This window comes from Mytilus trossulus, chromosome 2 (assembly GCF_036588685.1).
Source record: "Mytilus trossulus isolate FHL-02 chromosome 2, PNRI_Mtr1.1.1.hap1, whole genome shotgun sequence".
Classification (NCBI taxonomy): Eukaryota; Metazoa; Mollusca; class Bivalvia; order Mytilida; family Mytilidae; genus Mytilus; species Mytilus trossulus.
Genome location: NC_086374.1, coordinates 62,093,312 through 62,381,669, shown reverse-complemented (window position 1 = coordinate 62,381,669; position 288,358 = coordinate 62,093,312). Strand labels below are relative to the sequence as shown.

The following is a 288,358-nucleotide window of genomic DNA, read 5'->3' as shown; positions in this document are numbered from 1 at the left end:
CGCTCCTTTTCTGTATAAAACGCATGCTATAGATCATATGTGCGTATCCTTTGTTATCGTTGCCAGGTTAATGACTTGGAATGAAGAACAGTTGAATAACGCTTTTATTTTTATATTTTCGATTTGTGGGTATCCTGAGTACATTCAAATATTTTAAAAAATCTTTATACCCAAGCACTTCTTCCACGTGCTCATCAGCCTTTGCGAAATATATTTTTTTATACTTTATCCCGTAATGACTTTTCAAACGACGAACATGTTAAAAATAATAATTGAGCGAACTGCAATTTCATTTGGTTATTGTTTTAAACCACATAATATTGAGAAAAATTAATATTTGATGAAAATAATTCACCAAAAGAAATGTTGAAAGATGTAAATGAGACAGAAACTAAAAAACGAACTAAAATCAGATATGACATTTGAATAGATTTTTTTAGCGTTTTCGACTATAAAATGGACGAAGTATCTTTTAGCAAAAATGGTTTACATGCAGTACAGAAACAAGCTCAAACGATTAATCTGCTGATTTAGATATCAGACTCCCCCTTTTAAAGTTATCAGTCGCGAGTTGATGGAGTAATTAAATTGGAAGGTAAAGGACATTTATAAAGTGCATTGAGATCATGTCTATTAAATATCGTTGAATCAGTTTATAGTATTTGAAAAAACATTTTGAGATTAAATGATTATTCTAATTAAACTATTTTTTTCCATTTTGTAAAGGAGGAGGGTGGTATGGTGGAGGAATGGGCGGCGGATACGGGGGAATGGGATATGGTGGAATGGGCGGTGGATACGGGGGAATGGGATATGGTGGAATGGGCGGCGGATACGGGGGAATGGGATATGGTGGAATGGGCGGCGGATACGGAGGAATGGGATACGGTGGATACAGACGAATGATGTATGGAGGCAGTAGATATGGATACAGAGGAATGGGTGGATACGGTGGAATGATGGGTGGATACGGAGGAATGATGGGTGGATACGGAGGTATGATGGGTGGATATGGTGGAATGATGGGTGGATACGGAGGTATGGGTGGATACGGAGGAATGGGCGGATACGGTGGAATGATGGGTGGATATGGAGGAATGGGCGGTGGCAAATATGGAGGATATTGGCCACGCACTAAAAAAGGTATAGAACAGTCTTATTTTATTTTTTCGTAGTCTATTCGTCGTTATCCTGCAGGAAAACTACTTACCTTTTAAATCGTTTTGCATGCAGAAAGATAAAATTTAAAATGAAAGGAAGTAAAGCAAGAAAATAAATGACAAAGCTGTGTTTTGTAATAAAAAAAACAATTCATGTGTCATTATATTTTGGTATTCTCAGATATTTGATATACATTTTTAACACTGGTCACGTTAGACATAGAGATATTTATAAGGCGTCCTTAAAAGTCTGGGATCTGCACACGAAAAATTATAAGACAAAATTAAAAATTTATCGTTATTTATAAAAAAAAAAAAACGTTCATGACTCGTACGAGTATTTTCTATCTTACGGGTTTTTTTTTATGTAATGAGTCCTTGTGACCTATTATAAACACACATTAACAAGCAATATTGATATTTTACAGCGAGTGTTTACTAGATTGGTCCATCCAGAATGACACAGAAGATACGGAATTCCCTTTTATATATACACCTTATATACTAGTAGATATTAGTAAACTTTGCAACACACCTTGTTCTTATTGTTTTTTTTCTAACCGTTTCTTCCCTTGTAGTCGCGTTGTAACATGCTGGGGGAGTCATATGTACAATCTTTTGACATGTGTCAGGCTTTGATTTTGCCATTTGATGAACGACACTTTCCGTAATGGATTTCCTGGGAAATCGTCATTTTGCCATTTTTTTTTTCTTTTTTGAACGGTTCAAACCGAAAACTTTGAAATTGATATTTGCTGTACGTAATACTTTGCTGACAGACGTCAAACAATCAATCGTTTAGCGCCAGTAAACTAGTTGAACACTGCTTTTTTCTGTACGTGCCTGAAACAAACTTAATCGTGTCCAAGATTATGTGGAGGGTCAGATTTGTGCACCAAAAACATGCTGACCCGGCAACATTATGTAACGGCTCTTCCTAGTCGATGATGCGTTGTTGTCGATTTATTGTGTGTATACTAGTTGTATTTCGTTTACTTTTTTGTACAATAAGCAGATTCTTACTGTTGAAGGCCGTACGATAACATACAGTAACATACTACTACGTAGTTTTGTTCACTGGTGGAAAGTTGTCTAATGGGTAATTATACAAGGATTATAATTTAGTACGCCAGACGTGCGTTTTGTCTACAGAAGACTCATCAGTGGCGCTCATTTCATAATTATTTTAAGCCAAACAAGTACAACGTTGTGAAACATTGAGGATGATATATATTGTAAGTTTTATCGTTTCAAACGAACATCACTAAGTTTCTTAACGAACACACTTATATTGCAGATTCTGCACCACTATTTGACTAGATGAAAATAAAGTTACGATGTTTACTCTAAAAATTATAGTGTTGTCAACGGTTAACCGGTTAACAGTTCGAACGACCGAATACCAAATACCAAAAACGCTAACCGGTTGACCGGACTTTTCTTTCAATTTGAATAATTTGAATATAAATATGTATTGAAATCATTAAATAGTGGTGTATTCTTTAAAAAATGTCGTTGTGGTAATTAATTTGACGGGTCAATTGGTCAGTATATTGATTGGTATTGTTTATCAAATAATACAAAATTAATAAGAACTGGTCTCTCAGCTCGGGGCAAGATCTTAAGGCAACATAATCAGTTTTATGTTTTTTTAACAGTAATTTTTAATCAGTAATACGATTAAATTGTACGATTTACTTCATTATTTCATTTTATATCTTATATTGAGTAGAACTGCACCTGAATGTGCAATCTCCGTCGTGCAAGTCCTGGTCATACTTTAAACTAAATGCTAACTCAAAACTGTAAAAAGCAAACCAACGTGAATGTAATCAATGTATACTTGGTACAAATATCAGGATTAATCAATTTTAATTGAAACACCTCACATTATTTTTGGAGACAACAAGACAAAATGGAAGAATCATCGGTTTCAGACATATTCAATTCTACGAGATCAAGACGGTTTTTTTTCATTTTTCAATTTGAAGTTAGTACAAACGCCATAGTTGAGACTTTTTGATTATTAAAGTGCATCAACTATTTGATTAAACAAGCTAATTTGTCCGAGTTGGCTTGTCTAAATGTTGCAAATAAATCTATTCCCCATCAATACGTAGCAGAAAATGGTGGCTCGTTCATTGGATAAACTTGCATATACAATGAGTGATAGGGCTAGCAATGAAAAACTTGCAAACACATTGTTGAATGAATGTCGCGACGAAATATTGCTGAACTTTGAACTTCATAGTTATGTTAAACCTGAACATAAACAATATGAAACAAATTTTTATATGGTATCGCATCTTAAAAAGAGGAAATCCCTTGCTGTCGGAGCTGTTAAAATCTTGTTTATATTTATAAGAAAATAGTTAAAATATGGATACAGCAGTCATCACTGTGTCACAATCTCAAAACAAGCAAATATTTAATAAAAAAAAAAGCATCTATCAAATGTAACAACCACATGCATTGCTTCGCGTGTTTGACATCTTAAAATGTAAACGTCACACATATAAATATGAAATAATTTTGCCGTTTATTGCTTTTTCATAAAAATTATAATTTCACATGGGGAATTGTGTAATGCAGGGTTAAAAATCAAAAGTATGTTAGAACTTATTTAAGGAACAGACCAAGATTTAAAATTATCCAGAAATTCTTCATAATATATAAGAATCAACATTATGGTTTAAATCCCTACACGAATAAAATATATTTTTGACGTTCCAAAGTATTTTCAACTTTATAATAGAACAATAACACATTGACTGGATTTATAAATGTAAGCTTCACGTCATATGAACCAAGGAAACACAAAAAGTCGTACATACAAACACACTATCAAAAATGAAAGATAATACAAACACATTGACAGGATGTATAAGTACCGAGCCATGTCAAATTGATATCACAGAAAAAAAGACCAATCTGTAAAAGTAATATTAATAACAGAACAAAATCAAATGAAAGAACAATATAACACGTTGTTAAGTTGATAAAAAACGTCAGTTCGCGGAATTTATACATCGAGACCATCATCTATTATTTGTGAAAATGATACAGAATCTTTATCAACAAGGCTTGTTACCTTCCGATGAGTGTTTTGAGAAAAAGGAAGAGACGTTCTTTGGCATATCCCTGGTTAAACAACTTTCTGCTCAGACATTGGTGGCGTTTTACAAAGTCAAAGTAGGAGCTGCCAGCTTGTCCATTTGTTTTTGATGTGTTTTGTCATTTGATTTTGCCATGTGAATATGAACTTTCCAATTAGATTTTACTCTTGAGTTCAGTATTCTTGTGATATTAATTTTGAATATAATATCGAATAAGTTGGGAATTGTATATCCCATATGCAGGTGAAGTTGGTAAATTGCTACTAAGGTGGGTTATAATTTAAAGTGTCGTAATTTACCAGCAGCATTCAGTGCATGTAAAGTCTGCGTATTAATAGTATGACTTTGAAAATCTTCGATTCAACGAGTTAAATGGTTGACAATCTTTTTAAATACATTGGATTCGTTCCGTCTACGTTATAGCGTAGAAACGTCACATTCCGTCATATAGCGTTACTGATGTAAACAAGATTTCAACAGATCCTACTGCAATGGGTTTCCTCATGTTAAGATGAGTTTTCAAATACTGTTAAAGGATTTCAATTTCAATACATTGAAATTAAATATCTTGTGTCAAATATATGCCAGGATTGTTGCTTTCTGCTATCTCAATGAGGTTTTAGAATCAGAAAAGAAAAAAAGCTTATTTCTCAATTCAAAAATGAATCATCTGCTAAAGAAGAAATGGACTACTTCAAAAAGACAGAACATATCCAAGAGCACTTTTAACGGAGAAATTACGTAAAAAAATGAAAACATCACGTTTAATAATTCCTTGCGTCCGAAGTCCTTTTTTAGATTTACCTTCATCAGGAACGCTGAAAGCCAAACATTTGAAATCCGAAAATGTACAAGTACCGAATCCGTTGAAGAGATATATGTCAAACATACCAAAAATTAATAGCCAAATTCATCTAAGATCATCTAAAGCCAATTTTGACTGAGGGAGTTGAAATCTTCGTTTCTTAATCATTTCCAAATTTATACACGAACAATTGTAGTAAAGCTTGTTAATATCGATATCGTGATGGTAATTTTGTTATATGATCGAGAATTATCTGAATTTACTGCCGATATTCAAAGGTACCTACTTTAGATAAATCCAAATATTTACCACAATAACTATCCCTCCTTGATTTAGATCCTTTAATTTTACACGAGAAATTCTAAACAAACAATTTTCGAAGAAATAATTATTTTTTCGTTCCTTACTATTATAAATTTTACTTTTTGGACGATGATGTTCCATTGGCACCGTCCTACTGTGTTTAATACTTTACTTTATTGAAAAGCACTTTATGCCCATATGGGCCAATGGCTTAAAACATTATACATAATATACAGTTTACATAAAACAATGAAAATAAACAATGGAGACACTTTGAACTATAATTCTTGTCTTTTTTTAAATCAATATATATATATATGACTGTATCTTACATTAATTTGTAGGATCCTTTACTATGGATAATTTAGCTGATCTGTAACAATAACATCTTCATGCCTTATATATCATGTACTGTAGAACGCCGCTAGATTAACACTGGCGTGGAAAGGTAACACATGGCCAGCGAAAGCTCTTTTATTGAGAGCCCAGGTGGTCGTGTGGTCTGGGACGGCTGCAGTGGAGGCGATTTGGTGTCACGATATCACAGTAGCATGGGTTCGAATCCCGGCGAGAGAAGAACCAAAAAGGAGTAGGGGCTATAAGGGCCATTTTTGGCCCCACCCCCAAATTTCATTTTATTTGTCATGTTGTAAGTCTATACCATAGACCTTCTGAAAATAGTTGAATTTTAGGTCTAGCTCGTTTATTCTGTTGCCTAGCAACCAATATAATGGCGGAGTTAAACTCATCAAATATGATTATTATACAGCTTTAATAGATCTATATTTGAAATTATACCTGTTTTAAGCATGTAGTGAGCTCTACACTTGTACACTATTTAAATATTACATAATTAATTGCATATTTTTGCCAAATTCACTGTTGTTTCTTCCTAGCAACACATCTGTGCCCATGGCAACTGCAATTTGTTTTCTATTTTACAAGATTTAATTTCAAATATATTGGAACAGACAGGCAATTTAAGATGCAAATTGTAAAAAGTAACAAACTCCAAAGTAAATGTTAAGGGGAAAAGCAATATTGAAACATCAACAAACAAAACAAAACACCGGGTATTGCTGATATATACAGATTGTGCATCTAGTGCTGGGTGTCATCTCACTTATTGGCGACAAGAAGAATAATATAAAGACAAGAACACATTTTTAGCGCTAAGAAATCTTAATATCAATTATCTAAAATAAATAGATACAGACACATGCATTAAAGGGTGTTTTAAAATGTCCATGTATTTCCATTACAGTAGTTATGTTTCAGGTAGGGGTTGGGGTTGAAAAGGGGGGGGGACTTTTATTTATAAGGTGATATGACGTGCCTTTGGAACTCTTTTAAGCTTGAAATAAGTAAAAAGTTAAGAAAACTATCAGATATATATAGGATAAGGACACTAAAGTTCCCATAACTTATTTGACTGTCAACTTGTTTGGTGTTCCCGCTGTGTCTTTATCAACTTATATTTTTCTTTTGGCACTGAAGTTTTCCTTTTTTACATAAAACCACATGAAACCAAATTGATATGGGAAAAGGATTTTTTTTCCTACGCCATATATTTTGAAAATGTGTAAAACAGGGTGAAGTAACAAAACAGCAGCACCCCTATCAATTAAGTATCGAAGTAAACCCCAACCCCAACCCTCCAGACATATGTAAAGGATCGTCAGGGTTGACTTTTCGAAATTCATCTTATTTTTATTATTATCTATTTCAGACGTCCAGATTTATAACCATATCATTCTATAGCATTAAAAAACTGGTACATGATACTATCTCAAATAAATCTGTATTCTTAAAAAGTTTCTATATTCCTTATATATATTATTTGTTTTATTGTAGTTTTTGTCAAGTTTACTAGTTTATCTTTCGCCTTCACTAATCTTAGTGTTGTATGACTTGGTCTGTGATTAATATCATGACAATATTTATTTTATATACATCAAAATAGTTGAAAACAAGAATGTGTCTTTAGTACATGGATGCCCAAATCACAAGACTAACAACATGAACAAAGGCCAGATAATCCTGAATTGGGACAGGCGCAAAAATCGGAAGCTTACACATGTTATTTTAAGATCTTAAACCCCCTCTCCCTTTACCTCTAGCCAAAGAAGAAAAAAATCAAACACACAGCAATACACACAGTAAAACTTAGTTCAAAAGAAGTCTGAGTCTGATGTCAGAATAAACAACCTTGACCGAAAACTTAAACCTAAAGTGGGACACAAGGACCATCGGATGAACAGACAAATGGACCAGACCAGAAAACATAATGCCCACAAATGGGGCGTAACAACAAAACTGGGTCCATTTTTAAAATTTCACTTTATTTTTACACATCATTATAAAACTATTCAAAACATAACCTTTAAAAAGGTAACAGACATGCCAGTTGCTTACAGACTTCAGGCACTTGTTTCTATTAATGGGAAGGTCAAATAACCATATCTATATATATTATGCATGTATGTACGGATATATGGATAGTCTACCATATGCAGTTTCTGTTCTCTTACCATCAATTTTTCTAGAACTTTATGCGCATTACCAACAAAGACACATGCAATTGGAATATAGGTAGTTTCATTTTCAAAATAAATTTCGTATTTCTTGCCAATTATGTGAATTTAAGCAAAATAATCTTTTTAATTTGCCCCCCCCCCCCTTTTTCCTAACATAAATCATGGATCCGACCCTAATACCAGAGAGTGAAGATTGCCCCATTCAAACACTAGATTTTGAATTGATAATAAGCAGAAACATAAGAAATGTACAGATGTTGTTATATATTGGTCTATATCTAAAATTTCACAATTTAAAAAAAAAAATGTTCTCAAAGTTGTTATTGACTCCCTTACACGTGTAGTTTATTACTTTCGGATTTTTTAAAGACATTTACCAAGATATACTTATGGAAATAATATGAGGAATACATGTTACATTCATAACCAAAATAATAAAGTTCCTATAGGCATAAGAATGTATAAAATAAACTTTGTCAGATGAATATGTCCAATTTGAACGGCATATTTCAGCTTTTTATTGCTCCGATTGGCTATGAAAAATATAAAATAAACTATCGCACCAACCTTGCACCAAAAAAATATTTTATCTGAAGTTTGATATGTATGAACTTGTCAAAATATTAAAATTTCTAATTGGTGCAAGCATGGTGCGGTGGTCAAAATTTGGAAAAACCATCCAAATTTCTGTATTTTTGCTTATTTTCTCAATTATTACGTCATTTGCACCTACCATTGTGACGTCATTGAACATTATTTTGTTAGATAAAAACATTTTTTTTAAATCATTGACTCATATTCAAATAATTTATGTAGAAAAATCTGCTCTGTTCAAATTTTTATTATCTTGTAAATCTGGGGCCATTTTAGGCCATTATAGCCCCTACTCCTTTGCGATAGCAAATTTACAGATCTAACATTGTTGGGTTGATGTTTAGACGAGTTGTATATATATATATATATATATATATACGAGTCTAAATTGAAAACTACGTTCAAACCTATGACTGCGTTGGATAAAAACCGCAATTTTTATACGTGTGCATGTCAAACAAATTTCGTTGTAGAAGGGTCTAAAAACAGCACAAACAACATTTTCCAAAAGACCAAAAGAGTGAAAAAGTATATTTAAACAAAACGCATTTGACTAACAGGTCGAACAACTGAGGTTCTTTAACCCTGCTGACTGCCATTGGCGATTGCCAAATAAAATTGATCACAAGATGTAACAAAATGGATCTTAATATAAATTTAATACGTCACAGAAAAAAAAATTGTTAACTTGTGGACAGGATGTTGTGCCACAAACATTCGGTGTCAATATTTCTTTAGTACACCATATCCAGATTTCGACAATAAATGTCTCTTCAGTGATGTTAGGGATCGAAACGGTATTTGGAAGGCCATATAAAAAGTACCCTCATTTTTTGAGAAAGTACCCTCATTTTTAGATTAACTCTTGAATTTTAAGAGTCAATATATAGGATGAACGGATCATATAAACCGGAGGGAAAATATGATACATGCCCAAACAAAAAATATAAACGAGTCTAAATTGAAAACTACGTTCAAACCTATGACTGCGTTGGAAAAAAACCGCAATTTTTATACGTGTGCATGTCAAACAAATTTCGTTGAAGAAGGGTCTAAAAACAGCACAAACAACATTTTCCAAAAGACCAAAAGAGTGAAAAAGTATATTTAAACAAAACGCATTTGACTAACTATATATATATATATATATAAGAGATTCAAATTATATCAAGGACTCCCTGCCCTCAGTCTTAGTGACTTTTTTAAAAAAGGAGCCTAATTTGCAAGTGTCCTGTTTTGTTTCAGGATTGAGGATATGTTTCAATTTATCTATATCATTTAAGTTATTATATTTATTTTCATAATCATAACTCGTTCGCTATGCTCGCGTTGGTAGTGACGTTTTAGATTTCAATGAATGTAACAAAAAGTAAAATCACAAAAATACTGAACTTAGAGGAAAATCAATTCGGAAAGTCAATAATGATATCGCAAAATTAAAATATAAAACGCATCAAAAACGAATGGACAAGAACTGTCATATTCCTAACTTGGGTACAGGCATTTTCAAATGTAGAAAATTTTGGATTAAACCTAGGTCTAGCGCTAACCCTCACCCTTTGATGACAGTCTCATCAAATTTCGTTATATTTACAATGATGCGTTAACTAAACAGACTAAAATAAATAAAATAGTCTAAATATGGGAACAGCAGTCATCATCGTGTATCAATTTTGAATGGAACAATTTAACAGAACACAAAAACATCTATCTGCAAACACATTAATTGATTTGCATGTCTGACGTGGGTACTTATAAAGTGAGAAACGGTATCGAAACGAAACGAAACGAAATACAACGAAACGCAACGAAATACAACGAAACGAAACGAAATATAACGAAACGAAACGAAATCAAAAAATGAAGAAACGAAACGAAACGAATTGTAAAATGAAGAAACGTAATACAACGAAATAAACGAAATAGGCCTATATATAATATATCTTTTACATTGTTATGGTTAGGATTTTGATTTTAAAAAAGGTGGTGTAATTATTTTTTCCGAGTTCCGAGTCCAAGTTAAGGGGGCTACCATTTGATTTTATTATTTTTTTTTGGGGGGAGAGGGGGAGAGGGCTATGTTGTTGTTCATGTGATTGTTGTAGTTCATATGTGTTTTCTGTTTCTCGTTTTGTATATATTATATTATGTCGCGGATCATACATATTCTGAAGTGTTGTTATTGATTAAATCGCGTCTTTTTCATAGAGTTAATATTTTATAGCATCTTTTTATGTTATAATGTTTAACTTCTGTCTCAGGTTAGGTTGAAGGTTGGCGAGCCTGTTAAACTGTTTAAACCAGATGCATATTCAACACTACTGTCAGGAACCTGTTGTTCAGTGGTTGGTGTGGTTCATAGGTGTTTCTCGTTTTCTATATTTTGATTTACTTGTTTAAAGTTTGTATTATATCTTTCTTTATTCTCATAAAGCCAATGCATTACATCGGTACAGAGATAACAAATACAACAATAAATATTTACAATATGTACAAAACAAGACAATTTTGGGGACTTTATATAAAGTTTGCTGTTTAGTGTTAGCAAAGACTCTGTGTTCAAGTCGATACTCATTGAACTGTTAACTTAAAATGCATTGCGACTTGGATGGAGAGTTGTCTCATTGGCATTCAAACCACATTTTAATTATAGCGTTGGCTTCCTGTTTAAATAGTTTTACATTGGTAATTTTTTACCCTTTATATCTTGTTCGGTGATTGTTCATGAGTTCGTATTGAAAGGCCGTACTCTAACCTATAAGTGCTAAGTTAAACTCCACTGTGGCTTGGATGGAGTTGTCTCATTCGCACTCATACAACTTTTTATACGACCGCAAAAATTTTAATTTTTCGTCGTATATTGCTATCAAGTTGGCGTTGTCGTCTGCGTCGTCGTCGTCGTCGTCCAAATACTTTTAGTTTTCGCACTCTTACTTTAGTAAAAGTGAATAGAAATTTATGAAATTTTAACACAAGGTTTATGACCACAAAAGGAAGGTTGGGATTGATTTTGGAAGTTTTTATCCCAACATTTTAGGAATAAGGGGCCAAAAAGGACCCAAATAAGCATTTTCTTGGTTTTTGCACAATAACTTAAGTTTAGTATAAGTAAATAGAAATCTATGAAATTTTGAATCAAGGTTTATGACCACAATAGGAAGGTTGGGATTGATTTTTTGGAGTTTTGGTTCTAACAGTTTAGGAATTAGGGGTTAAAAAAGGGCCTAAATAAGCATATTCTTGGTTTTAGGTTAAGTAAGCAGAAATCAATTGGAGTTATCTTTCTTTGTATAGAATAGTAGTTGAATCAACTTTAATCATTGTTTTATGCAATATACAATGTATTATCATTTTTAGTACCAACTGATGAATTAAAACAAACTTTACCATTCAGTGATAACAAGTTCTTTTTATTACATTTTAATATTGTATGATGTATTTAAATGAGCAGTTATATTATTGTCAAAAAGGGTCCAAATAAGCATTATTCTTGGTTTTTGCACAATAACTTTAGTATAAGTGAATAGAAATCAATGAAATTTAAATACAAGGTTTATGACCATAAAAGGAAGGTCAAGATTGATTTTGGGAGTTTTGGTCCAAACAGTTTGGTAAAAAGGGGCCCAAAGGGTCCAAAAATAAACTTTGTTTGATTTCATCAAAAATTGAATAATTGGGTTTCTTTGATATGCCAAATCCAACTGTGTATGTAGATTCTTAATTTTTGGTCCCGTTTTCAAATTGGTCTACATTAAGGTCCAAAGGGTCCAAAATTAAACTTAGTTGGATTTATCATAAATTGAATCCTTGGGGTTCTTTGATATGCTGAATCTAAAAATGTACTTAGATTTTTTATTATTTGATGTTCTTCGTCATCTATTTTATTTAGACAACAATGTTGACATAAACGTTCTTCCCTTTTTATATTTTTGTATCTACCCTTTTCAATTTCCAAAATATGGTCACTTACCCTTAATATAGTATTTTTTTCCTTATTTCAAAGGTATTCTCTCTAAGTAAATAAGGCTCAGATTCAAATTTCTTTTTGAATTTACTATAGATAAATAATTTTATTATTTTCTGTTAAAGATTTTTATTTTTTTAAAGAACATCTTTTTAGTTTTCTTGTATAATCTCTTACATGTGTTTATTCATTTGATATTTTTCTTTTATAAAGTCAATATTTTGTATATCAGATATATTTTAATTATTTTCATGAGTTAAATTTTTCTACAGGTATACCAAGAATAGTTTCCTGTTTCATCCAACAGTTTAGCTGTGCATTAAGTGCTTGAACCTTTACACATACATCTATTGGATATTGTCTTAACTCTGCCCTTGATGCAATGTTTACTTTTTTTTTACTTAAGGAAGTTGGTTTGTCATGTTTTGGATAATATGTGAGATTTTCGGTATCCTCTGGATTTATCCATTTGAATTCCCTTAAAAATTTTGCCCGGGGACCTCCATTTTTCTTTTTGTAAATCTTTTACATGTTCAATGATAAACCATCTGTAAAAGTCTTATAAAATTTTAATTACTTTTTAACAGTTTTTGAGAACCCCAACTTGTCAATGATAAAGCTATAAAAAGTCAAGAGAGAATAATTTTCCGCCAAAATGTCAATGATTGATATCTCGAAAACAAGCATGGTGAACTACATTTTTTTTTTTTTGCTCTTTAGATTCTTTCATTAATCCCCTATCAATATATACTAGTGTTTTGAAAAGTTAATTACTCTGAAACTGAGAACCGAACTCCCTTAAAACTAGAATTAATTTGCAAATTTTAAATTAACCTTTTCAATAAAGCTTTTATCAATTGATGTTTAATAGTAAATCAAAATCTTTATCATTATTTATTGCTCTACTCTGAGATCTTAATATTTTTTTATAGGAAATTTCCAATAAAAATATAAACAACGTTAGTACCAAGAATCTTTACTTCAAGACCATCGAGATAAGGGTTATAAAAGAACTGAAATCAATGAGATTAAATCGCGTCAGGGAAAATGAAAAGGGAAACATGGACAGACAAAAAATACAAAGTACACATAGAAACAAGCAGCTCGAAATAACCACAATATTAATTTACTATCAAGCTCTAAAAATAATACTATGTTCGACGTTTTCCCTTGGAGTCTTTTAGTTGTGTTTTACTGTATATTTCGTACATTTGTTTTGTTAACCAATCATTTTAAATTTTAATTGAATTTCGATTCAGTAAGATACGCAGTTATATATTTTTGACTTCATTATGATAAATTATTTTCATGGAAATAAGAAATTCATAAATGTATGAAGGGGGGGGACTATGAAATTAGCCTTGTGCAAGGCAATTTACAGTGTGGTAAGTTCCAATAAAATAGTGACGCCGATTCGCACACATTTAACTTCGAGTTATAGCTGAAATAAAATTACGACACAATTATGTTCGTCAATAATCAATTATAGGAGGAGAAATTAATTATTTGCATATAATGACACGTTTGGATTGTATAGAATTCCTGGAAAACAGGCCACAAAAATTTTTGATCTGCATCATGATTGGACACTTACTTATTCATATGTCCAAAAAAAACTATTGAATTCTATTTGCATCCTTATAAAACAGTTATATTGTGTATGTAGCCAGAACTTTAATGACCCGTTTTCTTTTAGTAAGTCCTTGTTCAAGTAGATGATGTCCGGTAGTAAGATTCGTCATTCACTAGATTGCACTTCAACAGCAGCTGGAAGTATAACGTTCCTTATTAAAGAAAAGGGACGGAAGATACCAAAGAAACAGTCAAACTCATAAATCTAAAATAAACTGGCAACGCCATGGCTAAAAATGAAAAAGACAAACAATAATACACATAACACAACATAGAAAACTAAAGAATAAACCACATGAATCCGAGTAAAACTAGGGGTGATCTCAGGTGCTCCGGAAGGGTAAGCAGATCCTGCTCCACATGTGGCACTCGTCGTGTTGCTTATGTGATATACGGTAAATAGTCTAATTCGGTAAGTCACATTCATGAAAGGGAAGAGGATTGTAGTTATGACGAAAGGAACATATCCGATTTCATTTGTGAAACACTATCACGAAAATCATGATAGGAAATGCAAGCACGGGAATATCGTATCAATTGGGAGATATATACCCCGTATAAAAAAAATTGCAAAGGACTTTTCAATAAAACCAAATGAATGATTCAATCATGGAGATGTTGAAATCTTTTTTTATAATACTCAAAAATTGGCAGGACACGTAGAGTTACTAATAGAGATTATGTCACATTCAATTTCTAGAAGAATTATGAGACATACACACAATTATTTCAAGCCGAGGAACTGCCAGATGAATTTCCTTTTATTTATAATTTAAACTAGATTAATTTTAGAAAACAACACATTTAGTTATTTGACTTGCTTCTATGAATTGTCATTGAAGGTCGGTGGAGAGAAAAAAAACTAAGGGAAAAATTAAATGATATAAAAAAGAAGATGTGGTATGATTGCCAATGAGACAACTATCCACAAAAGACCAAAATGACACAAACATTAACAACTATAGGTCACCGTACGGCCTTCAACAATTAGCAAAGCCCATACCGCATAGTCAGCTATAAAAGGCTCAAATAATACAATGTAAAACAATGATGTCTGCTTCTCAATAGTGAACTTTGTATTTCTATGTAGCAACATTAACATGTGGAGTATACATCTCCAAGTTGAAACGATATTCCAGGGCTTGCATTTCCTATCATGATTCCAGTAATAGAAGGTTGCTGTCCACAAGGAAGCTATGCAAACATGACTTCCCAGTGGTGACTTTGAAATCATTCCGGTTTTAATTTTATTAGCACCATCATGGATTGTTTGACGATTATGCAATATCTGTTTCACAGATGACAAAACATATGTTCCAATTGTCGTTACCCTAATCTTGTCCTCATCTACCTGAACTTGACCTATAGGATTAGAATTATCAATATGACGGGTTAAACAAGTGGAACAGCATCTGATTGTCGTCCTTATGAGTTTGAATGTACTATGGAATCTAAAATTACAACACAGTAATGTTCGTCACTAATCATTTAAATAAGGAGAAATTTATTATTTGCATATTATGCCACGACTGGATTGTATAGAATTCCTGCAAAACAGGCCACAACAATTGGTAGTTTTGATCTGCATCATGATTGGACAACTTGTTCATATGTCCAAAATTCTATTCTATTCTATTCGCATCCTAATAAAACAGTTATATTGTGTATGTAACCAGAACTTTAATTGCCCGTTTTCTTTTAGTAAGTCCTTGTTCAAGTAGATGATGTCCGGTAGTAAGATTCGTCATTCACTAGATTGCTCTTCAACAGAAGCTGGAAGTATAACGTTCCTTATTAAAGAAAAGGGACGAAAGATACCAAAGAAACAGTCAAACTCATAAATCTAAAATAAACTGACAACGCCATGGCTAAAAATGAAAAAGACAAACAATAATACACATGACACAATATAGAAAACTAAAGAATAAACAACATGAATCCGAGTAAAACTAGGAGTGACCGCAGGTGCTCCGGAAGGGTAAACAGATCCTGCTCCACATGTGGCACCCGTCGTGTTGCTTATGTGATAACATATCCGGTAAATAGTCTAATTCGGTAAGTCACATTCATGAAAGGGAAGGGGATTGTAGTTATGACGAAAGGAACATATCCGATATCACTTGTGATACGCTATCAAGAAAATCATGATAGGAAATGCAAGCACGGGAATATCGTATCAATTGGGAGATATATACCCCGTATAAAAAAAATAGCAAAGGACTTTTCAATAAAACCAAATGAATGATTCAATCATGGAGATGTTGAAATCTTTTTTTACAATACTCAAAAATTGGCAGGACACGTAGAGTTACTAATAGATATTATGTCACATTCAATTTCTAGAGGAATTGAGAGACATGCACACAAATATTTCAAGCCGAGGAACTGCCAGATGAATTTTCTTTTATTTATAATTTAAACTAGATTAATTTTAGAAAACAACACATTTAGTTATTTCTGTCTCATATCTTGACTTGCTTCTATAAATTGCCATTGAGGGTCGGTGGAGAGAAAAAAAAACTAAGGGAAAAATGATATGATATAAAAAAAGATGTGGTATGATTGCCAATGAAACAACTATCCACAAAAGACCAAAATGACACAAACATTAACAACTATAAAACACCGTTCGGCCTTCAACAATGAGCAAAGTCCATACCGCATAGTCAGCTATAAAAGGTCCCGATAAGACAATGTAAAACAATGATGTCTGCTTCTCTATGGTGAACTTTGAATTTCTATGTAGCAACATTAACATGTGGAGTATACATCTCCAAGTTGAAACGATATTCCAGGGCTTGTATTTCCTATCATGATTCAAGTAATAGGTTTCTGCCCACAAGGAAGCTATGCAAACATGACTTCCCAGTGGTGAATTTGAAATCATTCCGTTTAAAATTTTATTAGCACCATCATGGATTGTTTGACGATTATGCAATATCTGTTTCACAGATGACGACACATATGTTCCAATTGTCGTTACCCTAATCTTGTCCTCATCTACCTGAACTTTACCTATAGGATTAGAATTATCAATATGACGGGTTAAACAAGTGGAACAGCTTTCCGTCCTTATGAGTTTGAATGTCCTATGGTATCTTTCACCTCTCGTTTACTGATATACCCTTGTCCAATCCTGTATAGATTATGATATAATGAAGCCGAATTGTTATTAACGGACGTTACATTTAATTACTTCTCATTCGTGTTGTCAAACGAAAAGAGATTATAAGAATCATGTTTTCAAAATCTAAACAGAAATAAGATCTGTAATATTTCAAAAATAATGATATATTGATAAATTTTTTAACATTATACAAAATTAGGATTTATTTTTTTCAACAGCTGTCAATCATATTTATAAATTCACAAGATAATGTGGTCGACAAATATGATATTAATCATATTTAACATGAACTGTCTTGTCAGTATTGTCCATTAAAAGTGAATTAAGTCATTGAAATTTGTGAAAACTTGTGTAAACAAATTTTAATGTCAAACGTAATTGTGTAATTTTAAGTATATTTCCTGAACTGAGGTATATAAATATGACCCTGCAATGTTGCTCAACACCAACTTCCCTGGAAAACGTATCCACAGATAGCAGGTAGGTTTCTTTAAATTTCTTCAAATATTTGAAACTTTATTAATTTATTTTAATAACGACATAGGACTAATGTATTATATTTTAGTGTTCTTTTGTCATTGTTTGGTGGTTTGATCAGTTTGTTAAAAAGGGGAGATTTTATCACTATATATGGTAATATTGTATTAAATATTGAGGATCATAAGTAACTAGATTTTATTTTTCTCATGGAAGCTTGAGGGAACAAAAATTTCATCAAAATTTTGAACATTTTATTTCATCGTGCAAAAATGCCATTTTTTCTCATTAAAATTGAAATATCTTTTTAAACCTATCGGTGCGCTATCTTTTTTGATATATATATTTAGCCATTTCTAATATTTAGTTCTTTTTATCGAAACAGAAAAAAAAATACCTTAACAAAATGCATGCTTCTTTAGAATGCAGATTGTGAGCTTTAATGAACAGCCACCCCATCTATTTATTTATTTTTTTCTATTAAGTATAAAGATCATTCATAGAAAAAAATAGCGAAATTCTATAATCAAAAATGGATTAATACCCTAGAGCGGCCTTAAATTCTTTCAATAATTTAAAGATAAACTTGTTGCAACATAGCTCATTCTGGTTTCAACCCACCATTTTATTCTTAATACGTCCTGTACCTTGTCAGGAATGTATGGCAGTTATTATCTTATAGTTCGTATTTATGTATATTGCACTTCTGTGTTCTGTTATTTCGTTGTTTTCCTCTTAAAGTTGATGTGTTACCCTCGGTTTAAGTTTGTAACCCGGATTGTTTCCTCCCAATCGATTTCTGACTTTTAAAACGGTATACTACTGTTGCCTTTATTTGTACTCATGTATGAAACTCTCAATCTATTGTACAACAGCTTCAAATCCAAAACTAAATTATTAATCAGGGATGTCACTTGCTCAGTAGTCAGTACTACAGTCATTTACTCCTAATAAAAAATTATATCGAGGTTTTTAAATGCGTTAGACTGAATGATTATTGCAATAATAAGTAATCGTCTTCTAATATCTGATGCATACACATGTATTTGTAAGCAGATTTTACTAATATCGCAATTATGAATATTGCATTATTGTGAAATCTTCAAAAATGGCAATAATAAATGCACGCAAGTTACTTAATTTATTACAATTCAAAGGTCAACACTTCGGATTCACACACCTGGCACAGATGCCTTTATCCAGTTTGCACATTTTTTTTGTCATCTGGAATTATAGTGTATTCATTTACAAGCCTGGTATCTTAATTTGTTTTATATGTACCCGATCGTCTAAAACAGGCGATACTACGCAGATAAGGCAATATATTTTTAAAGTATTCAAATTGGGGCATAGATACTAACATCTGATTATTATATACGAAGAGGACTTTAAAAAATCGTTTTAATAAATATTATGGCGGAAGAATAAATGAAGGCAACAGTAGTATACCGCTGTTTGAAATTCATCAATCGATTGAGAAAAAACAATTCCGGGTTACAAACTAAAACTGAGGAAATCACATCAAATATAAGACAACTACAACACAACAGAAACACAACACCAAAAAGTAACACACACAGATACGAACTATACTGTTACAATGACAATTTTACTTACTTGGTACAGAACATTTCAAGAAAAAATTGTGGATTGAACCGGGTTTTGTTGCTAGCCAAACCTCCCGCTTTATGTCATTGTTAAATATAATTAAAAGGACAACATGACATGACTAAAATACAAATAAATGGGAGAACATATATGACAGAGAAACGCACAAATAATATCTATCAAAATGTACCAGGTTTATAATTTAATACGCCAGACGCGCTCTCAGTCTCCAACAGACAACTTATTGCGAGAAAACCCCTTCACTAGCGTTATTATTTTTCTCCCATGGTCAATCTTGAACTTTTGACTTAAGGATGTACTTAAAAAATCTATAATTAAAAATTAATACTATATATCCAAGGATTATTAGATAAGAAACAAATAACCTAAAAAATTGATAATTCATGGAGCTCCTTTTCAAGATATTTTAGTTAGTAGCCTATAATGAGCTATTGAAGTCTTATATAAATAGAAAACTGGGCATTACGGGACTTAATATTTTCGTAGAAAAAAAAACAAGAAATCCGAACATCCGACACAAATTCCATAACTTAATTTGAAAAATTGGACCTCAACAAAAAAAACAAATCCATTAAATACTCTCTAAACGTAGCTTTGATCACTGTATTTAAAATATACATCAGTCAATAATAACGTTGATATTAGTGAATACAATAGCTTTACGTCTTTGTGATTTCTTTACTCAAGGTAACTTTATTTATTTACAGATAAAGATGAAGCTGCTAATTCTTTCAATCACCCTAGCTGTTGCAGCTGCGAATTATGGAAAAATGGGTAAATTATATTTGACTTACTACCTACTTCTCCATGTTTTAATAAATGAATCTTTTATGATATTATCCCGCTCCTTTTTTGTATAAAACGCATGCTATAGATCATATGTGCGTATCGTTTGTTATCGTTGCCAGGTTAATGACTTGGAATGAAGAACAGTTGAATAACGCTTTTATTTTTATATTTTCGATTTGTGGGTATCCTGAGTACATTCAAATATTTTAAAAAATCTTTATACCCAAGCACTTCTTCCACGTGCTCATCAGCCTTTGCGAAATATATTTTCTATACTTTATCCCGTAATGACTTTTCAAACGACGAACATGTTAAAAATAATAATTGAGCGAACTGCAATTTCATTTGGTTATTGTTTTAAACCACATAATATTGAGAGAAATTAATATTTGATGAAAATAATTCACCAAAAGCAATGTTGACAGATGTAAACGAACTAAAATCAGATATGACATTTGAATAGATTTTTTTAGCGTTTTCGACTATAAAATGGACGAAGTATCTTTTAGCAAAAATGGTTTACATGCAGTACAGAAACAAGCTCAAACGATTAATCTGCTGATTTGGATATCAGACTCCCCCTTTTAAAGTTATCAGTCGCGAGTTGATGGAGTAATTAAATTGGAAGGTAAAGGACATTTATAAAGTGTATTGAGATCATGTCTATTACATATCGTTGAATCAGTTTATAGTATTTGAAAAAAACATTTTGAGATTAAATGATTATTCTAATTAAACTATTTTTTCCATTTTGTAAAGGAGGAGGGTGGTATGGTGGAGGAATGGGCGGCGGGTACGGGGGAATGGGATATGGTGCAATGGGCGGCGGATACGGGGGAATGGGATATGGTGGAATGGGCGGCGGATACGGGGGAATGGGATATGGTGGAATGGGCGGCGGATACGGGGGAATGGGATATGGTGGAATGGGCGGCGGATACGGAGGAATGGGATACGGTGGATACAGACGAATGATGTATGGAGGCAGTAGATATGGATACAGAGGAATGGGAGGATACGGTGGAATGATGGGTGGATACGGAGGAATGATGGGTGGATACGGAGGAATGGGCGGATACGGAGGTATGATGGGGGGATATGGTGGAATGATGGGAGGTTACGGAGGTATGGGTGGATACGGAGGAATGGGCGGATACGGTGGAATGATGGGTGGATATGGAGGAATGGGCGGTGGCAAATATGGAGGATATTGGCCACGCACTAAAAAAGGTATAGAATAGTCTTATTTTATTTTTTCGTAGTCTATTCGTTGTTATTCTGTAGAAAAACTACTAACCTATTTAACCGTTTTGCATGCAGAAAGATAAAATTAAAACTGAACATATTGATATACATTTATAACACTGGTCACGTTAGACATAAAGATATTTGTAAAGCGTCCTCAAAGTCTAGGATCTGCACCAAAAAAGAATTATCAGACAAAAATTAAATATTTATCATTATTTATATAAAAATGTTCATGACTCGTACGATTATTTTCTATCTTACGGGGTTTTTTTATGAAATGAGTCCTTGTGACCTACCATAAACACACATTAACAAGCAATATTTATATTTTACAGCGAGTGTTTACTAGATTGGTCCATCCAGAATGACACAGAAGATACGGAATTCCCTTTTATATATACACCTTATATACTAGTAGATATTAGTAAACTTTGCAACACACCTTGTTCTAATTGTTTTTTTCTAACCGTTTCTTCCCTTGTAGTCGCGTTGTAACATGCTGGGGGAGTCATATGTACATTCTTTTGACATGTGTCAGGCTTTGATTTTGCCATTTGATGAACGACACTTTCCGTAATGGATTTCCTGGGAAATCGTCATTCTGCCATTTCTTTTTTGTTTTTTTGAACGGTTCAAACCGAAAACTTTGAAATTGATATTTGCTGCACGTTATTCTTTGCTGACAGACGTCAAACAATCAATCGTTTGGCGCCAGTTAACTAGTTGAACACTGCTTTATTCTGTACGTGCCTGAAACAAACTTAATCGTGTCCAAGATTATGTGGCGGGTCAGATTTCTGCGCCAAAAACATGCTGACCTGGCCACATTATGTAATGGCTATTCCTAGTCGATGATAAGTTGTTGTCGATTTATTGTGTGTATACTAGTTGTGTTTCGTTTACTTTTTTGTACAATAAGCAGATTCTTACTGTTGAAGGCCGTACGATAACATACAGTAACATACTACTACGTAGTTTTGTTCACTGGTGGAAAGTTGTCTAATGGGTAATTATACAAGGATTATAATTTAGTACGCTAGACGTGCGTTTTGTCTACAAAAGACTCATCAGTGGCGCTCATTTCATAATTATTTTAAGCCAAACAAGTACAACGTTGTGAAACATTGAGGATGATATATATTGAAAGTTTTATCCTTTCAAACGAACATCATCAGTTTCTTAACGAACACACTTTTATTACAGATTCTGCACCACTATTTGACTAGATAAAATAAAGTCACAATGTTTACTCTAAACATATAGTGTTGTCAACGGTTAACTGGTTAACCGTTCGAACGACTGAATACCGAATACCAAACACGCTAACCGGTTAACCGGTCTTTTTTTCAATTTGAATAGTTTAATACAAATATGTATTGAAATCATTAAAATTAATAGTGGTGTTTTCTTTAAAAAAAATGTCGTTGTGGTAATTAATTTGACGGATCAATTGTGCAGTATATTGATTGGTATTGTTTATCAAACAATATAAAATTAATAAGAACTGGTCTCTCAGCTCGGGGCAAGATCTTAAGGCAACATAATCAGTTTTATGTTTTTTAACAGTAATAGGATTAAATTGTACGATTTACTTCATTATTTCATTTTAGATCTTATATTGAGTAGAACTGCACCTGAATGTGTAATCTCCGTCGTGCAAGTCCTGGTCATACTTTAAACTAAATGCTAACTCAAAACTGTTAAACGCAAACCAACGTGAATGTAATCAATGTATACTTGATGGTACAAATATCAGGATTAATCAATTTTAATTGAAACACCTCACATTATTTTTGGAGACATCAAGACAAAATGGAAGAATCATCGGTTTCAGACATATTCAATTCTACGAGATCAAGACGTTTTTTTTTCATTTTTCAATTTGAAGTTAGTACAAACGCCATAGTTGAGACTTTTTGATTATTAAAAGTGCAACAACTATTTGGTTAGACAAGCTAATTTGTCGAGTTGGCTTGTTTAAATGTTGCAAATAAATTTATTCCCCATCAATACGTAGCAGAAAATGGTGGCTCGTTCATTGGATAAACTTGCATATACAATGAGTGATAGGGCTAGCAATGAAAAACTTGCAAACACATTGTTGAATGAATGTCGCGACGAAATATTGCTGAACTTTGAACTTCATAGTTATGTTAAACCTGAACATAAACAATATGAAACAAATTTTTATATGGTATCGCATCTTAAAAAGAGGAAATCCCTTGCTGTCGGACCTGTTTAAATCTTGTTTATATTTATAAGAAAATAGTTAAAATATGGGTACAGCAGTCATCACTGTGTCACAATCTCAAAACAAGCAAATATTTAATAAAAAAAAGCATCTATCAAATGTAACAACCACATGCATTGCTTCGCGTGTTTGACATCTTAAAATGTAAACGTCACACATTAAAATATAAAATAATTTTGCCGTTTAATGTTTTTTCATAAAAATTATAATTTCACATGGGGAATTGTGTAATGCAGGGTTAGAAATCAAAAGTATGTTAGAACTTATTTAAGGAACAGACCAAGATTTAAAATTATCCAGAAATTCTTTATAATATATAAGAATCAACGTTATGGTTTAAATCCCTACACGAGTAAAGTATATTTTGACGTTCCAAAGTATTTTCAACTTTATAATAGAACAATAACACATTGACGGGATTTATAAATGTAAGCTTCACGTCATATGAACCAAGGAAACACAAAAAGTCGTACATACAAACACACTAGCAAAAATGAAAGATAGTACAAACACATTGACAGGATGTATAAGTACCGGGCCATGTCAAATTGATATCACAGAAATCAGACCAATCTGTAAAAGTAATATTAATAACAGAACAAAATCAAATGAAAGAACAATATAACACGTTGTTAAGTTGATAAACAACGTCAGTTCGCGGAATTTATACATCGAGACCATCATTTATTATTTGTGAAAATGATACAGAATCTTATCAACAAGGTCTTGGTACCTTCCGATGAGTGTTTTTAGAAAAAGGAAGAGACGTTCTTTGGCATATCCCTGGTTAAGCAACTTTCTGCTCAGACATTGGTGGCGTTTTACAAAGTCTAAGTAGGAGCTGCCAGCTTGTCTATTCGTTTTTGATGTGTTTTGTCATTTGATTTTGCCATGTGAATATGAACTTTCCAGTTAGATTTTCCTCTGAGTTCAGTATTCTTGTGATATTAATTTTGAATATTATATCGAATAAGTTGGGAATTGTATATCCCATATGCAGGTGAAGTTGGTAAATTGCTACTAAGGTGGGTTATAATTTAAAGTGTCGTAATTTACCAGCAGCATTCAGTGCATGTAAAGTCCGCGTATTAATAGTATGACTTTGAAAATCTTCGATTTAACGAATTAAATGGTTGACAATCTTTTTAAATACATTGGATTCGTTCCGTCTACGTTATAGCGTAGAAACGTCACATTCCGTCATATAGCGTTACTGATGTAAACAAGATTGCAACTGATCCTACTTCAATGGGTTTCCTCATGTTCAGATGAGTTTTTATATACTGTTTAATGATTTCAATTTCAAATAAAATTGAGAATGGAAATTGGGAATGTGTCAAAGAGACAACAACCCGACCAAAATAAAAAAACAACAGCAGAAGGTCACCAACAGGTCTTCAATGTAGCGAGAAATTCCCGCACCCGGAGGCGTCCTTCAGCTGGCCCCTAAACAAATATATACTAGTTCAGTGATAATGAACGCCATAGTAATTTCCAAATTGTACACAAGAAACTAATATAAAAATAATACAAGACTAACAAAGGCCAGAGTCTCCTGACTTGGGACAGGCGCAAAAATGCGGCGGGGTTAAACATGTTTGTGAGATCTCAACCCTCCCCCTATACCTCTAACCAATGTAGAAAAATAAACGCATAACAATACGCACATTAAAATTCAGTTCAAGAGAAGTCCGAGTCTGATGTCAGAAGATGTAACCAAAGAAAATAAACAAAATGACAATATTACATAAATAACAACAGACTACTAGCAGTTAACTGACATGCCAGCTCCAGACTTCAATTAAACTGACTGAAAGATTATGATTTCATCATATGAACCTCAGGCACAATCCTTCCCGTTAGGGGTTTAGTATCATACCATTATAACATATATGAGAAGAACATAACCCGTGTCATGCCAACAACTGTTTTTAGAATAAATGTCTTTAGTTCCGACGCAAAGACCTTATCAGTGACTCAATATTAACGCCAAAATATGCAATCTTTAATGACTTTTAATTAAATATCTTGTGTCAAATATATGCAGGGGATTGTTGCTTTCTGCTATGTCAATGAAGTTTTAGAATCAGACAAAAAAGCTTATTTCTCAGTTCAAAAATGAATCATCTGCAAAAGAAAAAAGGGACTTCTGAAAAAAGACAGAACATATCCAACAACACTTTCAAAGGCGAAATTACGAAAATCAAATTAAATTAACACGTTTAATAATTCCTTGCGTCCGAATCCCTTTTTTAGATTTACCTTCATCAGGAACGCTGAAAGCCAAACATTTGAAATCCGAAAATGTATAAGTACCGAAACCGTTGAAGAGCTATATGTCAAAAATACCAAAAATTAATAGCCAAATTCTCCTGAAGCCAACTTTGCCTGAGGGAGTTGAAATCTTCGTTTCTTAATCATTTCCAAATTTATAAACGAACAATTGTAGTAAAGTTTGTTAATATCGATATCGTGATGGTAATTTCGTTATATAATCGAGAATTATCTGAATTTACTGCAGATATTCAAAGGAATGGACTTTATGGAGCTACCATTTAATTTTTAGGGGGGGAGGCTAGGATGAAAAATGTTGTCCTGTATTTTTTTTTTAGTTGTAATCTCTGTCCTGCCTTTTTATTTTTCACTCTATCCGGTCCTGCTTTTTTATTTATTTTTAGTTTATCCTGACTTTTTTTACATAAATAAGCTGTCAGTAACTGCGAGCAATCTCAGATATATACTTTGTGTCGTTTTGTTGAGAGGGATGTATTATCACCCTCCAACGTCCGATCTTTTTTCTAAACATTCATAAATATTTAATTGCACTCCTTGTTCTTTTAACAAAATACAAAATGTGGAACATTCCATCAAGTATCTCTAAAATACACTTTTATACCTGAATGTCCAGAGATTTGTTGTTGTACTGTGTGTCGATCTGATAAGTTAAACCCTTATTAACTGATGGTATATAAAGGCCCCACCTACGAAAGTAAAATGGCATTATGTTTTCTGATCTGTGCGCCTGTTCGTCCGTCACACCCGCTTCAGGTTAAAGTTTTTAATCAACATAGTTTTTAATGAAGTTGAAGTCTAACCAACAAAAAACTTATTAAACATGTTCCTTATGATATGATCTTTCTAATTTAAATGCAAAATTATATTTTTTAACTCCCAATTTCACGGTCCACTGCACCTAAAAAATTGACAGTGCGAGTGGGGAATCCGTGTACTATGGTCTCATACTTGTTATTGTTGTCCAATTGTACTATACCACCACTGTCTCGGGTCTGTTGTATATGTTTATCGGAGAATTGTTTCCTCGTTAAATTTTGTCATACTAATCGTTGGGTAATTCTGATGCCGACTTTATGTTATAGCCCCTAGTTTTCCATGGGGTTCGTGTTGTTTATTCCGTAGTTTTCTATGTTGAGTTTTTTTAATATTGCGAAATAATACCATTTACAAACCCATGTCTCGCTTGGTAATATGTACAAATATATGTAAGATAAAGTCTCTGATTCTTAAAATATGTATGTAAACAGTTTTTCATATTTCTTTATTGAATCATTCATATTCAAATTGCAATAATTAAAACCAATTATTTCTAAATGTTTAAGTAAATTACAGACTTATATATATTAGTAAGTCTATTCTAGCACTACTGTATTATATATATTAGTAAGTCTATCTTAGCACTACACTTGCATGCATTATTATTTTTTCACCATGACTCCATGCACTTTTAATTAACTTCCTATATAAAAAAAATGAAAATTATCATTTGAAAATCAAATTTTCTGTCAATATAGTTGTTAAACTTTATTAAATGACTTTCATTTTAAGATTAAATAATAACTACAGATATATCTTTATAAAGTACTTGTATTTTAACATGATATTTTTTAGTTGACAAAAGAGGGACAATCAAACTTATCAATCGAAAATAAACTGACATCGCCATGGCTAAAAATGAAAAGGACAAACAGACAAACCATAGTACACATGACACAACATATATAACTAAAGAATAAACAACACGACAACAGATAAACTTGCATACATAGTATATTATTGTTAAAAGTTAGCTTAATAATCTACCTGTTGAGACTGAATGAACAACAAATACTGTAGTCCAGAATTGGAAGCAATCTGTTATATGAAAACCTAATTTGATTGATCTGGAGTCTTATATAATGTCAATACATATAAAATGGATTAAAAAAATAATACAATCAGAAAATGCTAACTGGTCAGTGTTGCCTAAACTATACCTGAATAAGTTTGGCAAAAATTTGCTAATTTTCAAGATAAATATAAGAAATATAAAATTAATTGACAAAAAAATATGGAACAATACACCGTTATTCTATCAAGAACTGATAAAATCATGGATTCAGGTAAATCTGAATGAAGCTAAAAATAATAAAACATGGAACTTTTTAGAGATCAGAAAGCAAATAATATGGGGCAATAACTTGATAAAATTTAAAGGACAATGTCTGTTTTTTGATAAATGGATTGAAAGTGATATTCTATTTATAAATGACATAATTGACAATAGAGGACAAATATCAGAAAAAGTAATCAATTTAAAACTAAAAAACAAAGGTAATTGGATTGCTGAATTTTCAAAACTTAAAAAGGCCATACTAAATAACTGGGAGGAGAAGCTTAAAACTGAGAGATCATTCAAAACTAAAGTAAATATTAACAGAGAAAAAATCAGATTAAGAGACCATGAGGATATACTCGGCATTAATAATAAAGATATTTATAAGATAGTGCAAAGTAGAATAAAAACAGAAACACCCATTGGTTTTTTGAAATGGGAAAAGATATTACATACAGGAAATATAAATAGTGAATTCAAAGACACGATAAAATTCACTTTTGAATACTTAAAAGATAATAAAATTAAGATGTTCAGGTGGAAATTAATGCATTTCATCTTAGCAAATAAAGAGCTATTATTTCAATGGAAAATTTCTGAAAACAGCCTTTGTTCATATTGTAATGAACAAGACAACTACAAACATTTTTTCATCACATGCGCATATAACACAAACTTCTGGAGATCAATTAGAGATATATTTAACAAAATAGGTATTGACAAACATGTTATAAGCCTACACTCTCTAGTAATAGGATACAAGATTCATGATGATGCTTATTTTGGACTCAATCACTTGCTGAGTTTAATGTTTTTTTCAGTCTATAAATCAAATTATAAATCCAATAATAAGGCAAAAAAAATAGATATAGTGAACATTTTTAAATATGAAATCTCGAGTACAGTTGAATTATATTATACGGCCAATATGGAAATAAACAAAATGTTTAAAAAAGTGTTGCAGATCTTGAAATAAACAAAATTAACTCTTGGAAAAAAACAGAATGTATGTTCTAGAATGTTAATATTGTGTACTTGTTTTCAATATTTCACCAGTGGACTAGTAAAAAAATATGATACTATAATATAAGTATAGGTGTCTATGTACAAAAAATGTATGAAAACACATGTAGATACATGTACAATGTATGTGAATGCATCTTTTTGTAAAGGTCTTTATACATGTTATATGTGTGTGGACATGTATGTATGTAACTAGAGCATATGTGTGAATGAATATATATGTAAGTGTGAATGCATGTATGTAGGTATGTAAGTTATGTATGCATGAAAGTGAAGTATAAAAATAATTTGGAAACAAAAGGGGGATAAAGGTAAAAAAAAATAAATATTCAACATGTATTCTATTATATCTGTACAACAAAGATTATGTACATTTTCATATGTTTAATGATGTTTTTCTTTTTTTTTATGTGAAACTATATGAACATATTATGTACAAGAATAATAAGGATAATTCTAATGTTTACAATATAAAGGTCACAGACAGGTCACAGACTGTTCACAGGTAATAAAATTTGGGTCAAATTTGTAAAATCAAAAATCATGACAAAAGCTTATAAGAAACATACAAAGAGAATACTTTACTTACCATTTTTTAGTATTAACAAACACTTCCAAAGAATTGTATAAATCCAAAGGTACGAATTAACAAAAGTTAACAGAAACAGTAACCACGCTGTATCTCATTCATATTTTCATATGGTTCAAAATTCTATTAAAAGAACCGATAACGGATTTTTCTCCGTAAATTTCACGACACCTTTAAGTACTTCGATAAGATTTTATATGATATTATGTATATTTATAAAGTAATGATAGAAAATAGAAATGTATTAAATGGCTATGTATAAAATAAGATAAGTTTTACTGTATATTCTCCCTGGATATCAGTTATAATTGTATGTAACAGGGATACTTGATGGAATGCTGTACATTAAGTAATTTGTTAAAACAGCAAAGAGTGCAATACAGAATTTATGAATGTTAAAAAAAAAAAAACCTAATTTGCAATTCGTATGCATTATTGGAAACTTGAAAGAAAAAAAAGAGAAAAGTTATAACTTTTTTTTTGTTGTCCATTCAGGGAAAGCATGATGCTAAATTTTTCACAATTAATATCTCTCATGTTTCAATTAATTATACATGTAAATCTCACTGTTGAAGGAAATAGTATAATAATATCTTCAGCATTTATCATATGTATATTATCTCTTCAAAACAATATTTATATTAATGCAGACAAAATGTGAGAGATTTGATTTGATGAAATAATTTAACATAAGGGGTCCAGCAGATTGCAAGCAGCACAACAAACAACAACAATATCATCGGACACCGGCAAACACAAAATAGGGATTTCGTTTTTTGAAAAACGAAATCTTTTGAGACGTCCAATTGCTTACTCAACAGAAACTCTTAACATTTACAATTTTGGAAGTTTCCAAAACATGTCCTGAAGGCATAGTCAGTTTACCGCAAGTGCTTGGTGGGATAGCAAGTCTTGTTTGGACAACATTTATAAGTCTTCTTTTATTTCGAAACCCGTCAGCCATAACTTGGTCATTTGGTTCCATGCTGTTGGAAGATGAATTTGTCGGACGCTCTGTCACCGTAGCATGGAGAAACATATGACAACATTCAATTTGGAGTAATGGTAACTAAAAATTTACTTGTGCAGTAGTATTTGTAGTCAGACCAACACTGAGCCTGTTTGTCTAGGCTTGAAGGAGTTTCAATAAAAAATCTCAGTACAATCAATGATGCATCTGACATTAGGGTAAACAGTTTTAACGCATGATGGGAGATTTTCTTTAATAACATTTTTTGAAGGCCAAACTATAAGATGACATAACTCCAACATCATCAGTTTTATTCATGTTAAAAATACTGAGCTGACAAGTGCCTCTGAAATTTGGAAACGAAATGCCAAATCATGTACCAATAAATAAAGGCAACAGTAGTATACCGCTGTTCAAAACTTATAAAACCATGGACAAAAAACAAAATCGGGGTAACAAACTAAAACCGAGGGAAACGCATTAAATATATAAGGAGAACAACGACATAACACTAAAATGTAACACACATAGAAACGGACCGAGCATCAGACAAAATCCCACGAGAATAACAAATATAACATCAAAACCATATACATGAATTTGGGATAGACAAGTACCGTGACACGTCTTATTGCAATGTGAACTTACACTCAAAAATAAGAGAAAAAAAACTCATCATAGAGACCAGGACGAAATTTTGTGTATACGCCAGACGCGCGTTCCGTCTACAAAAGACTCACCAGTGACGCTCGGATCCAAAAAAGTTAAAAGGCCAAATAAAGTTCGAAGTTGAAGAGTATTGTGGACCATTTCTAAACGTTTTGCCAAATACAGCTAAGGTAATCTATGCCTGAGCTAGAAAAGCCTTAGTATTTCAAAAATAATCAACATTTTGTAAACAGTTAATTTATAAACATAACCATATCAATGATAATTCATGTCAGCACAAAAAAGTTCTGACTACTGGGATTGTGATACCCTCGGGGAAATGATTCTCCACCAGCAGTGGCATCGACCCAGTTGTTGTAAATAAACTCATCATAGATACCAGGACTAAATTCTGATATACGCCAGACGCGCGTAAAATCCTACCCTCAAACGCATCATCACCAACAGTAACTCAATCTCTAATTTTAGTTTTCTACCAGGACCTGGTTTTACAAATAAATCTAGATCATCATCCATACCATACCTCGTTGGTGCCTCTTGTAAAGTTTGTTTTGATCCCTTCCAGTAGTGCATAACTGAGGCTTTCATACTTGAATAATCAAATACAGCTTTAAAAACAGTGGTATTTAGTAGACTCGTATAATAGTTACATCCGCGTCTCTTGATAACTGTACGGATGCAATAGACAGGGTAAATGATTCATTTTTAACACTCAATTTTCATATTGATTCTTCTTGGGTTTTTGTGTTTTGTTTTTTCTTCAGGTGTTCTTAAGTTTGTAAGCATTCAACAGGGATTTTGGGGTTTTATTTTCACTGTTTGTAAGAAAAAGTGTAGGAAAGGAAAATCTAAATGTGCGTTCACCATCCTGAAAATGATTAGAACAAACTTTAGTATTTTTATTTTCAGTGTAATCTTTTCTTTCCTGATGAATCTTGGAATGCCAGATTTGACGTAGTTGTTTGTCTTTCGGTAAGCCATGAAATTGGAAAAAGCATATTCGAATGCTACACCTGTCACCTTTACCCATTGTTAGTAAATTACATAGAAATGTTAAGGAATACAGGCCAATAAGCATTCAGAGAATTGAAGCACATTTTCTTGAGAAGCTAATAAGCATTGTTTATTAAGAAAGAAGCATGTAGACACGCAGGTATTGTTCAACGCTGTGAAAAGTAGAAAAAATGTTTTACTATTTTCTATTTTTAGAACATTTTTTTTGTATAAATGTTAATAGTTATCAAAGTTACCAGTATTATAATTTAGTATGCCGGACGCGCGTTTCGTCTACATAAAACTCATCAGTGACGCTCATATCAAAATATTTATAAAGCCAAACAAGTACAAAGTTGAAGAGCATTGAGGATCCAAAATTTCAAAAAGTTGTGCCAAATACGGCTAAGGTAATCTATGCCTGGGAAAAGAAGATCCTTAGTTTTTCAAAAAATTATTTTTTTTGTAATCAGGATAATTGTGAACAATTAATATGAAGGATTTTTCATTCTGACACATTTTTGTAACCTTTGTTAAGCCATGGGGGATCTTTATTGCAGATCCATGAATGTCAGGTACCCCCTTTTTCCAGGTTATTTATTCACTTTTTCTCTCAAAATTTTATTTTAATGTTGGACGCATATATATTTTGTTTGATTCTTAGCAAAAATAATTCGAACTGGTTAGCTAAAAAAATATTTGAAATGATATAAAACTGTTTTTCAGTTTGTTTTATAGAAATACCACGCCCCCTTTTTTTCATCACGGAATTTTGTCTATTTTTCTCTTCCCTACTGTAAAATCATATCAGCGGAACATAATGGTCCTTTCTGTACAAAAAAAACTAACTACAATATGTTGAATTATTACTAAGAAAGTCATTATCAGTTTTAAAAATGCTTGTCATCAAAATTGCCACCTCAAAAATTCTGGAAGTAAACAAACGCGGTCGCCGAGCAATTTGCCCCTATCCAAAAAGGCGACCATAACCGTGAAGTCATGTGTTGACTTTATAGCCAAACATATCAAAATTTTAAAACTCTCATCCACATTAACTTAATTTTCTCAATACAGTTGTATCTTAATATGGTTCATATATCATTTAGATACAAATTATAAAATCACAAATGATATTATCAGTGGCGGATCCAGAAATTTTCATAAGTGGGGGCCCACTGACTGACCTAAGAGGGGGCCCGCTCCAGTCACGCTTCAGTGATTCCCTATATAAGCAACCAAATTTTTTCCCAAAAACCCGAAATCCGCCTCTGATTATATTGTTTATTTATCGTTGTTCTGAAAATCGACGTGTAATTGAAATTGTGACGTATTTGAACGACCCATCCCAACCTCTTGTTAATAGTAAGTTCCCCCAAGATTTAAGGAACTTTTTATCCATAAAGCCAATATAATATATTTTAAATATTTTTTTGACAATTTATAAAATATTTCCATATATAAACATGATATTTGCAGTAACAAGTATTTGATACAAATGTGCAAGCTTTACATTTGGTATTCCTGTATTGCGCACCACACTTGAAACAATCAAACATCTGAAAATCAGTGAAAATATTTTTTTCTCTTATAGGGAAGACATGGTTACCTTTATTCTTAAAAAGATAAATATTTGTGTGTGTTTTGTCTCAAGTTAGATTAGACATGTTACTAGTAATTGACTTTGAATATTTGCATCACTTATGTAACATGTATAACAAGTATTGTTATTTTAATTTCTATCTTTGCATATTCAAAATTACAAAAAGGCGAAACATAACAGTATATTTTCCTAGTTCAACCGCTAAAAAGAAAATATCTACCGTCCATCGAAATGCAGTGTTATGGGTAATCGTAAAGACTGATATCCGTAACTGTTGAGTTTCGTGTTTCTGCATCATTCATTATTCTCGATATAATATATCGGACAAATAATTTTTCTTAAATAAAACTGTCATAATTTCGTCAAAAGATTAACAGTCATCGGAATCGGAAAATGTTTCCCCACAATATTATCACAAAATTAGAAACATACAATTTTAAGAACTTGCAAGGGAACGAGAAACCAATCCAGATGCAATAAAAGGGATAACCATGAAACCTGATATACGTTTTACTTATGTACATGCCTTTAATTGGTCGAAAAACATCCGTTATTCCAAGAGTTCTTGAGGTCTACACCAGAATTGAAATAGACGTACACTATCGCGTAAAAATGTGTCTAAACAATTATGTCAATAATGTCAAACTAAAATGTCGAGTTCAATATTTATCAAAAACCGATATAATATTAAACAAAAGAAAAAGTGGTATAAGTGACAATGAGACAACTCTCTACAAGAAGGCAAATGACACAGAAATTAACAATTATAGGTCACCATACGGCATTCAAGAATGACCAAAGACCATACCGCATGATCAGCTATAATGCCCCGAAACGACAAATGTAAAACAATTCAAACGAGAAACCTAACGGCCTTATTTAACAAACGACAACCACTGAATTACAGACTCCTGACCTAGGACATGCACATACAGAATATGGCGGGATTAAATATGTTTATAGCAGGTGCAAAACACTCATCCTAACCTAAAACAATAGTGTAACAATCTGACATAAGAACAGACTCAAATTATTAAAAAAAAAAAGGATCAACTCATCACATGAATACAAATTAAAAGGCATCTTACAATAACAGAGTGGACGTGAGAAACAATATACTAACAACAGAAAGACAGATGTAAGAGTACTCGCAGTTACTGACTGCTTGTTCTAAGCCAATAACAACTAACAAAACAAATTCGTGAATCTAAGACTAAATTACTATCATCCAACATCCAATGAATTTAGTCTAAAAACGTCATAAATAGAATACATGATGATCTTGTGTATATTATAGGTATCATTTCAATGACGTGTCATTATGCTCTTTTTATTTGTCTGTTTATTTTTAACCTTTACATTTTTGTCAATATTTTGTAAATATTATTTTGACGTGGCACGGTACTTATACATTTTTGTACAATTGTCTATTGATTTCGCTCATGTTCGTTGTCTATATGCCATTTTGTTTTTCTTGGTTGGAAAAGTTGTTTATTATATAGTGATTAACATTATAAAATAGTGTTGACTGCTGTACCCTAATGTTAGACATTTTTACCTATTATGTCCGTTTATATTGCACCTTGTTGCAAAATATAATGTCAAAGTAAACGACTGTCATACAAATAAGAGGCTTAGCCAGCTACAAACCCTGTTTAGTCTACCATTTCCTACATAAGGCAATGTCCTGTACCAAGTCAAAAATATGACTGTTGTTATAAAAAGGTTTCATGCGTTTGGGCTTAACATTTTGCCATCTGTTTAGAGACTTTCCGTTTTCAATTTTTAAGTTATATAAAAGTCACCATATTATCGCAGTTTGGTTTTGTTGAGTTTTTGTTTTTTTTTGGACGTCCGATTTCTCAAATTAACGGATGGTCTATGAAGAAACCCAACGTATTTCGGATTCAAATTTAGTAAATAACTTTTAAAAGACACGAAATACCGAACAGAACAGTAATACATAGTTATTACAATATCGACAAAAGAAAAATTGACTAGAAACGTCTTCATCACAATTAAACTGCATGTACCCAGGTGAATATTTACAATTCAAAAAAGTTTTACTTTTTAAAATGTGTTATGATAGCCAATGAGAAAACCTTACCTTTCGGCTTTTAACAATGGGAAATTATGCATACATTAGAATAAGCCATTAAAAGGTTTACAAATGACAAAATGTAAAACAATTCAAACGCTAATATGGATTCATTGCAACATATTAGTGGATAGAAAATGTAATATCACAAAAATACTGAACTCAGAGGAAAATCTAATCGGAAAGTCCATTATGACATGGCAAAATCAAATGACAAAACGCATCAAAAACGAATGGACAAGAACTATCAGTCCTGACTTAATACAGACATGTTAAATTGTAGAAATGGTGGATTGAACCTGGTTTCTTAGCGCTTTACCTCTCAGTTGTACGACAGTCGCACAAAATTTAATAATATTGATAATGATGCGTGAACAAAACAAACAGACACAATAGGTAAAAATGTCACAAATAAAGGTAAAAAGTATAATTCGGTAGTTCACATTCGTGAAAAGGGAACGGGATTGTAGTAACGACATAAGGGACATATCCGATATCATATATATAACAGATATTCCATATCGGTCAATCAACTCGTGATGGCGTCCGTAAAATTTGCGTAGTGATGATTTCAGCTTCCCAATTCACAATTAGGAAGCTGAAATCATCTCGTTAGTCGTAAAGTTTTGTTTTCAACCGACCCTCATAGTCAATTTCTAAATATAAATCCTAATCAAGTGGCAAAATCAAGAGCTCAAACACATCAAACGAAGTAATAATTCAATCTTTTGGAAAACCAACAAACGGGAAAAACCTACGGTATGTCTGCACAAAAATGCGTATGCAACTTGGATTTCACGTTAAAAATGTTTAGAGTAGGATTTGTTTGGCTTAAAAGTAATTGGTTTTTTTTTGTACTTTCAGGTGGACTGTAAAAGAGGAAATCAACATTTCAAGATTTAATAAGGTCTTAAAGTCCTCTGTTCAAAGACTTAAACATGTTATAACAGATCTCTGAAAAGATGTTAATATTTTTTATGTCATTTAATTCTATATAACACTTGTTCACTTGTTAGATAGATGATCATTCTATAATATATATATATATATATATACACAGCCATAATGTATATACAGTAAATGATATACATTGTATTTGTTTTGAATAGAATATATAAAACCAAACATGGAACAAAATCACTGAATTCGATTATATGTTGTACCTTTTTTATATGATCATAAACTGGTCTCACGGGGGGAAGAATCAGTGTGATATAAACTTATCAGGGTGAATATGAAAATTTCAGAGACGGGTACCTGTGGAAAAATCTACCCCTTTATTTCATTCATTTCTTTCAAATGTTTTTTTTTTATGTACAAACGATTAGTGATTGAAGACTGTTTGGGGTCTGGCGGAACGTATGACATAAATCAAATACAAATCAAGTCTCCTAACCTACATCTTCCTCCACAAAGAAAAAGAACGTGTTGCCATGTATTCCAATGTTTGGAAAAAACGGTTAGAAATAACAAGACAAGAAGGTGAGCTGCAAAGTTTACTAATATCTACTAGTATATAAGATGTATATATAAAAGGGAATTCCATATCGTCTGTACCATTCTGGATGGACCTATCTAGTAAACACTCGCTGTAAAATATAAGTATTACTTGTTTAAGAAATTAAGTGATGTACAATGAAAAGTAATGTGTTATCAACGAAACTTCACAAGTTTTTATGGTTCAACAAAAGTTTCTTAAATACGGTTCATCTAGTATCTTTTGAAAAAATAAATAGATTATTATTTTTAAACAAGACGCACAACAAAAACGGAGATTTATTTCTTTTTCACGTGACTTATTTTTTCGTTACACTTTTTATGTTTTCTAGTCTCGTTTCCATAAAAAATATGGTGTAAAAGGAAATTATCGCTGCATTATACAGTGCTCTAGCTAGAAATCAAAAGGGGCAGGGTGCCAGTGCAGGGCAGGTCACTTTTTATGATAAGAAAAGGCACTGCTATTTTTTTTTTGTCTGTTTTTGTGTGTATCACGAGTTACGAATCTCTTTTTTTTAATTTATAAATCATGCTACAGATTTGCCTACGAGTAATATAAATATTAAGCTATATCGAACTATACCTTTCTTTGGGCGTAACCAACTCCCGCCTCCAATTCTTCTACCATATGTCAACCAATATTTACTACTTCCTGGCCAATATCCTCCATATCCGCCGTATCCTCCATATCCGCCGTATCCTCCCATCATTCCTCCGTATCCACTCATTCCTCCGTATCCATCCATTCCTCCGTATCCGCCCATTCCACCGTATCCGCCCATTCCACCGTATCCACCCATTCCTCCGTATCCGCCCATTCCACCGTATCCGCCCATCATTCCTCCGTATCCACCCATTCCTCCGTATCCGCCTTTTCCATCGTATCCGCCCATTCCACCGTATCCACCCATTCCTCCGTATCCGCCCATTCCACCGTATCCGCCCATCATTCCTCCGTATCCACCCATCATTCTTCCGTAACCACCCATTCCACCATATCCGCCCATTCCACCATATCTACCCATTCCTCCGTATCCACCCATTCCTCCGTATCCCATTCCGCTGGATCCATATCTCATGCCTCCATACATCATTCGTCTATATCCACCATATCCCATTCCCCCGTATCCGCCGCCCATTCCTCCGTGTCCACCCATCCCTCCGTATCCACCGCCCATTCCACCGTATCCACCGCCATAGCCACCATACCATCCTCCACCTTTACAAAATTTAAGACAATTTTAATTATGGTTGAAATTATCTAAGTAAACTTATAGTGAAACATAATCTCAAATTATTTTTAAATATTAAAAGTATAAAAACGATATTTAATATGCATAATAGCAAACTTCTTTTAAAATTAATAAGTTAGATTAAGTCTAATTGTAATAAAATCTATAATTTAGTTCCTTTTAATGAAACAAATGTCCAGATACAAGCGAAAAATATATAATATATCCCTTCTCTTCCAATTTTTAAACTGTAAATAAGAATTAATATTCATAAAGTTTCTCTTCAGATCACATATCTGGCTTTTGTTTTTGTCTGGTTTCTGTCTCGTTAACATATAACCAAATATCTTTGGTTATTTTGCACTCCCTTACCAAATATCAGAACTCAATTTTTATCCACATGCTCTGTTTATAAACAATACACAAAAGGAATAGCAATTTGCTCTTTTAACAATTTTACAGATAGCAGATTGTTGTTTTTTCTTAAAAATGACTATTTCGTCGTCATATATTGTTAATCTGATCTTTTGGAGTTTTATTCAGGGAAATATAAGTTATATGTCTTTCAACAGTTTAAATGTTAGTTGATGTTTAACAAAACTCAAAAGAAGTGCTGTTTAATAGATATAGGAAGATGTGGTGTGAGTGCCAATGAGACAACTCTCCATCCAAATAACAATTTAAAAAGTAAACCTTTATAGGTTAAAGTACGGCCTTCAACACGGAGTCTTTGCTCACACCGAACAACAAGCTATAAAAGGCCCCAAAATTACTAGTGTAAAACCATTCAAACGGGAAAACCAACGGTCTAATCGGTAGGCTATAAGCAGTATTGCTTTCGGAATAAAGTATTATTACATTGTCGTTAAGCATGTTTAAAAATGTGATAAATTGATGTATCAAAACTAGAATATTTGGTATAAGGCCCTTTTGAAAAAATGAATTTATAAAGTTAAAGTAAAGAAAAAGACACATAATTCAAGGAACAAATTAACTCAATTGTAGCCCTTGAAAATCCTGTCATAAAAATAGCATTAGGAGTTCAATAAATAATCTATTATATACATGTATTCATTATATTATACCTTAGATATAGGAAGATGTGGTGTGAGTGCCAATGAGACAAATCTCCATCCAAATAACAATTTAAAAAGTAAACCATTATAGGTTAAAGTACGGTCTTCAACACGGAGCCTTGGCTCACACCGAACAACAAGCTATAAAGGCCCCCAAAATTACTAGTGTAAAACCATTCAAACGGGAAAACCAACGGTCTAGTCTATATAAACAAAACGAGAAACGAGAAACACGTATATATTACATTAACAAACGACAACTACTGTACATCAGATTCCTGACTTAGGACAGGTGCAAACATTTGCAGCGGGATTAAACGTTTTAATGGATCCAAACCTTCTCCCTTTTTCTGAAACAATAGCATAACATCACAACATAGAAAAACATATGATAAAATATCAATTGGCAGACTTAACTCAATCAAAAAACGTATGATTACACAATGAACGAATAAATTTGATCTGCGATATCTGAATACAAATGCACAGTTAATAAAATATTAGAGACAAACATTCATGACCAAAAAGCTAACAAACAAATGCAAAGCTTGTTTGTATATTTATAATTAAAATGATTTAAAAATACAGACTTTACTTGGGGAAATATATCTTAAGTTATTGGATATCGCCAATTAAAAATATATAAATAGCTGATTTATGTCGTTTACCCAGAGAGCACATATGATCTATAACAAGCATATAAAACAGGGGAGGAAAGAGTGAATTACATATGATTTTTTGACAACACGGGAATAAGGCGTATAAGTTAACATGTTTACCCAATTTTCCATAATTAGCAGCTGCAACAGCTATGGTGATTAGAAGAATTACCAGCTTCATATTTATCTGTAAACAGAAGAAATACATAACCTTTAGTAAAGAAATACAAACCACAACATTGAATAAAAAAATAGTTTATTACCCAATGCATCACAACAAATAGATTGTACCTTTTCTCAACCTGTTCCAACGGTTATATCGAAAGTTCTATTATTGTTTGTATTTCAAAATTGCTATGACGTTGATTTCATGTTCACTGAGTTTGATAGGACACGTGTCAATCAAACACAGTTATCAGAATCGCGTGAAATCTTACCTTAAGAAATATTCTATTATAGTCGTGTTGTTTTTAATCAAAACTTCCTATGGTATTATTTACGCTTTGTTTTGTATTCTTACATTGAAATGACGAGTCAAACAAATTAAAACTAGAATATAGGAACTTCTTCGGTTAACTTCCGGTCAATCCAAAGTTAAGAAGTTTAAAGAATCTCAAGCCTGCCCTTTTTGGTATGTTATAAAAAAAACATTTATGATTTAATAAACCAGACGTGCATAGAAGAGGGACGAAAGACACCAAAGGGACAGTCAAACTCGTAAATCTAAAACAAACTGACAACGCCATGGCTAAAAATGAAAAAGACAAACAGAAAAACAATAGTACACATGACACAACATAGAAAACTAAAGAATAAACAACATAGTTTTCTTTACTAGATTCATCCGTGATGTTCGAAATAAGAACCAGTGGTAGGCGTCGTTAGAGTGTATTGAAAACCAAAAATTCCAAAAACAATTATTCTAATTCTGGCTTCCGTCATTTACGTCTAAAGATGAAAAACCGTGGTGTTTTGAAAGATTTTTACATTTCTTTTATTAAAAAAACAGAGTTAAAGTAAATAACCGCATCAATTATATTTCATGTCACAATAAATGAGTGACATTAAAATTACAATTTGATTTGTAATACACCCATCTAGCATACAACATACAGCTTAATCACATACTATTCGAAAGCACACCGTCTGTACTATCTCTTTAGCCCGGTCGGAAAATATTTGTATAGTGCAGTTTCTGTCAAATTACAATGAAAAGTCCAGGGCAGACAATTTATTATTTTACAAGATGTCAGCAATTTACATATTCTGTCTTCTGAATTATAAAACTGTGTATTGAAGGATGAAAATATGTGAGAACAGTAACGCCATTTTCCAGAAAAGTCAGTGCAAATGATAAAAATGCGCGAAAACCGAACTTTTGTCTGTGATACAAATGTTATTCACCAAATCATCTTCCCAAACAGAGCATTTTTTATTTCAATGTTTTCTTCAGCTACATGTTATAAATAAATAAAGTTGATGAATAAAAACTCGAATATAAATGTATTTGAACCGCTTTAATTTTGATTTAATTTGCAATGGTTTGCATTCATATTTCAATGTAAATGTGCAACATAATACTTTTATTTGAGGCATTTGAAAAATCAAAGCGCTATTGTAGTACATCATCTGTCAAGCGATATTTTCAAATTGTCATATTGACGATAGTGCATGTAAAAATCAAGAATGTCAATGACTAAAATTGATTTTTTTATTCTAAAAAAAAGTAAATATTTAGGAGAACTGAAATTTTTGGTTGAGTCTATCTATTTTACAATTGGTGTTATGTTATCTAAACTTAAAAATCATATAAGTAGATATGCATTTTGTACTAGGCCCTTTGTTGTTCATCTGACAGCGATTTTGTTTTTTAATTTCACAATTTATTTTCCCTTTTTTTTTTTCTCTTTTGGTTTCTAATGATACGAAGATTTCACAGCAATGATAAGTAACATTTATTGATATGAAAACAAATCGTACAAAATGGTTTGTATAAGTGTAAACAACATGCATGGGTTAAATCAATCTCACTAAAATTCAAATCTATCACGACTTGCCTGATCTTATATCTTATGAGGATAAAAAAAAATCAGTTTAGTATTTTTGTTTTTTTTACTTTTTCCCTTTAAAAAACTCCTTAAATGCAATTTTAAACTTTAAAAAAGATAAACGGATGATCATTTGACCAAGGCGAAAAAGTGGGACAGACCAACAACATTCCTTAAAACACTTCACCGAAATGTTGAACACTACATAAACCCATTGGTGATCGCAATTTCTTTGGAAGGGTATCCATTTTTCAACATTATATATATATATATATATTCAGTCACACTGATAAAGCAACTAATAAAGAATATAAAAAAGAATAAAATTGTCATTGAAAAACAAATAATACAAACAGTTGTCATTCGTATATTGAACCAAAATAACCTTCGTAATGTCTTTCGACATCAAAAAACTATTATTCACTAAATATATCTTCCTTAAAAATGTGCCTTAAGTACTTCCATTACTCTTTATAAAATGTGGTAAATCTTTTTCTGTCGATATTTTCATTATTATCTAGATAAAAACAAATCCCTATTTACAGATAGTGGTGTTATTGGGCAACTGTAAAAGCGTTATTAGGAGGCTTCATCCTGACTGATATCATATCAATCTCAGATTAAGATGATTATAAAAAAATCCATTGGCCTTAAAAAGAATAAATCGGTTATATTTTTGACATATATATATATATATTCAAATCTTTAAAAAAAAATACTATTTTCTGTAAAGGTTGGACAATCAAGTTTAGTCTTACTTTGATTTGGCATTATGATATTTTGCATTGTAAGGTTTAGATAATTTTTAGAAAAAGTATATCATTCAAGAACCAGAAAACAGCATATTTTTTTAATTCTAGCAAAATTTGGGGCAAAAATTGCACCGTACGAATAATTGACAACCGGGCTAAATTAAGAATAGAGGTTATAAGCTTCCGAATGACATATGATATAGCCGTATGTTAGGTTGATGAATTTAAGCTGTTAGATAAGCGTTCTTTTGAAAACTGTATAACATTGACTATTATGCTGACCCTCTATTGATAAATATATTTTGGAAATTGAATTAAAGCTTGTGTATAACTAATTACTAGGTTATAACCAGAAATAAGTTTATAAAACCTTAGCAGTTTATAATTTATTCTTTCTTGCTGTCTTTAAAAATTCAAACATTTTAAAATTTTCTAAATTATAATTATCTAAAGAACCTTACCATCTATATGTAGATACTGTTCCCAGGAAAGTTGGTGTTGTAACTACAGTTCAGTGCCATATTTATATCCTTTATAAAAAGGAAATATACTTTGAATTACGCAACTAAATTTGACATAAAATTAGTTTACACAAGTTTTCACAAGTTTTAATGACTTATAACAATACTAGTGGACTATTCTTACAATACAGTTCATGTTTAATAAGATTTATTTAATGTTCATAGACCACAACATCTGATGAAATTATATAAATTTGATTGAAAACCTGTTTTGGGGAATAACTAATTTTTAATTTTGTGTAATGTTTGAAACAATCGCTATTTTTTGTTTCTTTGACAATATAACATTTTTTGATTTCCTTATTCCTTTTAATTCATTTTTAAATAATTTTTTTTAATTTCGTTTGACAACATAAAATTCAATACAAATTGATTTTTAAATTCTATGAATTCTATTCTGTCGATACCTGTATCTTGGCATTGCACAAGGTCATGTTATTTCTTGACTGTTTGTGACGTCTTTACACTAAATCTATAAGATGGTGGATGTTTGCTAATTGAGAATTTTGTGTTAAATGCATGATTTCTTTACATTAGTTCTTAGTGGATTTGAACTAGCTGTCAGTAATTGCGACTACTCTCATATCAATACTTGGTGTGTTTTTGTTGTTGGTATGAACATTCCCCGGCCACGTCCACTCCGTATGATTTTTAGATGTAGTTCTATTTTTATCCGTCTGATGAGTTGAGCCTTTTCGACTATGTTTTATAGTTCGTTTTTATGTTGTGCTATTACACCAATGACCACAGGTTAGGGGCAGGTTGGGATCATGCTAACATGTTTAACCCCGTCACTTTCTGTATGTATGTGACTGTCCCTAGTCGGGAACCTGTAATTCATTGGTTGTCGTTTGTTGATGTGTAACATATTTGTTTTTCGTTAAATTTTTTTACATAAATTAGGCCGTTAGTTTTCTCGTTGAATTGTTTTACATTTGTCATTTCGGGGCCTTTTATAGTTTACTATGCAGTACGGACTTTGCTGATTGTTAAAGGTCGTATGATGACCTAGAGTTGATAATTTCTGTGAATTTGGACTTTTGTGGAGAATTTTCTAATTGACAATCATACCACATCTTTTATACACATTCAGTTTCATGTAATTGGTAGAAAAAGAGTACCATATGACCAAATAATATTTTGCAAAAAGTACCTACTAAGAGAGTGTGTATGTTGTTGATGAAACTCATTTAAGTTTGTATTTACTATGTATTTCAGAGAATGATTTACTGAACGACTTTCTTCTCATGGTGACAGAAAGACAAATTATTCTCACAATAAAAAAAAAATACATTTTTTTTTAAGAAAATCTAGATTCAAAACTAAAGTGTGACTTTTGAAGAAAGGAAAAGGATGTTGTTTGATTGACATTATTTGTTTGCGTTCAATTGCATGGAAGATATTTGTGATACTTTATTGGTTTTATTAATTTGGTTAAATCCAGTAGTTTGATGACCATCAACAATCAATACATTACAATTTGGCGACGAGGATAATCGAGGATAACAGAAGATGGCAGAAGCACGTCCAATATTGTCTGATGTTGGTTTAATTCCATTTTTTGACGTTGGCAATGACATTAATTCGTTGGGACAAAGATGGACACGCTGGCTTCGATCTTTTAATTTGTATGCAACAGGTAAAGGAGTTGTAGAGGCACAACAGAAAAAAGCATTATTGTTACACAGTGCGGGAATGGAAGTACAAGATGTGTATTATACCCTGGTGGAACGAGACCCGGGTGAACATGAAACAGTGTACGAAGTTACTGTAGAAATTTTGAACAATCACTTTACACCGCAAGTAAATAACTCTTTTCAAAGGAACCAATTCCGGGCAATGGAACAAAAACCCCAAGAAACAATTGAACAATATATAACCAGGTTACGACAAAAGGTAATTTATTGCAATTTTGGTAATGTAGACGAAGCTATTTGCGACCAAGTAATAGACAAATGTAGTTCAAAGAGATTGAGAAGAAAATTATTAGAAAGGCACAATGTTACCTTACATCAATTGCGTGAAACGGCACAGGCAATGGAAGCTGCAGAGAAACAGGCAACTTCGATAGAACAACCAATTGAATCTGTCAACAAAGTTTCAACTTATGCAAGTAAGAAACAAAATCAAAATAAATCAGAGTTTAAACAAATATCATGCTACGCATGTGGGTTTTCTGGACATTACAAAACAGACCCAAAATGCCCAGCAAAAGGGAAGAAATGCAGATTATGTCAAAATGAAGGACATTTTGAAAAATGTTGCAAGTCGAAGAAAAAAAATTCAAAGAATCACTATTCAAGAAAAACAAATGTGCGACATGTTGAGTCTGCAGATGATACATGCAGTGAACCAGATTACGATAACGAAGATGATGATTATGCATTTACAGTACATGGGAATCAAGGCAAAGTCAGCAAATTTACAGTTAATGTTGGAGGTATAGATGTTCCTGTGGTGATTGATTCTGGTGCAACTGTAAACATTATAGATAGGACACTTTGGGAACACTTAAAGAAGAATAAGATTAAGTGTGAGTCTAAGACATCGTCTAAGAATTTGTACGCTTATGGTAGTAATAAGCCACTTACTATAGCAGGCAGTTTTAATACAAATGTTTGTGTGAACGACCGCTGTGTTTCAGCTGATTTTTTCGTGATTGAGGAAGACGGCCAGGCATTACTTGGACATAAGACGTCAATAGAACTTGGTGTATTGAAAATAGAGACAAATGTTAACACAGTGACAGATAATGTGGTGAAAACTAACTATACAAGTAAATTTCCAAAGGTATTTTCAGGTGTGGGAAAATTAGTAGACTTTCAATTGAAAATTCCTATAGACAAAAGCATTCAACCTGTAATTCAGCCATTACGTCGTATACCGTATCATTTGCGAGGAAAGTTAGAAGAAAAACTGAATGAACTTGTAGAACAGGACATTATTGAAGCTGTTAATGGGCCAAGTCAGTGGACATCGCCAATTGTGGTTGTACCAAAGAAAAATGGTGATATACGCATATGTGTTGACATGAGGCGCGCAAATTTAGCAGTCATGCGTGAAAGATATCCAATTCCGACTGTAGATGAGGTAATTCAAGATTTGAATCAAAGTAAAGTCTTCTCAAAGTTAGATATTAAACTTGCGTACCATCAAATTGAACTGACAGCAGAGTCCAGACAGATAACTTGCTTCATGACACATAAAGGAATATTCCGATATAAAAGGCTCATGTTTGGAATAAACTGCGCCCCAGAGATGTATAACAAAGTAATGAGTCAGGTATTTCAAGGACTTGAAGGAGTAAGAAACATTTTTGATGATGTTGTTGTGTATGGCTCTACTTCTAATGAGCATAATGAGAGACTCGATGCTGTTCTTCAAAGATTAGAGGAAAGAGGACTGACACTTAATATTGACAAGTGTAACTTCAACATGGCAAACATTGAGTTTATGGGTCACATGTTATCAGAACATGGGATTGGTGTGTCTCAGTCTAAAGTTGAAGCAATTGTAAATGCTAGAAGGCCAGAATCAGTTTCTGAGATCAGGAGTTTTCTAGGGTTAGTTAATTTTGTGGGTCGTTTCATACCAAATCTAGCAACTGTAGCAGAACCACTACACCGCTTGCTCCACAAAGAGACAAAATTTCAATGGGGACCAGAACAAAATGATTCTTTCGAAAAATTGAAAAAAGGTCTGGTGGATGCGTCTAATTTAAGCTATTTCAGCTTAAAAGCGAAAACTCAAGTAATTGCAGATGCCAGCCCTGTAGGCTTAGGTGCTGTTCTAGTACAGAGACAGAATGACGAGTACAAAGTCATATGCTATGCAAGCAGAAGTCTCACAACTATCGAAAGGAAGTATTCACAAACTGAAAAAGAGGCGTTGGGGTTAGTATGGGCCTGTGAAAGGTTCCACATGTATTTACTGGGTCATGATTTTGAGTTGCTAACAGATCATCGTCCATTGGAATTTATATTCTCGCCTAAGTCTAAACCATGTGCTCGAGTTGAAAGGTGGATGCTTAGAATGCAACCTTTTAAATATGTTGTGAAATATATTACAGGATCACAGAATATTGCAGATTCTCTATCAAGGTTATTAGTGGTACCGAAAAATGAATCAAAACAAGGAGAAATAAATCAAGCTGAGGAGAATATACGTTTTGTTGCATCTGAATCTACACCAAACGCTGTAAAGATTGAAGATGTGGATAAAATGTCACTTAATGACAAAGAATTACAAAATATTAGAAATTGTTTGTTAAATGGAAGATGGCAAGATTTGCTAAACAAACAGTATTTAACAGTGAAACAGGAACTTAGTTCTATAGGTCATATTGTTCTTCGTGGAACAAGACTTATTATACCGACTGAATTGAGGAATCAGATACTGAAGTAAGGACATGAGTGACATCCTGGAATTGTTTTAATGAAACAAAGATTAAGATCAAAAGTTTGGTGGCCAAACATGGACAAGAGTATTGAAGAGTATTGTAAGTCTTGTTATGGGTGCCAGCTTGTCGCAAACCCAGAGAAACCAGAACCGATGATACGAACGTCACTTCCGTCTAAACCGTGGGAACAGATATCAGCAGATTTTTTAGGACCGTTACCGTCTGGAGAATATCTATTTACCGTTGTTGACTACTATTCAAGATGGTTGGAAGTGACAATTATGAGTAAAAGTACAAGCGCAGATCGTGTAATTGATGCTCTGGACAAAATGTTTACTATACATGGTTTACCTATTTCAATCGCAACTGACAATGGACCTCAATTTATTAGTGACACTTTTAAAACATATTTGGATCAAAATGGTATAGTGCATAGAAGAATTACACCCTTATGGCCAGCTGCCAACGGGGAAATAGAGCGTCAGAACCGTTCATTGCTAAAGCGCATGCGTATTGCAAATGATGAGAAAAAGAACTTGAGTACTGAAATACAAACGTATTTGAAGATGTACAGGTCAACACCTCATTGTACTACAGGTGTAAGCCCAGCTGAATTGTTATTTAATAGAACGCTTCGCACAAAACTACCTGATATTCAGATCCGTTCACATGACGACACTGAAGTGCGTGACCGAGATAGTCAAAGGAAGGAGAAAGGAAAAGTATATGCGGACACAAGAAGGAATGCGACAACAAATGATTTGAAAGCAGGAGATTCTGTTTTAGTGAAACAAAATAGAGGAAATAAATTGTCTACAACCTTCAATCCGAAACCATTCACACTGCTAGAAAAGCATGGAAATAGTGTTGTTGTTCAAAATGATGATGGTGATACATATAAGAGAAATGTCACACATATCAAAAGATTCATTGAAAGGAAATCTAGTGAAAATCAAAATGTCAATAGTGAAAATGTCAATAGTGAAAATCAAAATGTCAATAGTGAAAATCAAAATGTCAGAAGTGAAAATCAAAATGTCAATAGTGAAAATCAAAATGTCAATAGTGAAAATCAAAATGTCTATAGTGAAAATCAAAATGTCTATAGTGAAGTTCAAAATCAAAATATATCTAGTGAAAATCAAAATGTGTTAAAAGGAAATCAGAATGGTGGAATTAATGATAAAGCTCCCTCTAACAAATTGATGAAATCCGTCCCAAGTCTAGAGCCGTCCAAACCGACTAGACCAACTCGTGACCGGAAACTACCATCCAGATACAAAGATTTTGTTTTAAGCAATTGAGACAATTGTCTACTTGAGTTTATAGACAGTTAATTGAGATGACAATTTTTATTGTTTTTTGTTAAATCAAATTCTAGTCAAGAATTTAGTATTATGAACTTTAAAGTATTTTCATACATTTACAGTATTTAACTTGATACTCAGGTTAATCATGTTAATTTTGATTTTTTATAAAAGACAAACTTTACATTTTCAATAAAATTTTTGCTGGTTAAGTTTTGAAAGATTACTTAAAAGCTGAAGAGAATTTAGAAATTCAAAGAAAAGGGAATAAAGATTTTTTTTAGTAAAAGGGGAGAAATGTAATATCTGTATAAATATTCATTTTGGTGTTTAACCATATTAACCTTTTTGGTTATTAGCTATACTTGTGTAACCGGATGTTGTTAGCTTGTCTGATGTGAACAATAAATGTGATACTTTATTGGTTTTATTAATTTGGTTAAATCCAGTAGTTTGATGACCATCAACAATCAATACATTACAATATTCACTGCTCGACGCCGTGTATCGTCGTTCATATTTAACGATGTCAGCATGTAAAAAAACGATAAACGTATTGGGTTTTATTGGAATTCTCGATGTCAAAGAGCTGGTCGTCCCTTTACTAAAAAACAGTTCATCGGAAAATACCAAGACCTATATATTCTGTATCAACATCACACATACTTCATGATGGTCTCGCGAAGTTTTACTTGCTGATGCTGCTTATCGTCATATGTACGTGTTATGATATTTTTCAATTTGTCTTTGTATAGTATTACCGTATTTCTTTTACTATTATAGATATAGGAAGATGTGGTATGAGTACCAATGAGAAAACTCTTCATCCAAGTCACAATTTATAAAAGTAAACTGTTATAGGTCAAGGTATGGTCTCCAACACGGAGCATGGCTCACACCGAACAGCAAGCTATAAAGGGCCAAAAAATACTGTAAAACCGTTCTAACGGGAAAACTAACGGTCTAATCTATATAAAAAACGAGATATTCTTATGAACCATATAAACAAACGACAACCACTGAACATCAGATTCCTGACTTAGGTCAAGTTCAGACAATTGCAGTGGGATTAAACGTTTTAATGGTTCTAAACCTTCTCCCTTTTCTGAAACAGTAGACATCACAACATAGAAAGACACAATTAGTCAATTTTTGTATCCATTTGACGTGGCTCGTTACTTATACATCCTGTCATTGTGTTAGTGTATTATGATTAATTAGTGTATTCTTTTCTTTCGATTTTGCTAATGTTCTTTTTCTGTATGCCTTTTTTTTTTTTTTTTTAATTTCCAACAAATATATGACTTTCATGAATTATTTCGATTCTTATAGGACAATTACGGTCATTCAAAATCTGAAGCGAGGGTGGGTATGCTGTTTGTGTGGCTGTTACTCTTTTTCTCCCTGTAAGATAAAGCTAAAATATTCTCATAAATCTGTAGCTTGTATTATTTTTTTTGGTAATTAACCGCTTGAAAATCTGTTTGATTCTTTTAATTCTCAAACCCAACATTTACCATTTTTAATTTACACGTTTTTCTCGTAAGCTATCGTCAAATCCAAAATTGACATGTCGTTACTAAGAAGCCGCCATGTTGACTTACTGAAATCAGTAAATATGCGAATAATCCAAGAAAAAAAGCAACTTAAACAAAACATACCTCAAAAATCCATGTTAATACAATATACGAATTTCGATTGTTCACGTAACGGAAAAAACTTCAGCTCTAGTGTTTTCAATTGTATGACGTTATGTTTTTAAATGCGGTAAAAGTTTTAAAGGACTTTCGCGGAATTTTATTTTTATTTTTATTTTGTTGATTTCTCCGAGCTATTTTGTATCCGAATAAGGATATCATTTCTGCAACCTTTTCCGATAGCAATTTTTAAAACAATAAAATCGGCAAAGCGTTGACAATTAGGTTCCAATACATGTGGATTTACGTTGGAAGTATATTATACCATCCATTATTATCAATATCTCTGAGTCTGCGCTAAGTAAAGATATATCGAGAATGTTATCCCTGTGTCGTTTACAAAGCTAAAGAAGCACGTCATATCAGAATTGTTTCTATATATATGTTGTGTACAAGATGTAAGTTTGTACAAATTATAATTTGTACAGAGTTTTTGTACAAGTTCTAAATTTTTTTACACATACCTTCTTGCACCAGGTGATACAGGTTTATCTTCTAAAATGTACTAGTTTAATGTTTTAAATTCAAATGTATATACTTCAACCTAACATTTAGTGCTAGTCACCTTGTCCTCAAACTGAAAATGAGGATACCTGGATGGGTTAAATTCTAATTTTATTTTTCTCCTTATACTAAATTCAAAGACATAAAAAGTCTTTTTGTGGTCTTGTAATGTTTTTTGTATCAATGCTCAGTATGAGACTGTATGATGAAGATGTGAAAATAAGACAGAAATCTGCAAAAACAAAGACCTTGTGCTTGCATCATCCATTTGTGTCAGAAGTTCATAAAACACTGATAACTTGTTCAAAAAATCTGTACAAATTATAATTTGTACAACATTACAACTTGTACACAACATATATATATGTGTGTTTTAAAGTTACTAGTATAATAACACAAAGTTGACTGCTGTATTCTTTTTTTTACATTTATCCCTATTATGTCTGATTGTTTTGTTCACACATCGTTTTCAAAATAATGGAATTTTATACGACTGTCATACAAGTGAGAGACTTCACTAGCTAAAAATACCCAGGTTTATCCACCATTTTCAACATAAGAAAATGCCTTTACCAAATCAGGTATGTGACAATGTTGTCTATTCGTTTGGTAAAATTTAGCTTTTGATTTTGCCATTTGATTAGGGACTTTCCGTTTTGAATTTTCCTTGGAGTTCAGTATTTTTCGGGGTTTTACTTCGGACAGCTGCACCCTATTTTGTTATTCTATTAATTATGTCAGATTTTTTTTAAACATTGTTGTCACTAAATAAAATGCAATACAAATATGTTTATTATACATTGTGTATAACCAAATATATACAATATTGAAATATTTCAATTGAATTACACCCGGCATAATGGACCTATAAGTCACTTCAAATAGATACTATAGTATTAATTTCAGATTGTCATCAGGACTTTTATATACTAGTACATGTTAGTTTTTTTAATATAAGTGTTGTCTGCGTTTTGTTAATAATTGTTCTAAGTATCGAGCTGTTTTTCGAGGATATTCTGACAATAATGAATTTTACTTTTCACTGTTATTCAAATTCAATACGCTTTCACTAAGTCCAGAGAATAAGGGATTACGTAGTCCATTGTAAAATTGGCATTCAACCAGAAAGTGTAGTTAATTTTCAATATGTCCAGAGTCGCACTTTCTACATATCCGTTGGTATTCAGGCTCACCAACAAAATGTCATATTTCTAATCTAAGCGGAAGAATGCCATATCTAAATTGGACTAGTACTGATCTTTCTTTACGTTTTAAATTGTGTTTAACATATGTTTCTGTTGCATATGTAGATTTAAAGGTTCTATATATATATATATAGTTTCGGAAAGCCATTTTGTTGCACATATATCCATGAGATTGTTTCTCACATTAATATCACATTTTAGCATATGCTGAAAGTTATCATCCATACCAACTAAAAATATTATAATATTTTTTTTACACTATATGACCAATTGTTCTTAGATAGTTCGTATTCACATAGGAACACCTTTTTACAAAGTCTACTATTGTCCATATCCATCAATCGGTTCCAATATCTAACCATATTACACCAGCGATGTTCTTTTGAAGGTCACCATGCAACATCTCCGTTGATAGCCAGCCTGGTATTTTTCGTCCTTTTTTTGTATATCGAAGATACACAGTTTAAAAGAATTTGGTATACAGACTTATGAAAAACTGTATGACTCCTGTATTATATATATACTCGACTACTGTTCTTCAGCGTGGGGTTTTAAAGACTTTAATTGTGTCGACACTGTTGAAAACATGGCCATACGATACTTTTAAGGAGTTCACAAGTTTGCTCCAAAGCTGGCTATCAACGGAGATGTTGCATGGTGACCTTCAAAAAATCGAAAATAAACTTACAACGCCCGGTTAAAAATGAAAGAAGACAAACAGAAAAACAATAGGACAGATGACACAACATATAATAGCTCCGAGTGCTCTTCCGCCAGCTGTAGAACGATTTTCAGCATTCGATGAATAGTATTTTTTTCTCATTGAAAATAACTCAAGGTATTTATATTTGTTCATAAGAAAATGTATGTACCATGAAAGGAATATGACATTTGTTATCAATTCGTTTAATGTGTTTGAGCTCTTGATTTTGACATTGGATTATGAACTTTCCGATTTGACTTTTGATTGGGAGTTCGGTAATTTTGTTATTTTACTTTTTCTATTGACTCTTGGTTGTGGTTTTCGCTAGTCATGTCTTTCAATTTATCAAACATACTCATTTTTGTCTGCTTTGCTTTGATATTCTGATAACAGGGGGAAGTCTCAGTCATTATAGATTATCGTTGTCGATCATCTCAACGTGCCTCCTTAGTTTCTAGCGATATTTTTTTTTATCTCAAGCGAGAAGCATGATATGAAAAATGATCACAAAAAAGATCAAAGGAAAAATGCACAAAATAGAGATACTAGAACATATTGCAAAATTTTCCTTCTTAATTTTTCATTCTCTTTCGCACTTCTTTGACCTCAATATGATTGGTTTGGAGCAATAAGAATAAAATGAAATACATTTTTCAGCATTGGAATTCTGTATTTTATTCAGGGCTTTAGCCAGTAACTTGTTCATCTATCATTGCAATTGCGTAATATAATATCAACTTAAATTCAGTCATAGATTTTAAAGTATCGTATACTGGAGTGAAATATCGAGGTTTATCCTACAATTAATTAGATTGGTTACTTGAGTCTTTTTTGACACTATATCCCCTGTGAAGCCAACAATATTAAAATGATTTGATTTTGATTATTATTGTTTTAATGCCACTTTTAAGCATTAAGACTATTTCGTGGCTGTCAGTTTTTATAGGTGGAGGCATTCCACAACGGTCAACCAAATCATGATGGCGTCCGTAAAATTAACTGACAATCCTAGTCAATTATGATTGGAGCTGAGTTCATCTGCACGAAAAGGGTTCGAACTTACAACCGTAGTGTTGACTGGCTAGTGATAACAGTAGTAACTACTTAGACCACTCGGCCAACGAAGCCCCCTTATATATATATGTTACAGTAAATAGGTGAAATTAGGAATTACATGTAATTACTAAACATTTCAGTAAATACCTGTAATTACTAGCCAATTCAGTAATTACCTGTATTTACTAGTTGTTTCAGTGATTACTGGTAATCACTGATTTTTTTGTCATTTTTACAGCTATGTACTAACTTGATGTTTTTGTTTTAAAATCAAAAACATAATTCAAGATACCAAATAAGAAAGTCAAGGGATAGGAATTTTAAGGAAGCTTACTTAAGGATGTAGGAATATAAGGCACATCAAAAGTGCATACTCTTTAGTGTTTGTGAATTGAAACTGGAAAATGGTTGTTTTATAGGTTTTGAAACTCTGTAAATATATGCATGCAAGACAATGATATCTATCTCAAATTGATTTTTATAATTTGGTTAAACTAAAATCTCCATCATGCACTGTGGTTTAAAACTTTAAAATAACTTTCTCCAAATATCCTGGATTTCTACCAAACATGGACAGAAGCAAATTTTTTATGATCATAAGTTAATATCCAAAAGTAAAGTTTGTAAAAAGAATCCTTTTTTTTCCGTATATTACTTATAAATGGACTAGAGTTTTTTCCCCAAGTTCACATTTCATACACTATGCAATTAAAGTTTTAAAAACATTAGGTTTTATAAACCATCCTGGATTTTTAACCAATTTTGACAAGCTTCTTACAGTACTAGTCAAAAGATAGTATCTAGAGGAAAATTTTAATATTTTTTCCTCATTTTTGTTGAGCCTGCGATTAACAGCAAAAGTAGGATATTTGTTCAGCAAAACCCTTACAACTTTAATAGCTTTTAAATACATCGATAACCCATTCCCAGCTAGAGGTTGAATTGGAGTTCACACGAATACATATTCAATGAGGTCCAAATATTCCCTCGCAAGTGCACAACTTATCAACCTTGTTTCTCAGCTATTTCAACAAAATATAACCAGATTGGCTGCTAACAGTGAATTATAATTTCACTATAACGCACATAACAGTTCATTCCAGTTCTTAACCTACAAAACGTTATCTTATCTGTATAAGGTAGTAAGTCTAAATATTCTTAAAATTCAAAGTTTTCTTTAAAAAATTAAAGCATTATGCTTTAGGAGAATTTCCATTTCTGATTTCCTTGTCTGCTGAAATTGGTCAAAAATAATCTGTATAATGCTCAACTTGAATCATTTTGGATTAAAACTAAAGTTACTCGGATTTAACCAAATATTTGATAGTCCATATTTATTCAAGATATTTTTTATGTTAATCAACCATTCAAAATTTACGTACTGTACTAACTGATCTTTTAGTTAGTATTACCATAACTTTTGATCACCTGACCATAATACAACATTGTTTTAGCAGTCAGTAAATAGGTGTAAAAATTCATTTTAAAATTAGTAATTACTAGTAATAACTGGGCCGTTTCAGGAATTACTTGTATTAACTAAGTGCATCGGGGATTACCTGTAATTCCTAAATTTTAGTAATTACATGTAATTCCTTATTTCACCTATTTACTGTAACATATATATGAAATGATAATTAGCGTTGAAGTTTGGACACTCCAATATAATGTATAGTATAATTGTTACAAGATTATTTCATATCATCACGTTAAGATCAATCTTTCATTTTGCTTTCAGTAACTAGGTGCATTATTATAAACAACATGGTTTTTTATTACTCTGTTTGCAGTTGTGCCTCTTTTCTTTTACTTATATAAATTATAATAGACTTTAAAGATTTTCAGGTGCTATTTTTACTGTTCATTCATTAATTTGAATAGTTTGTCTTTCTGTAACCATGTCAAGAAGGGGGAAAATTTTATCTGAAATACAAAGTAAGTTTAAATAAAAAAGTAGTTTCACAATAATAACCTACGACTACTAGTATATAGACTTTCCAAGTTGGTATTTGAAGAATATACTTATTTTAATTGTACTATAATGCTATTTGTTTTGCAAGACATTATCTCTTCTTTGTTCATTATTTTATTCTAGCACTTATGTCGCCTCACTTCGTGTGATTGTAAAGATCTAAGAATGTAATTGAGGCAGTAACGATAAAGATATTCATATCTTTACTTTACAACCAACCACGACCTTATTTTGTGAGACCAACTTTTGTATTTGGTCATATTCCAATGGTACTCTTTTTCTATAATAACCTGAAACTGAATATATATATTCCTTTACTATTTATAGTACTTCTTTGACAATCAATTTGTATTGAAAAGTAAAATCACAAAAATACTGAACTCAGAGGAAAATCAATTTGGAAAGTCCATAATCACATGGCAAAATCAAAAAACAAAACGCATAAAAAACGAATGGACAAGAACTGTCATATTCCTGACTTGGTACAGGCATTTTCAAATGTAGAAAATGGTGGATTAAACCTGGTTCTATAGCGCTAACAGAATTTTGTGTAATCAAATTTGATCTGATTTATTGTCAAACACCCAAACAAAAGAATAACCATTGTTTTAAAAATTATATAAAATTGGAAATTTATTATTTCCAACAATCGTTTGTCAATCAAGTTTATATAATTGCATAAGATGTTGTGGTCTATGAACATTAAATAAATCTTATTAAACATGAACTGTATCGTAAGAATAGTCCATTAGTATTGTTATAAGTTTTTCAAACTTGTGAAAACGTGTGTTAGAAAATTTGATGTCAAATTTAGTTGTGTAATTCAAAGTATATTTATTTTTTAGAAGGGATATAAATATGGCACTGAACTGTAGTTCCAGCACCAACTTTCATGTGAACAGTATCTACATATAGATGGTAAGATTCTTTAAATAATTATAATTTAGAAAGTTATAAAATGTTTGAATTATTTTATGAAAGACAACAAGAAAGAATAAAATATAAACTGCTTAGGTTTCATAAGTTTTTTTAATGATTTTAACCTTGTTATTAAGTGTACACAAGCTTTAATTCAATTTCCAAAATATATATCTATCAATAGAGGGTTAGGATAATAGTCAATGTTATAGACGAGTGACAGTTTTCAAAAGAACGCTTAGTTAACGGCTTTAATGCATCCACCTAACATACGGCTATATCATATATCTTTACCTCTACTTTCAATTTTGCTCGGTCTTCATTTATTCGTACGGTTCAATTTTTGTTCAGTCAAGGTCAAAGATAAATATTGAACATTCCTAAATGTTGCTAGAATTGAATAAAACGCATTTTTCTGGTACTTGTATGATATACTTTATCTAAAAATCATCACAACATTATAAAGCGATATATATCATAATTTCAAATCAAAAATTTAAACTAAACTGTTAAATGCGCAATATTTACAAAAAAAAAAGCATTTCTTGGGAAAACTTTCAAATGAAAGATTGCAATAAAACCGAAATGCTTCATGAGATTTGAATATTATATATGTAAAAAATAGAATCGACTTATCCTTTATAGGCCAATGGAATTTTCTAGTCATTTTAATCTGAGATAAATATGATATAAGTCAGGATGCAGCCTCCTTATAACGCTTTCGTAATTGCCGAATAAAACCACTATCTGCAAATGGGGTCATTTTAATTTTTTGGCTGGATAATAATGTTAATATGGGCAGAAAATTACTAACCATAGTTTTTTAAAAACGGTAATTGAAGTCCTTTAATGGACATTTTAAGGGAGATATATTTAGTAAATAGTTTATGGTGTCGTGTCGAAAAACATGTTACGAATTATTCTTTAGTTTTCTATGTTGTGTCATGTGTACTTTTGTTTGTCTGTTTGTCTTTTTCATTTTAAGCCATGATGTTGTCAGTTCATTTTCGATTTATGAGTTTGAATGTCCTTTTGGTGTCTTTCGTCCCTCTTTTACGAATGTTATTCTCTTTCAATATAGGAGTGACGACTGTGTGTACCATTCGCTTTTCAATGACAAATATATATATACTTTATTAGTTGCTTAATAAATATGACTGAAAATTATAAATGTTGAAGATTGAATACATTTCTACAGAATCTGCGATCACCAACGGGTTTGTGTAGTGTTTGCAAATTTCTGTGAACTATTTTAAGGAATGTTGTTTGGCTGTCCTACCTTTTCGCCTTGGTCAAACTGGCCCGTTTTTCTTAGACAATGGTTTGAGACTGCCTCCTAGTTATTTTCTTCCTTCTTTCAACCAAAGAAAAGAACAAAGATATACAAAACTCCAAGAAAAAAATCACAACGGAATGTCCCTTATCTTATGACAAAACCAAAAGCGCAAACACATTAAACGAATGAACAATCTTTCTTATCTCTTTCTCTCTGTATAAACTATAGCGGAAATGTATGAATCATCTTGTTCCTATGTCATTTTTTTCTCTGTTCTTTTTGTTCATTTATTCAAAGGTTTTTTATATTACACATAATTAAATAGAGTTAAAATAGTAAGCACTTCAAATTAAACAAAACATTCATGTTTTTTTTTCATTAAGACAATCACAATCTTATTAAAATGTAGATCTCTGATAGTGTTATCCTCATAAGATTTAAGATCAGGCGAGTCGTGATAGATCTGAATTTAAGTCAGATTGTTTTAACCCATGTTATTTACATTTATACGGTTTGTTTTCATGTCAACTTATATCACTTATTATTGTTGTTAAATCTTCGCATCATTAGAAACCAAAACAGAAAAGAAATGTGAAAAATAACCAAAAAAATCTCTATCAGATGAACAAAGGGCTTCGTTCAAAATGTATATCTACTTAAATTATTTTTAAGTTTAGATAACATTAAACCAAATGACAAAAAATATAGATTCAACCACCATTTTCATTTCTACCAATTGTTTTAATATTTTAGAACAACATAATTTAATTTTTAGTCGTATACATTCTTGATGTCCATGCACTCTCTTTGATATGCCAATGTTCAACCAATGCGTGACAGATGATGTAATAAAATAGCGCTCTGTTTTTCTGAATGCCTTAAATGAAATAGTATATGGCACATCTACATTGAAATTTTAATGCAAACCATTGCCAATTAAATCAAAATAAAAGTGGTTCAAATGCATTTATATTTCAGTTTCTATTGTTAAAGCAAATGTATTGATAATATGTAACTGAGGAAAACATTAATATCCAAAATGCTTTGTTTGGGAAGATGTTCCATTCTTTTACAAAAGATGCTGATTGGTAGATTTTTGGTAGTGACAGCTACAGTAATTTCGTCCTTTGATCCTCTTAAAAATCACGAATATATTGTTGACAGGGATTGCCAGTTTTCCTGCCGAAGGTCTTAGGTTCATTTGGGCACTACGTGGGCCTTCACTAATTAATGATGACGGCTGCAAAATACTTTGAAAGCCAATTGTGCTGACAATAATGCTAAACACCAACAATCAATCAACCATCTTTACATTACAATGGTATTATATGTTAACTATTCAGGACGTGTAATTATTGTTAGTGCGAATTGCTAGAATTTTCAAATCAAAACTTAATGTGAGCAAATATATATACAACATGTCTCAATGTATTTAAACGAAATTATGCATTTTGATAGGATTGCATACATTTCTCTTCCTTAGTTTAAACAGTTTTCATTAATGAAAATTCAAAAAATAAGATATTACAATGTTACATGAAGTTCAAATATGGGATTCAGAAACCTGTTTGGAAAAACTTATATAGATCCGTCACTTCTTTTATAAATGCACGATGCATTATAAGCAACCAGGACACATAAAAATATTGAAATTTCAAAGTTTCGCTTACGACACATTTTTCCATAAATGCATGAATTTCCTGTGTGTTATATCCTTTAACCAATTTGCTCGTTCAATGTTTGTTTTTCAACCAAGTTTCATTACACACAATTTGTTTTAACATAAACAACTAAAAGGACATTTATTTTGCAGATGGCGGTATTTTGGGTAACTGCATTGTTTGTTATAATTGGCTGTTTAATTTACAAGAAGTATAATTGCAGTGATTTAAGGATATAAAAAAAACCTTAGAACTAAATAAAACATTTTGATGGTGATTAACAATTGTATAACAGACAAAAATGTTGGTTTTCACACGTTCTTATCATAACAAAATGTATAAATCTTTCAAAAGATTACGGTCTTTCATCTTCAGACGAAGATGGCCAAAGTCAGAATAAGCACAATTGTTTTTTTGTTTTTTGTTGGGTTTTTTTTTTTGGGGGGGGGGGGGTCAATACACTCAAGCGCCCGGTCGTCAAATATTCGTATTGACACATGTCCTATCAAACTCGGTGATCATGAAATCGACTTCTTAGCATTTTTGAAGTCAAGTAAAAATAATAAAAGTACTTTCGATATAACAGTTGGAACAGGTTGAGAAAAAGTACAATCCCAGCGCTGATATGTATTCGAGTAATCGAGTAATGAACTCTTTTTTTATTCAACGTTGTGTTTTGTATTTCTTTACTATAGGTTATATGTTTTTTTTCTATTTACAGATAAAGATGAAGCTGCTAATTCTTCTAATTACCATAGCTGCTGCAGCTGCTAGTTATGGAAAATTAGGTAAAATATGTTTACTCATTCACCTTCTTCTCGAGTAGTTATAAAAAAAACCATATGTTATTAATCTTTCCACTTGTTTTATATGCTTGTTATAGATCATATGTGCGCTCCGGGTAAATGACACGAGTCGATTCTGCTGTAATGCATTTGTATATTTTTGATTGGCGATATCCAATAACTTAACATAAATTTCCTCAAGTACAGTCTGTATTTTTAAATCGTTTTAATTATATTTATACAAACAAGCTTAACCAGCACTTAACGCGATCGTCATTCTATTGAGTTTTTGTTCAACATCAATTAACATGTATTCTGCTAAAAGACTTATAAATAAACGTATTTACACTTTTGGTATTTAGCTGTATCTTGCCTCCAAATGACCTTACATCACCTCCAAATAACCTTTTGACGTCAAGCAACAATCACTTTTTAGTTGTGACGTCATATGTTTTGAATTATGAAGTCAAAGTTTACGGGAACCTGTGTGATGTTATGTAATGGCGGACAAATTTGCATACAAGTGTAAATACGTCTATTCTATTTCCCTGAATAACACTCCAAAAGACGAGATTGTATATTTGTGATGATGAAATTGTTGTCTTAAAGAAAAACAATTATCTGTTTTGTGTAAAAATAAACTTGAAAGTGCAAATTTCCTTTTGTTTATTGTTTATAAACAGAAAATGTGGATAAGAATTGAGCTCTGATATTTGGTGAGGGAAATGCAAAATAACTATGTAATGAGGCAGAAATCTAGATATATGTAAATGAGGGCAGAAACCAGAACAAAATAAAGCCAGATATGGCATCTGAAGTGAAACTTTCTGAATATGATTTTTTTATTTACTTTTTTATTCATTGATAGGATAGGGATACTTTTGGTGATTTATTATATATTTTTCACTTCAATCTGGACATCGTCTTTATCAAAAATTAAGAACTGCATCCTAGTAAACTCATTCTAAATTATAGATTTTGAAAAGAACTTTGCTATTATGCATAATAAATATCATTTTTATACTTAAGTATTTATAAACATTTTGAGATTAGATGATTTACTGTAAGTTCACTTAAATAATTCCATCCATCATTAAAATTGTCTTAAATTTTGAAAAGGTGGAGGATATGGCGGCGGATACGGTGGAATGGGATATGGAGGAATGGGTGGCGGATACGGGGGAATGGGATATGGAGGAATGGGTGGCGGTTACGGGGGAATTGGATATGGAGGAATGGGTAGTGGTTACGGCGGAATGGGATACGGTGGATATAGACGAATGATGTACGGAGGAATGAGATATGGATACAGCGGAATGGGATACGGAGGAATGGGTGGATACGGAGGAATGGGCGGATACGGCGGAATGAGTGGATACGGAGGAATGGGCGGATACGGAGGTATGGGAGGATACGGTGGAATGGGAGGATACGGTGGAATGGGAGGATACGGAGGAATGGGAGGATACGGAGGAATGGGCGGATATGGAGGAATGATGGGTGGATACGGTGGAATGATGGGTGGATACGGAGGTATGGGCGGTGGATATGGTGGAATGGGCGGCGGATATGGAGGATATTGGCCCGGTAGTAGTAAATATTGGTTGACATATGGTAGAGGAATTGGAGGTGGTAGTTGGATACGCCCTAAGAAAGGTATAGTACGATCTAACTTGATAATTCTTTTAGTCGTAGGCAAATCTTAAATACGATTTATAACGCAGCGAAATTGCTTCTCTTCATTTTTTCATTTATATAACTATACTTTTGTAATAAAACAAGACTAGAAGAAAAACAAGTGGAACAAAAAAACAAGTAATGAAAATAAAGGATCTTTTTATTTTCAGTTTTGTTAAAAAATAAACAATATATATTTCAATAGATACTTGGTAAACAGCTTTTTAGAAACATTTACGAACAATAAAGACTTTTAAAGGTCTCATAATTTTTCGTTGATAACACAACTCTTTTCAATGTAAATCACTTTAATAATTTCATTAACAAGCAATACTTATATTTTACAGGGAGTGTTTACTAGATAGGTCCATCCAGAATGGCACAGACGATATGGAATTCCCTTTTATATATACATCTTATATACTAGTAGATATTAGTAAACTTTGCAGCACAACATATTGTTTTTATTTTTTATTTTTTTTTCTAATTGTGTCTTCCACCTAAGAAAATACGTGGGAACAAGTTTTTCTGTTTTAATTGTTTTACAAATATCATTTTGGGGATCATTAATTATCTTACTGTTCGGTGTGAGCTATTTCAATGACACTCATACCACATCTTATTTATATTGTCTTGTATGCGGGGAAAACATAGGTTAGACCGAGTAAAATCGACTATGAAATTTTACGAAATACTTGCCGCCAGACGTCAATAAATCAATCGTTTCTAGACATGCAATATTTTTAACCTCTTGATTTAACTTTTTTTTTGTTTTAAGTAAAACGCATCTGTGTTCGATTATTTAAGGAATGACTGTAATATTTTTTCTGTCTATGAAGAAATAACATTAAACATTTGATGCACACTGAATAAAGCGTGTAGCGGGTTATTTAACAGTGTGCACCACATTTTTTATGTTATTTCGAATAGACACTCACAGAAAATATTTTGCAGTCATTTCTTATAATTTAATTCTAAATTTCATTTTAAACCGTAGAAAACAATGAAAAAACGTTGATGACGTCACGGTCACATGACTAAATTATGTCTATAGGCTGATAACAAAATAACGTCAGCCAATCAGAAGACGCGTTACATCGAAAATTAAATTATACTTTTTTATTAAATAATATTAGCTTCATTAACAAAAAAATCAAAAAACAAAACAAAAACAAAGCTCATTTAGGTCAAAGTGGTATTGATACAAAATTAATTTATAGAATGTCCTTGAAATGATGCAATATTCGGGGAAAATAATATAAAATATATGAGAGAAAAGTATATTTTCATAGGTACTTGTCTCTGATTATTTCGGATATTATCTTAAAAAAAACAATTACAAGCGCATGTGTATGTAGTTAAAAAAAATATATATATAGTCTACAGTACCAGGTCTTATATAGTTCAACTGTTTTGTACCTTGTTTAGTTTGACACTATACACTAATATTCTATTTAAAACTAAAATATATGGTGTGTACAATTTAATTGTAAAGTTGTACAATTTCTTTTTAAGTTATCTGAGTTTTATAAACCGCTTAACACAAATGGATGATACAAGCACACAGCCTTTTTTTTCTCTCGGATATTTCTATCATATTTCCATATGTTTACAGTCTACAGTCTAATGATAAGCAATGACACGGGTTATGTTCTTCTCATATATGTTATGATGGTATATTACTAAACCCCTAACGGGAAGGATTGTGCCTGATATTCATATGATGAAATCATAATCTTTCAATCAGTTTAATTGAAGTCTGGAGCTGGCATGTCAGTTAACTGCTATATATAGTAGTCTGTTGTTATTTATGTATACTTGTCATTTTGTTTATTTTCTTTGGTTACATCTTCTGACATCACACTCGGACTTCCCTTGAATTGAATTTTAAATGTACGTATTGTTATGCGTTTACTTTTCTACATTGGCTAGAGGTATAGGGGAGGGTTGAGATCTCATAAACATGTTTAACCCCGCCGCATTTTTGCGTCTGTCCCAAGTCAGGATCCTCTGGTCTTTGTGAGTCTTGTATTATCTTAATTTTAGTTTCTTGCGTACAATTTGGAAATTAGTATGGCGTTCATTATCACTGAACTAGTATATATATTTGTTTAGGGGCCAGCTGAAGGACGCCTCCGGGTGCGGGAATTTCTCGTTACATTGAAGACCTGTTGGTGACCTTCTGCTGTTGTTTTTTCTATGGTCGGGTGTTGTTTTTTCTATGGTCGGGTTGTTGTGTCTTTTATACATTCCCCATTTCAATTTTCAATTTTAATAATACATATACTATCATAAGAGCACATAAAGACTTTTCATGGATTTGACTTTGTTATTAGTAGAATTTAAACAATTCATGTGTCCTTATTCCCAGGAAAGTACAAGGAGAGAAGGTACTACAGTAACTCAGAAAGTCAAATAAAAGAATACTATAACATCGTTATTATCTAGAATCTAGACTTCAATATCATCGTATAGTATTTGTGAAGTTGATATGAAATATTTATCAACATGTTTAGATGTCTTCCGGTGAACTTTTTTTTTTAGAAAAATGACGTTGCATTCTTTGGCAAACCCCCGTTTTATCAACTTTCTGCCCATACACTTGTATTAAGTCTGAGTTGCAGCTGCAAGCTCTTATATACCGAATAAGTTTGGTAAATGTACATACCGTAGTCAGGCGAAGTTTGTATTTTGCTAATTGATCATTTCAAAATAAAAAAAAATCGTCTCGTTTGTCATAGATTCTGGTACTAATTTGGGTTAACTGGGAGTACTCTTTTATCTGTACTTTTATGTATTTTATAAATACCCTGTCACAGGAGATGGTTTTACTATTGTAATATTTAGGTGCTGTTGTTAGACGTGTTTTTGTTTTTTTTATAAAGTCTTGTTTTAATTCATTATTTTTTTTAGAAATGGAATTCTACTACTAGGTGCAATTAATCATCAATTTTTAACTTTTTTTTCACTTTTCTCCACATTTCACACTCTCTTTGGTATTTCAACCATTATCCTTCATTCTTATCAGTATTTTAGATTTCCTTGTTGGTTTTATACCCTCTCTTTTGATTTTTAACAATTTTTGGCTATCCACTATTATCACCGTTCAAACTTTTAAGCATTTTTTTAAATTATTGCTTTTTGAGAGAAGTATCTAGCTTTAGTGACATTTTTGCTCTCCGGGAACGATCAAAAGCGGTCATATCACGTCCAGAATCTATGATGGTTTCGATTTTGAAATTATCGATTTTCCACACTTCAGTATCAATATACAATCTAAACTTTATTTTGTAAAAAGAGACATATTTGTAAAAGCAAATCGCTTGTTTCTTAATCCTTAATATTATTTCATTTGTATAATTTCGTTTAATGTTGATTTATCTGAATAAATATTGTTTAAACTAACTAAACTTGCATATGGAATATACATTTCCCAACTCATTCGGTATTAATGAACATGCAGTTGCTACTCAGACTTTTACAAAACGTACCCAGTATCTGAGCAGAAAATTTATAAACCAGGATCATGCCAAAGAAAGTCTCTTCTTTTTTTCTAAAATATATCATGGGAAGATACCAAAACCTTGCTGCTAAATATCCCGTATCAACTTCACAGATTATACATAATAGTCTTTACTAAAGTTTCTAGGTCCTGACATTGTTTATCATCTTAATTACGTGTTATGCTATTCTTTTTAAATATTAATCTTTACTGTTTAAACCATTTTGGGTATTATGTGTTTGCGTGGCTTGGTACTTGATGCATCACGCCAATGCGTTCTACTGAGCTTATGTTTTGTATTCGTGTCTTTCATTTTTGCTAAGCCTTTTGTGTTTATTCTGTCTTTATGCCGTTTTGTTTTTCTTTGTGGACATATTTATTTGTTTTTATAATGATAAAGGTTATAAAAAATTTGACTGCTGTACCCCTATTTTTAACATTTTAATTTACTAGTGTGTCTGTTGTTTTATTCACACATTATAGTCAATATAATGGAAGATTATGCGACTGTCATACAAGTGAGAGCTTTAGCTGGCTATAAAACCAGGTTAGTCTACTATTTTCTACACAAGGAAATACATGTACCAACACAAAAATATGACAGCTGCTGTCCATTCGTTTTATGTGTTTGAGCTTTTGATGTTGCCATATGATAAGGGGCTCTCCGATTTGCATTTTCTCCGGTATTTTTGGTATTTTACTTTTTACAGAAATACGACTAGTTGAATTCACTCGTAGCATTCCGCTAGTTTTGTAATCATTGACTTATGTATATCATTTTTTTTTTATTAAAAGAGGGACGAAAGATACCAGAGGGACAGTCAAACTCATGAATCTAAAATAAACTGACAACTCCATGGCTAAAAATGAAAAAGTCAAACAGACAAACAATAAAAGACATGACACAACATAGAAAACTATAATAAAAAAAAAACAAAAAAAAAACACTAACCCCACCACAAACTAGGGCTATCTCAGGTTCTCCGGAAGGGTAAGCAGATCTTGCTCCACATGTGGCACCCACTTAATCTTCTCACCATTACAGATATTCTGTTTGCAATAAAAGTGGTATCAACAATAAGTAAAAACCTGATCTTGACTTCAGTGTGATCTTTCTTTTCAATCGGCGTAACTTCTATTGTAAAGATTCCTTCGAGTTTTCCATTTGAAAATTTAACCTCGTTTTTGTAACTACATACTTCTTCGATTTGTTTCTCATGATTTGCCTCTTTGTTTTTCTCTACTTTGGGAGTCCCGACCTCTTTATTATCAGTGGGTTTTGGTTATTTTTTCCTGCTTTCGATTGATGAAGGTCAGATTATGTTTAGACTATACTTTGTAGAAAATCTTTTTTTTTTACTTTGCATGGTTTTCATTGTATTGGTTATGAACGTGTTATGTTCTTCTCATTTATTTTATGATGGTATGATAGAAAACCCCTGTTTTTATATCTTTATACACAATGTATGGATTCTAGACCGTTGGTGTGCCTGTTTGAATAGTTTTACACTTGTCTAGTCATTTTGGTGACCTTTATAGCTTGCTGTTAGGTGTAAGCCAAGGTCGAATGATTGAAACCCGTTCTTTGACCTCTGCTGAATGGTTTACTTTTACAAATTATGACTTGGATGAAGAGTTGTCGCATTGCCAGATACTCAAATCACATCTTCTTTAATATTATTGTTACTCTATATTCAGTACATTTTCGTCCTTATTGGAAAACAGTAATGTAAAGGTATTTGGGTAAACCTTAACTAAAGCGTTTGTGTGATCAAGATCGTATCTATGACATTTGAGACGCTACATTGCAATATGGCGGGAGCAGGTGCTAAAACTTTTGTGGACAAAAAGCTAGCTCAAAGAAAAGTTTTATTGTTCTCTAAGTCAAATGACCCTGATTGCAAAGTTGCAAAGAATATTTTTACAGAATTTAACTTAGGACATGATATTTATGAGGTCGTTGAAATAGAAAAGAGGCAAGATTGCACCCAGATTGAGAACTATTTCCAAGTTTTATGTTTGTCTGATACTCGAGAGGTATGTGATAAATGTCAGACTGGCAAAACAGCACCAACTTTTTGATTTAAGTTAACTTGCTGACACAGTGTTCCAGCTAGGCCGTTTTCAGAGGGCGCAGCACCCGCCCTTTCCCGAGTGGCGCCCTGTGCCCTTTTTACAGTTTCCAGGGCGCCCTGCCTTTTTTGTAGATCGATTGTAAATTAATTTGTTCCTATTGATATGATACGCTAATTACTAAATTTTACCTGGGGAAAAGTTTATGACTTGTCAGACATCATATAAAAAATGAACTAACACTGACGGACACACTCTTGCAAGTTTTAAAAATGACATCCTGAAATCCCTTGAGGTCAAGTACACGCTGCTGGATAACTCAGACTAAAACAAAATCAGACTTTCGCAAACTCGGACCATGAAAGGAATAACATCGTCTTCACTTCAAAGGTTTCATCTGCTTTACCGCCCATCTTTCGATAACTCCTTAATTGGTTCAATATCTGATACAGAAGTTGATAATCAGATTCTTAGCATGTAACTGATCTAATCACTGACACTTATCGATCATTTTCATGGTCACGGAGAATTACGAACAGACTAGTTTTTGTCGTATATATATACGTGCGAAGTAACCCTATTAAATAGTCCATTCGATTGATTCCGTTGATGTACCCTGCCAAATAGTCCTTTGTTCAATTTTTATTTGAGTCCAACTTTTCCTATTTTTGGTAAGTTTGATGTTAATAGTTTAAACTAGGAACATATAAATACTGTTCCCAGGTTTGTTATAATTTTTTGAAAATAATAATTAATTTCAAATTAAGTATTGATAATTAATTTCAAATAAAGGAATTAACATCAACCATCACACTGATATTCTTCTAGTAGCCTAGTCTGCACCAAAAACTTTTTCAACTACTAGTCCGAAGACCAATATTCTGAAATTTTTCTTATTGGTCCAAACAAAGTTTTGCAAAAGCTTACTAGTCTTAATTAAAATTTTACTAGTCTGGGGCATCGGACTAGTGGCTAACCGTGCAGACTGGTAGCCCGAGTTTGTTATAGTTCGATTTTGTTATTCTGGTAGGCCAAATATCATGGATTCCAAGTACACATGTAACAGTCATTTGGCTCTGACCTAGACCATTTAAAAACAGATTTTTATTACATGGACAAACTTAAAATCGTTTAAACTATATTAAAAGAGGAGGGGGGAAGAGACTAGAGGCACAGTCAAACTCATAGATCGAAAAATAAACTGAAATTGCCATGACTTAAAAAGAAAAAGACAAACAGACAAAAAATAGTGTGCAAGGTACAACATAGAAAATTAAAGACTTAGCAATACTGACCCCACCAAAAACTACGGGTAATCTCAGGTGCTCTGGAAGGGTAAGAAGATCCTGCTGCACATGTGGCATCGTCATGTTGCTCATGTTATTACAAACCCGGTAAATAGTCTCAACTCAGTTGGTCACATTCATGTAAAGGGTTGGGATTGTACTTACCAGATCACATAAGGAACATATCCTATATCATCTGTGAAACAGTTATTATATAATGGTCAACCAACTCGTTATGACAGCCGTTAAAGTAACGAAGGGATGATTTCAACTTCAATATGATATTTGTATGAAATTATTCAAACGGGGGAAAAAAACTAAAAGTCACGGAAAAAGGGTAAAAATTAAAAAAAATATTAAGTCACATAACTTCAGTCATTTCAATCAAATTAAGCCTACAGTGTATCTAGAAATTTATAAATTCATATTAATATCATTTTTGATGTAAAAGCCAAGGAATTTTAACTTGGCACTAGAAATTTAGGCACACCACCACCTAAAAAGATAGTGATGTCTGTGTCAAATGAAGGACAGTTTATATTTATGCAAAGTAAAAAATTGTACTGTTTTAACACATTGGTTGGTCTAATCATGGAACTTTTAAATATTACTTCCATGGTCTAAAGTAGATGCAAGTATATTAATGAAAAATCATCTTTTTCAGGTTCCACAGCTATTTATAGATGGTAAATACATTGGAGGATGGCGAGAGATCCCACGACTCCATAAGTCAGGAAAACTGGCAGAAATGGTATACAACTGGAAAAAGAAATGAAAACAAGAATTCTAGTTCTACATTTTGTAGTACAAATGTAGTAAAATTGTATGACTAAATCAGTAAAAAAATAGTTTTGTACTCAATTTCAAGGACGTATAACTAACATCTAATATACGTCCTTGTCAATTTATAAAGAAATTAACTATTAATTTTGATATAAGTATGATGATATTGTGTTTTTAGATGAGTGTCATTGTTGAGACTGTTATAACTGAAAGTGATATTTGTATGCCGGTAATGCATTTATAATTTCTGTGAAGATTTTTTTTACCTTTATTTTATATAAAAATGTGTCTATTTGATAGTGCTTTTTAACAGATTGTCATGCTTTTTATTTACAGTGTCAAATGTTTTACCATACTATTTTTTGTATTAACTACTGCACATTATTTTATAAGTTTGTGATATTATACATGTAGCTTATACACGTATTACTCTTCTTTAAAATATTTAATTACAAGCCATATTTTTCAGTAGTTTGTTAATCAGCCAAATTTATTTACACTACCACCATAGTGCCAAAATGAAAGTATTGAGATGAAATACTGTAAACATGATAAAAACAATTGTGACTAAATTAATGTACCCAGAAACAGCATTAAAGGGGCACTAATCAATAGCCATTCATTTATCTAAAAGACTGATAATAACAATTACAGAAGAGTCATTCCTAAGAAAAGATTGGTGTATGTAATTGACACATGTATGATTGGTTTGTTCTGCTAAAGGTTATCAGGAATCAAGTAAAAATCACTATAGTAAATATATGCTATTGTAAGCTATACATTATTGAATTGAAACTTAACTTAAACTTGTTACATTTATATTTCTAACATGTGTTAAGATTTATTCTTTAAAAAATATTTTGATTCACAAAATAAATTGTACCTACATGTACATGTATACAATGCATTTTTAAATGATTACTGTTTCATGGCCAAAATACTTGAATTATTCTACATGTATCTTGCAATTTTTGTCCTCCTTTTTATTTGGAGATCACATTTTTTGTTAAATTGTTTTACACTTCGAAGTAATTTCAGTGTGTATTTGATTGGAGATATTAGAAGACTGGTTTTCTGGTTGTAGAAACCTGTTTAAATATATACTTTTATAAACTGTTGGTACCAGTGTATAGTTAACAAAATTATGTATCTTTCCAAATAATAATTGTTTACAGAAATTGTTTTGTTTTGTCTTTCATACCTTGAGCATTTACTTCGTATTATTATTTATACATGATTTTTTTAGTTACACATATTTGCAATATTTTCAAATATTCAGAGTTCTGATTTTTTTAGGATGAGCAATATTGTGTGTAATACAAGTAAATGGACACTTTAGTACATTTATCTTCACTTTATAAATTTATATTTACATGTTTGCTTTTATCATATTTGTAAACGTTTTGTAGTAGACTATTTTTCTTGTTAATTAAGAAAATAAATTTTATTTCACACATTTTATTTATTTTTATGACTGCTGTTGCAGTTCTATTTTTAAAGTGATATACTTGTCTCATTCAGCAAGGTCTTTTGCAAATTATGGAAAAGATGGACTTGTCCATTAAAAGAATGTGCTTTTTAAAGCATTTTCAACATGAACATAATCACTTACATATTTGAAGATGCATCAAATTTTTTATGGTCTAGATCCATTAGACCCTTTGTTTCCTCATTCAGTACAAGGTTAAAGTTTGGGTAAGAATATGAAAATAAGAAGATGTGGTATGATTGTCAAAGAGTACCCTCTTTATAATTGACCTAATGACACAGACATAACTTTAGGTCACTGTTCCACCTTCAACAATGACCAAAGGCTACTACGTATATTCAGCAAATAATACAGGAAATGACAAATGTTTAGCAATTCAAACCAGAAAACTAACGACCTGCTTTATGAACAAATGAAAAGCAGTGCAACACATGAAACAGAAACTTCATAACATGAGGCTTCTATATACAAAGTATGAAGCATCCAGGTCTTCCATCTTGTAAAATATAAAGCTTTAGAGAACTAAGAACACCACTGCTGCCGGATCACAATCGGAAGTCGCATGTCTGACAATAACTTCATAATATAGGAAAGAAATCCTACTGTTGGTATTCTCTTTTCCCATACTGCAGCAAAACCATTTTAAAAAATTTTAATCTTTATCACAAACTACAATACTATCATAGCTAGCTTAGTTGATTCCTAAAAAAAACAAGCATATTTTGAGGCTCCATTCCAAATTGTGTTCTGTCATCTTTTTTTGTTGTTGATTTAGTGGTTTTTCTGTTGGTATCAGTGTAGATATGTTATAGCGTGTTTTACTTAAATAAGTTCTGTAAGGGTCTATATAGACAGAGAGGGAATTTGTGTGCATATACCAGGTATAATAGGTTAAACCTCACCAAGTGTTTGCCTGGACCATGATTTTGTCTTTATTTGTACTCTTATTTAGGAGTCTGGTCAAGAGTTTCTAGTGATGCTTGTTGTACTGTAAAATATTTTTTTGTCATTCCAGTTTTCATCTTATTAAGGGGGCTCACGGGTCTAAATCATTTTTTTTTATCTTATATAGGATTTCGATATATTTTTCTATAAATGAACTTTATCTTATACTTAATAGAAAAATGAAATAAAACTAGAGGCTCTCAAGAGCCTGTGTCGTTCACCTGTTACTGTATTTACTGATGTCAATCATCTTGGTTGGTAGGTGGGGTCATTAGACATTTTTTTTTAATAGATACCCTAGTAATAATTGTGGCCAAGTTTAAATTTGGCCCATAGTTTTAGAAAAGAAGATTTTTGTACAAGTTACAAAAATGACGAAAAGTTGTTCAATATTGACTATAAAGGGCAATAACTCCTTAAAGGGTCCTCTTACAATTTTGATCATGTTGACTTATTTGTATATCTTATTTTGCTGAACATTATTGCAGTTTACAGTGTATCTCTATCTATAATAGTATACAAGATAATAACCAAAAACTGCAAAATTTCCTTAAAATGATCAATTTTAGGGCAGCAACCCAACAACAAGTTGTCCGATTTATCTGAAAATTTGTGAGGGGATAGCTCTTATTCTGATGGACATTTAAATCTTGAGAGATTTACCCTAAATGTCTTAGTTTCAAAGATATAAATCAAAAACTGCATTTTACCACTGTGTTTTAATTTTAGCCATGTCGGCCATTTTGTTTGATAGATGTCATCGAACACATTTTTTAAACAATATACCACAATGATAATTGTGGCCAAGTTTGGTTAAATTTGGCCATGTAGTTTCAGAGAAGAAGGTTTTTGTACAAGTTACAAAAAATGACGAAAAGTTGTTACAAGAGTGCACACACTTCTTTACTAATCCTTGATACTATCTTGATAGACCTAAATATAAAGCTTTATTACAACTGTCACATAAACTCAACATTAACCAAAAAAAGGAAACATTGATCAATCAACCATGAAAATGAGGTCAAGGTCAGATGAACCATGCCAGGCAGACATGTACAGCTAACAATTCTTCAATACAACAAATATAGTTGACTTATTGCTTATAAATAAAGAAAAACAGACCAAAATATACAAACACTTAAAACTTAGCAATGGACCCTGAAGATGAGGTCAAAGTCAAATAAAACCAGCGTAACCGACATAAAGATCATAAAATATGTCCAGACACCAAATATAGTTGACCTAATGCATAAAGTATTAGAAAAATAGACCAAAACTAAAAAACTTAACTTTGACCACTGAACCATAAAAAATAAGGTCAAGGTCAGATGACACCTGTCAGCTAGACATGTACACCTTACAATCATTCCATACACCAATTATAGTAGACCTATTGCATATAGTATAAGAAAAACAGACCAAAACACAAAAACTTAACTATAACCACTGAACCATGAAAATGAGGTCAAGGTCAGATGACTCCTGCCAGTTGGACATGTACACCTTACAGTCCTTCCATACACCTAATATACTAGACCTATTGCTTATAGTATCTGAGATATGGACTTGACCACCAAAACTTAACCTTGTTCACTGATCCATGAAATGAGGTCGAGGTCAAGTGAAAACTGTCTGACAGACATGAGGACCTAACAAGGTACGCACATACCAAATATAGTTATCCAATTACTTATAATAAGAGAGAATTTAACATTACAAAAAATCTTTAACTTTTTTTTCAAGTAGTCACTGAACCATGAAAATGAGGTCAAGGATATTGGACATGTGACTGACAGAAAGCTCGTATCATGAGGCATCTATATACAAAGTATGAAGCATCCAGGTCTTCTACCTTCTAAAATATTAAGCTTTTAAGAAGTGAGCTAACACCACTGCCGCCGCCGCCAGATCACTATCCCTATGTAGAGCTTTCTGTAAAACTAGAGGCTCTCAAGAGCCTGTGTCGCTCACCTGTTACTGTATTTACTGATGTCGGTCATCTTGGTTGGTAGGTGGGGTCATTAAACACTTTTTTTAAATAGATACCCTAGTAATGATTGTGGCCAAGTTTGTTTAAATTTGGCCCATAGTTTCAGAAAAGAAGATTTTTGTACAAGTTACAAAAATGACTAAAAGTTGTTCAATATTGACTATAAAGGGCAATAACTCCTAAAGGGGTCCTCTAACAATTTTGATCATATTGACTTTTTTGTAGATCTTACTTTGCTGAACAGTATAGCTGTTTACAGTTTATCTCTATCTATAATAGTATTCAAGATAATAACCAAAAACTGCAAAATTTTCTTAAAATTAACAATTTTAGGGCAGCAACCAATCAACGAGTTGTCGGATTCATCTGAAAATTTGTGAGGGGAAAGATCTTATTCTGATGGACATTCAAATCTTCAAAGATTTGCCCTAAATGTCTTAGTTTCAAAGATATAATTCAAAAACTGCATTTTACCGCTATGTTCTAATTTTAGCCATGTCGGCCATTTTGTTTGGTAGGCGGGGTCATCGGACACATTTACCACAATGATAATTCTGGCCAAGTTTGGTTAAATTTAGCCATGTAGTTTCAGAGAAGAAGATTTTTGTACAAGTTACAAAAAATGACAAAAAAGTTGTTAAAAATTGACTATAAAGGGCAATAACTCCTTAAGGGGTTGACTGACAATTTTGGTCATGTTGACTTATTTGTAGGTATTACTTTGCTGAACATTATTGCTGTTTACAGTTTATCTCTATCTTTAATAGTATTCAAGATAATAGCCAAAAACTGCAAAATTTCCTTAAAATAACCAATTCAGGGGCAGCAACCAAACAACAAGTTGTCCCATTCGTCTGAAAATTTCAGGGCAGATAGATCTTGACCTGATCAACAATTTTACCCCATGTCAGATTTGCTCTAAATGTTTTGGTTTCAAAGATATAAGCCAAAATATACATTTTACCCCTGTGTTCTATTTTTAGCTATGGTGGCCATCTTGGTTGGATGGCCAGGTCACCGGACACATTTTTAAAACTAGATACCCCAAGGATGATTGTGGCCAAGTTTGGTTAAATATGGCCCAGTAGTTTCAGAGGAGAAGATTTTTGTAAAAGTTTACGGACGACGGACGACAGACGACGGACGCAGGACGACAGACGACGGACGCCAAGTGATGAGAAAAGCTCACTTGACCTTTCAGGTCAGGTGAGCTAAAAAGTTGCAGGCTCAACAAAACTAGAGGCTCTTAAGAGCCTGTGTCGCTCACCTAGGTTTTTGTGAATATTAAACAAAGGACGTAGATGGATTCATGACAAAATTGTGTTTTGGTGATGGTGATGTGTTTGTTCATCTTACTTTACTGAACATTCTAGCTGCTTACAATTATCTCTATCTATAACTAACTTGGCCCAGTAGTTTCAGAGAAGATTTTTGTATAAGATTACTAAGATTTACGAAAAAATGGTTAAAAATTCACTATAAAGGGCAATAACTCCTTAAGGGGTCAACTGACCATTTCGGTCCTGTTAACTTATTTGTAGATCTTACTTTGCTTAACATTATTGCTGTTTACAGTTTATCTCTATCTATAATAATATTCAAGATAATAACCAAAAATTAACAATTTAGGGGCAGCAACCCAACAACGGATTGTCTGATTCATCTGAAAATTTCAGGGCAGATAGATCTTGACCTGATGAACATTTTTAACCCATGTCAGATTTGCTCTAAATGCTTTGGTTTTTGAGTTATAAGCCAAAACTGCATTTTACCCCTATGTTCTATTTTTAGCCATGGCGGCCATCTTGCTTAGTTGGCGGGGTCACGCCACACAATTTTCAACTAGATACCCCAATGATGATTATGGTAAAGTTTGGAGTAATTTGGCCCAGCAGTTTCAGAGGAGAAGATTTTTGTAAAAGTTAACGACGACGGACGACGACAGACGCCGGACGCCAAGTGATGAGAAAAGCTCACTTGGCCCTTCGGGCCAGGTGAACTAAAAATCAACTATAAAGGGCAATAACTCCTTAAGGGAATGACTGACAATTTTGGTCTTGCTGACTCATTTGTAGGTCTTACTTTGCTGAACATTATTGCTGTTTACAGTTCATCTCTATCTATTATAGTATTGAAGATAATAACCAAAAACTGCAAAATTTCCCTAAAATAACCAATTCAGGGGCAGCAACCCAACAACAGGTTGTCTGATTCATCTGAAAATTTCAGGACAGATAGATCTTGACCAGATTAACAATTTTACCCCATGTCAGATTTGCTCTAAATACTTTGGTTTTTTGAGTAATAAGCCAAAAACTGCATTTTACCCCTATGTTCTATTTTTAGCTGTGGCGGCCATCTTGGTTGGTTGGTGGGGTCATGCCACACATTTTTTTAACTAGATACTCCAATGATGATTGTGACCAAGTTTGGTTAAATTTGGCCCAGTAGTTTCAGAGGAGAAGATTTTTGTAAAAGTTTACGGACGCCAAGTGATGAGAAAAGCTCAGGTGAGCTAAAAATGAGGAAATCATTCATTTACGCTCACAATCTGCCTTCGAAAGAAACATACATTTTTGTTGATGACCTTTTTTTCTGTTAAACTAATAGGAGAAATAGCGGTAATATCGAAACAAAAAAAGAACTAAATTACAGAAATCACTTAAATTTTACAATTATTTAGTTTATGTACAGCTTATTCAAAAACAACAATCAAAAATATAGGTCACTGATGAGTTAAAAAGATATTAGAAAAAATGGCATATTTGCACCAAAGGGAGATAATTTGGAGCTTTTTCAGTGATATCTACATTTAAAAAGCATCTTGGGCCAACACTAATTGATTTTTTGGAATGATTTTTGTACCATATGATAAAGTAACTACAATGTACTACTTAAGGTAATAAATAAAATTTGTAATGAAAAATAAAATGTTTAATTTTTTTCTGAAAATCTTATATCTGCGAGCCTTCTTAATGTATTATTTGAGTTTCTAACAAACAAACACATCAAATTTTAAAATTTAAGTTGACTTATAAAATCCAGTATTCCAGTAGTTTATATGATGAAATTTACTCTGATGTACAGCAACTTAATATTCCACATAACGGTTTTATAACATCCGATTTAGTATTTTGAGTTCAGTTATTTTTAAATTCTAGCATTTTAAATATGCATCTTTTTGCATTGTTTTTTGTTAGTTATACTTTATAAGTTGTGCTTTCCACTGAATGTATGGTTTGTTTGTTAGACTATAAGTTGTGCTTTTCACTAAATGTATTGGTTTGTTCATCTACTGAAATAGATTAAAAGGGAGAGGGATAAGATATCAAAATACTAAATTAATCCTGTCAATTGTTCATGCCCCTTTTATCAATTTAGGAACCTTGTCTGTGATTAAACTCGTTTCATATTTTGAAGAATTTTTTGGTCATTTATCAATTTTGTTGAAGGCTTTTTGTTAAATTCTAATTGATGATTTAAGTTGACCCACCACTGACTCTTTATGCATATGATTTTGATCTAATAAAAAAAAAAGAAACAAACAGTTTTTATCAAGTTTATTGCACACTTCATTCATAACAATACAACAAACTTTTTACATCTTGTTCTTGTTCCCCTGACATAAATTAAATCACAACCTATGTATACATACTAGTGCATACAACAGCCAATCACATACATTCTAGATGTCAGGATCAACTGACTTCAATTATCCATTATATATTTCCTTATTTTCATATCCTTTATGCATACTTCCATTCATCATTAAAAACATAAGTTATCATCTTCACTAGCCAAGGATCTAGTCCCCTCCTCTCTGGTGAGGCAAAAGTATAATTTAGTCCCCTCCCCTCTGGTGAGGCAAAGATACAAACTAGCTAGGCAAGAGTTGAGATCTATTCCCCTCCTCTCTGGCGAGGCAACGATAAAGATCAATACCCTCCTCTCTGGTAAAGAAAGGAGAAGATTTGATCATAATCCTAAACTAGCAAAGATGAATAGTTATATACAGTTATCATTTAAATTATACACACATATTTATCAATAGATTTCCAAAAATGTAAGAAGTTTGTATCCAACATAGAAAACGTTGTTAAGTGTATTTAAACTACTTTTTTATACTAATGTATTTTGTAGGAAAGTGAGGGCAATGCAATGTTAATACAAAATAGTTTAACTTTCTAATATGAAAACTGTAATTTCAGAAATTTTTCAGATGTTTTTCATTGTCATAAAAATTACAGCGGGGATAGGTTTTGACAAAATTAGAACTGACCTTTTTAATTCGCTTTTGGCATTTTGTTAAAATTGCATGAATTAATCTTAAATTTTGATCTGTGTTCAACAACTATAAAACTAAAAGCAATGCTTTTTTATCTTTAATTTACAGTTAAAAAGAGATGTGAGGTATAACCTCAATTCATGCAACATGCAAATTTTTTGCATTTAACTTTTCATATGTTTATAAAATCATGCATTATTTAATGCACTTATCTAAATCTATAGACAGTTAACATTAAATATACATTTAAAGAATACTTTATACTTCTGAAGCCAGCTAAAAAAAGACCTAATTTTGACTTAGATTGAACTAAAGGTTTTTGTTTTAATTTAAAAATACATAACAAGTGTAAAATGTATTATGTAAATATCTACAAACTAAGGTCATGTATGTTACATTTCAGTATGATATACATAATTACACGATCTAATTATTATGTTCTAATGCTGACAATAATCATTAGAAGATATTTAAAAATTTTACAAATAAAAAGTAATACCGGTTACCAAAGACAATACACTGTACAATAAAATAACTATACAATTTTCAATTTTTTACATATGGCACGTAAAAAAGGCAAGTCTTATTTTGGCTACAAAAACATACACCAGTTCTACACTACTTGTAATAGAAAATCAGAGAAAATATATTTAATGATACTAAATAAAGTAATATATGTGGTCTGTACAGCTGATGGATTATAAAGTAAAATCTGTAGACCACTTTCACATTCAGAATTTTTCTGTCCATTTCCAATTTCACAATAATGCTTATGTTATTAAATCAGAGCAAAAGTTGATTATAAAGGAACTAGTAATTGGACCCCAAAAAAGTTTTGACTACTTCCATGTGATGAAAACATTTTCATAGAAGTTTCAATACGAGGGTCATAACATATACTTGCTTTACCTTTGTAATGTTTCAATCATTTTTGAATAAGAGTTACCTTTCATTTACCGGGGGGGGGGGGGGGGGGGGGGGGTAAAAAAAATGTGCTCACTATAATGTATTATAATTAAACATATATGTAATATAATAAAAGAAAACCAAACAATTTTTTTATATTGCTAAAAATTCTATTCATAATTTCTTCAACATTCATCTGCAGATTAAAAAGATTTTAAAGAATATTCCTCAACAAGAAAATAAATAAATCTACACTTAACAAAATCACTATCTACATGTAATAATAGGGTGGTACAATGCCTCAACAAAATAATGCTAAATAAAACTATGAGTTATATAATATATGTTTGATTGAGTTTTCATAAAAAAAATTAAAACATGATTTTTACACTGATGTTCAATGCTGTTCAAAAGAAATGATATAAAATAAAGAAAACTTTTATCCAATTCCTTTCTAAGTGAGGCAGATAATATTACTGACAATTTCATATAATTAAAATATCTCAAATGCAAAACTGAGCACTTTTCACATGATGTTGCATGATTTTCTAAATATAGTATACTGATAATAAGAGGAAATGAAAGTTGAGAAAATGCACATATACAGGCTCATTTGAAATCTGATAATAAACTTTGTAAATTAGTTTAAACAATATTTTATTTCAAGAAGTGCACAAAATATAATTATACAATATGAAATACAGGGATTCGGAAACAAGAAAAACTTATATAAATCCGTCTCCCTTTTAAAAAAAATGACAAAATTAGGAACATAGTATTAGAAACTCGTATAACGTAATTTTCAGTTCTTAGCTAACATGTTTATTCTGTGGTTTGCCCGTTACTCAGAAGTCAGTTTGATCGAAAAATATAATATAAGAAAAGCTTATATACTGTAGTGCCATTTTGAAGGAACATCACAGTCATTTTAAAAAAATATGTTTATGCAGCTTGCTTTGGTAAATTTTTTGTCAAACTTTGGTAAACCATGAGATTTTATCATGTTTGAAGGCTGTTGACTCAATGTTATCAGTACATTGTAGAGTGTGGTGAAAGTAAGGCAACTGGAAGTTGTTTATCTGTTAAGGGTTCAGTTTCCTAGTTTGTCAAGAAGAGTGTGGTTAAAGTAAGGCCACAGAAGTTGTTTATCTGTTAAGATTTCAATGTCCTAGTTGGTCGAAAATAGAAGGGGGCATATCTGCCCTCTGCAATTCTGTTCAATGCCAAAAATGTTGAATATCTTCTGGAAAATTCATTTTACAATCAGAAGATATGATAAATGAAAGAAAAGACATATTATCTATTTATAAATTAATCATATGTTTTCTGTATACATAATCAGCCTGTCATTTTCAGTCCAAAAACAGCCCCCGTGCAAACCCTTCATCTTAAACCTGTTCCTCCTTTTAAAATTTAAAATTTAAAAATTTTGAATTTTTTCCTTTTCATATAACATAACCCTAAACATTTTTTTTTTTAATTTTTGGCCTATGATCGAGATAAGTGAACTGAACGTAAAAACCTGAGATTATTTATCAGCAAGAATATGTCTAGTAATTAAAACTGATAAACTAATTAAGTTAATCTCCCTTTCTTTGCAGGAAGTATGTAAGTCAAACCTGAAACACTGTTAGGTAATTTAATTATTATGAAAATTTAGCTCTCATAGCCAGCATGGAAGCCTAGAACTAATAACTTCATGTTAATACAGTCAGGTACTTGCCAATAAATAAATTGCACTGATAAAATTTAACAAACATGTTTTTCATTATTTTAATATATAGCCCAACAATCTTATTTTTCAAAATAAATGGACTTTATGGGCATTTATTTCTTTTAAAAGTCAAATTAATCTTATAATTTGCAACACTTTTTAATGCAAGAGTTATCTCCACTTGTTTTTAAAAGTAATTGCAGAGGGCAGACTAATTTTAATATTTTTCTTGTCAATTGTTTCTTCTAAACAAAAAATCTGTTTCCAGGTTAAATGATTAAAAAATATAAAATATAAAGTAAATTTGAACAACTGAATATGTTTGTAAAAAGAGATAAAAATATAGGAATATTCTTGATTTACTATTACATGTATTTTAAAAAAGTTAACATGTTTTCAATTGTAAGATATATTCTTGTAAACAATCATATATTCAAATTATATACATTCTCATCTTGGCCGTATTTTCTCATAATGAAAAAGATTTCCTTTCTCAACATAAGCACCATCAACTATTTCAAATATTTGGTTCTTTGTAAATTCAAAATGCTCCTGTACAAACTCATAAAAAGCTTGTTCCATTTTCCACACTTGTGTACTTTGTAGTCTTTTAACAGTCTCTGGCTTTGGTGGAATTTTATGAGAAGTTTTTCTTAGATGAGACTTTCGTCCTGCAAAAGAAAAAAATGTTTAATACACCAATAATTTATTTCATAACAAGAATGTGTCCATAGTACACGGATGCCCCACTCGCACTATCATTTTCTATGTTCAGTGGACCGTGAAATTGGGGTAAAATCTCTAATTTGGCGTTAAAATTAGAAAGATCATATCATAGGCAACATGTGTACTAAGTTTGAAGTCGATTGGACTTCAACTTCATCAAAAACTACCTTGACCAAAAACTTTAACCTGGGGCGGGACAAACGGACGGACGCACAGACCAGAAAACATAATGCCCCCCTACTATCGTAGGTGGGGCATAAAAAACAGCTTAATACACCAATAATTTATTTCATAAAAATAACTCTGGCTTACTGTTCAATCTTAGTATCTTAGAAGTATAAAAGTAAAATCAACTTTAACAAAACTTAATGTAAACCTCAATTTAATAGTTCACAACCTTGTTGGAAAATTTTCAAAGGATTAAAAAGTTGAGTTATACACATAAGTAAAGGAATAATGTGTCTACGGACACAAATGACCATGCTAGAGCTTGCCAATTTTCCAAGTTAAAAGGGGCCATAACTCTAAAACAGTAAATGACTCACTGATTTAATAACTTTGTCTGTTTGTTGTGGTTCTTAAACATTGTGTATCAGTTTCATGAAATTTGGATAAGGCAAACTCGCTTGGAGTGCAGAAACCAATTTGGACAAAGAAAATGAAGTCATTGCCTAGAATTGTGATTGTTTTTTAAAATAGTTAAGCTTTGAAATCTGATTGCTTACCTTCGTTAAATATTGCTACAGCTCCTCTAAAGAAACAAGGTAATGTGGCTTAAATGACAGCGATAAAATCACCTAACTTACCTTCGTTAAATAATGCTACAGCTCCCCTAAAGAAACGAGGTAATGTGGCTTCAATGACAGCAATAAAATCACCTAACTTACCTTCGTTAAATAATGCTACAGCTCCCCTAAAGAAACGAGGTAATGTGGCTTCAATGACAGCAATAAAATCACCTAACTTACCTTCGTTAAATAATGCTACAGCTCCCCTAAAGAAACGAGGTAATGTGGCTTCAATGACAGCAATAAAATCACCTAACTTACCTTCGTTAAATAATGCTACAGCTCCCCTAAAGAAACGAGGTAATGTGGCTTCAATGACAGCAATAAAATCACCTAACTTACCTTCGTTAAATAATGCTACAGCTCCCCTAAAGAAACGAGGTAATGTGGCTTCAATGACAGCAATAAAATCCCCTAACTGTTCTGTAACACCTACGACTAGATAATTTTGGAGTATATTGTATTTTGCTCTCTCTAGAGCCCAGCTACTACCAGGATTCCTGAAAAAAAATTGTAATACATGTTATTTGAATGTTCATGGACCAACAAAATAATAGATCCTTTGTTTGGATCTTTTTATAAATATGAAGACCTGAGATCACTAATAATGTTATTTTCCATATATTTTCCTTTTCAAAGGGCCGTAATTCCTGTAAAATAGTTTGCCTGGACTCTCTATAAATATTCAACAAGAAAGGCTAATTCATTAACTGTGTAACATAAATTACATTTCAATGAGAATTAAATTGTAGCAGTAAGTGCTGATTTTTGAACTCACCCCAGAAATTATTGATATAAACTTTTTAATTAAATTTTATAAACATCTAGGAAGAATTGTATCCATGAGAACACTTACAAGACTGATGAACACCTATTATTTCTATGACAAAAATAAGCAAGAGAAAGGGTGAGACCTAGGTTTCACACAAGCATTCTCATCTCATTTCTCTCTTTTAAAAACATTTGGCATTTTGTTTTCACATAATAGATTGCTGTTTGGTGTGAAGGTTGTACTTTGACCTATAATGTTTTTTTTCTTTTACAAATTGTGACTTGGATAGAGAGTTGTCTCATTGGCACTACATTTTCTTATATCTATCATAGTAAAATGAAGACAACACTATAGGTGTAATTCTAACCTCCATCTAAGAACAGCATTTTATGTGAGATAGGTATGATAATGTATACATGTACTTTTTTCAGATGTCTTTACTCTTTAATAAGCGACAGAACTTGGAAGGCAGTTTACAGGAATCAGGATAACCTAATATTGTCAAATTTTTTAATTAATAAAAACATCACCAAAACTGTAGAATTTCCAGTAATTACATCTGTTACCTACCAACATTCAGCATCCTGACCACAGAAGAATGGTATTTGTAACCATAAATGTACAGGATCACAGTCATTACCTCCCTTTGCTACACATTCATCAAAGGTCTGAAAAGATAAAAAACAAAAAAAATATATGAAAGAATAAATAATAAATAAGAATATGTAGCCATTCTCTTAACAAACAGAGCCTTGGCGGCTGATAAAGTCTAGTAAGCTGGTCAAATACCTCAGTGGTCTTATAACAGGGTTATAAATTAATTGTTCAGCATATATGTCCAGTATAAAGCACATATCACATCAACATGGCCTTGTACAAATAACATCAAATTCAAATTCTTCATGTTTTTGACTTAGATATAGAAAATTAAAATGGAAGCCAACAGCCTTTAAAATCCTTTTTAATTGAGATACAATTTCATGTGCTATTCTTTCTGAGGATATTAATGTACCGCATGTTTTGAAATAATTTCGTTAATTCTGGAAACCTTTTACTCTTAATGCACTAATGTATTTGTATTTGTCCTAATATTGGAACTCTGTTTAAATGTGCATCAGCAGGTCTGAATGTGTTTAATATCTTTATTTCTTGTATGTTAAAATCAGATTTGACAACTTAAAAATCGGTATCTCACAACTATGCTACTGCACTTTTTTTCAAGGACATCAGAATCATTTTTTTTGTTTGTACATATGGATTGGAAATCACATTTTGCACTGAGCAACCACAGATTGTTGCACGGCGAATTAAAAGAACCAACTATTTTTATCATTTTATGGCCAACTGAAATCCTAGCGATGATGATATTGACAAAAGGGTATCAACAAATACAACATAGCATATATAACTAAACAATGCAAAAACTGTCAATGAAGACAAATAAACAAATAAACGAAACAATGACAATGTTCTGTGTTTTGCAGTTTTATCATTCATCATTGCACCAGACAATTGTATTTTTGACATTTATCCTACAAATATATCTAATTGATAACTAACTTCAAAGCTATGGAAAAGTAAACTACTAATTACTGTAATTACAGTATGTAAGTGTTTTTACATATTACAAAATGTTACAGACTAATCTCTTAATCAACATGACATACCAAGTAAGCCTGGTTCTTGGGTACATTACCAGTAAGTCTAGTAAATTACAATGATAGACCTTTCTCAGATGCCTTTTGATACATTACATTTAAATGAGATATTGAATTTTCTAATTGCCACATTAAGAATTTTGTCTAAAAACAAAGTATTTAAATTTGGCATATTATTTGAAGTTACTTTTTTGTCTGTACATATTTTTGGGCAATAATTTAAATTAGTCATTCGGAATCATGATTTTGTTCATCAACTGTTATCACAGAGATATGTCTCGCCTTTTTGTAATTTTGATTATGAAAATGTTGAAATCAAAATAGCAATACCTTACCATCTTACATTTAAGATAATGTAATGTAAGCAAACCAATCAAAGTCAATAGACCATGACTGAGGGGGCGGAGCCAAATAATCTCCATGGCAATGAGATGTGACAATGCTAATACATCTGCATACCAATTATCATTGATGTACCACAAGTGGATCTCCATAAACTGACCTAATCACAAAGTAATACACAGGTAAGCAAACCATTCAAAGTCAATAGACCATGACTGAGGGGGCGGAGCCAAATAATCTCCATGGCAATGAGATGTGGCAATGGTAATACATCTGCATACCAATTATCATTGACATACCACTAGTGGTTCCCCATAACACTGAGCTAATCACAAACTAATACATTGTTGACGCCGTCGCCGTCGCCAACGCCGGAAACAGCATACCTATGTCTCGCTTTTTGACTCCGTCAAGGCCAGACAAAAATGGGTTTGAAATACTGGTGTAAGAAACAGGCTTGTTGCCCCAAAAAATTGATAAACCCAACTAAAGTAAAAATTAACAATCCTTCTGAACAAGGTGGTATTAAAGTTAAACAGAATCATTTAAATGAAATTTCACATCATAGTTCAGTACTTTTATCATAGTTCAGTACTTTTATGATTTCACTTTTGACTAGACAATTTGGACGCTTTGGAATCTTTAAAAATTTAATTCTGCAAACAAATAATGTGACAGACTGACAGATGGATAGAGGGAGGGAGATGGACATGAGGATTTATCTATATAAACAGAAGAAATAGGGGAAATAACGATATTTGAAGACAGTAAAAACTAATGGGGAAGACTTTTAATAAATAAAATTGAGAATGAAAATGGGGAATGTGTCAAAGACACAACGACACGACCAAAGAGCAAACAACTCTCTATTTGAGCTTTATGTGTTTATTATTCTCTCATATTTAATCATTCTCATTCATTTTAAATCTTTCTCCACTTCAGAGTCCTAAGTAATTACAATGTATGTAGTTATTAATTCACACTTCATATCACAATCTATCTAATTACCAAGTTATGAATATAAAAGAAACATCACTGATAAACATAACAGAAAACTCTCTAATCAAAAGATATCAGTAAAATAAACATGCATTATATTAATAACTTACTAATTAGTTTTTGTTTACATTAGATAGATACCATCTGGGTGGAATATGTATCTTAAGTGTGTGTTTATATCTTTTCTCTATAAAAATCATTCCATTAATTACTAAATAGATTGCTAAGATAATCAGACCAAGTCAGGGACAATATATTATGCTTCAAAGATCTCCCTACGATACTAGCTCAAAGATTGAAACGGACCTCTAAAAGCTTGTAAATTACATTATATGAAATGAACTTTATTCTCTCAAATGTCTCCTTGACTTTCCAAAGATAATATTTACTTTGCTATAGGACAGAATAACCTTCCCATTATTGAATGTCCTAATTGTTTGCAAATAAGTACGTAATTATCGCTTATAACATTAAATCCTTCATTTTTTTCTCCTTCCTCATCAAGACATCATTAATTGCCAATATCAATGAAAGATATCATTACAGTTATGATGATATCATTTCAAGAGCATTTTAAAAGTTTAGAAGAATATTTTTGAGACCTGAAACCTAACTAAGATCTTTTGACAAATAATATATGAATGACTGAGGTATTTAAATGCTCCAGTGAGCCTCTAGTTTAGTTAAAATTTCTATTATTTATTACCACATGATACTCCTGAAATGATGACAATAAATTCTTCCTAAGTACTTGGTATTTCAAATAAAATTATCTAATTTCAAGGTCACTGTAAGGTTATCTTACTATCAGGTCTAACATCTTGAAAAGGTATAAAACAATCCTTCCATCTACAATCTAATTTATTTTCCTGTTATTTGAATCAGAAATAACAAAACAGATTATAAAACTAAATTGTTCATGGTATTAATCGTATCAGGAATAATTTTTAGAAGGCCATAGGCACATATTCGCAGTAAAGATTTCTGAATCAAAGTGTTTTAAATAGACAGGCCCTGAATTAAGAACCTCACAAAAAACGTCATTCCTAAAAAAATTGTACAGGGAATAGTTGAACTCTGTGGCTTGCCAGCAATTACTGCTGTCCGTGTAAAACTGTAATATTGACTCTGAGAAAGTTGGCTACCAAAAACTAAATCTAATTTATCAGTAAAATCTAGATAAATTTCAAATTTTACTCAGGATACTGTCTTTTGATACAAAATAATTAATGACAAAGTTTTAAAAAAAATCAGTGAAGGTTGGATAAAGGTTGGTGTCTAAAAATACCTGAACCAAAGGGTTACAAGAGCGCAATTATTCGTAATGGATTTTCCATAGGGTACCACAAGTGTTCTGCATTTTTTTTCTCGAAGACAACACAAACTAGGGAAAAATGGCTGGCAGTTCCTGTTACTAGAAATGCCATTGTTGCATTACAACTTATTAAAAATATAGGGTCATGCGGCTCAAATTGACTTAAAATGCAGTTGAAAAAGATCATCTACTTTTTTCGCTTAATAAAAAAGGCATATTTTTAATGGCTCCAACGTGCAGAAATTGAAAATATATTATATTTTCTATACTTCATAAAATGTGAATAGGATTTTCAGCAATTTTTAAACCTAATTGGATAAGCTTTCGATTAAGTGTAATTCCAATCCTGTATCAACAAATTTGAAGCCGTTTACAGGATTCAATTCTGAGTACCATCTTGGGGTAAAAAACTTGCCGGTAAAATGTAAACAAATAATTGCGCTCTTATAACCAAAGACTTCTATCAGATTTTACAAAAATATTTCTGATGCTTTAACTGTTAAAATATTTTTTTTTTTTAAATGTAAAACATATATTTTAGAATAGATATAATCATCCCTTTATTCAGCAGAATAAGATGCCTAATGCAAATTAATATCAAGATTCATCTAGTGTCTGATAAGATTTTAGCACAATATTTTATTACATAAAATACTGCATGTTTATTTGTGTACATTGTATTCAAATCTTTGGTCAAACCTAAATTGGAAGTAATCCAGGGTAAATAGTACTCAATGGTTTTTTTACCCAAAAGGCCTAAACACAAAAAGCTTTCTCTTATCATGTTTTGCTCCTTCTGTCTGCCATCTGAGGGGGGGTCCCAACCCAGTACAAAGGGAGGGTTCCAACTGTATCTCTCCATTCAAATGCATTGATCGTCCAAAAAAGGGGAGTTCCAATCCCTGGAACCCTCCCTCTGGATCAAGCAGTGCAGAATTTAAATTGGGATTCATTTTTAAGATTAAAGGAGGCGGACATGCTATAAAACAGATTGTATATCTACACTCAAGGTTTCCAATAATCATAGAAGAATGTTCATACAATCTAACATTTTTTTTGCAATATACTTCGATATTTTGAAATGGCAACAGCTGAATTGGATATCTCAGTGCATATTGCGTAATAAAAAATACAGAATAAATATGAAATGTCAATAAAAAAGTTATATTACATTTGAATTTTGTAATTATTTATCTATTTTATTAGATGCAGTTCATGTGAACAACCTTTCAGTGATATATAACTATGATTAATAAAACTTGCCACATACATTTGATTTCAATAAATAACATGCATTTTTTTAACATAAAAACATAAATATACTGACTCCTTCTTACTTATCCATCAAACTTGGATTTTTCAGGATCATTTAGGAATGCTTATCTTAATTCCATTTAAGGAAAGATTAAACATCAAAATCAGATGATTTGATAATCAAATTTAGTAGGCCTAAGGGGTTAGCAAATAATTTGGGATCTCAATGACTTTGAATTAATTCTGTTTTGGAATGTGGCGTTTTACCAAACCTTGAAGAAAGCAAGAAAACTACACATAGAACCATACAGGCTTTAGTTTTGCATGTTAGATTTTGTGAATCCCCAAGTAAGAAAGATCAAGACTTATTATAAATATATTTTTTGAAAAATATATTTATTTCTAAATACAGGTACTTCTTATTTTAAAAAGCTTGCCTGAAACTTAGAACATACACTGTGATCTTTAAATTAACTTTAATAAGTAAACCATGTAAAATGCACATTAGCAGAAAAAAAGTCATTTTAAAGTAAAACAGACAAAAAGATCGTAGTTAAGATCACCCAGCAGTGTTATGACAAGGCGGTGTTATCTGTGACAAGGGATCAGAAGTGTCCTATTCAAGCAGACGACAGGTATATACAGGTGTTTAAATAGGGTGGTATACCTGACATGGTGGCGTGCGTCACAAAAAAAATAATTTGTAAAATCATACAATGAACCAGTATTTAACACCTTCGAAAAAAATTATGTTTTACATCAAGTAAAACCCATTATGAAAAATGACTTTGGTACAGATCAACTCAATTCTTAAGACTGATGTTTTTTTAAAGGGGCATAACTCTAGAAAGAAAAAATTGACACCAACAAAATTCAACCTTAATTTGTGTTTTGTGGTAATTAGCATTGTGTATATGTTCATAATATTAGGTTGAGGGAAAGCAAAGTTAGAGAATGTAAACCAATTTAGAAATATAGATGGACAAGGATTAAACTTAATGCCTCCTCTGTTACGGCAGGGGCTTTACCGTAATAGCTTTTATGAGGAAAAGATTTTGAGTAAAAGAATTTAGCCAACATCACAGTATTTGTACAACAAACAAGACATTACAAAATCTTGAATTTTTATATTTGCCACAAAATTTTATCCTTTTTTTTTCAACTGTTTTTTCAAGGATTTCTTTATCAGCAGCTTGAATTATTTCATAAATGATCACTTTACCAACTTATTTACTGACATGGATATATAATATAATATACACCTAGAAAGACATTTGTAGCTGTAAATGTGTTTTATTGCATAAATAGTCTTTTGTGGTCACTAATGTGGTTTTAGAGTCATATCCACGGTGTAATACCTCATTTCTCATGTAATCTCACATTTTGTTTGAAGGTCGGTATGTATGTGGTTTTCATCACACATTCAAAACATTTAAATGATACTCCTGTTTAAAGGTAGATTTAAAGTAAAACCTTTTCTAACAAACCCCGCAGAAACTAGAAACCTCCGCAATCTGAACTCTTCTAACAGGACAAACCAATGAAAACTCTTTTTTTTTAATAAACATGTCTAAGCAAACTTATTAATTCCTAATGCTAATTTGGTCATAAATATTGATATGAAAATGAGGAAATGAGGAATATGATTGCCAATGAGACAACAACACAATAGAGTTAAAATGAAATGGTAGTAGTATACATATAAGCAGTTATAGGCCATCATATGGTTTTCTACAAGGACAAAAATATAAGTCCTTTTGGAAAGAGGCAATCAGTATTGGTCTGTTTCAATCAAGATCATAGTTCCATGAGTTATATATGGTATCTTGAAAGAGGAAATGACACAATATATAAAGTCTTTTGTGGTTATAACCTTTGAAACCATCCCTTCTGTTCTTATTATCAAATCTAAAAACTTTCAAATACTTCCTTGGCATTATGGTTTACTTTCTTTCTTTCAATAATGTGATGTTAAGAAGTAGTTTATTTTTGAATTCTAAAACCCCAAAATAGAATTATTTGTGGTTTAACTTATTTACTTTACATTGTATATGTAATATATTGTAGAAACATTAATTTTTCGTGGGGTTAAAATTCATGGTTTTGTCTCTATATAAGATTTCATGGGGATTTAATTTCGTGGTTTCCAGCAAATGGAATTGACATTATATGTAGGTTAAATTTTATGATGGTTTTTTAATTTCGTGGATATATCCTTTCCATGAAATAAACAAAATTAAAATACTCCACTAAAGTTTCTGCTTTAACAGTATTTAGAATATACCTCTGTATTTCCTGCTTTTCTTCTCCGTAGACTTGGTCTGAAATCATCCCCATATCTTACAAAGTAATAATATGAAACCAATCGATCCAGTGGCTTCCTTATAATGTTGATGTATAATGGCTTTTTCGCAACACCAAACCTAAAATGAAAATAAGTAAACTTAGATCACACCATTAGGATTTCTACTACAAATCAGATGTCAATGCCTCTTTGTGTCTCAGCGACTCATTTCTAAAAAAAAAACACTTGTTAGATAAGAACATTTCAGTATACCTTACTTCTAATTCTATTTGTAAGATTTTTGGTGAATAGAGAACCAGACTCTGATATCAATATATTTTTCTCATTATAGCACCTTATCTGTTTCATTGTTTCCAGTCTACAACACTTTTAAACACTTAACTAACAGTATAAAGTACTAAATTTACAGTTACTAAGTCATTTGAGACAAGACTAAAAGAGAATACAAAGGACAAATCATGTATTTACAATCAAATACATAATATACACAGGATTTCTACCTAATCTATTTGAGGTTCTGTATCTTGAGGGATTTTCTGAGCTGCATCCTTTTTTACTTAAGGTTTATATAAAACCAACTGTTATAAATTCATGATTCAATTTTTTTCAAGCTGATACTTTTTTTTACTAATAAACAGTATTTATCTAGTTGAAGTTTGTTTCATACAAATTTTATACATATTTTCCGTATGCAAACTTGATCTCCTAATGTGTATTTCCTTAATTACAAAAGTTCACCAAGTCTACATGTTCAATATAAAATAGAACTCAGAAGTGGATTGATAAAACATTTACAGGGAATGACTAAATTCCCCCGGGAGAAGACTTTAACACAGTCAGCTACAAAATATGGAAGTTAATACGTCTTAACTGACATATACAGTCATATTTGATGTAGAAAATTACAACATTTATGAATATAAAAAATAATTGCCTAGCAGAAAAAAAACCTTAGCGGTTAATCAAACGGCAAACAAGATTAGATTGCTAGGTCAATATTCGTATTGTCATCTACTCGCTCATAATTGGATCAGCAATCCTCCATTAATAGTCAGTAGTACGATAATCAACACTTGTGGTGTAGACAGGCAAAATCAGGATTGGTTTTTATTAACTGTAAGATTAAAGAATGACCATTTAGTTTTCTAGCTTGACTTATGACCAGAGAATTGACCAGCATAACTTGACTTAATCATCTGCATCAATCAAAAATCTTGATTTATTGACATAAGCAATGACCTTTTGAACTCAGCAGTTTTCTCCAAGAAACATAGTTTCCTCCTCAATGAAAAACTGGCCGCTATGACATAGCCAAGTGTGCTTAAAGTGGTGTTAAACACCAACGATCAATGGCCGCTATGACATAGCCAAGTGTGCTTAAAGTGGTGTTAAACACCAACAATCAATGGCTGCTATGACATAGCCAAGTGTGCTTAAAGTGGTGTTAAACATCAACAATCAATGGCCGCTATGACATAGCCAAGTGTGCTCAAAGTGGTGTTAAACACCAACAATCAATGGCCGCTATGACATAGCCAAGTGTGCTTAAAGTGGTGTTAAACACCAACAATCAATGGCCGCTATGACATAGCCAAGTGTGCTTAAAGTGGTGTTAAACATCAACAATCAATGGCCGCTATGACATAGCCAAGTGTGCTAAAAGTGGTGTTAAACACCAACAATCAATGGCCGCTATGACATAGCCAAGTGTGATTAAAGTGGTGTTAAACACCAACAATCAATGGCCACTATGACATAGCCAAGTGTGATTAAAGTGGTGTTAAACACCGACAATCAATGGCCACTATGACATAGCCAAGTGTGCTTAAAGTGGTGTTAAACATCAACAATCAATCAATCAATAATCATCATATGATGTTCAGTAGTTGTCGTTTGCTGATGAGGTTATAAGTGTTTCTCATTTCTCTTCATTTTAATGATTAGAATAGAGTGACAGTTAGACCATTTGATTTCTCGTTTGAATGGTTTTACACTAGTAATTGTGGGGGTCCTTTATAGCTTGCTGTTTGATGTGAGCCAAGGCTGTTTTGAAGACCGTACTTGACTTATAATGGTTTACTTTTATAAATTGTGACTTGGATGAGAGAGTTGTCTAATTGGCACTCTTACCACATCTTCTTATATCTATTGTATATTACATTGTCAGGATAACGATTATTTGTGCTGACATGACTATAAGCAATTGTCAATCAATCAATCAATTATTACACATGTATTGTGGTATTTACAAGTTCCTACAAATTCATGACTGACTGATATTTTTCAGTGTGTGACTTACTTAAGAAGCTACAGGCTGCCTAAAGGTGTCAATGAACTATCAATCGTCTGACACATGATTTTGTTCACATGTACTAGCCAAGAGGCAAAAAGTCAAGCAAAAACAATAATGCATCATAAAATGGTTATTGTGTTCGACAAAAAGATTAAATTACAACTTTAAAATGCAATTTACTTTGAGATTCAGGAATTTGCTAAAAGCATTTCTGGATTCTTCCATTAAAAGTATTGAGTTGTAAAACAAAAGATACTTTGTCAACAACTTCAGGTCACTATGTAAGAATCTAAGCCTGAATTCCAAAAATACAGAAGAAGAAGTCAACAGTTGCTTCTGACCAATCAGAAACATGCATGTGATGATATTAAAAGGGTAATATTCTGTTTATTTCCCTCCATAGTACCATATATATGACTTCTATGGCATTTCAAATTCATTATCCAATTTATATTAATGATTTCTTTTATGATTAAATGCCATGGCATAGAGGCCATGCCAATATTCACAGTACTAATTTTTAATTCTTAGCTTCTTCAGTCTGTAATCTGGATCTTAATCAATAATTAACCAATCAATGACAGTTTTACAATAAAATCTAACTTTTATTCCCATGAGAAAGTAGATAAATCCATTGTCTCCTTAATACAGTATTTCTAAACTGAAATTCATGGCAGTAATTCATTTTAAAAACAGCCTATATGCAACCATTGTTATAAGATAAATTTTATCCCATTGTAAATGCATTTTAAGTTTAACTTCTGCATAACACTAAAGCATCTTGTGTTATTTGAATGCTACAAAAAACACACACTGAAATGATCACAATTAAAGATCTATGACAATGAGATCAAGGTCAGATAAACCCTACCGGACAGATATGATACATGCCACACTGACAAGTACATCTTTAAATCATTCCATATACCCAATATAGTTGACCTATTGCTATATAAATAGTATCTAAGAAACAGACTTGGATGGAGAGTTGTCTCATTGGCACTCACACCACATCTTCCTATATCTATTGACCAGGAAAATTTAACACTAACCAATGAACCATTACAATTAGGTCAAGATGCCAGATAATTCAGTACACCAAATATAGTTTACCTGTTATTCCCTATCATTGGCTGCTTAAGGCACCTGTCAGGTCCACTCTAGGGCAAACATTTGTCATATTTTTTGCTAAATTAGATTACATTTGTAGGAATTCAAAAAGTGCATTTTATAAGTCATTTTCTCTTTCTTTCTTTTTTTTTTGTTGTTGCTCCAAAGGAAAATTAGATAATTGTATTTCTTTTAATGTTCACTTTCATAAGTCCTAGTCATCTATCATACGATACTAAATACATTGCTATCATTGCAGCTGAGTCATTTCATTAACTGACTTCCCATTTCAAAGAAATATTAGATATTTTGTGCAGCTAAAAATCATATAATTTCATCTGATTTGAAATCAAATGGCATGAAAAAATAAATGCTTTAATCATACTAGTTTCTTCGTTTGTAATTCTGTATGATATCTTATAGACTCTTAAATAGCACAATTGCTGGCATCCCGCTAATGACATTTTTACATTAAAATATCCCTTACAATGTTAAGATAACTGTGTCAAGATTTAGTGCATTAAAATTCTGTATTTGAGATATGAAACATTATTGCACAAGTTTTCTAAATGTTAAAATAATAGATATCATGATTAAAAAAAAATCAATCACCCTGCTCTAAAATTTAAGGTGGTTAACATCTAACTACTTTAAATTTAATTTTAAGATTAAAATCTAAATCTACAATTTTTTCTAAAAACTATTTCATAAATAAAATTATTAAAATTCTAGGTTGATGTTTTTCTATTAAGATGCTACAAATTAATAGGATAATATCTTATTTTCTTCAATGGCAGTTTATCACGAAATTGGTGAACATGGTACGTTATATGGAAGTTAACACAGGTCTAAACATCTGTAAGTTTTGAGTATAGAAAAGTACATGTTTATTCATACTCATGACAACAACAGTTTCTTCAACATTTTCCTTACCACTGAATTGTATTGTTCCAAGATTTTGGATGGCCTGTTCAAATTTCCATGCCAGTTTCCCTCTCCTGAATTAATTTTGACGTGTGAATGGAGAAATGTGACTTTGGTCATTTTTCCATTACCTGTGGACTCATTTGTGGGATAAAAGTTGTATAGCTGAACCACGAATTTATATGAACCAAGAAATACAAACCAGAGGCTCTCAAGAACTGATGTCGCTCACCTGACTCTACTTGAGTTTTTGAAATCATATAAAAAAGATACAAATTTTAAGCTACATAAATAATGATATTATTCAGCACCTCATAAGAAAGTAAGAAACATTCATGCTATGTTTGGTTTCATTCCACTCAGTGGTTCCCTTAAGGAATACAATTGTATGTATCCCATAGGGTCCTATGTTTTTTCCAAACTAAGAAATCAAATTTACAAATGGGGAATGTGTCCATGGGACACAGATGATGGCCTCTTGCATTAAATATTATAAAGGGACATAACTCTAGAGTTGTAAAAGTGACCTACCCAAATTTGTACTTGATCTGACTGAGTTTTGTAGTAAGAAGTATTGTTAATAAGTTTCATAACATTTAGTTGAGACAGACTTAATTTAGAGAATGGAAAGGAAAATATCAGCAATTTTTCCATTTGGAAAGGGGCATAACTCTAGAACAGTGAAAATGGTGCCACCAAAATTTAATCTTGATCTAGATTTTGTGGTAATAACCATTGTGTATTAGTTTCTTAAGATTTGGCTGAGGCAAACTAAAGTTTGAGAATTCTAGAATGGTAAAAGTGACACCACCAAAAATTCAAACTTGATCTGTTTGTTTTTAGAGTTTTTTTGGTAATAAGCATTGTGTATAAGTTTCATAACATTCAATTTGGTTGAGGCAAACTAAAGTTGGAGAACGGAAACCAAAAAATTCAGTAATTTTTCCATCTGTAAAGGGGCATGACTAACATAGAATGGTAAAGTGACGCAATCAAAATTCAAATTTAATCTGTGTTTGTGATAAATAAAAATAGTGTATAACTTTCATAACCTTTTGTAGAGGCAAACTAAAGTTAGAGGACAGAAATGAAAATTTCTATCTTCTATTTTTTTTTTTTTTTAAGGATACCTCAAATGGAAATTTTTACATAATATTATACAGAATAGGTTAGCTTCAAAATTGACATAATAATTCATGACATTTTATATTTAGGATTTAGAAAAATTCAAAATTTGTCACAAATTGGTGTGAATATTCACATAAAATATCATATAACATACTGCACAAAACATCTGAAATTAACCAATTCAAAAAACATGTATATATAGTTTAATATTCAAACTTTTAGGAAAAATTATAATTTATGAACTTGTGAACTTAATTAAACATAACATTTAAGTTCTCTCTCAATTAATTAAAGCACCCATCAAAAGAAAAAGGAATAAATCATTTCTGGCAATTACTTCAATTACTGAATTTGCATCACTATGAAGGTTAACATGACTTCTGGGAAATGTTTAGATATTATTTCTAAATGCTAAAACACAACCATATTCAACACATTTAGTGCCTTATCATAAACATTTGGAATAAACAAACAAATGAGAAACAGAATTACAGTAAAACCTGTTATAACAGTCACTTCTAGAAAGGGAAATGTCCAATTAAACCCCCAACCCCCTCTTTCAGGGGCGTAGCTACCCGAAGGCACGACAGCACGTGCATCCACGTCGTTTTCACAAAAAAAAAAAAAAAAAAATGAAGAGAGAGAGAGAGAAATGAGTTGTCAATCGGAATTGGACAGCGACGCGTGATGCATGTATTATCTTAGACTATTATGATTATAATATTTGTTTAACGTCGGAGACTGTTGGTGTCCGGATATTAGTTTGACAACCTATATAGTTACAAGTGTTGATGAAGCTGTTCGAGTCATGCAGAAAAAGATCGTGGCTTCATATACACTTACACACAGTTGCGTGTACATTGATGCGGCATGCAAAAAAGAAATGGCAAAATCAAAATTTATAAATTGAATGTTAAAGGAAACAACTATGTTGTCACCTTTTTAATTAATGAAATATCATTAAATAACGACATTTGGTTTCAAAATAAAAAAAAAATGACAAGATCAGGAGGTAACTTGTATCTTTTACAAAATTTGAATTTATATTCAGTCTAAGACATGTAGTTTTGGAGAATATTTCACAGTGTACAGTTCATCAGTTTGGAATGAGATGTACCAATCTGCATTAGAATTATTAGATCCCTTCGATATCGTTGAAAATATGCTGAGGTGAAGTGGTCGACAGACTACCGGAACCAATCACCCTGCAACCACGCCAAAACAGTATTGGAAATTCTTATTATTTTTTGCGTTTTTAGACCATATGATAAGGGAACTGGAAAGTGGAGTCGCTTCAAGTATTATCTTCTTTGCGCTGTATCTGCTTCATCATAATGTAGGAAATATCACAAATCTCAATATTGTCTGAGACATACGAAACTGACCTGTCATGTAATTTTGACGAATTCAATTGGGAAAGTCGCTCGATGCCGGACACGTACGCTGGTTTATAACATCTCGCGAGTGCTACCATACCCTGATGGAGATCTTTCAGTCACGGTACTACATATGTAATTGAAAACAAATGTACGATCAACAATGAACAACGACAGTTACATAGCATTACTGCATATTCATCGGGATTTCAGTGTGAATATTGACAAAGTAATAGAGAAGTTTCTTTCTTCCAAGACCCAAAGAGCAGATTTTGGACAATTTTGAGTAAATTCTTATCAAAAATATGAGTTGTTTATTTGTAACTCTATTCAGAAGATTTATTAATAGTTTTACATTCATAAATTTTTATCTACATATACATGTAGCTCCTCTTTTAGCCGTCCTATGACAAAACAAGAGGCTCTCAAGAGCCTGAATCGCTCACCTAAATTCTTTTGGTTAAATCTCTCATCAATGATTATTTTGGCTTTTCAATTTATTTAAATGTTTTTTGGATCGTCCTATTTTCTTCAAAAGCCAAAAAATATAATCATTTTCTCCTATGTTCTATTTTAGCCATAGTAGCTATGTTTCTTGACATACAAGGAAATAAAATATAAAATTTATACTAGATACTCTGAAACTCATTTAGCCTAAGTTTGGCTGAAATTGATACAGCAGTTTCAAAGGAGAAGATTTTTTAAAGTAAGTCAACATGATGAACAAATTGTGAAAAAAGTCTTTAAAGGGCAATAACTCCTTAAGGGGTCAATTGACAATTTTGGTCAAATTGACTTAATTGAAGATCTTACTTTGCTGAACATTATTGCTGTTTACAGTTTATTTCTATCTATAATTATATTCAAGATAATAAACAAAAACAGCAAAATTTCCTTAAAATTATCAATTCAGGGGCAGCAACCCAACAATAGGTTGTCTGATTCATCTGAAAATTTCAGGGCAGATAGATGATGACCTGATAAACAATATTACCCAATGTCAGATTTGCTCTAAATGCTTTGGTTTTTGAGTTATAAGCCAAAAACTGCATTTGACCCCTATGTTCTATTTTTAGCAATGGCGACCATGTTTGTTGATAGATCATAACTTCGGATACAATTTACAAACTAGATACCCTAAGGAACATTCAGTTAAAGTTTGGAAGTATTTGGCCCAGTAGTTTCAGAGGAGAAGATTTTTGTAAAAGATTACTAAGATTTACGAAAAATGGTTAAAAATTGACTATAAAGGGCAATAACTCCTAAAGGGGTCAACTGACCATTTCCATCATATTGACTTATTTGTAAATCTTACTTTGCTGAACATTATTGCTGTTTACAGTTTATCTCTATCTATAATAATATTCAAGATAATAACCAAAAACAGCAAAATTTCCTTAAAATTATCAATTCAGGTGCAGCAACCCAACAACAGGTTGTCTGATTCATCTGAAAATTTCAGGGCAGATAGATCTTGACCTGATAAACATATAACCCTGGTCAGATTTGCTCTAAATGCTTTGGTTTTTGAGTTATAAGCCAAAAACTGCATTTGACCCCTATGTTCTATTTTTAGCAATGGCGACCATGTTTGTTGATAGATCAAAACTTCGGATACAATTTATAAATTAGATACCCTAAGGAACATTCAGTTAAAGTTTGAAAGTATTTGGCCCAGTAGTTTCAGAGGAGAAGATTCTTGAAATAGTTTACGACGACAGACGACGGACGACAGACGACAGACGACAGACGACGACGGACGCCAAGTGATGGCATAAGCTCACTTGTCCCTTCGGGACAGGTGAGCTAAAAAACGAAAAAAAACATTTTTCGGCATGCAAAATAGGGTCCCAAAATATTTTGGCGGAACTTGCTTGCACATTGTTTCTTTCTAGCTACGCCCCTGTCTTTTATGTCCCACAGTAGTTATTCTGCATTTTGAACTTCAAATCAAAGGTCATCATTCTTTAAAGGTTATTTTTCTTTTATCCCAAGGTGACCTTCAATCACAGGTTTGTCTGTATATCCATAGAAGAATTTGATTTCAGATTTTGAATTTCAGTGTTTTTGCGTATTTTAAAATATGTATTTGCTGATGACACAGTGCTTCTTGGTAAAAACGCAGATGAAAAATAATACTTTTTGTTTAAATTTACCATACATACAGTTTAGAATGTATTTTTATAAATTCAGTTGGTTTTTTTGTTACAGTACTGCTTTAAATTCAACAGGATTTAAAACATTTAAATTATTGATATTTCCACAGCAATATTTATCTACAATTGAACATGTATACATCAGAAATGCATTAATACATCTATCATAATTATTCATTGTGCAAGTTTTGCATGAATACATGCATGCATCAAATTCCGAATTTAAAGTATTATTTATTTATAAATAAGCTGCAGGGTATTCTTGGGACAATGGCTGCCAATTTATCTCAATCAATTTTCCACTATTTCTGCATTATAATGTATACAATTAAACACTTATTCATCTTCATTTTAAATGTTTATTGAACGACAAAGATAAATTCTCTCCGATTGTCATGCAACTAGACTGAATGGGTTTTCTGTTTGTGTCTTCAATTTCCATATAATGCTTTATTGTTTGCTGCTTCATGTGAAAGTGTTTTGAAATTGATTTCATGAAATTGTAGTGCATAATTTAGTATCGGTACTTTGAAATGTCAATTGAGTAACACTGAAATTGCCCACACATAAAGGAAAAATAGTAACTGTAAAATTAAATGTAATTGGAAAATTGCAATGAAATAAACAAACATTTTACGAAATTGATGATTTTATTGAACCACAAAATTAGAGTTGCATCATAACATGTAAAGTTTAATTGAGTAAACGGTGATTCAACCAGGGCAGCTTGTTTAGGCCATAGGCCAAACAAATCTTATTTTCCAAGCTTAAAAGATTTCCTATGTATTGTAAAGAAAATACAAAGTATCACTGGACATTCAAATATTGGCAAGAAAAATATATGGAAAGCATATTTAAAAAGGATAATTAAAAGTACTACAAAATTCAGATCTCGCAAATGCTTGTTTGTGAACTCAATTTTCATATGTATACATGTACTTAAATCTCAGGAGAGGGAAACATTTAAACTTATTTCATGCAATATGGGATTTTTCACTGAAAAACTATTTTTAACTAGTCTTTCCAATTTATTCATTTATAAAACTAATAAGTCACAAAAAAATTTTTTATTTTCAAAACATCAAGCCAATAAATTTCTGAATTCTGGATAAACTTTATGAAACTATAGCTGTGAAGTGTGTTGATGTTCAAGTTTCAAAGCAGACATTTTCTAAATGCAATTTTACAAGTAGCTCAATTAACCGGTTTTAAGATTTCAATTGCATCTGCATATTGCTAAGAAAAACAAGCACATTTTTTAAAATTTATTGATGGCAGGTGTATTAGCATCAAGCTAAGTTGACATGCCTGTTTATCTCGTTTTATATTACCAATCTTATAAAAAAAACCTCATCAAAATATTGTTTATCTGTAAACAAGGATGGATACATGCTGTGATGGTGACAACATCATGCCAGTACACAGCTTGTTTAGTATGCAACACCCTATTTTTACTAGTTTAACACAAATTATCATGAGAAAATTTTGAAGTAGTACAGAATAAATTTCCCAACAAATTATTTTTTTTTACAGACTAAATATTGACCTCTAGATTTTGGTTTTATTGTCCTGATGGATTACTGACTAATTATGTTGTGGATTCATTTATTATCATGGATACTAATTTTCATGGATAGTAAAAAAATGCACTATGGTTGTTAAAATCAGAATTCAAGTGATCTTTGTTGAACATCAAATTTGAATCGTCAGCTAAAAACTTTATTTTACATTTTGTATATTCAGTTCAGTTCAATAAATTGCAGATTTCAAATTAGCAAATTTATTATAAAGTGGAAAAAAAATTCCAATAAAAAAGAAATAAAAGATAAATATATGACGTTTTCTGCCCCCCAGCCTGATATAAAAGGTCTTATCCTTCATCTGCATATGGATTTTGTAACAGTAAAATAGATACTATCAGAAAACTGTCCTGCCATACAACATAAAAACAATAAAAAAGAATCGTCTCAAGCGATTCAGTCCAAATCCATTTTAAGTGTAATAGATTGTAACTTCCTGCGGGAATTATGCCATAAAAGGCCAGGAAATTAAAGCAAAATATGGACAATGAAAAAGTGACTATTTCAAACATCAAACAACAGTATGTGTCATAGATACTATTATCTTTCACGTTCAAAAGATTCATTTTCCATTTAAAATCAATATACTGTTTCCAATGAATTTCAATGCTGGCAAACATAGTCTACTGATATTCAGCATTAGATGATCTGCACGTAAAACTAGGCTGGATTCAATAAAGTTTTTCTGTAACAATTTCAAAGGTGCCTAACATATACACTAGAAGAACTATAGAAATGACAAATAACAAAGGTATATCGTTGGTTCATACTATTCTCATATATTATATACATCGCTGAATTCAGGAAGAGCATGTGACCATGGAACATAGACAATCGCATATTTTTCAATAAACCACTTACTTTGAGAAATCTAGGAAGGCTAAATGACCATGATACATGGCTGGTTTCATACTATTCCATCTGGTCACATTCTGTACAAATCGTACCTACAATATATATTTCAAACATTTCAACCTCACTTTAATCACTACAATCAATTACATTATTGTTTACTTATAATCACTGACTTTTATCACATCTGACATGAAAACAAAGAAAACAAAGAAAAAAACATCCTAGGAAAACTTTATACATGTAGTCATGTATTCTACTTATCATGATTAAATTGTAGAACACTAAATTTAAATAAATAAATTTGGTGTTTTTACTGTCTTTTGATTGGTTAAAATTATTAGTTTTATTTCCAATGTTGTCAATTTTGATGGTGACACGCCCACTCTGACGTTGTGTAGTCATACGCCAACTTGTGTGTATGTTGTTATTGTTAATATAAATAATATAAAAAGTCCTTTGAGCCTTATTTTTGATAGAAATTTATTTATAATGAATGAATTGGCAATTATTTATTTTGATTTTATTGAACCATAAAACTAATTTTTGACTCTTCACATTTTACATAATCCACGTTGCGGATTTTTTCAATGTGAAGAGTCAAAAATTTGTTTTATGGTTCAATAAAATCAAAATAGATAATAGCCATTCATTAAATAAACTATAGTCACATGCATGGTCCTTGTCATAAATTTTCATGTGTTTGTCTCAAGACAGGATCCTGGACAGTAGTTGTCTTTAGTTTTATCACAATATGTTGGGGTTTTTTGCTATCATTTTGGGAATCATGTTTTGAAAGTCTCTTTTAAGGTGGTATGGGTGTCTTCCTCCATCTTGGATTGTAAAAAACAGAGAACCAAAGGTCCAGATTTTCTATCAAGTTAGCAAAATTTGATGCAGGAATGCAGATATTTAATGTAAATTTTCATTTAAAGGAACCAATTTATAAGAATATAAAATAAAAATTATTAATATTTTAGCAAATATTGATTATTTTTGGTTGTTTTTATTTCTTTTTAAATTGGCATTTTAAGGGGAGGTAAATCTAAAACAGTGCATTTTCTGAAGGAGGCTTCATATTATATTCTCAAAGCATTGTATAAAAGCTATCTTTTCCTTAAGCATTTAACAATTCTATCATTTTGTTTAGTTTTTAATCACAAAATGTTGTTTTTTCCTGTATAATCCATCCATGAGAATGAAAATGGGGAATGTATCAAAGAGACAACAACCCGACCATAGAAAAAAACAACAGCAGAAGGTCACCAACAGTACTTCAATGTAACGTGAAATTCCCGCACTGAAGACTGTATGTTGACCTAAAATGTGTTATTTGGTTACTGTCCAAGATCATAGACAGTTTACCCCACTTTCCTTTAATTCATTTCTTTCAATTTTCTAAACCCTCAGCCTAAACCCTGGTACAGAAAGCAGTTGTTTTGCATAATTTTGACTTGAATTCCTTTGAGGATAGTCAAAAGCAGTCAAAATGAAAACAAGTCCATGAACATGTTGAATCTTGTTTTGATCTTGACAACAGAAAAACTCAAATTGTATCTGCTATCAATGATATATCTAAAGAGGTTCAATAGTTGACTTTTTACATACTTGTGTCTACAAATACATTAAGAGATGTTTTGATTGTTAAATTCACAATAGCAATATTTTCATCAATGAGATATTTATTGATAGATACATTAAAATCATGGAAAAATTCAAGTGATTGCTTTCGAGATACAAGAATTTAAAAAAAAATCTTTTTTTTTTTTTTTTTTTGGGGGGGGGGGGCAATAGTATTGATACCTCTGGGTTTTTTTTTTCTTATATAATGTTAAAGTAGAACTCAATAGTTTATTTTAGGACAAAAAACAGATAAAAGGTAGATGGGACATGGCTCAATTGTCATCTCACACAATCCAACTGCTTCTTTTAGTAGAAAGTGTCTTTTACAGATAACAACAAGTAGATCATAATTTGTATAAAGAATTAGATCTTTGGCCAACTTGTGGTATATGTGACACTTTCTCAGTTAATGGGTAACAATTATGCCAAGTATCATTAATTTACTTCAAAGGATTGGGTAGACAGACAACAGACAGGTGACATTTTGAACCCTGCACACTATAGTAACCTAATAGCTTTTTTAATTTACTTATTTATTTATTTATTTCCTTGTATTTATTTAGGTTTTTATTTATATCAATTTATTGCTTTTGTAATTAACCTTTTATATATATTCAATTTTGACCTTTGTTCAAATATTAGCCTAGCAAATACTACTTTCTTTACAAATATATATCAAAAGTATTGTTAACACACAAATCTGAACATATGTAAACAAGCAATTATCAACAGACAACAATCAAAGCTATGAAGTTTTTGAAATGTAGGCTTCCAACCCTGAACTTTTAAATCAAAAGAAAACGAAGCAGGTGGCACATTGGTGAATTTTCTTCTGTTGAAGTCAATTATGTTATCTTGAATTTGTTAGAGAAATGGCAAAATTATAAACAATAACCTTGTAAACAGTAAAAGTTGTATAAAGAAGGAAAAGATTGATGGTAGAGGAAGCAAATAGAAAATTATAATAAGGAAATTTACTTATCTCAACTAAGGGCAAAGTCTCCCTTTCTTTTGCTACTAAATATCAGGTGTTATTAAAAGAATTTGATATTCTACATTTATCATGCCTTATCCAAAGTATGGACCACTTCTTGAAAGAACCCCTTCTAAGATATAATTTTTGACAGCTATAATTTTGAATTATGAACCATAAAACATTAACCTATATCACATCAGATAATATGTGCATTACAAGAGAATTTTTAATAAATTACATGGCATTTATACATGATCTTTTTTTTTAAGAAAACATCATATCTCGATCATTTTCATATTATAAAACTTTTACTAGTTGGAAACTAATCATGTGTAAAATTCTAACTATAGAACAATTATAAATTTTAGATTTAATGTAATATTGCAGTCCACGGTGGCCTAACAGATGCATGTCTAATCTCTTATATCAAGTTAATAGCTTTTTTATGTAATTTCTAGATCATGTATAAAACTCATAAATAATAACAATAGCAATCATTCATAAAAACTTCTTTTTTGATAAATTATGCTCACATATTAAATCAATAAATGTATAATAAATTTTCTAAAATACAATACAACTGCAGATTAAAGTTAGAGGTTATTTAAATATAAACAGTTCAAAAGTGAATGATGATGTTTTACATTGTGTAGGAATCGACATGCTGGTTTTAAGACATATCATGGTAACCATCCATCATTCTGTAGCAGAAAATAGACTTGATATCTTCCATTTTGCTGATAATTTGCAATTAAAATAAGATTTATGAGCGATATGTCCAATTTCATTCTTGAGAAACGGTTTTAGACATACCAAAAGTTGCTTGTTTAATGGACTTCAACTCAAGGTCATTTTTTGTGTATTCAACAATTTTACAGTAGACAATTTTGTTGCTCAGCTAGCTAGCCTAAGGATTTTATTTATTGCAGCTCTTTTTACACATATTTTTTTTTAGGTGGGATAAAATGCTTAACTAGAATATAATTTGGATTTCGATTATAAAGCATAGAGAACCACAAATTAAGATGTTCAACAACGTGTAAAATTTCCTATATGCATACTTTGAAAAAATCTAAATCAAATATCTACAAAAAATACATTTTTTCTCAATTCACAAACATTGGTACTACTGAAAATAAATGAATACACAGTTTGAATAACTTTTGAAAAAATCATCTACCACTGATTTGGTGTTTTAAGAGTCTGAATCAACAGCTTAAATTCAATTAAACTACAAATTTTCCTCTCATATTTGTTTTGTTATTTTTTAGATAAAATAAATTTTAAATCTAGTAAAATTCCAGCAGTTATCTCTTTTGAATTCTTCTGAAATTGATTATAAGATGGTAAATTGTTTCCACCAAGAAGTTTAACAACAGATAATGTAAATTGCCCAAGTTTAATCAATTCCTTCTTAAATGTCAATGATGAAATATCTTCTTTAAACGATTTAAGATTTAAACTAATTTTTTTAATAAATTTTAAAGTTGGAGGGTGTTCTAAAATAACAAAGATGTTCAATTGTAGAAAAGGTATTTGAAAATTCACAAAGTGCACAAAAAAATGAAGATTAATCATTGTTGAATAATCTTTTGTGAATGAACATAATTTATCTTTAAAATCTTCAACCTATTCGTGAATGTTGCTGCTAAATCCATTGGTTAAAGTATAGAGACCAGAATCTTGAAATCAGTTAGAAAAAGAAATATCTGTGAAGGAATATATACCATAAAAGCAGGGAAAATGTGGAAAAAACAACAAAACTTTCAAGCATGTACATTATATATATCCCATACTTTCAGAAGGGCATGCTCTCTGTTACTCTGTACACAAAAGAACTCTTGCAAAAACTTTATGAGGGTCTTAAGGTGACCTGCTGCAAAGACAGCAAAATCAGTTCCTGTCCCTTAAACAAACAATATTGCTTTATTTTTAATTTATCTTAAGTGAAAGGTAATATAGATTTTCCAATTGTACACTTTACCTACCTGATCAGATAAAGGCAGAACATGGATGTTCTTTGTAGTATTTACATGAAGAACATGGAATTTATTTCTAAAACACAAATCATAGGCAATGCCAGCAAAAGATGTGCTGCCTGTTTTTGGTACTCTATTGTAGATTATCACTAAATCTTCATCTGTTTTGCCCGTTAGTTCAACCTGAAAAAGTTTGATTGACAGAACGATTACATCTTAAGTCAAGTTAGAAAGAAACGACCTGAATAAACAAACAACAATCTTATAATTATGTAATATATTTGGAAGAAACAATTCCAGTTTTATAATTCAGAAGATGTACTACAGAATGAAACCATTAATCAACTGATGTTCTCTTTTTATGTAAATGTCTCTTATTTGGTTGAGTCTACAGACAAGAATCTGTCATTTGATAGACATTCGGATTAATGCTGTCTATAAGAAAATTGATATCTCCGAATTAAACAAGATGAATCATATTTCAGTAATTTGATATTGACCTGTTATTGGCACTTTCTTTTGAAATATTAACTATATATAAGAAATTTATCATATTTCTATACTTGTAACAATCTGTTATTAAATACCAATTTGTTATAAATGACACACTGTATATGCCTTTATCAACCTTTTAATACACTTTCTCGTTTATCCTGAAACTATACACACATCTTTGTTTGCTTGGGTCTATACTTTTTATATTTAATTATCAATTATCATTTCAAAAATGTAAAGAACTATGGCCTTTTTATTATTTTTACACCAAAATAAGGTATATGGTAATGTTCTGATTTCAATTGTGTCAAATTTATCAATCATTTAATGCGACCTTGTGTTCACTTTAAAAGCCAAGGATATAAGAGTTACAGACTGAATGGACTTTTATGTACATAAGGTTCCAGTATATTTCTTTCAATCATAAGTAACAAATAAAGGTTGAAAAAACAAAAACCCTGTCTTGCTGGCCCCTTTTTTTATTTTCTAGCTGTTGATATAGCATCCACATTTAGAATGGATTGAAGCTTGTTAACTTGAAATGTTCTAGAAATAAGGAAAGGAAAAGGTGTGATCAATTTCTTTATTTCCAATTGCATGGGTGATGAATAGACCAATATGGATCACACACTGTTCGATAAAGTGATATAAAAAGTCCATCCAAACTATTTTTTAAAGAACTCTGCCCAAGCAGGTGGTAGGGGCTGTCTTAAACTTGTAAGAGTTCTTTTTGTTCTGCATAGAATGCCTCACTGTGACTTTAAGATAAAGAACAGCAATAAAAGCACTGCTCCTTTGCTTTTTCTTTTGCTTTTTTTGCTGTGCATGTACTGATTTTGTATCAAGAATGGACATCCCATTACCATGGTTTTTCTATTACAAAATTCTGTAGAATGCATTTTAACATATGAAAAATTATTTCACCTTTGAACATGTTGAATAGTTGAATATTTTACAATGTTAATTTCTTTGACTTAATAAAAGAAATATTTATCATCAGAATATAGTAACATATTGTTACTGAAATAATGTTAATTTCTTTTGAATAAATAAGAGAAACATATAAATGATAGTTATAGTAATTGGCTGCAGGGACAGAGTTACTATACATATGACAAGATTCACAACAAGGACAAGAAATAAAAAGTGGATGAACTTCCAAGGTTCAACTTTTATCTTCTCCATAAATTCCAACTGCCAAACTTAACAAAAGGATCAAATCTTTTAATGATAGGTCCTACAGGGTTCGACATTTTATAATGTGGGGTGTACAAAAGGTAAACTGCCGAGCGATGCACACTAATGTGTCACAACATTTAATCAAAAGTAACAAAATACTCCGTAAAATTGTTACAATTCAAAATAGAATGGATTGAGTTTCCTGGATCAAATTGGGATGAAAAAGGATATAATTTTAGCTTGAAAAATTACATTCCAGGCCGAGAAATCAAGTTAAAAACCTATAAATTCAAAATGATTTATAATCAATTGAACTTAACCAAAGTATGCACTGAAAATAAATAAAAGTATATGATAGACCATAGTAAAGAACTCCACCCCACTTATAAAAGTAAACAAGTCAATTGTATCCTTTATAAACAGTTTGATATAGTAGACAATACTTGTAAAATTAAAATATATATCAAATATAATTCATGTACAATGAAATAGCAAAAACGATGCATGATTTCAATGATAGATTTTTCTTCACACAAGTCTAAATCAATCTGTATACATGGTATAGCCCTTTAAAAAATCTCAGAATCTTAATAATGAAATTTGAACCAGGTTATCCCCCTTGTTGAAGAGAAAAACTGATTCGCACCAAAGAAAAGAAGCAGGTTATTTTTATCCCTGGTTGATAGTAGGGTCATATACATTGTGGGTTCATAATTTTCATGGAATACCAATTTTCCTGGGATCAGGTGAACCAAGTATTGCAGAATTTAATTAACTTTTAAAACTTACTTATTTTCTATAGGCTTGAATGCAGACTTTGGCCAAACAAGGAAATCAGATATATAGTATACACAAAGGTATATTTTCCCCTCAAATCAGGGAAATAACTCCAGAGTATTTAGAGACTTGAATACAATTATATACAATTATAATGCTTGAAATGTTTGTTTATTAAGCTAGCTACACATAGTTTTATATTAACCCCTTTATATGTTTCAGCACTGCAGTGAATCAGTATTTCCCCAACAAGAGGAATAACTTGCAAGTTGTATTCAATAAGCATTTTAAAATCAGATTCAGGCTTGTATAAGGGAGTTAACAAAAATCTTTAGACATTTTATAATGCAATGCCAAACATAACAAACTAAGCTAACCATTCTTGAGCCATTTATTAAATTACTAAATGCTCTAAAGTACAAACAAGTGATTTTGTTAAAATAAAATCACTCTTTAAGTTAGTGATTATTCACAGTGATTGTTAGTGATTCACATTAAAATAATCTCTTATAAATATTGAGTTAACCTGAATCACTGATTTGTTTTGAATTTTCCTTGTTATGTAATAATATTTTCTACTGTTATAAAATCTGAGTTAACATGGACATTTTTTTTTAAATATTAAAACAATTTGTACATCTACATCATCTTTTTTCACACTAGAAGAATATGCAAATTAATTCTAAATCTTTACACCTATGATTCCATAGTGGCTTTTAGCAAGATGCATTGAAAAAATTAAGTTAAGAAATTCAACATGCTAAAATGCAAATGTATTAAATAAAGCATGCTTTTTAAAAAATATTTTTATTTTGAAATAAAATATTTCAAATCATCTAAGCATTCATGCTTCATTTTAAACTGTTGCCAACTCCATAATGTCATTTTTATTGTATAAAAATATCTAAAACTTTGATTGTACACTTTCAAAATAAGACTATAGTGAGGTCCTCGTGCATTGGGATTATACTTAAAGATACTGCTCATAACCCTACCCCATCCCATTCTTAGAGAAGCAAGGCCCATAGCTCTTACATTTATAGTAACTGTAAAATAAACAAAATATAAACAAAATCTTTATATATATTATTTAATATGAGACACTGTGGTGGATCCAGGGGGGGGTCTGGGGGTTGGAACCCCCTTTTTTGGATGATCAATGTATTTGAATGGGGACATGTAGTTGACCCCCCCCCCTTTTTTTTGTCCTTGGATGGGATCCCCCCTCTTTTTAAATTGGCTGGATCTGCCCCTGAGACTAATTCTGTGTAAACTTGTGTAAAGTAATTCAAAATTGTTTAGTTCAGTAGAATTCTGCTAACTTATTTAAAACAGAAAAAAGATTATTAAAAAATAACAAGTTCCTTTCCTTTCCTGACCACCCATGACAACCTGCCTTTAACCATTGATTCCTGGCTATAATAGCATACTAATGTGGGTACTTAAGTCATTTCTTAAATGCAGAAAAATAAAAGTTCATCACTGATTCATTCAAACATGCAAGAGACGTGATCATCATACTATACATCACCACTGCAGACACATTTATCATTCGTACATGTACTTACTTTATAATCAAATTGGCCAAGAATCTGTTGTGGAATATCATTAATTATTTATCTGCTTATACAATAATTATGTCTAAGTCATATATATATCTATTTTTTTCAAATCCAAAATTTTGACTCCAAATTATAAAAATCAGGAACTTTTTACAAGTTACATTTCGTACTGTAATTAACTGTACAATGTCTATATATATACCAATCAAATTTATGATAAGACCATTCAAATTATCAAATAAACACAATTTGTTCTATTTTTTCACCTAATTCTTCCACAGGTGCTTGAGGACAGGATCCTGTATGAGCCCCATATAGTCCCTCCCCCTTTTTTTTTTTAATCATAAATCTCAGATTTATCTATATATATCACTTATTTGTACCATATATAACCTAGAAAAATATTGTAAAGATTGGTGTTTAAGTGTAAATCACACCAAAACAAAGGTTCTGATATTCAACAAAGCAGGCAGACACATTTGTGAAAAATTTACTTATGAAAATATGTTGATTGAGAGTGTAAATAATTATAAATATCTTGGTTTGCACTTTAGTGCATCAGGGTCATTTTCATATGCTCAAAATGAACTGTATAAAAAGTCCTTGAAGGCTTATTATAAATTGTACAAGAATTTATTATCACTTAATCCAAGCATAAATACCAGCTTACATGTATTTGATCATACCATAAAACCAATACTCCTATATGGGTCTGAAATATGGGGAACTTTTAATCCATTCTCAGCAAGATTCAGAAATGGAACTTTACCATTTGAAAAAATCTATTCCAGTTTAAAATGTGAGCGACTACATATAAAATTTTGTAAACTGGTTTTAGGTGTTCATAAAAAATCCATGAATTTTGGAATTTTATCCGAGCTAGGACGATTCCCACTATATTATGATGTGATTAAATCCATGTTAAATTACTGGTATCGCTTGGAAAATCTTGATTCCCAATTTTCTCTTCTTAAAGATGCTTATGTAACATCACAGAATCTTTCTCACTCAAAAAAACCATCTTGGTATGGCTCTATGAAGTCAATTCTTGAAATGATCCCAGACATCAATCATCTATCTTCACCATTACCAAAAATTAATAGCTTCAAAGCTAATATGAAAAAAATATTAAAATCATATTTTATAGACTTGTGGAACACTGAATTGGTAAAGCATTCAGATGGTAAACTTAGAACTTATGTTACATTTAAATCAGTTTTTGGAAGAGAAAAATATCTTTCCATTATTGGGAATTTTGAACAGAGACGAAGCTTAACAAAGCTCAGAATTTCATCACACCACTTAAGAATTGAGTCTGGAAGGTATCAGGGTACTCTCCTAAATGACAGAACTTGTACTCGTTGTAACTCCGGAGATGTGGAGGATGAATATCATTTTTTTTTTCCAATGTGTTAAATTTAATGATGACCGGAATCATCTATTTCAAGAGATAACTAAAAGTTGCCCCAACTTTTTAACTCTTAACGCAAGAGATAAACTGATATGGCTTATGAACACAGAAGATAAGTCTATTCTCACTGCTGCATGTAAATTTATTTCGAAAAATTGTTAATTATGTGGCCTTCTTGTCTGCTTCAGACACGAGGAGGACTGTGTAAATACCACAGCTCCTTGAGTACCGCCCCTTGGTGTCTGTTGCAGTAGGGAAACCTACACTATTCTCAATACCTGTTTACTGCAGTATATGTTATTTGCTGTGAATATACATAAACTTTTTTCATTTGTGTTTGTTTTTCTGCATCAGATACGAGGAGGATTGTTAGAGCTTTTAAGATCACAATCCTAGAGCATCGTCCCTTGGTGTCTGTTGCAGCTAAACAATCATTTATTTTATATTTTATATTTATACATTTTCAGCAAAATATTATAAAATCAAGTGAGAAAAAAAAAAAAAAGTGGGGTTTGCCACATCTCTGGAGTAGCAACTCTCAAATACTTTTTTATTTAACAAATAATACCTGTATGACTATTTCAATAGTTTATTTTACAATGTTATGTAAAATACTGTATGTTGTATCAATCATATATGTTATGTGTATATGCCCCCCTGGGGACCTAATTTGGAAAATAAAATTTATCTTATCTTATCTTATCTTATACTAATATACCATATTTATACTCTAAATATGCATGTTTACTATCAACGTGAATCTCGACTAAAAAAAAAAAAAAAGGGGGAGGGACTATATGGGGCTCATACAGGATCCTGTCCTTAAGCACCTGTGAATTCTTCAAAACAAATCTTGTCTACTTGTACTTTAATGGCTAGAAATTTGAAAGTTAATGACCCCCTCTCCTCACCCCCTCACCCCCCAAAAAAATTAATGTCTATACAAGATACATGTAGCTATAGAGTTCTGCAAGAAACCCCAGAAGATATTCACTTTCTAAAACACTAGCCCTGGATTTACAAAAGTGTTAAAATTTAACATTTCCTGCTACAAAAATAACAGGAAGAGCAAAAGGATCAAAAAAGCAATTAACCTTTTATTTGTTAGAAAAGAAGTGCATTGTTTGGCATCTTTTTGATAGAAGACAGACATCAATGAGTTTCTTCTATCAATCACTTTTGTTGTATACTTTATATATTTTACTGATAAACATCTCTAACAAAATCTACCTACATTCATACATCTATTTTGAAATTAAAATTGGCCACATTGCCTTTTGGCAGATGTAGGAACACGACCCTATCATCAATAATTAAATATGCAGATCTGCATTTCCTCTAATCAGGGCATCATATACCCAACAGTTATTTCAATCAAAAATAAAACACAGTAGGAAAAAAATGATGTTTAGCAAAGCTGTTTTTTTTCACCTATCAGAAAATTCTTTCAAATATATCATTTACTTGTTTACTATTTGTAAGATTAGATGAGAGATCTGGTGTGGTTTTTTTTGGATAATAACAACATATATGTATTAACTATTTACATCCTCTTAATTCATCTAATAATAATGCAAGTTGTAACTTAATCCTATCAAATTTTCATATACCAAGAAATGACTCAAATTAGGACTTTCAACAAATTAATTGTAGAAATTTCAATTTAAAATAAGTGTTTCACGAAGAAAATGAAATCATTTTTACTTTTTCCAATCGATATAAGTCAAAGACTAATAAAAAATTCAGTTGCTAATCAGCCAATGTAAATAACTTCAATAACCTAATAAAATCCTTTCAAGTAAAGCAATATATAGGAACTGAAATGTGGGAGGTGAAATAAGCAAAAAATCTTATTAAAACCCTACTATTCCTGGATTTTCAATAGAATGTTGAATGTTTCTAATCATTTTTGGAAATCTAGTGCCAGGAATTCAGTTGCTATGTTTATTTTAATCCACTATTAACAGTAAAACATAAATAAATTTGTCAAAAATATTATGTAATGTTTAATGCAGTCAATTGGTCAAAATTATATCATATTCAAACGATTGGTCATTTAACAACAGTTACTGCTGCAGTTGCTTTAGTCCTAAGTTTTATATGATGTGTTTTAAGGGCTGTGGTTTGTCTTTTTGTGGTTTTTGTTTTTTTACCATTGCATTAATTGAAAGTTTGTTTTTTTACCATTGCATTAATTGAAAGTTTGTTTTTTTACCATTGCATTAATTGAAAGTTTGTTTTTTTACCATTGCATTAATTGAAAGTTTGTTTTTTTACCATTGCATTAATTGAAAGTTTGTTTTTTTACCATTGCATTAATTGAAAGTTTGTTTTTTTACTTATGAGTATGAATATCCAATTGTATCTTTTCCCTCTCTATTTTTATTTTATTTCTTAGCACTCAGAAACTAACCTTCATTGAGTGTTTTACTACTTTTTTAACAAGCATACCTGATCACTGGCTTGTGATAAATGTCGTGGATGACCAACTGCTACATCAGTACCTTGTATATCTGCTACAGCTCTCTCTGAAAGAAGAAATCAGTTCAAATGTCATTGAATTAATTAAATTATGCAATTTTCTAGGTCAAAATTAGCATTACAATTGTTCACTTATTTGTAGACTTACTAATAGGAGGACAGACCTCATCCTGAAAACTCAACCTGATTACCGGAAAAATGGAATTGAGGTCAAGGCATCAGACAGACAGACATACATATAAACTTCTCACAATTTAGCCATAGAATAAGATCAATTATTTCTGACCATCAGCCTATTATGTACACCTTCTGAGATCCAAACCTTATCCTGAAATTATTGCATCAAAGGACATTAAAATCTGGGACTATCGGTAATGAAGCTCTGATTTGTCGATAAATTTTGATACAGTTACGAATATATGTAAACTCTTGAAAATTTCCCTTGTAATATATATGTAGCATAAAATAAAAGTTCATTAAATATATTGAAACCACAATGAAATGTATTTTTTTCTACCATTCTTTCGAATTTGTACAATGTATCAACAATAAAATGCCCTTTGTATTTTTTTAACAAACCAACTGACAAATAAAGATAGCATATGAACTTTACAAGTACATCAATATGCAAAGATGTATTGATACTAACCACAATACACAAGATCTAGCCTATTGTCTAGTGTACTTTATCATCTAGACCTAATATATCATAATCTAGTATGATATAAAAGTGTTTTATGGCTAGGATCTCCTTATCTACTACATAACCATGCATAAATTACGGTACATAAGATTTGAATTATAAATATAAAATTGGAACAGGTGATGGAAATGACTGAGCAAAAATTTAATATCAAAATTTTTGTCATTTTTAAGACATTTCAATATCATATCCCACCTAAATGTATATGACCTATAAACTTTTATCTGTAGAATTGTTACTCTTCTTTGGGTCATGCCCCTTGAACTAGTTAAATTTTAATATGAGTATCGGCTTTAATAGTACTTATCTGACAGTATATTTTTTGTTTTCTAGTAATTCCATATGAAACCCCTTACATTGTACAGTACATGTACTAGTGAACTCCCTAGCTACAGATCTATGTGATATATAAATATGTAAGTTCATCAAACATGTCAACCACTCCACTTTTATCGTGTGAACATCATCATGAACCCTGATATTAAATAATTTTACAAAACTGCTCTTATGCTATTTCGGTGATACACAATGACATGGACCATATGCACTTCATCAGTTTGTGTATCACAACCTTCCGTGTCTGTCTGACATGTTATAGTTATCCTCTATTATATGTATTATGCTAATTTCTTTTCTTCTCAATTTTTTCACACATGTATCTACTGATAATATACACAAATTCCATTAGTTTTTGATAGTCATTTCAATTCTTACTTAGTAATTGAAATTTTAAACCAAATTGAAATGAGAACAGCAACTTGAAGCATAGACAAATATATGTCTAGTATGTATGTATAATCATAGTACATATCCCATTTATTGTGTACAATAGATATAGGAAGATGTGGTGTGAGTGCCAATGAGACAACTCTCCATCCAAATAACAATTTAAAAAGTAAACCATTATAGGTTAAAGTACGGCCTTCAACACATAGCCTTGGCTCACACCGAACAACAAGCTATAAAGGGCCCCAAAATTACTAGTGTAAAACCATTCAAACGGGAAAACCAACGGTCTAATCTATATAAACAAAACGAGAAACGAGAAACACGTATATATTACATAAACAAAGCTACATTTATGTAATTTTTGGCCCAATTATCAATATGTCAATAAGGAGGTGTGGTATAATTCCCAATGAGACATCCACCAATGTTCAAGTAAATTAGGTAAACAGCTGACTATTTGATATGGGCTTTGCTCATTATTGAAGGCCAAGTGGTTACACAAAATCATTTGACATACCGACATAAAACAAGGAAATAAACTGGAATCTATAGATCTATATGACATTTATCATAACTGCTGTGATCTACAGAAATGTGGTTTATCACAGACATTCACCATGAACATAATGAAGGCCCAGTAGAACAAACTATATGGTTTAAAGTTTAGGAATTCATTGTCTGCACACTGTATGTAAATGTAGCAGAAAGCTTACAAGGTACCAGAAAACTTAAAATCTGTAACACTGATGTATCTTTTTCAACTGTTTTTCTTTTATTTAAGAATTACCCAAGGATTAAATGTTATCTTAAAGCTGTGCTCAAAAATCCTTATTTCCTGACAAAAAAATCTGCTAGCAGACAGGATTTCCATTAATGCATGCAACAAATATCCCTTATCAAAATACAGACAGTCTGGAAATCCTATCATAAATTTTTAAAACACAATTTGTTTTATTAACATACAAAAACTTATGTATTTCAAATCTGGTTTAACTATTGAATTTTTAACAATACTGGTAACAAATATGTGTAAATTTTTCCTTGTAGTTTTTTATATTTATTTTAAATTTATACATGTACATTCCTATATGTATCTCCTGTCATACCCGCAGAAAACCAACAACTTAATACTGCAACTTAATTCTCATAAGATAAAAAACAAGAAATTGTTCCTTATATTTTTTTAATACAGGCATTTGTAGGATGCATGAAGAATTAAACAAACACTTTTTGCTGTAAAAACAAGTGAAACTGCGAGCTACTGCTCACTGATGATACCCCTGCCGCAAGTGGATAATATTAATAGTGTAAAAATATGCAAGTGTTCGGTAAACAGGAAGTTGTTGAGTGATGAATCTGAAAACGCATCACACGGTATAGCTGACTTATATAAATCCTGAAACCAAATTTCAGAAATCCTTGTATTGTAGTTCCTGAGAAAAATGTGACAAAATTTTCAACTTGGCTATCATGTGTAAAATCATACAAGTGTTCGGTAAACAGGAAGTTGATGAATGATGAATCTGAAAACGCATCACACGGTATAGCTGACATATATAAATGTTAATACCAAATTACAGAAAGGGTGGATGTGTAGTTCCTGAGAAAAATGTGACGAAAGTTTCATGTGATGGACGGACTGACAGACAGAGGTAAAACAGTATACCCCCCTTTTTTCAAAGCGGGGGTATAATAAGATGTGGTAGGATTGCCAATGAGACAAATCTGTACACGAGACCAAATGATATAGAAGTTAAATGTACATGTAGCAGCTAAAGGTCATCGTATGGTGCAAAACCCATATCAAATAGCTATATACATTTAGCTAGCTATAAAATTAAGTATTCACTACCTAATGATTTGTATATTAACTACATGCAAATGCTAAATGAACTTATGCTTATCATGCTGATTGCAAATGCACGTTTTAAAATTTAAATTTGCAATTATAATAAATGCAAATTTATAACTTTTAAACAGTATGCATAAATTGTACATGTACAAATGTACATGTAAAGTGTATGAATGCAAGTTTAGTGGCACAGCACATTTTGCTTAAAAGTAGAGGGCATTTTATTCTAAAATATGTTACATGTTCAAATGTATGCTATTTGATTTTTTATCATTGAAACCTTCTAAAATCAACATTAAAGTTTTAAAAATGATTAGTTTTTATTTCAACTGCATCTTTTAACTTGAAAGTTATCTGATCTTTCTACTTCAAAATCACAGCGTAAACTGTGTTCTCAACTGAGTGCACTAAACTTGTATCCTGTTTCAAATTCTGGTGCTTTGAAAATAAAAGAAATCTCTGTAAAATATGCTTTCAAATTAAAGTTCAAGTTGTAGCAAACTCTACTGATAAATTCATATTTGTAGAATTTGTACACAAATATTTCTTAGTGAGGATCTAAAAGTATTTCTGGTTTTGTTTATATAGATTAGACCGTTGGTTTTCCCGTTTGAATGGTTTTACACTAGTTATTTTGGGGTCCTTTATAGCACACCAAGGCTCCTTGTTGAAGGCCGTACTTTAACCTATAATGGTTTAATTTTTAAATTGTTATTTGGATGGAGAGTTGTCTCATTGGCACTCACACCACATCTTCCTATATCTATATAGAGAAAACAACATACAGCTACATGTAGTCTCATTACACAGAAACAGAAAGGCAAATTCAATACCAATGGAAACCCTTTTTTCTAATTGTGAGAATTATTATAAAATATTACAGGACCCAATAGAGCATGTAGGGTATCAAAAACATGACAATAACAAAGAATATGTACAGCTACATGTACTTAGAAAGTCCATGAGTCCTGGACTCATCAAAATATGTCTGGACTCATTGTTTTCAAATTTTGTTTGTCCAAACTCCAAAGATGCATCAAAATTTTAAGAAATTATCAACTGAGCTCATACATATACATGTATATATATCATCAAAAAAATTCATCATTTTATAACAAAAGTTAAAACATAATCTAAATTGCTCTATTTTGTCATGGAGACTAAAATTATATAATCAAATACATGTATCAAAAAATTTCATCACTACTCAACTTGACATGACCAAAAATCCTGAGTCCCTGGCCATGGAGCCTTAGAAAATCCTTAGTGAAAATCTTGAGCTACATGTACAACAGAAGCCTACTAGAACTTCTAAATATAGCAGTAGGGTCTTTGAGAGAAGGGGAGAGTGGCTTAGGTTGTGCATGAAGTATAAAATGCACCCACAATGGTCCTCAATAAGCATGTTAAACAACAAACCATAAGTAAAATATGACAGTTCACTATGTTGACAAGATGCAATATTTCTCATGTATCATGTGTATACATATTATATTTGTTAGTTAGGATCTCCTTTCCCTAAAGCAGTGTAAGATAGCAGGTAAATTATAACATGTATAATATCTAATAAATAATGTTTTCTTGATAAATAAAATACCTTAGAATCTTTTACCAGTTTTAACAAGGATGCACCGTGTACATTTACATTTTAGGCCAAAAATTGGGTTTAGAATTTAGAACCCTACATACATGTATGACAATGTATGATTCCATTTTGTACATCATTTACATTTGTACCTTATTTAAGTATACGGTATAATACCTGACATTTAGTATATATATATAAAGTGGTAGTGTACTTTGGATGAATAGTGTAAATTCAAATTTCTTAATAGTGTACCTTACATTAACACCCCCCCCCCCTTTATTTATTTTCCCTAAATCTGCCTCTGAAAGGACAATTTCCAAACTGTTTGAACTCATGTCCATAAAAGAATAATAGTTAAAGAGATATTACAGTTTGTTTGGCTATTCAGAATATTGTAAAAGTACAAAGGTTCATATGATATTTCAGTGACAATGTATGTCAGATGACACTTTATTAGTATGTTACATAGAGTACATGTACAGTTGTACATGGAAATGTATTTAATAAGCTATATGAGTTTATTCTCTCAAACAAACTTTTTTAAATCATTATTTTTTCAATATTCTTTATGGGTAAATAATAGATATATTATAAGAATGCCACATCATGCTCTTAAGTATAGCCAATGGCCTTATAATTTATGACTTTAAACTCTTAAAATATTTGTGGTTAAAAGGTTTCCAGCTATTAATCACAGGTTAATCATGTTAATTATGTCAATTTAAGCTCCAATATGAAAGTCTTTAATAGGAGAAATCTATGCAGGTGTTTAGTGTGTGTCTTGTACAATGTACAATAAATGGCTAAATGGAACATTGTACAATCAAAGGGAACGAAATAGCTGAAAAATGTGTATGAAAATTCCTTAGTTTTTTTCTATTGTGATATATGGTAAAATAAAAATAAAACTTGATATACAGGTAGCACCATTATATATATATATAGATCGATCTGCATTTATACTGCAATTTATACAAGAATTTAAATTACAATTTGTTTTCATATGATAAAAATTAAATGAGCTTATGAAAATGAATTAATTTCTGTTAAAAATTGAAAACTATTTATATATGTTTTAGTGGCCACTTTTCCATTATTTCTTTATTTGCTACATTGTTTGCCCAATTGATGCCAATTATTTTCTATTCTTTAGGCGGGTCTCTGTTGAAGTTAAAAACAATACGTTTTAATTTGTTCTCATCTTGTTCAACTCACTTTAATGCTTCACGTTTAAGCACTAAAATGAGGAAGATCTCCTTAAAATATTATGTAGTCTTGTAAGTAGGCCTCAAGATGTAAAAAAGACAAAAAAAATGGAAAAGGAGTAACATATATTACTTGGAAAACAACATGCGTTTACAATCATGACAATGTCAATGAGTTTGGAAATTACTAAAATACTGAATCCAGTGGCCAACTTACCAGACTCAATAGAGTTCTTAATTACAAGTACATTTAAACTAATAAAAACTCAAATTTAATAAAGGTACAATATATAAACTGGTGAAAATAAAAAGAAGGATTAAGAAAAAAACACTTGTAATACCAAAAAAAGATGTTGATTCAAGTGATGTTGATGCATTGTGGAACACCTTTAAAATTGACCATGATAATACATCAATAGAAAATAAATGGGGAATTTCTTTTATACATACATGTACATGTATCAAATGTGTAGCATCTTTTGTGTAAGGTTCCATAAACTGCAGCATCATTGTATGTTTATATTCTAGTTTTGGTCTGACTATTGCTTGGTCTTTTTATGGAATCCAAAACATTTATGCCCCTCACAAATGAAATGAGAAAAATGCATTTTTTGTTTGTTTCTTGATTTTAACTTTAATAATTTGCCTCTGACAAGGAAATGTTACTGTATGGCACTTAAACACAATACTTATTACCACAACACTTAGATCAAGCACCTGCTGGCATATCATATAAAGGTATACAACATGCATAAAGGGTCATATACATGTAACCATAATAACTGAAGAACAGTAGAAGTGATGCTACCCAAATACAATGAAAAAAAATTAAAGAAAATAAAATTCTAATCACTTTAACGTAAAATATGTTGTACAGTGTTCCGCCTGCCCTGAAATGTAAACTGTTGTCAATAAGAAACCATGCCATACAAAAAAAGAAGGAAAAATACACTCAAAATACTTTCATGGTGCCCTAAAAAAATACCAGTACTAAAATGAAAACAGTTGTCAATAAGAAACAAAACCATAAACAAAAAAAAAGGAAAAATACAATCAACATACATACATGTACTATCATGGTGCCCTAAAAAAAATTACAATACCGCACTTAAGTGCCCTTTTTTTCACTGGCACCCCGTCGGCCGTCAAATTCAAGCTAGAACACTGATTGTAATGTACATGAACATTGTGAAACTTAAATATTTTTTTGTCATTTACATTACACATGTTATAAATTACAATGCAAGAGAATTAACTTAGTTTTTGGTAAATATAACATGTATAAGGCATACATAATCAAGTAAGATCAGTATCCTGAAGTTGTTTTGAAGAGTTGCCACTTTGACTACATTTGTATATCAGAATCAACCACCAAGTAGTCTACTTGTCGTCTGCAACTCAACAAACTGCACAGATTCTTGTGTCAACTGCCTGACCGGGGAAGATTTCCAAATAGCCATTAGGTGTAAAGAATTCACCATAAAAGCAAATACCTTAAAAACATTTATTATAGCGTAGCCACAAATGAAAAGATATTGTAGCAGTTCAAGTTTGCCAAAATTGTGGGTCTACTCTATTATTTCATATTTTCAAATAATATTTTTTGTCAGTATGATCTACTAAAGCATACCTTACCAGTTTATGGTAACAATATTATAAATATATACAATTATGTTATTAAACATGTATTTACTATTTAAGATTGCTATATCATATTTACCTAATCGTTCTCTTGCATTTTCAAGTTTGTAAACTTCTCCTAAAAGATGTAAACAAATAAGTCCCATCGACACAAAAATCACACCAATAACAATAACACTTTTTCTCCTGTTTGGAAATGTCATTATCCGTTTACACCATTTCATCTTACATTTTAAAATCAGGGCATAAAAATTTGTATTCCAAATCACAGTCAAGAATGTTTCAATACATACAACTTTTCGTCTCCAACACAGCTCAAGTTCTCAAATCGTGTCGGACACAATTTTTGTATGAGAAGTCAGGAAATTAACCTTTAGTTTCGTATTAATGCAGGTTAAGGAAAGTAAAAATTGACCAATTAACTATCTTGTCGGTATTTTTCTTATACAGCTAAACATGAACAACATTTAGTTTTTATTTCATCTATATTTATATAAATATATTGATACCAAAATAAATCCCGTGAAATCAAAGCACACAAGTACTTTAAACTAAGTAAAGACTTTCTGTTGCGCTTGAACTGCAATCAGACAGAGTTGTCATCCTTTCCTCCTCAATCACTTATCGCTACACTAACCCGGCAGTGCGAAGCTATGGATGGAATGGCAGACCAGTTTACTGACAATCCAGCCCTTTTCCGTCATGGATCTAAAACCAATGTGTCTTTGAAAATTTCTTTCGCGGAAATTTACAAAAATGTTGTGTAATTCTGAGGGAATATGATTAAAATCTAACTTTATACGAAATGGGAAGGTTGGAATCATCATGTTTTTTTATTTTTCAAATGAGGCCGAAAACTTAAGGAGGCAAGTAAGTTAAAAGTTATTTAACTTAATAAGTTAACCTACAGTGTGTTATGTATGAGGACAAATCAGGAATAATATCTTCTTGTATCTTAAACGTTTTGTTTTGAATCTTGTTTTATACGATTTTCGGTTATTTTATATAGCAATATTATTCTACGGTTACGCTCCCGATTTTCAAACTAAAAAAGGTCGAAAGTATTCACAGTAGAAATTGTTCATTTGTACACGGACAGAACCCTCAAAACATGTACAGTTAACCTTAATGCGGACGCATTGTTGATTCGACATAGGAATTGTTACATTGGCGTTTGTATTTAAGGGCAATTCAGAGGCGGATTTAGGAGGGACAGGGGGCCCACCCCACCCCTTTTTGGTTGCTTATAATGGGAATCACTGAAGCGTGACTGGAGTGGGCCCCCTCTTAGGTCAGTCAGTTGGCCCCCACTTATGAAAAATTCTGGATCCGCCACTGGGCAAATATAATCCAATTGTGATGACGTACCACAGGTAAAGGCTGTTTTTATCACGAAAGAACAAAAAGTTTAAACTGACACCTATCAACAGTCATAATATATATTTTCTCAAACGCAATCAATGATTGGAATCAACTTCCATCTGAAGCCACCTCGGACGAAACAATAGAGGAACTCAAAGTTGCTCTAAAACAGACTCTGAAAGGAAGTAGACAAAAAACATTTATTCACTAATTCGGTTTCGTATTTGGAAGAAGAGAAGGGATATTTAAAGAGAAGATTATCAATGGTTTCTGTTGTATTGACTTGTTTCTGGGTCTTGACTTGTAGCTATTTTGTTATCTACGATTTCTCTCTAAATATCATAGTTTTAGAATAAGATAGCTAGTATCGTAATGTGAACTCATTTTGTAAGGGCAAGGATTTGTATAGTACAAATCCTAGGTAAGGGTAATAACTATTATAAGGTCAAATGAAGAATACAGCAATGTCGACCTATTTGTATATGTTGTTTTGCTGATTAATTTCGCTTTCTTAAAAGATTCTATCTCTAGATGATAGGCACGAAAAATGTAAAATTCAACGGAAATTATTCCAAGAAGAAGTTGCATTGATGTGTGGGTTCGTGGTCTAGTGGTTAAGACCGATGGCAACAGTGCTGGAGATCCCGAGTTCGATTTTCACTCGAGACGTCGAATTTTTATAGTACATCAGAAGGGTGATTTTCACCTTCTCACACACATCTCTGTTATCCAGATTGGATACTTCGGGGGCCTATGTAGGTCAAAGTTGTTCCCAGCTTAACCTGGAGATCAATCTTTTGAAATCTCTTCGGGTTGTCTGTTCCCGCCGAGAAGCCCGGTGTTTCTCTCCCAGTACTTCACCTTCCTCCACCACAATAACAGACTTCCCGGCGTCCTACACGCTCCCTTGGGCGGTGTTGGGGGTGATTGTTCTGGTGGTGGGATAATATTGCAAAGGCCACATCTCCATTATTCCTTAGGGAGTGTACATGGATCCGCTGTACCCTTGCAGTCAATCAAGGGGTGCGTCTAATCTGGCAGAAACTCGAAGTACATACATACATATCATGGCATTTCCTTCTATGACAAATACTACTATTTATGTTGCTTTATTTCAATTGAATGTTCTTCTGGACGATACAAACACTGATAAACATATTTATCATGTCGTTAGTTTTCTAACTGTTTTTTTTACATTTGTCATTTCAGGGGCTAGGCCTTTTAAATAGACAATAATCATGAATAGTTCATTAACTTGACATATCAACGATATAAGGATGAGGCTTATAAACGGGGAAATGCGAGGCTCTGTCGAGCTTTTTCCCCCGTTTCGGACCGAATGCTTATATCGTTGATATGTCAAGTCAATGTACTATTATTGTCTTTATACTGCAATCTAAAAGAACATTTATAATTGTTGTTTAATGTGTTAATGTTATTATTTGATTTATATATTGATTAACTTAATTCCCCCTTTTATAAAAAGGCCTCATATTATGCAGGCGTAGAAATATACAACACAATGAAATGTACATTACCTGTCGAAACTTGCAATCGATGGTGAACGAATTTGTTTTAGAATGAACTGAAATATCAACAAAAAGCATAAAACATAATGGTTAACAGTGTGCAAACCAAAAATATTAACAATTGAAATATGTTTTTTTCTCTAAAATTGCAAAAGAAATAAGTTTGAGTCATTGTTTACATTGGAAACAAGAACAGGCTGAAAAGGTAGTATGAATAATAAATTATAATTCCGGCAATTTCTATTTAAACATTCATGAGGAAAAGTGATATCAGGTGAGTGACTGTATATGACTTAGAAATATATGGCCAACGCATTTTGACTGCTCAAATAGAACAAGTGCAGTATAGAGCTTGTTATGCGGTCTTAATTTAAATCATCGTTGAAGGCCGTACGATAACCTATGGTTACTAACTACTCATCATTTGGTCTCTGGTTAAAGATGTCTCACTTAATTAACAATTGACTCTTACATACCCTCTTAGGGTGTATGCACAAATTTAAAATACATAATTCACCGAGATCAGGACAGGAATAGTAGCTATACTTGAAATTGGCAAAAACACAGTATTAAAACTGCAGATATGCTAGACCAGTGAAATTGGACTTTATAATTTCAACAAATGCACAAAGAGACAGAAAATGTTTAGAAGTATCATTCACCTATCTATAATATATATATATATATACAAGTACGTCTGAGTCATTTGCGAAAGCAAATTTACAGATCTAACATTGTTGGGTTGATGTTTAGACGAGTTGTATATATATATATATATATACGAGTCTAAATTGAAAACTACGTTCAAACCTATGACTGCGTTGGATAAAAACCGCAATTTTTATACGTGTGCATGTCAAACAAATTTCGTTGTAGAAGGGTCTAAAAACAGCACAAACAACATTTTCCAAAAGAGTGAAAAAGTATATTTAAACAAAACGCATTTGACTAACAGGTCGAACAACTGATGTTCTTTAACCCTGCTGACTGCCATTGGCGATTGCCAAATAAAATTGATCACAGGTTGTAACAAAATGGATCTTATTATAAATTTAATACGTCACAGAAAAAAAAATTTGTTAACTTGTGGACAGGATGTTCTGCCACAAACATTCGGTGTCAATATTTCTTTAGTACACCATATCCGGATTTCGACAATAAATGTCTCTTCAGTGATGTTAGGGATCGAAACGGTATTTGGAAGGCCATATAAAAAGCACCCTCATTTTTAGAGAAAATACCCTCATTTTTAGATTAACTCTTGAATTTTAAGAGTCAATATATAGGATGAACGGATCATATAAACCGGAGGGAAAATATGATACATGCCCAAACAAAAAATATAAACGAGTCTAAATTGAAAACTACGTTCAAACCTATGACTGCGTTGGATAAAAACCGCAATTTTTATACGTGTGCATGTCAAACAAATTTCGTTGTAGAAGGGTCTAAAAACAGCACAAACAACATTTTCCAAAAGAGTGAAAAAGTATATTTAAACAAAACGCATTTGACTAACAGGTCGAACAACTGATGTTCTTTAACCCAATATATATATATATGTGAAGAAAACTGCACATGGTAAGTCTCAGAAGTAAAGGTTTGTGTAGACTCAAGGTAATAAAATATACCCAAAAAATCTCTTCATTTCCGATACCACACATGACAAATGTTTGACAAGCTTTAAGCTGTCTTGATCTTCACAGTGGCTTCTTGCAATTGGAAATGGATGAGGATTCAAGGCACACATCCCCATATAGTAACTCATACTTATGTAAATGAGTTTTACAAAATGCCTTTTAATATCAATAATACTCCAATTTGATGTCCAGCACAAGTCAGGCATTTTATGTAGTTTATGACCGTAACCTCATTTAAAATGATTGATAATTTTTATTTGAAATTCATAAGGGTTCTGCAGAAAACCCCCTCCCCAATTTTTTGTTCACATCCCCCTATCCTTTATTCCAAAACCGATCTCAATTCAAATTTCTAATGGAGTTTGCAACAATAATCACTCATTCAAATACATCATAAAATATCAAAATGTAAAAAAGGTGCTTGTTATCACTGAATGGTAAAGATTGTTTTAATTTATCAGTTGATAGTAAAAGTGAATATACATTTTATATTGTATAAAACATTGATTTAAGTTGATTCAACTACTATTCTGGACAAAGAAAGATAACTCCAATTGAAATATCTTGCTATTGCACAATATTGTGCAATTAGATATTTCTTGCTATTCGCAATACTGTGCAATTGAAAATACTTGCTATTGCACAATACTGTGCAATTAGATATTTCTTGCTATTGCACAATACTGTGCAATTGAAGATTTCTTGTTATTGCTGAGTACTGTGCAATTGAAATTTTTTGCTATTGCACAATACTTAATATAATAATTTTAGATCCTGATTTGGACCAACTTGAAAACTGGGCCCATAATGAAAATCTAAGTACATGTTTGGATTCAGCATATTAAAGAACCCCAAGAATTCAATTTTTGTTAAAATCAAACTAAGTTTAATTTTGGACCCTTTGGACTTTAATGTAGACCAATTTGAAAACTGGACCAAAAATGAAGAATTTACATACACAGTTAGATTTGGCTTATCAAAGAACCCAATTTATTCAATTTTTGATGAAATCAAACAAAGTTGAATTTTGGACCCTGATTTGAACCAACTTGAAAACTGTGCCACTTATTCAAAAATCTAAGTACATTTTTAGATTCAGCAAATCAAAGAACCCAACCGATTCAATTTTTGTCAAAATTAAACTAAGTTTAATATTGGACCCTTTGGACCTTAATGTAGACCAATTTGAAAACGGGAACAACAATTAAGAATCTACATACACAGTTAAATTCGGCATATCAAAGAACCCCAATTATTCAATTTTTTATGAAATCAAACAAAGTTTTATTTTGGAACCTTTGGGCCCCTTTTTCCTAAACTATTGGGACCAAAACTCCCAAAATCAATATCAACCTTTCTTTTATGGTCATAAACCTTGTGTTTAAATTTCATAGATTTCTATTTACCTATACTAAAGTTATGGTGCGAAAACCAAGAAAATGCTTATTTGGGTACCTTTTTGGCACCCAATTCCTAAACTGTTGGGACCTTAACTCCCAAAATCAATACCAACCTCCCTTTTGTGTCATAAACATTGTGTTTAAATATCATTGATTTCTATTTACTTAAACTAAAGTTATTGTGCGAAACCAAGAATAATGCTTATTTGGTACCTTTTTTGGCCCTTAATTCCTAAACTGTTGGAACCAAAACTCCCAACCTTTCTTTTGTGGTCATAAACCTTGTGTCAAAATTTCATAGATTTCTATTAACTTAAACTAAAGTTATAGTGCGAAAACCAAGAAAATGCTTATTTGGGCCCTTTTTGGCCCCTAATTCCTAAAATGTTGGGACCAAAACTCCCACAATCAATCCCAACCTTCCTTTTGTGGTCATAAACCTTGTGTTAAAATTTCAAAGATTTCTATTCACTTTTACTAAAGTTAGAGTGCGAAAACTAAAAGTATTCGGAAGACGACACGACGCCAACGTTATAGCAATATACGACGAAAAAAAATTCAAATTTTGCGGTCGTATAAAAACTTTAACTGCAAGCTGTATGTAATGTTAACTGGAAAAAAAAAGAGTTCATTTATAAATTATAACATTAGATGTATGTTTCATTATAATACGTCATTATGATTGGCTAATTACACATCACATGTTATTCCTTAAGCAATTGCATCAGTCAATAAAACTTATCATTCACGATAACACAAGGTCCCACAATAAAGTGCACAGGTGAATTAAATAAAACATCCCTAAAAAATCATGTTTTCATGATCATAGCTAAAAAATGTAATCACAAGTATTGAATGCTTATTTTTGTAACTTCATAGGATTGTAAAAGTTTTGACCATGCACACATTTTTAGATCGCTTCATACAAGGTCAACGCTTTTATATCTTAATGAATTTACAAAAAGAAGCATTCAATTCTGAAGTAAAATACTAAAAAAAATCCTAAGGGTTCCGCAGAACCCAGTGTCTCGCCTACTTTTGCTGTAACTCCCAGGCTCAACAAAAATGAGTAAACAATCAATAAAAATATTCCTCTTGATACTTCTCTTTTGATTGTAAGAAGCTTCTGTCCAAGTTTGGTAAAACTTTCAGGATAGTTTATGAATCGAATAAATGTTTTAAAAACTTTTAACTACAGACTGTATGTAATGTTAACTGAAAGAAAAACTAAGTCCATTTATCAGTAAAATACAGATACACAGGTACGAAATATTAACACAAATTCCTTTCAAGATACTAGCTTTTGATCATAAACAAGCTTCTGTCCAAGTTTGGTACAAATTTAAAATAGTATAAGAAAGTTATTAAACACCACAGAGTGAATGTGTTGTTTCCTGGCAGAAAACCTAAGTCCATTTATAAGTAAAAAACAGAAAAAATGGAATTTAATTTTTGCAAACTTTACTTCTGGATACTACATGTATCTTATGATCATAAACAAGCTTATGTCTAAGTTTGGTAGAAATCCAGTAAAGTTTAAGAAAGATATTCAAATTTTAAAAACATTAACCACAGAGTGAATGTAATGTTTCCCCGTAGAAAAACTAAGTCCATTTATAAATAAAATATAGAAAAAAAAATATTCTATTCTTACAAAATTTACTTCTGGATACTATCTTATGATCATAAACAAGCTTCTGTCCAAGTTTGGTAGAAATCCAGTATAGTTTAAGAAAGTTATTAAATTTTCAAAAACTTTAACCACAGAGTGAATATTTGTGGACGCCGCCAACGGAATGTAGGATCGCTTAGTCTCGCTTTTTCGACTAAAGTCGGAAGGCTCGACAAAAAACAGGTACAAATTTTTTACCAAATTTCCTTCTAGATACTAGCTTTTGTCCAAGTTATCAAAATTCCAAAAACTTTAACCACAGAGTGAATGTAATTTTTCCTGGAAGAAAAACTAAGTCCATTTATGAGTAAAATTAAGAAAACCAGATTTTTTTTACAAAATTAACTTCTGGATACTATCTTATGATACGGAAAAAAATGATGGTAGAAATCCAGGTTAGTTTAAGAAAGTTATTAAAATTTCAAAAACTTTAACCAGAGTGAATATTTGTGGACACTGCCGCCACAATGTAGGATCGCTATGACCTCGCTTTGTAGACAAGTGAAGGCTTGACAAAAATTCAGGATGGACAATAGTCAATAGTTATTACATTATTTTCCAGATTTATGGATGGAGATTGAATGCTCTCATATGCCTTTCATTGATAACTTACAAATCATTTTGTCAAATAGATCACAGAGAAACTGCACCCCATATTTTGTATTCACTGGTAGTCCAAATTGATTCTTAATTTTAGGTAGTTGTATTGGTAATCCATTTGTAAACCGAGTAAGAAAACTGTACTTTGGTTAAATTTAATAGAAAAATAATATCAATTGTTTGTGTAAAATTTCAATCTACCTTTTGAGGTTTGGCTAAAAGTTGAAGAAATTCTGGTGAACTATAGTTGTTTTAAAACTTCTATGTCATTTGGTCTCTGATGAAGAGTTGTCTCATTGGCACTTATACAACATATCTTTATTTTTATAATCTAGGATAACAAAAGAATATCTACAAAGTGTATGTTGAAGTTTATTTAAAACAAAAAACAACACATGAATCCAATTATGAAATCCAACATAATAAATTTGATAATACAGTCAAACTTCCAAATTGCATTTCAAATATTTCATTAGTTACTTATTATAACTGAATGCTGAAACCAAGCACTACTGTCCATTCATCTTTAAAGGGGGTCTAAGTTTTTTTACAATCGCTTTTCAGCAATAAATTAGGCACATAAGTACTATGTGTCATGTTGATGTGATCGCAAGGTAAATTGATTTAAATCATAATTTGACCCGATACAGAATGAATGCAAAGATATAGATCAGAAACAATAATACCACTACTGTCACAGGCAAGGCATAATAAAATACAAGCCTCCAATAATAGATGAATAGTCAGTGCCTAAGTTGATTTCATACTGCTCAAACTGAGCACGAATAATTTAAAATTTGAGAAAGAAAGAAGAGTATTAAAATTAAAGAAAATTATTCTGTCAAATTGACAGAAAACTGCATATATATTAATGAAGCTGGAATTATAACATAAAACTTCCAGTTCAATTCTGTTTTACATTCATTAGTATAGATCCCTTACATTTTCTTAACGTATTAACAATTCAATACCAACATTTAGAAAATCATTTCACAATATAACAGTAAAATGTCTTGATACATTTGCACAGCAAACACGCTAATCATCTTTTCATACTAAAAGGTAGAACGAAACTCATAACTTTCTTTGATACTTAACATAGTAATAATCAAAATGCTCCTAACTACCTTAGGCTAAAGATTGCAATCATACATTTTGCAATGTGAACTTAAAATTAAATTAATGTAAGGCATTGTTTTGAATTAGAGTTATCTTCCTTTTTCCATAATTGTAATTTGGACCTATTTTTAAAACATAGATTCATACACCATGCTCACTTTTTTGTAATTTTCAACAAAACAAAAAGTTATTTTGTAACCTCAATATCTTGGTCTATACCACCAATAAATTGCTTGACAATGGATAAAGGGCAGTATATAAAAAATAATGGTCACCTCACTGCACTATCTTGTTTGTGCTCTGAATGGTAGAGAGGAGGGCCTGGAAAACACAGCTAAGCTAGAGAAGAGAGAAATGCAATCTTTACACCCCCCAAAAAAACTATACCCCAACCTATTTTGGCAGAATATTTCTTTGAACCAATTTTGTGACAAGAAAATGTCAATAGAAGTAAATACAAATGCAGGAAATAAAATAATAATTCTACTGGCTATATATTGATAACTTAATTTCTTTAAAGATGTTGAACATTAATTATGTTCAGCTATGCTGCAAATTGGATTTAAATGCAAAATAAAAACAACATGAAAAATAAAGGAACAATACTAAGACAGTACTTTATGCAAAATATAAATTTACTGCACTATAGCACTTAACAGTGATACAACAAAAATGAATATTACTTGCAGCTTCATTTTTTAATAAAGGCTTAAATGTTCTTTACAGTACAAATTTAAAAGACTAATCATAAAATTTCACAAAACTTATCTAGTTTGTAACAACAAAATGCTATTATTAAACCATGATGTTTATCTGTTCAATCCTGTAGTATATAACAACTATGGCAATATTCTTTATTCAATTTGAAGAAAGAAAAAAACAGTATAATAATCAATCCTTATAATTCATACTATAATCTATCATTTAAAACAAATGGATATTTGAAGTCATAGTCCAATTCTTTTTTTATAATTTTCTAAAAAACTTATATAAAAACATATTTAAGCCCAAAAACAAGCAATTGTTTTCTTAAAGATAGGAAGAGCACTCACACAAATAGAGGTCTTCCTAAAAATCAAATTGTGAACAATAAAAAGTATACCTCCTCATAGAGAGATGTCATGATGAAAAAAGAAACATTTGAAATGAAATCTAATACTAATAACACTTTAGCATATAAATGTCATAGTTTACATCATTTAAGGTACATTTTAATACAAATAATACATATTCAAAACTTTTCTATCACCATATATATTACATATTAAAGAACATTTTCTTATAATCATAATTATAAAAAAAAGTCACATAAATAATTAAAAACAACGAATAAATTCAATGCAATGTGCATTTGTATATCAATGTCGAATAATCAAGAACAGGGTCATATTCTTCTAGTTTATACCCCATTTCTTTTCTTTTCTTCAAACTTATACCATTCTTCTTAAATGTGCAACATTAAAAATGAAGTCATTTTAATAGCTGACACAGGCTTTAGGTGCAAGATTTTCAATGAAAGTTATAAAAACAGATAATTACACAATAGTTTTCGGAAAGCAAATTGTCAAATTAGTAAATTCAGAATCTAATTTATAAAACAAATTAAATCTTTCAGCTATGATAAGATGTTCATTTTCATATCATGTGCTCAATGTAACAAGAATGATCTATGATCATGGTCCTGAAGCATTCAGTTCTTCTAGCACAAGTTTTTGGGCCAGAAGTCTATCCTCTTTTTCTTGCTCCTTCCGATTTTTTAAACATTCTGTCTCTATTTTCTGTGCCTGCAATGCTTTGTCCAAATCAGTCCACTCCTAAAATGAGAAACCATTATTACATTATTCATTTTGACCAGAGATGAATTCTTATTTCATTGAAAATCATTCACACGTGTTCATATGTACTCTACACAATTCTTTTGTAACAATTGTTTGATACTGAAATAGATTTTGCTCATATAAAACACCTTCCTTTCAGGCAACTTTATTTCCTCAAAAAGACCTATATAGATGCATAATACTGCACATATTTTGCACTGTCTCTGTATATATTTTACTGCAATAGATTTAAGAATGAAAATATTGTATTGTATCGATTGACACCATAACACATCATGAATACTGTGAATACATTTAATTTTTGCAGGTATCAATTTTCGTTGATTGAGGAAAACCTGAATATTCGTGGTTTTGTCATTCTGCACATGAATTTGTAATTCGTTGAACATTTAAATTTGTGGTTCCCCAGGATCCACAAATTCCACGTTAACACAGGATGTAAAACCATGAAGGATGCCAAGTGTTTGGTATAGCTCACACATTGCCTTTCTTGGGTACTAAGATGTGTTTGTTGGGTACATGTTACAGAGACAGCAACTCAATGACAAAAGTAAGCAAAAGACATGACTTCAACAGAAGATAAATGTCTGTATAGTTTGTTAAACTCTTGATTGTAGTCTCTTACCAGTTGTGATTAAATTAAACAGAGAGTTTCAAAGATTTGCTATCAGCAACAAATCATGCCAACAACTGTATGCTGGAATGGTTTCAATCATGGTTCAACTTCATTATTCATCAAGGCATCCTCACTAGCCTTCCATTTCACAACCCTAAAGAGAACTTATGTGCTGCCATTGATCAGGAATGGTATAGTCAGAATGGACGTGACTTAAAGCTTCTTGTTAATCTTGCAGCCTTGTTATCACAAATGTTGGGTTATTCACCAAAAGGGTAGAGAGGAGGAGACTGGATTATTAACCTTGGCTTAGAAAAGATGTCATCAAGGTCACAAAGAAATGTTTATTTTTTGATTGAGGTGTTATTTGATACGATTGAATCCATCAATTTAAAGACCGATGAAGCAATCATCCTTCCTGCATACCGTTAAAGTTTGAATTCATGAAAATAGAAGTAGTTTCTTTAAAGTACAAATTTTGGCCATTTGTTTGTTTGATTAAAATGACTTATCCTTATCCATTATTTATTTACTTGAATCTCCAGTGGCATGTAGAAAATGTAGAAAACAGCAATAATAAGGATGAGGTTCATTTGCCCCCTAAAATCACAAAAATATTAATAAATTCTTTGAAATGTAAAGCTATTTACATTATTTATTTTTCAGAACTAAATCTACCTCCTGAGCATTGTTAACAAAAGTATAAAACACACTTATTGGAAGAATGAAACCTAAATTCGCAACATTACAAGACTGGCCATTAATTAGCATTCCATCAGCTCTTGTTTATTGCTGAAGATCATAGGACTAGTTGAACTTCTATTTTAGTTTAATTATTGAGTTGTTTTATGTGACATTATGCTTGTATCCCATTCCATTGATGTGTATGCTTGTATCCCTTTCCATTGATGTGGAGACTGTAACCCTCACCTTCTTTATATGACGGACATATATTTTGGTTGTGTTTTTGAGTTACTTTCACAGACATTTTTCAAGTATTGCTTCCATTTAAATGTACTGTGGATTCATTATTATTCGTTGGATACCAATTTTTGTTTTTTTCGTGGGTACAGGTAAACCACGAATACAAATGTTCAACGAATATCATATTTTCAATAGGCTTTGTATACAGATATTGGCAAAACCACGAAATCAAATATCCACGAATATGCAAGTTTTCAGCAATCCACGGAAATTGATACCCACGAATATAAATGAATCCACTGTATCACACTTCTACAATTCAGACTTGTGAATTGAAGATATGACATATTTGTTTTAAATGTTTTTATACTTAAGAAAATTATGTGGTTACCGTATATCCAGCTTGTGGTTTGTCATATCCATATTTGGCCCAATGTTTAGTCCCTGTTAACTCTTCACTTGATAAGTTAGAAATCGATTTATTTGTCTGAAAAAAATTAAACAGTAGAGTTAAACAAAGCACTGGTTCAACTTAATAATTATTCAAACAAATACATATATAAAATTCTATACTTTTACAATGGAACACTAATATAAGAACTCACAGGTTAACTTTTTCAATTCTATTATAAACCAAAACAAGAATGTGTTCATAGTAGCACTATCATTTTTTATGTTCAGTGAACTGTGAAAAAGGGGTAAAAACTCTAATTTGGCAGATCATATCATTGGGAACATGTGAACAGAGTTTCAAGTTGAATGGACTTCATCAAAACTACATTGACCAAAAACTTAAACCTGAAGCAGGACAAACAGACAAATGGACGGACAGACAAAAGGGCATTAATAACCAGTATCATTTTTGTTCCTGTTTTAAATACAGTATCTATTATAAGCTTTAATTTGTTGAAGGAAGCATAACCGATTTTTTTAAATCAGAGTCCTCACTCACCAATGATATTTGAAGCTCAACAGCTTGTAGTTCACAAGCCAACCATTCATCTTCTGTGTTGGCATTAAGGGCTTTCTCCTCTAAGCGAGCAATCTCTTTTTTCACACAAGACTTTACATTTGGAGGATAGCTGCAAATACAATCAAATTCATAAGTTCAATGAATTGAAGTGAATATTCATATCAATATTTTCAGAAATTCTGAATATTAAAATATTTGAATGGGATAAATGAATGTCACATTATTCATTGAGACCAAGAACTATTGCAAATCTAACAAAAGATATATTTCTTTTTTAATCTTTGCAAAACAATGATATTAATTATCCACAAAATATAATTTGTTCTCAAACCATGAAAATTGGACATACGAGAAACAACATATTCACAGAATTTCAAGCCATTATTCCTAAATGCTGTATACTTGGCCTAGAAGCACCAAATGCCAGTTTTAAAGATAAGTTTTAAGTCTGCTAGCAGTTCAACCAAATGCCAGTTTTAAAGATAAGTTTTAAGTCTGCTAGCAGTTCAACCAAATGAAATAAACCAATAGACAACTATGAGGCTACTGATGTTGTTGTCATACTTCAACCAAGTGGTATTTCTGTCCCTTGTTACACTTACTTGACTATTCTGGAGTATCCTGTACAAGCTGAAGCATTCTCTTCATCTAACACAGCACTGATTGGTTGGTTGACTTTTCTGCTGGCCACACGACTTGTAGGGAAGACCTGAGGCCTACTGTGTAATGAAGATGTTACTGATGTCATCATGTTCTGTAATATATAAATAATACTGAAGAGTTACTTATAGGTTCAATTACAGGCCAAATTAAATTGCAGCTTTCAAGGCATCACCAGTCAAGAAAATCAACTTATGCTACAAACAAGGAGAAGGAAGATACAAAAGCTTAAATCTAAACTTGATGAGAAACATTTCAAATTGCACCACAATAACAATGTAAAGTTTAAAGTAAATTGATCTAATTACACTGAAACTGTGTTTCTTAAATTCCATCCAGTATGCCGTTTTAAAAGTTGAATCTGCATACTTCATTAATCATTGCTACATTAATTTCTGTATTTGAGTGTTACACTTTGAATTATATACATATATCTTCTCCACACAACCACCAAAGCATGTGACTGTTAAGCTATTCCCACATTCTTTATGTGTCTGTCCATAGTCAAGAGCCTGTATGACAGAGATTGTTGTTGGTTCATGTCCATCATATTTGTTTTGTTATAAATAGGTCTGTGTCTTTTATAACCAACTGATTGGTATAGGGTTTTCTTATTGTTGAAGGCCATATGGTGGCCTGTAATGACTTACTAACGCATCATTTTAACTATGGTTGATAGTTGTCTCATTGGCAATCATGCAACATCTCCTCATATATATAAGTTAGTATTTTTTGTTTGTTTCAAAAACTTCATTTTCCAAACTCTTTAATAAACACTGGATATTATTTTATAATATTAGATAATTTCTGAGTAGTCCAAATTAGTCTCACAATACACACCTCGTCAGCAGTAGCTTGAAGAGGATCAGATGACCTCTGTGGCTTTGGTTTGACCCTGCTGATTGGTCCAAACTTTGACACAATAGGTTGCGAGTCAAATGGTATAATGATGTCATCCCCATCTGATGCGATTGATAATCTCCTAAAAAATAAATAATTTTGAAGTGCAAGTTCATAGATAGTTTAATGGAAAAAAGAAGGGGCAATAATCCTTTATTTCACCAAAATATATATATGTCATCAACAAATTTAAGTAAACAATCTGATAACCAAGAAATTTTGAAATCCCATTTTTTCTACTAACCACAGCTCTAAGAAAAAATAATTTCATATAGCATCACATTCCATGATGCTCAAAGGCCCTTGGAAAAATATGAAAAACAATGTGTTAGGTAGATGAGGTAAACCAGTATATCCCATCCTTTGGAACAGTAGTATATTTAAATGTGTTAAAAATGAGGTGAATTAGCATTTTTGTGTCTGTCCCAAGGTCAGGAGCCTCTGGCTAGTCTTGTACATTTTTTAAAAACATCAGTTCATTTATATGTTTTGGAGTTTGATGTGACTTCCATTTTCATGAACATATTTTGTTTAGGGGCCAGCTGAAGCTTCCCCCCCCTTTTTCAGGTGTGGGAATTACTTGCTGTGTTGATTCACGAAGACCCATTAGTGGCCTTCCTCTGTTTTCTGCTCTTTGGTCAGGATGTTGTCTCTTCAACATATTCCCCTTCACATTCAGGTAATTATATCCTTACCTATAATCTATCTCAATATCATCCTCATCATCATTATTATCAACTTTAACATTTTTTTCTGCCTTGTTTTGATAATCCTGGTGGTAACTTGTTGATGGAGCATATACAGATTTTCTCTCAGAAGACTGGGATACAGTTCTGTTTGTTTTACTGATTTTCTGCATGGGAATAGGAACTTGCTCTACTGGCATTGGGTCATCTGGTATATCCTTTAACCAGTTCAACATGAAATCAGTGGAATCGGATCCAGTCTAAAATTGAATAAAATAAAGTATAAATTGCAAAGAATGGCAAATCTCTAGGTCTGAGGTAGAAAGTTTTGAATGATTTCTTGCTAAAATAGTCTTGGTTCAAGTTAAAAATAATAGTCCAATTACAAAAGATTAAAGCACATGTTCTAAAGATTTGTATTGAAAAGCATGCATTTTTCTGGAAGCTTGTTTAAAAAGTCAAAATAAACACAAACCATTACTCTGCCAACAAAATAATGAATTTATATCACAAAAGTGAAATATATATTGCCTCATAATCATTTTTATAATTATTGTAAAAGACAAACTAATTGCTTCAATCTTAAAAACATGTCAATACTTCACATTATTATGTAAAGGAAAATTAAAATTATTGTACAATATATTAATAAATTTAAAGAACCTTAGTGAGCACGCTCACATACCCCACGTCCCCACATTGTCATTGGAGAAATGAAATAAGTGATAGAAAAAAAAATTGTATAAGAAAAATAAATTTCCTGCCAATATGCACATCTAAATAGTATGTCCTTATTATCTACAAAATTTCATGAAATTCTGTTGTGTGGTTTGAGAGGAGTTGCGATGACAAACTGTTGCAGTAGTACATTAAAGTAAGTAAGTTCAAAGGGCCGTAACTCCTAGAAAAAAAATTGAATCGCAATTTCCTGTCGATATGCACAACTACATAGTATGTCCTTATTATCTGAAAAGGTTTCGTGAAATTCTGTTGTGTGGTTTGAGAGAAGTTGCAATGACAAACTGTTGCAGTAGTACATTATAGTAAATAAGTTCAAAGGGGCGTAACTCCTAGAAAAAAAATTGAATCAAAATTTCCTGTCGATATGCACAACTACATAGTATGTCCTTACTATCTGAAAAGGTTTCGTGAAATTCTGTTGTCTGGTTTGAGAGGAGTTGCGATGTCAAACTGTTGCAGTAGTTCATTATAGTAAATAAGTTCAAAAAAACTAGAAGCTCTAAAGAGCCTGTGTCGCTCACCTTGGTCTATGTGAATATTAAACAAAGTGCGCAGATGGATTCATGACAACTTTGTGTTTTGGTGATGGTAATGTACCTGTAAATCAACTCATCATAGATATCAGGACTAAAATTAGTATATACGCCAGACACGCGTTTCGTCTACAAATCACTCATCAGTGACGCTCGAATCCAAAACAGTTAAAAAGGCCAAATAAAGTACGAAGTTGAAGAGCATTGAGGACCAAAATTCCTAAAAGTTTTGCCAAATACAGCTAAGGTAATCTATGCCTGAGGTAGAAAATCCTTAGTATTTCAATAAATTCAAAAATTTGTAAACAGTAAATTTATAAATATAACTATGACAATTCATGTCAGCACAAAAAGTGTTTGTACATCTTACTTTAAGTTAACTATAAAGGACAATAACTCCTTAGGGGTCAATTGACCATTTTGGTCATGTTGACTTATTTTAAGGTATCACTTTGCTGTACATTATTGCTGGTTACAGTTTATTTCTATCTATAATAGTATTCAAAATAATAACCAAAAACAGCAAAATTTCCTTAAAATTACCAATTCAGGGGCAGCAACCTAACAAAAGGTTGTCTGATCCATCTGAAAATTTTCCAGCAGATAGATCTTCACGTGATAAACAATTTATCCCCTGTCAGATTTGCTCTAAATGCTTTGGTTTTTGAGTTATAAGCCAAAAACTACATTTTACCCCTATGTTCTATTTTTAGCAATGGCAGCCATCTTGGATGGTTGGCTTGGTCACTGGACACATTTTTTAAACTAAATACCCCAATGATGATTGTGGCTAAGTTTGGTTTCATTTGGCCCAGTAATTTCAGAGGAGAAGATTTTTGTAAAAGATAACTTAGATTTACGAAAAATGGTTAAAAATTGACTATAAAGGGCAATAACTCCTAAAGGGGTCAACTGACCATTTTGGTCTTGTTGACGTATTTGTAAATCTTACTTTGCTGAACATTAATGCTGTTTACAGTTTATCTTTATCTATTATAATATTCAAGATAATAACCAAAAACAGCAAAATTTCCTTAAAATTACCAATTCAGTGGCAGCAACCCAACAATGGGTTGTACGTTTCATCTGAAAATTTCAGGGCAGATAGATCTTGACCTGATAAACAGTTTAACCCAATGTCAGATTTGCTCTTAATGCTTTGGTTTTTGAGTTATAAGCCAAAAACTGCATTTTACCCCTCTGTTCTATTTTTAGCCATGGCGGCCATCTTGGATGGTTGCCTGGGTCACCGGACACATTTTTTAAACTAGATACCCCAATGATGATTGTGGCCAAGTTTGGTTTCATTTGGCCAAGTAGTTTCAGAGGAGAAGATTTTTGTAAAAGCTAACGACGGACGACGACGGACGCCAAAGGATGAGAAAAGCTCACTTGGCCCTTTGGGCCAGGTGAGCTAAAAATTGAATCGCAATTTCCCGTCGATATGCACAACTACATAGTATGTCCTTACTATCTGAAAAGGTTTCGTGAAATTCTGTTGTGTGGTTTGAGAGGAGTTGCGATGACAAGAAACAGGACTGACGGACGGACGGACGGGTCAAAAACATTATACCCTCAGCAACTCGTTGCGTGGGGTATAACAAGAATGTGTCCAAAGTACACGGATGCCCCACTCACACTATCATTAACCATGTTAAATGGACTGTGAAATTGGGTAAAAAATGTAATTTGGCATTAAAACTGGAAAGATCATATCAAAAGGAACATGTGTACTAAGTTCCAAGTTGATTGGACTTCAACTTCTTCAAAAACTACCTTGACCAAAAACTTTAACCTGAAGCGGAACAGATAGACGGACAGACCAGAAAACATTATGCCCCTCTACTATCGTAGCTGGGGCATAAAAATATTTATCAGAAAAACAATTTTCACAAACCAGGAAGGAAATTAAAGAAATTTGTCAAAATTAAAGAGTTATTGTACAGCCCAATGCAATCAACTGGTAACCTAAAACTTTTAAGATATTGGCAACAATTACATTGGTTTCTATTCACAACTACATTGTCAGTAGGTTGTATTTAAAATGCATTGAAATATTTTAAAATATTTTATTGATTAATCTATTGGTGCAATTCCCAAACAATATCAGGTCTATTAATAAAATTGTTTTATATTCATTTTTTATAAATCTACAGGAGCAAGGATATCAGAATATGTAAGATCTGTATTTTGATATGATTTTTTTAAAAATAATCAAGTTACTGTATTACTTCTTTATCTTAATGTATCTATGAAGAGAGGTTTAATGTAATATCTCTGGCTTTACTGAAATTATCAAAAATATATCTTTGGATTTACTTCAGTTGGTCTAAATGTGGGGGCATGTTCTACAAATAAAGTATTATGAAAATAATATTGTCAGTTAATGATACTTAATTCTCTTAATCATGAAATTTTTTTGTAGACCTGCCAACTTCCTCCATTCATTTGTGATTTTTCCCCCATGCTGATTAGACTTTTGAGATCCTTCAGAAAATGAACTGAATACCTCAAAGCCAACATTCAGAGAAGTCAAAATGGCATTTAAGCACATTTATACTCATTCAAAACTTTAGTATATCACGATAAAAACATCTTATGACATGAAAAGAATTAGGTCCGCTTGTGCTTAAAAATCATCCATGGAGATTTTAATAAAGGGCTGTGCTTTAGCGCATGATACGCCCGTTGCTCTAAAAGACAGGTGTATAAGTTATTGTCCCAAAATTGGAAAATCCACCCTTTTTTAAGCATAAAAATTCACAACACGAAAATGTAAAATCTGAAATTTATAAAAGTTGAAAAGGAGCTTACATCAGTAGATATAAACAAGTCACCAAAGTTTCATGGACATTGGTGAAAGTGTTTTTGAGTTATTGTCCGAAGTGTGGACGACGGACGGACAGACGGATGGACAACGGTATACCATAATACGTTCCGTATAAAAGACGGGCGTATAAAAAGTTGGCAGGTATTATTTAGCAATATGAGACTCCTTTTCTGAACAGGGTCCCCAGTTTTTTCCACCAAACAACAACATTTTTGGTAAGTCTTACATCTTGTTCATTTCCTTGGTTTACAGCTAGCACAAATTTCTATAGAAAAAATAAAATATAAAGGATGTGGTTAAATTGAGGTATTTCAATGATGATAATGATAACAAATTCACTAAATAATAAAAATTCCAATAAAAACAAATTTGAACAAGAAACACAAAAAAACAACAGAAATGAAAAGAAAAATTACAAAATCAGAAACAAACAAAAATCCACATATTTGAGTTCAATATTTTAAAAAAAATTTATATCTATAACTTAATTTTCATGTCGTTATTAAGGGCATTCTGCACCAATAGAAAAATCAATGATTTCTAAATTAAGTCCAATGCATTTAAGCACACTTCAATAACACAACTTTTGAAATATTTGAAATATTTCACTCATAATTTTCAATATAATGGAATTCAATGCGGCTGTCATACAATTTAGAGGTTTAGCTAGCTTTAAAACCAGGCCTATACCAAGTCAGGAAAATGACAGTTGTTATCCATTTGTTTGATGTGTTAGAGCTTTTGATTTAACCATTTGATTAGGGAATTTTCTTTTTGAATATTCCTCGGATTTCAGTAATTTTATTATTTTACTTTTTATGACTGGAGGATTTAGAGAGATTTTGCATAGACACCTGCCTATTGTTGAAGATTGTACTTTTATGTCATTTGGTTTTATTTCTCATTTGGATGCTGTCTCTTTGATATATATATCCATCTCTCATTATATTCATATCCTAAACTTAGCTGTTGAAATTTGTTTTTAGAATTTCTCCAGTTGATAGTATGAAGTGTACATAAAGCTTAACGTTAATTTATGCTGACATTTTTTTCTCACTAAGAATGTTTCTTCCAACTTTGAAATATCAAAATATTATTGCCTGGACTATATGTGATATATTTTCCACTGAACATAAAGAAACAAAAAGGATCAACAAAAAATACTCCATATGTGGGATGTTTTAATGAAGAGAAACATTAGGTACAAAATTTTGTAAACAAATTTAAAGAAAAACATATTCAAAATGTTAGAATGGCTGTACCTCATTCCACACATCTGGACAGTCGGCCACCACATCTGAGGATCCAACATGAGTATCTTTATTCTTTGTCCATGATGAGGATGTATTATCACCCACTGACCAATTCTGGTAATCACTATCCCAACCTAGAAATTCACAACAGAAAATCATTATTAAATATAACATTTTAACAAATTCTTTTGCTATATTCCAAAATATAAATGTAGAAATAATGATTAAAAGTTAATCAAGAATGTGTCTCCAGTACACTGATGCCCCATCCGCACTATTATTTTCAATGTTCAGTGGACCCTGAAAATGGGGACAAATCTCTAATTCTTTTATTTGCATATTCCCGAGTTCAAGCATACACACATTATTCAGTTGAAAATATATAATTTTGAACAATATGTACACCTTTTAAATGTAAACAAAATTTGTTGAAACAGAAGGAATAAAGTTTTTTTTCTGCAGATTAGAATTGAAATTACATGACATTCACAAATGATAAACATTAAAAATAAATTATTTGACAAAACACACAGTTAACCAAGGCCCAATTGTGAACAATAAATATTTGTACCAGAATGTGTTTCTTTTGATGCTACTGATGGTATTTTTGTAGCTGAAGCTGCATCAGGTATGGACTGAGAGGAACCAGTCATTCTACCAGTGGATTTCTCTGAGCCCCATTCTGCAAAGGTAGTCTCTGCCCCAGACCAACTTTTCTTGCTTGTAGTAGAACTACATTTGTGAAGCCTTGTCAAGATTTCCGTTCTTCTTTGATGTAAGTCAGTCAGCATCTGAGCCTGAAATGAGAGACAAAAACACTTTTTTTAAATTTGGTTCATCATAAAATGTCATATTTAATGCAAGTCCTTTGAATTGGTATGATGTTGATGACCTAGATATTAGTAAATGAAGCCATATATTGGCATAATTAACCTTCTTGCTAAATAATTACTTATATGAACATATCAAGGATCTGCACTCATTTACTTGCAGAATTCCCAATGTAATTAACTATATTTAAAATATACATCTAAATTTCAAACCTCCTTAACCCTTTGTGTAATGTTCTCCTGGAGTAGCATATAGCATCAATGTAAACAGGGATTTTTAAATACCATCTTGTTTCTAGAAATTATAGCCTCATATTACCCTGATGCTAAAAGGCACTCAAAGAGAACACTTCATTTTGCTGACAGCACATTTCATTTCAAATCAACAGAAATAAGTATATTCTACTAACCTCTATCTAAACCTTTCAAATCTTTTGCCTTTAATGACTTGATCTGTAGTTTTTTTTTATTATAAAGCTCTATCAAATTCAAATTTCAATTATGGGCTTTTCCACAAATAAATGTATGAATGAGTTATTAATAAACAGAATGTCATGTAAATTAAAAATTTAAATGTTGCATTTCACTTTGCTTTCTTCAACAATCCACTGAAAAATGTGACAAATTTCACTTGTGAATTTGAATCCATACTCTCATTATTTCTGGAATAGCCCTTTGTTCAAAATTTAAATAAAATAACACTGAACAGAAATTCACATTTTCTGTCCCAAATGAGCTACAAAAAAAATTCACTGCACAAAATCTTGGGCAACTCATAATTATTGTACCTTGTCTGTTAAATTTTAAAATGTTCAAGACATTCAAGTTCTGTTGCAGATGTCTAATGTTCTCAATGAAATGTCATGTTTTCAACAAGGATTTCTTTAAAAGTATATAAAAAAAGTTGAAATTGAAATCTTTAGTTTATTCAATTTATTTTTGAAACTAACCCAACCCAAGGAGAGTTAGGCATGCATGCATGACACAAGTGGTTGATTAGTTTTAAATTACCATACTAACCAATTGTAGGCCTTTTTAATCAATTTATGCATGGAAGGCCATACATTGACCTATAATGGTTTACTAAAATTATAAATTGTTATTTGGGTGGAGAGTTGTCTCATTGGCACTCACACCACATCTCCAATATCTATATAGCTAAGCTTACTTAGTTGGGTTAGTTTTTAGACCAAAACTGGATTTCTATTTTTCAATATTATTCCTATTTTTAAGCAACTTGGAATCTTGTACAGAGATCCTTTGTTATTTGTGTGTGTGACAGATGTTTAAATTTGGGTATCCTCAGTTTTTTGGTTCTGTTCTTTTTGATAAGTAGTTTCAAGTCACATTTCTAATGAAGTATTTTCAATTTCATGTTTGAATTTGTGATCCAATTTATATTAAAGAGATCATCACAGCTTACACTCATATTTACATTGTGAAATGTTAATTCTATTTAGGTTTTTTCCCCAAGGTAAATGCTAATATTCAGAATATGAATAAGAGGGAAATGTAATTTTTTTTGTTTTTTGTTTTTGTTTCAAGTTTAATTATTTTGTAGGGTATACAAAGAATAATAATCATTTTGCAAATGTTTAAACACTTGATTCGCTTATCTAAATAATGGCTTAAAGAGGAATGGATGTATCTTAAAAGGATGAATTCTGAACTATGTTCTGTTGCTGTCCAAAACTGTAAACTGCTGAAGACTTTCCACCAACAAATGTTTTTCTTTTAATGTATTTCTGTTCTCATCCAAGAGTATATTTGGAGACCCAAGGCCAATAAAATTTGAATGTTGATTCCCCCCAACAAAATAAAATCTTCAATGGTCGGCAGGCAGGAAAAAATTTGATTTGTTTTTGTTTTTGTAAAACAAATTTAATTTCGCTCTACATTGATTTTTTCTCTCAACCCTCCATCAGGAAATTCTTTTTAGGAAACAATATATCTTCACCTATCTTGTAATATAAGATATGGGCAGTCTGAAACTTGTAGAGAATTGCCAGTATTTTTTACTCTGTGTGTTTAAAGCCTGACTGACTTTGAGATGAAGAACAGCAATAGAACTGCTCTTCTTTGCTTTTGTGTGTTTTTTTCCAGTGGGTATACTGATTCTGTGTCATGGATGAATACCCTTCATCCTTTATTTTCCTAATATAAATGAGACATTTTTTCAAGCAATTATCAAAAATGAATGATTTATGTTTCTATAGGTAGTAAGTCTAGTTTTTTTTTCATAGGTAAATAATAGAATTGACCCTGAGGGTTAAAACAGATTTAGGAGGATTAGAGGAAACCAACAACCTTTTTTGTATGGTACTACTTGTATAATCAATTTACGGTAAAACAACTGTACATTTAATATTTATATAGAAACTGCTTAAACATACATTTACTACAGATATTTTTCACATTGGTAGAAATTTATACAAATCTGTTCAGAACACGTGTCTATTTAAGTTCTAAATCTATTCACCTAAAAGCTTAAATTTAGACTGGTTTCATAAATGGTTTTTGTGTCAATATTAGAAAGATAATTAGTTTTACTAGTGCAACAAGTCTAGTCTATATCATATTTATAAGAATCATAAATACACACACATATCTACATATATATACAATGTATATATTAAAACAATTACAGGCAAAAAAATGTCAATACTTTTCATCTCTAATAATCTTTGCTGCAAAGATCTAGAAATATGTTTTCCAATGTGGTCAACCAACTCTGTGATCAAAAATATAGTTCTTCCTTGATGTAACAAGTTTAGAGAATTTCACAATAAAAAAAACTTATTTAATTCCAAGCTTTCAAAAACAAAAGGTCTTCTTAAAGGACTTAGGAGGTGGACATAGAAGTCTGAGGTCTGACTAGCTACATATCTTTCTTTAAATTATTCAAACTTCTGTGTTCATAAAAATTAAGCACTATACCCATAGATAGCTAATTTATGCAGGATATGAACAAACCCTTTTAAAAATTTAAGCTAAGTCTCAGACCTCAAACTTCCTGCTTCTTTTAAATAAGCAACTTGAAAATGTACTTGTATACAAACATTTAAAATCTATATTATGTTCAAAACTAGATGTTCCATTCTCAGGATACCATCAATTTCAATCATTGATTTCATAAACAGTGTTTATACAAGTACAAAAACAAGCTTTTGACAGTATTTTCAAGAAAGCAAGATATTAGAATAAAGAGTCCTTATATTCAACGCTTTTGTTTTATCAACTTTAAATTTTGTCACTTCAAAATCACAAGTATATAAACTATCAAATTTGATAGACCTTGCACTAGTTACCTTACAGATAAACATATAAATATACATATCATTATTGATAAAAATATTATTTCATTTACAAATGTAAACAGTTCTCATACACAACAACCACAAAATGAATTCCGGATGGCAAACCCCTTCAAATTCATCGTTCATGATTGAACCAAATTTGATACACCAACTTAGTTCTATGTCCCATACAGAGCATATCGAGCCATTACTTATTTTAAAATTTACCATAGGAGGCCATTTTCTGATTGGTGCATGCTTCACACAAAACATTAAAATGTGCTCAATATATCATATAATACATATATATGGAACAATAATCTAATATTTACAAATAACCAAGCACAAATTTTTACAATGCCTTCAACACTTTAAAATCTGTTCTCGTTCCTCTAAAGGTAGTAGCAATGAAAGGGTTCATTTTTTTTTTACATAGGAGTAAACATAAACATTAAAATTCTGTATAATTTTAAAAGCTTAATAATTGTTTCACATATCAGAGAAGACTGCTTTACCCCATACAATTTTTATTTGAAAGTGGTTAGTTCAAAATATTTAGAAACAAGAATCAAAGAGTTTGGAATAAAAATTGCTCCTGTGAAACAGTTGTCTTTAGACCACCTAGGTCCACTAATTGATTGATGTTTAACACCACTTTCAGCACTGACGGCTATTTGGTTGCGAGCATTTGTCATTAGTGGAGGACATCAGAGTGCCTTGAGGGAAACACTGACCTTCTGCAGGAAAACTTATCAAAGGATCAATTGAAAGACCTCTTTAATAATAAAAAGATCAATCCTTGAACAACCTCTTCCACAAGATAATGATCCATTCTTGAAATACATCTATAATAATAAGGCCTAAAAAAAAAATGTTGTGTTTCCGGTCACCCGACCGACCGTCCTTCAGACCCCCGACTCAAAAGTTTTTAAAGCTGATGTGGGAAAAAAAATAACTTTTATACCTACCGACCGTTTTTTTCTGAAAGAAAATAAAAAATTGTAAGTCCCTCGATCTTTTTATCGCCCCAAAAGAAAACAATTAACGTCTGTAATCCACATACAACATACTGAATGTTGATTTATTCTAATAAAAATTATTTGTCTAGTGTCATGTGTTATTTTATTTTGTTTCTTTTAATAAAGATTATAAACACATTTTGTTTTAGTTTATTTGCATCCGACTTTCCTTTACCTAGGATACGAAAATAAACTGTTCTAAAAATAGATTTGTTTCTATGACATAATATGTACACTGTACATTGCTAAGCTTTGATTAAAATAAGCTTTTAAACAATACTTTACAGTTTATAATTATTTTAACAGTAGATATGTAATGAATTGCCTTTGATATGCAGTTTGACAGTGAAGTAAAACCTCGTTAGTTTCGTATATAGATGCAAAGCAGTAATGGGGCCCTGTACGGGTTATTTGCTGGACACAAGTGTTGAAATTGAGAAAATATAATAATTAAGAGTAAATACTCTTTTCATAAAATATCAAAAATAAATGATTCATGTATAAGTTCTTCAACCATATATAAATGCCCTACAATATTTAACATTAATACAGATCACCCCAAGCCCAATTTCTAGAGTTCACATTGGTTATGTCATGATCAATAATCAGTAGGAGTTATTGTTTTTAAAATTAACCCCAAATGTTACAAATCTGACAATCCAAAACTTTTGGTCCTGAAATAGGTGAATTGGGTTTTAAAAGCTAATTTCCATGGGGAAGAGCTGCCCAATTTTTTTTTAGTTTTGGACTTACTTTTTTTTTCAGGGGTATTTTAAAAGGGGGTAAACTACTATACAAGTTATCATATAATATATAAAATACAAAAGAAAATGAATGGATATTGCTGATAAAAACTCACACAATAATCTAGAAAATTGTCAAATGGTCTTAAGCAATGAACAAAGTGCCCATGCCTTTAAAAAAAAATCGAGACAGCAATGAAGCATAATATTAAAAAAAAAAAAAAAAAAAAAAAAAAAAAAAAAAAAACCTACCTACCGTCCCTTAAAAATTTCAAGGGGGTGATCGGAAACACAACATTATTTTTTTTAGGCCTAAAAAGATCCTCTTTCTTTATAAAAAGATCAATTTTTAAAAGACACCTTTCATAATAAAAAGAGCACTATTTTATTTTTAAATTAATCCTACACCATAGTCCATCCCTAACTCATATTTCTTAATACTAAAGGAGATGACAACAAAAAGAGGGGATAACTGGGGCTGCATAAGTGTAAAACAGTCTTTGCAATAAGAACATAATATGCACAAGCCTAACATGACTGATGCTTTTCCATTTCAAAACAGAAATTTACACAATTCTAAAAGTTCCGAAAATGAAAGGGAGTTAAGTCTAATCATCTGTATCCTCATTTGTATGGTACCGAATACTTTCAACCTGAAATTGTGGAATAATTTGTTGACTGTGCAGTACTGGTGAGACAACATCCTGCAAGAAAATTAGACAAGTTTAAGTTTACCATGTATCCCTTACTTGCAGAAATAAGATTTTCTCATTTTTTTTTGGTGTATGAATTCCAAAAAGATTGAAAAATACAATGATATCAAGCATACATTCTTATTTAGTACAAAATATAACCATACCTGACTGAAATCTTCAAATACAACCATTTCCAAGCAAAAATGAATCTGCTTGCCTTCTTTATTACCTAGGATGATTCCTGTATCAGCAAAAATTATTATTACATCTTAAATCATTAGAGTAAGCCATAAAATGTTTAATTGGAAATACAAAATGGTGTGGTCCCACAATAATTTAAATGAAGAGGTTTTTAACTCTGAATCCCCCACCATGATTTTTGACTTCATTTCTAAAGAGATTTGAAAAACATATGACCTCTTTCTGAGTTACCGTATTTTGGTATGCATAATCCACAGTTTTAAATAATATAAGAAAGAAATAAGAGAAAGCTTGATTTCTTAACATTTTTTTAACATTCTTGCTTGTTTATTCTTTAAATTATACGTGTTGCTAATATTCTTTTTGAATACTTTTATAATTATGCTTAGTATTCCATATTTATATGCAATTTGAATGTAAAAATACCACATTATTTTTCATGAAAAAATAATGCTTTATTACAAATTTCTGCTTTTATTCATAGCATTGTATTTTGTGATTCATACCACTGTATGTGTTTGTTATAAATAAAGGTCATTCAAACATTAATCTAGAATACCACAAAAGATTCACAGAAGGCTTTACAAGTTAATATGCATTGTCAAAATTATTTGCAGATTATACACAGCAGATTACGGTAGTTACAATTTATTGAAACAACAGTAAAGAACTAAAGATAATTTATATTTATGGCTTATTCTGTACAAATATGAATATCAACGATTTATTATGCTAATTTACACTCATATATTAACAAAGATGAATCAACTTTCATAGTCAGAACACACATAAATTAATTATTTATTAAAAGAGAGCCTAAGCTATTCTGATATTAAGAAATTGTTTAAAGAATGGTTTCTATTACAGAAACCTTTACTTTTATTTTAAATGAAAAATTTAGGTTCAGTACTTAATTTTGTTCTTTTTTTTCTAGCTGCTTCAGGTATTAAATACCTGAAATCATATGCCAATGAAAGTCAATGAACAGTATAGACATGAAAACGCACTTAAATCAGTCCCAAACCTTTACATATAGTAAGTTTTACTAAACAATGTGGGGAGTTTACCGATCACATGACGTATCATGTGAGTGAAAACAAGCCACAGTGTTTTTACAATTGTGTCAAACAAGAATAAGTGATAGTTACAACTATTTTGGAATGAAATATTGTGGAAATTTACCGTTGTTCAGTAGTTGCCTTGAACTTAAAATTGTTAAACATAATAACGTAAAGTGCTTGTATCAAAATGAATAAAGTTTGAATAGTTATAATTTACTAAAAAAAATCCCATAAACACATACAGCCCATGTCACTAAAACACTAATACTCTAAAAATAGGAGAAATTTGTACACCAAGCAATTAACTTCCTTCATAATTTATGAATTGATTAAACAACCAATTTATTTTGGGATTTTTTTTATTACCCAGGATTTCTTAGAATGATTTAGTTCGTAGAAATTCTGGTAATTAAAACACTCCCCAATAAATTGTTTGTTCCAGCAATATATATGAAGCAATATACATGAAATCTAAATGATTAAAGAAGATTTTCTCTCGACCCAATCTGATATGCGTATAAAAATGAATTAAGTCATGTTTTTGCTCAATTTGTAATTTTGTAAGCTGTATTCGGCTCTTTATATAAACTTAAATGATATTTCACAAAACTCTGGCATACCAAATGTAATAGCAAGAATTGTTCCTGAGTTGTATCTCACCAGCATCAATAAAGAACGATATTAAAGTGACACAGTGTTCATGTTTTTCTTTCTTATCTTGAAAATTAGTTTTAAAATTTTATTTTTTTTAAATTTTGAATACTTTAATATAAACTAGGCCTTTTATTTTTACAATAATCCTGTCTTTACCATTTCATTTTCACTAAATATTTTCTTCTTATTTTTTTAAATTGCTTATTTTCTGATAAAAGCAACCACAGGTACAACAGAGCACTATCACAAATAAGGAAAAGTGAGGTGATGACTAAATGTTTCCAGGGGAACCCCTGTTCAGATCATCATCCTCACTTAATCCTTTTAACATTTTAAAATGCAACTGTATTCAACCCTTGGTCAAATATAAAAAAATAAGCAGTTTTGGATGTAAAGGCTGTTCCATAAAAACATACAAGGGACATAGAGAAGCTACTTTCAATTTGTATAAATGAATGGGTGTCATCTATGTTTTAACATATCAACTGTAAGTGAAATTTTAATTTGCCTCTATAGGCGGTTACTTCATTTTTAAAATGTCTTCCCTGGTTACCATGTATATTTTAATGGAACAGCCCTAAAAAATAAATCCATTATTTTACATTGATTTTCTTTGATAAATTATTTTTTCTCTTTTTCTAATAAAGACAGGGTTAAAAGTGTTTTAGATATTTTTCAGCACTAAACAGTCAGTAAATTCCAACAATACTTTTAACAACAACAGGCACACTTTTTTGGTTACCTATTCCTATCTTCTATTTTCTGTTTCTTGACTTGAAATTTTCTTTTGATGATGTGCTTAGGCTGCAAAGGAAAGTTTTAACAAACCGCCGATGCACTGGCATCAACATTTCCCATACTTACCATGTTGCTGTAATGCTAGAACAGATATCTCATACCTCTAAAAAGAAGGGTAACAGAAGGAAGGACTTTACCATTACCTCACTCTATGTAATCTAATATAAAATAAAATTCTTTTCTATCTTTCCTTTTTTCTTCTTCAAAGGAATCACTACTGCATGATATAAATAATTTTCAAAGGAAAGTTTAAAGAACTTTTTGCTTTACAAAACAAAGGGCATTTATTATACCCCCTCCATAAAAAAAATCTAAATTTTATGGGAATTATGTAAGTTAATTGCAAAAATATTCAAATAGTAGTTTTAAAAGAGAAAGGCTAAGGTTTCCATGTCAAAATGATGAATCGAGTTTGGAGTTAACCCTTCAATTTAGATATGCTGACCAGACAGTAACCTACCTGACCGTGCGGAGGAACTAGACATCTGTGATCATCAGAGTGACAACAGAACTGCTGACCAGCTGGACCATGTGGACCAACCATAAAAGGTTCAGCATAGGGGTTCAGGTTACTGTGAGCCTGCTGACACATGTCATAGGACATGCATGAACCAGGATAAGGAGGTGGCGGTTGTTGTGGCGGACATCTTGTTGCCATGTTGTACTCCATACCGGTTTGGTATGGACACTGTTGAGGTGGCATCATTCCATAAACTGGTGGACGATAGCTTGGTGGCATTGTTTGGTGCTGATAACATGTTGGACCTAAAAAAATAGTTTTGTTGAAAAATGCATTCTATAGTCATGATGGTACATAAATTGATTATCTATGTAATAAAAGGATCATATAGGGTGTTTGATGAAAAAAAGAAAAACAAGACGATTTACATCTTTTCAAAAGTAACCATACACTGAAGTGTTCCAGGTTTGTATAACTAACACCATCCTAAACAAAATTATTTAATGTCTTTGGGGGGAATAATATTTACCCCTCCAAAAAAATCACTTACATAAAAGTTAGCAATGGTCATCTTTTAATTCAATTTGAATGACAGTTTTTTTTTTGTCAGAAGAGCTGTCGTTTACATCAGGTTTGACTGTACTATTGTTTATAGAGCCTCTATGGCCGATACAAGTGGCCTTAAGAAACAGAACATATATTTCACAGCTTTAAACTTGCAGAGAAATAACCATTTACCATAAGACATCATCCTTGGCATTGCCATCATAGGTACTGTGTTCTGACAAGATTGGTAATACTCAGGAGGGTAACAGCCTTGGGGACTAGGGTTCTGTGTAAACGATGAAACATGAGGTCCCATTGATCCAGACATATTCTGTATATGTGGTGTCATGGGTGAAGGCACCATGGACGCTTGACTTGTAGAAATAGTCATATTGGTCATGGCTCCTGGCAAGCATGATGGTTCATGTGTTACTGCTAGTTTTTGTGGAAGTCCAGATGGGGTTGTGATTGTACCTCTGAAAGAACAAGAAGAGGAACATCTAAAAAAGGTAAAATTTGTGTCATACAATGGTTAGCTTTTCTTTAAGCATTGTTTTAAAGACATAACTTGGTGCTATTAAATGTATTTTGGTTGGAAAAATAATTAAATCAATGGATAAATTGTAATTGAGACAAGTAGAACTGTGAGCTGCTGTTCATTAATGAGCCACTCACCTCCATCATTTTGAGAATTATGTAAACAGGAAGTTGGAGAGCCCATTATCTCATGGAGCCTGATAAAAAATTCAGGAACTTTTTATTTGCAGTTCCCTAGAGTAATGCCATTATAATTTCATACACAGCCTTTTAGTTTTGGAACAGAAATTTAAATTTCAGGAAGCTCTGATCTGTTGATCCCACGAAAAATGTGACGAACATTTCATTGGACAAACCAAACAATTGCCCACCTCAACTTTTTATGTTTTACTTTTCAGTTGAATTAAAAATGTGAGAAATATATATATTGAAAGGGATTTACTCAATTACAATTGACTTTATGAATTGATTATGTCATATTACCCACTTTCCAAAAATTGCAAAAAAGAGTGTGTTTATTTTTTTAATTAACTTACTGTTTATCTGTTGAAATAGTGTCAATACTGCTTCCAGACTTTGACATTTCAGCTGCCAATAGCTTCTCAGCTGTAGTTTTTGTTACACTTTCTAATGCTAGCTTTTCTTTAGGTGTTAAAGCAGATGTTGTTGTTGGTAAAAACTGTCCTTTTCCTAATCTTTTATTTCTGGCTCTATATCTAAAATAGTAAAAAAAGAAAACAATATATTACACTTTCCTTACTCTTCTAGAAAATGCAATCAAATTTTCAATGTTTTAAAATCATATTTAAACTTTTGTCCATAAACTGCAGTCATAAATTCACTTTTTTTTTCTTCTTCAAAATTACGCCCCACTCCTTCCCAATTACTTCAAATAATGAAAGATTTGTTTATGTCTTAAACAGAATTTTTGGAAAGGTTTAACAGAACCTGTGAACATAACAATGATGTGCGTTACTCTAAAATAAACAGCTTAACAAATATTCTTCAAATACTTACTTTTCAAGTTCGTCTTGTGAATGAGCAAAAGTGCAATTTCCACCTCTTGGACATGTTCCCCTTTGAACCAAATCACGACACATACTGGTCTTGTATCTTAGATTGGGTAAAGTTAAGATCTCTAAATGTTTAGAACCATTACTTTGTATGAAATCTACAAGTCCTTGAACTACAGTCTTTATGGCTTTCATAACAGCTTCCAGATTCTCCCATGATGGTGAGGGTGCATCTAAAAAGGAATCTGTACATTTACAACACTGGTATTTAACACATAATAAAATGGTGTAATTTATATTACAAATTGATCATTCATTTGAAAACAGGTACAATAAGCATAATAATACTGTAATTCCAGGTTATATACTGGGTTCATTTACATTTTTCCACCACATACAATTCAAGTTATTCTTTATGAAATTTTCAATGACTATTCATTCTAATTTTCTAGCAATACCTGAAATCATAATAATCCATACCACATTCTTGTCCATTTTCAACAATTGAAACTAAATGCATGATCAGTTTCTGAATTTACAATATTCAAGATGAATTTATAATATTTTAGATATGTTAAAAGGCAAACAACTTCATTCCCCTTCAATTGAAGTGTTGTGACCCCAAACTTCAGCCTGTTTCCCCCAAAGAAACTATTAGTACTTACCAGGATTGGGATCAACACTGGCCAGGAACTCTAAATGTGGATGTAATCGTTGTAAACTGCATGGATCACCAGTTCTTTGTAAAGTTATTATCAATTCATTGACACTCTGAGAAAATGACTGTGGTGTCTGTAACTGTAAAGAAAATAATATTTCTGTTCAACAAGCTCTTTATTGAAGGCCTTTGTAATCCTCTCAGGTGCCTGTTATTCAGTGGTTGTCATTTGTTTATGTGTTACATATTTGTTTTTCGTTATTTTTTTTTATATAAATAAAGCTGTTTGTTTTCTCGTTTCAATTGTTTTACATTGTCATTTCGGGGTCTTTTATAGCTGACTATGTGGAATGTGCTTTGCTCATTGTTGAAGGCCGTATGGTGACCTATAGTTGTTAATTTCTGTGTCATTTTGGTCTCTTGTGGACAGTTGTCTCATTGGCAATTATATCACATCTGTTTTATACTCACTGGGAGTTTGAGATAAAATTTAGGGATAAACATGCTGTTCTTTTCCTACAGAACTTTTGTACCTTCACATATTGACATCTATTTATGCCATTTTTCAAAATTAGTTTTCAGGATATTATTTTTCTAAACCATTTATTTTAAACTCATTATTTCTAAAAACCCTATTCTATATTACTTTAACCCCATCAAAACCATCTATTTACACATTCAAAACAATAACCTTTACCTTGTCAATAATGGACTGCATATGAGATTTATGACTGGTGTCACCATATAACAATGATGACCACTGGTCAGGAGCAATACGTAATCCTGCTTCCATGGCTATTTGGACTATCTGTGAATCATGTTCTCTCCTCAGAGCTTCATAAGATCTAAATTCTTCCTTCAACTGCATCAAAGATGATTCTTCGTCTCTTTTTGACACCTTAAAGAGAGATATGGAAATGTTTAAAAAGTATCCTTGTGAAGAAATAGTCCCCACATACAATCCCAACCAGGCTTTCCCCTGGGTCAATTATTTTTTTAGCCACCTCTTTCGCCAAAACAATATATTTTTTGCCACTTTATTTTTTGTTTCGCCAAGTCACATAAATATATTTTTCCTTTAAAATTTACCTTTTTTCTCTATACCCCCCCCCCCCCCCCCCTTTACCCCCTTCCTTAAATTAGATGATTTTGCCCCATTGTGTCTATGATTATTCTCTCAAACTGATTTTAGAGTCTACAATTTAATGAACACTAAACATTTACTTTACAACAACAGATTTTTTTAACTTAAATGGAAAAACATTCATTGTATTTTAAACAACTTTTCTTTACTTTAAATAATAAAGAAGATATAACTTCTGGAATATAACAAAATTAGTGGACATGTTTTGATCATATAATACCAGTATAGTTGGTAGGGAAAGTTTCTTTAAAAGAAAAATACTGATGTGCCCTTTTGTACTAAGAAGCGGTTTTTACATCAAAACAAAAACTTTTATCACATGAAATCGATCCCTCATTTCATGTGTAGTCATTACCGGTACATTGAAGGGTTACTCTCATTCGAGGGGTTGTTCTCAACCTTTTGGATAGATTTTTTTCATAACGACAGTTTTCTTTTCTTGACCATCGTAAATGGAAAGGTTGAGACGTAAAACTATGCTTGAAACACATGTGTCACTCAAACGATTTTAAAGTAGTCTCCCTAATCAATTAACTATATTAAAGTCAAAAGAATTAAAGTTTTAAATCAGAGATTTTTCTTGCTTTTGAACATTTTTCGCCCCAACAACAGCTGTCTAATCTAAACTACCTTTAAAAAGAAAAGGAGACCTCAAAAGTTTGCTTCAATCACGTGCGTCGCAAAGTGGTAAACAAAATTGAAAGTGACATTTAGTGGAAGCCATTTAACCATATCATTTTGTCAAACAATTCAATCAACACCTTTATTAACCCTTTTGCCGATGAGTCCCGGTTTACCAGGATTCACGCTTCAGACAGCTGACGATGAGTTCCGTTTTACCGGGATCGGAATACCTCTTTTATATTTCTCGCTCAAAACAGTGCAAACATGAAATAAATATACAAATAACTACAACTAAGTTTTTATTGACATTTATTATGAAGATCTCCCACTTGAGTAATAGTAGCCAGGGAAGCCATGTCTCAGAGTAGCTTCTGTCTGGGCAGCAATCGGTGAAAGGGTTAATTAGTCCTTTGTTGTCGATAGCCACAAATGCAATCAGCTGATTATTGATTTTCTGTCTAAATCTTAATGAGGTTAAGGTGAATTCAGAATATTGTCTGATCGGGTAAAGTCCGAGAAACTAGAGAAAAGTAAATAAACAGATGGAGGAAAATCAATCGTTATACATATTTCTTTCGCCAATGACGATTTTTTATCGCCACAATTATTGTTTTTTCGCAAATTGCGAAAATGGCGCCCGCCAGCGGAAACCCTGATCCCAACCATCATTTAGTGGTATGGAACCTTGTGCTAAAATTTGATAGAAATCCATGAACTATACTCAAGCTATTGTCTGAACCAAAACATCTTTAGACATCGCCATAACATAATACTACCACAAATAAATTTGCAGTTAGCCCATTAAATAATTGAAAAATATAAGTAAGTGTCTTACATTTGGTCTCAACTGGTTTTTAATTTGATTTATTTGTGATATAAAAACTGTACATACCTTAAAACACGAGGCTCTGTACAAGAGTTGGACTACATGACCAATAGCTGTTTTGGAAGCCTGGGGGTAGTGTTTCTCCAACCTCTGAACAACAAAAAGAACAAGCACTTTTCTGGACAGAGCAGATCCATCCTCTAAGGCCAAAAGAATCAACTTCAACACTTCTTCTTGCATAGCTGAAATAAAATTAAAACTGGGTCTCATTTTGTCACAATATTAAAACATCCATATTTATAGTTGTTTGTGAATTACTGTTTTTTTTTAAAAGAATATCAGAGCTATAAACTTTTTTTCTGATTTATGAAAGTATAGTTTGCCATAAAAATAAAATGCATATAATGAGCAGAATCAATTCTTTGAGGATTTTTGAGATCACTAATTGCCTATTTAATATTCATTTTTTTTCTCTAATCAAAATAATTCAAAATGCCATTGTTATCATGCTTATAGTTCCTTTTGTATATATTTTTTTTTGTTATTTACCTTCATCTTTAATACTCCAAAACATACACAACAAATTAAATCCATACATTTGGTTTTTTTTCTTAGAAAATATAAGCAATCTTTTTTTACAATGGTGAGACTTATTTACCTGGACCAAGAAACTGGCACCCCCTAGCTCGTACTGCTGCCCATAGATTAGCTGATAGTTGTTGTGGATTCTGATGTTGTAGAATTAATTCTGTCACGGTTCTTTCTCCCAGAGAACGAGCTGCTCGTATTGCTCGAGCTCTCCCTTCATCTTCTACAAGTTGGCAGTTTACAAGAGTTACCAGCTTGCGTTGCATGGGTCGACTTAAAATGCCATTGTTTGGTTCACTGCCATTACTAGATGGACATGGTGAGTTCAGTTTTTGGTCAGCTACAAAAAAGAAACTAGAGTCTCTTAAGAGCCTGTGTCGCTCACCGTCTATGTGCATACATGTATTAAACAAAGGACACAGATTGATGTATGACAGAATTGTATTTTGATGATGGTGATGTGTTTGAAGATGTTATTTTACTGAACATTCTTGCTACTAACAATTTTCTCTATCTATAATAAACTTGTCCCATAATTTGGAGGAGATTTTTGTAAAAGTTAACGACGCCGGACGCCAAGTGATGAGAAAAGCTCACTTGGCCAGGTGAGCTAAAAAGGAAATGTATCATCAAGTAATTTTCTTTAGAAATGATTTGTTAGACTCTCCAGCCTGCTGAGTTACATGCAACATGTACATTGTACATACATTGTGTATCTACTTACTAAGTATGTAAAATAAAATTAATTTGGATATAAATAATTTTTCATGAATCTTCACAGCATTGGCATTAATTTTTTCAAATAAATATGTTTGCAGTTTTACGGAATGGACACTTTGATATTCCATTATTTAATGTTTTAGTCACTGTGCTTGTATTTGTTTAGTTTTTTGTGAGGGTGATGTAGATTTTTTTCATACTCTATGAAAAGCTATCGCCCCGTGAAGTTAAACTGGGTGGATAAAAGATTTACTATATTGTTTATAATTCAAAAAACAATTTAAACTTTTAAAATGAATCAACCCCTATCACCAATAAAAGATGTGCACATGTAGTGAAATTTGTACTGATTTTGAAATTCATATTTTAATTCGTGAAACAATAAACTACAATGTATTTAGGCTGGCAATATTTAAACATTCTAAAAGTTATTTTACCTGTACTGATTGGTTTCAAATGAAGGGCTAGCTCTTCTATACAACGTTTAGATGCATTATAATGCTTGACATGATCGGATATCCCCTCTGACGGTAGGGTGTCAGTTTCTGGTACAGATGCACCAACCAACTGCAATAAGGCGTAGTTGACGGGTAGCTCACTGACGTCTTTAGCTATTGTGTTCTGGTCAAAAGGACATCGTTTCTGAGGCAAATTGCACAAGCATGTTCTACAGACAGTGTGACCACATGCTAAACTTATTGGTCTATGGTGACCTTCATCAAAAACATGGAAACAAACTTGGCAGGATAAAAATTCTGTCCACTGGGGGATCTGTATAGGCATAATTACACCTCTTTCTTTCAATAAACTAAATAATAAACCTGAAATAATAAGTTTATAGAGAATTGTTTACATTCATCAAAGCTTAGTTAAATTATTTTTTTTAATTATCTACAATAAAAGTTTGTTAACTTCATTTACCACTTTTCTGGACCCTCAACAAATTTGAGACTCATGTATTGTTAAGTCAGTTTCCACTATACATTTTTGGAAACTTTTGCAACAACCATGACAAAAGGCCCAACACTTTTTATTTTAACAGTTTTTAGCCTATTTTCTTCTGCCAGAAAATGGCAACAATCAACGAACTAATTACATGTATAGAGTTACTGCCATGGATTTGGTTTTAGACCATATTACAAATTCTTTTAGACCTAATGTTATTTTACGAGCCTGGGCTGGCAATCTGTGGCATAACCTGATGAGAGTACCATGGGTGCATTTATTTTTTATTGTGTGGAAAAATAAGCATGCATACATTTGTAGTTTGCTTTCATTGCACAATATTTTTCCAAAATGAATTGACAGAAATGTAGTTTGGATGAAAGTAACCATGGTAACTGTTCCTCAAAATACAATTTTTGGTGGTGTTTGTGCACCATGACAGCATTCATCCATCCTTAAATCAGTACTGGTTTAATTTTTAATGATAAAAATACAAATTTGTCATCTTCATCTTCTTCTCGTTACGAGTTGACCTCTATCTGTAGTTACGTGTAATTGACTCGTGCGCATCTCAAACAGACAGGAGGCCACTCCTCTGGGCAAAAGTAAAAGTCCAGGAAATAATCTGGACAGTATTTACTATAAAATATGATATTTTAAAATTACATATTTGTACACTGGTTATCCTGTTGTCAATTTCAGATGTGGCTGGGTCCAGGGGATGGAATTCACTCTGGCCCTGAAGTCCTCTAGGGATCTGGACTCCACTACAGATTTGGGGAGTTTATTCCATTCTCTAGTTGTTCTTGGGAAGAATGAGTAGTAGTATATATTACTGTATACATCCCTCTTCACTCTAATTTGTCTAAGTTTGTGGTTGCCCCTGGTCCTACTGTCTCATGTTGTGTATTATTTGGCTGGATCAATGGCAATCATCTCGTGTTGAGTCTTGAAACACAGCACCAGATTCTGTTTTTTTTTTTTTCCATGGTCTGTGCTGCAGTGATTCCCACTTAAGTTGGTTCAGTAGGTTAGTTACACATCCAGGAGAGTTGTCCTGGTAGCAACATAAATAAAGCCAGCTGCTCGTCTTTGTACCTGCTCTATGTCACGTATGGTGGTGATCCCATACTCAGGAGGCATATTTCAGGGTTGGTGTTACAAGCGTAGAGTAGGCTGTGGCTTTTGTTGCTGGTATACACCTACCAAGATTTCTCCGTAATTGAGGCTTTCCCTATGGGCTGGTTGATATGGTTTGGCCAGGTGCGGTCTTTGTTGATAGTGAGCCCCAGGTATTTCCCGTTGTCTATTATCTCTTATGTGTGTCCATGGAGTGTGTAGGACGTCTGGTGTTGATGACGTCGTCCTGAGACATGGACATTTCTCCAGGTGAAAACCCATTTGCCACTCCTTTTCCCATTTTTCCAGTGAGTTTAGGTCTTTTGGCAGCAAGTCTGCATCTTGAAGTGAGTGAGTCTGTCTTCTGTATTCTTAATGCGGCGGAAGAGTAGAGTCATCAGCAAACAGTCTTGTGCTTGATGTTGTTGCTTCAGGGAAGTCATTGATGTAGGCCAAAAAGAGTAAGGGGCCCATCACAGTGGCAGTGCCCTGTGGTACTACAGATACCACATCAAGAGGACTTGTGGTTTTCAAAAATCACAGACTGAGTTCTGTTAGACAGAAACTGTTTAATCCATTCGAGCAGGGAACGGAACCTCTTACCCCGTAATAATCCATTTTACGAATAAGTCTGGCATGTGGTACCTTATCAAAGGCCTTGTCATGTATAAGAGTTGCATTCCGTTATTTTGTTAAAATGATTTCCTTTTTTTAAAATAAATTGGATGTTGACAAGAACAAATCATTAAAGGTCAATTATCCCTAAACTGATAAACGAGACAGACTGTTAGAACGACAAAACAAATAACTAAAAAAAAATAAGATTAAATTAAATCAGAATAAGAAATGTTAGAAATTATTGACTTACCAGCTATGGAACAATTTATGTCCCAGTATGGAATAATTTACCATATAAAATCCAAATATCATACTTGAATATTTTCTTAGACAGCAGGCTATACAGAACTACCTGTCTCATGGTACAAATGTATGACTAACAAATAATAAGCAAAATAAGCTTATTCACTTGACCATTTGACGACTTTTTAACTGGTTTTCTTTTCAGAAATAACTGGTTTGGACCAGAATCTAGAAAATGTCTTCTTTACTCTCTCTATACAACGGACCAGTCGTATACCTACATTAACATGCAGTTCGGTCTGGTTTCAACCAGATGTAAATAACAGGTGTTTTTTTTAATAAAATATTGACCTTTGCTTCAATGCTAATTTTTTTTTAGGACAGACACCTATTATTAAAACATATTACGGTGTTAAAATGACCAACTTATTTAACACTTAGAGCATTGGCTATTGCATAGCATTCCCTCAAATTAAATGTCAACAACACAAAATAAAATTAAACCCCCACAAAGATCGATGGATACGTCTGTTTACAAATACTGTAGTGTTTACTTACATTATAATAGCACCTATATGGTGAAAAATATATCACACAGCATTCTTCAAAATAAGCGAAGTAACTGCATGGACGAAATAATCAAATAATATATACAAAAACTAAGACTATTTCGTTGATGTTTTCACTTCATCCCATCATGTCGTCTTCCTTCTGGTAGATGGCGCACCGTCGGGAGCGTTCGCCAAACTATCTCGGAAATTCTCGATTCTCAATGATTGGCTTGCCGATCCTTACCTAACGTCTGTCGTGTTTTGAAATATAGAAGTTACTCAATCGAGTCTAATATTTTTTTACCAATTGCAAAAATAACCTGTTAAATGAATTCCTACCACAACCACAAGAGAATGTAGCTAGTGAGACTGAGTGCCCGCCGCTACACCATTGAATTGCAAATATTTTGTGACTGCAAATCGAGCCAATATTTTTACAAAATTCACAGACTTTATAACAAATTTCCCAAGTTATAACGTTTTTAACATAGATTACTCACTTGTTTTTCCGTGTTTTGCTAATAAAAGAATGTGTATGTAGTCGCTACATTCGAGTGCACCCTTGGAGGTGTGCTGGAATGGGCCCATGTACTCGGTAAAGTATTTGTACATATTTGACTAATTTATTCACTTAAAACTTGCTTAAAGGAAATCGAGTCATTGCTGGCACTGCATGCAGTAAAATTGTAACTATGATTGTACAACAGCCGGAAATGCTTTTTAATAATGTAAATTCCTATATTCAGTTCTTCATTACAGATTTTTGGGACGTTATAGGAGGCAGGCACAAAATTATTTTACTAAGTAAGATTTATTGTAATATTTAGTAAACATGAATATATTTACAGATCATTAAATGATATGTACATATATACAAAAAAAAATGGTACGTTTCTTGTCACTCAGTAATTATTAAGTGTAAATCATTTTGACGATAGTCCATGCTTACTATGCACTATGTATAAAATGGATGTCTGTGAGATATTTAAATTGCTCATTTTTAAACTGAGTTGAAATCTGGTGCCGGAAAATCTATAATAACTTGACTGACCACTGCCCTTTTTTGCGAAATGGGTGCAATTTGGGTATTGTCACAGTGTGATGTTGACGTTACAGTTTAAGTTATACGACTTATACATCATGTTTATGCATAAAAAATAAACACACAAAAAACGGGAAAAGAATTAAAAGGACATGCCTTACACAACTAGTCTATGAGTCAGTATAGTTATATACATCAGAAGCTGCAACGACAAAGTTTTGTATTTATTGTAAAAGATATCACTGACACAGAAAATGTTATGACTAGAGCTAGTCCCTGCAATTTACCTTCGAGAAGTCTAGGCCAGGCAGACATTGCAATCAGTTTGATCGAAACGCAAAAGCGGGTCGAACGGCTGTCAGTAATGCCGATGTCAACATGTTTTTGTTCTGCATAATAGAAGTTCCCCTGGAAACTTTGTTACAAATAATGCCATAATATCTGTACGTCGTGTGTGAACAAATATTTTGTACAGTACCCATTATTTCATTAGGAACAAATAATATAAAATTTGATCCAGTGGAAATAATATTACAAAATTATGTCTTCCATGGACTGTAGACATTTTAAGATGTATTTTCTATTACATGAGATATGGAGAGGCCTGTTATCTATTTCTTGAATGACGATATTTTCCTCGAATCAAACTGCAGTTAGAATGAAATAAAAGAGTTACATGATAAATGAATGTGTCTTGGGGAAATCAATGGCGAAAATGTTACATGAAGGTGTGTTTGAACTGACCTTATTACCAAGTACAATTTAGAGTCATAGCAAAAATACATCATACATACTAAGCACAAGAAGGTTCTAATTATAACCGGCAGACAGTGGATATTTGCAATAATTTGTGCGAGAAAATTATAGTATAAAGACAATATGGCAATTTAAATGTGGATCTGACAACCACTGTGTTTATTTATTGAGCGTGCCTTGCTAAGATGGCTTTTAGAATGACAAATATGGTACCATAAAGATTGAAAAAATAAATAAATTACAGGATAGTCATATATTTATGACAGAAAGGGACAAACTTTGCAATAGAGATAAATCGGACAGAACCGACAGCCCGGAGAGAAGGGAGTGTTAGAGTCAAGATAGGATTGTGTAGATGAAAAGACGAGTGCAGTTACGCTAATTATTTATAGCGAAGGAAGAACCGATTTCGATTATTAACATTCAGGAAAAGAGAGAACACAAGTCAGAGTACCCGTAGACAGCGGAATATTAAGGAATTGAGAGGATAAATAAGGTAAATGAAGAGGTAGAGGCGCTATCGAGAAGCAAAACTTACATCTGCAGCAGTAAATAAGGAAAAAAATATACATTAAAAAGATAATTAGACTCAAATAAGAGACAGAAAGAAAACGGGAAAGGAAAGAAGACAACTCACTATCTTTTCAGTATATGAAGAGATTATTTGGAGGAATAGGATCTGGTAAAAACACATCAAAGACGTAGAAGAGAATCTCAGGAAAACCAATAATGCTGAAAAGCGAGTGGAAGATTTGGATTACTGCATGTGAATAAATAGAACAATTTGACGAGTTCTTAAAAAAGCAAAAGCTGCATCAACAAACAGACCAAATGGTATTCTATATCGGGTATGTTAGAACTGTCCCTAGACAACCCGAATATTGTTGCAGTTGCTGAGTAGTTCCTGTTTGTGTTACATTTTCGTTTGTTTTTGTTACACTTTAGTATTTCTGCTGTTTCATTGTTTTCCTCTTATAGTTGACGTGTTTCCCTCTGTTTTAGTTTGTAACCCGGATTTGTTTTCTCTCTGTCGATGTATGACTTTCGAACTGCGGTATACTACTGTGTTGCCTTTATTTGGAGAAGACGCGAAACATGACAGATGTATGGTATATAGCAGAAGAGTGTTTTATTCCACAAGAAAAAGAACTCTATGACAGTAGAACAGTTTAGAACTATCTGCCTTTTGAACATTGAGGGCAAGATCTTCCCTGTAGTTTAATCGAAGCGGACGACAAGGTTCCTGCTAAGCAATGATATCTATAGATTATATATAGACATATTAGAAACAAGGCATACCAGAAGTATCAGGATGAATAGAACATACTAGTCCCCCCCCCCCCCCCCCCCCCCAACAGATCTAGATCTTAATGAGCAAAAGGAAGAAAGCGGCTTAGGAGTTCTTAGGCTATATCTAGCTAAAATATATTTATCCATACCTCACAAACTGGTAGATCTAGACATTAGAAAGGTACCATGTTCGACCAATCATCAGTCAATTGGCTACAAGACTACAATATTGAGATGTGATTTCAGAAAGAAACTTCACCACAGGATGACTGATACTAGAATTAGGAATATAATCAAGATGTACCGAGTCATTAGTATAGTTTCAGTCCATGCACCTCACTGTGAAGTTAGTGGAAACCCCAAAAGCGGACTCCAGAATACTTACCATTACAGAAAACATGAGATCACCCCAATTTGAGGAGATTTGTGATACTCAGTCTTCAGCTTTCTGTGTTGTGTTTTAATTACTGTATTCACTTCTGTTCTCATACTATGAAGATGAATAACGAAATTATGTACAATAGTATTTCGTATAATATATATTTCCGTACTCCATTGTATATCTTACTACAAAAATATATGTATTTATTAAAGTTGAGCATACACGTGTTTTCTATTTTGTAAACAATCACACGTGATTGTGTGTCCGCATAGTGGTCACCTATTGGTGTTTATATTGGATAAACAGGTTTGTGTTTTAAATATATGATATTTCGGATTGGTCAATATTTGTCGCATTGCGTAAATATATTGAGTATGATATTTGTTATGTAAATAGCACGGGATTTTTAGAGCGCGAATAGTTGTCTTGTTTAAGTAATTTAAAATATATGGTCATTCGAAGCTCGTATACCGTTCAGTAACACTGGGGTAAAGCTGATGACCGTAACTGCATTCACGGTCATCCCAAGATGTCGGACGAAAAATTATGTCAGTATTTATATTGTCTGTTATTGTGTTTCTACATCATTTTTTGTACAAAGCATACATTGGTACGATGTAAATTTATAAAAGATTCACACGGAAGTCACAAATCTCTACCGAGGAACGTGTATAGAACGGGAAATTGGATTTGAAAAATTCGCTAAGATGACCGTAAATCATCTTTAAAATATTTTCAAGATGACCAAAACATATAATAAGGATGACCGTGATTGGCTAAATGTAATTTATAAAGGATGATCGTACCTTTCATAGTATAACCACAAAGTCCTCTTTTTCTATTAAACGCAATGAAACAGTAAAAAATAATGCTTTGCATCAAGTTTCCCCTTGGAATATGTACAAAATGGCCTATCTCTATTATTCATTATATCTGTAGATTTGATACAACTGAAGTTTGAAAAGTTCGTACAAAAATAGCTACAGAAGGGTACATAAACCTTTTGTTCAAGGTGGTTTTTGATAAAGCTGAAGTCCAATCAACTTGAAACTTAGTACACATGTTCCTTATGATATGATCTTTCTAATTTTTAAGCCAAATTAAACTTTTGACCCCAATTTCACGGTCCACTGAACATAGAAAATGAAAGTGCGAGTTTCAGGTTGAAGTTTTTGGTCAAGGTAGTTTTTGATGAAGCTGAAGTCCAATCAACTTGAAACTTAGTACACATGTTCCTTATGATATGATCTTTCTAATTTTAATGCCTAATTATATTTTTTACCCATTTTCACGGTCCATTGAACATGGAAAATGATAATGCGAGTGGGGCATCCGTGTACTTTGGACACATTCTTGTTTCAATTATATTCGTGCAAAACAAATAACAAGGGTTAGTTTCATGTAATTTTTATTATGTTTTTATTAAGATATAATAAATTTGTAATAGGGTTGATGTCAACTTCGAAACGTTTTGTCCACTACGAAACAGTTTTATCCACTACGAAATGCATCAAAATGTTCACTACGTCACATGAGTTGTACCTTCATAGAATCATATTCAAAACAGTGTGGTCCTGGCCATTGATTGACGACCTAAATTATCCCATTGACTGGGACAGATTAGGTGAACGTTTGTCGGTAACAATCACTGCTCACTATGTACTTTTTTAAGACACTGAATCTGTGGTGTCACCAAAGGTTCTCAACACCTAAAAAAGCAATTCGAAAAACGAATCTGGAATAATACGATGTGTTGATTTATATCAATAATATAAACCAAAACATAAAGGTTATTCCTGAATAATTTTTCGAATTATTTTATTATTAAAGTCGTTAAGAACCTTTGGTGACCCCACAGTTTAAATTCTATAATAAGTAAGAAGTGAGCAATGGTCGTTACAGACAAACGTTCACCTAATCTGTCACAGTCAATGGGATAATTTAGGTCGTCAATCAATGACCAGGACCACACTGTTTTGAATATGATTCTATGTGAAGTACTGTGACAGTACTGTCTAATCTTTATCGATAAAAATGGTTTGCCAATTCAGAAAAAAATGAGATTTTTCTAGTATTTAAAGTAAACAAACTGGAATGTCTATAGGAAACATTTAAAATTGCAAAAAAAATGTGTGTTTAGAAGAAGTTTCTTAGGGGAAACAGAACACAAATTATGAAAATTATATCATTTTAAAGAATATTTAAGATTGCACTTTTTGTTTACAAACAGGTCTATAATAGAGGTATTCAAAATAACTCTTGAAATTAAATTTTAGACAAGTTGATTTTTCATTTTTTTTAGGTCTGAAACTTTTATTGAAAAAACGCCCACATATGTTATCAATTTTCCACTTGCAAGTTCACCTCATCTAATGTAGACAGCATTTTAATACACACTATAGACAATCATGTTGGTCCACAAAAATTTAGTTTTAGGAAGAAAGTTTTGGATGAAAACACTGGTCATACTGCATATCGGTCCGTACATTTCGGAGTTGAAGTCAGTAACAAAACTTAAAATGATGTTAGGAAAAGGTTATAAGCCCAATTATAAATTTAGAAGAACAAACCATATCTGTCAAAAGATGTTCCTCAAATTTGAAAGTGAGTGGCGATTATATCGAAGAAGGGTGTCAAACGGAATTAAACAATGAACTTCCCAAATAGTTAAAAAGAACTAATCGAGCCAATATTGCGACAAACTCAACAAACAACAATGCATACAAATATGGATATTTCTTTCAATTGACGGTCATCCTTTTAAATTTAGTCATTCTTTATAAATTACGGTCATCCTTAACAATTTACGGTCATCTTTTAACCAATTACGGTCAGCCTTGTTATGAATCGTTAATCCTGTTACGGTCATCTCGATTACGATTTACGGTCATCCTACCGAATTTTTCAAATCCAAATTCCCGTTTTATACACGTTCTTCGGTAGAGATTTGTGACTTCCGTGTGCATCTTTTATAAATTTACATCGTATCAAAGTATGCTTTGTAAAGAAAATGATGTAGAAACACCTTAACAGACAATAACAATACTGACCTAATTTTTCATCCGACATCTTGGGATGACCGTGAATGCAGTTACGGTCATCAGCTTTACCCCAGTGAGTAAGGCAGCTTAGTTTAGGTAAAGACCCCCACCCCCACCCGGATTAAAATGCTTGTATGTTTGAAATGTTTTCACGCATAGATAGAAAGATATTTATACTATCAGTAGGACATTATTGGTTTGTTTATTAAGATTTATATGTATATATGATTTCTGATTTTGTTTTTCTATTTTGTAGGCTGTCGTGTACTACGCAGCGATGTGACCGATATCATGACATCGGGACTGAATATTTTGATTTAATAAAATTTAACAGTAAGCTGCACATGCTGGCGAGCTATTCCTATGTAACAAGTGTTTTTTTTTTTATTTTATAAATACTTTATATGCGTTTGAGGTGACGAATTAGAATATAATTTTATTTACCAGTGTAAGTTATTATATATTTGTCCAAGGTTATGGTTGTCTTTCTTATATTGTTTTACATCCAAAGCAGCATCATATCCAGAGATCGGAAAGGTGTTTGGTACATATGGAGACCGGCTAGTGTATCGAAAACAACAGTAGCGATGTAGGGTATCCGGAAGAAAGAGAGAACGGTCAAGACGAACATTGCTATTTGTAAACGTAAGGGCAGGCTTGGAGAGGACAAAGACCGCACTGCAAAAGACATTGGGCTTGGGATCATTACAACAGCAACCGACTTGCACATGACTGCAGACATTAAGCAACAGAAGAGCTTCCCATTAGATATAGCTGCAATATAGCTAATACCTGATATTGTGCTCTGGTCAAAGGAAACTAGGTAGAGTCTTGTTGGAAACAAATAAATACACTTGCATGCGTCTAATGCGTTTTTCTGGGGTTATCTTCATAGAAACGCTCAAATGCGAATACTTCAAAAACCAGTCATCATGCCATGGCATGGCATGTTTAAGAACAGAAATAATCGAAGAGCTCTATGTGAACAAGAAGGACACGAAAATAATAGCCAAATCCATCTACAGTAAAAAAAAATCCTCCGTTTTTCTGAATAATTTCTAAATTCTAAAATTGATAATTTAATTGATAATTTTAGAAAGGTTTGTAATATTATAACATATCAAATGTCAACAAAAGTGCCGATTATGAGCTGATGACACCACGGGAGACTCAATACTTAAAAAACAAACCCGCCTGAAAAATTACAAGCGTCCGGACAGTTTTTAACTTCTGCAGTATTGGTCATAACTTTTTGGAACATTTGGTCTTCAGTGCCTTTTGTACTAGTTTCAATGGCTTTCAAACTTTTTTCGTCTGAGCGTCTTGCATGTTGTGTGGACAAAACGCACGTCTGGCGTATTAAATTTTAAACCCGATACTTTTTGTTAGCCATTATTCGTGTTCCTCTGTCCTATATTTTCTCCCATTCATTTGTATTGTAGTCCTGTCATAACATGTCATTTTAATTACTGTTGCCTTTATTTTTTCTTTTAATAAATTTACCTTCATCAGGAATACTCAAAGTAGAATACTAGTATTTGAAAGCCAAGGGTGTACCAGAACCGAAATAGTTGAAGAGGTATAAATGACATGAAATGAAAGAAAATAACCAAATCCTTTTAAGGTCTACTTTGCTGGAACTCACACAGGTTCTTGTGAAGAAAGGATGCATCAGGAGCACGAAAGGAAGAAGCCAAAAACCGCAAAATCCCTTGTAGATGACTGCCAGCAGCATTGATGGAGGACGTTAACTTGTGTTTGGAGATAGAAGTTGCAGATGCGTTGTAAGGCAGATACAATGGCGAGCTTTTTCGACCGTATGGGTACATGGGGTAGCAGAATCATACACATATCATATCATATATACTGTTCACAGGGAGTGGTAGGTAGAGTAAAAGGGGTTTATTTTAGAAGCATGAAGACAAGCACAAGTTTCATCACTGGGTAGGGAGGAAAAGGGGTGAGATCTGAAAAGTGACAATTTTAAAGAACATGCGAATGTTGTTTATTAAGGATTCAAATGAAACCAATGGACATAAGTGATATATAGATACTTTTGAGACAGATAATACCGATAGATACTTTTGAGACAGATAATACCGGTGTATCAAATAATCTCAGTGACAGTGCAACAGTAACTCCAACTGACACCTAAGGAACAATATTGAGTTTCAGGTTCAAACTGATCCTTTGTGGAGGTTATTGTGAATCAACCCCGAAACAGCCAAGGTAACGAGACAGCTCCATAAAACAAGTGAACACAACAACACAGATAACATTCTACTTGTCATATTAACATAGCAGCTACTTTCAGATCAATTAGCTTCGTGTACAAATTTAACAGAAGGAAACGAAATGTGCATCTATATTATTAAAATATTCGCAGAATGAACTAAAACTACCAACACTGGAAAACAGACGTCGTCACAGTAGACCAACTTTTCTCTACAAGGTGGCCGGGGAGTTGGTACCAGCTATACCACAAGAGTAGACTCAGTATTAGTCAAAGAGAGACCAAAACGACAAATTAAATCTAAACAATTTAGTGACTATAAAACAACAAACATTGTAGACAAATTTGCTCTAAACAACAGCCGGTGCTTCAAAATTCCACCTAACAAATCCGATCAATACAAACACTTAGTCATTCTTTGTAAGAACCATACCCCAACGGAATAGACTACCAGACAATCTCGTGTGTGCTAAGACAATTGAGAGCTTTAAAACTTCGGTTGCTCTCACAATGTTGGACTAATTTTCCAGCGCCTCTCTCCCGTTGCCACTGATGCCATATACTGGCCCTGCAACGTATTTATTCAGATCTTATAGGTTTGGAACGCAAAGAGGCAATCACAACTAACCTCAAACAGCAAACATCAAGACCATAAGAAAAACTTCCAGGATGAGCAATATGAACCAACCTAGGACTGGGTGAGCTCAGGTGAATTTGAAGGTTTATTTGTTCCTTTCTATTCTCACCTACAGGATCGTGCTACGATTATATTTATAAATAACTAGTTACTGTTTTCAAAATTTTTGAAATACTAAGGATTTTCTATCCAAGGCCTAGATTACCTTAGCTGTATTTGGCAACTTTCAGGAATTTGTGTCCTCAATGCTCTTCAAATTCGTACTTTATTTGGCCCTTTTAAACCTTTTTTCGATTCCAGCGTCACTGATGAGTCTTTTGTAGACTAAACGCGCGTCTCACGTATATACAAAATTTAGACCTGGTATCTATGAATAGTTTATCTACATGTTGATGGACCAAAAACACGTTTATTTCATAGCCGTATTTTGAATCCTCAATGCTTAACTTTGAAATTGTTTTGGTTTTACAACTATTTTGATATGAGCGTCACTGGTGAGTTAGGTAGGCAAAACGCACGCCTGGCGTACTAACTTGATTATAATCCTGGTACCTTTGAAAACTATTTGCATAGCAAAAATATCCTCACACTATCTGAAAGGACTATGTTAACCCTGTTCAGCAGCCAGGCCATATTCAGTGGATTATAGAAAGATACACATGAGCCATTCACAAAGGAATAAATCATAAAAAGAATGTTCTTAAAAGTACATTACCAACATAATTTGATTTAAATGTAAAGTTTTGACTTTGCAACAACCCACTTTCAGAGTGGTGAATACATAAAGTATCCTATGAACCTTTCATCTGTCGTTTTGACTGAACTTTTAACATCAATATGAATGGAATTTAATTATTACTTGCTGATTAAATGAAAGGCAAGATACCAGAGGGACATTTGAACTCTCGAGTCAAAAATAACTGTCAACGCCATGGCTTAAAAAAAAAGACGGACAATAATACACAAAATGAACCCCTCCAAAAACTAGGGGTGCTATCGAGTTCTTTGAAGGATAAGTGGATCCTGCTCTACAAGTAGCACCCTTCACTGGGGTTAAGCTGATGACCGTAACTGCATTCACGGTCATCCCAAGATGTCGGATGAAAAATTAGGTCAGTTTCTGTATGGTCTGTTCAAGTGTTTCTATATCATTTTCTTTACCAATCATACATTGAAACGATGTTAACTTATAAAAGAATCACTCGGAAATCACTAATTACTTCCGAGAAATGTGCATGAAACGGGAAATTCGATTTGAAAAAATCGTCAAGATGACCGTAAATCATAATCAAAATATTTTCAAGATGACCGTAACATAAAACAAGGATGACCGTGATTGGTAAAAAGATGACCGTAATTTGTAAAGACCGACTGTAATCTATATAATCTATATAGGACGACCGTAACTTTTATAGGATGACCATCAATTCTAAGAAATATCCGTATTGTATTCAAAGCTTTTTTGTAGATTTCAATAGGGGCTCAGTTAGCCGATATAAATATGTTTCATAAATTTCTTTTTTTTTAAACTATAATATAATTGGCCGTATTTTGGATTTATGACAATGATAGTACATTGCATATTTCTCGTAAACAATGAATGATAACGTCGTAAAAATTTTAACAAGCGATACGACGAAAATTTGAAGAAACATGAATGTGTCCCTAGTACACGGATGCCTCATCTACACTATCATTTTCTATATTTAATGGACTGTGAAAATGGGATAAAACTGTAATTTGGCATTAGAATTAAAAAGATCATACCATAGGGAAAATGTGTACTAAGTTTCAATTTTATTTAATTTGAAGCTGGGCAAACGGACAAACAAACAGACGAACGTACGAACATATGCACAGACCAGAAATACATAATGCCAATTAATGGAGCATTAAAACATTAATATAAAAAAGAAGATGTGGTAAGATTGCCAATGAGACAACTACCCACAAAAAGACCAAAATGTCACAAATATTAACTATAGGTCACCGTACGGCCTTCAACAATAAGCAGAGCCCATACCGCATAGTCAGCTATAAAAGGCCCGATAAGACAATGTAAAACAATTCAAACGAGAAAACTAACGGCCTTATTTATGTAAATTTGGTAATCGAGCCCATGTGTATGGTTACAGAGGAAGCAGATTAAAATCTCAATTTGTCTTGATATATGCAGGCGGAAACACTTTTGAAATAGAACAAAAAAATCGAAGCTCTTTATTTATCGAGAAAGCGATAAATGATTACTGTAATGTTTGATATAGTAACAAAATTTTTAAAAGTTAATAGAAACAAATAAAACGACAATTTTCTTCTCAATTTCGAAGTGTTTTATTTCAAAAACACCATTTGCATAAGTTTTCAATGTATATATTACATAGTAAAGCAAAACAATAAGATATCAAATCGACGACATAAGTTGGATGTAGAAAATGCATAACCTCCGATTTATTCAATTTTTTTTACCACGGACGGAGAACATATCAATCTTTTAGTTCAGAAATTTTCGTGTCTGCCCTTCCATTATGTGAATCAAGAAAAAAAATCACATAATATAAAAGTAACGATTGTATCGAAAAGAGAAAATCGAGTGCACCTTTTTAGGTTAGGGCATGTTTGGGGTGTATATTTTGTCTTTTTAAAAAACGTACAAAGCAAGATTATTTGATATAGCATCTCGCTTTAATTCTATCATTCTTATATATCAAAGCTACAGGTTGACTTAATAACGTATAAAAATGACAGTACGAAAAGATGAGATATATGGGTCAAGTGAAATACCTATCTAATGAATCACAAAAACAGAGTAGGTGTGTTCGAATAGCTATTTTTATCTGAAAGTACTTGACGACAGTCTTTTGATTTGGATGATGAAAATGATTGTCTTGTGTGTGATAACTAGGGTTTATAATCTTCAACCACTGATAATGTTTAGTCTGCCCTTCCACGAAATATTTAATTAGAATTTTTTTAAATGCTTAAGAATTTTCGAAACTTCCATCTGACATCCGAACAGACAATATTTTTAAGTTGAATCAATGAAGACAAAATCATTAACTGATGCTCATTAAATAAATAATAATAATAAATAAGCTTTATTTAGAGTCGGCATGGTATATAAAACATAGACAAACATAAGCTCTAATGAGCTTTTAACCGACATATGAGACATTATATAACAGTACAACATTTATAACAACACAATACATAATATAGTACACATGCAATAAATATCACAGCACAAAAATGAAGCACTAAAAGCAGAATATAAGCATAAGCTAGATGTTAAGGCTAAAAGCATATAAGTGTAAACTAGGCATAAAAGCTGGTAAAAAATGCATAGCATAAAAATTGAAAAAATGGGATATGATCTAGATGGTAAATAGATTTGCATAATATATTAACTAAAAGTCTGCACAAACTGTGCACTTACAGTCATTTCCATTCCATGACTTTAAAATATTTTTAAACTGACTAAAATTAGCAATTTTTCTAAAATCATCAGGTAGATCATTCCATAAAACAGCAGCTGTGTATTTAAAAGAGTTCTTACCATAGGTTGTTGTTCGGACCCTAGGTATATCTACAATATTAGAATATCTAAAATTATATTTACAGTCTTTCAATACAACTAAATCATGTAAGCATGGTGGTGACAATTTATATAAAATTTTAAAACACTCAATAGCCATGTTACGCATACGTCTTATTTTCAGTGATGGAACCTTTGCTCGTAAAAGTAGTTCATCATATGAACTAACATAGTCTTCATATATAAATCGTAAAGCCCTTTCCTGAATTTTTTCCAATTTGGTGGTGTTATTTTTGTTGCAAAAATGCCATGCCAAAGGACAAAAATTAAAATTAGATAAAATAAATGTGTGGAAAATTGTCAGTTTATTCAATTTAGTAAGGTAGCAGCCAATGCGCTTCAAAACATTCAGTTGTTGGGATGCTTTACGACAAATATTTTTAATGTGGTGATTAAAATTAAGTTGATAGTCAATATCAATACCCAAAAGTTTGACAATCTCATCACAGGATATTTTTGCTGACTGTATATTAAATACAGGTTTTTTTGCAAATGTTTTATTTCCAACTGCAATGGCTTGGAATTTGTCAGGATTTGCCTGCATACAATTAAATCTGAACCAGTCAATTAAAACAGCACTTTCTCTTTCGAGTGTACATAATAAATTATCAAAATCATTGTCAGCATAAGACAGAGTATTGTCATCTGCATAATTATACAAGGTACCATGTTCAATAAAATAAAATATGTCGTTAATAAAAATATTAAATAATAGGGGCCCCAGGATTGAGCCTTGGGGTACCCCTTTCTGGATGTCAGCCCAACTGCTGAGTACTCCCTGAAGTTTGATTTGTTGCCTACGATCTGTAAGATAATTTTGAAGTAATTTCACTGATTTAGAAGAAAGACCGTAGGCAGATAATTTACTTAAAAGAATATCATGAGGTAAACAGTCAAAAGCTTTCGAAAGATCCATAAGAATAGCTGCCACATACATATTATTATCCAAAGCTGTTTTCCAATCTTCAAGGAGTCTCAGCAAAGTTGTCTGACATCCATGACCTTTTCTGAATGCACATAAAAAAGCATGAAATATATTCTCAAAAAATTCCGTTAACTGGTCAGACATAACCATTTCATAGACTTTTGAAATTGTTGGTAAAATGCTCACAGGTCTATAGTTCTTTTTATCAAGTGGATCATTCTTTTTATGTAATGGTACAACCTGAGCTTCTTTGAGTCTGTTGGGAAACTCACTGGATTCTATGGTGTTATTTATTAATGTTGTTATGTGTTTGTTGAGCACTGGTGCACCAGCTCGTAGTAGTTTAGATGATATTTGATCTACGCCAGTAGCTTTTTTTATATTGATCTTTTTCACAAGTTTGTTTACTGTGTCAACATGTATAGGTTTAAAATCAAAAGGTTTATCATGTTGTATGTGAGATTTAATTTTTAAAATACTAGGATGTGTTTTTTCTTCAAAAATAGTACCTTTGCCTATGTCATTGGCAACATTAACAAAAAAAGTATTAAAGTTGTCACAGACATCTTTAGTATCGTTTAAAATTTTATTATCATCCACAAGTACAATTTTTTGTTGGCTACAGGTAGATTTTTTAGATAAAAATGGTTTGACTGTGCTATAAAAGTGTTTTGATTTTTGTCCTCCAGCACATCTTTCTTGAAAATAAATGTTCACTGATTTTCTTTTTAATTTTGTGACCATATTTCTTTGTCTTCTATATGCTTCCCAAGTTTTGCTTGTTTTGTATTTTTCAAATTTTGTTCTCAGCATTTGTTTGTGAAAAATAGCTTTTCTTAGTTCTCTATTCATATATGGTACTGAGTTTTTTCGAGGGTATCTGTATTTCATTGGTGCATGACAATTTATCACATCTGAGACTTTTGTTTCAAAATCATTATATACCAAATTTATATCATCTATACATTCATCTGAATCATGTAAAAAATTTATATTATCAAGATCATTAATATAATTATCAACATTAAAAGATTTAAAACTTCTGTATTGTGTCTTACTGTTTACACAATTAGGTGTATGACCTTTTATAAAAGTAGATATCATATGATGACAATCACTAACACCAGTGTTAAAATTCAGTGTTTTGAAACAAAGAGTTGTTCTGTTTGTAAGAATAACATCTACAAGTGATGGTTCATACCCTTTCATATAGCATGTAGGTTTTTTCACTATATTTGACAGATCAAAAATGTCACATATATCCTCTAATATTTGTGATTTGCTTTTAACCATAAAATCATAGTTAAGATCACCAATAACCATATAATTTTCTATAAATTTGGAACCTTTATCTAATAGTATATTTATGGAGTCATAAAAAATATTGTTCGCCATTGATGGTGGACGATAAATAGCATAAATTAACCATTTAGTTTTATCAAGAGTAATCTCATAAACAATGTTTTCAAGAGTCTTACATTCAATGTCAAGTCTTCTTCTGGCTGGTATGTCAGCTCGCATGAAAGTAGCTATACCTCCTCCATGGTCAGTACGGTCTCTTCGCTGTAGCTTATACCCGTCGACTTCAAATAAGGAGTCTTTAAAAGAAGAGTCTAATTTGGTCTCAGAAATAATCAGACAGTCAACAATTTTATCAAGTAGAATTGGTTTAAGTTCATCAAACTTGTACCGCATACTGTTAATGTTTAAATGGCATATATGAAAGTTGTTTATATGCTTTTTCCTAGCTTCTCTAAGTTCAGTGAAGATGTCAGACCCTGAACTTTCTGAAGATGACGATGAGTTGCTAGTGTTCATACATGTAGAGTTTTGTAAGGAAATATCAAAAAATGAATTGGTAAACTTAAATGAATTACAGTCATTGCATAACCACGGTTCTTCAGAGTTACATAGAACATTGTAACTGGTAGGTGAAATATTGGCACATTTAATGTGCCACCAGTAGTTGCAAGCCTCACATAATACTGCACGGTGGTTTTTCGCAACTGCTTTATAGCAGTGACCGCATGGATGTTTAGCTGGTCCTGGGTTGAGTGAAATATCACCACTTATGACGAGAAGTATCAGAAGTCTGTGATGTCGTTGTTTAAACTCAACTGGGATAGATGGTGGGCATCGCCTGCTGTGTTTTATGTGATAATATATCATGAAGTGAAATTCAATATCTAGGTCGTTCGCTAGGGTTACGTTGTACGTGCCTGTCGAGTTTTGACAGTAAAATATGTCAGAAATAATGTTAAAATGTGGCACTACATTAAGATTGTTAAACCTAAGCTGCTCTGTTTGCTGATGTAATGATACAGTTAATATAAAAACACATACTTGATAAAACATCATCTTGAAAGGTAAAAAATGGAATAAGTTGGTCCTCAGTGTTTATGTTTACACCGGAAGTAAGGTTCGTGTCTCGAGTAGTAGCGAGTAGAGTTTGAACGCTGTGTATTCAAACTTAAAGTCTTTTAAATATCAAGATACAATGACAGATTATGTACTATGTTGTTCAAATTACATTTCTGCATGATCTCTTCATCAAATTTACGATGGTAAGGTCTTCAGTTTCATAAATTATTAATAATTTTGCGCTGGTTAAATGTTGCCACTAGTTTTTCCGGGCATGCGCAAGACATGTGACATATATGTATGAAAATTGAAAATTGAAATCCAATAATAATATATCATCATTTCCTTATAATATACTAGCATTGAATCAACTATATATACTGGTGCAGAATTACTTTCGGATTTCGGTCTAAGGTATCCGCACTTGTCTCATTAGCTAGTAGATACATTGGGGGGGGGGGGGGGGGGGGGGGGGGCAAAATAGAAGACGATATAATATCAATGGGTGTACAAGCATTGGCATTTTAAAAAAATGTGTATTTATTATATGTCATTAAAAGGAATCCCAGAAATAAAAAAAAAATCTTTTGTCGAGCAGTTGGAGGCTTGGCACCGCATTTTTTTCATTATACTTGTATTAAGGTGTCCTTTTAAAGCGCTTTTGTTGCATGTTTTTCCTACCTGTTCATTTGCATGTCTTTTTGCAAATCCATTTTTAAAATTAAACCCTCTACAGTAAAAAAGATACATATGGTAATCTTTGCATTTGAAGCACGTCTTATTTACTTCTACCTATAGGATATTACTCTCATATTAATATGTTTATACCAACACGATTAATCATTTGATACAAACAGGTAGTTATTTCTTAGAATTGAGGGTCATCCTTTAAAAGTTACGGTCATCTTAAAAGCAATTACGGTCAACCTTGTTATGAATCGCTGATTCTGTTACGGTCATCTCGATTGTGATTTACGGTCATCTTGACGATTTTTTCAAATCGAATTTCCCGTTTCATGCACATTTCTCGGAAGTAATTAGTGGTTTCCGAGTGATTCTTTTATAAATTTACATCGTTTCAATGTATGATTTGTAAAGAAAATGATATAGAAACACTTTAACAGACAATACAGAAACTGACCTAATTTTTCGTCCGACATCTTGGGGTGACCGTGAATGCAGTTACGGTCATCAGCTTAACCCCAGTGACCCTTTATGTTGAAAAAACTGGCAACAACTCTTAATTCCGTAGGTCACATTCGTGGGAAGGGAACATGATTGTAGTTACAAAATTAGGAACATGTCAGCTATCAGTTATGAAACTGATATCAAATAATGGTCAACCGACTCCTGGCTTTTGTATAATTATGTACTTCAATCCTCTGATCCATCGCTAAGACTTTATTTTAAAGTGTGCCAGTCCCAATAAATAATCCAACAACCAAGTTTAAAATATTGAGCTGATGTGTAACTTCTACTTAACCCAATTAAGCTCTCGACGTGGCCAATACTATTGTATGTGTTATATTGACATGCCTTCAATACGTTTTTCTCCCATTCATATTGAATCTTTTCCTAACAATTGGTTTTAAAGGAGAACAAATTGACAGGCATTCCAATAGCCAGTACATTGTTTTAAGGTGGAAATAAAAAGACAGATTATTACAAGACTGCTCCTTTATTCAATAATACAGAGCCATGAATAAATGAAATGGAAGCAAAAGAACACTGAATTGACACATAAGTAAATCTATCTAGGTACCAAAATAAAAGAGGGAAATAATGCATAACTGAACAGTAATTCCCAATATGTTTTACATCCTCTTTAATGTAAACCATATGCAACATGGAGTAAAACGATTCATTTATTTATTCACTTATCAAATGAATGAACAAAACACAACTTGAGAACATGTATATCAGTGATAATTGTTATTACAGTGATTGGAAAAGTAAAGGGTCATGCATTGCTTGCTACAGTTGTTTTTGAGGATGACCTAAACAAAAGTAATGATCATCTATTTTTGACAATTCTTTTAAGTATGAGTTTGGTCAGGACATTGCAAGTTTACAGCGTATTTTTTGCACCTTAACAAAAGGTAATTTTTTTATTTCCATGAATAATTGAATCAAATAAGGGCCATATTGCCTTTGTTTGATTTTTCTAATTCTTGTTCAGTATCGTCAACAGGTTTTGAAAGTTTGCCTCTTTTTGGAGTGAAACTTTCTTCCATTCTGCTCTCTGTAGCAATAAAAGTACAAATCATACCTTTTATTAAACGAAAGGCTTCATATTTTTGAATGCCATAAACTACAATGCATAGTGTTTGTTTTGGCAATGAAAATGGAAATAAAAGGACATCTACAATGACCTGAAATACTTTTATTCAATATTGTGAGAGGTGTAAATAAATAAATCCTTTTACAATTTGATACACTTGGTTTACTGTAACTACCAAATAAATGCAATTTCTATTCAGGAAACTTTGCAGTATATATATATATACGGCAATTATGTAAAACTTGTACCAGCTATCAGCTGAACAAGCAACACAATTCAATATATACTATGATTTTATTAGGTTAAACAAACAATTTGTGGTGCTATTTGGCAGTTACTACAAAAAAGAAATAAACACAGAAATAATGATGACATTTTGTATATAATGTACTTCAAAGATTACATAAAATGAAAAATGTCGCAAGAAACATTACGAATCACCATTTCCAGTTAACATAACTCTTAAAATGAATGAAATGCCAACCATTCTAATAAAACATCATTCAAGACAAACACACTAACTCATTGGTTAAATCTGTGATATGCCTTCGGCCATTCAACAAATCCTCTCGTGCCTATTTTTCTTTTAAAATAAAAATCAAACAACGATCAAAAATGTAAATACATCACAAGTGAATAAACAACAACTACCTATATATCATTATTATCACCTCACACTGTGTGACCTATAACCTGCCATGTTAGGGGGCAGCTAAGAGACAGGTCTAGTGTCACCATGCCAACTACAGGAATGTCATACACTATCACTGTCGGGGCAGCACAGTTTAATGTTGACAAACCAGATTTTTTTTTTAAATTGATGAATACCACTGGGGCAATAGTGGTTTCATTTGATCTTCAGGGACAATTCCAACACTTCTGTTCTTATTTTTTATAATGTTCGCCATTTTAGTGTTTCAATTATCTTATAAAAAAAGTTCAAGAGTCAACACTGATCATTTTCATAACTAATCTACCTTTTTCAGAATCCTTCAATTACTATCTTATAAACCTTTTTATTTTCTTGATAGTTTGGTCTAGGTAAAGAAAGCCTATAGCCTTATAGTTTACAAACATTATATGAATTGGTTTCACAAACCGCATTCAGCATTGAACTTGTAGAATAAATATCTGCATTACCTTTTCCTCCTTAATTCTCATAGCCGTATCCCATTGAACTTGTCAAGATACACAACCCATTTATAGAAACCAACATTTCATCATTCATTTAAATAACCATCTGGTTAATTATAGTCCTAAAATCTGATGTCCTTCACAGTAACATTCCTCAAACCTAACTTTATGCCCTGCTACTTAAGTAACACAAGGTCTTGTATCCTTCAGCCTTATTCACAGCACTGAAAGTACCACTTCTGACATAAAATTTCATACAAATAACATCTACATTAAATCTCCATACTACCAACAAGGTAAATAAATAAATAATAAAATTACAAAATATATAACAATATAAAATGTACAAAAAATCTATGTTCTAAGAATTATGCCTTTCTTTCAATGTGAAAGATCAATCAGTTTAAGCCTTATTTACAAATGCTGATCACATCTTTCTAAGATTTACAAAAATCTTCCCTCTTCTTCATAACCTATGCAAATCCAAATCATCATTTATTCGTAACATTTTTATTTCAAATCAGTAATTTCAAGAAACAATACGACCATTCAAATGATTATATCTATTAGTGGTTATATCATTTGAATAACCTCATGTATGTGTTCTTCTGATCTGTATTATACACTATTATATGTATATTCATATATATTTTCATAATTACACAGCTTATGCTTGAAAAATAACTTTAGTTTCCATTTTAAATAGAAGTCTTATTTACAAACACCCTAGTGACAAGCGACAATCATTGAGTAAGAGTTAGGTCAAAGCAAATTCACAATTGCCCATGAAAAATAACCTGCCTCTTATAATCATCAATAAACAGCAGCAGATAATCTTACTAAAAAATAAAGGCAGTTTTCATTAACATGATGAAAACTACATTTTAGCCTTGATTTATCAGATATGTCTTTATTCTGTCACAAAACCATATTTAATATGAATTACAATAAATGAGATTCATACACTTAATAAAATATCTCGACAACCTTTTGCAAAGATTTAGTACTAAAGATAAAATGTATAATGTCATTAAATTTAAACAAGTTATGTTCATTTTGATCTTTCCTAGTTAGCATCATAATGCATGCTCAGTCTTTTCATCAAAAGAAAGGCAAATTCTAACAAACTGTTACATGCAAGCATGAAAAATTTATGCAATACACCCACATTAGAATACACATAAAGTTCCTTCTGAACATATGGAATTTGTCCATCATGCTTATAAAGCTGAATTCCTTCCTTTGCCATAAAAGTCAAGTTATAATACAATAAAATACACAACTACTAAAGAGTTAATATGTAGACATCTACAATGTTTCTACAGTAAAAATGATTTGATAAAACACATTATTTCTTATCAGTAGGTTTGCCATCATCAGGCTTCACATTATTGCCGCCAGTTTCTCCTGGCTTTTTATCACTAGCTGACACTTCCACTTTGCCTGCCTGTTTTATACTGGGTTTGTTCTGTGGATTAAGGAAACTCTGAGCATGTGCCAGCAATTCCTGTCGCTGTTTTGCCTGTTGAGCTCTCAGTGATACAGATGTATTTGTTGAACTACTAATAGGTGCAGGTTGTGGCACAATTGCATTTGGCCGTAGCTGACCAACAGCTTGATTAGTAGGTACACCTAATGGTCTTGGTGGCCTCTGATTAGGTGGCATTTGTAGCCCTGGCCTTTGTATTGGATTAGGAAATGATGTTGTTGGTGTGTTGTGTCTGAAGTTGTTCATCATCATCTGAGGTCTAATAACTGTTCCTACAATACACATACAGATTATAGCCAAGATAAAAGTACATGTTATTTACAGGTTATTCCTGATGTTTCTGGGGTATTTTTTTTGTGATTTTCCTAAAGACATACATGTATATAAAAAAAATAAAAAATAAATATTAAACCTTGTATACACAGTAAAACAAACAACGCCATCAGACCGGTGAGTGATGTAAATTGTCATCCTTGTGTAGAACACTTATAAGCTCATCTGGGTCATCATATGGCTATACATAACAATGTAATGTGCAAATCAAAATCATTTAGTGATCAGAATATTTATCAATTCTCAATCGTTAAGGTAACAACTTCTTAAGGCAAGTTTTGAATAAAATCTTAACTGTAATGTTTAAACACACTTCATAAGATAAGCAAGAATGAGGTGACATAGTTGCAACTTCATTTCCCTTCTCTTCTCGTTCAAATTTTTGTTTATAACTTAACGAATGTTTATTTGAGTCTCTCCAAGAAAAAATGAGGAATGTTTTTTCTTAGCTATATCTTCATGAATTTGCAAGTTATGTTTTTATTGTCAATAATTGATGCTGAATAAACTTAGATGAGTAGGGTCAAGTATTAGAAACATAGCTTCTGACCTGTTGACAGGAAATTTAAATATATACCAAATTAATGGCCTTACTGTGGATTTGTTATTATTTGTGGGGTGCTTATTATTATGGATATTTATAACAATGACAATAAGTGTTAATTTTATTTAGGAATTTCCCTCAAGACTTTTATGAAGACTTTGTCAACAACTTAAAACGATGTATCAAATTGCGCCATCAGACCGGTGAGTGATGTGAATTGTCATCCTTGTGTAGAACACTTAGTTCATCAGGATCATCATATGGCTGTACACGACAATGTTAACACCATTATTCTAAAAATGAGGGTAAATTTTATATGGCCTTCCAAATACCGTTTCGATCCCTAACATCTTTTACTGATTTCTTCTACCTTGTGGTATTTAAACTGCTTCAGAAATTATCATTTAGAGTTTTTGTTTCATTCCCAGTTGAGAAAAATCTAATGAATTTGACATTACTAGTGCTACATCTCCTTCATACTTACCACCAGTTTGCATTGGTTGCTGCACAAATTGAGTATTCAGTTTCTGTGTAAACTGTGGCATATTATTACCAAAGTTTGTAAAGCCTACATTTGTGAATCTCTGAGTAGAACCAGCACGATTCTGACCAAGTCCAAACAATTTGGAATTTTGATTCTGCTGTCCAACAGAAGATATACCTCCAAAGCTATTTGTAGGTGTCAAGCTCTGTGGAGGTGATTTCAGCTGCAAGAAGAAAGATGTGAATTTGTTCATGCATGTGTTCGCAATGATGAGATAAATTTCTGTAGATAAATTATAAGCATGAAGTTGTTTTGATGTAAAATATATTCATAGTATAACAAATAACGCCATCAGACCGGTGAGTGATGTGAATTGTCATCCTTGTGTAGAACACTTATAAGTTCATCAGGATCATCATATGGCTTTACATAACAATGTTATAAGCAGGTTCCAGGCAGATCAAAATTATTTACTTATTTTCTCTGTTGTGGAGCAATGTTTCAGAAATAACAATAAGAATTTAGCTACATAGTCTGCAGTTAAATCTGGTAAATTTGAAAACTAATTGGTCATCTCCTTCAACATAAGCCTAGATTGTTTTCGCAAATGTTTAATGGCCAATATACATATTTAGGACATGAACAAATAAAAGGAGAAAGAAATCAACAATTAAATGTGCATTAAAAACCATCAAAAATGTAAGTGTTTTGTTTTTGTTTATTTTTTATATTGCATAAGGTTTATGTACATAACAGATAAAGTGATTAATTTTGAATTTATTACCATGTGTTTAATAGGACTAGCAAACCTTAACGTGAATGTGATCAATTACAACAATGAAGCTGTTTTGATGTACAATGATCCTCTGTAGAACAAATTGCGCCATCAGACCGGTGAGTGATGTGAATTGTCATCCTTGTGTAGAACACTTAGTTCATCAGGATCATCATATGGCTACACATAACAATGTTCTACTTATTACACACTTTCCTTGTGGCAACATTTTCAGAAATGACCATATGAATTTTGCTATATATAACTTATTATAATTAAGGTGGTACCCAACACTTTCACTAAAATAAATCTGGCTCGTTTAATTTTCATAAAATTTTAACAAAGTATTTACTTTGACTCTTTAACAAAAATATAAAAATTTCAAAAATTTTGAACCAACCGTTTTGTCAGAAAAAGTACACTGGTTATATAGTAGTTTGACAAACACCAATTTTGATCATTGAGAAGCTTATTATTCCCTTTACAACACAACGATTTTACAGAGTTATCTCCCTGTAGTGTTAGGTACCACCTTAAGTTATAGAATATCAGAAGCCAAGTTGTACAAACTGCATAACAAATGTCTATACACCATTTAACCTCTCCCTCTACACCTAACCATATCCTTTCTTGGCACCAAATAGTGCGGTGTAATGCTCCGCAAGACTTTTTCTTACAAAAAGACAAAGAGTGTTTACAATGTAACAGTTATACATTTTCACGAAAGTATTGTCATATCTGCTACTATGACTATAATTCCAAAATATTGTTTGTACTTACAGGTGTACTCTGTGGAGAGCCCTGTTGTCCCGATGGATTAAACTGAGACGATTTAGTTGATGAACTCTGACATGGAGGCATTGTCATCTGTGATTGTTGTTGGAAGGATAAGTTCAGATTAGCTCCAGGCTGATTACCAAACTGTAGTGGGAACTGTTGAGAACCAGCCCCTGCAGCAGCTGCTTGGAGTAAACAAGCCTGCAACACCAACTGTTCATTCTGTTGTCTCTTAGTGTTACTCATGTGCTGAAAATATTAATTGTCAAAATTCCAATAATCATTCTCTACCCATCTGTTTAATTCAGAAAGTACAACAGATGCAGATCTTCATTAAAATGCTCAAGCTTCTTTTTAAACTAATAACTCTCAAAACAATTTTAAACCGACATAAAATAAGTGAAATACAAGAATGTGTCCATAGTACACAAATGCCCCACATTCACAATCATTTTCTATGTTCAGTGGACTGTGAAATTGGGGTTGGAACTCAACATTTTGCATTAAAATTAGAAAGATCATATAGACTTCAGAGTGATTGATTGATTGTTGGTTGCTTAACGTCCAGTGGCAAATATTTCATGCATAAATCATATCAGAGTGACCATGTGTTTTAAGTGGCAAGTTGATGTGAGTTCAAGTTGAGCATAATAAGTTATCTTAACTCAATATACCTGGAAATTTGATGTGTTAGGCTGAGAGAAAAAACTGGTTTGCTGCATCTGCTGTTGAGGGGGTTGTTGGTAAAATGAGTTATTTCCCTGTACTTGCTGCACATTCTGTACTGCAGGTCTGAAAAATAAATAGACATGATTTTTTTTTTTTTTAAACTGGGTACAATGGAAATTTAGAAAAAGTTATATCTTAGTTCAAACAAGAGTGCACACACTGAAATGTCTCGCCTTCTTTACTAATCATTGATATTATGTTGATAGTCCTAATAATAAAGCTTTATTACAACTGTCACATAAACTTAACATAAACCAAGAAAACTAAACATTGACCTTTGAACCATGAAAATGAGGTCAAGGTCAGATGAACCATGCCAGGAAGCAATGTACAGCTAACAATTCTTCCATACAAAAAACAAAATTGACTTATTGCTTATAGTTTAAGAAAAACAGACCAAAACACAAAGGCTCAACACTGAGCAATGAACGGTAAGAAATGAGGTCAAGGTCAAATGAAACCTGCACGACTGACATGAAGATCATAAAATATTTCCATACCCCAAATATAGTTGACCTATTGCATATAGTATTAGAAAAAAAGGCCAAAACTCAAAAACTTAACTTTGATCACTGAACCATGAAAATGAGGTCAAGGTCATATGACACCTGCCAGGTAGACCTGTACACCTTACAACCATTCCATACACAAAATATAGAAGACCTATTGCATACAGTATAAGAAAAATAGACCAAAACACAAAAACTAAACTATAACCACTGAACCATGAAAATGAGGTCAAGGTCAGATGACACCTGCAAGTTGGACATGTACACCTTACAGTGCTTCCATACACCGAATATACTAGACCTATTGCTTATAGTATCTCAGATATGGACTTGACCACCAACACTTAACCTTGTTCACCGATCCATGAAATGAGTTCGAGGTCAAGTGAAAACTGTCTGACAGGCAAGAGGACCTTGCAAGGTATGCACATACCAAATATAGTTATCCTATTACTTATAATAAGAGAGAATTTAACATTACAAAAAATCTTGACTTTTTTTTCAAGTAGTCTCTGAACCATGAAAATGAGGTCAAGGACATTGGACATGCGACTGACGGAAACTTTATAACATGAGGCATCCGTATACAAAGTATGAAGCATCCAGGTCTCCCACCTTCTAAAATATAAAGCTTTTAAGAAGTGAGCTAACACCGCCGCCGCCAGATCACTATCCCTATGTCGAGCTTTCTGCAACAAAAGTCGCAGGCTCGACAAAAATTCAATGAAATAACAAATTGTTTACACTTTTAAAATTCTGAAAAATGTTTTCTTAACTGACAGTTACTGTTGTCCAATATTTTCCCTAAACTGTTAACTGGAATACTTAAATTAGTTGTAAAATATAATGTTTTATCATATATAAAGCTGTAAAATATAATGTATAAAAATATAAAGTATATTGCATACCTTGGTTGAACAAGCTGTGAGCCTAATAACTGTGAAGATGCATTATTCTGTTGAGTTTGAGTAGCTCCCAACAATGCATTGGCACCAAACAGCTGATTTGGATCATACTGTATAAAGGATATCTGTGGAGAGGGCTGTAATGAACTGTTGTTCATGTTCTGTCCAAATGATAACGAGTTTGGTGTGATGTTCTTCGGCATGCTTGTACCTGCAATTTACAAAAGTAAATGAAAAACAGATCAACATAGTACTGAAACAGTTTCATTAGTTGGGTGTAATAATCATTTGTTTAATTCATTTTCATGGATGCTTTAATCTTTTGATGGATTTATTTTCTATTATTAAATCAGGACTGTACAGTTAAAATCATGCTGAATTATGTCATGTCAGACTTGCAGCTACTTTATTAGAATATAAAAAAAATATCATGATTTTGAAGTAATCCAGGTGACCTAAATTTTAGATGGACCTTCTTGACTTTCCAAGATGTGCAAATGAAAGTTATCATTTTCCTTGAAACTTGTAACTCTTGCATCTTCTTAAAGCTCATGCCTACTTCTGACAGATTGCTATTTTGTACAATCCCCCCTTTTGATATCTATACAATTCTTTCTTTCTGATATTTTGTTTGGGTTACTCCTATTTATGTAAAGTGTTTGTTTCAAGCTTACCATATGTACTCTGGTTTGGTGGTTTTATGCTAGTTGACATCAGAGAAGATGTTGCAGATGACACCATAATTGTGTTCGGCTGTGGCTGACCAAATGGTGGAACATGAGGCTGTGTTGGAAGCTGGTTCCTCTGGTAGGATAACTGTTGATAAGTATCTGGAGTTGGTGTTGTAGGTAGAAACAGACTATTTTGAGAGAATGCAGATTGTCCTAACCCAGTTTGAGATAACCCATATGCTGACTGTCCCAATGCTGTCTGTGATAATCCATAGTTAGGCTGACTTTGTTGTTGCTAATAAATATACAAATTACAATTGTTATTTAATTCACTTCCAAATAAAGGATTATCTGCCTTAAGATACATTTAATCTATATTAGGCCTAAAAAAAAAAATGTTGTGTTTCCGGTCACCCGACCGACCGACCGTCCTTCAGACCCCCCGACTCAAAAGTTTTTAAAGCTGATGTGGGAAAAAAAATATTTTTTTATACCTACCGACCGTTTTTTTCTGAAAGAAAATAAAAAATTCCAAGTCCCTCGATCTTTTTATCGTCCCAAAAGAAAACAATTAACGTCTGTAATCCACATACAACATACTGAAGGTTGATTTATTCTAATAAAAATTATTTGTCTAGTGTCATGTGTTATTTTATTTTGTTTCTTTTGATAAAGATTATAAACACATTTTGTTTTAGATTATTTGCATTTCGACTTTCCTTTACCTGGGATACGAAAATAAACTGTTCTAAAAATAGATTTGTTTCTATGACATAATATGTACACTGTACATTGCTATGCTTTGATTAAAATAAGCTTTTAAACAATACTTCACAGTTTTTAATTATTTTAACAGTAGATATGTAATGAATTAATTGCCTTTGATATACAGTTTGACAGTGAAGTAAAACATCGTTAGTTTCGTATATATATGCAAAGCAGTAATGGGGCCCTGTACGGGTTATTTGCTGGACACAAGTGTTGAAAGTGAGAAAATATAATAATTAAGAGTAAATACTCTTTTCATAAAATATCAACCAGATGCTTCGCAGGGCGTAGCTTTATACGACCGCAGAGGTTGAACCCTGAACGGTTGGGGCAAGTATGGACACAACATTCAAGCTGGATTCAGCTCTAAATTTGGATTGTGATTAAATAGTTGACACAGCATAGGTTTCTGACACAGAATGAATGTGTTCTAATGAACTTAAAATTTTTGTTTTCTCTTAGAGCAATTCACTATGCTGTTCAATATTAATCCTCTCAAAAAATAATTGAAGAAATTTTCTTTTTATTTATGATATTTCAAATGAGAAAAATTGAACCCAATTTTTTAATCACATCCCCCTTTCCCTTATTCCAAAACTAATCTCAATTAAAATATTCTAATGGAGTTTGCAACAATAACTACTCATTTAAATACATCATAAAATATTAAGATGTAAAAAAACTGCTTGTTATCACTGAATGGTAAAGATTATTTAAATTTATCAGTTGGTAGTAAAAAGTGAATATACATTGTATATTGTATATAACAAAGATTTAAGTTGATTCTGGACAAAGAAAGATAACTCCAATTAAAAAAAAATCTTGCAATAAGATATTTCTTGCTTACTATTTTGGACAAAGAAAGATAACTCTAATTAAAAAAAAAATTGCTATTTCACAATATTGTGAAATTAGGTATTTCTTGCCATTGCACAATACTGTGCAATTGAAAAGACTTGCTATTCCACAATACTTAATATAATAATTTTAGATCCTGATTTGGACCAACTTGAAAACTGGGCCCATAATCAAAAATCTAAGTACATGTTTAGATTCAGCAAATCAAAGAGGCCCAAGAATTTAATTTTTGTTAAAATCAAGCTTAGTTTAATTTTGGACTCTTTGGACCTTAATGTAGGCCAATTTGAAAACGGGACCAAAAATGAAGAATCTACATACACAGTTAGATTTGGCATATCAAAGAACCCCATTTTTTCAATTTTTGATGAAATCAAAAAAGTTTAATTTTGGACCCCGATTTGGGCCAACTTGAAAACTGGGCTCGTAATAAAAAATCTAAGTTCATTTTTAGATTCAGCAGAATTTGAAAACGGGACCAAAAGTTAAGAATCTACATACACAGATAGATTCGGCATATCAAAGAACCCGAATTATTCAATTTTGATGAAATCAAACAAAGTTTAATTTTTGGCCCCTTTTTCCTAAACTGTTGGGACCAAAACTCCCAAAATCAATACCAACTTTCCTTTTATGGTCATTAACCTTGTGTTTAAATTTCATTGATTTCTATTAACTTAAACTAAAGTTATTGTGCGAAAACCCAGAATAATGCTTATTTGGGCCCTTTTTTGGCCCCTAATTCCTAAACTGTTGAAACCAAAACTCCCAAAATCAATCCCAACCTTTCTTTTGTGATCATCAACCTTGTGTCAAAATTTCATAGATTTCTATTAACTTAAACTAAAGTTATAGTGCGAAAACCAAGAAAATGCTTATTTGGGCACTTTTTGGCCCCTAATTCCTAAAATGTTGGGACCAAAACTCCCAAAATCAATACCAACCTTCCTTTTATGGTCATAAACCTTGTGTTAAAATTTCATAGATTTCTATTCACTTTTACTAAAGTTAGAGTGCGAAAACTAAAAGTATTCGGACGACGACGACGACGACGCCAACGTGATAGCAATATACGACGAAAATTTTTTCAAAATTTGCGGTCGTATAAAAATAAATGATGCATGTATAAAATTCTTCAACCATATATAAATGCCCTACAATATTTAACATTAATACAGATCACCCCAAACCCAATTTCTAGAGTTCACATTGGTTATGTCATGATCATGAGTAGGAGTTATTGTTTTTAAATTAACCCCAAATGTTACAAATCTGACAATCCAAAACTTTTGGTCCTGAAATAGGTGAATTGGGTTTAAAAAGCTAATTTCCATGGGGAAGAGCTGCTCAAATTTTTTTTAGGTTTGGACTTTGGTTTTTTTTCAGGGGTATTTTAAAAGGGGGTAAACTACTATACAAGTAATCATATAATATAAAAAAAACACACAAGAAAATGGATATTGCTGATAAAAACTCACACAATAATCTAGAAAATTGTCAAATGGCCTTAAGCAATGAACAAAGTGCCCATGCCTTTAAACAAAACCGAGACAGCAATGAAGCATAATATTAAAAAAAAAAAAAAAAAAAAAAAATCCCTACCTACTGTCCCTTAAAAGTTTCAAGGGGGTGATCAGAAACACAACATTATTTTTTTAGGCATTTTTATCAAAGAATTCTAAGGATTTCTGTAGGCGAGTCAGATTTTTGGCATGAATTACAACAACGAAGCTGTTTTGATGTACAATGATCCTCTCTAGAACAAATAGCGCCATCAGACCGGTGAGTGATGTGAATTGTCATCCTTGTGTAGAACACTTAGTTCATCAGGGTCATCATATGGCTATACATGACAATGTTAAATGCAAAGTGCAGGCAGATAAAATCTTCTACTGATTTCAGTGGCAGATCCAGAAAATTTCATGAGTGGGGGCCCACCAACTGACCTAAGAGGGGTCCCACTCCAGTCACGCTTCGGTCATTCCCTATATAAGCAACCAATTTTTTTCCCAAAAAGGCCCCCCCCCCCAAAATCCGCCCCTGGATTTCCTCTATGGTTGTCAACAGTTTCAGAAATGACCATTTGAATTTTGCAAAAAAAATATTATAAGTTATAGATTATTAAGTATCAGAAGCTAAATTGTATTCAGGACAAACTACACAACATTTTAATAATTACTTATCTTAAATGAAACATAATTTACACAGGACTTAAAAAAACAATGTATTGAAATGACATCTAAAAATCTGCATTTCATAGTTTCTTTTAGAATGCTTACATGTTCTGTTGCCTATACACATATACACACAAAATCACTTATCACTGCAAAACTGTCTGTACTTTCACCCAAGAAATTTCCACTTACATTTCTGTTTCATATAAAATATATGTATACAGGATTTTAATGGAAAATAATGGCTTTCTTTATACTTCAATCTAAAGCCAATAACACCTCTACTTGTTTTTAGATTAAATTATTACCCTAGGTTCTGGAGCCACAAAATGTTGTCCTCTATGATCTTGAGGAACAAACTGGTTAGCTCCCATGTGGAAGGGTTGAAATGGAGGCTGTGATACTGACATCATACTTTCTAACTGAGGGCTTGGTGGACTTGGAGGGATATCCACATCGTCAACAATATCCAATTCCACTGCCAACTGTTGTGCAGCCTGCAGCTGCTGTTGTAACTGTTGTGGTTTTACCTGCTCAAAAAATTCAAGAAATTCCTATACTACATCTTCTTTCCTTCTTTAAAAGTCAACAAGAGTGTTTTGTGAGTGTTTCAAAGGTTTTCTGTCCTACATCATCATATGATGGTTTATTCAAGTTGTTTTTAAATTCTGTCATAAATGATGTATATTTATATATTGTCTCATCTGATTTGTCATTTTGGTGTTCATGATTTCATTATAATTCAAATAAATTATTTCTCATATAAATTCAAGTTTCCATTCTAGGTGCTAAGGCTTGTTTATGGTGCCTCTTGTGTTGTTTTCCAATTGTGTCAATTTCCCACTTATTTCATACTAGACATAAAACTACTTTAATAGATATAGGAAGATGTGGTTTGAGTGCCAATGAGAAAACTCTCCATCCAAATAAGAATCTATAAAAGTAAACCAAGTAATGTAAAACCATTCAAAAAGGAAAACCAACTGTCTAATCTACATCAAAACGAGAAACTAGAAAAGAGGAAACATTTCTTTATTCCTGTGAATTCATATATTTTCGTAGGTACCAAATATGATGGATTGTGGAAAACTTGAATTTCCGAGGATAATTGATTTAGTGGTTTAACCAATGTCTCCCTTCAAGTCATTGTAGAATTTGTACTTTACTGAACATATAAAGTTGATTGATTGCCAAGAAACTCGAGAAATTTTAAGCAATCATAAAATGGTTACCTTACAAACATTACTCTGTTCTGATGCCTTTATATCCATGGTGGAACTGACTTCTGTAGATGTGTAGTTACCAAGACTGTCTTGTAAGACAGTTGGATTGGTGAATTGCATGGTATCCTGAACAGAGGAGTGTGGTACAAAGGTGAGACATTCTGTATCATTAGAGCTGAATGCTAGTGTATCCTGTACTGACACATGACTGCTAAAGTTGAGACTGTCCTGTACAGAAGCATTAAAACTTCTGTTATCCTGAGAGGAGCTGTTAGAACCATAACTCCTACCATCTTGACTTCTAGGAGACATTGTTGACATAGGTCCATTGCCTACTAAGGAGTTATCATCTTGTCTCTGATCCAGCTCCATGGTCTTGTGCTCTACTATATCAGTATCCATATCCCCTGAGCTGAAGGTTGGATAGGAAGATGTCACCATTACATTGTCTGATTCTGATGAGACAGTAGTCCCCAATGCTGAACTGCTGTTCATTCTGCAATAATTAATACATTTTTTCTTTAAATTCAAAAAATAAATATGAATATAAAATTCAAAACACATTTTTTTTTACAACCAAATCATGGATTCGTTTTAACACAATGGTGAAATGTTGTACAATGCATGTGCTATCTGAAATGAGAAAATCCTGTTGATAATAAAATTTGAACCTAGTTCTTTCACATAATTATTACTTATTTCACGACTAACCAACCAAGTTTAAACATTCAACGCCTTGGTTAGATCAAAACCTTACCCTTGATCAAATCCCATGGCTGGTTGCATCTGATCAACATCCCAAAAACCTCTGACAGAAGCTATTTTCAAGTCCAGATCCTGAGAAGCAGGAGACGGGGGAAGATTAACAACTGATTGTGAAGTTCCTGAACTGTTGGTGATATTCATGGATGGTACAGATGTAACAGCATGCTCCTCCTCTTCAAGTTTATTTTCTGGATAATTTGCCAGATCATGGTCATAAATGAAGATCAACTCGCTCATATCATCCCCCTAAAAAAAGAAGAAGAGAGAAGTCAATAGTTTTTATTTCAAATTTTACCTGCAGAATCTGAAAACAGTATATGGTTTATATCAACTATGATTTATTTCTGATAAGCAAGTTATTCAAAATATTCAATAGAAATATCAACAATCACCAACTAAAAACCTGCCAAACCAAGAATCCAGGTGTAATATGTTATGCATTGTGCTGCGCTTTCTTTATACTGATATTTTTTTTCAATCTTTGCTCCCTTTCTGAAAAACTATGTTTTATACATGTTTTTAAAACCATAATCAAGGTATAAATCAGCAATACTTCTTAAAAGAAATTCCAGAATGGCATCTATTCCTTACAGCCAAAAGATCTGGCATCAATCACTCCTTGTGTAAAACTTCCACTTTAGTTTTATTCATATTCAATATAAAATACCTTAAACAAATGATCTTTGAAGCTTGGTGGTAGTTGAATAGGTTCCGGCTTTTCGATGGCTGTGGTACTCCTAGATTTGTCTTTTAATCCTTCTGGTTTCTTCACAGCTTTTCCATCTCTCTCCATTGTATCCTTAACACTGACCTTTTCACTTCTTACAACCTACAAAACAATAATACATTTATTTTAAAAGAAAACCATTAAAACTTTTGAAACTAGATTCATTCTGAGGGAGTATGGTTTGTCATGCAAAGGACCCTAAATTCAAATCTAATTCTAGTTTTATCAAATCAAAATGTATTCTAGTCTAACACAATATATCAACAAGTTAAAACTACTTGCACCTAGTTGTGCTTTGTATTTGTACCCTCAAAGACTGGCCGAATTTAAATGGATATTACAGAAAAATAAATCGTTGGTGAACAGAAATCTGAAATTTAACATTAATCCTTTCAAATTTGTAAAAGATACCTTTGGTTGTCTTTGAGGTTTTGGAGATTCAAATGCCCCTCTGTGTTGGTCTACTTTCATATGTTCATTCTTCTGAAATGGGCAAAATTATTCAAATAGTTAAGTGTGATATAGTTTGTTTTTTCTTCTCACTATATCTGCATAAACCAACATTTCCTAGTCATTACCAGCTTTCAATGATTACTTCCAAGTTATTACATGTGACAAGTATTTTGATATTCATTGATCACATTACATACTTTACCTACAAGAAGATCATTTTTAACAACTACACATAACACTCCATCAACTCTCAAATTTTAAAGAAAAAGATTTTTAATATTCCAATTAAGTTCAGATGTTTAACTATAAAATTTGAATGATTGGTCATACACAATGATAAATCAAAATGCTGTTTCAATATCTCAAGTTGGATTAAAAAAACTACTTCATAAATGTAAACTTCTTTATCAGATTTCTAACAGTTATAACAGTTAATACCTCATTCTCTAATACAAATGGTGCATGCATCAAACTTCCTATTCTTATAAATTAATTCCAATCATTACTATTGTGTCATGAATTTTACTGCATCAAATGACATTTCAAACTATATTATGAGTTTTTAATGCGAGGTTTTTATTATTGCGAAAAACGTGACGAGTTGTTTACGCAATACTTTAAACTCGCATTATGAAATATTTTATATAAATTAGACAGGATTTTTCTTAAAATCAAATTGAAGTCTATAATGACAAAGTTGCAAAAATAAATGCATGCAATAATTTTTGAAATTACAGTATTGGACTTAACTGAAATTGAATAGAATAGTATATTTGCCAATTGGGTTAAACCTTTAATTAGAGATCCATTTGTAAAATGTATTACTTTTAAAGGGATACAAATGAAGAGCTAGCAGAAAGAGAAAATGAATTTGTGTGTTGTATCTATATATTACTTATGACTTTGAAAGGACAGCAGACATTTTTAACTGTTTTAGAATCAATCTACAATTGGCAAGGAGTAACATTTCAATAAGTTTTAAATGCTTGCCACAACAAAAGAAAATAAGACATTTGGCAAATAAACTAATAACATTATGATTTAAATCACATTTTTAAAAGAGAAAATCTTACAAACCATGTGACAAGTTTCTATGCAAATGATCAATCTTCCCTGTACTTACTTTTAAATAATGAATTATCAAAATGTTACAAGTAATTCGTAAGTCTTTTTCTTAACCCTTTCGCCGATGAGTCCCGGTTTACCGGGATTCACGCTTCAGACAGCTGACGATGAGTCCTGTTTTACAGGGATCGAAATACCTCTTTTATATTTCCCGCTTAAAACAGTGCAAACATGAGTTATCTTTCTTTGAAGGATACCCGGATGAAAGTATAAACATGGCGCTTCCGTTTTATTGAAAACCATGTCAAAATCAGAGGAAATTTACGGAATTTACGAGAATTTGAAATGAGAGAACCTTTTCTTTGAAAGAATTGAAGCCAACCTAATATACTTTTTTGACACAAGTCGTTTTATGTACATAACACTAGGAACGAACATCGTTCAGTGTGAGAAATTTGTACAGGCTCATAAAAAATTTCGAAATTTTGCCATTTTGGGGGCAATGAGCTGAATTTTGAGAATTTCACCAAAATAATGCTGAAAATTAAGCCATCGTCTCAGAGTAGCTTCTGCCTGGGCAGCAATCGGTGAAAGGGTTAACAGAGCTCCAGATAAGAATTCATAAATTGGGGTTTTTACCCACCATTTTCTTATATAATTGGGTGATAAAGTTTTTTAATTGCATTATCAATTCCAATTCACCCCTCAGGTTAATATCAAATTGGGTTTTTCACCACCAAGCTCCTTAATGTATTGGGTTTTTTTCATCGACACAATATTGAATATTTAGGCAATATCAACCTCAATTTCTTTCCATGTTAAATTAATATGTTTCTGTCTTTGTTTAGCTCTTTTATTTGGTTTAGGGTTATGGTTAGGGTTATTTGCTAGCTGTTTTATTTGGTTTATTCACTTTGGAGCAATTGTAGGTTAAATTTGTGTCCCGTTTCAAACCTTTTGCCAGTTTTGTATTTTCTCACAAAAAAAGGATATGTGTATTCACAGGCACTCGTCTTATACCTTTATATAATAAATTCTGAGACCAGTGCCTGATCAGTGGCTGTGTGCATGGTGTGTGTATTCATTATTAACCGTAAATGAATAAAAAATAGTATATAAACTAATTATACTTGAATGATTTTTTTTTATTCAATTTACATAAATCTGGGTTTAGTTGTCTTTTATTAGAACTTTTGATTTCTGATGCTTTATCATTTCATAATTGACTGGGCCTTTCACTTATTCCAACTGAATTCGTTTTTGATGAAACCCCGTGTTTATTAGCAATGTTTTCGTAATGGTACGCACACATGCCCGTGCGTTCGATGGACGCTTCCTTAAGACACTGGCTGAGTCTTGTTATCATAACTTTCCCTCAATTTTCCAAAATAAGCCGAAAACATGCTTCTAGTCAATATTTTAACCTGACATTCACTTTCGTTTTTATTCGATGAATGTTATGAAAAATCTCGAGCAATTCGAAAAAAATGTGACTACATGACACACGCTAATTGGATAAACATCGAGAAGATCGAGATATTTACAACCAGATGCTCCGCAGGGCGTAGCTTTATACGACCGCAGAGGTTGAACCCTGAACGGTTGGGGCAAGTATGGACACAACATTCAAGCTGGATTCCGCTCTAAATTTGGATTGTGATTAAATAGTTGACACAGCATAGGTTTCTGACACAGAATGAATGTATTCTAATGAACTTAAAATTTTTGTTTTCTCTTAGAGCAATTCACTATGCTGTTGAATATTAATCCTCTCAAAAAAATGTTTGAAGAAATTTTCTTTTTATTTATGAAATTTCAAATGAGAAAAATTTAACCCAATTTTTTATTCACATCCCCCTTTCCCTTATTCCAAAACTAATTTCAATTAAAATATTCTAATGGAGTTTGCAACAATTACTACTCATTTAAATACATGATGTAAAAAAACTGCTTGTTATCGCTGAATGGTAAAGATTATTTAAATTTATCAGTTGGTAGTAAAAAGTGAATATACATTGTATATTGTATATAACAAAGATTTAAGTTGATTCTGGACAAAGAAAGATAACTCTAATTAAAAAAATTCTTGCAGATATTTCTTGCTTACTATACTGGACAAAGAAAGATAACTCTTAATTAAAAACAATTTGCTATTTCACAATATTGTGAAATTAGATATTTCTTGCCATTGCACAATACTGTGCAATTGAAAAGACTTGCTATTGCACAATAAATAATATAATTTTAGATCCTGATTTGGACCAACTTGAAAACTGGGCCCATAATCAAAAATCTAAGTACATGTTTAGATTCAGCATATCAAAGAGGCCCAAGAATTTAATTTTTGTTAAAATCAAACTTAGTTTAATTTTGGACCCTTTGCACTTTAATTTAGACCAATTTTAAAACAGGACCAAAAATTAAGAATCTACATACACAGTTAGATTTGGCATATCAAAGAACCCCAATTATTCAATTTTTGATGAAATCAAACAATGTTTAATTTTGGACCCCGATTTGGGCCAACTTGAAAACTGGGCCAATAATCAAAAATCTAAGTACATTTTTAGATTCAGCATATCAAAGAACCCCAAGGTTTCAATTTTTGTTAAAATCAAACTAAGTTTAATTTTGGACCCTTTGGACCTTAATGTAGACCAATTTGAAAACGGGACCAAAAATTAAGAATCTACATACACAGTTAGATTCGGCATATTAAAGAACCCCAATTATTCAATTTTGATGAAATCAAACAAAGTTCAATTTTGGACCCTTTGGGCCCCTTTTTCCTTAACTGTTGGGACCAAAACAATACCAACCTTCCTTTTATAGTCATAAACCTTGCGTTTAAATTTCATAGATTTCTATTTACTTATACTAACGCTATGGTGCGAAAACCAAGAAAAATGCTTATTTGGGTCCCTTTTTGGCCCCTAATTCCTAAACTGTTGGGACCGAAACTCCCAAAATCAATACCAACCTTCCTTTTGTGGTCATAAACATTGTGTTTAAATTTCATTGATTTCTATTTACTTTAACTAAAGTTATTGTGCGAAAACCAAGAATAATGCTTATTTGGGCCCTTTTTTGGCCCTTAATTCCTAAACAGTTGAAAATAAAACTCCCAAAATCAATCCCAACCTTTATTTTGTGGTTATAAACCTTGTGTCAAAATTTCATAGATTTCTATTAACTTAAACTAAAGTTATAGTGCGAAAACCAAGAAAATGCTTATTTGGGCCCTTTTTGGCCCCTAATTCCTAAAATGTTGGGACCAAAACTCCCAAAATCAATACCAGCCTTCCTTTTATGGTCATAAACCTTGTGTTAAAATTTCATAGATTTCTATTCACTTTTACTAAAGTTAGAGTGCGAAAACTAAAAGTATTCGGACGACGACAACGACGACGCCAACGTGATAGCAATATACGACGAAATTTTTTTCAAAATTTGCGGTCGTATAAAAACATGTGTACCCATTTCAGCTACTTGATGCAGGGATCTATTTTTAGAACGACAGGAAATTTCCAATTATAAATATTATAAAAATAGTTTACGCGAAGACTGTAAACAGATAAGGGTAAATAACACAAACGGTAGCCAATAAAAGGGTTGAGAACTCATGGTTTTGGCATATAATTGGGTTTTCCGTTGAATTAATTAGGTTGTTGAACCCTTCAATGGACAATTGCATTGGGTTTTCTATTATTTGTATTGCGTGATCACGCAAATACACAGCTTATCTGGAGCTCTGCGGTTAATAAAACATGTGATGCATCTGAATCAACATTATCCCCATTCTGTACAATAATGTACTATTGACATACATGCAGATTATAAATGGAGAATTAGTTACTAGGTAAGAATACATGACCAGCAAGACAAAAAAGCATGCAAAGAAATCTGTCCAATAACCCAAGATCACAACTTCAGTATTGCACTGTGGAAAATATTTAAAAACATACACAAGACTAGCTCAATTTCAACCCCTTAGTTTAAATTACTAAACATTTACCCCCCTCCCCCAAAAATATAAAATGTGTATGCTTTTTAATAAATGCCAACAGTCTTTTACTGAAAAAGTGAACAACCTTGACCCCTCAAATAAGAATTACTTGAAAACTGATTGTAAGCCAGAAGCAGTATCAAGCAATGAATACAGAATAAAATTTTAAACACAAATACTTTTTAAGTGCAGAAAAATAATTGATTTTCATCCCATACTTAATCGATTGGTACATTATCGTTGTATTCTCAAGTCTTATGGCTATAATGAAAACAAATATCCCCTTTGCTCTAGAATTTTTCAAATTTTAACTTTTGATTTTTACTATATCAATTCAAAATATCGTGAAATTGGAATTAATTTAATCACATTTTAGTTATATCAAATGTTATTCTAAAATGGCTGCCCCCCCCTTCTCAAGAATAAATCAAAACTTGACATTTTAACCTGCTTCAAAAACATTAAAGTCATAAGACCATTTAGAGAATACAACTTTATAGGTCTAATTTGGACTTCAATTTCTTTTTTTCATTCTATTAAAAAACTGAATTTGACATAAACATTCAATTAATTGAAAAAAAGTTAACAAAAAAAAAAGATGGAACCAAGTATTATTTTTTTTGACATTCATTTCCACAATGCTGGGCGTCACCTTCTCCGTCCTCAATTTATTTTCTGCACTTGGGGAACTTCGAGTTGAAGAGCCTGCCGAATTAGGCTGGTCACTAACATCAATTCCACTGTCATGTTGGTCTCCCTTGTCAAACTTGCTATCCACCATCTGTGGCAGAGAACTTCCCGTCACTGCAGCAGCTGCATAACTTGTGGATTTTGCTGTCCAGGCATTCACTGGTGGCAATGGTGCAGGGATCGTATTCATTGACATCTGAGAGGACATAGCTAGCTGTGATGTTTGATCTGGCATGTTTGGGGCTGCACAAATATAATATATATCTTACATTCAGACTGTTAGTGTTTATAGACAATTTAAACTTTTGCTGTGACCAATCTGTAATTCAATTTCATCACCAAGATCACTTGGTTTATGTTTTTTTTAAACTCTAAATATCATATTTTTAAATGCATTATAGTGAAAACAAATATCTAAACATTTGCTTCCTGTCCTCATCTAAATTTCTTTACTTCAAAATTTGCCTAAAATGACAAGCACTTGTAATGTTTGTTAAATATAATAATACACTACCTTGACGTGTATCCATTTCCATGTTGATAGCTGGAGAAATAGCTGGAATATTATTGGCAAGATCATTGTCCCAGTTATCAACCTTCATATCAAAGCCTTGGCTAGTAGTATCACTATCTCTGTCTCTTTGCTCCTTTTGCTTCACAAACCTTGGCGGCAATTTACTTCCTTTACGAGACTTTCCACTGTTATTATGTACTCCTTTTGGTTTGGCCAATACCTATTTAAAAAAAAAGACGTTCATTCAAAAAAAAAAGTAATTTTATTATAATAATGAAAGACCATCGATTTGATACCAGAATATCTATCCCCTTCCCATATTCATCCAGATTTATTTTAGCTTTACAAAGCTAAGCAAGAGTTGTGTCCCTTGTTCTGTCAAACTTCCGGTTTTCGTTTGAGTCGAACTAAGTGTATCTCGAAATAATTCTCTAGTCCGACTGACTTCGAGATAACGATAGTTGAATGTATATATATATATATAAACGAGTCTAAATTGAAAACTACGTTCAAACCTATGACTGCGTTGGATAAAAACCGCAATTTTTATACGTGTGCATGTCAAACAAATTTCGTTGTAGAAGGGTCTAAAAACAGCACAAACAACATTTTCCAAAAGACCAAAAGCGTGAAAAAGTATATTTAAACAAAACGCATTTGACTAACAGGTCGAACAACTGATGTTCTTTAACCCTGCTGACTGCCATTGACGATTGCCAAATAAGATTGATCACAAGATGTTAATATAAATTTAATACGTTACAGAAAAAAAAAAATGTTAACTTGTGGACAGGATGTTGTGCCACAAACATTCGGTGTCAATATTTCTTGAGTACACCATATCCGGATTTCGACAATAAATGTCTCTTCAGTGATGTTAGGGATCGAAACGGTATTTGGAAGGCCATATAAAAAGTACCCTCATTTTTTAGAGAAAGTACCCTCATATATATATAAGTACGTCTGAGTCAGTGACAACCCTACAACAGATGTATCCATGGGTTGATGTTTAGACAACTCGTCTAAACATCAACCCAACAATGTTAGATCTGTAAATTTGCTTTCGCAATTTTTTGGTTCTTCCCTCGCCGGGATTCGAACCCATGCTACTGTGATATCGTGACACCAAATCGCCTGCACTGCAGCCGTCCCGCTAGACCACACGACCACCTGGGCTCTCATTAAAAAGAGCTTTCGGTGGCCATATGTTACCTTTCCACGTCAGTTTTAATCTAGCGGCGTACTACAGTACATGATATATAAGGCATGAAGATGTTATTGTTACAGATCAGCTAAATTATCTATAGTAAAGGATCCTACAAATTAATGTAAGATACAGTCACAGAAAATAATTATATTCATAAGTACGTCTGAGTCAGTGACAATATATATATATACAGATTAGAATGTTCAATACATGCCTAAGTTATGTGAACTGGGAGCAGGGGTCACAAATCCATACCTCATTCTATCCAGGATTTGTACCTAATTTGGACAGAAGCTTCTCACAATCACAAGATAGTATCAAGAGCAATATTTTTATAATTTTTCCTCTTTTTTGTTGAGCCTGTGATTAACAGTAAAAGTAGGCGAAACGCTGGGTTCCACAGAACCCTAACAGATTTTTCTTTTACATATTGTGACTAGGATTGAGAGTTGTCTCATTGGCACTCAAACCATATCTTCTTATTTTTATATAAAAACACTCATGTCGAATGTAAGACAGGTAAAACCCTTTAGATAAAGCAGATGTAAGAAAATCCCAAAAGCCTACCTATCACCCTAAATGATAAATAACCAAACAACTTAAATGTGAGTTTCTTTTTCACCTTGTTGTGAGCATCCTTTTTCTGTTTTTCAGTCATTATCTGCCTTTTCAACTCTGCTTCCTGTTGAGCTTTTTGCCTCAGTTTCATAGCCTTTTTAGAAGTCACTTCCTGAAAGCCCTCATTTTCAACAGAGAACTCTGGGTCATCTACTGGTGCTCCATAAATATCATCAATGACCACAACACCTGTAAAACACAACAATACATCTTAGAAAACGTACTAGGTAAATGCAACTTAGCACACAACACTTCAGGTAATTACCCAGATGTGACCTTTCAGCATGGCGAATGATAAATATATCGTCATTTTTAACATAAGAGCTGTCATAATCATCATTAAGGCCAATTTAGCATACAATCAATTTCTGATCACATCTTATAAAGAATATATGACACACCATTCAGTCAGACAAACCCTAAAATAGTTTGGCACAGACTGAAAAGGTGAAATGTAAAGGCCTCCCTTCCTATGTAGACAATGCATACAAACAGTCCTCAAGAACCATGAAAGGTGACTGATTTCAGTGCCACAATAAAACTAACTGTGGTTCAGGAGGATTTTTTCCCCATATTTGACCTTTCAGCATGGCGAATGAGAAATGTATCATCATATTTGACATACGAATGTCATAATCATCATCAAGGTCAATTTAAATTCATGAAACCTAATTAGCAAATAACAAAGAATCTTTCAGATCCACCTTTTCCCCAAAAAATGTATAAGGCTGCTCCAGAATTTTATGTTTGGGAAGTGGCCTGCATGGCAAAGGGCTGCAGTGGCAAATAAATACAATCATCTGTGAAGTTTCACTTAAAATCTCCCCATCAATTTTTTTTAGATCCACAGAACACTTTAAAAAATAAAATATTAACAAGAAATCAGCTTCTGTTCACATTATCACATTTTGAATATGGGATAAATAAACAGACAATACATACACCACTAATTATATAAGTGGGGCATAAACAGTCTTCTAGATCCAACTATTTAATGTACTATAGTTCAGGTGAATTTTCCATATTTGACCTTTCAGCATGGCGAATGAGAAATGTATCGTCATCTTTGACATACGAATGTCATAATCATCATCAAGGTCAATTTAGGTTCATGATGTCTAGTGGAACAACATCAATATCAACTTTAAACCCCACAGGTCTGTGCATGAATAGGGATGGAGAACTATTTTATAACCTACCAGAATATCATATTTATGGAAGTTATCCGAAAATACATCAAGATATCATATTTCATTTTTTAGGATCTCAAACTTCAACTTTTTTTTTTAAATATATAGAGGACCCTATATAACATTATAAGCATCATGGACCTCAACAATTTCAACTGCACATGAAAATTTTCAAAGGTCATTTAAAATGTCTCATCTGCAACAATTTAACCAAGATATTTATCATTTACAAAATAAATGCTTTTTTTCTGCCAATAAATGCAATACAATTTGATCCCTTTATAGCAGCACAACTATTTGCTCAGATTTTTGTATAATCATTTGTTTCATGGGATTGACAGATATTAGAAATCATCATTGCAAAACTTGTATATATTTATTAAGTGAGATTACAGCTGGACCTTGCCAACTGTATTTTAGACCTTTCAAAACTCAATCACAAATGACTCTTTCCTTCTGGAAATCCTGATATTGCAATTCCTTATTAACAGTATGTGCATAAAATCTATACTTTTATTTGTTTTTGAATAGTAATGTATTATTTCATTTCCGATACAGGATTGAATAAATAACATCACTACATAATTAAACCTCACATAAACACAGAGGTGGGGACAGTTGTCAATATCCAATTTAATAAAACTATAGTTCAGGTGAATTTTCCATATTTGACCTTTCAGCATGGCGAATGAGAAATGTATCATCATATTTGACATACAAATGTCATAATCATCATCAAGGTCACGTTGAGTTCATGACATTAAATATGACAACAAAAATATCAACTTTCAGATTCCCTTCTTTTTCCAACATTGTATTGGACTGCTCCAGAATTTAATGTGTAGAAATTTGGGTTGTGGTTGTTTGGGAGGTTAAGGGGAAAAAAATATTAAATAACCCAGTGAACCACAAACAGATACCTAAAACAAGTGCAATATCAATGGGACATAATATTCTGTCTGCATTATTTCATTTCCGATACAGGATTGAAAAAATAACATCACTACATAATTAAACCTCCCATAAACACAGAGGTAGGGACAGTCGTCAAGATCCAATTTAATAAAACTATAGTTCAGGTGAATTTTCCATATTTGACCTTTCAGCATGGCGAATGAGAAATATATCATCATATTTGACATCCGAATGTCATAATCATCATCAAGATCAATTTTAATTCATGAAACCTAATTAAGAAAATAACAAAGAACTTTCAGATTTCGCTTTTTTTTTTACAAATATTGTACTAGACTGCTCCAGACTGAATGTGTAGAAATATGGGTTGTGGTGGTTTAGGCACTATATAACACCTAGTCTACCATAGTACGATTCTTAAATGCAGTTGCAAAATATAAAAGCAAACTTTCAAATTTTACTTTTTGTAAATCCCTATCAAAAAAAATTGGATCGAAAGAAAATTTTAATTACAGATAAAATATTAATAGGACACCATGTTCTGTTTTTCTGTTTTCAAATTATTACATTTCTGATACAGGGATTGTTAGACAGACACCAACAACAATACATAATTCCCCCAATACATAGGTGGGGCATAAAAAAAAGTCTTTTAAGAAGCAAACAAGGCAACAGAGACATATTTTGCATAAATTTAATGTACTACAGTTCAGGTAAGTTCCTATATTTGACCTTTCAGCATGGCGAATGAGAAATGTATCATCATATTTGACATAAGAATGTCATAATCATCATCAAGGTTAATTTAAGTTCATGACCTCTAGTGGAACAACATCAATATCAACTTTAAACCCCACAGGTCTGTGCATGAATAGGGATGGAGAACTATTTCATAACCTACCAGAATATCATATTTCATTTTTTAGGATCTCCGATTTCAATTTTTTTTTTAAATATATAGAGGACCCTTTACGACATTACAAGTATCATGGACCTCAACAATTTCAACTGCACATGAAAATTTTCAAAGGTCATTTAAAATGTCTCATCTGCAACAATTTAACCAAGATATTTATCATTTACAAAATAAATGCTTTTTTTCTGCCAATAAATGCAATACAATTTGATCCCTTTATAGCAGCACAACTATTTGCTCAGATTTTTGTATAATCATTTGTTTCATGGGATTGACAGATATTAGAAATCATCATTGCAAAACTTATATATATTTATTGAGTGAAATTACAGCTGGACCTTGCCAACTTTATTTTAGACCTTTCGAAACTTTAATCATAAATGACTTTTTCCTTCTGGAAATCCTGATATTTCAAATCCTTATTAACAGTACGTGCATAAAATCTATACTTTTATTAGTTTTTGAATAGTACTGTATTATTTCATTTTCGATACAGGATTGAATAAATAACATCACTACATAATTAAACCTCACATATACAGAGGTGGGGACAGTTGTCAAGATCCAATTTAATAAACTATAGTTCAGATGAATTTTCCATATTTGACCTTTCAGCATGGCGAATGAGAAATGTATCATCATATTTGACATCCGAATGTCATAATCATCATCAAGGTAGAGTTGAGTTCATGACATTAAATATGACAACATAAATATCAACTTTCAGATTCCCTTCTTTCCCCAACATTGTACTGGACTGCTCCAGAATTTAATGTGTAGAAATTTGGGTTGTGGTTGTTTGGGAGGTTAAGGGAAAACATATTAAATAACCCAGTGAACCACAAACAGATACCTAAAACAAGTGCAATATAAATGGGACATATAAATTTTCTGTCTGCATTATTTCATTTCTGATACAGGATTGAATAAATAACATCACTACATAATTAAACCTCCCATAAACACTGAGGTGGGGGCAGTCGTCAATATCCAATTTAATAAAACTATAGTCCAGGTGAATTTTCCATATTTGACCTTTCAGCATGGCGAATGAGAAATGTATCATCATATTTGACATCCGAATGTCATAATCATCATCAAGGTAGAGTTAGTTCATGACATTTAATATGACAACATAAATATCGACTTTCAGATTCCCTTCTTTCCCCAACATTGTATTGGACTGCTCAAGAATTTAATGTGTAGAAATTTGGGTTGTGGTTGTTTGGGAGGTTAAGGGAAAACATATTAAATAACCCAGTGAACCACAAACAGATACCTAAAACAAGTGCAATATCAATGGGACATAATATTCTGTCTGCATTATTTCATTTCTGATACAGGATTGAATAAATAACATCACTACATAATTAACCCTCCCATAAACACAGAGGTGGGGACAGTCGTCAATATCCAATTTAATAAAACTATAGTTCAGGTGAATTTTCCATACTTGACCTTTCAGCATGGCGAATGAGAAATGTATCATCATATTTGACATCCGAATGTCATAATCATCATCAAGATCAATTTTAATTCATGAAACCTAATTAAATAAATAACAAAGAACTTTCAGATTTCGCTTTTTTTTTTACAAATATTGTACTAGACTGCTCCAGACTGAATGTGTAGAAATATGGGTTGTGGTGGTTTAGGCGCTATATAACACCTAGTCTACCAAAGTACGATTCTTAAATGCAGTTGCAAAATATAAAAGCAAACTTTCAAATTTTACTTTTTGTAAATCCCTATCCAAAAATATTGGATCTAAAGAAAATTTTAATTACAGATAAAATATCAATAGGACACCATGTTCTGTTTTTCTGTTTTCATATTATTACATTTCTGATACAGGGATTGTTAGACAGACACCAACAACAATACATAATTCCCCCAATACATAGGTGGGGCATAAAAAAAGTCTGAAGAAGCAAACAAGGCAACAGAGACATATTTTGTATAAATTTAATGTACTACAGTTCAGGTAAGTTCCTATATTTGACCTTTCAGCATGGCGAATGAGAAATGTATCATCATATTTGACATAAGAATGTCATAATCATCATCAAGGTTAATTTAAGTTCATGACATCTAGTGAAACAACATCAAAATCAACTTTAAACCCCACAGGTCTGTGCATGAATAGGGATGGAGAACTACTTCATAACCTACCAGAATATCATATTTATGGAAGTTATCTGAAAATATTTTAAGATATCATATTTCATTTTTTAGGAGATACTAAAAAAAAGATATATTTTTTTTAATATATAGAGGACCCTATATGACATTACAAGTATCATGGACCTTGAAAATTTCAACTGCACATGAAAATTTTCAAAGGTCGTTTGAAATGTCTCATATGCAACAATTTAAATTAGATATATATCATTTACAAAATAAATGCTTTTTTTCTGCCAATAAATGCAATACAATTTGATCACTTTATAGCAGCACAACTATTTGCTCAGATTTTTGTATAATCATATGTTTCATGGGATTGACAGATATTAGAAATCATCATAGCAAAACTTATATATATTTATTAAGTGAGATTCCAGCTGGATCGTGCCAACTTTATTTTAGACCTTTCAAAACTTTAATCACAAATGACTTTTTCCTTCTGGAAATCCTGATATTTCAAATCCTTATTAACAGTATGTGCATAAAATCTATACTTTTATTTGTTTTTGAATAGTAAAATAACCCCAACAGAACAGTTCTTGTAAAATGATTGATTGTTGTTCTTTTCTTAAGGCCATGCTTGAAGAATTCATGGTAGCTAAGCATAATCATTTCAAGTATCAATAAATGTCCTCTATATCCATTCATACAAAACTTAATAATAAGATAAACATACTAGCATAATTATTTATGTCAATGTTCTCCAAGACATTTTTCTCCTTTCTTTCTTCTGGCTTCAATGGTTTTGATACATCTGTCAAGTCAGAGGGTTTTGTGGACCGATTTCTGTAATTGACAAAAATATAAATTTCTTTCAAATTCTGAAGATAGTATATTCCATTCTTCCAATAACTGCAATACTATTTGATTGCTTTAAAGCAGTACAACTATTTGCTCAGATTCTTGTATAATCATTTGTTTCATGGGATTGACAGATATTAGAAATCATCATAGCAAAACTTATATATATCTTTTTTTCACTGCCTGGCTTGTAAATTTTTCTCTCTTTTGCCTTTTTTTGGCCTTTTTATTTTTTCAGGTTTTTTTGTGTTTCTGTTTTCTAAATAATGATTTATTTATATGTATATTTTTTTCTTTTTTTTTCTTGAATTTTCCGTCTTTTGATCCATATTTATATATATATTTACTAAATAGATATACCATTCTATACATGCATGCTCATACATTTATTTTTGTATTATACTGCGATTAATGTTAAATGGAGAAGACTTCATAAGTCTGTTTGACTTGTGTCTTATCCAATTTGTACTTTAACAAATAAAATATGTTTAAATTAAACTTGTAAATGTTTCTTCTACAAGCCAACAGAATCCATAAATTTTTATATTTAAATTGAGCTTTGGATTTTACAGTTTATCGTGAAGGCTGAGCATACATCCGACACTCATGTCCTCCTTTATTCAAACATGTATTCATGTCCAGGGCGAGATTACTGCACCATTTACATATATATTTTCTTAATCTCTCACTACAAACTATATACTTTCAAAAACAGACAAGACTGTTGAGCAGATTTTACCAAGTTCATAAAAATCAATGATACCATACATGTCTCAATCAGGGTATATTCTTCTTAGTATATGTATTTTCATGTATTTCCAAACTTAACTACTGTGGATTCATTATTCGTTGGATACTAATTTTCGTGGATTTCGTGGGGACAGTTGAACCACGAAATTAAATGTTCAACGAATGACAAATTTTCTTATGACTTGTATGCAGACTTCGGCAAAACCACGAAATCAATTATCCACGAACATGCAAGTTTTACTCAATCCACGAAAATTGGTACCCACGAAAATAAATGAATCCACAGTATGTATTTGATAAAACATAATGAAAAGGTTCTTTTTAACTTAATATTACAAATACTGTAAACCAACTTATTTTTGTTTATACAGTATTGCCTGTATAGCCCTTACTAAAATTGAGAAAGGAAATGGGGAATGTGTCGAAGCGACAACAACCCGACCATAGAGCAGACAACAGACTAAGGCCACTAATGGGTCTTCCATGTAGGGAAAAACTCCCGTACCCGTAGGCGTCCTTCAGCTGGCACCTTAAAAAATATGTTTACTAGTACAGTGATAATGGATGTCATACTAAACTCAAAATTATACACAAGAAACTAAAATTAAAAATCATACAAGACTATCTAGTCTATTTTGTTATTTTCATATTAACTTGATTCAAGTTTTACATATTCGTGATGATTTGTATTCATGTTATTTTTCTACTCCCAAATATAGGTTGGTTTACAGTAACCATGGGATGTAAAAATACATGTTTGATATCTGGAAAATAAAAGGTCATTATGTAAATCTTTGATCATTTTCCTTTATAAAACAAATCTATTGCAGTTATTGAAACATAACAACTTACTTGTAACTCAAATTGTTAAATGCATTATTGATTGCATTTTGATCATTAGCCACCATATGATCTACTCGGTATACATCAGACACATTCTCCTTCTTGCTAGAGTAATTTGATTTCCGCGGGGCACCATTGCTACCCCTAGCTAACCCGTTTTTTGTCAGGTGATTTGGGGATTTTTCTTTATTTGGATTTCTATAATTATCAACACCGTTTTGCTTCCTCCAATCTGATTGACCTTTTCTATTCTGACGATCACCTGCAGGACGCTGGCTTGAGAAGCTTTTTCTTCCAGGGGTAGAATCTCTTTTATCATTATCTCTATCATTTCTAGAGTCATTTCTCCCTAAAAAATCACTACTTTCTGAGGCTGTTTCCCATTCCTCACCCTCTACTGCGGCATATTCCGAGGAGTTTTGCTGTGCTAGCTGTGGCGGCTTTGAACCAATGCTAGGAGGGGCACTTCCTCCTCGACCTTTACCACGGGCTTTGCCACGATCAGTGCCCCTCCCCCTCTCGTTTAAACCCCTTTTAGCAGCAAATCTTGGTGGAGGGGGTGCTCTTTCAGGTTTTTTGTCTTTCCTGAAAATGTAAAAGATATTGAAACGTTCAATAATAAACATGTATAAACTATTTACAAAGCTGGAAGTACCTTTGACATTTTCTAATTTCATAAATGTTTTTTAAAACTCTGGTTACCGCACACAAGTCAATCTTGAAATTTATACTAGGGCAATTTGAAATCTCAACTATGGGTGGGTAGCTAAAACGTTTTTTTCCCCCAGTAAAATAACATGTGAATTCTAACAAATAAATACCTCTTAAATTTAAAAGTAATCCTATGGCTTTCATATCCAATTGCTCAGATTCCTTGTGTAATCATCCTGTTTCATGGGATTGACAGATATAAGAAGTCATCATAGCAAACTGAATGAGTTGTTTAAACTTTTTTGAAAGTATGCTTTCACACCAACAAACTGTAATGTTTATTTAAACTAATTCAACAAATGATTTACCTTGGTCTTTCTCCTCTTTCACCATCATTCATTGGTGCTGTTGGAGGTCTACCAAATCCACCTCGAGGGGGTGGTGCAGAGTTGTATCTTCCAGCTCCTCTTCCTCCCCTTGTAGAAGTTGAAGCACCTGAAAAACATGTAGCATTTAAAAATCTATTTGTTGAACATTGCAAATTTACACTGCTAGCATTTAAAATCTTTTGCCAAACTATGGTGGTGTCATATGGCATTGGATGATATCTTGACATGTAATTTTGCAGAAATAAATGCTCGCTCAGAAGTTTTTTGTAATCATCTGTTTCATGGGATTGACAGATATAATTAATCATCACAGCAGACATATATATATATATCAACTACCACTGAATAAGAAACTATATATTATTGAATTAAATCTGCATACACAACTGAAACCAAGAATCAACAGCAGAGTAATCATTATAATATAAGCAAGACATTTTTTTTCTTAATGACAATACATTTAATTTTTATAATTTAACAAGAAATCTTGTAATAAACAGTGTGCATGATATGCCCCGTCACATTTTCAAAGAATAAAGTTCAATTACTGCTCAATATCACATAAGAAACTTAAAAGGAAGCTTTCATATAATCAATTCACCAAAGTTTCATGACAATTGCACATTTTTTAGTTACAATGTATTGTCTGAAAACTGGAAAATCACCCTTTTTTAAATGAATAAAACAAAAGGAAACTCGCGTCAATAGATATAAACTATTCACCAAAGTTTTTTCGAGTTAATGTCCTATGTGTTGACAAAGGACAGACAGTATACCATTATAGGTCCTGTAAACAGGTGTATAAAACCAGAAATTTCCACAACATCAACTTCGTAACTTGAATATGTGTGCAATCTTTCTGAGAAGTTTTAGAAATCTTGTTTGATAAGACTGTAGGAGGTTGATTACAGAAAGTAAGTATCCCCCCCCCCCCCATAATATATATATATATATAGGTAACACCTCCCGAAACGACAGCTTATTTTTATAAGCTAGAGTTAGAGGAGGGGATAGGGTCTCTGCACAATGCTAGGCGGTGTTGTCGTAGAAGTTAGAAATAAAGTACAGGTTCCAGCCCTGGCGCCGGGGAGGAAGTTACGAATCAAATCTACTCTAACATCGTTAGGTTGATTTTCTAGGCACTTTATATATATATATATATATATATATATATACAACTCGTCTAAACATCAACCCAACAATGTTAGATCTGTAAATTTGCTTTCGCAAATTTTTGGTTCTTCCCTCGCCGGGATTCGAACCCATGCATATATATATAAACGAGTCTAAATTGAAAACTACGTTCAAACCTATGATTGCGTTGGATAAAAACCGCAATTTTTATACGTGTGCATGTCAAACAAATTTCGTTGTAGAAGGGTCTAAAAACATATATATATATATATGCTGCTAATAAAATCTATTCTTTCATGTTCTTTAAAGGCAAATTTATTTTGCTATCATATTAAAACAAAAAGTTATATTTATGTTATATGACATTGGATGATATGTATACATGCAATTGTGCAGAATGCATTGCTTGCTCAGATTTTTCTTGTAATCATTTGTTTCATGGGATTGACAGATATAATTAATCATCACAGCAAACATGTCCTCTACCCCTGAACAAGTTATTATTTCATAAAACTGTCCCTATTTATGCATTTTTAAATACCCCTGTCCTACCAGCAGGATAATGACCAGTTTTTTTTCAGTTGGAAGACCAACTGAATGTTTTACTTAAGAATACAGTCATGTGGCACAAGTTATCCAATAACATTGGCTAATTCTTAATGGATATGGAATAATATATATTAATGTATGCAAGAGGTTTAATATTTTGTAATTAGGAAAACTTTTGTTTCACATACTGTCAGTATGGGTTTATTATATTTTGTGGGATACTGGTTTAAATGGATTCGTGGAAATAGATGAATGAAGGCTTGGGAAAAAACATGAAATAAAAATCAAAGAAAATGCAGATTTCCACTATTTTAGAAAATCTATTTAAATGCAGATTTCCACTATTTTAGAAAATAAGTAGATTAAGTACTTCCTGGCAGTAAATATATGAACTTTTTAAACACGTGTATTGTAGACTTTTCTATACAATTACTCTCTGAATTAGCCAGAAACACGTATGTCATAAAAAATATCAAAATTACCTCGACCTCTTCTTGAAGGTTCTCCACGTGGAGAAAAGCCACTTGAACTTCTTCCATTTTCTCCTCGGTCTTCCCGTCTCCTATTATCAAAGTCATTATTAGCTCTATCATGCCATACATTTTTTCTCTCACTACTTTCAAAATGATTGATCTTCCTGTCACTTTCATATTGTTTATTTCTCCTGTCTGGGCCTGCACCTCTACCACGACCTCTACTAAATCCTCGATCACTTCTATGATCCCTATCTCTATTGTCTTTATCACTAGTATCACTCAAGTCCTCGAATGATTCTTCACTTTCCTCAGTTCTAAGTTTCCTTGGTGGGTGAGAACTTGGATGGTACTCTTCTCGTTCCTCTGGCTCAAAGTCACCCCATCTGCCTGTACTAAATGGTCGACCACCTCTGTCTGGTCTAAATCCACCACGTGCAGGTCTATTATCATAACTACGATATTCTCCTCGTCCTCTGCCTCTAGGAAATGTTCCTCTAGCACCACGGCCTCTACCTCGTACAAATTCTCGAGATTTGGAAGAATTTTTATAGCGATCTGATGGATCTTCCTTTTTCTTTTTTTGAGGAGGTGGAATTCTGTCTTTTTTGTCATCAAGCAAAATAACTTCAGATTTCTTCTCCTCACGAGATTTTTCCTCTTTTCTAATAGACTTTTCTTTATCTTCCTTCTTATCTGTACCTTCATCTTTACTCCTAGAAAATAGACAAATTATAAAGAGTAAATAGACAACCTTTAAATGTTTATAATATTTATATGGAGCGAGAGTCAAGATAAAGGCTTATCACATAATACCTCTCTTCATGCTTAACTACAAGGCTTGTTAAATTCTTCTCTACAAGCCAAAAAAATCCAATTAAATTTCAAAATATTGAGCTTCTGGACTCAAAAAGTAAAGCCTGATGGTTAAAATACACAAGAAAAGTATGTGCATATCCAGAATAAGTAATAATGCCAGTATTTGTTTTGTCAAAGTTTTAGTTTACATATGTAATCACTGGACAAAGATTGTAGCAATCACGCCAATGCAGACTTTGTCATACTTTATGTACTGTTGTCGATTTCCAGTGGTGGAACCAGAAGTTTCATAATGGGGGCCACTCCAGTGATTCTCTATGTAATCATTCAACTAATTTTTTTCCCACAATAGGAGGGCAATTTTTGGAATAATGGGAAATCATAGGCAGTTCCAGAGGGGTCCATTTATCTCCTCTGGATCTGCCTATGATTTCCCATTATTCCAAAAATTGTTTTAGAAAAATACATTTTACATGCACATTGCCACAATAAGAAGCAATATATTTATATTTCTTACTTTTCAACATTGTCAGCCTTTTCTATTTTCTCTTGTTTTTGTTCTTTATGTACTGGCTTGCTTTCCTTGGAATCCTGCTGAAATTTGAATGAAAATTTGAAAAAACTTCGACCAACTTAACCAGATAAGACAAATCAGTATTCTCATCAATCTTATTACTTAATTTATTATTTAATTTTAGCATTTGGAATATCAAAACTAAATTTCACTCTCCCCCCCCAAACCCCCATAATAAATGCTGGCATTGACCATATACAATTAAAATATGCTGCTTTTACCATGTAATTTAAGGGCAAATCCTATTATAGTTATGTTATATGATATCTGCAGAATTCATTGATTGCTCAGAATTTTTTTGTAATCATCTGTTTCATGGGATTGACAGATATAATTAATCATCATAGCAAACACGTCCTCTCCCCCTCGACTTCTTTTATTTATTAAAATGGTCCCAAATTATGCATTCTATTTGGAATATCAATGTATTAAAAAAAATATTATGAAAGGGGACTTTAAGAGAAAATTTGATAATTTCATTTCAAAAGTATATATATATATATTAAAAAATAATCACAGGGGGTATTTTAAACTTGGGAGTTTTCCAAAGAAACATATGCATCCACTGATGTCTAAAAATAACAAAAGCAAGAAAATATGAAGTTATTGTTTAGGTATGGGATCCACTCCCCACAAATCAAAACATAAAACAGCAGGTTGTGTCGTAATAAAATCTGTGAAAGTTAGGTTGAATTATGTATGTAAATTTTAAGGAAATGACAGTTTACAAATTTTAGCAGACAAAAAAAGATGCTGGTAATCCCTACGTTTTAATACATCATGGCTGTCAAGAGACACAATAATAATCTGTTTTATACGACTTACTCAATTGAATGGAATTTAACCTTTAGCAATGTTTATTTTTTCCCCTTTTCACCCCAGTATTTTGAACATTTAACACTGACTTTTCAGCCAAAAAAATAAGTATTGAATGTTCAAAATGAGAAAAAGATGATTCAGCAACATCATTTGTTCATTGTTTCACAAAAGACTGTTATGAGGTCTCAAGAAATTATTGGTTGAAAATTATTTTGTTGTTGTTTTCTTTACTATTTAAACTGGTTATCAAAATCCATATTAAAATATCTACCTTGCTTAGCGACTTTGGTTTACTAGAATCTGATTTATCGACAAATTCTTTAGGAGATTCTGTCTTTCGATCACTGGGTGTTGATTGTCCACTTGACATGTTGGATGCACTTCTTTTGAGGGATGTATAATGGCTGCCTCTGGAGGGCACCTGCTGTGTCTGTTGAGGTGTAATTGGAGGTGGACAAGCTGGATGTTCTCGCTCTGAAGAAAAGTCAAAAAAAATCTTTTTCTATCCATATAAAAGAACTGAATTTCATTTTTTAAAAATAATTTTTAAATTGTTAATTGACAAAATTTTCCCTGCATTGCTTTTGGGCACAGCACTTTAAGTTGGAACAATATTTATTCTTTAATCATCAAGTATCATGAAGCACACGCCATGCAGTTATTTATATTTTTCTTTGTGTCGATGAATGAACATTTGATACTTTGTCAATCCAATGTATATATATTTTCCCTGACATAGCTAATAGTGAGTTAGTTTTCCTGTTTTTCACCAATACTTACTACCATATTTGTTGTATGAGGAAGGGTTCCAATAATTATCAGTCTGTTTATTACTGTGTGAATCATCATACTTGTCTCCTCTTTGTCGATCATCATATCTGTGGTCTCGTCTTCTATCATCATAGCGATCTCTCCTATCATCATACTTCTCCTTACTTCTATCCTTGTCTTTCTGACGATCAGACCTCTTTTCTCTACTTGTTTCTTTGTCTGCTTTGACTGAACTGTCTTTTGGTCTTTCTTCAACCTTTGGTTTAGAGGTTTCTTCTGTTTTTTTCTTTTCTTCCCTAACATAAAATGTTCACATATAAAGCAACACATCTTCAACATTCTATTAAACCCCATACAGTATGTCAGTGCTTGATGCATGATATTTTCCCCCATTTTCTTCATGCAATGATTTAGAAAATGTGCAATTTTTCAAGGAAGAGCCATTTGTCTGTTGTCTCCAGTAATATGAGCAGTAATGGTCAAGTCAATGGTTTTGTATGGGAAACCCCACAAAAATCTAATAAAATAGCAGGTTCAAACCTTTAATGTCCTGTGGAAAAATCTCTTTATTTGATTGTGTCAAGCCATTTTCTATGAGTTGTAAATTAACATAAAGTGTGACATGGACAAGATAAAATTTAAGAAAGTTTTCCCTGGGTTGCTTCGTGACAGCTAGAACATGTTAGGTAACACAGCAAATGACTTATGATGTGTAAAAACAATGCTAGTCAACTTCATGTAAACATTTTGATAGCATTGCAATAATAATCATCACAGTTAATAATTCTAAAACTCAAGATAGTTTCTTGCTGAAAAAAAAAATGTTTTGCACTATGCGAGTACATGGTAAGTTCTGGTGATTTGTGCTAGGCCTAGTAAGGCATGTCAGTCATATAAAAATATGCAGGATCTTATTCCTGAATAATACAAACCTTGGTGTAGTAGCTCTGTCATCTTTGCTTTCCTTATCAGGTGTATCGTCAAATGGATCTTTTTGTATGACTGGTTGTTTAGGCTCCTGATCCTTAGTAGGTCTATCTAGATCTTCATCTTCTTCATAATCACCAGAAAATGATCGATCTCTTTTATTATCTTTCCCACTTTCTTTTTTCTCATGCTCCCTAAAAAGTGGAAAATCTAAACTATTTAACCAATTCATTGTTTGCTTTACCTTTGGTGGCAAATTTGGTGTTCATGATCAGGAAAAAACAAATTGACCATTTATAGTTGTTGCAAAGATAGTTGAGGTGCAGAAAGCAAAGAGCTCTTTATCTTTTAACTGAAGATTTGGAAAAAGGAATAATCTGCATTCATAATCTGATTTTACTTTTAAATGCATGCAAGTTAACACTTATAGTACAACTCTCTGCTGAACACCTACCTTCTATCATATTCTAGAAATCCTCTATCATAGTCTGGATACATTGATCTGCCATCAAAGAATGGTGGGCGTCCATCAAATTGACCTGAAAAACACTAATAGTTCTAAAATCCTACCCCAGTTTAAAGCCTTAATAATAACACTTTTTTTATATAATTTAATCTGCTTAGACACTTCCTCTTGTGTATAAACTTCAATATTTAAAAATATTGTTGTTTTTTCAAGATTTATGTAAATGCATGGGTGAATATTACTAAGTATAACTGAGTTCTAAGAATCATTTCAAAAAGCTATTTTTCATTTCTCAATGTACAAGAATTCCAAAGTTATACCTCAATGAAAGTAACATGGATATCATATCTAGGAACCATTAGAAGGATAAAGAAAGTTCTGAATATGGATTGAAAACGGCTATATTCATTACAACATGTACTGACCTGGATGAGGAGGTACAGGATAATTTTGCCAAGCCCTTGGATCTCTCTCGTAGTCATGTTTACCATCATTATCTTGACTTTCTGTTCCTGAACCATGGCTATCATTGCGTCTTCTCACAGGGGGATACATCGGCATATCTAAATATCAAGAAATGTTTGTAATTAAATCAAGAAACATATTTATACACATTATCAAATTAAGCATACACCAATTTGTTATTATAAATATCAGAAAGTGGTTGCCATACAGATCTGAAAACCCTGTAAAACTTGTCTGAACATCAAACCCTTTCTTTCAAGTTTCAAGCATCTTTACTACCGAAAGGTATAAAGTTTTTAAAAACATTTTGCTAGTTTTTAGCTTATTTTTTATCATTAAACTATAAATGTTTTTCATGTTTTCGCAAGTACAGGGGACTGAAGAACAGCTCATATTCTTATTTCTTTTCAAAAGATTCTTACTGGACATATCCATAGGGGGCCTAGGACCATAACCCATGAAAGGCATTGGTGGCCAAAATCCCCAAGGTGGTGGTGGCTGGCCTGGTCTCATCTGAGCTGGATGTGGCTGAGGTGACCCTGGTTGTTGCTGGGGCTGTGATCTTGGAGGCATCTGTTGATCAGATTGCTGTCGCTGGAAACGTGGCGGTACAGTTCTTGAAGATGTCTTGTTGGTCTAGAATATAAAATTATACCATTTCAATTTATATAAACTAATAATAAACAAAACTAATGTTAAATATGATTTTTTTTGTTAACTTTGGTGATCTTCTAGTATGGTGAATGATTGATATCTATGTCAAAACTTAGCATCATCATAAACATAGCATGTCTTTAAATAAAACGATTGGTTCTTTTCTATTCCACTTGATTTATGAGTTATTTGCTGCTCTTAACCATTGTTTTTTCATAACAACCTCAAGAGGTTCAAAATTCTATCAAGCTTGGAGGGGAAAATTTGCAACAGTAGACAATAACATTTATAACCAGATGCTCCGCAGGGCGTAGCTTTATACGACCGCAGAGGTTGAACCCTGAACGGTTGGGGCAAGTATGGACACAACATTCAAGCTGGATTTAGCTCTAAATTTGGATTGTGATTAAATAGTTGACACAGCATAGGTTTCTGACACAGAATGAATGTGTTCTAATGAACTTAAAATTTTTGTTTTCTCTTAGAGCAATTCACTATGCTGTTGAATATTAATCCTCTCAAAAAAATGTTTGAAGAAATTTTCTTTTTATTTATGAAATTTCAAATAAGAAAAATTGAACCCAATTTTTTAATGACATCCCCCTTTCCCTTATTCCAAAACTAATCTCAATTAAAATATTCTAATGGAGTTAGCAACAATAACTACTCATTTAAATACATCATAAATATTAAGATGTAAAAAAACTGCTTGTTATCACTGAATGGTAAAGATTATTTAAATTTATCAGTTGGAAGTAAAAAGTGAATATACATTGTATATTGTATATAACAAAGATTTAAGTTGATTCTGGACAAAGAAAGATAACTCCAATTAAAAAAAATTCTTGCAATAAGATATTTCTTGCTTACTATTCTGGACAAAGAAAGATAACTCTAATTAAAAAAAAAAATTGCTATTTCACAATATTGTGAAATTAGATATTTCTTGCCATTGCACAATACTGTGCAATTGAAAAGACTTGCTATTGCACAATATTTAATATAATAATTTTAGATCCTGATTTGGACAAACTTGAAAACTGGGCCCATAATCAAAAATCTAAGTACATGTTTAAATTCAGCATATCAAAGAGGCCCAAGAATTTAATTTTTGTTAAAATCAAACTTAGTTTCATTTTGGACCCCTTTGGACCTTAATGTAGGCCAATTTGAAAACGGGACCAAAAATGAAGAATCTACATAGATTTGGCATATCAAAGAACCCATTTATTCAATTTTTTATGAAATCAAATAAAGTTTAATTTTGGACCCAGATTTGGACCAACTTGAAAACTGGGCCAATAATCAAAAATCTAAGTACATTTTTAGATTCGGCATATCAAAGAACCCCAATTATTCAATTTTGATGAAATCAAACAAAGTTTAATTTTGGACCCTTTGGGCCCCTTTTTCCTAAACTGTTGGGACCAAAACTCCCAAAATCAATACCAACCTTCCTTTTATGGTCATAAACCTTGTGTTTAAATTTCGGCAGATTTTACAATAAGAAGGAATTATTGTTTTTGTGTATCCATCAAAAAAGCAATTGCTGAAACTGTGAAACAGACTGTGTAATGGAGTAATGCATTATGTTATTGAATAAAATGTGTCTTTCTGAGTAAATAAAAATAAAAATTACTCTGTGTTTGTGTTTTTTGTTGGAATTAGAGGGTTTTCAATTTCAAAATATTGGACATGGAATAGACATCATGACCTACTTTACTGACATCCAGCTTATTTGGAGTGGAATTTTGAAGTATTATTTATAAGTGGAGCCTAATAACATGGACTTATATTTAAATAAAAAGTCTTCTTTTGTGTTTTACTCATAACTTTAAGGCAGATTTTTATTGGTAAAGGCTAAAAAAGGTAATTTAATAATATTGTTGCTAACGTCACGTCTTTTCCGTCCATTGTGGTATGTCACAATCGCAATTTTCTTGTTGGTTCTCAGACAGCCAATTGTAGTTATTTTTATCCCGGGTTTTATAAATAATTGAAAATAGCAATCATATTAAATTTGGATGACGTAAGGGGGTCAAAGGACTTGAGGAATCAATATCATTGGCTGTTTTATTTTTTGCGAACGTTACTGCTCTAGGTTTCCGTCCAAATCAGTGTCACGTGAGCAACATATATTTAGATCTGTAACTCTCCTGTATAGGAGTTACGATATCGGCCTTTGCAGAAATAGATTCGGAGTCAGTTCCTTCACATGATGGGGAAGCAAAGAAGGCAAGTTGTATGTAATATCGTTACAAGAGGACCTTAAATGTATTCCGTCCATCAAAAAGACATTCGCAACAAAACGTAATATCATGATAGTAGATGTTGCTAATGTTACTATTACGAATTGGTTTCTTGTGTATTCATTTGATATAAAGTACACCTGCAAATGACATTCTGTATATTTAGAAATTCTAAACCAGATTGTACAATTTTATTACTCCAGGCATATATTAAACATCACTGTTTTCATACATTTTAACTTTTAAAGATGTTGTTGCTCATGTGACATGTCCAAATGTTGCTAACGTTACTATTTTTTTGGTTTCTTGTGTATTCATTTGATATAAAGTACACCTGCAAATGACATTCTGTATATTTAGAAATTCTAAACCAGACTGTACAATTTTATTACTCCAGGCATATATTAAACATCACTGTGTGCATACATTTGAACTTTTAGAGATGTTGTTGCTCATGTGACATGTCCAAATGTTGCGAACGTTACTATTTTTTTGGTTTCTTGTGTATTCATTTGATATAAAGTACACCTGCAAATGACATTCTGTATATTTAGAAATTCTAAACCAGACTGTACAATTTTATTACTCCAGGCATATATTAAACATCACTGTGTGCATACATTTTAACTTTTAAAGATGTTGTTGCTCATGTGACATGTCCAAATGTCGCTAACGTTACTCATTTTTGTCTCCGTCACGTTAGCAACATGAAAGTAGGAGACAGAACACAATACTGTAAAATCTGCCTTTCATAGATTTCTATTTACTTATACTAACGTTATGGTTCGAAAACCAAGAAAAATGCTTATTTGGGTCCCTTTTTGGCCCCTAATTCCTAAACTGTTGGGACCTAAACTCCCAAAATCAATACCAACCTTCCTTTTGTGGTCATAAACATTGTGTTTAAATTTCATTGATTTCTATTTACTTAAACTAAAGTTATTGTGCGAAAACCAAGAATAATGCTTATTTGGGCCCTTTTTTGGCCCTTAATTCCTAAACTGTTGAAACCAAAACTCCCAAAATCAATCCCAACCTTTCTTTTGTGGTCATAAACCTTGTGTCAAAATTTCATAGATTTCTATTAACTTAAACTAAAGTTATAGTGCGAAAACCAAGAAAATGCTTATTTGGGCCCTTTTTGGCCCCTTATTCCTAAAATATTGGGACCAAAACTCCCAAAATCAATACCAACCTTTCTTTTATGGTCATAAACCTTGTGTTAAAATTTCATAGATTTATATTCACTTTTACTAAAGTTAGAGTGCGAAAACTAAAAGTATTCGGACGACGACGACGACACCAACGTGATAGCAATATACGACGAATTTTTTTTCAAAATTTGCGTCGTATAAAAATCCTTATTCATAATTACTTACACCTTCTCCAGGGGAAAATTTATGTTGTTCTCTGCTGTAGGAGCGTTCTCTGGAATCTTTCTCACTGCTTTCACTGGGAGTTCTACTTGATCTCCCCTCAGATTTAGTGTCGGATTCACCCTCTTTGTCCTAAAACAGACACACATGCCATAAAATCAAAGATAAGGGTCAAATGCTGAAACTATATAAATTCTATTAGATCTTTTAGAATGGCGAATGATAGATATCTCGTCACTGAAGACTATGATTCATCATAATCATCATTAAGATCAAAATTTTGTCAATTTGTTTGATAACTTGCACTCACCTCACCTATTTCCTTTTTTTTAATTATCATATCTGGTCTTTTTCTGATTTGAATCGCAATATTATACACATAGTTTTACAAAATAATAAAATCTTCCAAATTACATTTCTGTAATAATTGTTGGGCTATTCCAAGAATAATATCTCTATGTGAAACTAAGTTAAAATATACACTAAATATTTCCATGTATTTTATATTTTTTTTTAACTTTATTTTTCCAGTATCAACATGCAATGGAAGAGTAAAGACTATCAACTTAAAAGAATGAACCCTTACTGAATCGTCTTTCTTTTTCCCAGTCCTCTCATCAAGTTGTCTCAGCTTCTCAGCAGCTGCAGCCTTTCTGTCTTGTTCAATCTTCTTCTCTTCATCCTCCCTCCTTAATCTTGCTCTCTCTATAGCATCAGATTTTTCCTCTTTTCTTTGTTGTCTTTTTTGTCGCCATACTTCATCATCGTCTTCTACTGGCTTTTTTGTAGGTGTAACTGCAGGACTCATTGATGGTGGAGGCTGGGAAAATGGAGGACGCTTAAAATATAATAATTCAAAATTGATCCTGGACTTACTTCAATATTCTAAAACTTAACTGTAATGATTATCTGAATATTTGACAATACTTTGCCCAAAAATTTCAACAATACTTTTGTCCATATCCTTATGTTTTGAAAGAGCTATTTACACACTTTTATAATTTTGACTATTTTATGCTGTAAGGAATTAAGATGAGCTACCTGATTAGGTGGTCCAGGAGGCATTCTGTAAGGTGGAGGATATGGAGGATGTCCTCTTGGTGGTGGTCCCATAAAATCGTAAGGATTCATTGGCCAGCGCTGAAATGAAAACAATTGAAAGTTTTTTACATATTCCTTTTCAAAATTTGCGGTCGTATAAAAATTGCTAATATAATGTAGATCATATGAATTAACTCGAGGAAACTTTTTCAGATTAAGCACAGAAATGCAAAAAAATACAAAGAACTTCAAACTGAATTTTTTATTAACTTAAGTGCAAAATAAAACAAGTAGGTGCTTTGAAGTCTTGAACTTACCCCATCCATGGGCGGTGGTGGCTGACCTCTGAATTGTGGTGGTATTTGTCCTTGACCCCATGCTTCTCTTGATTGAGGGGGACCATGCTCATTCTGTATATATAGTATATATAATTAATATAAACATATTTTATATTTTAAGTTATATTTTTTCTTCATACTTGTAGAACATGTAAAAACACAATTAAATATGTGTATCAATATCAATATATAAACACATAAAAAAAACTCAATTTAATTCTATTGTAAAAGAGCTTAAATTCAAGTATCAATGAATGCTTTAGATGGAATGTTTTTCTCATAGCTTTTCTACTATTTTCTCAGTATCATTCATCGTACTGTTAGATAAAGATAAGGCACATGGTTTGTCACTTGGTGAGAGATATTATATTTAAATGAAATAGTCCTTAAGTAATAAAATGAAATCTAAGTTATGCAAATTATTAGAAATATAGATGTTAACATCAAGAATTTAACAATTTTTTCAGCTTTTACATTAATGCTAGCAAGACAAATCTTTGTTTGGCTTGCTTGCTTTGCTTGTATCAATGTTTGCTCAAGCATGGCAATTAAGATAGGCGGGGCTTCAGCTTGTATACATCATACTTAAATTTTATTGGACGTTATGTTTGAGGTAAATAGTTATCAAAAGTACCAGGATTATAATTTTAAAGGACACTAAATTTTAAAACATCACTAGATGACAAATACAAAGTGCAATTGTAGAAACGGAAATGAAATACCTATGTAATGAATCACAAAATCAGAGTAGGTGTGTTCGAATAGCTTTTTTATTTACTTACAGTACTTGACAACAGTCTTTTAAGTTGGATGATAAAAAATGCTTATCTTCTAGAAAAAACAAATACAATGTTTCGTCTTTCATTTCTGCAATTGCACTTTGTATTTGTCATCTTGTGATGTTTTAAAATTAAGTGTCCTTTACCTCAAACGTCCAATAAAATTTAAGTATGATGTATACAAGCTGAAGCCCCGCCTATCTTAATTGCCATGCTTGAGCAAACATTGATACAAGCAAAAGCAAGCAAGCCAAACAAAGATTTGTCTTGCTAGCATTAATGTAAAAGCTGTAAAAAACAAATTAAGTATCATTAGTTTATAGAAATGTTATTTATATAGTAAGGTAGGAAAATAATACAGATTAAACATTTTAAAATAACATACATGCAAAATGTTCATTGATAAATCCAGAATATGTGCATTTGAAGATATGATTCTTTCATGAAAAACAAACATATACTGTGTAAGTACTTTTATTCGTGGGGAACCAATTTTCATGGTTTTCGTAGAAGATTTTATCAAAGATTTAAAGTGTCCAACGAAGTATAACAATAGACAAGACATGGGAACCCCATGTAGGTTTGACTACCTATATCATGAATATGATATATTATACATTGAATATGTCAAATCTGAGACTACTATAAAAGTAGTCTCAGGGCAAATGCACTATGAACTACAAACTGCAGGTGATGATCTGCTATGATAAAGGGTTCTTTTTATATCCTTATAATTCTCATACGGGAAATAATAATGTGATGCTGGGCTTGCTTTTGATCAGAATTAATTTTACAATTCAAAGAAGTACATTTATAGCATTTGTTTATGTTACTGTTTTCTGTGACATGTTTATGGCCTAATTATTATTAACATCATTGGTGGTCTTTAATTTGTGATCCTTGATCAAGTTAATAAGTGTCATCATAACTATTTACAGATTTACATGGGTGCAACAATTTAGATGTTTACTTTGTAGTTTCCTTCAATCAAGACAATTTGTAATCTTTGTTTCTAATGGCTTTTAAAAAAAATTTTTTTTAATTTAAATCCACAAATTTAAAAGGCCAGGAACATGTAACTTTTGCTCAAACCATGAAAATTGGTACCCACGAATTAAAGTACTTTCACAGTATTCTATTTAAATTTAAACCAGGAGGCAATTGTAAATTACATATACATTATCAAATTGGGGTACCCATGAGATGTTAAGCTTTGTACAAATGCTTTGAGCTGTTACCAGATTAGCATTCAAGCAACTCACATTCTGCAACAGACATGTAAAAAAATGGATCCTTTAAAGGAAGAGTTTACAATAGTGATAAGAAAAATCTGATATATAAGCATGGCCATACAGATGATATGAATAAGTTTAGTTTTTGAAACGCCTTCAATGCCTATGATTACAATAGAAATTTGAAGCACATGTTCTGGAGATACCTTTACATCTTTATTTTTTCCTTTCTCCTCTCCACTTGCCTTTGACGACTTCCTGACTTTTCTCTCGCCTTTACCCCTGAAATCAACACAATACATTAAACAATAAATCCTCCTTTTACTTTAAAAAATAGTATTTCTTAAAATCTAAAAGAGATCACAACCATATCAGTCTTAAAGAGATAAATGTGTATGGGCAACAAATTTCAATTTCAGAATGCATTGTAGACAATATTTTAAAGAGCATACATGTAAAAACATCCTCTAGTCTACAATGAGTAAAATCAATTTCCCACTACCATTTTAATTTAAAGAAAGTTACATTATGCAGTGTAGTCTATATAGGAAACATAACCCTTAGCATCTACAAAACCTTATTGATTTTAAACTCTTTTGTTGTATTGACCATGGATGTAAACATTTCCTTGATATCCTTCAGTAAATGGAATCAATAAAATGAAGTTCTATTTACTACTTCAAATTATTTCACTACTAATTATAATGAATTTACTGCTTAAGCAACGGCTTAAAAATTTGTGGTAAGTCTCTAATTCATAAAGATAGAAAGCCATCAGTTCGGTGAGTGATGAGAAAACTGTCATCCTAGTATCTATACTATGTTTCATCACTTCTCATCATGTGGCATGTAATCCATACCAAAGAACAGTTAATGCACAAATATGCCATTTTTAACATATTGAAATCTCAATCCTTAAATTACCCAGACAATGCACATGCAGTTGCCTAACAAAGTAATGAATTGTAATAATGATACATCTACAATGCCTTAACTCACTCTTTATCTTCTCCTTCCTCGTCACTGAATACCAACTTCTCACTGTAAAATGAATTTAAAAGATGTAAGCTTTAATAAACTAATGTATTAAGCCACAAATGGCATTATTTCAGATTAAGCATTATATCAGTTGATAAATAATAATAAAAAAATGTGTAGTTATTGATACCATTCAAACTACAATCATGTTGCCTGAAACAGTTCAAAGCAATATTGATATATCTTCCAGGTGGTGGAGACGAACTTTTTTTGACTGAAAAAGTACAATACAATCTTCATTTGTTGAACCCTTTACCAGAAACATCAATTTATTTCTATTTTACCTATAAACCTGGCATTAATATTTAATATCAAATTTATTTGAAGCTCATTAATCTTTCCAGATATTGATAATTATCTACCCCAAATATTTACTTACGAATAGTCAATTTCCTCATGAGCTCCTGCCCATCCATCCTCAGGGTCAATGCGCAATTTCTCAAAGTCTTTCAAATCCTTATCTGAAATAATTGCAGCACGCTTAGGTGCATCTTCACCACCATCTCCTGCAGGCCTTTGTTGTTGCATTGGATGTTGTGGTCTAAACCTTTAAGAATAAAACTTTTAGTCAGTAAATATCTTCAAGTGAAGACTTGTGAATGCCTACATTGAAGTGTGTGATGGCTTTCAATATCTATTACATCATATAAAGTTTGAAAGGAGAATGCATTTTTTTTCGCAAACAATTTACAAATTCATGTCAAATCACCTTCCTCTCATTCTAAGCAGATTTGCACTTTCCTTGAACAGACAATTTTATCTTTTTTGTTTTAAGTTTAACATATGGCTCACTCAGTACTCTATTGGTCAAAATTCAATTAGGATTAAGTTTTTGCTTGTTCCTTTTTTTTTTATATAGCTATTATGACATCATAAAAAAAAACATTATTATCTGTTGACATCACATAGGATGGACACAATCTTTTTTCATAATTGTTGAAAAAGAAAGGTAAACATCATCTAAAACTAAGTTTTCCAGCATGGGTAAAACCATGGCTCTTGTACTGTAGGTTACTGGCAATAACGAGTTTTCCCAATTTTACCTAAAAATGAATTTGGAAACAACCAAAAATGAGTAAATTAAAAACATCTGATGACACATATTTTTAAACTAAAACATACCTAGCATCATATGGGAATCTTGGTGGCATGCCTTGATAATTTGGTGGATATCCTGGTGGAAATCTCCCATACATCTGAAGTTGAAATTATTTAAAAATTTATGTAGGCAACTTTCAACATTACCCTTCTTCTGACTACAATTAATTATACTTTCATAAACCTGATATTGGTATAAATGAAATGAACTGAAAAAAATTGTTCACACTAGTTTTTTTCTAATGCAGACCAGATACTGTTTCTGATGAATATTACAAGAATTGTATTATTCTATTTACTAATACTGAACATCTGCATGTTTAATACAAGGAAATGCCTCAGTTTGAAATGGATGATAAATATTCATAATCATTTATCGAATCAGTGATTGTGGGTCACAAATACCTAAACATGCAGAAATGTAGTGGTCTATGTAAATAAGTTGGGACTTGCATGATTTTTAGCAAATTATTTCTAAAATAAAAGGAACATACAAAAGGTGGCATCATTCTGTATTGTGGATGCATCCCCATAGGTGCCATTGGCATTCCTGGTCCTTGTGAAGGACCGGGCCCAGACCCAGGTCTAGGTGGCATTTGCTGGGTTTGGGTCTCCGAGGCACCACTGGTAATCTGGGGGCCATTCTGTTGTGTTTCTGTCTGGCTTGGCGAGGTCAAAGGTTGTGATGATGGTGTGTCTGTTTTTGGCTGCTGCTGTAGCATGACGCCACAACCGCCTCCTTCTTTCCAGCTCCCTACATCTTAAGGAAAAAAAACATTTGTATTACACATAGAGATTCCACTATAGATGTTTGGAAGAAAAGTTGATGAAATGATATCCCTTGTCCAATTTTCAATATTTCAATATTTTATTGGCTAATATGTTTGTTCCCATCCAAAATTTTGTGGTTAATTTATAACATTTGTCACTGTAGTTAGAGAATAGAAAACAATTTTTTGACATACAAAAAATTAAACATTTTACAAATCGAACTCTTTTCTTGAATATTATAGAATAAAAAATTTAGGGTGGATAGAGAGCCAACAAGCATATTTTTTTTTTTAAAGCAAGTAAGATAATTATTTTGAAAGTTTCAATTACTAAAATTATTCAAGAGTACTTTATCATGTCTGACAGATTACAGTATTCAGTTTGTCGTAATCCTTGATTTTAACATAATTCCTTCCATGAAGATTTTGAATTCATTCCCAAATTTGCTAGAAAAGAGAACAGAAAGTGAATTTGTAGTGACCAGAGCCACATTTAAATTCACTTTGATTTGCTTACTTTGTGGTCGCAAACTTGGCCCTGGTCCATATTGTGTATCCTTGTCTTCTTCCTTTTTGACATCTTTTGGTTTTTCTTCTCCAGCAGATTTTAGAGTTGGAAATTCGTCTTGAAATAATGGCGACTGTTGACCGACAACATTTTTGCCCCTTGCTGTGTCCCCAACAGTTACACTGCTCCATGATGGCTTGCCCCCTGAAGCAGAACTGGATCCCGTCGGTGTAGGTGTTGGTGTAGGTGTACTGGTACTTGTTGTTGCCGTGCCCCCAGCAACAGTTGTCTGAAATTCAAATGCACCTTTTAAACTTTATTCTGATAAAGCCAAATAACTGATTAATTATCTTACCATGCTGAGCACAGTCTGGTGCAAATGCAGAGGTTGAACCCTTAACAGTTAGGGCCAGTTTGGACACAACATTCTAATTTGATAAGGTCTGAATTTGGGTCTTGATCAAATTTTTAACATGCAAAGTTTGCGAAAATGGTTGGTCCTGTCGGTCAAAATGAGGCTAGGACCAGTATTTTGAAAGCTAGTGCCGGTCCTGATGACCGATGTAAAATTGTTCATTGCAGTGCCTTTTTTTATCAGTAATAGTTGGAACTACAACTGATTCCAATACGTGTTTACATCGGTCATCAGATGTACCTGCTGCTTATTTCCGGTACTGGTTTCCTGTTATAATCAAACTGAAACCAAAGTGTTGATCTACACGTAGCCTACTAAATTTGTTCATGTAGCCATCCCAGGTAAACAATCGGCGATTGAAATCTTCGATGGTGATAACATATACTGAGAAAGTGATTCAGATGATGGATAGTGAAAATGACTTTAAATAAGAGCAATCAAAAGATCAGAACTGGTCCTTCATTGTTAATTTGTCAGTGGCTGTGAAAAATAAAACTGATGATAATAGTTATTTTTGGATAAAATACATTTTTTTTTTTTTGTTAGGATAAAATTGAGAGATTTTTTTCGGACTGAGAAATAGTTTTGCTTTGTCCGTCATGACCACCAGGTCAAAAAAGGTTTTCGCGAACTCTGAACATGTGTTTACGACACAAAATACAACGAAATAAATGTGGTCAACCTTAGAAAATTTGAAATGGGACCATGTTCAATACTGTGCAATTTTTCACATAAATATTTCTTGCTATTGCCTAAGACTGCAATAAGAGATTTCTTCTTGAAATTTCAAAAATGTAGAGGAAAATGCGTATAAAAAAGGTGAAAACTAGTTGACAACTCTCTAAAAGCATGTAAACAACTGCAATATATATTTCAAAGCTCTTGGTTGATAACTGTAATACTAAGAAGTATATTATACAAAATTGGTTGTTTTTTTTAAACTTTGGTGAAAAATTTCTTATGTTTCAGAAATAAAATCATGAGGGGCTTGGAAGGCACTTTTATAACATAGACTGCAAATACCATAAAATCAAATTTACAAAAAATTCTCCAAGGCAAATGCCAGCAACCCCAGCTTATTTGTGTGCCTCCCATATCCCCCCCCACTGAATTTTTCCTACACTACATTGATAGTGATTCTAAATCCTGTTTTTTCTTTACCATCCATAATTAATTTACCTTGACAGTTTGCCCCGATGGTGCTGTTGTAGCCGGCTGCTGCGGCTGCTGTTGCTGCTGATTGGTGGTAGTGGTGGTGGTTGTAGTTGTTGTTGGTGTCTTCTTCTCGTCTTCCTTGTTGCCCCATCCTGTAAGCAATTAATATTTTTATTCCCTACTATGCACGAAAAAATGTATATAGAAGACCATTATTCCTGAAGCAAGATTAACAAACTATGGTATGAAAAATCCACATTAATTTACCACAAATTCAAATTGCATGATAGGGGGATAATTATGTATCACAAGGAAAAATATATAAGTTATTGCACTATGCTTGTTTAATTTTCAATCATGTGTTTTTCTAAGTACTATATGGACCATAATTTGGTATTCGGCCTTTGGTTTCTTTTTGTATCCTTTTTTATAAGTTCTAAAATTTAAACTTTTATTTAGTGGGTTGTGTTGGTGTTAGAATAGTATGAATGGAACAATTGAGTTTTTCGAGAAAAAATTAATACATTTTGATTCACCGTTTACGTGACATGACACCAAACAGGAAACCAATCTTTATTTTCTTTATTTTGCACAATATAATTCAAAAGGCATAAATAAACACCATTACTAGTGTTACTTGCTTCATGTTAATATTTAAAATCTATTTTCAATGTTATATTAAAGTTTTTTTTAAACCTGACAGGAAACCAGAAGAAACCGAAAGCATTTTTTTAGTTTTATTTTATTGCAAAATCTGCTTAAATTAATCTGAACGGTGTACTTTTTCTTAAAATCCATCTTAAATGTAACAGTATTATAAAACTCCTAAATATGTGCTTGTTTTGAAAACAATTAGTACATTTTATTCAGAATTTTCCATATTTTCTCCATTGATACAGGATACCATAATCGTTGAATCATGATGTTTAAGCAAAAAAAATGTATTTATATTTGGTTTTGATTTTCCAGTTATATACAATTTATTCCAAATCATTGGCAATGTAACATTCTTTAAATCCAGTAAAGAAAAATCTTTTTTAACTTGGAATTAAAATCTTTAAAATAGACACAATGTGATACTTGTGACATGTACACCATCTACAGGGTTTCCACATTTTAACCTACCTTAGTGGGCTAAAATCAATAAAGTACTTCCTTTCAAGTCATGCATGCTAAAAGTTTACTTCTCCTTTGACAAATTTATTGCGTTTCTGATAAGTGTTTGCAGAACATGAATAAAAAATATTAATTAAAAACTGTGACAGGATTCCAACTTTGTACTTTCCAAGTGTAACGGTATATTAACATGTATTTTTTATTAAATTATATTTATTCACCTAAAATATCCAGTAATATTTACTGCTGAAGTTAAATCAATCCAACGAGCATTGGTACAATGACAAGAGACGTAATTTCGATTGATTTTTCCAAGGACTCTTCACGTCATTATCGGGAAACGAAGTGTGTTCTAACGTCTGTCAAATATGAAATCGATTTTGTCAAGTCATTGGGCATTTATTTTCACACAGGATCGTATGTAACATTATGCACATAGGAAAAATAACAGACCACCGGCGCAATCTCTTTGACAATTGTGTTTTCCCCTTTTAAACAAGACGAAACAAGTCTACAGATTATGTTTGCTAACATCCCGTTGGAAACAAAAACAATGTTTAGACCTAGTATTTCGTACATCCGGCCGTAATGGCGTGATCACATGCTAGTCACATGTTTCACGTATGACCGGAAATGGTTAGAACTTAAGGACAAAAACAATTTTAATAAATAATTGGACTTCTGTTTCGTGTGAAATGTAACGCATAACGGCAACGTAATTTTCTTACTTAATTATTACGAAGATCAAAACAAGAATGTAAATCATCTCGGATTTACCTGTTTGAACATCTCGCGAGAGTTCATATTTGCATATTGTTTTTAAGAATTCTATTACAACAAAGCAGATTACATCATCTAAAAATTGCGTTATGAAATCGGACGCAAAAATCACGCCACTGTTCTTACATCTGCTACATAAATACTTATAGTTCTCTGCATTTTCTTCTCACTATTCTTATTGGTCGATGTTCTTTGTTATTTGAAAGCAAAAGTTACGAATTTGCCGGTGACGATTATCTATAAATCAGTCAGCGTTATGCTCTTCGGAAGCAATAAATAACGCGAGAAACGACACAAAAATACGGTTGTAGAATCTTTGAAATTCGTATATTTTAATTTTTTTTCTAGGGAAGTGTAGCATACACTTGTATGTTGATAAAAATAATGGCATCTTTAGATGTAGTTGCAACTTTTCTTACAGTAATTCACATTTTATCACTTTTCTATAGTTATAGGAAACCGATCCCAATAGCAAATTATGGTCCATATATACCATGGTTCTTATGAGTTAACATATTTAAACAAACGGATTCGAAGGATGAGTTTGTTTAAATATGTTAATGAGTAAAACACATGGTATATAAAATTTGTAATATAAATAAAATGATTGACAGCTTTGAAGACCTTGAACTAATATTGGAAATTGGTCACGTTACAATTTTATCCAATGAAAAGAAAGCTCGTGCAAAGTCACTTTTGCGCCTCGTGTATAATCTGCGTGCTTCATTTAGAAAGCCCCCTGCACAATTTTCAGAAAGAGAAAAAAAAAAGGCAGAACTTCTCGATTTATTGGATTTTGAAGAAAGCGACTCATAATAATGGCAGCTGAAATGGAAGACGATGTTCATTTATCACAAATTGTGGCCGAAATAGAGGAAGATATTCAATTATCTCAAGTCGCGACCGAAATCGAAGATGATATCAAGTTGGCAGTCTGTTCACAAGAGATTGAGCCCGACTATTTTGACGATCTGGCTATTTCTCAGGCAGCAAATATAGTGGATGTCAATTTGACAATTTCACAAGCAATGAACGTATACGATGTTGAGGGCGAAGAAAATTTTGACTTGGGAACATTTGAACTTGGTTATTTGGCCCGGGAACCAAATACCAGAGGAGTCGAAAACCCCATGAACCCAGGGATTAATCGTTTCCCTACATGTGTTTCTGCTGACGAGATCAATAAACTAATAACTTCGCAAACCAACCCGAATACACAAAAGAACACAAAGTCGGCTATAAAAGTGTTTAATGAATGGCGGGCAGCTAGAAGACAAAACGGTGTTGAAATAACAGATTTGTTAACAATGGATGTTAATACGATGGATTATTGGCTACAGAGATTTGTTTTGCAGGCTCGAAAAAAAAACGGGAGACGAATATCCCCCGAAGTCGTTGTATTACATCGTCTGTGGTTTAATGAGACATTGCAAGGACAACAAATTATTTCATGTTAACTTCTTTGATGAAAAAGACGGTACATTTGCACAAATTCGCAAAGTGCTTGATGCAAGAATGAAATATTTGCTGGCGAAAGGACTGGGGACTAAACAAAAAAAGGCCGTCGCAATTTCGGAGGAAGATGAGGAAATGTTGTGGTCATCTGGTGTTTTTGGACAATCAAATTCAACAACACTTCAGTATACTGTTTTTTATTATGCCTGTAAAATGTTTGGCTTGAGGGGTAGGGATGAACATAGGAATTTGCAATGTTCTCAGTTTGAACTTGGAGAAGACGGAAAGGGGAAATACATTAGATTTATTGGCCGTAACAACAAAACTTTCAACGGTGGTCTGGCTCATATGAAAATTAGCAACAAGGATATAAAACATTATTCTAATGACGGTAAGTTTTGTTTTATTGTTAATTATCAAGATATCGTACTGTAAATATAATTAGTTTGCATGTTGTTCCTTTCATTAATAATGCTAAAACATGTACAATTAAGAATTTCTTGGCAAACTGCTTTAACTCTTTATTTAATGAATTTGAAACGTTATTTAATTGTTTAATTATTCATTGATGAATCATATTTTTAAGGCTTATATTACCAAACACTAAACAGTAAAATAGTAATTAGGGAGTGGGAGAAGTGTAAAGTGAAGTTCCATCTATTTGATCACTAACAAATTCATGTTTTTTACGATTTTTAGTGTTTGCTCTGTCTTTCATGACTGACGAAAAACTGCATTCTTTACAAGAGTTATCTCCCATCCACCGTAAGTTTTAAAAGTGAAAATGCAAAGCGCAAAGCCTGTTATCGTATTTAAAGTGACAAAATCAACCGAATCGAACACTTCTGACATATTCAAGACATGATACAGGAATTTTTCTATGTAGAAAATGGTGGATTAAACCTGTTTTTGTAGTTTAACTCTCAAATTGCAAAATACTCATAAATAAAAGACAATGTTACTGCTTTTAATGAAGATGTATCTTTTAATCACTTTTCAAATTGTGCAAATCGTGGTACCCCTCCGTTATACATGTACTAATCATACGTTTTTTGATTGAGTTAAGTCTGCCAATTGATATTTTATCGTATGTTTTTCTATGTTGTGATGTTATGCTATTGTTTCAGAAAAAGGGAGAAGGTTTGGGCCCATTAAAATGTTTAATCCCGCTGCAAATGTTTGCACCTGTCCTAAGTCAGGAATCTGATGTACAGTAGTTGTCGTTTGTTTATGTAATATATACGTGTTTCTCGTTTTGTTTATATAGATTAGACCGTTGGTTTTCCCGTTTGAATGGTTTTACACTAGTAATTTTGGGGCCCTTTATAGCTTGTTGTTTGGTGTGAGCCAAGGCTCCGTGTTGAAGGCCGTACTTTAACCTATAATGGTTTAATTTTTAAATTGTTATTTGGATGGAGAGTTGTCTCATTGGCACTCACACCACATCTTCCTATATCTACTAAGTTTACCTACGGTAACTGATTATTTCTTAAAATCGTCATATAAACAATATTTGTTATTTTTAGTTTTATAATTCATTTTCAGGACCTAGGTGTATGTACAACATTTTTTAGACATATCTCAACATGCTTGGTAATGATGGATGCTTTTATCGAAAAACCTTTGGCTTTGGTCGGAAATACAATCCGGTATGGAAAGCAGCCGCTTGGTGTAAATAAACTAGAAGGGTTGATGAAAGAGATGTGTCAAAAAGCGGGCTTAACTGGAAATTACACAAATCATTCTGGGAAGAGGACGTGCGCAACAGCATTGTACAAAGCAGGATTAGATGAACAAACAATAATGGATCGTACTGGACACAGGTCGTCAGCTGTTAGGGCATACAAAACGAAAACTGATGAAATAGAGCAAAAAGTGTCTTCTGTGTTAAATCCACCAAGTATTGATACAGTTTCTGTTACCCATAATGAATTGGAAGTTGAAGAGCCACCTTTCAAGTGTACAAAACTTGAACCAGTCAACTCTGAAAATTCCGCAAATTGTCGTGACATTTCAACGCGCCTAAAATGTTTGAATGATATTGCTAACACAAGTGGAACTGTAAATTTTAACAACTGCAATTTTTCTTTCACTTAAACATTTGTTAAAAGAAAGTTAATTGGAATTTTCCAAATGGAACAATTTTTTAATTATTTTTTTTTCAAAACTGAAAGAAAGAACTTTTCGAATCTTTTTTCAACTTACGGGAGCTAGCGAAAAGCAATTTTTGTTTTGAGTTTAAAACATGTTTCTTGCCATGTGTTGTGTTACAAATGACTTATTGCTTTGTGTTACAAATGAAACAAATAAATGTTCATGACCTTTCACTTTTTTTTCTGTTTCCAAAATATTTCAGAGGCGGATATCTTTCAAAAAATGGGGTGGAGCTTCAGCCATGGAATAACATGAACATGAATATGTTGTACCATAGCTAAGCTCCGCTTTTATTCCTTTGGATTCTAGTTGAGCTGCATATTTAATTAGCAAGTATGGTACAACATAAATTTGCATATATTATACCATGGTTTTCCCTCGACACACTTTTTAAGCAAATTATTTCATTAAAACATCAAAGGAAAACATCCAATTTATGTTACAACAAAGAAGAGAACATTCATTTTCAATTTCTAGAATTATTTCTCAAATTTGTATAATGCAATTTTGGTTAACAAAAATTACTGATGATATATCAAATAACATAATGATGCACCATGACAATTTATTCTTACTTGTCTCAGTATTGCATTACAATTTTAACTTTGAAATGAAATTGATTTGATCATTTCAGGGTACCCACTGTTCTGATGTTTTCATTCAGCTAAAAGTACTTCAAATATTTAGGTCCAAAAATTTTCAACATTTTCAATTTGAAAACAGCATAATTACTTTCAAAGTCTTCTTCATTTGTAATATCTTACATATAAATATGGAATTTTGTACTTCAAAAAAATATTCAGCTCAAAAAGACCTTTTAAATTTATCTTCCAATTTAAAATTTTCTGCTCTGTAACTGTCACGTATGTACATGTAGAATAAATGAAAAGATAAGAGGTATTTGTAGAGTGAAAGGTTTATTGTTATAGATTAACTTACCTGATCCTCCAGTTGGTACTAAATTAACGTTCGGATCGTTTCCTAGATTCTCACTCTTCAAACTTGGTAAATTAGCCGGAGGCGGCATACGCCGCACATTACCCACTTTTCCCAAGCTTTGTAACCCATGCTGTCGTGGTACTGCAATGAAAAATTACTTCCTTGATGTGTTTCAATATGGTTCACATTTTTGTTTTTGTATTTCTGGACATTTAAGTGCAAGTTATATCATTTTTCAAAAATTCAGATTAATTAAGAAATTTCTAAAAAGAATTTGCAATACCATATAGTTATGTTGTAGTTTGCCTATTTAGGAAGAGGTGTAATCATGGTAATGACAAGACAACATATTGTAGACATTTTCTCACAGAATCAAATAAAATGAAGCAAGTGAAGTAGTATGCAAAACTAACCATATTACTTTTCTTACCTGTATTTTTTGCTGGTGCAGTAGGTTTCCCTTGAAAATAATTATTTAAGTTGATTGTAGTGAACTTGCCCTTGCTCTTGTCATTCTTTCCTCCTATCCCCGAGAACGATGACATTTTGCCTGACAATTCATTGAAGATCTTCTGTCACCGTACCCTATGAACGAACCGTGTGATCTGAAAACAAAGAGAAATGTTATTCAATTGATTGATTGGATTTTCTAATAAAGTTTCAACAAAATGACATTGGCAGATTTTCTGAAATTTTACAAATATCATAACTTGCTTACTCCTTCAAATAACAATAATTTTTTTTGGAACCAAAGAAAATATGACCACAAGGCATACCGTAGTTTGGGAAGTGTCAATTATAACATGATGTGTGACCAGTCAGTCAAATGCTTTTCAAAAAATAAAAAAAAATATCTCTCAAGACAGAAAAATATGCACAAGAAATATATATTTCACCTTTCTAACAATATGTTAGGTTTGCTATTTGACCATCATTTCTTATATACTAGTTCATGAAATATTATTGCTCAGCTTCCATAAATATCGTATAACATCATCTAATAATTTTCTGTGAAAAAAAGGAAGTTTGTGTCCACTGACAAAGACGAAATTAAATCGTCATTCCACAAACCTAGCCCTTAAAAATTTTAAGAAACTTGGTCCTAATGATCAACTTAAACAAACTGATTAAGAAAGAAAAAAAAACGTACGAAAATAAGTTTCGACACACGTCAAAATCGGGTGGGTCTCTAAAAACACCGCAAAGGACCTCCTTTGTGCACAAAGGAGCACAAAGGACCCCAAAGAAGTTTGTCAAGAGCACAAAGGACCTGAAATTCCCTTTCAAGCATAAAATTATTAAAATTCCTGATGAAAAATGTGAAAAAAAATAATTGATTTCAATAAAAATAGCGATTTTTATAATGTACGATTTGGTGTTGTCACCGGTATCGGTTTGGATCCGACTTTAAATCCGGGCTATGTGACAGCTCATGTATGTGAATTTCTAAATAGTTATAATATGATATAACTGATTAAGACCTCAATTATTTTGTTGTTATAATTTTTTTTTTAAGACAAAAGAGTTTACCAAGACTTTGAAAATCATGTAAGGATACCGATGCTTTGCTGTTGTTTTTTTCTCAGCTGGTCTCATATTTCATCATCAGTTTTTTTTTTTTTTTTATGTATGGTAATATTTATTGCTATGACGAAAACTTGTCTAAAAGCACAAAGAAAACGGTATGACCATTATTCTAAAGGTAGGTAATTAATTTGGATTTGTCAATTCGTATTTCATGAAATTAATTTCAATACACATTTTGTTTTATAACAATTTATTCTACACAAAAACAAAGTATGTACCGAAATGTTCTTACTTGGTGAGTCTCAAATTACTTAAAAGAAAACGTTTCTAAGCCACAAAGGGGACAGTAAGTGATTTTTTTCTGAAGGTAGGAAATTGTGTTGATTTTTTCAATCGGTATTTTTTTCAGAAATTTCAATACACACTCTGTTTTATCAAAATTTATTCTGTACAAAACAGTTACGGACAGAAAGTAACAGAAAAAAGTCACAGGACAAAAAAATCACAATTCAGTTTTGAGGTTAGTTTTCTTTGAACACGAAAATACTTCTTTTGAAAAAAAAATGTATTTTTCTTGAAGTTTTATTTATGAAGCAACTTTGTAAAAGTCTCTGTATTACAACAAAAAATTTTAAGCATACTAATTGACGTTTTTATCATTAAAATCAGAGACATATACTCTCTGTTTAAATAATATTATAACTAGTTAAAAAAATTCACATACATGAGATATCGCATAGCCCGGATATGATGTCTGTTCTAAACTGATACCGGTGACAACACCAAATCGTACATTATAAAAATCGCAATTTTTATTGAAATTATTAATTTTTTTTACATTTTTCTTTAGGAATTATAATAATTTTATGCTTTAAAGGGAATTTCAGGTCCTTTGTGCTCTTATCAAACTTCTTTGGGGTCCTTAGTGCTCCTTTGTGCACAAAGGAGGTCCTTTGTGGTGTTTTTAGAGACCGAAATCGGGTTGGCGCATCGGTAAAACAACAAATAAAAAAATCCTGGCCTTATTGTTCGATAAAATTTGTTATTCGTTTATTTCAGAATCAAATTGACAGAATTTTTTAGGACTGGGTAAAATTTTGTAGGACTGACAAATAATCCGTCTTTCTCGGTCTCGTGACCGACGAGTCAAAAATCGTATTTGTAAACTCTGCTGGTCATCTGACTAAATGTCAGTCAGAAACCAAGAGTGGTGCACAGACTTAAAGACTTCTTATTAGAAGAATGGTTATTATAAATGCCATCAAAATTGAAAACAATCAAGACAATGGGACAGTATCGAATTGTTAGGTGCCGGGTCTTCAAACTTTTGATCCCTTATGTTAAAAAAATGTACGTTCACTACGAACGCACTATATTAGGTATGAATTAAATATTTTATACATTAAATCTTGCTGCCTCCGCGTCTGGTATGCACACTGGTCGTCTGAAGACACAAAGACGATCGGCGGACATGTTTTCACAAGAGTCGTTATTACAAATTATAACAAAGTCGAATGATAAATTCGACTATTTCTTATAGCTTTGAATGTGCATTGACAACTTTTATCATTGTTAATATTCTGAACTTTTTACTCATGCGTCTAAAACAAATTTTGCATGAGTGCATATCGTAGAAAGGGAATAATGATTCATTATCATGGAGGCAACAAAGATGCATTCAGTGCATCTGAACGGGAAATGTACCAAACATGCATTTTTGGGCTACTTACACGGGTCCGTTCTAGTGGGTGATGTTTTAAAGAGATAAACAATCCGTAAGGATTCTCCTAAATTAACGGATGGTTGTTGATAATGCGTGGATTGATTATTTGGTAGCGTCAAAATTGATCTACCAAAATGGCGAACACTATGAATATGTAAATGAGCGTGATGTCATTACCCACAATCCAAATGGTTTTCAAAGTTGTTTCCCCTCTTGCCTTGTCTTGGACCTACTACTTTCCAAAACTGTATTGATTATATTGATCTTATATGATATCTAAGATAATATAATTTCATGTATATTATAATTTTCACAGCTGATATGCGCTGTCAGTAATAATGTTCTCACTAAGCTTACTAGATTTTTACAAGAATGACAAGACGTCTAAGAATCCCGTGTACATCTTTCAGTATTCGAGCTAATATTTTTTTATCTCAGTACTAAGATATAATTTCCTAATGCCGAGCTCTGAAAAGAGTATGATCTACAAATGATAAGATAATTTTATTGGTCACGAATTTATTAGCCGTAGCCTACTCGTGGGCTCGTCTGAGGAAAAGAATACGAGGTGGCTCGGTGGACGCTCAGGGTGGACGAGATTCATATCTGTATCTGTATGGATCTGTATGAATACGTTGTCGAAACAAAAACTGGCTTTAATACAATGGTTTGAGAGAATTCTGCCGATTTATTGACCGGTCGTTAGGGCAGAGATAATAAATAGTTCAAGTGTAGTACTCATGATCGCGACCTGTTAACTAGATATAAATGTGATTGCCACTGAATACCAATTTATATTATTATACTTCACGTTAAAATGCCATATTTTGATTGGCTAATACGAGGGTTTCAATTCACTCTATCACATGGCTGAGAGGGTGACAATTTTCTTGAATGTTACCCGCTCGTCTAAAAGGTACCAATCAAAAATCGACAATTTAAAGGACAATGGATTGAATTTACATCAAGTAGTTGAATACAATGCTTAAGTTTTACGTTTTGGCTCAAATTTTATTATTTAACTGTCAAAATAAAAAAAAACGTCTGGCTTAATTTTTTTTTCTAATACTCGTAACGTTGAACATTATGTACGTGACGTCATATGAAATCCTTTTTGAAATAAAATTACATTAATCTGTAAAAGACAAAAATGGTAGGACGTTCAGTATAATAAATTAAATAACACATAGCTGAGAGGGTGATAGACCAGATTGGTACCCCGTGAAAAAGCATTGTCAACCTTGGCTTCACCGCGGTTGACAATGTTTTCTTGGGGTACCAATCTGCTCTATCATCCTCTCGGTTATGTGTTATTTATAAACTGAACCCCCGGAGAGGGCACGTGACAGATGTGTTCGACTGTGCACTAAATCGGATTTCTATTTTTCATGCAAATCTTTTCGGGTACTTACGCAGCTTTCTCCGCCAATATTTGTTTTAAACTGCCGGCCACCACGGCAAAAGCAAACAGTGCTCAATGGGTAGTTTTACACCACAAAATTATCAATCAATCTACTAGATTATATCCAGGGTAGGCAAACACCGGGGGTTTATGAGTATTGCCCAGCCCAGTGGGAAATACTGGAAGAAAACATGTTTGATTGGATTTCGCCGAGAAATGTATATACTTTCCTAAATTACAAAGCTGCTTTGTGTTTTCAATAATTCTATTAATTTAAAAATTGATGGCCTAGACCAGTAATATTTTTATATATATATTTTTTCGCAAATCGGTATATCTACTACTAGTACACTGAAGGATGAAATGAAATTCATCATCAATTACTCCTAAATCACAAACACTTTCTTTCATTTTCATTATTACCAACATAACGTCCAGTTTCAATACAAATGTTATGTGAAAACAAACGAATCCTTCTTAAACATTTACGAAAAAGTACAGGAATACATATATCTGTAAATAAAATTGCAAAACTACATTTGTTACCACATACTTATATAATCTACACTTTGCAGAAGAATCTAATCAAAATTGTAACTCTTGGCCGTTTTTGGCACAACTTTTTTTATCTTTTGGTCCTCGATGCTGTTCAACTTTGTACTTGTTTAGGCTTTCAAACTTTTGTATCTGGGCGTCACTAGTAGGTCTTTTGTGGACAACATGCACTTCTGGCGTATTAAAATTTTGAACTTGTTGCCTATTGTTGGCTGTTGTTCGTGTGTTTCTTTGTCAATTGTGTTCTCCAATTTATTTATATTGTGGTCCTGTGGTGTTGTGTTGTCATTTTGATGTTATATTTCACATGGCCATAAAAGATGGAGTTTTGGAATGCCACAAAACCAGGATCAACCCACCATTTTTTCCTTTAAAATGTCCTGTACCAAGTCAGGAATATGACAATTGTTATATTATTGTTCGTTTCTGTGTGTGTTACATTTTAACGTTGCGTCGTTTGTTTTCTCTTATTTTTTAGTGTAAATTCACATTGCGATAAGACGTGTCACGGTACTTGTCTATCCCAAATTCATTTATTTGGTTTTGATGTTATATTTGTTATTCTCGTGGGATTTTGTCTATGCTTGGTCCGTTTCTGTGTGTGTTACATTTTAGTTTTGTGTCGTTGTTTTCCTCTTATATTTAATGCGTTTCCCTCGGTTTTAGTTTGTTACCCCGATTTTGTTTTTTGTCCATGGATTTATGAGTTTTGAACAGCGGTATACTACTGTTGCCTTTATTTATGTCTCTACTTTACATTTGTATTTAAAATTTATACTATGTTAATTTATTTGTATATACCAGTATGTCTCTGTACCACTGTACTTTGGTTTATGAGAATAAAGATGTCTACGGTTACCGTGATTGCGTTATTGTTACATTATTCAGTGGCGGATCCAAACCCCCTTATTTGGACGATCGATGCATTAAAATGGATACCCTAAGGTTGAAATCCACCGTTTGAAAAAAAAGAGAAAAGATACAGGAAAGATAAAGAATAATTTGATACACAGTATCGTCCTTTTTATCCTGCAGTTTTATTAAAATTTAACATTTTATAGTTCTGTTGTTTAATTTTAACACTTGATTCTTCGATAAATTTTAGATACTAGTAAAAGCAATATTATTACTTATTTTTTTTATTAATATTCATTTGATAGCGTTGAAACATTTTTAAGTATTATTTGTTTTGATAATCTTCAAGATACTTCAATGAATTTTTATTATAAGACACCATGAATAAACCATCACATGATTTAAACCAAAAAAAAATCGGACGCAAAAACAAACATCGCAAGACGATAAAAAATCAACTGAAGCATGGTAGCCATTAAAAGTTTCTTTAACTTCAACAAAGTTATAGTGCAGCATGGAAATTACAGTATGCAATACAGGCGTGCACATTGCTGTATAACTTGTTCGTAATGGTTGCTTATGAACGTGTTAGTGTTTGAACCAAAACGATCTATTTTATCGGAGGGTGTTGGAATGTTCGAGTGCTATTAATTCTTATTTTTTCAACAATTTTGCTTCGAATGCGTTTTAAATCATATCAGTGGCAACGTACTGACTATACACTGGGAAGAAAATGACTACAAGTGCGAAAAGCTCATGTTTATACAGGATGATTGATTGATTGATTGATTGATTGATTGATTGATTGATTGATTGATTGATTGATTGATTGATTGATTGATTGATTGATTGATTGATTTTTATTTAACAACAACAAGCACTTTTTAATTTGTGCATACAAGTGCGTATACCTATAGTAATGTGATGAAATTAAAAACAAACAGCAATTTAATGATTTCTAAATCAACTCAGCATAGATACCAGGATTGAAATTGTGTACTCCAGACGCGCGTTTCTTCTACAAAAGACTCAACAATGACGCTCGAACAAAAAAAGTAAAGAAGCCAAAAACATAGAAATAAGGAAGATGTTCATAGTTTAAGTGCCAATGAGACAACTCTCCATTCAAGTCACAATTTATAAAAGAAAACTATTATAGGTAAAAGTACGACAATCAACACAGAGCCTTGGCTAAAACAGAACGGCAAGCCAAAAGGGGCCCCGAACATGAAAGTTAGTACGATTTTGAAAATCATTGAAGGCCAAAATTCCGGATTATGTACAAAATAGGAAACTTATAATGTTTTAATGATGGTACTATATAGTGTGGTCCATAAACGGTAATGTTTATACGGGTTGATCTGTAATACCGACACGTGCTTATATAAGTGCTGATATCATGATCTATATAATAATGATCAATTAGTGATCTGCAGACTAATTATAAGGTAAACATTTTCATGATATTCCTGGTTTCTTAATCAATACCAATAATTAAGGGACAACTGGTAATTTGTTTATCATAAAGGAATACATATAGGTGGATCCAGGGGTGGCGGGGGAAAATCGTTGATTATATAGGGAATCACTGAAGCATGACTGGTGCCCCCTTTTAGGTCAGTAAATAAAAAGTACTGGATCCGCCACTGATATACAAATGGTCATCTGACACCTTGGTTTTTGTCACATTTACATAGAAATAAATTTATCTATGATACATCATGGAAGTATTATCATCATGGACGTATAATATTATATTAATACTTCCATGGTCACATTGACGCCGGGATCTGCGTCGTTTGGACGATTGGAAGTCAGTGTGACCATATATACTTTTAAACTGCAGACCACCATTTAAGCCATTTTAATAATACGATTAAACAGATATTCTTAATCATAACAGATGACATATTTGCAGTCGTATAAACTGTGTATTCATCGACAAACACTTCCACAATTTCAACTATTTATTATTATTTCTTATGGCTATTGATTGACCACACACTGACACCAGTTCTGGCCCCACGCATTTCTATAGTATGCTCATCCATCTCATCCATCCACATATAGTTGTCTAATTTTTATCAAGAAAAATTGGCATTTACTGCCTTGTCTGGATCTGAATTTTGAACTGCATGCACATATCATCCTGGATGAAAATTTCAGGAACTGAATTTTCGGCTCTACCTTGACACCATTAGTGAGTATGGTCTTGGGGAAACGATGATAGTTCGTCGGAAGGGGACGATAAATGACTGACCCCTGTTAAGAGAGAGCCATATCTGTTGCACGTAAAAGACACCCTTGTAGATTTCGAATAAGAGCAGGGCAATGCAGCTACAAGGCAGCACCCGCACCCGCAAACTGGAAAGGGATTAAGGTAAGTTGCAAAACTTGTTTCCCAATCCACTATAAAAAAAATAGGTATAAACTCAACCAGAGACATATAATTATATGTCTCTGACTCAACTAAACTGAACATATCATCCTTTCCTGGCGACGAATATTCAATTTGTTTAAGTTCATCGAAGACTGTTACTTAAACCCCTAACAATACGTACACTACCTACAGGAGCAACAGGAAGGGTACCCCATAATGAAGCAAGAATTATTGTCTTTTTCAGAAAACATAGATTTACACCGTTTTTTGTTATTGGGGTGTTTGTTGGTCAATCTATAGTTTTATGGACTGTTGTTAGTTTTTCTTTTCATCCTTTGTATCCATATTGTCTGTTTTCTTCCAGTCGTGTTATTTGATTGTCATTTGGCATCCGTTTAAACACTTTTTTCCTGTCATATGATTTTTGGGTTTAACAAGGACTCAATAGCTTTTGCATTTATCCCAATTTTATCGTTGGGCTATAAATGCTCCACATTATTTGTCTGCGAATTTCTGTCCTACATTTATGAGCTACGGGCTCCACTTATAGGACACCAGCCTTCAATAAAACGACCCAAGCCCCGGCTGTAGTGAACCGGACTCAACCTATATTGGCTACTAAGGAACTGTGGCGTCTGTGTTATTACCCATACATTATTACTGAATATATTTATATCATTTCTTTCAGGATCTTCAATTTTATATTCGGTGTAAAATATTAACAATTTTCACTTATAATATACACTCGTATATCTAGCTGTGTTTTTGATGTAATAATGTAGTGTGATCGACATGTAGTCAATAATTTCGATCAACCAGTGGTAGGGGTCGTATATGCTCCATATTGCAAAATTGGCTGTTGGCTTTTTAAGAAATGCCCGTGGAAACTGAATTCTAAGTAGGTATACATCAAATTCATTCTCTTCAATTGATTTACCATTATACCCAAATAGAGATGATCATTTACAATACCAATTTATGTTTAAAGTCGTTTAGGGATGACTTGATTGTGTTTAACCTCCAGTGGCAAATATTACACGAAAATCAGGACGAAAACATATTGATTTGATATCAATATGAAGTCTAGTGTGCTAGATAGGCACACTGAGTTAAATATGTATATTTTTTTTTACCTAGTTACCAGGTTATATAATATTACATGAATATACTAAAAAAAAACATTTTTTGATATGAATATAATCCCTACTGTGTATCAGATTGACAAACTGAGCTGACTTTTTAATGTGGTAGTTACTAGGTAATAGTTCACAGGAAGACATGACGCCTACCAAAACACATTATTCTAACTCCAGTCTTTGCTTATGTGACCTATTTGAGAAGCAAACCAGATGCTCTGTAGGGCACAGCTTTATACGACCGCAGAGTTCGAACCCAGAACAGTTGAGGCAAGTATGGACACAACATTCAAGCTTGAGACAGCTCTGAATTTGGACTGTGATTAAATAGTTGACACAACATAAGTTTCTGACACAGAATGAATGTGGTCTAAGAACTTAAACTTCAACATTTTAAATTGGACATTTACCTTTTATGGTCCAATATCCAAAATCTAAATACATGGTGAGATTCAGCATCAATTTTAGACTCTTAGACCTTAATGTAGACCAATTTGATAACCGGGCCCAAATATCAAAAATCTAAATACATGGTTTGATTCAGCATATATCAAAGAACACCATATATCCAACTTTTGTTGAAATCATACAAAGTTTAATTGTGGACCCCAATTTGGACCAACTTAAGAACTGGGCCTATACTGTAAACCAACTTATTTTCGCGGATACTATATTTCGCGTTTAATCCTTTATAGTCCACTTTGCGGCTATTTAATTTCGCGATTTTCCAGCTGACTGGGTGTATTTTATTAAAGTAACAACAGAGTATTACATATTCGCGACGATTTATTTTCGCGTTATTTTACTACTCTTGAAAGTCGCGAAAATAAATCGCTCGCGAAATAAGTTGGTTTACAGTAATCAAAAATCTAAATACATGTTTAGATTCAGCATATCAAACGACCCCAAGAATTAATTTTTTGTTAAAATCAAACTAAGTTTAATTTTGGACCCTTTGGACCTCTAATTCCTAAACTGTTGGGACCAAAACTCCCAAAATTAATCCCAACCTTCCTTTTGTGGTCATATTCCTTGTGTTTAAATTTCATAGATTTCTATTTACTTAAACTATAGTTATAGTGCGAAAACCAATTAGTCTTCGGAAGACAACGATGACGAAGCCAACAACATACCAATATAAGACCGCAAATTTTTTTTGCAGTCCTATACAAAATTACCCTTGTAATTTGTTTCGTGAAAATTTAAGACAACACTTCATATAATAATAAAATTTGACTAACTTTCTTACCTTTACAAATCATTTCTACTGAATTTCTAAATTTAAAAATCTTTGTCTGATATAACTAAATCCCTTGGATGTTATGGGTTTCAACGGTAATTGGCCAGATGGGCAGTAAATAAATCCATGTATAGCATTCTGTTTATTTTTTTTAATTTTTCACAATATGGCAATGCAATCTTTTACATTGCACATATTTCAATAGCACAATTATCAATAGTAGCACACACATATTCACACAAATTCTAGCATCTAAACATTTGCTTGCAGATGTAGATTAGAATTTATTCAGCCACATAATTAATTTGACAGCTGAGAAATTGGTCAAATCAAGAAAATCATCAGAAGCTAAATAATATTTTCGTCTTTTTTCAAATTTTTGATAAGCTTCAATTAAATCAAAATATCTCAAATATTTGTTTGTATAAAGCTTTTTTTTTTATATAGAAAAACTATCCTGACCCAACAACCCATAATTAAACAGTTACAGGAAACATGTGTTTTTTGCGTAAGTTTCCATAGTACATGTAGTAAAAGACAGAAATTGATTAGGTTTTTGAGATTTTTATATGTTAATCTGTAAACACCATTTAGAATCAAACTCCCCCTCCTCAACTCTCAAAGTTATAGGGCACAGAGGCCAAGACTTGTTTTCTAGCCTCAGTCTTAAATATGCCTTTTTTAAACAATGGATTAAAAGTTATTAAATACTTGGCATCTTGATTCTTTTTCACCTTTTTCCTACACTAAATTAAATGCTTGCCCACTCCATTCAACAGTATTTTCCATTGCCCCTGACCTCAACTAGTCAAATATTATAATGATGCTTAAATATACTCAGAGGGGGGGGGGGGGGAGGTGTTTAGGTAAGGGCCAAGTGGGCATGCATAATCATCAGGGTTGTCCCATGTTACTAGTATTTACTGAGCACCAATTTAGTACTGCATGTATTGTATATTAACAGTAGCACAGACAAAAAAAGAAAAACAAAAGAAAGATAAAAACCCTTCACCCTTAAATTATTAGGAAAAAGTAAAAGAAAGAAAAAAGAAAATATGAGTATGAATGAATAAATCTTGGCCTATTTAAGCCACATCATAATTGCTGTAAAGTGAGACATAGCATTTGAAATTGTAGAATAAAGATAATATATAAACATTATATTGGATTGAAATTTCAAATTGTATTCAATAAAAGTAACTGCTGTCACATAGATATGTCTTGCCTGTCACCATAAAAATCAGAAAATGACAATCTGATGGACAACTACATTGCTTCTTAATTCAGTTGCTGGACTTTGACTTAGTGAACAGGGCCACAAAAATGTAGACAAACAGAGATTTTCAGGCAGTAATGTAACTTTAAAGAAAATATTTCAGGAATTACTATAATATTTTTTCTTACTATGAAGAAATAACATAAACAATTTGGTACACACTGAATAACGTGTGTAGGGTTTTTTTAACAGTGTGTACCACAATTTTTGTTATTTCGAATAGACAGAAAAAATATTAGTCAGTTCTTATAATTTAATTCTAAATTCCATTGTTAACTGTAGAAAAACATAAAAAAAAAACGTTGATGACGTACGTCTATGGGCTGATAACAAAATAATGTCAGCCAATCAGAAGATGCATTACATCCAAAATTAAATTATTGTTGTTTATTGTAAGAAGTTCTTATCAATCTTACCTTAACATTGAACATTTGTAATTAGTTTAAATTCACAGGACCATGTACTAATGAACAAAGCCCAAAATAGTTGTCAAACAGATGTGTTCTGACAGTTATGCAACTTTATATTAAATATCATTGGTCTATCACAAGTGGTCCCTATCACACTGACTTAAGCAGAAAACAATTATACCATTTTTTTAAAATATAATTCATATACTTATACAATGTATAAAGGGAGAATCATGTTTGATGCATTTGCAACAATTTAAATTTGCATATTTTTTCTACTCTAGAAAATCTTGTGAATAACTTGCCAGCAAAAATTAGCTGGTTAAAAATACTGCAGATTCATATATTTTCGTGGGTACAAATATTTTATGAATTATAAAAGAAATATTGTATTTTTCTTCAATTTTTGATTTCATGGTTTTACAAAAGTTTAAATACAAGTCAAAAAAGTTGTACTTTGTTCAACATTTAAATTCATTGTTCATATCTACTCTCAAAATTCATAAAAATTAGTATACCACAAATAATAATGGATCCACTGAAACTTATAATCACTTGAGCAATACTGATTGATTTTATCATTAATTCTGTTACATGCTTCATGTGTATGTCAAAAATATAAAATGATGTAAAAATTCTAAATTCTATCTACAAAAATGTCATTCAAGTCTTTCTTTATAAGGCACTAACATTTGCCACTTAACAGTTGACACCACAAAAGAATGTGGTAAAGGTTATACAGCATCAAGCAACATTATCATAAATTCTAGTCTGAAAAAAGAAAAACAATTAGTCTGCTGGTATCTTAAGTTTTACAATAAATATATAAAGACAATTTTTCCTTGTTCATAACAAGGTTTTTAAATATCGAAAAAAAAAATACAAATTTTGAAAATAATGTGTTAATTATTTCATGCAGATTGTCATTGCAAGTGGACTAAAATGTAATTTATTCTATTGTGTTTTTAAATAAAATACAAACATTGTAAACATTTCTGAATTAAAAGGTCCAGAAAACAATTCATTCTACTGCATTACTAATTTAATTTTGCATTTCAAGGAACTATAAATAGTGAAAATAATTAATATTATGCATATGCCTCAACTATCAGATATCAGCTTGAGTTTCCCAACATTCTCTCTTTGAATGCAAAAAATTGTGCAGAATTTATTTTTGTTTCCAATAAAGAAATACTTGGTATTAGGAAAGTTTTATCCTGTCCAGTACTACAGGCAAAATTTCAAATAACTTTTCATTTCATATAAGATAATAATAACTATCACTGAAAGTTAACCGATAAAATGTTCATCCCTTTTTGGAAGTGAACAAACTTTATTAACCATGTAACCTAAAGTTCCTAAAAACTTTCTACAGAAACACCAAACAAAAAAGAATGGTGCTTTGAAACAACCAAGATATATACTTTTTACTGCAATGAAATTTTGGATTAATTCCCTACAACTGTTGAATTCAAGTGATTTTTTTCAACTGTTTTTTATATGCAACCAGATGTGACATACTTTGATTTGGTGGTATCACATCTAAAAGGGAACAGTAAACTGTCGAAATAAAATTTGCTGAGGTAAACAAATGCACTTGGAATGTAAAGATTACCTGAGGTTTACCTGAGCAAACTATATTTCAACACCTTATTTTTTTTAAACATCCCTTCTACAGTATGATCAGATTTAAGCAGTTGAAATTGAAACGTTTAAAAGGGTTTTACATAAAGAAATTACTGCAAAGTTAGAGATAACAAAATACATGTATGTATGAATTCAAAACATATAACAGTCTATAGATTAACAAAATAAGCTAACAAAAAACTTTCTGTATATATAAAAGCATTTCACACATTAAAACAAGTCTTTACAAGACATTAATACAGAAATCAATATGATAAAGTGTGAAAGTCTTCCTCCCTTATATTTCTCATCAATACGCTCCTTAGATTTCCCTCTCAAATATTTGATGAAGTTTTGAGCACCATATTTGATTTTATAGTTACACCTCAAAATTATAAATTTATCCTGAAGGCTGTAAAAGATATTTTATTTGAGATAATATTCCTTTCAAAAGAGAAGCTTTAAATCCTATAATTGATAGAATGTAACTTCACCCGTAAAATTTTGCATTAATACAATATTACAGTCATATAAATTTTGATGCAAAGAACAGTTTGTAAAAGTGTTTCTAAATAAGATGTAATTGAAAATGCCAATTTGTATTGAAGTTTGCTTAAATGAACACATTATTGTCTTTTTGACTTCTATATATTTGCAGAATAAATTTCTTTAAAAACAAACATTTAAAGCTAATGAATGCTTTTTTGTTTGTTTTAATTGTTAGCTGTTACACTATTCATATTAACTCCATCAGGTAATTAACACTTCAAAAGATAAAATGTAACATGAAGACCTAAGGGGAGACTTTTCTGATTATAGACATAAGTGATGAAATTAATAGTCAGACTTCGTATACATTATATATTAACATACATAAAGAACATATATTGATTTATAAAAATGGATTTTTTAAGAATTTTTCACTACAAATATACAGAAGTCAAATAGACAATACAAGTACTGACTTTTCTATTTCATTTTTTTTTAAATAATATAACAACATTCTCAAATTATCTGCACATATAGTTTTTAGACCACCTTGAATTAATAATTATTATACTATACAATGCAAAATTAAAACTCAAGAAATGAATCTATCATTTATAAAATTTATAGGAACACAAAAATTGCAAAGAAAATTACCCTGACGTATTATCATTAATATGAGCCATGGCTTTAAAAAAAGGAAAAAAAAATCAATAGCATAGATATTCTGCCTCCTTCCAAATATAGGTTTATGAATCTTAAAGTCATATGCAACGAGAAACTGGTGAAACATAATGTTTATCCAATTCTTGAACTAATGCATGTATATATCATAAACTTAGTCCTCTGTGCATGATTTTATCATTTTTTACGCAAATATATTCTATAATTGTCATTTTTCAATTCTCTGTCTGTTATGATTTAACAAATATGACTGCTCATTAAATGCCCTGTTTTTAAGCCAAAGTTTACCGATTGTCACCTTATAGTAAATTTCATTTTTGAATCTTAAAGTCATATGAAACGAGTGACTGGTGAAAAATATCTTTTTACGCAAATATATCATATAATTGTCAAACTAAGTAAACTTCTTCTAAATTTGGACAAATTAAAGAATTTTCCTCAGAAAAAAAGTATATGTACATAAGTTGTATAATGAAAACTATCCATTTAGTTATAAAAAAACATATGCCTATATTTTTTTAATTTGAGGTTTCATATGACTTTAATATATAATAATTAAAAGATGTTATAGAAGAGTGGTATCATAGATCTGAACTGATCATTTTATAAATAAGTCAATAAGTCAACGAAGCATACAATGTAGATCGGAGTGACCTGTAAATTTTTTTTTTACTAGAAGTCTGCTTTTTTCCTCCTAGATGCATCCTTTCACCAAATAAAATGATTGTAGGTTAGTTTGTATCTTAGATCTGAAACCAGATAATATAAGTCAATGAAGCATAAAATGTAGTTTCGAGTAGCCTCCATTTTGTTTAATGCTGCTATAGCCCTAAATATGCAGGTTTCTCCCAAGTTTCATTATAGGAGGATAAAAAGTACACAAATGTATGAGATTTAAACACAAATACTCAATACTATAGATTCATTTATTTTCGCTATTTAATGCTTGGACACAGAACTTAATGTAAATCAATAATGGAGATAAAGTAAGACAGATTACTGTATGTAGAAGGCTGTCATACTTATATAGATGCACCAATAACCTAATTATCACATTATAGACCACATACTGAAATAGAACTGAACTTAGTAAGCACGAAGATGTTAGGCAACTGTAATTGTCCCCTCAACTCTGTTAGGGAAAAAAATAAAAATATAAGAGTTTCTCCATAATGTAAAATACCTGCAAAACTTAACTTCCTTATATGGTCGTCACTCCTGTGACATTGTATATAACAAAAAATTTCATACATAACAAAAATTTAAGCACTTTTCAAATTTACAGTACACTTCGATGCAGGATTTTTTTATTTGTTTCCATAAAAATTAATGATTGGCAAGTTTTGACTGTGTTGTTTCTAATGAAGTCTGATTAAAACAGTCTAACATTTGTTTCCTGATATAGTCTGCAAGTTTTGGGACGTCTTCTTCTGTTAGGCCTTTTGTTGATAACTTTGGCAGGCATGTGACAATGAATTTACCTGTAAATATAAATTAACATTATAACAAATTGTCAAAATATGAAAAATAGATGTGGGAAATATAAATAATGAGATAGGAAGACCCCCCCCCCCCCCCCCAAAAAAAAAAAAAAAAAAAAATAGTCAGAATCTAGTCTACAAGTGTTAATTTCAAATGTCAAGGTCTAAATCCTCCAGAATAAAGTAGAATTGTGAATTAACGTTAGTTACTATCAGATATCTTTCATAAAAAAACTTATTCCATAAATGTATAGAATCACTAATTCTGGCCCTGACACACAAAAATTACCAGAAACAGGTATACATCTTATACCAAATAGTTCCTAGACATAGCTGTTACTTTGTCAAAAACTAAAACATTTGGTTAATTCTATTTCAAATGAAAGCTTAAGGAGAAACACATTAGGTTGTAACTTTTTTAAACTGCAGACGAGCTTTCTGACTTAAGACAGGCAGATGAAAATGTGGCAGTTGTTACTAGGTTTTTGAAAATTAAAACCTCTTCTTTTTAGTATACTGTAAATTAAGAAATTTTTGAGTGCATTTATTATTGCGATTTGTGGTCCATTTAGACTATAATGTGATTTGAATTTTTGGGATATTAAGATATATCCTGTTTAATTTATATATGCAAGTTAAAATAATTGCTATTATAACCGTCTCGCATTTTTCCAATAATAAAAACATCGCAATAATTTCTGAATTTACAGTAGATCAGTGGATTATCATCTTGTGTTAACCCATCCTTTACCTCCTTTGATTGTCTGTTGGTACATTTTTTATGACCCACCTAAGATAGTAGAGGGGTAGATGTTTTCTTGTCTGTACGTCTGTCTGTCCATCCTTCTGTCTGTCTGTTCGTGCATCCGTACGTCAATTCATCCCGCTTCAGGTTAAAGTTTTTGGTCGATGTAGTTTTTGATGAAGTTGAAGTCCAATCAACTTGAAACTTAGTACACATGTTTCTTATATTATGATCTTTCTAATTTTAATGCCAAATAAGAGTTATGACCCCAATTTCACAGTCCACTGAACATGCTGAACATAGAAAATGATAGTGTGAGTGGGTCATCTGTGTACAGGGGACACATTCTTGTTTGAAGAAACTTTTATACATTATATTTCTTTGACCTTATCAGATCAAACAAGCATTTTTGTCTCTCGAATAATAAGGAAGACATCAAATTTCAAACCTGTTCCAAATTTCTTTTCTCTTTTGCTGTAGAAATCTGTATATGATGATATGACTACTGGTACAATAGGGACCTATGGAATAACAATGTTATTTATTAGCTTAATGTCTTTGGCACAAGCATCCCTGTAAATTTGAGATGAACAGCTGTTCTATTGTAAATGGGTTATGTCAAGTCCATGTAATGGTTTTATGTTTTGTTATGATTATATCATGGTTCTATTTCCGCACATAAAGTGATAAGACTAAGTGGAGCATTATTTGTGTTGTTGGGTGTCAGACCACCAATTACTCCCTCCAATTTAGAACGTATGTGAAAGTAGGCCTACTCTGACAAAAAATAGTGCATTTGTTGTCATTGTTTACTTAAACTAACCAACAAATTGGCAGAAATGAAACTTTTGTGAAAGAGAAATATACTTAGACCATTTTGAGCCAAAGTTATCTTATGAGTTTGCATTCAACATTCAGGATTAATGCACTCCATAGTATACTAATTTTAGATTTCCAGAAATTCAGGGGTTATTTTTAGTGATACCTCTATTACGGAGACCTCTTCTTTCTTATATGATTTTAAAGGTATGTTTAAAATTGGCATGTAGAAAACTGATAAATGTACAATTCAGGATACTGTGGATTCATTTATTTTCGTGGGGATCAATTTTCGTGGATTGAGGAAAACTAACATTTTCGTGGATATTTGAATACGTGGTTTGCCTATTTCTGTGTACAAAGCATATAGAAAGTTTGTAATTCGTTGAACATATGAATTCGTGGTTCACCTGTACCCACGAAAATTGGTATCCAACAAATAATAATGAATCCACAGTATACCTCGTTTCTATGAAGTTAAACATAAGGTAAAATATTTAGAAAGCTGTGATAATTGCAAAATTTGGTTGAACAGATGAAGGGACTTTCAATTGGTGGTCTAACACCTTTTAAGAATATTTCCTAAAACAATTTTTTTTTAATTCAAAGTAGAATAATAGCTGAACATGAATACATTAAAGAAAAACTGTTCTCGAGTTTGTTTGTTAGTGTTTTATGTGACTTTTAACAACCTTGGCTATATCATGGTGGCCTGTTTTTTATTAGTTGAGGAAACTTAAGAGAACCACCAACCTTTGGCAGGAAAGCACACAATAATTATCAATTAGGATCAGAGTTAATGCACTGCACCATGAGCAGTGTTTCACCTCAAACATTATAGTGAACCGTCTAAGGAGTACTGTAGATAACATACTAAGACCACCTGGTGCTCAATGCCCCCATTGTATTTGTGGTCTGATAGATATTTTGTTGGAGTACATTCAGACTGACTTTAAATTAAAACATTTTTTATGAATTTTTAGACTGTAATTTGTAAATATATTTCATTGTAAAAAAAAATTCTAAAAAGGCGCATGTGGAGTTTTTGTTTGTTTCCTAAAACATACGTTTCTTACTTTTTTTCTGTCTTAAATATAAATTTCTTACCTGTGCATTCACAGATAAATGAAAAGCTCCTTTCTTAAAGGGAAGCATCGCTCCTTCATGATTTCTTGTACCTTCTGGGAATATAAAAACTTTTACCTGCAAAATAAATGCAGCACATTAATAATAAATTTCTTTCCTTACACAATCAATATATTTGACTGCAGCTTAAATAAAATAGAACTAGAACACACCCGCGAAATCGCGGGCATATAGAGCTTGTGGACTGTTGTAGGATGATTTTTTGTAAAAGATAGTACCGGTAAATATGGGAAATTTCATAAAAGGTATCAAAAGCTTTCTCCCTTGTTCTAAAGTCCGATATTTGTTTCCTTTCTGTTAAATTCTAATATTTTCGTGTGTCTGGCCTCAGACCTCAATTATTCTTCTCCTTTGCTACAATGCTGCTTTTGGTAAAAGTCAAATAAAATTAACAATTTGAACCATTTCAAACATGAAATAAATCCAACTGCTTATATATAGACCATTATTAGTCTAATAAAATATGCTTCTAGGACAATCCGTCAGTGTTTTTTTTCTTTTGAGAGCCTTATTAAGAAGTCAATGGTAGGATATGAATCATGTATAAATGACTAAGGCTAATTTGATGGGTGGTCGGAGGGGTCCTGATCCCGAAATCCCGCGCTTAAAACCATGAAATCCAGAGATGCAGAATTAAAAGAAATACATATCCCGAAATCATGAAATCGAAAAATATATTCCTGGATCCAGTAAGGATCAATTCCCAAATCCCGAGCTTAAAAACACTCGATCCCTACGCCCCAAAAAATGCTCGCCTACTTTTAATCTCAAACTTACTTTCATTTTTGCCAAATCACTATTTTCCCTTTCAACAATAAATTGTATGCCCCATTTATGGGCATTATGTTTTCAGGCTAGTCTGTCCGTCTGTTCGCTCGTTCGTCCTTCCGTCCGGGTCTGTCCCGCTTCAGGTGAAAGTTTTTGGTCCAGGTAGTTTTAGATGAAATTAATCTGTTTTACTTATTTTAATATAATTTATGCAAGTGGTATGATCCCTTAAGCAGTAAACATTTCAAAGAAAACAGTAGACAGAATCAGGGCCGACTTTCTATACTAACATAGAAAGTCCCTGACAGAATATTTATAGTCTCCATGTATTAAAGTAGTATAATCGTAGTTTACATGTAGATAAACGCGAAAAATAATTGTCTTCTCTAAGGAGGTATAATAGTTGTGGTTCTTGCGATCTAAACACCATGATATAAAACGCGAAAAATAATTGACCTCTCTTAGGAGGTATAATAGTTGTGATTCTTGCGATATAAACACCATGATATGGAGAACGCTCTGAATGGCTAATTTTTTTTCCTCCATTTTTGTTATCCATCATACGATTGGCTTTACTTGTGTCAAATATATATATTCAACTGGTATGACCCCTTAAAAAGTAAACATTTCAAAGAAAACAGTAGACAGAATACAGAGAGTCTCTATATTTTAAAGTAACTATCATAATCGTAGTTTACATATAGATAAACGCGAAAAATAATTATTGTCCTCTATAAGGAGGTATAATAGTTGTGGTTCATGTGATCTCAACCCCATGCTATGGAGAACGCTCTGATTGGCTTATTCATTTTTCATATTTAGTTATCTATCATACGATTGGTTGTATTTGTGCATCTTTCAAACTGGAAATCTAATATATGACTAAAAGTTAGTCCGATGACGGAATCAAATCCGGACTCCTTTTTTGTCGTTTTTCTCCCAAAATAACTCAATCTGAATAATCATAAGAATGGATGACAAATGCGACTATGCATGTTACCTATAGGACACAGAGGCATGATGATTGATTTATTGTGAAAAAGAGAAGCGACACCAAAAATGAGGTCTTCTCGTTTAATAGTATAGATATTATTTTTTATGGATAAGAAAAATAATCCTGATTGACCATTTGCTCTTGTTAAAGCAGCTGATAATTTGTTGTGTTGCTTATACTAATTATAATTAAAATCAAAGAAGAATGCCCCTGCTTATAAATATACATCTAATTCAGTAATTTTTCCATTTATAAAGGGACATAATTTGAGAATAGTCAAAGTCATGCAACCAAAATTATAACTTGATCTGTGTTTTTGGTGGTTATAAGCATTCTCCGGGTGCGGGAATTTCTCGCTACATTGAAGACCTGTTGGTGACCTTCTGCTGTTGTTTTTTATTTGGTCAGGTTGTTGTCTCTTTGACACATTTCCCATTTCCATTCTCAATTTTATTGCATATATGTGAACCTACAGGAGTACAGTAATCCAGTTTTCAGGAGTCTCCTCCCGTCCTTTTGCTCAGAAGAAAAAAATCCTATGTTTAAAATATTGTATGAACGAAAATTTTCAGCCCCCAATTTTGATAATTTCTTACTACAATGTAAGATCATGTAACTGACGCGGGTGCTAAAGTTTACTTGTAAATCAAAGAAGATGTATAGTTATATGGCTTCACTTGACATGACAGCTTGGGTGTCAAACATACTGGTAATCAATAATGTTTACCTCTGGATAACTGTGGCTATGTAATAAAAACTTAACCCGAATAATTCAGTCGTTATATTCCGCTGATCTACGATGGCCTCGTGTGGGAGAAAATCGGACACGGAAAGGGCTTGAATTATTCGAGTTATTAATGTGTATTGAAAAATAATTAAAATAAAGTTTGGGTTACTTCCCTTTGATTTATCATGTTTTAAGTTATTTTTCTTTCAATAAGGAAAATTGTGAAAAGAATATGAATGAATTATATTTTAAACAAATATTCCAATATAAGGATGGTAAATAATAATTTAAAAAAATTGTATGAGGAATCTAGACCTCTTTTCAAGGCTTAAATTGAAATAAGTCTGACTAGGAATTTTTCCTGAAAAATATAGGTTTTTGTCATTGGACCAGTGTTAAAGCTATAAATAGTGAAATATTTGAGTCTTAAGTTTATGTAGAAATATGACTTACTCCAGTGCATAAAAATCATGCATAACTATTGTCATTGTTTGTTATATTTATTTATTTTAATCATGTTTAAAATATACATGTATACTATAGCATATTTCTTTCTTATTTGTCTATACTAATGTAAAGGAGACGGAGACATGAATACACAAAAAAAAAGTTCATAATGCTTTATTTACAAGCAGTTAGCAATCAATTATCAAAAACAAAATAATACAAAAAACGGAATCATTCATGATTCAAATAAAAAATAAAAGGGTTAACTATTACTTTCGGATGGAAAGTTGAAGGAATAACACTTTAAAAGACAATTTCTACATCATACGGTAAATACGGACAAAATTTATATCGATAAAAAACCTCCACATCTGAGTCCTAATCTCCTGACCGAAATTTCCTAATCTCCTGATCTGAGTTTCACAGTCCATCAAATGTATGGCATTGTGTATAAGTTTCAGAACATTGGGTTGAAGCAAAAAACTAGAGGCTCTAAAGAGCCTGTGTCGCTCACCTTGGTATATGTGAATTAAACAAAGGAAGCAGACAGTTTATGACAAAATTGTGTTTAGGTGATTTTGATGTGTTTGTACATCTTACTTTACTAAACATTCTTGCTGCTTACAATCATCTCTATCTATAATGAACTTGTCCGTGTAGTTTCAGTGGAAAATGTTAGTAAAAATTCACAAATTTTATGGTTAAAATGGTTAAAGATTGACTATAAAGGGCAATAACTCCTAAAGGGGTCAACTGACCATTTTGGTCATGTTGACTTATTTGTAGATCTTACTTTGCTGAACATTATTGCTGTTTACAATTTATCTCTATCTATAATAATATTCAAGATAATAACCAAAAACAGCAAAATTTCCTTAAAATTACCAATTTAGGGGCAGCAACCTTACAACCAGTTGACCCATTCATCTTAAAATTTCAGGGCAGATAGATTTTGACCAGATAAACAATTTTGTCCCTTGTCAGATTTGCTCTAAATGCTTTGGTTTTTGAGATATAAGCCAAAAACTGCATTTTACCCCTATGTTCTATTTTTAGCCATGGCGGCCATCTTGGTTGGTTGGCCGGGTAAAAAAACACAAATTTTAAACTAGATACATTAATGATGATTGTGGCCAAGTTTGGTTTAATTTGGCCCAGTGGTTTCAGAGGAGAAGATTTTTGTAAAAGTTAACGCAGGACGACGACGACCGACGCAAAGTGATGAGAAAAGCTCACTTGGCCCTTTGGGCCAGGTGAGCTAAAAAGTAAAAGTGCTTAAAACAACAAATTCAGCTATTTTTCCATTTATAAAAGGAACATAACTTGAGAATGGTGACATCCCCTTAATTTGAACTTAATCTGTGTTTGAAAGCATTAGTATTGGCCACAAGTTTCTTACATTTTTATAGCTAAACAGTTAGAGAACAGTAACCAATTTCAGGATGTACCTACAGATAAGGATATACCTTATTACCCCCTCTGCCACACAGGGGCATTATGAAAATTGGTATGACATAAAAAAACAGATGCACTAAACAAATATAGCTTGCAGTGATGAATTGTACTGAATTTAAACATACTTTTATTTATAATGAACTTATTCTGAAGTAAATATTTGTGGATCATATTGGTGAGATCAAGGTCAGGTGAACCCTGTCAAAAAGTTATGTTTACCTAATAGATTTTATAGAACCACATATAGTTGTCCTAAAACTCATGTTCATTGAAATAACAATCTTGTCAGCATCAATGAAAAATTGATAAATAACCCCTGAAACCCATTCCTAAGTTTCATAAATTACTACGAATGTCAACAAATAGATAAAACAGTCAAATCCATCACAAACAAATTCTTCAGACTTATCCCCTTTTTAGAATTGAAATCTTTTTAATTTCTTTGTATGTATTAAAAAAATCGACTTTGTATTTGTAGAGGAAATAATCATAAAATAATAAAGTACAAAAGATTTCATGTAAATTACAATGTATGCACATTTATTGCATTCATAACCTTAATGAGAAATTTACAATAGAAATCTAGACCAACCATCCCAATTTAGGATATAATAAACCTCACAGCACCTTAATTCAGTATCTTAAACTCTTCTTCAAATGATCTTAATGCATTTGAAATATGACTCTATGAGATGAGATGAAAAATTGTTAAATCATAAATAAAAGGAATAAATCTTGAACTTTATATAAATTTACACACCACAATAAGATCTTTCTGAAAAAAATGTAGCTTAAAAAATTTCCTATCAAATTCTGATTTCACCTAGAGGGCTTCACATGTCAGATGGATCTAGATTGTCTTGCGAAATATTGCAAGAATCTATAAAATACAACATCTACATGTATTAACACTCAATAGTGTATTACAGTTATATACTGAGGAAATTTATATAGTTTGTGACATGGCCATGAACCTTTTCATCAAATACATACTTTATTATTTCTAATTTCGTCTGATGTCTTTTGTATTGCATCCACAGCTTTATCTCTGTTTCCACGGTCAATAAAAACAGTTCCAACTAAGTAAAGTGCCAGTCCAAATGGTCCTAAATACATTAACTCTTTTTTAGCAAATGGCACACAGCGTTCAGGCCAAATCTCCATCATAGCTAAAAATAGATATAAAATGTCTGTTTACATAGATATAGGAAGATGTGGTGTGAGTGCCAACGAGACAACTCTCCATCTAAATAACAATTTATAAAAGTAAACCCATTATAGTTCAATGGTTTACTTTTATCCAATCATGCATGTTTTGTTTTTGTTTACTGTTTTGTCAGTAACCAGAACCATGTTTTTTTCATTTGAATTGTTTCACATTTTGTTCTGTCTTTTAAATTCTTGATAGTGGACTGTAAGAGTTTTAGTTATTGTTGAAGGCCATATAGATATACCTAAAGTTTCTTAAATCCATGTCATTTATGATGAGTTGTCTCATCGACAATCATACCACTTCTCCTTATTTTATATTACTAGTACACATCCTAGACATTGAGGGTTTGTGACTTAATTAAATTAGCACATCTATTTTAGCTAGGACTTTTGGTATTGGTTTGGACATCTGATGAAGTTACACAGTAAATTAGGACAACAACTTTATACTTGCAATATCTTTCTGTCCGAAATCTGTTCTTTATTTTCTTTTTAAGTTTCATTCTATCAGATATATCACAGATGAAATTATTTAAAATAGGTAGTTAGCAAACAATGAAAAATAAAAATACTGGAGTTTAGTGTAAAATTATTATATTGCAATTTGTTTTTTAGCTTCATATTTTCCTTTCTTATTTCAACTAATACCCAGGGTTATCATGGTTATTAATCACAGTTGTTTACTTGGTAACCAGTGCATTATAAAATGTAATTATTAAATTAAGTACATGAATTTGCAATCTTTGATATTTTAATAGCTTCTTTTGACGGCAGTGGTGCTTTTGCACCAATTACTGTTTTTCAGGGGTATCATTTCACTTTGCACCAAATTTTGTTTTCCAAATGTATCAATTGCGCTAATACACATATCTATCATAAATATTAATTCTTATTTTTGGCTTTCAAATTATCATATGTTTGGAGATATTTCACCTGGAGAGAAATTACTTGAAATGCATTATACAGTCCATGTACAGAAAGAGAAGAAAACTTATTGCTCTGCTGAATATTTAATACAAGACATATACCAAAAGAAGAAATGGAACTGAAAAAAAAGTGGCCCAAAAGGGTGCATTTTTGGCGCACACAGATATCTTCCCTTTTGACAACAGTACTTGACAGTAAAACATGTGGTTTAAAAAAAAGGTGAATAAATTTCAATTTCCTTAGGTTTTATCACACAAGTGTAAATTTCATCATTTATCTTCGTTTCTTTTGGAAAACGTTGAATTGTACAGGTACATGTACATGTATTGAAAGCATTTAATAAAATTAGTTACCAAATACAAGAAAACTTCTATTGAAAAGATTATCTGACGCTGATGGGACACAGCTTGTGTAATAAGGACCCTCCTTTTATACAATGTACCTACTTACCAAAAAAATCTAAGGAGCTTTGATGATTACAGACAATAATATAAGCCTCGTCATATTTGAGATTTTCTCTTCCTCTAACTTCTATAGACAAACCAAACAAACATCTCATATGATTGACTAACCAGTTGGCCAATCTGTAAAAAAAGAAAATGAAAGTCATTTACAATCGTAAAGGTTAGAAAAGTAAATATCAGATATTGAATGGTAAAAAGAGGGGAGGACATGGGAAAACTTTGCTAGAATCTGTTACAAAATTATTGAAAACTACACAGTGAATCTTTGTTGGTATCTTTTATAAAATTATTGTCAACTTTCCATGCTCATACAATTTAGCACTGAGCATTTTAATTGAAGACAATCTACTCACTGAATTAGTTTTTTTTTTGTGTTATTGGGTTGCATCTCTTTGTGTTTCACATATTTAATTCATAATCATCAAATATGATAAAACTTATATAGTAAGAATTTTTAAATAGTAAACAATGTTTGTCAGCAAAGATTGTCAATAAACTTTTAGGTAAACGAGGATAAGAAAACTTATTATGTAATTAAAAGACAATTTTGAACCATACTTCTTGAAAATACAATAAATATGATTGTCAATAATTAATTGTAAATTGCAAATGCAAATAAAAAAAAAAAGAATGACAAAGAGCAATGTAGAATAGTCACATCCCCAATATTAACTCCAAAAACATTTGATTTGATTATTTTCACACAACATGTTTCTTGAATAACTTTTATGGGGTGCATAAAAGACAAAAAGTTTGAAGCCAAATTATTATCGCTACTTTTGAACGTTAAAGACATGAAAACCAAAAGAGCCTAACAGTACTAGTACAGCCAAAAATGTCCATGCCCTAACCTGTGTTTCTGCCTATGTACCCTCGTTTATATGGCCTATAAAATTTGTGTCATATATACATGTATAAATATATATATTCATCATTTTATCTGCATGTCAATATTAAAGGGAGGCAACTCTATTAAGGTTGGATGGTAAATACCACCCGGACAATACTCCCCAAGTGGGCAATACTGGCAAATACTGGTCGATTGAAATTTTTATGTTTTTTTTAAATAAAGTAAAAACTTGATAAAAAGTCAAATATACCTAATCTTTAATCTTTATGCATGTGCCAAGTTTAGTTGTTTTTAGCTCTGTGGTATGTTTTGGATGTTCTCTGATAAAAAAAACACTTGTTCTGTCAGAAATGTACATGTATGTTGACTGAAAGATGCTCTTATATAAACTCCACCGTGGAGTCATTTTTTTAAATATTTTATATTTGCATTTTACCAGCTTTCTAATCATGCTTACATGTAGTTTACATTTAATATGCTTTAATCTTTAATTCCTAGTATGCTTTATGCCTGCTTATTACCACCTAGTTCAAACAATTATGTTGTCTTGAAAGACTGTTTTAATTCACTGCTAGGACGACTTACTGAGACGTCATAGTTATTTGGATGTATTTAGAGAGGAAATATTGGTGAATGGTCTTATCTTTGAGATGAAATTTAGCCAAAAAAAACTGTATATACACATGTATATTACATATACATGATGTATATCATTGTATATCATTCATCAAGATTTTAGAAAGTTACAAAATGTAGGTGCAAAAGTTTATTCTATACTCCTACGGTCAATCATCTTGAGTAGAGATCAGCTAACCACTTTAATAAAGCAGTAGATTCTCTTTCAAAGTCCAACTGAAAACATAATTTGTTCGTTAAGACTTTGCAGTAAGGCATCAAAGCAAAAGATTAACAACATTTCAAGACATAACAATTATTTGGACTATTTACCACCATGCATGATTCCTTAAAAAATTTGTGTTGTATTAATTTTTTCATGTGTATTATGTGTTGCATTGCTGTCTTGTATGTCAAGTATGTCAGTTAAAGGCTCATTAGAGCATACAATACACATTATCGCTATTTGTCCCCCATTACTGGACATACATGTAACACAGGTTCCCTTTAAACATTGTGTAAAATTTGACATCATAAAATAACAAGAATGTGTCCCCAGTACACAGATGCCCCACTCGCACTATCATTTTCTATGTGCAGTGGACCGTAAATTGGGGTCAGGACTATAATTTGGCATTAAAATTAGAAAGATCATATCATAAGGAACATGAATACTAAGTTTCAGGTTGATTGGACTTCAACTTCATCAAAAACTACCTTGACCAAAAACTTTAACCTGAAGCGGGACAGACGAATGAATGAACTGACGGACAAACGGAAGCACAGACCAGAAAAGATAATGCCCCTCTACTATTTTAAGTGGGGCATAAAAATTTGACGCTACAATTGAAAAGTGATTGTTGTATGACGTCAAAAGTTCAAGCTGGACAGATTCTCAGGTCAGCTGGAATTAGTGATAAGATGTATGTATGTTATGTCCTTGTTTGTATACAAGTTATGCCTAAACTAAAATAAAGCTTATTTATTTCAGGTCATCTAACAGTCTATTTGACTGTTCTGATTTTACTCAAATCTGTTAACATGATCATCAAAAATTTACATTTTGAAGATTATTAGGTAGCACCTGCCTCATATTACGATATGACCTGCAAACATACGAGGAAATACACTTCTATGGATAGCTAGTTTCCTTCAGGGCCGAACACAGCAGGTTGTCCTAGATGGAAAGAAGTCAGAAACATCAGACGCAACATCTTGAGTCCCCCAAGGAGCTGTAATAGGGCCTCTTCCCATTCTTATCTACATTTTAAAACAACCTGCCAGAACTACATGTAGTAGCAGTAAAGCTAAATTAATCGCAGATGATTGTTTATTTTACAGAAGGATATGTAAAGAGAAAGGACACATGGTCCATGCAATTCAAACCTGACAAATGCAAAGTACTACCTGTAACCAACAAATGAAAACCAATAACCATCAACTACACTATACATGGAAAAGACAGAAGTAGTAAAGAAACCTAAATACCAAGGCCCTCTTGTTGTCAAGCTGGTATTACGAGTAAATAGACCTTCTGTCACTTTTGAGTCATATACACCTGTTGTTATCTTGTATGTTTCTATCATGTTGCCTCTTAGCCTTCTAAATTTTAAAGTTGGAATTTTCAGAATTTTTAAGCCTTCTTCGTATGACAATAAATTTTTGAGAAGAAATATCAATTCCTGTCCAAATAATATCAAGGCACAATGTTATACCACACTAGTAAGACCACTACTGTCTCAGCATTTTAACAAACTCTTCACTTTACCATGTTTACTACCATCTGCTGTCGTCACAGCTTCCTTATTGGAAGGATTCAAAGACAGCCTCCAGACGGTATCGGGGCTGTTCGCCCTAATAACATGTTTGCCCTGGGTACGTTCGCCCTGAGTTCGTTCGCCCAGAGAGTCTGTTTGCCCTAGTAAAAAATATTGATATTCAGGGCATTGAAGTTGAAAAAAACTTATTCAGATATGTCTATGGTATATATTCTTGAAATTTATGGAAACAGGGAAATATTTAAAAGTTTATGGCTTGTTTAGGATCGTTAATTGTTCAATGACAAAATAAATTGGATCACTGATTATTGTGATACTTGTCTTTTAATGATTTACTAATAAAAAATCAAAAGTTTTGTTTTGATGAAATATTCAGCTTGAAATTAATTAACACAATGATGTACAAACTGTAAATCACGAAACGGATTTACAAGTTTAATATTATACTCGGAGACTAGTGCATATAGCCATGATTGACTGAATACAATTATTTTGTTAACACATATCAAAGGGAAAATGAATGTGGCAATATAAATATTCTGTCAATTTGTTAACAAACTTTTACATATCATTTGTTCAAATACTTAAAATTAACAACAAACTGAAGAACAAATAGAAAAAAATAAAAATCTGGGCGAATGGACCCTGGGCGAACAGGACAGGTATCAGGGCGAACATTTAGTATGGCGAATGTGAATCAGGGTGGATGGACCCGGATTCCCTACAGACACTTGCTTTATGTTTATAATACATTGCAGTTTTAATTGTATATATATCGTAGTGTCATATGTTTTCGTATGTCATATGTTTTCGTATCAACCACAATTCGTCGGTTTCGAATGCATAAGCGTACATTGTGGCATGTTTTTCTGTTCCTATATTTAGAACAACAACACCACTACAACTTGACATATTTAAAACATATTCAATGTCGCTTTTTAAAGACGTTAGAACAAATTAAATTAAACTGACCTATTTAGCCATTTTTATTTAATGTCAAAAATATGCATCACTAGAATAGTTGTGGAAAAAAATTCTGTAGGGTTAAAATAAAGTCCAGATATGTTTTTTGCAAGTCAGACACCGGATTTTCAAGACATATGACTGTCATGTGTTTTTTTGTCAATTTTAATAACAAACCATCGAGTTAAAATTGGCAGGGTTCTTATATAAAATGGTTGTTCAAAATCTAATTATTCAATATTTCATTGACATTTTTTTTTATACATCTTTGATACATGAAGGTGAAAACAGTCTTAACTTTTTATATTTAATCCTAAATTTTGAAAACAGCATTTTATTTTAGAAAAAATAAGGTATTTTGTAAAAACCAGGTGCCAATCTGAAATTAATCAAAATCTAAAAATTTCAGCACACAAAACACCAACCTTACACTATTTACCAGTAATTTTTAGTAGTGAAAAGTATTAAATAACCTTTTTTATGATTCAAGCGATCACCAGAACCACGACTTTAGAAAATATTAATTTCCGGATTTTGTAGTCATTTCCTGCCCGTGTACTGATCCAATTTTTATTTCATACGAAAACATATGACGCCGTTTTTTTGACATACAAAAATCGCAAAGTAATCGGAAACAGTAAAAAGTCGTAGTAAGCATTGACAAAAAAACTAGATACCTAAAATCAATCTACAGGACATGCTTTTTAAATTTGAGTAAACACCTGAATAAAAACTCAACAGTGAAAACCGTAAGCAGTGAAAATTGTTATTAGTACGAAAACACATTACACGATGATATATATATATTACCGCAATGGCATTTAACCGAATTTGTGTACATAGTTTGTCAGAAGGATGTTCCCTTTGGCCAAATATAAATAGTCATTTGCGATAATAAAACAGAGGTGGTATTCAAATTATTGAAAGAAGAGAAAAAGAAGAAGAAGAAGCACTTACCGAGCATTTTCTGGTCGTCGTGGACGTAACAAAGAGTAGAACATTACCACTATGCCAACCAACATAACAAGTATATAATATAAGATAAACTTTGCATAATACTTAAAAGTGTTGTTCAACTCATAAATTATAGGTAAAGTCAACAGACAGGCTATGACAGCCCACTGCAACCAGTCTAATCCAATCAACATCTCAAAATCACAATTTTTTTAAAGTTCATCGCAAAAACGGAAGTAGGATCAAAGTACATATATTGTAAAAGCGTTATCGGAGACGGACATTTTGCGGAATATCAATCTCCCATACAGACAGAGTTATCGTCCTTTCCTCATCAAAAGATTTAGATTGCCTAATTTTAAGGAAGTTTTACCGTTTTTGATTATTATCTTGAATATTATTATAGATAGAGGTAAACTAATATGAGGCAGGCATAACCTGTGAATGGGGACGAAGTCTGTATGTATTTTTTTTTAATTCAATCATGCTGATGAAAGAAACCGAAATACCATACGTAACGTTCCCGATTTTGGTTCTGTTGTTAGGGAATTAGCTGTGACGTTCTTTAAGTTATGACGTCATATTCGATGTAAACAAAAGAAACGCTTTCATCAGGTAACGTTTTTATCATATCAAACAATTATTAAATTTGAATTTGTATTGAGATTCAATCTTATATTTTACTAGACTGATAAATATAATTTTTATTTCAAAGTCTCATGCAAACAAGACAGATATATGCGCAAATGCGGGAAAACCGGAACAGGAAGTAGATCTGAAAAAAAACGTTAACGATTTTGAGTTCATTAGTACAATGAAAAATTCGGGAAATTTTCCCGATTTTTTATTTTTTTTTTTATTTTATTGATTTTTCTACCGTAATTGGGGACTTCGTCCCCATATAAACAACAATAATGTTCAGCAAAGTAGGTTCTACAAATTAGTCAACATGATCAAAATGGTCAATTGACCCCTTAAGGAGTTATTGCCATTTAAAGTAAATTTTTGAAAATTTTTAGTAATTTTTTGAAATTTAAAAAAAAATCGTCTCTGAAACTACTGAGGCAAAAACCAAACTTGTCCACAATCATCATAAGAGAGTATTTAGTTTTAAAAATGTGTCGAATGACCCTGTCCGTGAACCAAGATGGCAGGCATGGCTAAAAATAGTAGTATAGGGTAAATGCAGATTTTGGTTTATATCTCTGAAACTAAAGCATTCACAGAGCAAATCTTACTGGTGGCAAAAATTATTCATCAGATTTTAGTTATTTTGGCCCTGAAATTTTCAGACAAATCCAACAACCAGTTGTTGGGTTGCTGCCCCTGAGTTAGTAATTTTATGGAAATTTTTCAGATTTTAGCTATTATCTTAGATATTATTATAGTATTTAATGATATCTTACACTATAAATTATGATTTTAACCTTATTTAACATGATTTCCAAAGCATCAAATACAGGTGAGCTACACACTCTAGTTTTGGGGTTCTGATTGGTAGTGGCTTTGTTGATATAGATCATAATATGAAGTCACTACCTCTCCTTGCCGACCTCTTTTTATTTTCATATGAATCGGAGTTTCTCCAGACACTAGTCAAAAGCTCCAAGGAGATTAAATAAGTCAGATTATTTAATTTCACTTTCAGGTATATTCATGATGATCTTTCCACATTTGTTCCATTACCAATCCGAACTTTTCTGATTAGGTTCCATTAATAAAATACTCGTCATAGATACCAGGCCATGATTTTGTATTTACGCCAGACGCGCGTTTCGTCTACTAAAGACTCAGCAGTGACGCTCTAATCTAAAAAAAGATTTAAAAACTATATATTTCCCAGAACTATTTATTACAGAAACAACAGACACGGCTTCCTCCGCCTCATTTTTAGACTTATGCCTCGAATTTGACATACACAGTCATCTCAGTACCAGAATCTATGACGAACGAAACGACAATTCCCCCACCTTTGTAGCAATACTAACCTTATCTGTATATGGGATATACATTTCCCAGCTTATTCGATGTTTAAGAGTTTGCAGCTCCTATTCGGACTTTGTAAAACGTCACCAGTGTTTGAGCAGGCAGTTGAGGAACCAGGGGTAATTCAAAGAACGTCTCGTCCTTTTTCTAAAAAAGTTCATCGGAAGGTGCCAATACATTGTTGATAAATATTTCGTATCAATTTTTGATGGTCTTGGTGTATAGATTCTGCGTCCTGTTTATCATCTTAATAACGTGCTATATTGTTCTTTTATTTGTCTTTGTTCAATTATTAATAGAACTTTTACTGTTTGTTCTGTTTTTGGTGGTATCCATTTGACGTGCCTCGGTACTTATGCATCCCGTCAATGTGTTGTTTGTATTATCTTTCATTTTTGCTGATGTTTTGTTTTATCACAATGGCTCTGTTATACTTAGAGTATGTCCAAGGTCAGTTATAATGGTTGAAAATGCCTGTAGTGGCACGAGGGGACACGAGCAAACTCTTAGGGCCATTACATCATTGGAGGCCTTACTTACTGACAGAGGACAAACAACAGGGTAAATTTAAAAACACCTATCTCTTAACAATTTTATTAACCAAACAGTTAAAGCTTAATATCTATAAAAACCAAATCATAATCTTTATGTATGGAGAAATTGTATGTATATGGACGGCTACAGTGCAGGCGATTTGGTGTCACGATATCTTAGTAGCATGGGTTCAAATCCCGGTGAGGGAAGAAAACTAGAGGCTCTCAAGAGCCTGTGTCGCTCACCTGTTACTGTATTTACTGATGTCGGTCATCTTGGTTGGTAGGTGGGGTCATTAGACACTTTTATTAAATAGATACCATAGTAATGATTGTGACCATGTTTAGTTTAATAAGGCCCATAGTTTTAGAAAAGAAGATTTTTGTACAAGTTACAAAAACGACGAAAAGTTGTTCAAAATTGACTATAAAGGGCAATAACTCCTTAAGGGGTACTCTTACAATTTTAATCATGTTGACTTATTTGTAGATCCTACTTTGCTGAACAAAATTGCTGTTTACAGTCTATCTCTATCTATAATAGTATTCAAGATAATAACCAAAAACTGCAAAATTTCCTTAAAATTACCAATTTTAGGGCAGCAACCCAACAATGAGTTGTCAGATTCATCTGAAAATTTGCGAGGATATAGATCTTATTTTGATGGACATTCAAATCTTGAAAGATTTGCCCTAAATGTCTTAGTTTTAAAGATATAAATCAAAAACTGCATTTTACCACTATGTTCTAATTTTAGCCATGTCGGCCATTTTGTTTGGTATGCGTGTCATCGGACACATTTTTTTAACTATATATCACAATGATAATTATGGCCAAGTTTGGTTAGATTTGGCCACGAAGTTTCAGAGAAGAAGATTTTTGTACAAGATACAAAAACTGATGAAAATTTGTTAAAAATTTACTATAAAGGGCAATAACTCCTTAAGGGTTTGACTGACAATTTTGGTCATGTTGACTTATTTGTAGGTTTTACTTTGCTAAACATTATTGCTGTTTACAGTTTATCTCTATCTATAATAGTATTCAAGATAATAACCAAAAACTGCAAAATTTCCTTAAAATAACCAATTCAGGGGCAGCAACCTAACAACGGGTTGTCCGATTCATCTGAAAATTTCAGGGCAGATAGATCTTGACCTGATCAACAATTTTACCCCATGTCAGATTTGCTCTAAATGTTTTGGATTCAAAGATATAAGCCAAAATATACATTTTACCCCTGTAATCTATTTTTAGCCATGGCGGCCATCTTGGTTGGATGGCCAGGTCACCGGACACATTTTTTAAACTAGATACCCTAAGGATGATTGTGGCCAAGTTTGGTTAAATTTGGCTCAGTAGTTTCAGAGGAGAAGATTTTTGTAAAAGTTTACGGACGACGGACGACGGACGACGGACGACGGACGCAGGACGACGGACGACGGACGCCAAGTGATGAGAAAAGCTCACTTGACCTTTCAGGTCAGGTGAGCTAAAAAATGCGAAAGCAAATTTACAGATCTAAAATTGTGGGGTTGATGTTTAGACGAGTTGTATATACATAATGTACACAGACATGTAGCACCATCACTGCTGGTGATCCGATGGATAAATCTGTTGCAGAGTTGTCACTGGCTCGGACGTACTTATAAATATAATTATTTTCTGTGGCGATCTTGCATTAATTTGTAGGATCCATTACTATAGATAATTTAGCTGATCTGCAAGATTAACATCTTTATGCCTTATATATCACGTACTGTAGTACGACGCTAGATTAAAACTGACGTGGAAAGGTAACACACGGCCACCGAGAGCTTTTTATGAAACCCAGGTGGTCGTGTGGTCTAGCGGGACGGCTACAGTGCAGGCGATTTGGTGTCACGATATCTCAGTAGCATGGGTTCGAATCCCGGCGAGGGAGGTCTTACATTTATCGGTTGATGTTTAGACGAGTTGTATATACATAATGTGCACAGCCATGTATCACCATCACTGCTGGTGATCCGATGGATAAATCTGTTGTATAGTTGTCACTGGCTCAGACGTACTTATATATTATATATATATATAATATATATATGATATGTCACACATTATTTTGATACTAAATTTTCTATTTCAAACTGTCTTTATATCATATCGATTGCTATTGTGTACATTTCGTATGCAGCAGGCATATTATATTTATTCAATTGTAACGATCTCGAAATTCGCTATGACTTTAAATGTCCGAAATATTTGTATACATCTGAAACATGCAAGATTATAAATTTATATTTGTCAATAAATAACCTTTTAAACTCTAAGCTTATGCAAACATCTTACAACTTTTATTCGGTCATATCAAAGACACACATGATTCAATTGATTGATGGATTGATCACCTATCGCAATTCTCTTTGATGAATTAAATCACTTAATTATATAATTTCTGTTTACAACATGACCCCAACAAACTGTGTTGTTATAGAAACTTTATTTGGTATTTAAAGAAAGATAGGTTATATTCATGGACTCCGTTTGGATATGCCAACGAGAGCACATGAACTGCGTTCGGAATTTCCATCGCAGTCATACATATTGTTTTTGGTAGAAATGCAATATATAAAAGAATCATTTAATGTTATAAGATATAACATTTAAGACATGTAAATGTAAATAGTTTATGGTTGTCCTATTCAAAGCAATTCAGGCCTATGGCATTCACAATACAAAATTCCATTCTAGATTCAAAACTTAAAACTAGATGAAATATTATAGAATGTTCGTCTTCCCCAGAAATGATAACAAATGAAAATCCGTATGGGCCCTGATAATTTATAATGGCCCTGCCTTTTTCGTATATTGTCACTGTTATTTTTCATAATGGTACTGTTTATTCACAATAAACTTGTTTATTCATAATGGCCCTGTATTATTGCCCTAGCTATGAGTCTGTAGTGTGCAGGTTTTGCTTGTATAAATCAGTCTATGGAAGAAGTGAATCGATAAAAACTTTCCTTATATCACAGAGCGATATTGTCTAATATCAAATGTAAATATGCACACAAACCATGCGGAAAATGTTGTTTTCAGCAACGAAAAAATAAGAAAATACTTACTTTTAAACTCATTGTTCAAATATAAACACCAATTGAGTCTAAATATACATTGAGAAGTTTATAGTTATAAGCTAAAGTTTATGTTCGTGTTAAATTTGAAGTGCTGTGAAGTTTCTTATATACATAAATAAACAATGCGATACTTTTAAAATATCAATGCGATACTTTTAAAATATCAATGCGATACTTTTAAAATATCAATGCGATACTTTTAAACTATCATAGCAGTGTTTTTCTTATATCAATATTAGTACCGATTAGTATTAATATTAGACTTTTGTACCCATATTTTGACAATTTTACCTGTTATGTCTGTTTTGTTCCCGCATCGTTGTAAATATGATACTATCATAAATAAGATTGCTCAAATAGACTAGGGTTTGGTTAAGTATTGGGATGAAGTAGATATAAAACCCGAAGTAATTTAAGCAAATGTAACCTGATAAATTTGATTCTCCATCAATGTTTTTGTAGCTTTTTTTTTTTTTTTTTTACATCTATTTCTCTTCTCCACATATCAAGTACATATTTCGTCCAATTCGACAAAATATGACAAACTAACAGTACTTTAGTTCAGCAAAGAATGACAGGATAACTCACCTTGTCTATTCTCGCGAGATCTCATTTAAGATATGATACTATCATAAATAAGATTGCTCAAATAGACTGGGGTTCGGTTAAGTATTGGAATGAAGTAGATATAAAACACAGTCATACTTCACCTGAATAATGGAAGTTACCATACAGAAACAAAACAAACCTTAAGAATTCCCAAAACTCATCCCAAAACTCAAACCTTAAAATTAGTCCATATGCTGGCAGCTTTGAAAGCAGAGATACATATTCTGGTTCCAGAGGACGTAGTTAACTTACAACAAGGTGCAATTATTCAATTTACTTAGTACACGTCGAAAAGTCTCACTGTGAACTAAAGATGAAGAATGACAATCAAATAGCCATCGCATGTTAATCTTGTTTAAATCTTTATTTAAAATGACTTTCGTGTCAAATATTGTTAATCATATATCCCAAAACTCCCTTTATATACACATTAGTGACACGAATTAAGAGAACTGTCAAAACTTCTAATAATGCAATCGAAAGATGACAGACGAAGACAAATGGGTCAGAATGAAACTGCTACTGGCGCCCTTATGGCAAAAACCTATCCGTAAGCTCAACACAAGAAGAACCATATATAGAAGGACAGCAAATATTCAATGTCACACACAAGGGCAAGGTGCACTTCAAACAGTTATCTTGTTCGGGCCGTTCACAAAATTAACATTTGAATAAGAGATATAGAACCTTGTAACTGAAAAAAATTTCAACTTATATTATATATTTCAAAACTGGATTCGTCTGCGTTTTTCAGCCACCTCGGCACAAAGAAAGTTTACAGATGTAGAATTAACAAACTGAATAACTCACTCTTGAATATCTATTACAAAATCTATTCGAAACCACTCCACATGATTCATTACATATTGCATTAACAATAAATCGCCCCATATGTAATGTCTCCACCTCAAAATTAAACCCTTAATAATTTTTTTAAGGTATGCACTCATATCAGATTATGAAATAATATATAAAGCTTTAACAGCCAGTAATGCCTCCTCTGTGTTTGAGCGTCAAAACAAGACAATTTTTATTCTTAAATCTGCCACCTATCCACCTCCAACAGAAGCGACTTTTTTATTTTTATTTTATAACAACATAATAATATTTATTCATCTGATCTTGCTTGTTACAAGTTTTACCAAGACTCCAAGCTTCTCTTGATTTACCCTGTTACATTCCACGGATTATAAAGGGAAATAAATAGCTGATCCAACTTATTAACTTATAAAAATAATATAAAGGTTGTATAGTTGTCTTATGCAAAGATTTATCAATGATAAAAATTCTTTCTAATTGACGAATAACATTGGACACCTTGATTTATATGCATCAATTCTTTTTTAAATTCATTTTCAAAAATACTAAAGACATCAACAGTTTTTTGTTCTCTGCTCGGATACATAGTATGACTTATAAATAGAAACCTTTGCATACTTTCTATTTATCAAATACCCTTTTTTTTTTTTATTTTCTGTATATTTTATTAAGCAAAGTCCGTAATGTTAAATCAGCATCTCCTAAAAATTGAAAATAACATGTTAAATAATTTCTTGCGTCCGAAGCACAAGCTACACGTATTTTCTACATTATACTGATGTGCTCCTTTTTATAGTATGTAAAAATATACTATCTACTCCAACAATACGTATTTCTACTACTCGAACACACCTTTACCTAATAAGTACACCGAAAAATCAAATTAGACCACTTTCGAGTTCATCCGTCACCGGAAAAAACTCGTCAATTATACGCGCCTTTATCACCGTAATTTGTGCGTTTAGGGGCGTCGTCACTTCCATTCCAATGTTGAGCGAGTGGTTGGAAAACTATAATTCTATATTGTACGAATTATTCGGCAAATTGAATTCTCAAAATTGACAACCAGCACTGCTGTCATTAGGGAATTGTCAATAAGTACCTACAGAACAACCATTATTTCTAGTTTATCCTACACAGTGACGATCACTAAGACGCTTGATGAACGTAAATAGTGCAGGGATACAGGCGAGCCCCTAGATCTGGTAAATGACGTCATAAAGCGGAAGAAGGGATCCCGTAGACCGCCCTACGTCACGATTCATGAATTATGCATATTCTATTTATAGGCTATTTATAAACGATTCTGAAAATACTTATTCTAAAAATAGAATATTCTCAACATGTACAACTATTAAAAAAAACGACTCAAAATCATTAACTTTCATGTAACACGGTGAATTTGCTTTATTTATTTTTTATCACATGAAAAAAAGGAAAATGTACCGCATTACAGTAGCATATATCATTGTGAAAATCATTGTGAAAATATATATATACAGATTCCTTTTTAAAATACATATGATACATTTGATATAGATATGATAAACAGTAGTACTTTAAAAGTGCCTTAATTATGTTGTAAAGACCTGCAAATGTCACATGCACGTGGTCCCATGGCTTTGGATGTACTATGGAATTAATAATATTTGTATTATCCGTTTAAAAGAGTACGTATTTTTATGTAGGCAAATTGAAAAAAAGATATAGCCTACACATGTTAAACATGTTACACGTACTAAATTAAGGCTTTACAGGAGTGTGAGAGGATGTTTAAACTGGTCTGCGTTTAAAGAAACGAATATGTAATCTGACCCCCTGTTGTCTGACCATTCTACTATAGCGGGACGTTCTATAGGAACCATTAATTGTTACTTGTTTACAATAAAGCTATGTGAGGGCGTTCTACATGATCCCCTGTTGTATGAACCCTGTATATTTACTACAGAACGTTCTATAGGATTCCTTATATTGTTTGTTTATCATGTATACACTAAAGGACGTTCTACAGGATCCCCTGGACAGTCTACAGGATCCATTGTTGTCTGAATATTATATATATATATATATCTAGTATAGTATAGAACGTTCTATAGGAACAAGTTTCTGGTCAGGATTCTTCTGAAAAAGCTCATACCAAATTTATGAAATACATTCTTGGTGTAAACAGAAAGTCAAGTAATATATGAGCTGTAATGTCAGAGATTGGTCGATTTCCTTTGTATTTTACTATAATTTTATCAATGTAAAAATATTGTCATATATAAAATAAAAAAAAGAAGATGTGGTATGATTGCCAATGAGACAACTATCCACAGAGACCAAAATGAAACAAATATTAACAACTATAGGTCACCATACGGCCTTCAACAACGAGCAAAGCCCATACCGCATAGTCAGCTATAAAAGGGCCCGATAAGACAATGTCTTTGTTCTAATTGCTCACTCAGTAAAGGTGAAGATGAGCTTCATCTTTTTATTAGAATGCCCTCTTTATGATATTCAAAGGGACGATTTTTCCAAGACATTTCTAACAATTGTTATAATTTTATAAATTTAAAATCTTCTAAATTTTTATGGCTCTTGACCCAAAAACATGTTACTCTTAAGGAAAAACTGGGCTGTTCTATTGGTGACTGTTTTGAATTAAGGAGATCAAGTATGAACTCTGACACTAAGTCAAGTAAACAATTTGAGAATAAATACATATATAATGTAATTTTATTAGTTTTTGGCTTGATTCTGACCAATGCTCATTTTCCAAATGTATATGTGTTCGCCTCTATTATTGTTGTTGTTACCAATTATGTAAATCAATTGTATCTGATTTTATGCCCTTTATGGGCACTGTAATTTTGGAGAAAAAATATATATAGGATCTCATATTGTTTGTTTATCATGTATTATACTAAAGGGCGTGTTCTCCAGATCCCCTGTTGTCTGAATATTATATATTAACTATATAACGTTCTATAGGATACCCTATTGTTTGTTTTTGATGTATCTACTAGGCTAAGAGAACGTTCTAAAGAATCCCCTGTTGTTTGTTTATTATGTTTATACTAGAGGACTCTCTACAGGATCCCTTGGTCGGTCTTTGGGATCCCCTGTTTTCTCAACATTATATATAAACTATAGAACGTTCTATATGATACCCTATTGTTTGTTTCTAGTGTATCTACTAGGCTAAGAGAACGTTTTACAGGATCCCCTGTTTGTTTTTCAAGTTTATACTATAGGGCGTTCTACAGGATCCCATAGGCGGTCTACAGGATCCCTTGTTTTCTCAACACTATATATATACTATAAGACGTATATGATCCCCTGTTTTTTTTTTTCTTCAAGTCTATACTACAGGGCGTTCTATAGAATACCTGAGCGATCTACAGGATACCCTGTTTATAAAAATTATGCATTTAAGATAGTACTTTCAATAGGTTCCCCTGTTGTTTGCTTATCATGTATATACTATAAGGCTTTCTATAAAATCCCTTGGTTGGTCTACAGGATCTTCTCTTTTTCAACATTATATATCTACTATAAGACGTTCTATAGGGTCCCCTGTTGTTTGTTTAATATGTTTATACTATAGGGCGTTCTACAGTATCCCCTGGGTGGTCTACAGGATCCTCTTTTGTTACAATATTATGCATCTGAGATAGGAAATTCTATAGGTTCCCCTGTTATTTGTTTTTCAGGTAAATACTAAAGGGCTTTTAAGATCCCTTGGGCTGTCTGCGGGATCCCCTGTTTTCTCAACATTATTTATTTACTATAAGACGTTCTACGGGTTCCCCTGTTGTTTGTTGTTCATCTTTATACTATAGGGCGTTCTACAGTATCCCCGGGCGGTCTGCAGGATCCCCTGTTTTCTCAACATTAATTATCAACTATAAGACGTTCTATAGGATCCCCTTTTTTTGTTAATCAAGTATATACTCAAGGGCGTTCTACAGGATCCCTTGGGCGGTCTGCAGGATCCCCTGTTGTTTATTGTTCGTGTTGATACTATAGGGCGATCTACAGTATCCCCTGGGCGGTCTGCAGGATCCCCTGTTTTCTCAACATTATTTATTTACTGTAAGACGATCTACAGGATTCCCTGTTGTTTGTTTTTCAAGTGTATACTATATATAGGGCGTTCTACAGGATCCCCTAGGCGGTCTGCAGGATCCTCTTTCTTAACATTAATTATCTACTATAAGACGTTCAATAGGATCCCCTTTTTTTGTTAATCAAGTTTATACTACAGGGCGTTCTACAGGATCTATTGGGCGATCTGCAGGATACCCTGTTTATAAAAATTATGCATTTAAAATAGCACTTTCAATAGGTTCCCCTGTTGTTTGCCTATCATGTATATACTATAAGGCTTTCTATAGAATCCCTTGGTTGGTCTACAGGATCTTCTCTTTTTCAACATTATATATCTACTATAAGACGTTCTATAGGGTCCCCTGTTGTTTGTTTAATATGTTTATACTATAGGGCGTTCTACAGTATCCCCTGGGTGGTCTACAGGATCCTCTTTTGTTAAAATATTATGCATCTGAGATAGGAAATTCTATAGGTTCCCCTGTTATTTGTTTTTCAGGTAGATACTAAAGGGCTTTTAAGATCCCTTGGGCTGTCTGCAGGATCCCCTGTTTTCTCAACATTATTTATTTACTATAAGACGTTCTACAGGTTCCCCTGTTGTTTGTTGTTCATCTTTATACTATAGGGCGTTCTACAGTATCCCCGGGCGGTCTGCAGGATCCCCTGTTTTCTCAACATTAATTATCAACTATAAGACGTTCTATAGGATCCCCTTTTTTTGTTAATCAAGTATATACTAAAGGGCGTTCTACAGGATCCCTTGGGCGGTCTGCAGGATCCCCTGTTGTTTATTGTTCGTGTTGATACTATAGGGCGTTCTACAGTATCCCCTGGGCGGTCTGCAGGATCCCATGTTTTCTCAACATTATTTACTTACTGTAAGACGATCTACAGGATTCCCTGTTGTTTGTTTTTCAAGTGTATACTATATGTAGGGCGTTCTACAGGATCCCCTAGGCGGTCTGCAGGATCCCCTTTCTCAACATTAATTATCTACTATAAGACGTTCAATAGGATCCCCTTTTTTTGTTAATCAAGTTTATACTACAGGGCGTTCTACAGGATCCATTGGGCGATCTGCAGGATCCCCTGTTGTTTATTGTTCGTGTTTATACTATAGGGCGTTCTACAGTATCCCCTGGGCGGTCTGCAGGATCCCCTGTTTTCTTAACATTATTTATTTACTGTAAAACGATCTACAGGATTCCCTGTTGTTTGTTTTTCAAGCGTATACTATAGGGCGTTCTACAGGATCCCCTAGGCGGTCTGCAGGATCCCCTGTTTTCTCAACATTATATATCTACTATAGGACGTTCTATGGGGTCCTCTGTTGTTTGTTGTTCATCTTTATACTACAGGGCGTTCTACAGTATCCCCCGGACGGTCTACAGGATCCCCTGTTTTCTCAACATTAATTATCTACTATAAAACGTTCTATAGGATCCCCTTTTTTGTTAATCAAGTATATACTAAAGGGCGTTCTACAGGATCCCTTGGGCGGTCTGCAGGATCTCCTGTTGCCTTAACATGATATATATCTACGAAAGGACGTTCTATAAGACCCCCTGTTGTTTATTTTTGTTGTTCATGTTTATACTATAGGGCGTTCTACAGGATCCCCTAGGCGGTCTGCAGGATCCCCTGTTTTCTCAACATTAATTATCAACTATAAGACGTTCAATAGGATCCCCTTTTTTTGTTTATCAAGTATATACTAAAGGGCGTTCTACAGGATCCCTTGGGTGATCTGCAGGATCCCCTGTTGTTTATTGTTCGTGTTTATACTATAGGGCGTTCTACAGTATCCCCTGGGCGGTCTGCAGAATCCCCTGTTTTCTCAACATTATTTATTTACTGTAAGACGATCTACAGGATTCCCTGTTGTTTGTTTTTCAAGCGTATACTATATGGCGTTCTACAGGATCCCCTAGGCGGTCTGCAGGATCCCCTGTTTTCTCAACATTATATATCTACTAAAGGACGTTCTATGGGGAGCTCTGTTGTTTGTTGTTCATCTTTATACTACAGGGCGTTCTACAGTATCCCCCGGGCGGTCTGCAGGATCCCCTGTTTTCTCAACATTAATTATCAACTATAAGACGTTCTATAGGATCCCCTTTTTTTGTTAATCAAGTATATACTAAAGGGCGTTCTACAGGATCCTTTGGGCGGTCTGCAGGATCCCCTGTTGTTTATTGTTCGTGTTTATACTATAGGGCGTTCTACAGTATCCCCTGGGTGTTCTGCAGGATCCTCTGTCTTCTTTACATTATTTATTTACTGTAAGACGATCAACAGGATTCCCTGTTGTTTGTTTTTCAAGTGTATACTATGTATAGGGCGTTCTACAGGATCCCATAGGCGGTCTGCAGGATCCCCTGTTTTCTCAACATTAATTATCAACTATAAGACGTTCTATAGGATCCCCTTTTTTTGTTAATCAAGTATATACTAAAGGGCGTTCTACAGGATCCTTTGGGCGGTCTGCAGGATCCCCTGTTGTTTATTGTTCGTGTTTATACTATAGGGCGTTCTACAGTATCCCCTGGGTGTTCTGCAGGATCCCCTGTCTTCTTTACATTATTTATTTACTGTAAAACGATCAACAGGATTCCCTGTTTTTTGTTTTTCAAGTGTATACTTTGTATAGGGCGTTCTACAGGATCCCATAGGCGGTCTGCAGGATCCCCTGTTTTCTCAACATTATATATATATATCTACTATAGGACGTTCTATAGGGTCCTCTGTTGTTTGTTGTTCATCTTTATACTATATGGCGTTCTGCAGGATCCCCTGTTTTCTCAACATTAATTATCAACTATAAGACGTTCTATAGGATCCCCTTTTTTTTTATAATCAAGTATATACTAAAGGGCGTTCTACAGGATCACTTAGGCGGTCTGCAGGATCCCCTGTTGTCTTAACATTATATATCTACTATAGGACGTTCTATAAGATCCCCTGTTGTTTATTTTTGTTGTTCATGTTTATACTATAGGGCGTTCTACAGTGTCCCCTGGGCGGTCTACAGGATCCCCTGTTTTCTCAGCATTAATTATGTACTAAAAGACGTTCTTTAGGATCCCCTGTTGTTTATTTTTCAAGTATATACTATAGGGCGTTCTACAGGATCCCCTGTTGTCTTAACATCATATATCTACTATAGGACGTTCAGAAGACTGTTTTTCAAGGCTATACTATAGGGCGTTCTACATGATTCCATTACATGGGTCCCCTGTTGTTTATGAAAATTATGCATTTAAGATAGGACATTTTAAAGGTTCCCCTGTTGTTTATTTATCATGTATATACTATAAGGCTTTCTACAGGACCACTTGGTTGTTCTGCAGAATCCCCTGTTTTCTCAACATTATGTATGTACTATATGACGTTCTATGATCTCCCTGTTGTTTGTTGTTCGTGTTTATACTATAGGGCGTTCTACAGTATCCCCTAGGCGGTCTGCAGGATTCCCTGTTTTCTCAACATTATGTATTTACTATAAGACGTTCTACAGGTTCCCGTTTTGTTTGTTTTTTCAAGTGTATTCTATATATAGGGCGTTCTACAGGATCCCCTAGGCGGTCTACAGGATCCCCTGTTTTCTTAACATTATATATCTACTATAGGACGTTCTATTGGGTCCCCTGTTGTTTGTTGTTTATATTTATACTATAGGGCGTTCTACAGTATCCCCTGGGTGGTCTACAGGATCCTCTTTTGTTAAAATAGTATGCATCTGAGATAAGAAATTCCATAGGTTCCCCTGTTATTTGTTTTCAGGTAGATACTAAAGGGCGTTCTACAGGATCCCTTGGGCGGTCTACAGGGTCCCCTGTTGTTTAATTATCATGTATATACTATAAGTCTTTCTATAGGATCACTTGGTTGGTCTGTTGGTCTATAAGACGTTCTATATGACCCCCTGTTGTTTGTTGTTCATGTATATATTATAGGGCGTTCTACAGTATCCCCTGGACGTTCTACATGATTCCCTGGTTTTTTTCCAAGTGTATACTATTGGGCGTTTCTAC

The 288,358-nt window shown here is 32.3% G+C and overlaps 9 protein-coding genes across 18 annotated transcripts; 3 read left to right on the top strand and 6 right to left on the bottom strand.

Annotated features, from left to right (window-relative positions):
- Positions 1–851: 851 nt before the first annotated feature.
- Positions 852–1,693, top strand: LOC134705302 (uncharacterized). Its single transcript, XM_063564048.1, has 2 exons — positions 852–1,143; positions 1,589–1,693. The coding sequence occupies exons 1-2, from the start codon at positions 858–860 to the stop codon at positions 1,600–1,602; spliced, it is 300 nt and encodes a 99-aa protein (XP_063420118.1). The 5' UTR covers positions 852–857; the 3' UTR covers positions 1,603–1,693.
- Positions 1,694–37,988: 36,295 nt separating this feature from the next.
- On the bottom strand, positions 37,989–40,609 carry LOC134705925 (uncharacterized). Its single transcript, XM_063564640.1, has 2 exons — positions 40,549–40,609; positions 37,989–38,680 (listed from the first exon to the last, which is right to left on the bottom strand). Exons 1-2 carry the CDS (start codon positions 40,607–40,609, stop codon positions 37,989–37,991), a joined length of 753 nt encoding a protein of 250 aa, XP_063420710.1.
- Positions 40,610–68,178: 27,569 nt separating this feature from the next.
- LOC134707731 (glutaredoxin-1-like) lies at positions 68,179–72,009 on the top strand. The gene is made up of 2 exons (XM_063567747.1): positions 68,179–68,448; positions 70,435–72,009. Exons 1-2 carry the CDS (start codon positions 68,197–68,199, stop codon positions 70,543–70,545), a joined length of 363 nt encoding a protein of 120 aa, XP_063423817.1. The 5' UTR covers positions 68,179–68,196; the 3' UTR covers positions 70,546–72,009.
- Positions 72,010–81,616: 9,607 nt separating this feature from the next.
- On the bottom strand, positions 81,617–124,044 carry LOC134707730 (heparan sulfate 2-O-sulfotransferase 1-like). Of its 2 annotated transcripts, XM_063567745.1 has the most exons (9): positions 123,741–124,044; positions 115,914–115,990; positions 112,058–112,081; positions 108,048–108,221; positions 103,470–103,555; positions 92,021–92,159; positions 84,739–84,836; positions 83,739–83,896; positions 81,617–82,553 (listed from the first exon to the last, which is right to left on the bottom strand). In XM_063567745.1, the coding sequence occupies exons 1-9, from the start codon at positions 123,883–123,885 to the stop codon at positions 82,333–82,335; spliced, it is 1,122 nt and encodes a 373-aa protein (XP_063423815.1). In that variant the 5' UTR covers positions 123,886–124,044; the 3' UTR covers positions 81,617–82,332. The 2 variants fall into 2 exon arrangements, with proteins under 2 accessions (XP_063423815.1, XP_063423816.1); XM_063567746.1 differs by lacking the exon at positions 112,058–112,081.
- Positions 124,045–132,220: 8,176 nt separating this feature from the next.
- Positions 132,221–165,021, bottom strand: LOC134707729 (roquin-1-like). Of its 3 annotated transcripts, none has more exons than XM_063567741.1 (19): positions 164,834–165,021; positions 161,788–162,171; positions 160,701–160,970; positions 160,109–160,284; positions 158,146–158,346; positions 157,456–157,588; positions 156,795–157,023; positions 156,314–156,493; positions 155,433–155,716; positions 154,695–154,999; positions 145,509–145,734; positions 144,947–145,071; positions 143,911–143,949; positions 139,590–139,840; positions 138,835–138,976; positions 137,937–138,088; positions 137,314–137,443; positions 136,753–136,848; positions 132,221–134,797 (listed from the first exon to the last, which is right to left on the bottom strand). In XM_063567741.1, exons 2-19 carry the CDS (start codon positions 162,131–162,133, stop codon positions 134,657–134,659), a joined length of 3,426 nt encoding a protein of 1,141 aa, XP_063423811.1. In that variant the 5' UTR covers positions 162,134–162,171; positions 164,834–165,021; the 3' UTR covers positions 132,221–134,656. The 3 variants fall into 3 exon arrangements, with proteins under 3 accessions (XP_063423811.1, XP_063423813.1, XP_063423814.1); XM_063567743.1 differs by lacking the exon at positions 164,834–165,021 and adding an exon at positions 164,283–164,482; XM_063567744.1 differs by lacking the exon at positions 143,911–143,949.
- A 12,590-nt stretch (positions 165,022–177,611) lies between these two features.
- Positions 177,612–181,350, bottom strand: LOC134705924 (uncharacterized). Its single transcript, XM_063564639.1, has 2 exons — positions 180,203–181,350; positions 177,612–177,790 (listed from the first exon to the last, which is right to left on the bottom strand). Exons 1-2 carry the CDS (start codon positions 181,080–181,082, stop codon positions 177,612–177,614), a joined length of 1,059 nt encoding a protein of 352 aa, XP_063420709.1. The 5' UTR covers positions 181,083–181,350.
- A 1,394-nt stretch (positions 181,351–182,744) lies between these two features.
- Positions 182,745–244,958, bottom strand: LOC134707725 (protein PRRC2C-like). 7 transcript variants are annotated; one of them, XM_063567733.1, is made up of 39 exons: positions 244,775–244,958; positions 241,948–242,122; positions 241,518–241,658; positions 235,098–235,225; positions 233,513–233,792; positions 232,720–232,985; positions 232,250–232,323; positions 231,507–231,674; positions 231,089–231,130; positions 230,296–230,371; positions 228,058–228,150; positions 227,741–227,839; positions 227,286–227,537; positions 226,703–226,831; positions 222,843–223,056; positions 222,381–222,518; positions 221,944–222,028; positions 221,495–221,683; positions 220,572–220,858; positions 220,063–220,265; positions 218,916–218,992; positions 217,589–218,295; positions 215,403–215,529; positions 214,393–214,968; positions 212,666–212,775; positions 206,789–206,973; positions 204,960–205,179; positions 204,408–204,688; positions 198,643–198,714; positions 198,172–198,333; positions 197,497–197,750; positions 196,749–197,235; positions 195,825–196,049; positions 191,720–192,011; positions 191,049–191,256; positions 189,577–189,694; positions 188,906–189,151; positions 187,351–187,573; positions 182,745–186,261 (listed from the first exon to the last, which is right to left on the bottom strand). In XM_063567733.1, the coding sequence occupies exons 2-39, from the start codon at positions 242,060–242,062 to the stop codon at positions 185,849–185,851; spliced, it is 7,962 nt and encodes a 2,653-aa protein (XP_063423803.1). In that variant the 5' UTR covers positions 242,063–242,122; positions 244,775–244,958; the 3' UTR covers positions 182,745–185,848. The 7 variants fall into 7 exon arrangements, with proteins under 7 accessions (XP_063423803.1, XP_063423804.1, XP_063423808.1 ...); XM_063567734.1 differs by having other exon boundaries at positions 195,825–196,046; XM_063567738.1 differs by having other exon boundaries at positions 204,486–204,688.
- On the top strand, positions 238,678–241,024 carry LOC134707728 (uncharacterized). The gene is made up of 2 exons (XM_063567740.1): positions 238,678–238,815; positions 239,970–241,024. Exons 1-2 carry the CDS (start codon positions 238,810–238,812, stop codon positions 240,519–240,521), a joined length of 558 nt encoding a protein of 185 aa, XP_063423810.1. The 5' UTR covers positions 238,678–238,809; the 3' UTR covers positions 240,522–241,024.
- Positions 244,959–258,107: 13,149 nt separating the features above from the next.
- Positions 258,108–273,397, bottom strand: LOC134707724 (1-acyl-sn-glycerol-3-phosphate acyltransferase alpha-like). The gene is made up of 6 exons (XM_063567732.1): positions 273,166–273,397; positions 267,989–268,122; positions 266,393–266,568; positions 260,970–261,065; positions 259,492–259,564; positions 258,108–258,298 (listed from the first exon to the last, which is right to left on the bottom strand). Exons 1-6 carry the CDS (start codon positions 273,354–273,356, stop codon positions 258,144–258,146), a joined length of 825 nt encoding a protein of 274 aa, XP_063423802.1. The 5' UTR covers positions 273,357–273,397; the 3' UTR covers positions 258,108–258,143.
- Positions 273,398–288,358: the final 14,961 nt, after the last annotated feature.

Coding starts and splice junctions, on each gene's coding strand:
- LOC134707729 (XM_063567741.1), bottom strand. CDS start 162,133: ATGCCTATACAGATCCCCCAGTGGACAGAATTTTTATCCTGCCAAGTT. Junction 157,589..158,145: donor TGCAGTCCATTATTGACAAG/GTAAAGGTTATT, acceptor TTTTCTTTACAG/TTACAGACACCACAGTCATT. Junction 137,444..137,936: donor GGATACTCCAGAATAGTCAA/GTAAGTGTAACA, acceptor TTGTATTTGCAG/CTATCCTCCAAATGTAAAGT.
- LOC134707725 (XM_063567733.1), bottom strand. CDS start 242,062: ATGTCATCGTTCTCGGGGATAGGAGGAAAGAATGACAAGAGCAAGGGC. Junction 221,684..221,943: donor TTTCTAGAATATGATAGAAG/GTAGGTGTTCAG, acceptor TCCACTTTTTAG/GGAGCATGAGAAAAAAGAAA. Junction 220,266..220,571: donor CTCATACAACAAATATGGTA/GTAAGTATTGGT, acceptor ACTTTTCTTCAG/AGCGAGAACATCCAGCTTGT.
- LOC134705925 (XM_063564640.1), bottom strand. CDS start 40,609: ATGAAGCTGGTAATTCTTCTAATCACCATAGCTGTTGCAGCTGCTAAT. Junction 38,681..40,548: donor TGCTAATTATGGAAAATTGG/GTAAACATGTTA, acceptor AATTTTGTAAAG/GTGGAGGATGGTATGGTGGC.
- LOC134707731 (XM_063567747.1), top strand. CDS start 68,197: ATGACATTTGAGACGCTACATTGCAATATGGCGGGAGCAGGTGCTAAA. Junction 68,449..70,434: donor GTTTGTCTGATACTCGAGAG/GTATGTGATAAA, acceptor CATCTTTTTCAG/GTTCCACAGCTATTTATAGA.
- LOC134705302 (XM_063564048.1), top strand. CDS start 858: ATGGGCGGCGGATACGGAGGAATGGGATACGGTGGATACAGACGAATG.
- LOC134707730 (XM_063567745.1), bottom strand. CDS start 123,885: ATGAAATGGTGTAAACGGATAATGACATTTCCAAACAGGAGAAAAAGT. Junction 112,082..115,913: donor TATCACAAGCCAGTGATCAG/GTATGCTTGTTA, acceptor ATTCCACAACAG/ATTCTTGGCCAATTTGATTA. Junction 108,222..112,057: donor TTGGCCAATTTGATTATAAA/GTAAGTACATGT, acceptor AAACTTTTTCAG/GTTGAACTAACGGGCAAAAC.
- LOC134707724 (XM_063567732.1), bottom strand. CDS start 273,356: ATGTTGATTGGATTAGACTGGTTGCAGTGGGCTGTCATAGCCTGTCTG. Junction 266,569..267,988: donor AAGCTCCTTAGATTTTTTTG/GTAAGTAGGTAC, acceptor ATCTATTTTTAG/CTATGATGGAGATTTGGCCT. Junction 261,066..266,392: donor ACGAAATTAGAAATAATAAA/GTATGTATTTGA, acceptor TTTATTTTGCAG/GTAAAAGTTTTTATATTCCC.
- LOC134705924 (XM_063564639.1), bottom strand. CDS start 181,082: ATGATGTTTTATCAAGTATGTGTTTTTATATTAACTGTATCATTACAT. Junction 177,791..180,202: donor AAGAAGACTTGACATTGAAT/GTAAGACTCTTG, acceptor CTAATATTGTAG/ATATACCTAGGGTCCGAACA.